General features: G+C 44.4%; 1 protein-coding gene across 4 annotated transcripts; it reads right to left on the bottom strand.

Moving 5' to 3' along the window:
* Positions 1 to 23,638: 23,638 nt before the first annotated feature.
* LOC127572033 (solute carrier organic anion transporter family member 2A1-like) lies at positions 23,639 to 238,313 on the bottom strand. Of its 4 annotated transcripts, XM_052018850.1 has the most exons (14): positions 238,071 to 238,270; positions 219,681 to 219,818; positions 204,761 to 204,923; positions 187,609 to 187,833; positions 147,770 to 147,868; positions 138,080 to 138,213; positions 123,594 to 123,675; positions 119,932 to 120,096; positions 93,215 to 93,416; positions 90,005 to 90,164; positions 69,537 to 69,706; positions 67,481 to 67,545; positions 53,507 to 53,630; positions 23,639 to 24,704 (listed from the first exon to the last, which is right to left on the bottom strand). In XM_052018850.1, exons 1-14 carry the CDS (start codon positions 238,215 to 238,217, stop codon positions 24,596 to 24,598), a joined length of 1,983 nt encoding a protein of 660 aa, XP_051874810.1. In that variant the 5' UTR covers positions 238,218 to 238,270; the 3' UTR covers positions 23,639 to 24,595. The 4 variants fall into 4 exon arrangements, with proteins under 4 accessions (XP_051874810.1, XP_051874813.1, XP_051874814.1 ...); XM_052018853.1 differs by lacking the exon at positions 219,681 to 219,818 and having other exon boundaries at positions 23,649 to 24,704; positions 238,071 to 238,313; XM_052018854.1 differs by lacking the exon at positions 187,609 to 187,833 and having other exon boundaries at positions 23,682 to 24,704.
* Between the last annotated feature and the right edge of the window lie 50,045 nt (positions 238,314 to 288,358).

Consider the following 288,358-nt stretch of genomic DNA (forward strand, 5'->3'; position numbering starts at 1 on the left):
GTAGGTCTGATTAAAGACAAAGGTGGGAGAATGTGCCTGGAGGCGGCGGAAGTGGGAGAAGTTCTCAATGAATACTTCTCTTCACTATTCACTGAGGAGAGGGGTCTTGATGACGCGGAGGGCAGTGGTGGTAGGGGTAATGTTCTCGAGGTTGTAGATATCAAGAGAGAGGATGTGTTGAAGTTGTTAAATAATATTAAGACAGATAAATCTCCGGGGCCTGATGGGATTTTCCCCAGGCTGCTTCGAGAGGTTAGGGAGGAGATTGTTGAACCACTGGTAAGGATCTTTGAGTCCTCGTTGTCCACGGGGATGGTGCCAGAGGATTGGAGGGTTGCGAATGTTGTCCCCTTGTTCAAAAAAGGTAATAGGGATAGTCTAGGGAATTATAGACCGGTGAGTCTCACGTCTGTGGTGGGTAAGCTGTTAGAAAGGATTCTAAAGGATAGGAGTTATGAACACCTAGAGAATCATGGACTGATTAGGGACAGCCAGCATGGCTTTGTGAAGGGAAGATCTTGCCTCATAGGCTTGATAGATTTCTTTGAGGAGGTGACTAGGAAGATTGATGAGGGTAGTGCAGTGGATGTGGTCTACATGGATTTTAGTAAGGCGTTTGATAAGGTTCCTCATGGTAGGCTTCTTCAGAAGGTCAGAGGCCAAAGGATCCAGGGAAGCTTGGCTGTGTGGATTAGGAATTGGCTTGCATGTAGAAAGCAGAGGGTTGTGGTGGAAGGAGTGCCCTTGGATTGGAGGGCAGTGACTAGTGGTGTCCCACAGGGATCAGTTCTGGGACCTCTATTTTTAGTAATATTTATAGATGACTTAGATGAGGGGGTGGAAGGCTGGGTTAGTAAGTTTGTGGACAACACTAAGATCGGCAGTGTTGTGGATAGTGTGGAGGGCTGTCGGAGCTTACAGAGGGATATTGATAGGATGCAGAGCTGGGCTGACAAGTGGCAGATGGAGTTCAATCCGGAGAAGTGTGAGGTGGTACACTTTGGAAGGACAAACTCCAGGGCAGAGTACAGGGTAAATGGCAAGGTACTTGGCAGTGTGGAGGAGCAGAGGGATCTGGGGGTTCATATTCACAGTTCATTGAAAGTTGCCTCACAGGTGGAAAGAGCAGTTAAGAAGGCCAATAAGAAGGCTTTCATAAGCCACAGGATTGAGTTTAAGAACCGCGAGGTGATGATGCAGCTTTACAAAACTCTAGTTAGGCCACACTTGGAGTACTGTGTTCAGTTCTGGTCGCCTCATTATAGGAAGGATGTGGAGGCATTGGAGAGGGTGCAGAGGGGATTTACCAGGATGCTGCCTGGATTAGAGCGAATTGAATATGAGGAGAGGCTTAAGGTGCTAGGGCTTTATTCACTGGAAAAGAGGAGGATGAGAGGAGACATATAAAATATTGAGAGGAATAGATAGAGTTGACAGTCAGCACCTCCTTCCCAGGGCACCAATGCTCAAGACAAGAGGGCATGGCTTTAAGGTTATGGGTGGGAGGTTCAGGGGAGATGTCAGGGGGAGGTTTTTCACCCAGAGAGTGGTTGGTGCATGGAATGCACTGCCTGGGGTGGTGGTGGAGGCAGATACATTGGACAGGTTCAAGAGCTTGTTGGATAGGCATATGGAGGAATGTGAGATAGAGGGATATTTGGGAGGAAGGGGTTAGGTAGTGTGAGGGTGGTTTGATGGACGGCACAACATGGTGGGCCGAAGGGCCTGTTTTGTGCTGTATGGTTCTATGGTTCCTAAATGATACTATTTTACCTGTCTCAACCACTTCCTCTGACAGCTCATTCCACATACTCACCACCCTCTGTGAAATTTTACCCCTTTTAAATATTTCCCTTCCTATCCTAAATCTATGCCCCCTAGTTTTAGACTCAACTACCCTGGGGAAAACACGGTTACCATCCATATTACCTTGACCTTTCATAATTTTAAACATGTCCTCAAGGTCACACCTCATTCTCCTACATTCTGAGGAACAAAGACCTAGCCTGGCCAACCTCTCCCTATAACTCAGGCCCTCTAGTTCCAGCAACATCCTCAGAAATTTTTTCTGCACTCTTTCCAGTTTAACCATGTCTTTCATATAACAGGGTGAAAAAGACTGTGCATAGTACTCAAAGTGCAGCCTCACTGACTTATACAACTGCAACATAATGTCCCAACTCCTATACTCGATTCCCTGACTGATGAAGGCCAGCCAGCATGCTAAACGCCTTTTTCACCACCCTGTCTACCTGTGACTTTTAATGAACCATGCACTTGTACTGCTAGGAACCTCTGTTCCATTGTACTCCCTAGTGCCCTACCATTCATAGTATAAGTCCTATGCTGGTTTGACTTTCCAAAATGCATCATCTCGCACTTATCTGCATTGAAATCTATTTGTCACTCCATGCCACACTTCCCTAACTGATCAAAATTCCTTTGTAACCTATGATAACGTTCTTCACTATCAACAACACCTCCTAACTTCATGTCAATTGCAAACTGACTGATCAAGCCTTGGGCATTCATATCAAAATCATTTATATAAATGAACAATAAGGGTTCCAACACTGGCCCCCGTGGCACAGCACTAGTCACTGGCCTCCATTCAACCATCAACCACCACCGTCTACTTCCTACCTCTGAGCCAATTTTGAATCCATCTAACTAGGAAATACTGATCAACCTGATCTTCCTCAAAAGGAGGGACTAATCGAACCTCCCTACTGGCTAAAAAACCTTCATCAGAATCAGATTCCAAACTCTTTTGCTTCATTTTTAACTCATGCTGCCGCTGTTTTTCCTTCTCCTCTCAATCCAGCTCCATCCTTCTCAATTCCATCTGGGCCTTCCTTTCCTCAAACTTCAACCGTTAGTTCCCGTTCAGCCTCTAACTCTAGTTTCCTTTGTTCGGCCTCTAGTTTCTTTTGTCCCAACTCTAACTTCATTCGCGTTTGTTCTAACTCTATCTTTGCTAACTGCACCTGGCCATCAGGAATCTCTGACCCACTCTCAGGAAACTCTTCTAACTCTTCCTCTTCCAAATCCTCCAACTCCACTGGTTGAGAAGTCACATCAGAAATCACTGGTTTAATCTCAGGAAACTCGACCCAAAACGTCAACTGTCCACTTCTTGACAGATCCTTGTCAAGAAGCATTTGGGAAGCTGACCTATGTTCTCTCACAAAAGAGAACATAGAGGGTAAGTACGAAATCCAAATGTCCCATGATGGAACCCAAACGACACCTCAGTGTTTGCTTGGTAGTGACTGCCTCACCCCGAAAAGCATCCGAATCGTGGTCGTCCACACAAAAACCTGAAGGTGGCTAATGTCAGTCCGTTGTTTAAAGAAGGGTAGCAAGGACAAGCCAGAGAACTACAGGCCGGTCAGCCTGACGTAAGTGGTGGGGAAGTTACTGGAGGGAATTCTGAGGACAGGATCTACCAGCATTTGGATAGACAGATTAGGAGGAGTCAGCATGGCTTTGTGCATGGAAAGTCATGTTTGGCGAATCTTTTAGAGTTCCTTGAAAAGGTAACCAAAAGAGTGGATCAGGGTATGGCAGTAGATGTTATTTATTTGGACTTCAGAAAGGTCTTCAACAAGGTCCCACATGGTAGGCTGGTCTGGAAGGTTAGGTTCCTGAAACCCAGGGAGACCAATATTAGCCACGTTCCAGACTTTGGGAACTTCACAAGTGGCTAATGATGAAGCAAATATCTCCAAAAGGGCCTCTGCAATTTCTTCTCTAGCCTCCCACAGAGTCCAAGGATGTAGCGGTCAAGCCCTGGGCACCTTACTGATGTAAATATCTTCTCCCTGGTAACATAAACATTCTCCAAATCTCCATTTTTTTCCCTTATCTATTGAGCAAACATAATTTTTTCCTCAGTAAACGCCGAAGAGAAATATTCATTAAAAATCCCACCCATCTCCTGCAGCTCAATACATATGATCTCTAACGGGACCTACTCTCTCCCTAGCCATGCTTTTAATCTTCATGTTGTTAATGGTCCTCTTGGGACTTTCTTTAACCTTACCTGCTCAGTCCATCTCAGTCCATCTCTTTGCCCCCTGATTTCCCTCTTAAGTGTATTCTTAATCTTTCTATTGTCATCAAGGGATTCACCCTGGCAGTAAAGTCAGTGGAATGCTCCTCCTGAAAGATATGGGAAGTCAGGGGACCTCCCAGTCTCCCTGATGTCTACATCTGTAGAAAGTGCACCCAGCTGCAGCTCCAGACAGAGTGGGTCAAGGAACTGGAGCTGGAGTTGGATGTACTCAGGATCATCCTCATTCTTAAAAGCTTCCCACTTGCCATTCAAACAGGCTCTCCCAATTGACCTCTGCTAGATCCTGCCCAATTCCCACAAAATTAGCCCTGCTTCAGTTTAGGACCCTAACCTGTGGACCGGTCCTATTCTTTCTAATTACTACCTTAAAACTAACAGAATTTTGGTCACTGGAGCCAAAGTTCTCCCCCACCGCCACCTCAGTTATGTGCCCTGTCTCATTCCCGAACAGGAAGTCCATTATTGCACCTTCCTGAGTAGATCCTTCTATATATTGACTCAGAAAAATGGATTTCAATACAAATAAGTGTGACATGATGCATTTTAGAAAGTCAAACCAGCATAGGACTTATACTATGAATGGTAGGGTACTAGGGAGTGTAATGGAACAGAGAGACTGAGGAGTTCGTTTGAAAGTGGTGTCACAGCTAGACAAGGTGGTGAAAAGGGCATATATAGCACGCAGGCCTTGATCAGTCAGGGCATTGTGTACAGGAGTTGGGACATTATATAGCAGTTGTATAAGTCACATTGATGAGGCTACACTTGGAGTCCTGTGTACAGCTTTGGTTATCCTGTTAAAGACATGGTTTAACTGGAAAGAGTGCGGAAAAGGATTACGAGGATGTTGCCAGGACAAGAGGGCCTGAGTTATAGGGAGAGGATGGCCAGGCTGGGTCTTTATTCCTTGCAGCATAGGAGAATGAGGGGTGACCTTATAGAAGTTTATAAAATTATGAGAGGCATAGATAAGGTGGATGGCAGCAATCTTTTCCCCAGGGTAAGGGAGTCCAAAACTAGTGGGCATAGATTTCGGGTGAAAGGGAAAAGATTTAAAAGGGACTTGAGGGGCATATTTTTCATGCCGAGAGTGTTGAGTATATCTAAGGAGCTGCCAGAGGAAGTAGTTGAGGCAGGTATAATTGTATTGTTTAAGAACCATTTGGATAGGTACATGCAGGGGTGGGGTCAAATGCAGGAAATTGGGACTAGATGGGTGGGCACTATGGTCAGCTCTTCAGACTTTCCTTAACCTTACCTGCTAGATCCATCTCATACCCTCTCTTTGTCATCCTGATTTCTCTCTTAGGAATATTCTTAATCTTTTTATGGTCATCAAAGGGATTCACTTGTGGTTTACCTCCTCAACCCGATGTATGCTTCCTTCTTTTCCATGGCCGGAGCCTTAATATCTCTCTTCAGCCAAGGTTGCCTCTAACAGGAACATGCTGCCCCTGGACTCTTGATATCACACTTTTAAAAGCCTCCCACTTGCTATTTGTTCCCTTCCTTTCAAACAGGCTCTCCCAATCGATCTGTGCTAGATCCTGCCAAGGTGCTCCCTGACTGCCAATTCAGTTACCTGCCCTACCTTGTTCCCTCAGAGAAGGTCCAGTATTGCACCTTCCTGAGTGGGGCCCTCGATATATTGACTCAGGAAACTTTCCTGGACACACTTCACAAATTCCATCCCGTCCAGGCCCTATACATTCTGGATAGTCCAGTCAATACTGGGTAAGTGAACATCTCCCACGAATACAACCCTATTATCCTTACAACTAGGAGCAACTTCTCTACACACCTGCTCCTCACGTTCCTGCTACTGTTCGGGGGGTCTATAATACAGCCCCACTATAGTGACCCTTACCTTCTTGTTTCTAAGTTCTATCCATATGGCCTCACTGGATGATCTCTCAAGAAATTCACCTCTAAGTTCTGCTGTTATTATCAAAAAGGTAACAACCCCTCCTTGCTTACCTGTACCTCTGTCACACCTGTAGCATCTGTATCCTGGAATATTAAGCTGCCAGTCCTGCCCTTCTCTCAGCCATGTTTCTGTTTTGGTTATAATCTCCCAGTCCTCAGAGCCAATCTATGCATTGAGTTCGTCTGCCTTACATGTTAAACATTTTGCATTGAGATAAATGCAGTTTAATTGGGTATTCCTTTCCCTGCCTTTACTGTGCCCCTGACTATCCTGATTACTGAACTTGCTCTTGTTGGCTACTGCTTTTTCCCATGACTTGCTCCTGCTCAGATTCCCACCCCCCCTGCCAATCTAGTTTAAACCACCCGGTGCAGCACAAGCAAATTTCCCTGCAAGGACATCGGTCCCTTTCTCGTTCAAGTGCAATCCATCCATCTTGTACCAGTAAACCCCAGAGGAGATCCCAATGATTCAAGAACCTGAATCCTTGCCCCCTGCACCACCAACTTCTCAGCCACAAATTCATCTGGCCTATCCTTCTATTTTTGACCTCACCAGCACGTAACACCTGGAATAATCTGGAGATTACTACCCTTGAGGCCCTGCTTCTTAACCTCTTACCTAACACCCTATGCTCATTCTGCAGGACCTCATCCCTTGTTCTACCTATGTCTTTTACACCAATATGTATGGCTGTTTGTCCTCCTGCTCGAAAATTTTCTGCAGCCGCTCAGAGATATCCTTGACACTGGCACCCAGGAGGCAACACACCATCCTGGCATCTCTTCTGCGGCCACAGAATCTCCTCTCTGCCCCCCTCACTATCGAGGCTCCTATCACTATCACCCTGCGTGACTACACCCTTTCTCTCTGAGCTTCAGAGCCGGTCACAGTGCCAGAAACCTGACGGTTGCTGCTCGCCCCTGAAAGATCAGCTCCCTCAACAGTATCCAAAGAGGTATACCTGCTCGTGAGGGGAATGGACACAGGGGAACCCTGCACTAACTGCCTCGTCCCCGTGCTTTTCCTGGTGGTCACCCATCTATCTGAAGCCTGCACCTTGGGCGTGACCACCTCAGTAAAAGTCTCATCCATGACTCAGTGAAAGGGTAAAAGCTGAATGAATATAATGTGAACAATGTGAGATCCATCATCTTGGGAGAGAAAATAGAAAAGGGAAATATTGTTGAATAGTGAGAGATTGGAAGGTGCTGGTGCTCAAAAGGGACCTGGGTGAACTTGTACAGAAATCACCTTAAGTTAATTCTCAGATATGGCAGAAATTTGGAAGGCAAAATGTTATGTTGGCCTTAATTGCAAAAGAATAAGAGTAAAGACACCTTACTACCTGGCACCTGGAATCTGGTCTCTGTGTCTGACAAAGGATATACTTGGGATAGAGGGAATGCACTGGGAGTGCATGTGTGCGTGTATGTGTGTGTGATGGGGTGGTGGGGAATTAGCCCATGAAGAGAAATTAAGTGGACTACACTGTACTCTCTAAAAGAATGAAATATTATTTTATTGAAAAATGCACATTTCCTTTGGGGCATTAACAGGCTGGATGCAGAACTGATGTTGTCCCTGGCTGGGAAGTCTACAACCAGAGAGCACAGTCTCACATTCAGTATTGCATCCTTCAGGACTGAGATGAGATGTCTACAGTCAGAGGGTGGTGAAACTTCGAAGTCCACACAAGAGGGTCATGATGCTCAGTCAGTATATTCAGAACAGAGTTCAACAGATTTTTGGATATTAAGGGACGCATAAGAGAAGAATGGCCTGAGGGACAGGATTAGCTGTGACCTTCAGAAATGATGGAGCAGGCACCACAGGGCAGATGGTCTATTCCTGCTTCTTTTATGCTTTTTACCTTCTGGCCATTGCTCACTCCCTCACACTTCCACTCTCTGCAGTGAATTCTGAATTTTCCTATCCTCTCTCTCTATTTCTTTCTCTCTCTCCCTTTCTCTCTTTCTGTTTTCAATTCCTCACCCTCACCTTATCATTGTTGGATTCTTCCTGCTTTAAAGTTTTGACCCCACCCCCCAGCCCCCCACCCCACTCATTACCTTTTTGTCTTTCTTTAAACTCATAGCCTTGTGACTCTCACAGTTTCCCTCTCTTGTATTCACTCTCTGCCTCTCCCTCACTTTCATAGGTTGAAACTCTTGGTCTCATTGCTCACTCCCATCCTCTCTCTCATCTGTCTTTGTTTTAAATTTTTTTAAAAATAAATTCATGCTGCTTGATCTCACATTTATTTTGTAAATTGACAAACAGACTGTAATCAGTAAAGACAAGTAACAACACCTCTGCCACGATTATCCTCAACACTGGTGGTGGACTGCAAGGCTTGTACTACTTCAATGTATGTATGTTGTGAAATAATCTGTATGGATGGCCTGCAAAACTAAGTTTTTCACTGTATCTCGGTACATCTTGATGTTCCTCCTAAAGTGCCCAATGCTTGTTCAATAGTATGAGTAACCATTTTTAATCATGTGATTAATCACAAGTAATTTTTTTAATTGATCAAGGGTTTTCAATGTCGTGAGCATCTGTTTCTCTCAATTCCCCAGCATTTGACTTTCATTCCCAATCTATTCTATCATCACCAAAGGTGTCATCACAGTGCTACCAAACAGCACTTCACAAGTAACCTGCTCACTAATGCCCAGGGAACTGACTCCTGGGAATCTCTAGCCCATGACGGCCCAAAATAGAGGCCCAAAATTTAGGGTTGTGTTGAGAGCCTTGAGTTATGGCATCAGGAACACACAGAAGCCCTCCACATGGTGAATCCTCATGGAGGTCATTGGGGTGGGAGATGGGGAGGGGAATGTGGGCGGAGAAAAATGGGTTAGGGTAGGATTAGTGTAAAAATGGGTGCTTGATCCTAGGTGTGGACTTAACGTGTTGAAGGACCTGTTTCCACGCTACATATCTCTGTGATCTGTGACTCTAATTCTGTCATCCATCCAGGCAGGCAGAGATTTTATCACTCATTCAATATTCAATCTTTTACTTATTCCCACATTTATTTAGAAATAACAATCTTTATTCACTTTTTCATTCAGTAATCTATTCATTTATTCTATTAGGAATCAACAATTCATTTAGTCATTCATTAAGCCTTTCATTCAGTCATTTCGTCTCTTATTCCATCAGCTGTTCATCCATGCATTCTTTTGGTCATTTAATCAGCTATTTTAATCAGTCATTCACTCAGTTGCATGTTTAATCAGTTATTATTTCTCTTTTACCTTTATTTGTCTTTTAATCAGCCATTCAACTTTCAATCACATGTTTATTCAGATGTTCATTTATTTATTCAGAATCCATTAATTAGTCATTCTGAAATTCATTTTAAAATTCATTATTTTAGTTATATTTTCATTTAATCAGTTGCTCTGAAATTCATTCATCACACCTTTCAATCATACATTCCGCCTATGACTCTTGTTTTAAATCTTCCAGGTATTCCCGATCTTTATTTCAGTTCCATATGTTCTACTTGTTTCAGAGAATAGTTAAGAGTTGAAAAAGGTCTGAGGTTATACTTAGGCCACATCAGGTGAGGAACACAGATTTACTTCCTTAACTGACATGAGTAAATCAGATGAAGTTGATTTACTTCATCAACAGATGCATTAAATCAACTGATGACAGATGCATTTAGATACTTAAGTTTAAGTTTCCCCAAATGTGAAGAGGACAAATCCATGTGGTTGCACCAATCATGGAACTATACTGGTAATGAATGGGTTGAACATGACATTAGGTTGGGTGTAAGAACATGGATTTACATTGATTGTACATGGGAGAAACATGGAATTACTGTATTAGGTTGATTGTGGAGTTATATTGGGAGAGAATAAGCTGAACTTGGAACAATAGTGGCAGTGAATAAATAGAACGTGGAATTATATTGACAATTACTGGGCTGATCATGGAATTATATTGGGAGTGAATGCACAATTATAATGGCAGAAAATGGACAGAAGAAGAGAAACAAAGGACTGCAGATGCTGGAATCTAGATGAAAAACACTATGGTGCTGGAGGAACTCAGCAGGCCAGGCAGCATCCATGGAGAAAAGCAGGCGATCAAAGTTTCAGGTCAGGACCCTTCTTCAGGACTGAAGATAGGAAAAGGGGAAGCCCAATATATAGGGGGGGAAAGCAGAGTGATAGATGGACAAAAGAGGGGAGGCGGGGTGGGCACAAGGTGGTGATGGGTAATGAGTGGAACACGGATTTATATTGGGAATGTATGGAATTTTGGGTGAATATGAATGAATTATATGAATATTGGGTGAAATATGGAATTATATTGGGAGTGAATGAAATACCATGGAATTGATAGAACATACAACAGTGCAGCACAGGAAGAGGCCCTTCAACCCACAATGTTGTGCTGAAGTAATTCAGCTAATGACACCTGATCCCTTCTGCCTGCACATGGTCCATATCCCTCCATTCTCTGCATGTTCATCTGCCTATCTAAGAGCCTCTTAAATGCTTCTAATCATATTTGCATCCACCACCACCCCTGGTAATGCATTTCAGGCACTGACCACATCATGTAAAAATAAAACAACTTGCTCTCCACATCCTCTTTGAACTTACCCTCTCTCACCTTAAATGCATGCCCTCTAGTATTAGACATTTCAAACCTGGGAAAAAGATACAGGCTGTCTACTCTCATAATTTTATAAACTTCTGTCATCTCCTCTCAGTCTCTGCTGTTCCAGAGAAAACAACCTTAGTTTGTCCAACCTCTCCTTATAGGTTTACCAGGCAGTATCCTGGTAAACCTCTTCTGCACCCTCTCCAAAGTCCTCAACATCCTTCTTATAATGGGGTGACCAGAATTGAATGTAATACTCTAGATGCGGCCTATTCAGAGTTTCATAAAGCTGCAACGTAACTTCCTGATTCTTGAACTCTATGCCTTGACTAATAAAGGCTTACATGCCTTCTTAACCAGCCTATTGACTTGTGCAGCCACTTTCAGGGAGCAATGGATATGGACCCTAAAATTCCTCTGTACATTATCGCTGTTAAGGGTCCTTCCATTGACTGTGTACTTTCCCTTTACATTTGACCTCTCAAAGTGCAACACCTTACACTAGCCTGGATTAAACTCCACCTGCCATTTCTCTGCCCATATCTGCAAATGATCTCTCTCCCTCTATATCCTTTGGAAACCCTCTGCACTATCCACAAAGCCACCAATCTTTGTGTCATCTCCAAACTTACTAACCCACCCATCCACATTTTCATCCGAGTCCATTATATATATCACAAACAACAGAGGCCCCAACATCGAACCCTGCGGAGCACCACTGGTCACGGACCTCCAGCCAGAATAACACCCTTCCACTACTACATTCTGTCTCCTATGGGCGGGCCAGTTCTGAATCCAAAGGGTTATGTCACCATTGGATCCCATGCATCTTAATCTTCTGGATGAGCCTCCCATAAGGAAACTTGTCAAATGCCTTACTGAAATCCATGCAGACATCCATTGCCTCCTCTTTAATAAGTGCAAGGTGATGCGCTTTGGGAGGACTGATAAGAGTAGAATATACAGAATGAATGATACGGTCCCTGGGAAAACTGAAGAACAGAAGGATTTTGGTGTTCAAGTCCAAGGGGCCCTGAATATAGCAGCATGGGTAGATGAGGTGATGAAGAAGGCATGCGGGATTAGCCAAAGCAAAGAATATAAGAGCAGCAGGCATAGAAAGTTACAGATCAAATGCTGGTAAATGGAATCAGTATAGGTGCATACAGTGGTTGGCAGGGACACGGTGGGCCGAAGGTAGAACATGGAATTATGTCAGCAGTGAATTCATCAACATGGAATTATATTGTTAATGAACAAATAGAATATGGAACTAGATTGGGTGTGAATGGGCCAAAGAGGGATTAGTACAGATGGGTACAATGGACTTGGAGATTATAGATGGATCAAGGTGAGTGACTAGGCCTAACATGAAATTATATAGGGACTGAACAGGCAAGAACATGGAATTATAATTGGAGTTAAGCGATCCATTGTGGAATTATTTCAGGAATGAATACACAGAGCATGGATTTAAACTGGCAGTAAACAGACGGAACATGAAATTACATTTGGACTGACTGGGCCTAACATGGATCTACATTGGCAGTGAACCAACTGAAATTGGATTATATTGGAAATGAATGGGCAAAACATGGAATTATATTGGCATGAATTGATCCTGATAAATGCAAGGTGATGCATATTTGGGAGTACTAGTAAAGGTAGGATAGACACAAGGGAGGAACAGAGGGACCTTGGTGTATATCCAAGGATCCCTGAAGGAGGCATCACGGATAGATAAGGAGGTGAAGAAGCCTTCAATAATCAAAACATAGAATATAAGATCAGGGAGATTATGGCACAACTTCATTAGACATTGGTTGGACCACATTTGGAGTATTGTGTACAGTTTTGGTTGTCATACTATAGGAAGACTGTGATTACTCTGGAAAGGGTATTAGGGGAATTCACCAGGATGTTGCCTGGGATGGAATATTTCAATTATGAGGACAGACTGGATAAAATGGGTTTGTTTTTGTTGGAGTAGAGGAGGCTGAGGGGACATGACAGAAGTATACAAAATTATGAGCATCATAGATAGGGTAGATAATAGAAAACTGTTCCATATAACAAAGGTAGCTAAAACTTGAGGTCATATGTTTCACCCAGGGAGTGGTTAGGAGGTGTTAGAGACAGGTTGGCGTGGACATAGTGAGCCAAAGGACCTGTGTACATGCTGTATGGATTGAACATGGAGTTATCAGTTAATGGTGGAAATACATTGGAATTGGATGGGTCAGATGTAATTATACTGGCAGTGTGCAGGTGAACGTGGAATATTGGCTGTGCGTGGACCAATGGTGGAAATATAGTGGGAGTCCCAGGTGGAACATGGGATTATATCGGCATTGAAGAAGTGGAATACTGAAAGAAGGAAGTGAAGAGATTGCTGGGGCTTTGTGTCCTTACAAGCAACAGGTGAGGTCTCGGAGGACTGGAGAGCAGCAAATGCTGTGCCTTTGTTCAAGAAGGGAAATAGGGATGATCCAGGTAATTATTGGCCAGTGAGCTTCACATCAGTGGTAAGGAAGTTATTGGGGAGGTTACTGAGGGATAGGATTTATGCACATTTGGAAAAGCATGGCCTGCTTGGGGACAGACAGCATGGCTTTGTGCGGGGCAGGTCATGCCTTATAAACTTGACTGAGTTTTTTGAGAGGTGACAAAGGTGCTTGGTGAGGTAAGGCAATGGATGTTATCGACATGGACTTCAGTAAGGCACTTAACAAGGTTGGTTCAGAAGATAAAGATGCATGGGATCCAGGATGAATTGCAAGTTTGGATTCGGAACTGGCTTGCCCATAGAAGACAGAGAGTAGGGTGAAAGGCTGGAGGTCATTCTGGCTGGAGGTCTGTGACCAGTGATGTTCGCAAGGATTGGTGCTGGGACCTCTGTTGTTCGTGATGTATATCAATGATTTGATTGAAAATATAGATGGGTGGATTAGCAAATTTGCAGATGACACCAAGATTGGTGGAGTTGTGGACAGTGTAAAGGTCTACACAAGAACACAGCAGGAGATAGATCAGTTACAGATATGGGCAGAGAAATGGCAGATGAAGTTAAGGTGAGAGAGGATAGTGAGATTAAGATTGGTGTGGAGGGCAGTGCGTTCAGAGGGGGTGAGTTTGGAGTAGATAACAGGAGTGGTGAAGTTGAGACAGTTAGTGTCCCACTGGCAGTTAGAGATGAAGAGATCCAGAGCGGGCAGAAGTCCAGGACAAAGTGTCCAAGAGGAGGAAGAGGGCTTAAGGCGGGAGAAGGGGACATCAGTGGGGGTTGGGGAATCCTTGCCAAAGAAGTAGGCCTGGAGACGGAAGCAGCGGAAGAAAAGCTCAGTGTCATGGCAGGTGTGGAACTTGTTGAGGTGTGGGCGTAGGGGGTCAAAGGTAAGGCCTCTGCTAAGGACACGATGTTGAGCCTCAGAGAGGGGTAGGTTGGAGGGGATACTGAAGATGTGGCAGGGGTTGTAGCTGGGGTCAGGGGAGGGTAGAGTGTTAGAGGGGTCAGAGGAGAGAGGAGAGTTAGAGGGGTCAGGGAAGGTGGGGTGGGAGGAAGTTAGGGGCTCAGAGGAATGAAGGGAGGGTCGAGGGGTGGAGGGAGGTTTGGGAGACCAGTGGAGGGTGGGATGAGGTAGTGAAACCGGAGGAGCAGTAGGACCCAGCGGTGGTGTGAGGGGTCTTGGCCTGGGGGCAGCTGGGGCCAAGGTCAGAACCGGAGGTGGCTGGAGGTAAATCCAGGCAAGTACCAGGTGGGGCACTTTGGGAGGTCAAATGAAAGGGGAAAGTTTACAGTTAATGGTAGGCCCCTTAATAGCATTGAGATGCAGAGGGATCTTGGGGTTCAGGTCCACAGTTCATTGAAAGTGGCTGTGCAAGTGGATATGGTGGTAAAGGAGGCGTATGGAATGAGTAAAGGGTAAGGAAGTCATGCTGTAGCAATATAAAATGTTAGTCCGGCCACACTTGGAATATTGTGTGCATTTCTGGTTGCCCCATTATTGAAGGATGTGGAGATTGTGGAAAAGTTGCATAAGGGGTTTACCAGGATGCTGCCTGGATTAGAGGGTATGAGCTATAAGAACAGGTTGGACAAACTTGGGTTGTTCTTCTTAGAGCATTGGAGGCTGAGGGGATACCTGATTTTAAAATTATGAGAAGCATAGATAGGGTAGACAGTGAGAATCCGTTCCCCAGGGTAGAAATGTCAAACACCAGAGAACATCCTTTTAAGGTTAGAGAGGGAAGTTTAAAGGCAATGCGAAGAGCAAGTTTTTTTTCCGCAGAGTGGTAAATTGCCTGGAATGAGTTACTGGGGTTGTAGTAGCTCTTACAGGATCAGCCTGGGAGACATTGGAGCAGCGGGTCCCTAACAGGTAGGGACAGAGTATTTAAAAAGCTGTGTGTTTTCGCGGGCTTTTCTCTTACAGGATCGGCTCAGGAGACGTTGGAGCAGCGGGTCCCCAACAGGTAGGGACAGAGTATTTAAAAAGCTGGAGTGTTGATTGGTTGATTAGAGGGAGTGAGTACTTGAGATAATCGGCAGGGACAATTATAAGGAGGACTAACTGAAGAGGAGCAGCCAGTGAGGAGTGGCTCAGGGTAGGAGTAGAGCTTTGAGACTTTGGCTTGAGAGGCTTCAGCGAGCAGAGGCTGAGGACGAGCTTGCTCCCAGTGAGGTAAGGCTGGGTGAGTTCCTTTATTAATTTAATGAACTTAGGAGTGGGTAATGAAGGCAGCAGTTAGGGCAGTCATGTGCTCCATATGCAGTATGTGGGAAGTCAGGGACAGCACACTTGTCCCTGATGACTGCACCTGTAAAAGGTGCATCCAGCTGCAGCTCCTGACAAACCGAGTTAGGGAACTGGAGCTGGAGCTGGATGAACTTGGGATCATTCGTGAGGCAGAGGCACAAATAGACAGGAGTTTCAGGGAGATAGTCACCCCTAAAAGTCATGAGGCAGGTAGCTGGGTGACTGTCAGAAAAGGGGTATAAACAGCAAGAGCAGAGCACCCCTGTGGCCATTCCCATCAACAATAACTATACCGTTTTGGATACTGCTGGTGGGGACGACCTACGAAGGACAAGTTGTAGTGGTCGCTTCTCTGGCACTGAGACTGGACCCTCAGCTCAGAAAGGAAGGAGGGAAAAGAGGAGAGCAGTAGTGATAGGGGATTCGATAGTTAGGGGGACAGATAGGAGGTTCTGTGGGAGAGATCAAGAATCCCGGATGGTCTGTTGCCTCCCTGGTGCCAAGGTCTGCGATATCGCGGATCGAGTTCTCAATATTCTCAGGAGGGAGGGTGAGCACCCAAATGTCGTGGTCCATGTAGGGACCAATGACATGGATAGGAAGGAGGAGGAGGTCCTGCAAAGAGAGTTTAGAGAATTAGGTGCAAAGTTGAAGGACAGGACCTCCAAGATTGCAATCTCAGGACTGCTACCCATGCCATGTGCTAGTGAGGTTAGAAATAGGAGGATAATGCAGCTAAATATGTGGCTAAGGAGATCACGCAGGAGGGAGGGCTTCATGTTTCTGGACAATTGGCCTTTGTTCCAGGGAAGGTGGGACCTGTTCTGATGGGACAGTTTGCACCTGAACTGGAGGGGCACTAACGTACTTGCGGGTAGGTTTGCTAGTGCTGCTCCGGGGGGTTTAAACTAGACTTGCAGGGGGAGGGGAACCAGAGTGTTAGAGCAGATAGTGAGGTGGAGGAGGATATAGGTCATGCGAGAACTGCATGTATAGACAGAAATCGAAGGTTTGTAGGTGATAGAAATATTCTCAGGTGCATCTATTTCAATGCAAGGAGTATTGTAGGTAAGGCAGATGAGCTTAGGGCGTGGATTGGCACGTGGGATTATGACATTATTGCTATTAGTGAGATTTGGTTGCAGGAGGGGCAGGACTGGCAGTTTAATGTTCTGGGATTCTGTTGTTTCAGACGTGATAGAGGGGGAGGGATGTAAGGGGGAGGAGCGGCATTACTAGTCAGGGAAAGTATCACAGCTGTGCGTAGACAGGACAGCCCGGAGGGCTCATCTACAGAGGCCGTATGGGTGGAGCTGAGGAATGGGAAAGGTGTGACCACACCAATAGGGTTGTAATATGGACCGCCCAATCGTCAGAGAGAATTGAAGGAGCAAATCTGTAGAGATAGCAGACCGATGTAAGAAACAGAAAGTTGTAATAGTAGGGGATTTTAACTTTCCACATATTGACTGGAACTCCCACACTGTGAAAGGGCTGGATGGCTTGGAGTTTGTCAAATGTGTTCAGAAAAGTTTTCTAAATCAATATATAGAGGTACCAATGAGAGAGAATGCAATACTTGATCTCCTATTAGGGAACCAGGCAGGTCAGATGACAGAATTATGTGTAGGTGAACATTTTGGGTCCAGTGATCAAATGTCATTAATTTCAAGTTAATTATGGTCAAGGATAGGTCTGGTCCTTGAGTTGAGGTTCTAAATTGGAGAAAGGCCAATTTTGTGGTAATGAGAAAGGATCTAGGAAGAGTGGATTGGGATAAGTTGTTTCCTGGCAAGGATGTGTTCAGTAAGTGGAAGGCCTTCAAAGGCGAAATTTTGAGTGCAGAATTTGCATGTTCCTGCCAGAATTAAAGGCAAACAGGCATAAGGAACCTTGGTTTTCAAGGGATATTGGCGATCTGGTTAAGAAAAAGAGAGGTGTATAGCAGGTATAGGCAACTAGGAACAAATGAGGTACTTGAAGAGTATAGAAAATGTAAGAAACTACTAAAGAAGGAGATCAGGAAGGCAAAAAGACATGAGGTTGCTTTGGCAGATAATGTGAAGGTAAACCTGAAGTGTTTATACAAGTATATTAAGAGTTAAAAGGACAGTAAGGGACAAAAATGGTCCCCTAGAAGATCAGAGTGGTCGTCTATGTGTGGAGCCTCAGGAAATGGGGGAGATCTTAAACAGTTTTTTTGCACGAGTATTTACTCAGGAAACTGGCATAGTGTATATGGAAGGAAGGGAAACAAGCAGTAGTGTCATGGAACATATAGAGATTAAAGAGGAGGAGGTGCTTGCTGCCTTACAGTGAATAAAGGTAGATATTTGGGCCTGTCAAGGTATTTCCTCAGACCTTGAGAGAGACTGGTGTAGAAATTGCAGGGGCCCTGGCAGATATATTTAAAATGTCCTTAGCCACGGGTGTGGTGCCGGAGGACTGGAGGGTAGCTCATGTTGTTCCGTTGTTTAAAAAAGGCTCCAAAAGTAAACCAGGTAATTACAGGCCAGTGAGCCTGACATCAGTAGTAGGTAAATTATTGGAAGGTGTTCTGAGAGATCGGATATACAGGTATTTGGACAGCATGGTAGATCATGTTTAACGAATATTGTAGAGTTTTTCGAGGAGGTTACCAAGAAAGTAGATGAAGGAAAGGCTGTGGATGTTGTCTACATGGACTTTAGTAAGGCCTTTGACAAGGTCCCACATGGGAGGTTACTAGGTATCCATGGAGAGGTTGTAAACTGGATTCGAAATTGGCTGTGTGGGAGAAGACAGAGAGTGGTAGTGGATGATTGTTTCTCAGACTGGAGGCCTGTGACAAGTGGTGTGCCTCAGGGATCTGTGCTGGGACCATTGTTGTTTATTGTCTATATCAATGATCTAGATGATAATGTGGTAAATTGGATCAACAAGCTTGCTGATGACACTAAGATTGGAGGCATTGTGGACAGTGAGGAAGGCTTTCAAAACTTGCAGAGGGATCTGGACCAACTGGAAAAATGGGCCAGAAAATGGCAGATGGAATTTAATGCAGACAAGTGTGAGGTGTTGCATTTTGGAAGGACAAATCAAGGCAGGACAAACACAGTAAATGGTAGGGCACTGAGGACTGCGGAGGAACAAAGGGATCTGGGAGTTCTGATACATAATTCACAAAGTAGAATCACAGGTAGAGAGTGTTGTAAAGAAGGCTTTTGGCATCCTGGCATTCATAAATCAAAGAATTGAGTATAGGAGTTGGGATGTTATGGTGAGGTTGTATAAGACATTGGTGAGGCCAAATTTGGAGTACTGTGTACAGTTTTGGTCACCTAACTATAGGAAGGATATCAGTAAGACTGAGAGAGTGCAGAGAAGATTTACTAGAATGTTGCCGGGTCTTCAGGAGTTGAGTTATAGGGGAAGATTGAACAGGTTAGGACTTTATTCTTTGGAGTGCAGAAGAATGAGGGGAGATTTGACAGAGGTTTACAAAATTATGAGGGGTATAGACAGAGTAAATGCGAGTAGGCTCTTTCCACCTAGATTAGGAGAGATAAGTACGAGAGGACATGGCTTTAGGGTGAAAGGGGAAAGGTTTAGGGGAAACATTAGGGGGATTTCTTCACTCAGAGAGTGGTGGGAGTGTGGAATGAGCTACCATCTGATGTGGTAAATGTGGCTCACTTAAGTTTTAAGAATAAATTGGATAGATATATGGATGGGAGAGGTCTGGAGGGTTATGGATTGGGTGCAGGTCAATGGGATTTGTGGAATAAAGTTTCGGCAGAGACTACAAGGGCTGAATGGCCTGTTTTCTGCGCTGTAGTGTTCTATGGTCGTAGTGGAATCAGGCAGTCTTGGTGGAGTTTAAGAGGCTTTCAGATGGATACATGAATATGAAAGGAATGGAGGGATATGGATGATAAACAGGAGAAGGAAAATATCATCAATATCGGCACAACATCGTGAGCCAAATGGCCTGTCCAAGTGCTGTACTGTTCTGCGAAGTTTCTTGGGAGTGCATGAGCTGTAACATGCAATTAAATTGGGAGTGAACATGATGAACATAGAATCATTTTGGGAGTGAATAAGCTAAACACAGAATTCTATTGAAGGAAAAGGCCTGAAGATGGAATTACACTGGGTACAAAGAAACTGAATATGGAACAATATTGGCAGAAAACAGACAGGACACGGAATTATATTGGGAAAGAATAGGCAGAATGTGGGATTACACTGGCATTGTGTGTTGTGCCCAATGAATTATATTGGCAGTGAATGTAATATTTAGACATGTAATTATATTGAAATAAGTGTGCAGTGAATGGGTAGAACATGGAATTATACTGGGGATTAAGGAGCTGATCATGGCATTATATTGGCCCTGAATGGACTGAATATGTAATTATACTGGCACTCAGCGAACCATCAAGAGTGAATGGGCCTGACACAGAATTACATGGTCAGTGAAATATGTTGTCCAGGAAAAGGCAACTTTAATGGAAGCAAATGGGCAAATTGTGGAATTATATTGGGGCTAACAAGTTGAATACAGGCAGATGGTAGGACAATGTTGGTATAATGTCTGCCGTGAATGAATGAACATTGGGAGGGAGTGAACGGAACATAAGATTATATTGGAAATGAATGAGTGGAACACGAAATCATATTGGGAGTGAATGGGTGAACATGGAATTTTATTGGGAGTGATTGTACCAAAATGGAATGATATCGACAGTCACTGAACTGAATGTTGATAGTGAACATGTGGAACATGGAATTATGTCAGCTGTGAATGGGCAGATCATGGAATTATATTAAAATTTCTATCAAATAATGTAACTATCCCACCAAATTCTGATATGTTCCTTCATGTATATTTTGTGGAGCTATTTACTCCATTTGACATGTAAATTAGTTGCACTGTAAATTATTTTAATTATATTATTTTCCCTGTGACATTTTGAAATCGAGACTTAAGTGCAGCTCTTGTGAACAGTATGAATTGGAAAGACAAATCTGCATGTTCGAGACACAAGAGACTGCAGATACAGGAATCTTGAGCATCACATGACATACTGAACGAACTCAACAGGTCATGTTCAATGTGTGTACTTAAAACTAGCAATAGACGCATAAATTGCTGCAAGATCTTTCTAATTGTTATTGCATGTGTTAGATTTATAGAGTTTACAGCACACAATTAGGGCCTTCTGCCCAACTGGTTGGTGCCAACCAAGATGCCCATCTAAACTCGTCCCATTTGCCTGTGTTTGACCCATAACCTTCTAAACATTTCCTATCCATATACTTATCAACTAATTGAACCTTTACTATTTCACAGATACTTCCATTATCATTCTAGAGAATGTTTAATCAGAGACCACAATATTAAAGGACAGTGACATTTTGCATGCTCCTGGGTAAAACTCTACTGCTTCTCCTATTTTTAATGCAGGATACTCTCATCCTTGCATTTGTCCAGAGTTCCTTTTTTGAGATCTTCTCTGTTGCACTCATTTATTTCCATGTTCTATCCATAGGGGTAAATGCTTCTTTTGCCAACACTGCTTCAAGCTTTGCAGAGGTACACTCCTCTCAAAACACAGCACAACCCAAGCTTAACTATGTCTGTTAAAATGACTCAATGACCCAAGAGTTTTCTCCAGAGATTTGAGCAAAACAAATCTAGATTAGCAATCTGAAGACTATCCTTCTTAGACAGTCCCCCACTGTCAAGCATAATTACCTCCCACTCCAGTTCTGATTTGGAGGAGTATGTAAGTTCTCTTAATGTAAGAATTGCACACCAGCTACTACAGGATTTGACAGAGTGAGGACTTGATCAATGGCGAAGAAATCCAAGGTGACTGGAGATTAGGCTCTGCTGCATAGACACACACGTAACACACAAACAGATGCATATGATGAGGAGGCATACAAGAGTAAGGTAGGTCAGCTGGTTGAGTGGTGTCGTAACAACAACCTTGCACTCAATGTCAGCAAAAGGACTTGAGGTACGGAAAGGCAGGTGAACTAGTACCAGTGTTTAATGAAGGATCTGCGGTGGAAAAGGTGAACAGCTTCAAGTTCATGGGTGCCAACATCTCGGAGGATCTATCCTGGGCCCAGCACATAGATGCAATAATGGAGAAGGTGCATCAGTGTCTCTACTTTCTTTGAAGTTTACGGTGATTTGGCATGTCATCAAAGACTCTGACAAACTTCTACAGATGTTCATTGGAAAGCATTGACAGTGAATTGCATAACAGCCTGGTATGGAAACTCCAATGCACGGGAACCCAAGAGGCTACAGAGAGTGGACTCAACCAGTTCTATCACAGGTACAGCTTTCCCACTATCGAGGTCATGTACAAGAGGCAAAGTCTCAGGAAGACGACATCCATCATTAAAGGCCTCCAGCATCTGGACCATGCCCTCCTCCCATTGCTGCCATCAAGTTCTTGAACCAACCTGAAAAACCTTAATTCTACCTCAGGGTAATATTTCCTTCAATTTCCTTTGTTATGTTTAGTTTTGTTTATTTTGTCATGTGTTAAATTTATGTTTATGTTAATTTAAGTTTATGTAACTTATGTTTGTTCTGTTTGGGATGTACTGTGCTGCTGCTGCAAAAAGCTAATTTTCATGGCATTTATACCCTGGGTATTTATACACATAACAATAAACTGGAACTGAATTAATACTCATGTTTACATCCTTTTCCTCTGCCCCCTTCAACGCCGTCTTTCCTCCAGCCTCCCACAATCTCCCAACCCTGTAACCCCTGCCCTCCATTAGTCTTCCCCACCTCTTGCTCCAGCCCTTCTCTTCATTTTCATGCCAGAGGTGCCGACTTCCGGAACAGATGATAAACTGAAGGAGAGGAGCTGGAGAGTTATCGCAGGTGTCCTGGCCAATTGTTATCCCCAAGACAATAAATAAAACAGAATTTCAGATCATTATTACATCACTGTTTGTGAGAACTTGCTGTTTGCTTTGGGACATTCAAAAATTCTGAAAGGTATGATAGTAAATTATTTTTTAAAAAGTAATAATAGTGTTCTTCAGCCTTGAAAGTAACAGTGATATTACTGAGATTATACAGTGTATGTCATTCACCCTCAGAAAACACAGGGTTAGTGTGCCATTTCTAGACCTATAACTTTGCATTGAAGAAACCCAAACATTCGTTTGTTTGGCACTCCTTATTTCTCCAGTTATCTTTGGTGCCTTCCATTCTCAGTCCCTGATTAAATTGACACCAGATTTAGACATTGTTCAGCCCACAATGTCTGTGTTAACCATGATGCCAATCCAAACCAATCCCATCTGCCTGGACATGCTCTATACCCCTCCATCTCCTGCTTGTTTCTGGACCTCTCTAAATGCCTCTAAACATTGCTATCTTCTTCCCCTGGCAGCCCATTCCAAGCACCTACCACTGGGTGTAAAAACAAGTTGCCTTTTAAATCTCCTTTAAACTTTCCCACCCCCACCTCACCTGAAAGCTACGTCCTCTAGTATTTGACATTTCCACCCTGGGAAAATGACTCCATCTACGCTATGCCTCTCATAATTTTACACACTCCTGTCAGGTCTCCCTTTGGACTCCAATGCTCCAGAGAAAACAACCCAAGTTTGTCCAGCCTCTTCTTATAGCTAATACCCTCTAATTCAAACAACATCCTGGTGAACAACTTCTGCACCCTCTCAAAAGCCTCCACATCTTTACAGCAATGCAGCAACCAGAACTACACACAATACTCCAAGACCGGCCCAACCAAAGTGTTACACAACTGCAATGTAACTTCCCAACTTTTATACTCCATACCCCGACTGATGAAGGCAAGCATGCTGTAAGCTTTCTTTATCTACTTGCCTTGCCACTTTCAGGGAGCTATGTACTTGGACCCTGAGATCTCTCTGTGGATTAATGCTCTGAAGGGCCCTGCCATTTACTGTAAACTTTCCTCTTACATTTGACCTCCCAAAGGGCAACACCTCACACTTGTCTGAATTAAACTCCATATGCCATTTCCCTGCCCACATTTCCAACTGGTCTATGCTCTGCTGAATCCTTTGACAAATTTCCTCAGTATCCATAACTTTGCCACTTTCTCTGTAACTGTAACACTTTCTTCTGCATTCTGTTATTGCTTTCCTTTGTACTACCTCAATGCACTGTTGTAATGAAATAATCTGTATGGATGGCATGCAAAACAAAGTTTTTCACTGTACCTCGGTACATGTGACGATAATAAACCAATTTACCAATTTATTATATTCATTGAAATAGATAATTAAAACATATACACATTAGTATTAGCAGGATTAATATATGCCCACAGATTACTTCCTTGCACAATGAACAGAACAAAATCGGTTCAAACATTTGGAATTTGAAAGAAGGAAAAGTAATTCCTTGCAGGATAAGACCCTTCATTTTTTGTTCTTGTCAGTGAGAAATCCATGTGTGATTAGTCAAGGACAGGATTTTGTGAGGCAAGAGCTGAACCATGTAAGAGTTTGGAAAAGGTTGGCTTGTTGAGTTGACGGTTTGGGAAATTAAGAAAATGGTCCTGGAGATTATTTCTTAAACTTGATGTCAACTTCTTAACCTGCATGTTTCACTATCATTAGCCACCTGAGATGGAGAATGTAATAAATGATTGATGTGACCTTAAAATAAAGTACATAAACAAACACCATTAAGATCTGGTCAGAGAGAGGGAGAGAAAGAGGAGGAAGTAAGAGTGATGGGGGAAAGAGAAGGAATATCAAGTTGAACCATACTTGAGACAGAAAGGATCCACAATCTTCGAGAGACTGTTGAGTCTCTGTCAACTGGCTGGCCAGAGATGTGTTAATGACTTCTGCAAACTCATGCCAGATACTTGCCTCATGTGACATGTCTATAATACTGTAGACCTGTGTTTGACTCAACACTGGTACAGTATTGTCAATCAAATCTAATCTCAAATTCAGCATTTATCTTGCAAGGAGGCAATAAAAATAGTTGTTGTTTATTAAGGGTTCTTCACATTGCTTTCATCTGTTGTCCTTGCATGATGAGATTTAACTGTTTGAATACCTGGATGAATGAAGATTCTGTTCAAATCTATCAGGGAGGAAATGATATGGGTACGAACAAAAGAAATCAGTTAATTGGCCAAGTGATTAATGTGCCACTGAATCTTCTGTACAACTTTACACTGGTCCCGTGTTCTGCTGGCCACCGATCTTTCTCACTTTCCATCCTGTGATCAATAAAACCAGTACACCAAGGATATTATAGCCAACTTGTAGACCTAAGTACCTGTGGAACAGAAATACAAAAAGAAAAGGGAGATAATCCTTCTTAGATGTATAGTTATCCATATCAGAGTCATAGTGTCATATAGCATAGAAACAGGCCCTTCAGCCCAGGTGGCAATCAGGTACCTATCCATTTACCAGCATTCCCTTGGTCTTACAAGTGCATGTTGAAATACTCCCCAATTGTTGAGGGTACCTGCCTCCATTACGCCTTCAGGCTATGAGTTTCAGGTTTCAACCACCCTCTGCGTGAAAAAGTTCATCCTGAAATCCCCTCTGAAGGGAGAAGAAGAACAGATAATGCGCTACATGTGCTACTAATGACATCGGTAGAAAGAGGCATGAGGTCCTGCAGAGTGATTTTAGGGAATTTCACAGAAAAATAAAAAGCAGGTCTCTAGGGTCATAATGTTGGGATTTCTCACTGTGCCACTTGCTAGTGAGATAGGCAGATAGGACAGATGAATGTGTGGCTGAAGAGCTGGTGCAGGAGGGAGGGATTCAGGTTCTTTGATCATTCGGATTGTTTCTATGGAAGGTGGGACGTGTATACAAAGGATGGGACCTTGGAGCACAAGTACATGGTTCCCTGAAAGTGGTGTTGCAGGTAGACAGGGGGGTGAAGAAGGCTTATGGCAGCAGTCAGGACATTGTGTATAAGTTGGGATATTATGTTGCAGTTGGACAGGACATTGGTGAGGCCGCATTTGGAATACTGTGTTCAGTTTTGGTCACCCTGTTGTAGGAAAGATGCCATTAAGCTGGAAAGAGTACAGAAAAGATTTACAGGGATGTTGCCAAGACTCAAGGGACTGAGTTATGGAGAGAGGTTGAGCAGGTTGAGCCTTTCTTCTTTGGAGTATGGGAGAATGAGGGGTGATGTTATAGAGGTGTATAAACTTATGAGGGGCATTGATAGAGTCAATGCGCACACTTTATCCGAGGGTTGGGGGATCACGAAGGAGAAGGTATAAATTTAAGGTGAGAGGGGAGAGATTTAATAGGAACTTTGAGGGGCAACTTTTTTTTATTACACAAAGGGTGGTTCATATATGGAATGGAATGAACTGCCAGAGGATGTGGTTGAGGTAGGTACATTAGCAACATTTAAAAGGCACTTAGGAATGGATAGGGAAGGTTTAGCGGAATGTGGGCCAAATGCAGGCAAATGGGACTAAGTCAGATTGGAATCTTGGTCAGCATGGACCAGTTGGGTGAAGGGCCTGTTTCCATGCTGTATGACTCTATGACCTGAATGAGAAGGGGAAGCAATATCCTTGAAGGGAGGTTTGGTCATTCTACTCTGGAGGGTTCAACTAAAGTGGCACAGTGGAGTAGGAAACTCAGTCACAGTGTGTCAGGTGGGGAGATTGCCTTGAATGTAGAGGATAAATCAAGCAAGTCTACAGTGGGCAGAGCAGACAGAAGCAGGTTGGGGACTAAGGGGTTGGTCGGCTCATCTGCATTTACTTTAATGCAAGGAACTTCATGGGTAAGTCAGATGAGAGAGCGTGGATCAGCAAAATGAATTACAATATTTTTGCAGTCAAGGAAACATGAAGGGCAAGGCTGGCAGCTTAATGTTTCCAGGTATAGAATTTTCAGATGTGACAGAGTGGGATGCAAAAGAGCAAAGGGAGTTGCATTACTGATCATTACACAGAGGATATTCTGGAGGGATCATCCAACGAGGTCATATGGGTAGAATTTAGGAATAACAGAGGGGGGATAACTCCACTGGGGTTATAATATAGGCCTCCCAATAGTCAGCAGGAGTTAGAGGAATAGAGCAAGCAAATTGCAGAAAGGTGTAAAAGCAGTCGAGTTTTTGCAACGGGGATTTTAATTTTCCCAATATTGACTGGGATTGCCTAAATACTAGGTGCATTTTGGAGGCTAAATTTGTTAAGTGCTTCCAAGATATATTTTTGAGACAATATGTAGATAGAAAAACAAAAAGAGAAGGGGTTGTACTTGACTTAATCTTAGGAAATGAAACTGGGCAAGTGGTGGGAGTGTCAGTTTATCAATGCTTTGGAAACAGTGACCATAATTCTGTAAATTAAGGTAGTTATTGAAAGTGATAAGGGTGGTCCTCAAGTAAAAGACCTACATTGGGGGAAGGCTGATTTCGATAGTGCAAGAGAGGACCTAGTAGGTTGGTAGCAGCGGCTTGTGGGCAAAACAGCATATAGTGGGACTCTTTTAATAGAGAGTTCGTAAGACTTCAGGGCCAGCATACTCCAGTAAGGGCAGAGGAAAATATGGCAACATTAGGGAACCTTGGGTGACAAAGGATGTTGAAGTTTTGATCAGGTAATAAAAGGAAACATATGACAGGTATAGGCAACCACAATCAAGTGAGTCCCTTCAGGAATATATACGGTGAGGGAGAGTACTCAGAAATAAATTAGGCAGGCATGACATATCCTTCGTAGGGAAGATCAGTTATCTTATTAGTACATTAGAAGCCCAAGAATAACCAGGAAATGAGTAGGGTCATAGAGCATGGAAACAGGCCCTTCGGCCCAACTCACCCACGCCGACTGTGTTAACCAGCGAGCTAGTCCCATCTGCCGCGTTTAGCTCATAGCCCTATAAACTCCTCCTATCCATGTATTTATCTAGATGGCTTTTAAATGTTGCTAATCTGCCCACCCCAACCACTTCTTCTGGCAGCTCATTCTAAATACGCACCACCCTTTGCATGAAGAAGCTGCCCCTGATGTCCCTTTTAAATCTCTTGCCTCTGATCTTAAAGCTATACCCTCTTTTTAGCACTCCCTCCTTAGTCCACTTTGTAGTTCCACTTAGGGACCAAACGGTGGAGCCAATGGATATGGGCAAGGTCCTAATACTGGACGTGGAGGATGGTGAATTCAAAGAGGGATATGTTGATAGTACGGTGTATGTCAATATTAAGAAGATGGACATTTTGGATATTTTGGAAAGCAGAAGGATGGATAAATCCCTAGGGGCAGATGAGATCAATCATAGAATGTTATGGGAAACAAGGGAGGAGATTGCTGGGGGCCTGATGGAGATCTTTGCATCTTCATTAGCCACAGGTAAGGTACCAGACTGGAGGATAGTGAACGTTGTTCCTTCATTTAAGAAGGGCAGCAGGGATGAGAAAGGTAACTGCAGGCCAGTGAATGCAGGCAATATGATATTCCCAGTTGTGTAGAGAAGATTTGTTGTCATTGTTAGAAAAATTATTGAAGAAAATTCTAAGGGACAGGATTTATATGCATCTGGAAAAGCAGGAACTGATTTGGGATATTCAGAATGGTTTTGTGCCGGGATTTGCCATGTGCTTTTGTTTACATTTTCTGCCCCAGCCTGTCACACTTTGTCAATATCCTGTGAAATCACTTTCTCATTTTCTCTTTATTAAACATCCTGTTACTAGAGCCCACCCCCTACCATTTAGTTTAAAGACCTGTCCACAACCCTATTTTGTGATTCACTGGGACTCTGGTCCCAGCATGATTCAGGTGAAGCCCATCCCAATGCAACAAATCTCTCATTACAGTGCCAGTGCCCCATGAATCAGAACCCATTTCTATCACACATATTTATCTCAAACCACAGGCTTTCTATACAACCCTTTTGACCTGTGTTGCCACATTCAGGTAATGATGGACTTGAACCTCTAGGTCTCTCTGTTCATTAACATTCCCTATGCCCTACCATTTACTGCATATGTCTTAACCAAGTTTGACTTCCCAAAATTTATCACCTCACACTTGTGGAATTAAATTCCATCTGCCAACAGTCCACCCAACTTTCCATCTGATCTATATCCTGTTGTAGATTTGGACAACTTTCCTTACACCACCACCAATTTTTGTGTCATCCACAAACTTGCTAATTGCCTTGCCTACTTTCACATCCAAGTCGCTAATATATATCACAAACAGCAAAGGTCCCAGCTCTGATCCTCGATGAAGGGGCCTCCAGGAAGATTCTGGGGCCTTGACAAAGAATTTTGTTTTCTCACTAGCAATAGGCAAGGTCCCGGAGAACTAGAGAGTAGCCATTGTTGTTCCTCTGTTCAAAAGGGAAATGGTGATAATTTAGGAAATTACAGGCCGGTGAGACATTGGAGAGGCTATTTGGAGAGGATTCTTAGGGTAGGATTTACATGCATTTGTCCCTTATTAGGGACAGTCAGCATGGCTTTGTGTCGGGCAGGTCATGTCTTACAAACTTGACTAAGTTTTTTTGAGGAGCTGACAAAGGTGATTGATGAGGGTAGGGCAGTGGTGGAAGGCTGTTATTCTGGCCATGACCAGTGGTGTTCCGCAAGGATCAGTGCTGGGACATCTGTTGTTTGTGATATATATCAATGATTTGGATGAAAATGTAGATGGGTGGATTAGCAAATTTGCAGAATACACCAAGAATGGTGGAGTTGTGGACAGTGTAAAGGACTATCAAAGAATACAGTGGGATATAGATCAGTTACAGATATGGGCGGAGAAATGGCAGATGGAGTTTAATCTGAGCAAATGTGAGGTGTTGCACTTTGGGAGGTCTAATATAAGGGGAAAGTATACAGTTAATGGCAGGACCCTCAACACCATTGATGTACAGAGGGATCTTGTGGCCAAAGTCCACAGCTCATTGAAAGTGGCCACGCAAGTAGATAAGGTAGTAAAGATGGCATATGGCATGCTTGCCTTCATTGGTCAGGGCACTGAGTATAAGAGTCAATAAATCATATTGCAGCTACATAAAACTTTGATTAGGCCTCACTTGGAGAACTGTGTGAAATTCTGGTCACCTCATTACAGGAAGGCTGTGGAGGCTTTAGTCAAAAGAGATTTACCAGGATGCTGACTGGATTAGAGGGTATGTGCTATAAGGAGATGTTGGACAAACTTCGGTTGTTTTCTTGGAACATCAGAGGCTGAGGGGAGAACTAATAGAAGCTTATACGATTATGAGAGGCCTAGATAGGGCAGACAGTCAGAATCTTTTTTTCCCAGGGTAGAGATGTCAAGTACTAGAGGACATGCACTTAAGGTGAGAGAGGGAATGTTCAAAGGAGATGTGTGGGGCAATTTTTTTTTAAAAAGCACAAAGATCATTAGGTACCTGGAATGGGTCACCAGGGAGGGTGGTGGAAGCAAGATATGATAATGGCATTTAAGAGGCTGTTAAACACATGAATACACAGGGAATGAAGGGATATGGATCATGAATAGGCAGAAGAGAATTAGTTTAATTTGGGATTGTGTTTGGTGCAGACATTATGGGCTGAAGGGCCAGTTTGTATGCTATATTGTTGTATGTTCCATGATCCCTGTGGTACACCACTGACCACAAACTTCCATACAGTAAAACACGCTTCCCCGTGCTTCCTATCATCAAGAAAATTTTGTATCCAATTAGCCAGCTCACCTTGGATCCCACATGCCTTAACCACCTAGAACAGTCAGATTCCATTTCCACTTGATCCCATTTGATTAATATACACTTCCACGAGGTCCAGTGTTACTTGCAAAAATTGTGATATTGGCTCAGCTACTGTGTCCCCGTAAGACTCCCCAAAACTGAAGACGTCTTTTGCAGGAGTCAGGGGCTGAGGATGAGAGTGGGAACTTGTAAAAAGACAAGTCACGTTACTTGTAAGTTTCACTTTTTCAGGAGTTGGGAGCTGAGGGTGAGAGCAGGAACTTGTAAAAGGCAAGTCTCATTGATTGGCTAATTGGAGGGCACTTTAACCAATACAGGGAAGGTGAAGTTAAGTGGAGTGGCCACTTTGGAGCAGCCATTGTGAGAGTGGGCCAGTGAAAGCTTAGGGTATTGAGGTTTTGGCTCAAGAGGCTTTGGCGAGGAGGCACAGGTGAGGGGCAGGTAAGGTTTTTCAATTTCCTGTTAATCAGAGACCTTTGACTTAAAATGGCAGTCAGGGCAGTGGAATGCTCCTTCTGCAAGATGTGGGAAGTCAGGGAACCTCATGGTCTCCCTGATGAGTACATCTGTGGGAAGTGCATCCTTCTCCTGACAGGTGAAGGAACTGGAGCTGGATTTGGATGTACTCAGGATCATCCAGGATGAATTTTAATGAGGTGGTCACACTTCAGATGCAGGCTACAAATAAATGGGTAACCACCAGAAGTAGGGGGAGTAGGCAGACAGAGCAGGGTTCCCCTGTGGCCATTCCCCTCAGTAACAGTATCCAACTCTTTGGATACTGTTGATGAAATTCCAGAGGCCAGCAGCAGTAGCCTGGTCAGTGGCACCATGCCTGGCTCTGAGGCAAAGAAGGGAATGGTGAAGTCAGGCAGAGCGATAGTGATAGAGGATAGGGGCGCAGATAGGCTTTTCTGTGGCTGCAATTGTGGTGCCAGGATGGTGCGTTGCCTCCCTGTGCCAGGGTCAAGGATGTCTCGCAGCAGGTACAGGACATCCTGAGAGGGGAGGCTGAGCAGTCAGAGGTCATTGTCCATATAGGTACCAATAACATAGGCAGCAGCAGGGATGAGGTCCTGCAAAATAAGTTTAGGGTGCAAGGTAGAAAGTTAAAAAGCAGGACTTCCAGGATTGTAATCTCAGGATTACTACCCGTGCCATGTGCTAGAGAGGTGAGAAATAGATACACAGTGCAGTTCAATATGTGACTAAGGAACTGGTGCAGGAATGAGGGCTTCAGATTTATGAATCATTGGGCTCTATTCCAGGGCATATGGGACCTGTACAAATGGTTTGCATCTGAACCAGAGGGGAACCAATATTATTGTTGGGAGGTTTGCTAGTGCTACTCAGGAGGGTTTAAACTAGAGTGGCAAGGGGATGGGAACCACAGCAGCAGGGCAACAGGTGGTAGGGTTGAGGGCAATAAAGATGGTGTGACGAGTAAGATTGAAAGGAAGGATAGCAAGGGACAGGCTAATAACCATGGTCGGTCTGAAGGATTAAAATGTGTTTATTTCAAAGCTAGGAGTATTATGAGTAAGGAGGATGAACTTACAGCCTGCATAAGTACATGTAATTATGATGTTGTTGGCATTACAGAGAACTGGATGCGTGAGGGACAAGATTGGCTGCTCAACGTTCCTGGTTTTTGTTGTTTTAGATGTGATGGGGAGGGGAAGAGGTGGAAGGGTTGCTCTACTGATAAAGGAGAGTGTAACATCAGTACTCAGAGAAGACATATTCGAGGGCTCATCCACAGAGGCAATTTGGATGGATGAGCCCTCAAGAAATAGGATAAGTGCAATTACGTTGATGGGATTATACTACAGGCCTCCCAATAGCCACTGAGAGGTGGAGGAACAGATATCTGGACAGATTGTGCAAAGGTGCAGAAACAACACGGTTGTCACAGTGGGGTCTTCAACTTCCCCAATATTGATTGTAACTTCCATAATACAAGAAGCTTAGATGGGGCGGGATTTCTTCAGTGCATCCAAGATGGGTTCTTGTAACAGTATGTAGAGGGTCCAACTAGAGGAGAGAACATACTGGATCTAGCTTTGTGAAATGAGCCAGGCCAGGTGACAGTCTTGATAGTGGAATAGTTACCACAACTCATTTTGTTTTAAGATAGTTATGAGCAAAGATAAAATTGGATCTTGTAGGAAGGTACTAAATTGGGGGAGGCCAAATTATGACAGGAACTAAGGGGCATTGACTGGGAGCTGCTGCTGTTAGACAAGTCCAGATTGAACATGTGGGAGTTGTTTAAAGACCAGCTGATCAGAATTCAGGATCAGCATGTTCTGGTAAAGAGTAACGACAAGGCTGGTAAGGTAAGGGAACCTTGGATGAGCTCAGAGGTCCTAGATCTAGTCAGGAAGAAAACAGAAGCATACACAAGGTTTCGGAAGCTAAAATCAGACTGGGCCCTGGTGTAATATGAAGATACAGGAAAGTGCTCAAGCAGGTGATTAGGAAGGCCAAAAGGGGGCCATGAAACATCCTTGGCAAGCAGGGTCAAGGAGAATCCCATGGCATGTTATATTAAGAAAAAGAGGAAAACTAAGTAGAGAGTAGGATAAAGGAGAGAATTTGTGCTTGGAATGAGAGCAAGTGGCTGAGGTACAAAATGAATACTTTGCATTGGTATTTACCAAGGAGAAGAAATTGAAGGATTGTGAAAACACAGTAGGGCATGCTAATGTGTTGGGACACTTTGAGATTAAAGAGGAGGTTGTGTTGGGTCTTTTGAAAAACATTAAGGTGGATGTTCCCAGGGCCTGATGGCACATATCCCAGAATAGTGAAAGAAGCAAGTGAGGACATTGCTAGGACTTTGACAAAGACCTTTATGTCCTCACTAGCAACAGTTGATGTCCTGGAGGACTGGAGAGTAGTAAATGTTGTTCCTTTGTTCAAGAAAGGAAATAGAGAAAATCCAGGTAATTTTCGGCCATTGAGTTCGCGTTAGTGGTTGGGAAGCTATTGGAGAGGAAACTGAGGGATGGAATTTATGCACATTTGGAAAGGCATGGCCTGCTTTGGGACAGTCAGCATGGCTTTGTGAGGGGCAGGTCATGTTTTACAAACTTGATTGAGTTTTTTAAGGAAGTGCTAAAGGTGCTTGATGAGGGTAAGGCAGTTATCTACATGGACTTTAGTAAGGCATTTCACAAGGTCCCTCATGGTAGCTTAATTCAGGAGATAAAGATGCATGGGATCAAGGGTAAATTGCAAGTCTGGATTCATAACTGGCTTGTCCATAGAAGACAGAGAGTAGGGCTGTTATCCTGGCTGGAGGTTCATGACCAGTGATGTTCCGAAAGGACCAGTGCCGGGACCTCTGTTGTTTGTGATATATATCAATGATTCGGATGAAAATGTAGATGGGTGGATTAGCAAGTTTACAGATCACACCAAGATTGCGGACAGTGTAAAGGACTATCAAAGAATACAGTGGGATATTAAACAGTTATGGGCAGAGGAGTGGCAGATGGAATTTAATCTGGGCAAGTGTGAGGTGTTGCACTTTGGGAGGTCAAATGAAAAGAGAACGTATACAGTTGATAGTAGGCCCTTCAATAGCATTGAGGTACGGGGGGCTCTTGGAGTCCAGGTCCATAGTTAACTGAAAGTGGGTACAAAAGTGGATAAGGTGATAAATTATGGAATGCTTACTTTCATCAGTATCACAGCTGCAGAAAGGGAGGATGTCATGGAGGGACCGATTGAGGCAGAGTGGGTGGAAGTCAGAAACAGGAAGGGAGCAATTACTCCATAGTGAGTATTCTATCACCACCACCCCCCCCATAGCAACTAGGACACCGAAGAGAAGATAAGCAGGCAGATTTTGGAAAGGTGCAAAAATAACAGGGTTGTTGTTATGGGTGACTTCAACTTTCTTAATATTGATTTGCACCTCCTTAGTGCAAATAGGTTTAGATGGGGCAGAATTTGTTAGGTGTGTCCAGGAAGGATTCCTGATACAGTATATGGACAGGCTGACTGGAGGAGACGCCATACTGGATCTAGTACTAGACAATGAACTTGGTCAGGTGACAGACCTCGCAGTGGGTAAGCATTTCGGAGATAGTGATCACAACTCCCTGGCCTTTCATATAGATGATATGGGGAAGTATTTAACTGGGGCAGGGCTAATTATGATGGTATTAGGCAGGAACTTAGGAGCGTAAATTGGGAACAGATGTTCTCAGGGAAATGCACAGAAGAAATGTGGAGGTTGTTTAGGGACCACTTTCATGGGGTTCTGGATAGGTTTGTCCCAATGAGACAGGGAAAGGATGGTAGGGCAAAGGAACCATGGTTGACAAAAGAGGTGGAGTATTTAGTCAAGAGGAAGAAGGAAGCATACTTAAGGTTCAGGAAGCAAAAATCAGACAGGGCTGTTGAGAGTTATAAGGTAGCCGGGAAGGAGCTTAATAAGTGACTAAGGACAGCTAGAAGGAGACACGAGAAGGCCTTGGTGAGTAGGATTAAGGAAAACCCCAAGGTGTTCTGCACATACATGAAGAACAGGAGGTTGACTAGAGTGAGGGCTGGACCACTCAGGGATAAAGGGGGAAACGTGTGCCTGGATGCGGAGGAGGTAGGGTCGGTCCTTAATGAATACTTTGCTTCAGTGTTCACCAGGGAGAGGGACTTTGACAAATGTGAGGTCAGTGTAGAACAGGCTAATGGGCTGGAACGTGTCGAGTTAAGAAAGAAGCAGTGTTGGAACTTCTGAAAAACATTAGGATAGATAGACCCCCAGGGCCAGACGGGATATAACACAGGTTATAAAGGGAAACAAGGGAAGAGATTGTTGGGGCATTGACAATGATTTTTGCATCCTCCCTGGCCACAGGAGTGGTACCAGAGGATTGGAGGATGACATACGTTATTCCGTTGTTCAAGAAAGGTAATAGGGATAACCCTGGGAATTATAGACCACTGAGTCTTATGTCAGTGGTAGGCAAACTATTGGAGAGGATTCTTAGGTACAGGATTTATAAGCATTTGGAGAAACATAATCCTATTAGGACAGTCAGCATGGTTTTGTGAGGGGCAGGTCGTGCCTTATCAGCCTGATTGAGTTTTTTGAGGAAGTGACAAAACAAATTGATGAAGGTAGAGAGGTGGATGTGGTGTATATCGATTTTAGTAAGGTGTTTGACAAGGTTCCCCATAGTAAGCTCATCCAGAAAGTCATGAGGCATGGGATCAATAGACAATAGGAGCAGAAGTAGACCATTCGGCCCTTCGAGTCTGCACCACCATTTTGAGATCATGGCTGATCCTCAACGATCAATATCCTGTTTCTGCCTTGTCCCCATATCCCTTGATTCCCCTATCTATAAGAAACCTATCTAGCTCCTTCTTGAAAGTGCCCAGAGAATTGGCCTCCACTGCCCTCTGAGGCAGTGCATTCCACAAATTCACAACCCTCTGGGAGAAGAAGTTTTTCCTCCTCTCTGTCCTAAATGGCCTAGCCCTTATTCTTAAATCATGCCCCCTGGTCCTGGACTTCCCAACATCTGTAACATATTTCCTGTCTCTATCTTGTCCAATCCCTTAATAATCCTGTCTGTTTCAATCAGATCCCCTCTCAATCTTCTCAATTCCAGCGTGTACAATCCCAGTCTCTCCAACCTCTCAGCATAAGACAGTCCTGACATCCCCAGAATTAACCTCGTAAACCTACGCTGCACGCCCTCTATAGCCAGGATATCCTTCCTTAACCCTGGAGACCAAAACTGTACACAATACTCCAGGAGTGGTCTCACCAGGGCCCTGTACAAATGCAAAAGAATCTCTTTGCTTTTGTACTCAATTCCCCTTGTAATACAGGCCAACATTCCATTAGCCTTCATCACTGCCTGCTGCACTTGCTCATTCACTTTCAGTGACTGATGAACAAGGACTCCTAGATCCCTTTGTATTTCCCCCTTACCTAACTCCACACCATTCAGATAATAATCCGCCTTCCTGTTCCTGCTCCCAAAGTGGATAACCTCACACTTATCCACATTAAACTTCATCTGCCAAGTATCTGCCCACTTACCCAACCTATCCAAATCACCTTGAATTCTCCTAACTTCCTCTACACATGTCGCACTGCCACCCAACTTTGTATCATCAGCAAACTTGCTAATGTTATTCACAATGCCTTCATCTAAATCATCAACATAGATCGTAAACAGCTGTGGTCCCAGCACCGAGCTCTGTGGCACCCCACTAGTCACGTCCTGCCATTCTGAGAAACATCCATTCACCCCTACCCTTTGTTTCCTATCCGCCAACCAGTTTTCTATCCATGTTAATACCCTCCCCCCAATTCCATGAGCCCTAATTTTACCCACCAATCTCCTGTGCGGCACTTTATCAAATGTGTTCTGAAAGTTGAGGTATACAACATCCACTGAATCTCCCTCGTCTATTTTCCTGGTTACATCCTCAAAAAACTCCAGTAGATTAGTCAAGCATGATTTGCCCTTGGTAAATCCATGTTGACTTGACCCAATCCTATCATTGCTATCCAAATATGCCGCTATTTCATCCTTCATAATGGACTCTAGCATCTTCCCCACCACAGATGTTAGGCTAACTGGACGATAGTTCCCCGTTATCTCCCTCCCTCCTTTCTTAAAAAGTGGGATAACATTAGCCATTCTCCAATCCTCAGGAACTGACCCCGAATCTAAGGAACATCGGAAAATGATCACCAATGCATCCACAATTTCTAGAGCCACCTCCTTTAGTACCCTGGGATGCAGACCATCTGGACCTGGGGATTTGTCAGTCTTCAGCCCCATTAGTCTACCCATCACCATTTCTTTCCTAATGTCAATTCACTTCAGTTCCTCTGTCACCCTCTGCCTTTTGTCCATCCTTACCTCTGGGAGATTTCTTACGTCTTCCCCCGTGAAGACAGATCCAAAGTACTTACCAAATTCGACTGCCATCTCCCTGTTTCCTGTAATAATTTCACCCGATTCGGTCTTCAAGGGCCCGACATTGTTCCTAACTAACTTCTTTCCCTTCACATACCTAAAAAAGCTTTTGCTATCCTCCTTAATATTCCTGGCTAGCTTGCCTTCGTACCTCATTTTTTCTTCCCGAATTACCTTTTTAGTTAAATTCTGCTGCACCTTAAAAATTTCCCAATCTTCTATCTTCCCACTCAGCTTGGCTCTGCCATACTTCTTCCTTTTTAACACAATACTATCTCTGACTTCCTTTGTCAGCCATGGTGGCCCCTTACCCCTCTTTGAGTCTTTCCTTCTCTGGGGAATAAACTGATCCTGCACCTTGTGCATTATTCCCAAGAATACCTGCCATTGCTGTTCCACTGACAATTCTGCTAGGATGCCCGCCCAGTCAACTTTAGCCAGTTCCTCCCTCATGGCTCCATAGTCTCCTTTGTTCAACTGCAAAAGTGACCCACTTGATTTGCCCTTTTCCCTCTCCAACTGCAGATAAAAACTTATCATGTTATGGTCACTACCTCCCAATGGCTCCTTTACTTTGAGTTCTCTTATCAAATCCTGCTCATTTCACAGCACTAAATCCAGAATAGCCCTCTCCCTGGTCGGCTCTCATACCAGCTGCTCCAAGAATGCATCCCGGAGACATAAACTCCCTTTCCTGGGGTCCAGTACCAGCCTGATTTTCCCAGTCCACTTGCATATTGAAATCCCCCATAACTACTGTGACATTACCCTTGCCACATGCCAACATTAACTCACTATTCAGCTTGCACCCAATATCCATGCCACAGTTTGGAGGCCTGCAGATAACACCCATGGAGACTTGGCTGTGTGGATGTGAAACTGGCTTGTCCACAGAAGGCAGAGGGTGGTAGTAGATGGAGCGTATTCTGCCTAGAGGCCCGTGACCAGTGGTGTTCACAGGGATCCATTCTGGGACCCCTGCTCTTTGGGATTTTTCTAAATGACTTGGATCCGGAAGTGGAAGAGTGGGTTAGTCAGGTTGCAGATGACACCAAGGTTGGTGGCGTTGTGGATAGTGTAGAAGGTTGTCATAGGCTACAATGGGATATAAACAGGATTCAGAGTTGGGCAGAGAAGTGGCAGGTGGAGTTCATCAGGAAAAGTGTGAAGTGATACACTTTGGAAGATTGAACATGAAGGCAGAAATACAAGGTCAACGGCAGAATTCTGAGCAGTGTGGAGGAACAGAGGAATCTTGGTGTCCAAGTCCATAGGTCCCTCAAAGTTGCCGCACAAGTTGATAGGGTGGTTAAGAAGGGGTATGGTGTGTTGGCCTTTATTGGTCAGTGGATTGAGTTCAAGAGCCATGAGGTAATGTTGCAGCTCTATAGAACTCTGGTTAGATCACACTTAGTGTGGTCAATTATTCAATTATGAACACTTATTCAATTCTGGTCGCATTATTATAGGAGGAATGTGGAAGCTTGAGAGAGGGTGCAGAGGAGATGTACCAGGATGCTGCCTGGATTAGAGAATATGTCTTATGATGAAAGATTTAGCAAGCTAGGGCGTTTCTGTTTGGAGTGAAGGAGAATAAAAGGTTACTTGATTGAGGTGTATAAGATTTAGAGAGGCATAGATAGAATGGACAGCCAGCACCTTTATCCCAGGATGGCAATGGCCAATACCAGAGGACATCCATTTGAGTGGAGGAAAGTTTAGGGGAGATGTCAGAGGTATTTTTTGTTTTTACACAGAGAGTGGTGGGTGCCTGGAATGTATTGCCAGGGGTGGTGGTAGAGGCTGATACAATAGTGACTCTCAGATAGGCACATGGAGGTAAGAAAAATGGAGGGTTATGAGCTGTGCAGAAGGGAAGGGTTGGATTGATCATGGAGTAGGTTTATATAGGTTGGCACAACATCGGGAGCTGACGGGCTCATACTGTGCTGTACTGTACTATGTTCTATTAGTAAGGGTGTTGAGTACAAGAGTAAGGGAGTCATGCTGCCACTAGATAAAAATCTTTAGTCAGACCACACTGCAGTTCTGGTTGCCCCATTATAGGAAGGATGTGGAGACTGTGGAAAGGGTACAGAAGTGGTTTAACAGGATGATGCCTGGATTAGAGGCTATGAGCTATAAGTACAGGTTAGACAAACTTGGGTTGTTCTCCTCAGAATGTCAGAAGCTGACGGGTGACCTGATGGAGGTTTTTAATATTATGAGACACATGTTGACAGTGAGAATCTTTTCTCCGGGGTAGAAATGTCAAACACCTGAGGACATGCTTTTAAGGTTAGAATGGGGGAAGCTTAAAATTGACGTAAGAGGCAAGGATTTTTATGCAGAGAATGGTAATTGCCTGGAATGTGTTACCAGGAGTAGTAGTGCAATCAGTTTGGTGCAGTTTAAGAGGCTTTTAGATGGACAGATGAATATGAAGGGAATGGAGGGATGTGGATGATAAACAGGAGGAGAACATTTAGTATAAATCGGCATCAAGATCAGCACAACAGCATGGGCTGAATGGCCTGTCCAGTGATATTCTGTTCTATATATGTTCTGTGTCTCATGTGACCAGATGAGTTGGAGTATAGGAAGGAGATAGGGAGCTTAGTGGCATGGTGTCATGACAACGACCTTTCGCCCACTGTCAACAAAACAAAAGAGCTGGTCATTGACTTCAGGAAAGAGGGCAGTGTACATGCACCTGTCTACATCAATGGTGCTGAGGTTGAGAGCTTCAAGTTCCTGGGAGTGAACATCACCAATAGCCTGTCCTGGTCAAATCACACAGATGCCACAGCCAAGAAAGTGCACCAGCGCCTCTACTTCCTCAGGAGGCTAAAGAAATTTGCTACGTCCCCTTTGATACTCACCAACTTTTATTGATGCACCATAGAAAGCATCCTATCTGGATGTATCACGGCTTGGTACAGCAACTGCTCTGCCCGGGACTGCAAAAAACTGCACAGAGTTGTGGACACAGCCCAGCGCGTCACGGACACCAGCCTCCCCTCCAAGGACTCTGTCTTTACCTCTCGCTGCCTTGGCAAAGCAGCCAGCATAATCAAAGACCCTACCCACCTGAGTCATTCTCTCTTCTCTCCTCTTCCATCAGGTAGAAGATACAGGAGCCTGAGGGCATGTACCACCAGGCTTAAGGGCAGCTTCTATCCCACTGTGCGAAGACTATCGAACGGTTCCCTTATACGATGAGATGGACTATGACCTCATGATCTACCTTGTGACCTTGCACCTTATTGCACTGCACTTTCTCTGTAGCTGTGACACTTTACTCTGTACTGTTATTGTTTTTACCTGTACTACCTCAATGCACTCTGTACTAACTCAATGTAACTGCACTGTGTAATGAATTGACCTGTACGATCGGTATGCAAGACAAATTTTTCACTGTACCTCAGTACAAGTGACAATAATAAACCAATACCAATACCAGGGAGATGTCAGGCAGAAGCAAAGTGGATAATGTCCAAGACGATCTGTAATCCACTAAATATTCTCCTCCCTCCCTTTCATATTTCCTTACGGCATAGAAAGAGGCTATTTGGTCCATCGAGTCTGTGCTGGCTTTCACAGCAATCCCCTCAATCCCATTCCTTCACATTTCCCTGTACCCTTCTCTCTCTCACATGTCCAATAATCCCCCCTGATTCTCCTACCACTGACACACACTGCCTTAGGAGTAATTTGCAGTAACCAATTAACCTACCAACCAGCCCGTGCTTTCAACCAAGAACACCTGGCCATCTTACTGATTGTACCTGAATGGGCATATGTACTCAGGCTGTGTGTGGCCCCTTAACACTTGTCTCCTTCTTCCTCACATTCACTCCTATGCATCACATGGATCTACCTACAAGAGAATTCAAGTCCTTTTGACACTTTGATCAATGTTTTGATCAGGTCTTTTGGACGCTGCTTTGGAACAAGATGATAGAATGGGCCATGCTTTAAAATGTGATGGTCACAGAGGTAACAGTTCCTTTGAAATTCTGAAAGAGGAGGGTAGGGGAAGATATGTCTGGTGTGGATGTTTGTTAAAGGTAGCAGGGATAGCAAAGCATTAACCACTGAATGTGGAGGCTGGTGTGGTGATGAGGATCAGGGAATTCTGTCCTTGCTCTGGTTGTGAGGAGAGAGAGTGAGAGCAGTGGTGTGGAAAACAGGGCACGATCAACTATGGAAGAGGAGATGTCATGGTGAAGGAGAAAGGAAGACATCTTAGTGCACCTGTATGGAAACCCTCATCTTCAGAGCAGATTCAACAGAGACAGAAGGATTAAGAGAATGGAATGGAATGGCAGGCAGGGAGAAGAATGATCAAGATATCTGTGGGAGTCCATAGGGTGTTTTCACTTGCCTTTCTGAGATGGAAATGGAGAGATCCAGAACGGGTTGGGAAGTGTTAGTGACGGACCACGTGCAAGTGAGAGCAGGGTGGAATTTGGCAGCTGAAGTGATGAATATCATCTGTCATCTGCAGCCTTCCAGAGTCAATACTGATTTCTACAACTTCAGGAAACTTGCTTTCTCTGGTTGTAATAATAATAATAATCATCATCATTATATCAGATCTGACCAGTTCGGCTGCAAAGTTAAATATCTGTTGTATTAAATCAGTTTTTCTCTCTCCACAAACACTGCCTGATCTGCTGATCACTTCTAACAGTATTCGATTGAATTCAGTCTCAGCAACAGCTTTTTGCAGCTCTGACAGGTCCCTTTGTTTTCCTTTCTCTCTAACTGCCCTTATTAATCTATCAACTGCACAACTCCATGAAAAGCAGAATCACCTTGGCAACACTGCCCTCACCCTATCAAAAATTCGCTTTGTCCCATCCATTCCTATTGCATGCTCTGCAACATTAAAATAACTTTTTTCCTCTCTTTCCCGGTGGCTGAAATATTAACTCTGTTTCTCTTTCAACAGATGCGACTAAATCTGCTGAGTATTTCTAGCACTTTTTGTTTTTATTTCATATTTCCAGCATCTGCAGTTTTTTGGACCTTTAAAAGTGGAAATAAACCAAATGGTTAGAAGAAATGCAAGGGCTTTGTGCTTCCCATATTCATGTTTCCAATTTATGGGGCACTGGCACCAGTATTGGAGAAGAAGAGAGCTGTTCTGTTGGGACAGGCTTCACCTGAACCATGCAGGGGTGAATCACATAAACAGGGTTGTAGACTGGGCTCTGAACTTAAAAAAGGGGCTGAGGCTCCAAGGACATAAGTGTCAAGCACAAAGTAAATCCAGAAAAATTGTAAAAAAAAATCAAAGCTTAACATTCCTTGTTTGAATGCATGTAGCATTTGCAACAATTAGATGTGCTGATGGCTCAGATTGCAACACACGAGTATGATCTAATAGAGATGGGATTGCAGGTGACCAGGACTAGATGCTCAGCATTCCAGGTTATTCAATCTTCTCAAAAAGGCTAAAAGCGAAGGGAGGCAGGTAGCATCGTTAATCAAGGAAGTGTAATAAGGAAAGATGAATAAGAGGTCTTATGGTCAAGATTTGCAAGGAAATAGTGACAACAACATAGTAGAATTCCAGATACAGTTTGAGGGAGAACAACTCAGGTTCAAGACCAGTGTCTTCCACTAAAATTAGGGCAATTATAGCAGTATGAAGGTGGAGTTGTCTGGAGTGTACTGGATAAATAAGCTAAGAAATAGATCAGTAGATAAGTTGTGGCAGAAATTCAACAGCAGATCCATAACACTCAACAGAAATTTATCCCAATTAGAAAGAGGAATTCCATGAGAAAGAGGAACCATCTATGGCTAAACAAGCAGGTCAGGAATAATGTTAAGTCAAAAAGCAGGCAATTCAAGTGGAAAGTGCTGGAAGTGGACCAGAGGACTGAATTTTACAGGAATCAGCCGTGAAAGACTGAAAAGCTCAAAAGGGAGAAAACTGAATTTGAAAGAAAACTTCTGATTAGGACATTTCTACTTGACAGGGAGAGGAACATTACTAATTTAGTTATTAAGACTGATACAGTAGAAGTTACTCAAATAGGAGCTAAATGGGAACATGATGGGTGGGTTAGTAAGTTTGCAGATGATACGAGGATTGGTGGTGGTGTGGATAGCACAGAAGACTGGCAAAGGATACAGTGGGATATAGATCAGTTGCAGATATGGGTGGGGAAATGGCAGATGGAGCTTAACCAAGCCAAATGTGAAGTGTTGCACTTTGGGAGATCAAATGCAAAGGGACAGTACACTGTGAATGGCGAGACCCTTAACAGTGTTGATGGACAGAGGGATCTTGGGGTCCAAGTCCCTAGCTCCCTGAAAGTGTCTACACAGATTGATAGGGTGGTAAAGAAGGTGTATGGCATGTTTGCCTTTATTAGTCAAGGAATTGAATTCAAGAGTCGGCAAGTTCTGTTGCAGCTTTATAAAACTCTTGTTAGGCCGCAACTGGAGTATTGCATTCAATTCTGGTCCCCCATTAAAGGAAGGATGTGGAAGCTTTGGAAAGGGTGCAGAAGAGGTTTACCAGGATGCTGCCTGGATGAGAGGGCAGGTGCTGTAAGGAGAGGTTGGATGAACTTGGGTTGTTTACTCTGTAGCTGCAAAGGCTGATGGGAGATCTGATAGAGGTTTATAAGATTATGAGAAGCATAGACAGACAGTCAGTTTCTCCCAGGGTTGAAATACCAGAGGGCATGCAATTAAGGTGAGAGTGGGTAAGTTCAAAGGAGATATGCGGGGCAAGTTTTTTTATACAGAGGGCAATGGGTGCCTGGAATGCACTGCCAGGTGTGGTGGTGGAAGCAACTACGATAGAGACATTCAAGAGGCTCTTAGATAGGCACATGAATGTGCAGAAGATGAAAGGATATGGACATTGTGTCAGCAGAAAGGATTAGTTTAGTTGGAATTTGATTACTAATTTAATTTGATTAGCACAACATCGTCGGCTGAAAGGCCTGTTCCTGTCCTATGTTCTATGAGCAAAACAATGAAAGGATCAAAGAAACAACAGAAAAGAACAAGCAATATTCAAAAAAAGTGAAAAGCTTCAATGATTCAAGGAAGGAAAAACAAGCAGAAATTAAAATCAAACTGCAACCTAAAAAGGAATTGTACCACATTTAGGATAAAAAAAGCAAACAAATAAACATTATCATGTACAATTGGACCATTGGATACTTGGAATCACCACACTACAAGAAGGATGTAGTAGCCTGTGGTAGCCAAAGGGAGAGTGCAGAATAAATTCACCAGGATGTTGCCTGGAATGGAGGGCTGTAGTGATAAGGAGGGTTTGGATGGGCTGGATTCATTCACAATGGAATGTAGGAGGCTGAGCGGTGACCTAATAGAGGTTTTTAAAATTATAAGGGGCATAGAGAGGATAAATAGAGTATTTTTCCCATGGCAAGGGAGTCTAGAACTAGAAGGCACAGGTTTAAGGTGAATGGAGAGAAATTTAAAGATGTGAGTGATAGGTTTTTCCACACAGAGAACTTAGAACATGGGACAGTACAGCACAAGAACAGGCCCTTGGGCCTTCAATGTTGTGCTGAACTAATTAAACTAGCAATTAAATGTCAAACTAAATAATCCCTACACCCTACATATCCCTCCATTCTCAACCCTAGGTAAAAGATACCAGCTGTCTATCTATGCCTCTCATGAACCTCTATCAGATTTCCCCTCAGCCTCTACACTTCAGTGAAAACAACCCAAGTTAGTCCAATCTCTCCTTACAGCACATGCCCTCTAATCCAAGCAGCATCCTGGTAAACGTCTTCTGCACCTTCTCCACATCTGTCCTGTGGCTTAATTTTATAAAGCAGGAACATAACTTAATGACTCTTGAAATCAGTTCCTCGACTAATAAAGGCAAGCTTGCCATTTGACTTCCCAATGAACCACACAGGCACTTCCAGGGAGCTATGGACTTGGACCCCAAGATCCCCCAGTACATTAACACTGTTAAGAGTCTTTCCAATGTTACGGACTCAGTGAAAGTCCCTTTAAGATAGAGAGTGTGTGTATGTGTGTGTGGGGCGTGCTTACGTCAATAGAAGATAAAGGACGTAATGACGTTGTTGAAGAAGTCAGAAGAAGAAGAGGAAGGAGAGAGAGAGAAGGGAGAGAGACACCAGCCTGCTTGTTTTCTCTATCGATGGATGAGAAACAATAACTGTGTTTGCCACTGAAATCCATGTATGGAAGTTGGAAGTAATCCGGTGGAGTTCACTTTGTTGCTGACCTGTAGAGGGAAACAGGTATTTGTGTGTGGACGACCACGATTCGGATGCTTTTCGGGGTGAGGAAGTCACTACCGAGTAAACACTGAAGTGTCGTTTGGGTTCCATCGTGGAACATTTGGATTTCGTATGTACTCTCTCTATGTTTTTCTACATCTACATCTTATCTTCAGACAACGGTGGTTGTTGAAGAAGCCCTTGCTCATGTTTCACCTTATGGCTTGCGGAACTGAACTTTAAGAACCATTAAACTGGGAGTTTTGGACTTTGTCACACACACACACAAAGAGTTTAGTTTTGGGGTTAACGTTCGAGGTTTAACATTTTTGAATTCTAACATACTAACATTTTTACTCTTATTTTACGTATTATCATAAGTAGTGATTAATAAAATAGTTTTTAACACTGAATCATGCTCAGTGTGTTTCTTTTGTTGCTGGTTTGTGACAAAATTGGGGGCTCGTCCGGGATAGTTCCCAAGGTTAACGAGATTCGTCCGGGATAGTTCCCAAGGTTAACGAGTGTCGTCTGGGATCATTCCCCAGATTGACGAGATTTGTTCGGGATTCAATCCAAAGATTTTTGAGGGAGGTCTGATAAATTCTTTTTAATTGGCTTGTGTGTGTGGAAACCAGCAGCAATGGATATTAAGGCATTTTTGGAGTCACCAACCCAAAAGGGATTGGAGGTGGCGAAAAAGGATGATTTGATAAAGATTGCTACAAGGCTAAACCTTACAGAAGTAAAGCAGTCTATGAGAAAGGCAGATATTCAGAGACTGATAGCTGGCCATTATGTGGAAAAGAAGGTGTTTGAGAAGGAAGTGTTAAAACAGTTTCCTGGCAGTGAAATAGCAATTTCTGAGGCACAGGTGCAGCTGGCGAAGATAGAGGCTGAACGAGAGCAAAATAAATTAGAAGCTGAACGAGAACAAAAGAGATTAGAGGCCGAACGAGAGCAAACCCAGTTAAAGATAGAAGCTGAACGAGAACAAAAGAGATTAGAGGCCGAACAAGAGGAAAAGAGATTAGAGGCTGAACGAGAACAGACCCAGTTAAAGATAGAGGCCGAACGAGAGAAATTAGAGGCCGAACAAAAGATAACTCAGATGAAGATAGAGGCTGATCTAGCAATGAAGCAGATGGAATTGAAGAGGATGGAGCTGGATAGTGAGGAAAAGGAGAAACAGAGGCAGCATGAGTTACAAATGAAGCGTAGGAGTTTGGAATCTGATTCTGATGATGGTTTTTCAGCCAGCAGGGAGGTTCGATTAGTCCCTCCGTTTGAAGAAGATCAGGTTGATCAATATTTCCAACATTTTGAAAAGGTTGCTCTGAGTTCAAACTGGCCAAGGAAAGGATGGGCTCTTATGGTACAGAGTGTGATTAAAGGTAAAGCTCAAAAAGCTTATTCTGCTTTGTCTGCTGAGGATGCAGCTGATTATACCAAGGTAAAACAAGCTATTTTGAAGGCCTATGAATTGGTCCCTGAGGCTTATAGACAAAAATTCAGAGACTTGAGGAAATCTGCAGATCAGACTTATATGGAATTTGCCAATGGAAAGAGAATATGTTTTGAACGATGGTGCCTGGCTAAAAATGTAGATGGGGATTATGATAAATTGACAGAATTGATACTAGTGGAAGACTTTAAAAGATGTGTTCCAGCTGAATTAACAACATATTTAAATGAAAAGGCAGTGGAAACTTTACAAGAAACTGCTAGGTTGGCAGATGATTATGCTTTAACCCATAAATCCAAATGGGGACAACCTAAAACCTTTCAAAGGAGTTACAAAGACAATCCAGGTAAACCAGAGATTAAATTGGGAGGTAATCAAAAAGGAAAAGATGAAAAGAAGCCAGGGCTGGAGAAACCTGTTGAGCGTACTTGTTATTACTGTAGGAAACCTGGCCACGTGATATCTAATTGTACCCTTTTGAAGAAAAAGAAGGAAGCTGGGCCCAATGCTTGCTTTCAGGCAATTAAAAATCAAAAAGGTTTAGGAGATGCTGTTAAAGATCAGTCCTTGCAAAAGGGAAAAGCGGAAAAGTTGGAGGAGGTGAGAAAAGAATTCCATTCGTATGTATCAGAGGGTTTTGTTTCACTGAATGATGAGTCACCCCAGGTGCCAGTGAAAATTCTTAGAGATACTGGGGCTAGTCAATCTCTCTTGCTGGACAGTGTTTTAAATTTTGGTGAAGAAAGTGACACTGGTGAGGTAAATCTAGTACGAGGCGTTACAGGTGAGACCATGTCTGTCCCTTTTCACAGGGTGATTTTAAAGTCAAAGTTCGTAGAAGGACCAGTCGAGATAGGGATAAGACCTAGTTTGCCAGTGGAAGGAGTTTCTTTGTTATTGGGAAATGACCTTGCAGATGGAGAAAGTGATCCTGTGGTACGGTTAACAACCAAACCAAGGATTGATGAGTCTGAGAATGATCCAGATGTTTACCCATCATGTGCGGTGACTCGAGCTAGAGCTAGAGAATTAGCCAAGACAGACAGTCCGGTGCAGTCTGATGTAGTTCCTTGTGACAGTCCTAAACAGGAAGAAAATTATGATGCCTTATCTGAGACTTTTCTGTCTTCACTGGAGGATCAACATCCTTATAGTGAGCCTGAATTTAAAGATTTGTCTTTGTCGAGGAAGGATTTTATGGTGGAACAGACAAAGGACCCTGAGTTGACAGAATTGAAAGAAAAAGCACTCTCATGTGAGGAGATTGAAAAAGTGCCAACTGGATACTATGTCAAAAATGGAGTGTTAATGAGGAAATGGAGACCTCCTCATGTTCCTGTTAATGAGGAATGGGAAGTTATTCATCAGGTTGTTGTTCCAAAAGTTTATAGGGATGAGATTTTAAACCTGGCCCACAGTATGCCTTTGGGTGGTCATTTTGGTGTGAATAAAACTGTAGGGAAGATCTTGAAACAATTCTATTGGCCTGGTTTGAGAAAAGATGTGGTGATGTTTTGTCGAACCTGCCACACATGTCAGATGGTAGGTAAACCAAATCAAAAACCCCCTGTGGCTCCTTTGAATCCAATTCCTGCTTTTGGTGAACCCTTTTCGAAGGTGATTGTGGACTGTGTTGGCCCCTTACCAAAGTCTAAGACTGGAAATCAGTATTTGTTAACCAGCATGTGTGCCACTTCTAGATTTCCAGAGGCAATACCCCTTAGAAATATTAAGGCCAAGACGGTGTCAAAGGCTCTTGTAAAATTTTTTACCTTGTTTGGTTTGCCAAAAGAAATCCAATCTGATCAAGGTAGTAATTTTATGTCAAAAATTTTTCAACAAATAGTCTATGAGCTGGGAGCAAAGCAGATTGTATCATCTGCATATCACCCAGAATCTCAAGGAGCTCTGGAGAGATTTCATTCTACTCTCAAAAATATGCTGAAGACTTATTGCCTTGAAAACACCAAGGATTGGGACGAAGGTATCCATTTACTTTTGTTTGCCGTTAGAGAATCGATCCAGGAGTCAATAGGATTTAGTCCGTTTGAGCTTGTGTTTGGACATAGGGTGAGAGGACCTTTGGAGTTGTTAAGAGAGCAATGGGTTAATGAGGAAGTGCACTTGAGCCTGTTGGACTATGTCCAAAAATTTAAAACTCGGTTGGAGAGAGTCTGCTAGCTAGCGAGAGAGAATTTGAAAACAAGCCAAATAAGAATGAAGACATATTTTGATAGACGTGCTCGGCCTAGGACATTCGCAGTGGGGCAAAAGGTGTTGGTATTTTTCCCTAGCCAAAATAATCCCTTGCAATCTCGTTTTTCTGGACCCTATGTTATTGAATCTCGAGTGACTGATCTAACATATATAATCAAAACACCAGATAGATGCAAGAAAACACAACTCTGTCATGTAAACATGCTAAAACCTTATTATGAGAGGGATTCAGTTGTGGCCTTGGTGGATGATGTAAAGGTTGTTTCTAGAATGCCTGATGTTGATGTTGAGGAAGGCCAATTTAGACCAAATATTGTTCCATCGAAACTAAAAAACCAAAATATCCTGGAGAACCTTGAAACGAAGTTGGACCATTTACAAGTTTCACAAAAACAACAGATGAGAGAATTAATTTTAAAATTTAAAAATTTGTTCCCAGATGTTCCAAACAGAACATCGATAATTACCCATGATGTTGATGTTGGGGATGCAAAACCAATCAAACAACACCCATATCGAATGAATGTGGAAAAAAGTAAACTTGTTGATCAGGAAATCAAATACATGTTGGAAAATGATATTATTAGACATTCTACTTCAAATTGGAATTCACCCTGTGTTATTGTACCTAAACCTGATGGAACTGTTAGATTTTGCACAGATTACAGGAAAGTGAATGCTGTAACAAAGTCAGATGCTTACCCTATTCCTAGGGTGGATGATTGCATAGACAGAGTGGGAAAGGCAAAATTTCTTACAAAGATTGACCTATTAAAAGGGTACTGGTGTGTTCCATTAACAGATAGAGGAAGGGAAATTTCAGCCTTTGTAACCCATTCTGGATTGTATGAATACAATGTTTTGCCATTTGGAATGAAAAATGCTCCGGCAACATTTCAAAGAATGATTAATTCAGCGATTCATGGGTTAAAACATACAGATGCCTACATTGACGACTTAGTGACTGGGAATGATACTTGGGAAGATCACATCTCTGCGTTAGAAAGGTTGTTTGAAAGACTTTCCAAGGCTAACCTTACAGTTAACTTGGCTAAAAGTGAATTTGGCCATGCCACTGTGACGTATCTTGGTTATGTTGTAGGTCAAGGCAAGCAAGCTCCTGTTCAGGCAAAAGTTCAAGCAATATCTGAGTTCCCTATTCCCACAGGTACGAGGACTGTTAGAAGATTTTTGGGAATGGTTGGATATTACCGAAAATTTTGTAAAAATTTTGCTGATATTGCTCTTCCCCTAACTAATCTTCTGAAGAAGGGAGTAAAGTTTGTTTGGACAGATTCTTGTCAAGAAGCATTTGAGAAGCTGAAAGCCATTTTATGCTACCATCCTGTGCTCAAAACACCTGACTTTGAAAAGCCATTTTCATTAGCAGTAGCTGCCAGTGATGAAGCTGCAGGAGCTGTGTTGTTGCAGAAGGGTGACCTTGATGATATTGACCATCCTGTAGCTTACTTTTCAAAGAAATTTAATGAGCATCAAAAGAATTATTCCACCATAGAGAAAGAATTACTGTTGCTTGTTTTAGCCTTGCAACATTTCAGTGTATATGTTTGCACTGCTCAGAAACCATTGACTGTATATACAGATCATAACCCAGTGGTGTTTCTGAGCCGAGTCAAAAACAAGAACAGAAGGCTGTTAAACTGGAGTTTAATTTTGCAAGAGTTTGATCTCATGATAACTCACATTAAAGGCAAAGATAATGTGATTGCTGATTGTCTTTCTCGATGTTAAATGGGAAACATGTATCTGTACTAATCTGATAGTCTGTAGTTGTGTAGCATGATAATTATTAACATTACTAACTGTATGCGCGGTTAAAATTTTCTTGGGAAAATTTTTTTTTTAGGTGGGAGGTGTTACGGACTCAGTGAAAGTCCCTTTAAGATAGAGAGTGTGTGTATGTGTGTGTGGGGCGTGCTTACGTCAATAGAAGATAAAGGACGTAATGACGTTGTTGAAGAAGTCAGAAGAAGAAGAGGAAGGAGAGAGAGAGAAGGGAGAGAGACACCAGCCTGCTTGTTTTCTCTATCGATGGATGAGAAACAATAACTGTGTTTGCCACTGAAATCCATGTATGGAAGTTGGAAGTAATCCGGTGGAGTTCACTTTGTTGCTGACCTGTAGAGGGAAACAGGTATTTGTGTGTGGACGACCACGATTCGGATGCTTTTCGGGGTGAGGAAGTCACTACCGAGTAAACACTGAAGCGTCGTTTGGGTTCCATCGTGGAACATTTGGATTTCGTATGTACTCTCTCTATGTTTTTCTACATCTACATCTTATCTTCAGACAACGGTGGTTGTTGAAGAAGCCCTTGCTCATGTTTCACCTTATGGCTTGCGGAACTGAACTTTAAGAACCATTCCGGAACTGGGAGTTTTGGACTTTGTCACACACACACACACAAAGAGTTTAGTTTTGGGGTTAACGTTCGAGGTTTAACATTTTTGAATTCTAACATACTAACATTTTTACTCTTATTTTACGTATTATCATAAGTAGTGATTAATAAAATAGTTTTTAACACTGAATCATGCTCAGTGTGTTTCTTTTGTTGCTGGTTTGTGACACCAATAACAGTGTACTCTCCACTTACATTTGATCTCCCAAAGTGCAACACCTCACATTTGGCCAGATAAAACTCTATCTGTCATTTTTCACCCATATCCGCAGCTGATCTATATCCCGCTGCATCCAGCTAGAATCAGTCCCACTATGGGCAAGCCAATTCTGAATCCAAACAGCCATGATTGGTGGAGTTGTGGAGAGTGTAAATGATTATCAAAGAATACAGCGGGATATAGATCAGCTGCGGATATGGGCAGGGAAGTGGCAGATGGAGTTTAATCTGGGCAAGTACGAGGTGTTGCACCTTGGGATGCCAAATGAAAGGAGAAAGCATACAATTAATGGTAGGCCCCTTAAAAGCATTAAGGTACAGAGGGATCTTGGGATCTCAGTCTGTTGTTCACATTGTTAAAGTGGCTAAGGAAGTGGATAAGGTAGTAAAGAAGGCATACTTGCCATCATTGGTAGGGGTGTTGAGTATGAGAGTAAGGAAGTCATGTTGCAGCTTTTTAAAACTTTAGTCAGACCACACTAGGAGTATTGTGTATAGTTCTGGTCACCCCATTAGGAAGGATGTGGAGACTGTGGAAAAGGTACAGAAGAAGTTTACCAGGATGCTGCCTGGATTAGAGGGCAGAGAATCATAGAACAAAACAGGCCCTTTGGCCCACAATGTTGTGCCGACCTTTAAACCTCACCTAAGACTATATAACCACTTCCCCCCACATATCCCTCTCTTTTAAATTCCTCCATATGCTTATCTAGTAATCTCTTGAATTTGACCAATGTACCTGCCTCCACCACCCCCCCCCAGCAGCGCATTCAATGCTCCAACCACTCTCTGGGTAAAAAACCTCCCTCTGATATCTCCCTTGAACTTCCCACCCATTACTTTAAAGCCATGCCCTCTTGTATTGAGCATTGGTGCCCTGGGAAAGAGGCGCTGGCTGTCTATCTATTCCTCTTAATATTTTGTATATCTCTATCATGTCTCCTCTCATCCTCCTTCTCTCCAAAGCATAAAGCCCTAGCTCCCTTAGTCTCTCCTCGTAATGCATACTCTCTAAACCAGGCAGCATCCTGGTAAATCTCCTCTGCACCCTTTCCAACGCTTCCACATCTTTCCTATAATATGAGCTATAAGGACAAACTTGGGTTGTCCTCCCTACAGGCTGAAGGGAGACCTGATAGAGGTTTTCAAAATTATGAGAGGCAGAGAAAGGGTAGACAGTCAGAATCTTTTCCTCAGGGAAGAAATTTCAAACACTAGAGGATGTGCTTTTAAAGTTAGAGGGTGGAAGTTGCAAGGTGACGTGATGAGCAAGAGAGTGGTAGGTGCCTGGAATGGTTACGAGGGGTAGTAGTGGAAACAGGCAGTTTGGTGAAGTTTAAGGGGCTTGAAGGGGCTTAGACACATGAAGATAAAGGGAACGGAGGGATATGGATGATACATAGGAGGAATACATTTGGTATAAATTGGCATCAAGATCAGCACAACATCGTGGGCTGAATGACCTGTCCACTGCAGTACCGTTCTATGTTCTACTGGAGATCCTGGGGGTATTAAAACAGTGGAGAAAGATACTGTGTCCTTTCAACAAGACTTAAGAGTATGTAGATAAGGTTCACTCCCCTGAAGATTTAAAATGTGAATAATTGGAAACTAATTTGATGCTTGAATACGAATTGGTTATTTTAAAGCTGCATTGCTTTCAATGAATCAGAAATCATTTGGATAATTGGAGTTTTAATATACCTTAATTTAAATTATAGGAGGCAAAGCATTCTATATTCATTATATATGCTTTATGTTTAGACTGGGACCTAAATTTTTAAGTTAAAAGATTCTTCATATAAACAGTGAAGTAAATAAAATGACAAAATTAAAACATACCGGTTTCGCAAAAGATCATTGTCGTAGTAACTGCAGGCTCCTCTTTTTCCGTTGCACATTATTCCCCATCTAATACAAGCTGAATCAATGACTGCACCAAACAAAGCAGGAGCTGGCAGCCATGCTGCAATCAGAAGGGAGAAACAGATAAGAAACATCAGGTGGAATGTAGCTTTTACTACAAATTATATTTAAACATTTATTAATACAGAAAAATACCAAAGATAAGGGTATTAACAAGCAAAATCTGACATCATAGAACATAAAACAATTACAGCACAATTCAGGCCCTTCAGCCCACAAAGCTGTGCCGAACATGTCCCTACCCTAGAAAGTACTAGGCTTACCCATAGCCCTCTATTTTACTCAGCTCCATATACCTATCTAACAGTCTCTTGAAAGACCCTATCGTATCAGCCTCCACCACCGTTTCCAGCAGCCCATTCCATGCACTCACCACTCTCTGAGTAAAAAACTTACCCCTGACATCTCCTCTATATCTACTCCCCAGCACCTTAAACCTATGTCCTCTTGTGGCCACCAATTCAGCCCTGGGGAAAAGCCTCTGACTATCTACCCCATCAATACCTCTCATCATCTTATACACCTCTATCAGGTCCCCCCTCATCCTCTGTCTCTCCAAGGAGATACCACAAGATATGAAAGCAGAGGACCAAAAGGTTGGTAAAAGAGCTAGTTTAAGGAGTGTCTTAAAGGATAATAAATAAGGAGAGAGCTGGAAAGGCTTATGATAAATTTCAGATCTTACTGACCAGGCAACTGAAAACATGGCATCCAGTGATGGAGAGATGAAACTCAAGGATGATTAGGAGGCCAAAACTTGAGTATTTCAACGGGAAAAAAGTTAATGGGGGATTTTTGTTCAGCATTTAAATGAGTCTGATTAATCTGATCCCAGTTGCTACTTAATTTTTATTAATTAAGGCTCTGGTTGAGAAAAAGAAGGAAGCATGCATTGGGTTCAGGAGGTCGGGGACGAGTGAATCCCTTGACGCCTGTAAAAAGATTAAGAAAACACTTAAGAAGGAAATGAGGAGGGCAGAGAGGGTTTGAGATGGATCTGGCAGATAAGGTTAAGGAAAATCCCAAAAGGTTCCATAGCTATATTAAGAGTAAAAGGGTGGCTAGGGAGAGAGCAGGTCCCCTTTGGAGATTAGCAGGATCACCTATGTCTCGAGCCACAGTAGAGGATGTGCTTTTAAAGTTAGAGGGTGGAAGTTTACAGGTGACGTGATGAGCACCCAAAAGTGGGATTTTTAAAGAATACTTATTATCAGTGTTTACTGAGGAGAAAATCATGGTTGCTCAAGAGAAAAGGGAAACAAGTGGACAGAAGTAAAATGAGGGATGATGTCCTGCAGAATGAGTATAGGGAGTTAGGTAAGAAGTGAAGAAAAAGGACTGATCCCGGTGCCATGTGCTAGCAAGTTCAGAAATAGAAAGATAGGCCAGATGAATTCGTGGCTGAGGAGCTGGTGCAGGGGTGAGGTATTCAGATTCTTGGACTACTGGGATTTCTTTTGGGGTAGAGGTGATCTGCACAAGGACAGGTTGTACTTGAACCAGAGAGGAACCAATATCCTCACAGGGAAATTTGCTAATTGTACATGGGAAGGTTTAAACTAGATTATCAGGGGGGTGGGACTCTGAGCAGGAGTAAGTCAGAGGATAAAGCAGTGGCCAATGAGAGCAAGTTTAGTAATCAGGATAGCCAGGGGCACAGTAAACGCAGGGAAGGACTACTCAGTTAAATTGCATTTATTTCAATGCACGAGGTTTAATAGGCTCTGAGGACTGGGATGTTACAGCCATAATAGAAGCATGGCTGAGAGAAGGGGAGGACTGGCAGCTCAATATTCCAGGATACAAGTGCTATAGGCGTGACAGAGGTGCAGGTAAGTGAGGAGGGGGGGTGTTGCCTTTTTGATAAAGGAGGACCCAACAGCAGTACTTAGAGATGACATTCTTGGGGAATCCTCCAGTGAGGCCAGATGGGTAAAAATTAGAAACAAAACCGGGAGGGTCACTCTAGTGGGACTGTATTATAGATCCCCCAGTAGTCAGTGGAAACTTGAGGAGCAGCTGTGCAGAGAAATTGCTCATAGTTGTACGAATAACAGGGTTGTAATCATGGGAGATATTAATTTCCCTGGTATTGACTGAGCCATACAGAGTGTTAAGGGCCTGGATGGGGGGGGAATTTCGGAAATGTGTCCAGGAAAGTTTCCTGAGTCAATAGATAGAAGGCCCTACTTGGGAGGGTGCAGTACAGGACCTCTTCTTAGGGAATGAGGCAAGGCAGGTAACTGAAGTAGCAGTCACGGAGAACTTTGGCTCTAGTGACCATAATTCTATTAGTTTTAAGATAGTGATGGAAAAGGATACAACAGGTCCACAGGTTAGGGTCCTAAACTGGAGCAGGGCTAATTTGGGGGAATTAGGCAGGATCTAGCAGAGGTCAATTTGGTGAGACTGTTTTAAGGGAAAGGAATGAATAGCAAGTGGGAGGCTTTTAAGAGTGATATCAAGAGTCCAGGAGTAGCATGTTCCTCTTACTGTGAAGGATAAACCTGGCAAGTTTAGGGAAACCTGGCTGATGAGAGATATTGAGGCTCTGGTCAAGAAAAAGAAGACTACATACATTGGGTTTAGGAGATCAGGAATGAGTGAATCTCTTAATGACTGTAAAAAGATTAAGAATACTCTTAAGATGGAGATCAGGAGGGCAAAGGGAGGGTATGAGATGGATATGGCAGGTCAGGTTAAGAAAATCCCATGAGGTTCTATAGCTATATCAAGAGTAAAAGGGTGGCTAGGGAGAGAGTAAGTCCCTTTAGAGATGAGCAGGGCCACCTATGTCTTGAGCCGTAGTAGATGGGTTTAACTAATATTTCTCGTTGGTGTTTACTGCAGAGAAAATCATTGTTGCTCAAGAGATAAAGGAAACAAGTGGAGATGTTTTGGAGAACATTCGTATTACCATAAAGGAGGTATTTGCTGCCTTACAGTGCATTAAGGTGGATAAATCTCCAGGGCTGACCAAGTGCATCCTCAGACTTTGTGGGAAGCTAGAGAAGAAATTGCAGAGGCCCTTGTATTGTTAGCCACTGGTGAAGTTCCTGATGAGTAGAAGGTGGCTAATGTTGTTTTGTTGTTTAAGAAGGATAGCAAGGATAAACCAAGGAACTACAGGCCGGTCGGCCTGACATCAGTAGTGGGGAAGTTACTGGAGGGAATTCACAAAATTAGGAGGAGATGTTGATGGTGAAGAAGGTTATCATAGATTAGAGGGGGATTTTGATCAGTCAGGGAAGTAGGCCGAGGAGTGACAAATGCATTTCAATACAGATAAGTGTGAGGTGATGCATTTTTGAAAGTCAAACTAGTGTAGGACTTATACTATGAATGGTAGGGCACCAGGGAGTGTAATAATACAGAGGGACTTAGGGGACTCCAAAACTGGGGGGCATAGGTTTAGGGTGAAAAGGGAAAGATTTAAAAGGGACCAGAAAGGCAACCTTTTCATGCAGAGGGTGGTGGGTATATGGAATGAGCTGCCAGAGGAAGTGGTTGAGGCAGGTATAATTTAAGAAGCACTTGGATAGGTACATGGAGGGGAAGGGTTTAGAGGGGTATGGGCAGAATGCAGGAAATTGGGACTAGCTGGTGGGAAACCGTGGTCTGCATGCACTGGTTGGGCCAAAGGGCCTGTATCAGTGCTGTATTGCACTATAACTCTATTGACTCTGTCTGGAACATTGTAGTTATCAGGATTCAATATCAAATTCTCCATCTTCAGGTAACTCACTCTTTCTTTCTGTCTGTATACAAACTTTCTATTTCTGTCTGTCATCATTTTGGCTCAAAATTCTATTTTCTGTTTGTATTGTCAGCCTGCTGGGCCTGTTCCATAGCCTTTCTATGAGCAACCCTTTGCACAGAAAAAGAATCTTAATCTAATCTGAACCTGATACTATCTCCTTCATGTACTCATCTGATCTCACCCTATCAGAGATATTCCTTTTGATCTCTCCAACCCTCCACCAGCTTCTCTGTTAGTTCACTCTCTTCCCAGTACCGATGAAGGGTCCCATAACTGAAACATTTCACACAGCTATCTTGACTATACTCCCACCACTCCATTCCATTCTCCTAGTTCTTCTGGCTCTGTCGTATTTGATCCAAAGCTGACACAATCCCAAAAGTTCCTCTGAAACATCTTCCTTCTTCCTGGACCTTAGCTTCCCCTCAGCATAGTGGACAAAGCCCTTGACTGCATCCCTATCTCATTCCTTTCCTCCTAGACAGAGCAAGAACAAGGTTCCCCTTGTCCTTATCTTCCAACCCCGCCTTCGCTCTGTCTTTTTCTATTCATATTGTCTGACCTGCTGGGCATGTCCCACAACCTCAGTATTTACACAGATAAAGAAGCTTAATCTCATCCTACTTAACTGTGATATTTACTCATTTGGTCTCATTCTATCACAGAGATATTCCTCATGTTCTGCCCATCCCTTCACTACCTTCTCTGTTAATGAAAACTAGCTTTCTCTCATTTTCCCAGTTCTGATGAAATGTTCCAGACCTGAAATGGTAACAGTTTCTTTCTGCACAGATGCTGCCTAACTTGCTGAGTGTCTCCAGTAGTTTCTGTTCTTATTTCAGATCTCCAGCATCTAAAGCTTTTAAATTTTAATTTAAATGAATTATTTCAGCCAAACCGAACAAAAAACACAAAGATTGCAGCTGACATTGACATATACCACCTCAATGAACTTTTTCAGAAAAATAATTATTTGATAAGCAGGGGACATGTCACTAACCAAATAATGTTTCTGTTGGGATATACATATTCTCCAGATATCTCTCAAAACAACATGAACTCTTAGAACTCAGAACAGCAAGCTAGCTGTGTTAAGATAAGGAGACAAAAACCTGTCATATGAACAGTCTCCAGTTGTGGGATGTTCAGTCAACCATTGGAGCCAATTAAAAACACATCTGTTTCTGCAGAATGCTAGATACAGACATCCATAAATCCATCAATCCAGGCCGATATGTGACCAAGGTGTCAAAATAAATGAGCACAAAGAAGAAGAGTGAGCTGGCTAGAATCAGCTGAAGGGTGGTCTTATCTGATCAACAACATGCTGAACTAATGGTGTAATCTTGGATGTTGGCCATGGATGCAGGAAGCCAAGAGAATAAACAATTAACAAGGGGAGAATGGAAGTGCGTGTCATTTATTCTGCCTGACTTAGTCCAGTGATTTGATCATCTGTCACAATTTGCATGACCAAAGAGTTACGTGGTGGCACTCCATCAAAAAACTCAAAGCCAAATCCACTTGAAGTGGTTGCAGGTTCACTGTTTTAGAATCTTAACAAGTGAACAAACAAGATGAGGGTAGAGACATTCGAAAACAAGAGGGAAAATGTTGTCCAGCTTGGAGCCAATGTAAGTTAACAAGTTGATGGGTGAATGGGATTTTATGAGCCTCACAAGGCAGCAGAGTTTCAGATGACTTCAAAAGAGTGCAATAAAAAAGGACAGTCAGAAGTGCATTGGAATAGTCAAATCTAAGATTAATAGAGGTATAGATGAGCACTTAAGCTGAGGCAAGGACAGAGCTGAGGAAAAAGGTTGAAATGGACTGCTTTGAATCAGTGGACTGGACCATATTCAGGGAATCATCTTTGGATCTGAATGAATATGCCACGACTGTCACCCAGCAATCCAGAATCCGACAAGAAGTCCTACAGAAGGCTATCGTGAGATCGAAAAGGCAATTCCGAGTGAAGGTAGAGACACAATCGGATGCACGACAGCCGTGGCAGGGTTTGCATGCCATTACTTCTTGTAAGGCAAAACCTAACAGCATAAATGGCAGTGATGCTTCACTCCCTGACAAGCTCAATGCCTTTTATGCATGGTTTAAAAGGGAGAATAACACTACACCTCTGCAAATCCACACAGCATTCAGTGACTCTGTGATTTCTGTCTTGGAGGCCAAACTCAGAATATCCTTCAAGAGGGTGAACCCTTGCAAGGAGTCAGGCACCGGTGATGTACCTGGCAGGGTACTTAAAACCTATGCCAACCAACTGGCTGGAGTGTTCAAGGACATCTTCAACCTCTCACTGCTGCAGTCAGAGGTTTCCAACTGCTTCAAAAGGGCAGCAATCATACTGGTGCCCAAGATGAGCAGGGTGACCTGCCTCAATGACTATCGCCCAGTAGCACTCACATAATGAACATAGAACAGTACAGCACAGGAACATGCCCTTTGGCCCACGATGTTGTGCTGATCTAATTAAATTAGCAATCAAATGCCCAACTAAACTAATCCCTTCTGCCTACACAATGTCCATATGCCTCCATTTCCTGCACATTCATGTGCCAGTCTAAGAGCCTTTTGAACGACTCTATCGTATTTGCCTCCACCACCACCCCAGGCAGTACATTCCAGGCACCCACCTTTCTCTGTGTAAAAAAACTTGCCCCACAAACCTCCTTTGAACTTACCCACTCTCATCTTAAATGCATGCCCTTCTGGCTCAATCACTCAATAGGGTAACCATAGCTTCACTGTATTGTAAAGAATGGTGTTGATGAGGACCAATTAACAAATTTATTTATTGTCTTCTCCTGCCTTGTTACAATGGTACAGATTCAGGGTGTTCCACGCTCAATGGCAGGTTTTGATGGGCTTAAAGTATCAGTGCATTGTTTAGCAGAGTATCATTGCACAAGTATTAATAGAAGAGATTGCTTGTCAATTTCCAAAGCAACTCTTCTCAGTGACATTCCGTGGTGAAAGAGGCAGCCTGTGTTCTTAAGACACAATGGAGTCTGATTACTGCAGGGAGGTTATGTATAAACAGGTTCTTTTTCCAAGACTGGTTCTCGCTTTAATTTAATAATATTTATGGGAGTTTGTTTGTATGGGAGGTTTCCATAAATTGGGTCTTTGTAACGTGGGGAGAGCCTGTATGGGTTTGATGCAAGTGGCCAGGAGGTCAAAGAGCTAACTGAGTACAAGCCCAAGCTATTCTTGGATTGGAAGTTCCACTGCACCTCAGCGAAAAGAAACAGCTCTAAAGGCAGAGGTTCAGCAGAAGACCCAGGACATAAGGATCAGATGTCAAGGATGCTATATGTGCGGATTCTTCTGTTAAACACCCAAGGACCCACCTTGCTGAGGACCAAGAACAGAGGTCAAATTTCCAAGAACAGAGGTTGCTGGAAGGAACACTTCTAAAGACTCTTCAGCCGTGTCTCTGTCCTTGACATCAACGTCACTAACTCTATCCCACAGCAAACTATCCAGTCGAGCCTTGCCACTATACCAGACCAACAAGACACGGAAAAGGCCACATGCCACCTGAAAATCAAAAAGCGGGGACCACTCCTGCTGAAGTTCTAAAACTTGGCAGATTGGCACTTTAATTACAGCCACAGCTCCCATGTGTAGAAAGAGGAGGATGTGCCAGGGAACCTTAAATACTATAACTGTGAACTGTGATCATCTTATAAAAAGGGAACAAATCTAATTGTGGGATCTCGCCGTTGTCTGCCATAAAGAAAAGCATCATCAGGGAGATGATGACTCCCCATCTGCTTTCTCCCAGTGGCTGAAGAACTGCTTTCCAAATCACCGTGTGGATTCTGTACATCTCGAAGCAGTGGTCATGATCTTCACACTGGAGGAAGCAGCATCAACCATCCATACGTGAACTCTTTTGACCACACAAAAGCCTTTTATTCCATTAATAGAGAGGGACTGATGCATCTTATGAGCCATGATCATAACCAAAGGGCCCAGAACAGACCCAACCTCAATGCAGGCAAGTGTTAAGCAAAGATCGCCTGACATTTTTCTCAATCTCTCTCTCTTTCTCACTGCAATGTTGCACTTCATCTCCAACAAGTTTTCTGCTGAAGCTGAGCTGATCTACAAGACTTTTAAGCCTTCATAACCTCCACTCCGAAGCCAAGTCACCTCAAGAAACAAACAATCAACTGGAAGAACTCAACGTGTTGAGCAGTATGTGAGGGTGGGGGTAAAGGAATTGTTGATGTTTTGGGTCAAAGCACTGCATCAGGACACAAAATATCAACAATCCCTTTCCACTCATAGATGCTGCGCAACCTGCTGAGTTCCTCCAGCAGATTGTTTGTTGCTCCAGATTTCAGCATCTGCAGTCTCGTGTCTCCAAGTCACCTCAATGCAGTTATCAAGCTCCATGCAGATAATACTTCCCAAAATACACATTCAGAAGCCAAGTGCCAAGTCCAGATATATTGTTAACTCATTTGCAATTCCCTGGTTTCTCTCTCACTTTTTGAAATGGCAGAGTGACATGCAAAACTTTCCATCTAAAGGAATGGTCCCTGATTAGAAAGAATGGAGGCAAATAATAGTAAGGGCAACTGGAATAAAATCACCAACATACTTGAAAATCCATGATGCAGAATGCTGGGGAGTGAAGAATATGACAAACTGTCTGCATTTCACACAACCCGTTTCAGAAAAACCTCTGCAAGCTTTGGCCCAGAACAATCTCCAACCATCTTATGCAGCTAAGAAGATATTATCAGGAGACCTAGAGATGGATTGGCTGTGCCCTTTGGATGAATGCCAATTCTATCACCGGAATAGGATGAAGATGGATGTACATCGTCTCTAAACAAGGGCTGTGGAAACTGAACCAAAAAGCCTGGGCACATCTGGGAAACCATTGAAGAACTTGCCAGAATCAGAGGAATAAACAGTTTAGCCTCTGCCCTAAGGTGTAATGAGTGGTGGCCAGTGAGCCTTGCGTCAGTGACAGGAAAGTTACTGAAGAAAATTCTAAGAGATAAAGACTTATGTACATTTGGAAGGGCAGGGGGTGACTAGGGAGAGTCAGCATGGTTTTGTTTGGGGGAAAATTCTGTCTCACTAATTTGATTGAGTTTTATACGTTGTCTGTGTGGACTTCAGTAAGGCATTTGACAGGATCCCACATTGTCGGCTGGTCCAGAAGGTTAAGGCACATAGGACCCCAGGTGATTTGGCTAATTAGATGCAAAATTGACTTAGTGATTGGAGATAAAGAGTGATGGTAGAAGGATGCTTTAGTGATTGGATGTCTGTGACTAGTGGTGTACTGCACGGATCGGTACTGATATCTTTGCTGTTTTGTTATACATATTATCAACATGGATGTGAATGTAAGAAGAATGATAGGTCAGTTTGCAGATTACATGAAAATCAGTGGTGTTGTGGATAGTGAGGAAGGTTGTCGAGGCTACAGCAGGACTTAGATCAGATGGAAAGTTGGTAGAGCATTGGCAGATGGAATTTAATCCTGACAAGAGTGAGGCAATACACTTTGGGAAGTCAAATAGGGGTAGGACATATGCAATGAATGGTAGGGCATGAAGGAATGATGAACAGAGGGGCCTGGGGTCCAAGTCCATAGTTCTCTGTAAGTGGCAACATAAGGTGGTGAAGAAGGCATATGGCATGCTTACCTTCATAGGTCGGGGCATAAAATGTAAGAGATGGGATGTTATGTTGCAACTTTACAAAACACCAGTTAGGCTGCTCTTGGACTTGCTCTGTGTAGTTCTGGTCACCACTCTATGGGAAGGATGTGATTGTGCTGGAGACAGTGCAGAGTAGATTCACCAGGATGTGATGGGGAAAGATTGGATAAGGTGGGCATGTTTTCCCTGGAGCGAAAGAGGCTGAGGGGTGACCTGATAGAGGAATATGAGATTAGTGTAGATGGACGAAAAGGTCAGCATGGATGTGGTGGGCCAAAGAGCTTGTTTTTGTGCTAAAAGTAACAGGGAAAAAAATATTTTTCTGATTATTGAGCACACTTCAGCAAAAGCTGCAGTATAAGTCAGCAGCAGAAACACAGCATCTTTTTGAACAAAACAAGGATGAACTGAATGTGCATGCGGGCTGGAGCCTTATCTCTTGACGTCTGAGGAAAGAACAGAGCACTGGCCAGGTTCAGCCAAGAGTCATGGAAAGGACCCAATATCCTCCCATAAATTCTGACACCCTTCCCTTCCACTTGTTCAAGAACTATTGCTCATAACATCTTTTACCCCTAAAATTCCCTTTCCTACCTAATAATTTAAACTCCGTGTAACTATCCTATTTATTCTCACTGTTAGACTCTGGTCCCACTAAATTGTTGATTTTTCAGCTGACTTCAAAGAATGGGTCAGCTGTCAAAGTGATGCTGTTCTTTGTGCTTCTTCAAGTATCAAGGAAGACAGGAAATCATTAAACTGTATACATTCCAGACAGGAAAGTCAATCTATTGAACACATGGGGCATTTGTCGAACTGCACGTGCAGCTATAGGCATCAAGGAGCTAGACTGCAAACTGTTGCCCTGAATTTGGATATTATGAAAGGACTGAAACAATCTATTTAGCTGTCCTCCATGTCATCAATTAGTTATCAACCCACAGCATTGACTTAATCATACAGAATAAGTTCCTTCCTGTCCCACAGCAAACACCATTGTCCATGAAATACTGCTGTTCTTTCCTAGAGATATACTTATCTCTCTTATCTTCTTAACTGCGTCAATTTTACTTGCAACTCAGGTAATAATCCAGAGAAAATAACTGTTCTTTCCTACAGATATACTTATCTCTCTTATCTTCTTAACTGCGTCAATTTTACTTGCAACTCAGGTAATAATCCAGAGAATATAACTCAATGTGCTCACAGGCACGTTTGCTGGTGCTATTGGGGGGGGGGGGGGGTTAAACTGGTTTTGCAGGGGGATGGGAAGTTCAGCAGAGATTCAGGAGAGAAAAAAACAAATCTGAAAATGGAAGGTGGAAAATTACTGAGAGAGTTTGGAAGATAAATAAAGGTCGCAAATCAGAGAGAAAAGGAATGTGGCTCTGCATAATGAGCTAAAGGCACCCATAGACAAGTACGAATTACAGCTATTACAGAAACATTGTTTAAAAAAGGTCAAGACTGACAGCTCAACATCCTGGCAACTTGATTTCAGACGAAAAGGTAAAATAGGAGCTGGGATTAGATGGTGATCAATAAACAATCACAGCTATGTGATGCCAATCACAGATATGTTAAAGAGATCTATAGGCAGCTCAATTTGAGCAAAATGTTTGTAAGGTTGAAAAAGTTTATTGTGGCCGATGCAGCTTCCCGCATTTTCCTTGGAATTGTCATAGAGTCACAGAGAAATAGAGCATGAAAGACCCTTTGGCCCACCTTGTTCCTGCTAACCAGCAACATAGATCACAGAACAGTACAGCATAAGAAAAGGCCCTTTGGCCCACCATGTCTGCGCCAAACATAATGCCAAACTAAACTAGATCTCTTCTGCCTGTATATAATCCATATCCCCCCCATTCCCTGAATATTCATGTGTCTAATAGCCTTTTAAACACCACTAGAATCTGCTTCCACCACTACCGCTGGCATCCCATTCCAGGCAGCTGCCACTCTTTGTGTAAAAACAACTTGCCCCGCATAGCTCCTTTAAACTTTCCCCCTCTCACCTTAAGTGCATGTCCTCTGGTACTTGACATTTCTACCTTGGGAAAAAGAGTCTGACCATCTACCCTATCAATGCCTCTAATAATTTTATAAACTTCTATTAGGTCTTCCCTTAGCCTCCAACACTTCAGAGAAAACAACCCAAATTTGTCCAACCTCTCCTTATAGATCTACCCTCTAATCTAGGCAGTCTCCCTCTTCTGCCCACTTTCCAAAGCCTTCACACCCTTCCCACTATGGGGCAACCAAAACTGCACACAATACTCTTAAGTGCGGCCTAACCTAAGTTTTACACAGCTGCAACATAATTTCCTTACTGTTATACTCAATGCCGGAACCAATAAAGGCAAGCATGCCTTCTTTACCATTCTATCTACTTGTGTGGTCACTTTCAGGGAGCTAGGGACTTGGATTCCAAGATCCCTCTGTACGTCAAAGCTGTTAAGAGTCCTGTCATTAACTGCATACATTCCCCTTACATTTGACCTCCCAAAGTACAACACCTTACACTTGCTCAGATTAAACTCCATCTACCATTACTGTAACTGATCTATATCTTGTTGCATCCTTTGATAGCCCTCTGCACTGTCCACAACTCCACCAATCTGTGTGTCATCTGCAAACTTACTAACCCACCCACTTACATTTTGGTTCAAGTCATTTACATATATCACAAACTGAAGCACCAGAACCAGGCCTTCCTAGGCCAACATCCCCACCGAGGGACTGGCTGTACTCAGTAAACTATGTTTGGCAGGCCACATCATTTCCAGGGCGGATACCAGACTCCCAAAACAGAGACGCTTTTCCAAGTTCTATCATGAGAAGAGATTACCAGATGGACAGAAGAAAAGATGGGCTCAAAGAATCCTTAAAGAAATACAACATCCTTTGGTTTTTCTTTGCCCACGGCCACTCAAAGTGGAGAAGGAGCATTCAAGGTGCTATTAAGAACCTCGAGTCCATGCATCATGAGGCACCTCCCACACCCCCTGTGGAAGAGTCCATTATTCCTACATTGGCCTAATTAGCCACTCACTATCCACAAAACCAGAGTGGAAGTAAATCACCCTCAATCCCGAGGGACTGCCTGGGAAGTATAAGCATCATCAAATGAATTGAATTACAGAAAAAAAGAGGGACAATCACTTCGTTGGGAATACCCTAAGAAAACTAGATTGGTAAATCCAAAGGCAAATTTCTGACAAGTGTTTAAATACGAAGATGGTAATAGTGGGGATTTCAATTATCTAAAACACTAACTGCAATAATCTGTGTGAGAGGCACAGAATTCCTAAAAACTATATCCAGAAGAATGCTTTTACACAATATGTAGCAGGCTCAGCAAAAGATGTGGAAGGGCTGGACAACTGGAAGGAGTATCACTGCAGAGCATTTTTGTTGCAATGATCATAATACACTCAGATTTAGCATTGTTATGGAAAAAGACAACGATAAAGTAGGAGTAAAGGTTCAAAACTTTAATCAAGTGGACCATGCTCAGGCAGAATGAATTATGTGTCATTGGCTTAATTAGTTTGGCACAACATCATGGGCCAAAGGGGCTGTTCCTGTGCTGAACTGCTCTATGTCCTATGTCAAATGATTTTGAATATTTCTGTCAAATTGCTTCTTATTGTCAACTTTTTCTACCCCAAGCACAGTTATTTCCCACTTCCCTGGTCTAGTTACTTAATTGAAATCCCTCTCCCTGGGACCTTTCGTTTCTAAAGCTGTTAGCAAGAACAAGGTCTAGAGGCCATAGGTATAAGGTGAGAGGGGAAAGATTCAATAGGAACTTGAAGGAAACTTTTTTGTTTACATAAAGGATGGTATCAATGTGGAATGAGCTGCCAGAGGAAATGGTCGAAACATGTACAATAACAACTTTCAAAAGAAATTTGGAGAGGTACCTGGATAGGAAACGTTTAGAAGGTTATGGGCCAAATGCTGGCAAATGAACCTGGCTTGGATGGGAATCCTGGTCATAGAGTCATATAGCATGGACTTTGGCCCATATGTATCTATGCCGACCAAGGTGTATATTTAGAACTGTCGGGGCGAAGGGCCTGTTTCCATGCTGTATGGCTCTATAAAGCCTTTTAAAGCTATCAGATCCTTACTCAATTGATGCACCAAAGATTAAACACAAACTTTTTGCTGAACCAGTGTTTCAAAGTCAATCAGCTAATGGCATATGGAGCCTTGGCCTTCATATAAAGTCCATTTGTACCTCCTTTGATGACATAAGAAGCTCAAAGAATCTAAGTTCACCCATGCTATAGATAGTATCCAAATATGTTACCATCTTTCCAATTTGGGCAGAAATGGAAAAAGCTTCAATTCAAAGCTCAAACTATATGATACATTTCTTTATGGGTAATGTACTAAGCATTCTCTACTCACCAAACACCTTCATTAATAGAAACTGAATCCCTATTGCAAAAGATTTTTCTTCGTGTCTTACCAGCCTATGGAAAATAAAAGAAATTGAGAATTTAAGGTTTTAGACTTGTTCATGTAAAAACTACAGTATGTGCCTTGAGGTGAAGGTTACTATGAGCCAACTGTCAATCACAGTCTTTTTATTATGATTACATCTACATAAATATTTTCCTCCATCAGTTTCTTTCCAGGAGGTTGAAAGTTGGAAACTTGGTCTTCAGCAAGATTTGTTCTGGGTTGTGGAAAGGGGTGCCTTTTACTCCAAACAGGTCAGCAAAGCTTTTTCTTCTTAACATGGAAGACATCCAGATGAGCTCACCTGATTAGCTAGCCTTCATTCTCAATACCAAAAGGATGTACCTTTGTAAACAGTTTTCTCTTTTCGGTCCTTTTATGACTGGCCATTACCAGGCCCAATATGGTACATAATCTTACTGCTATTAAATTAATAGTTAAATGTTATGTCAGCTACTAGTACATCTATTACTAGTCCCTCACATCTATTTAATCTCGGATTAAGCTGGAAATGGAGATTACATTTCAGGTGAATCATGCACGAGTTTATTTTCACTGATTCACTCTATTCTGATTCTTAACAGCAAAGTCATAATGAAATGCACACCTATAATATGCTCTGATAAAACACATATTAGATAGAACAATTTCTGGCACATAAAGGTATGTGTGTATTGTAGGCACCATTACTAATCGGTTGTGGCAGAAGAATCCTCATCAGTACTAAATTCCTTCTGTCTAACAAAGGATCAATCAGCAGTGATCTGGGAAGGAATGTAAATATTCTTTTGCCCTTATCTCTTGCATAAAGATGCTGGTACCAGTCACAAGAACAAACACTTGGGAACTGATTTGGGAGCTTCAGTATTCCATTTTATCCTAAACTTGTTCAAACAGCACAGTAACGAGCCCTTTGTCCCACCATGTCCTTCAAGTACCTGTCTATACTAATCCCATTTACCAACACTTAGTCCGCAGACTTCTATGCCTTGATGTATATATACATCAAGTGCTTGTCTATATACTGTTTAAATGTTGTGAGAGTACCTGCCTCCACCACCCACTCAGGCAGTGCATTACAGATTACAACCACCCTTGAAGTGAAAAAATTACCTCCTTAGATCCTCCCTCAACCTCTTACACTTACTCTAAAAATATGGCCTTTAGTTTTAGATATCTCTGCTATGGGCAAAGTTTCCTACTATCTTCCCTTATTCATACCTCTCAGAATTTTGCACACCTCTATCAGGTCCATCCTCAACCTCCTCCACTCCAAATGTAAACATATATTGATACTTCCAGTAGAATAGATGGATAGTAATCAGGAATGGATTGTTGGGCAGTTTTCATGTCCTGTGTCTCAGAATGCACCTCTTCTCAAGCTTTGTTCAAGGGCAGCTAATTTAGCACAAATCAACGATCAGCCTGGGCTTCTGCAAGCCTTTACTGGCACTCAAGACACCTGCTTGCATACATCTAAACTGCCAGGCATTTCCAAATAGGTGGCAACAGCTGACAGCTCACAATTTCTGGAACACACTGCCTGAGAGGCAGGTACTCTCACAACATTAAGATCGCCAAGGTATAATGGACTACAGATCAAGTGCTGGTAAATGTGATCACTACATGGGCCAAAGGGCCTGTTTCTGTGTGGCATGATTCTATGATGTAAAATGAAACAAAGGTATGGTACTGAACTAAAAAGGGCATATCGTGACTGCAAGTACTGCACATTCATCAGCATATTATTATCTACCCATAAAAGTAAGGGCTTTAATTAATCTGCATGCTCATAAAAACACAACATTTTGCACTTACACAATAATGTTACATCTCAAAGGGTTTGCCATATGTGTAACCAGATTTAATTTTGAAACCAAAACCAAAGGAGATTTTATTTTTATTACTACATTAGGGTGGATGAACAGATGTTTGATGCAAGAAATAGATTTAAGGCAGAGAGACAGGGGATGAGGGGATAATGATAATTCCAAATACTTACCGCAACACCAGCATGTAGAGGGGATTGTGGGTGAGGGAGGCTGTCAGCCCAATGAAAGAGAGGCTAAAGACCACGGAGAGAAGCAAATAGGAACAGCTGACCTTGCAGTGCCCAGGAACAGCATAGTCCTCTTTGAGAGGTGTCTGAATGCAGCTACAGTTGTTGTAGGTCTAAATCAACATTAAAAAATTGAATAATATGAGTGGATCTCCCACAAACCCTTGTACATAAGAATGGCTAAAAACCATTTGTATCTCATCATTCTCCTAAAACACAATCTTGTTTAAATAACAATGCTGACAATATTTCAAGTATTATTTAGGACTAGAGCATAGGACTGAATTGGATAAGGTTCATATTTATTCATTTAAAGATAGGGCAAAAACTTGTTTATAACCAAAATACAATGCTCACAGGCATGGCAGGATGAATGGTTTCCTGTACTGTCTAATTCTCTGGTACACAGTTACTAAATTATATCTCCACTACTGTGAAAAAAAGTGAATGTAGATCCTGACCATGGTTAATGTCACAATGTCCAGAATACATATGTGTTGTATTTCCTGATGATTGAAGGCAGGTACATCAGATGATGGCTGATAAGGACACTCCCCTCAAGGGAAGGGAATGAAGTTTCCCCCTTAAAGTAAATATCAAGAGGAACAATATGGAGTGGAATGATATTTTCCTCAGATAGGTTGACTCAGATCAGCTGACCACAAATCACTTTCCTTTATGCTGGGTGTGATCCCAGCCAGTGGAAATTTTTCTTTCATTTGCACTGATGGCTGTCGACAATTTTACCAGGGTTCCTTTATGCCAACTTGTTCAAATACTGCGCTAATGGCAAGACCAATCATTCTGAACTCATTCTTTGAAACTCAGCCTCTTAATGTTCAGACCAAAGCTGTGACATCCAAGGCTGAGAGACAGGATGGAAATTCAACTGATCAACCCATGTGCAGTCACTGGTGAGTAAGTTTCTTTATTCATTTTTCAGGATGTGGACATCACCGGCAAGATCAGCATTACTTGCCCATCCCTAATTGCCATTGAGAAGGTGATGATGATGCACAATCTTAACCCACTGCAGTCACAGAATCATGCCACTTGCCCAATCAACTCCGAGCCAGCTCTATGTAAGAGCAATCCAGATCATCCCACTCCTCCAGCTTTCTCTCACTTTTCAAACACTTATCTAGTTCCCCTTTGAGTGCTGCAACCACTCAGGATGCATTCCAAATCTCAATCACTCGCTATGTAAAAATGACTTTCTTCATGTTGCTTTTGGGTTTCAATTTTTTGGCTCGAAAAGTGATAGTTTCTCATAGAGTCAGAAAGTCAGAGACTCATACAGCAAGGTAACAGGCCCTTTGGCCCAACTGGTCCATGCCGAACAAGATGACCATCCAAGCTAGTCCAAGATAAGTTTTTTTCCTAACGGTTCGTGGATAGCGGGGAGAGACTGCGCAGGCACGTGATGTCAGTCGGTAGAGCACGAACAGTTTAAAAAGAGAAGGGAGAATCTTGGGTGTTTTCGATCGGGAGCGAGAGGCGAGCGAGCGGAATCAGCCGAGGACTTACGAAAAGATGAGTTTTTTCTCTGACGGTTCATGGATAGCGGGAAGAGACTGCGCAGGCGCGTGACATCAGTCGGTAGAGCACGAACAGTTTAAAAAGAAAACCCCATATCCAGCGGGCAAGCGTCAGAGCGGGCAGCGGAGTGAGAGGGAGCAGAGTGATTGGGCTTTGGCTCAACAGGCTTAAGTGGTAAAGGGGCGAGGTGGGTGAGTAGCTGGTAAGTAAAGGTAAGGTTTAACTGTTATTGTTATAAATTTTAAGTAGAATAAAACTAAGGTAGGGAAAGAATAGTTCAGATGGAGGACATGGTGATGTGCTGCAGCTGCATGATGTGGGAGCTAGTGGACCTTGCTGGGACACGGTGACCACATCTGCAGTAAGTGCTGGAGGCTGGAGGAACTTCGGGTCAGAATTGATGAGCTGGAGTTGCAGCTTCAGACACTACGAAGCATCAGGGAAGGAGAGAGTTATGTAGATGCTGTGCATCGGGAGACAGTCACCCCCCCCCCCCCCCCCCCCCCCCTTAGAGCAGGTACTTCTAGGGTCCAGGAGGCAGAGATGGGTGACTGTCAGGGGAGAGAAAAAGAAAAAGGGAACAGGCAGACAGTGCAGAGGACCCCGGAGGCTGTTCCCCTCAGTAACAGGTATTCCGCTTTGGATGCTGTTGAGGGGGACGACCTACAGGGATTAAGCAGCAGTAGCCAGGTCTCTGGCACTGGGACTGGTCCTGCTGCTCAGAAGTGAAGGGAGGAGGAGGGCAATAGTGATAGGGGACTCGATAGTCAGGGAAACAGACAGAAAGGTAAACTTCTGTGGAAGTGAGCATGAATCCCAGATGGAATGTTGCCTCCCAGGTGCCAGGGTCTCTGATCAGGTCCACAGCATTCTTGAGTGGGAGGGAGAACAGCCAGAAGTCGTGGTACATGTTGGTACCAAAGAGGGATGAGGTCCTGAAAAGTGAGTTTAGGGAGCTAGGCAGAAGGCTGAACAACAGGACCTCAAGGGTAGCAATCTCAGGAATCCTGCCAGTGCCATGTGATAGTGCAGGTAAGAATAAGAGGAGATGACAGATGAATGCATGGCTGAGGAGTTGGTGCAGGACGGAAGGTTTTAGATATTTGGATCATTGGGTCTCTTCTGGGGAAGGTGCGACCTGTACAGAGTGGACGGGTTACACCTGAACCTGAGGGGGACGAATATCCCTGCAGGCAGGTTTGCTAGTGTGGTTTGGGAGGGTTTAAATTAGTTTGCGAGAGGGATGGGAACCAGAGGGGTAGATCAGAGGAAGGAGTGCATGGGGAAAAGTCAGATCTAATGTAGAGAGGCTTTGAGGAAGGAGAAGCAGAGTATAGAGTATAAAAGTAGAAAAGTGGATGGGCTAAAGTGCATTAACTTAAATGCACAAAGTATCAGGGTGATGAACTGAGAGCCTGGATAAGTACATGGGACTATGATATTGTGGCTCTTGCAGAGACTTAGCTGTCACCAGGGCAGGAATGGATATTGAATATTCCTGGATTTCAGTGTTTTAAAAGGGGGAAGAAGAGGAGGAGGGGTGGCGTTACTGGTCAGGGACACTATTACAGCTACAGAAAAGGGGGATAATGTAGAAGGATCCTCTCTAGAGTCAGTATAGGTGGAAGTTAGGAACAGGAAAGGAGCAGGTACTCTTCTGGGAGTATTCTATAGGCCCCCAGGTAGCAGCAGGGATACTGAGGAGCAGATTGGGAGGCAGATTTTGGAAAGGTGCAAGAATAACAGGAGACTTCAACTTCCCAAATATTGATTGGCACCTGCTTAGTACCAAAGGTTTAGACAGGGCAGAGTTCGTTAAGTGTATCCAGGACAGATTCCTGTCACAATACGTTGACAGGCCGACTAGAGGGAATGCCATATTAGATCTAGTATTAGGTAATGAACCGGGTCAGGTGACAGATCTCTCTGTGGGTGAGCATTTGGGGGACAGTGACCACCACTCCCTAACCTTTAGCATTGTCATGGACAAGGATAGGAGCAAAGAGGATGGGAAGATATTTAATTGCGGAAGGGCAAATTATGAGGCTATAAGGCTAGAACTTGAGAGTGTAAATTGGGATGACATTTTTGAAGGGAAATGTACTATGCAGATGCGGTCGTTGTTCAGGGATGTCTTGCAGGATGTTAGGGATAAATTTGTCCCAGTGAGGCAGAGAAAGAATGGCAGGGTGAAGGAACCATGGGTGACAAGAGAGGTGAAACAACTAGTTAGGAGGAAGAAGGCAGCACACATAAGGTGTAAGCAGAAGGATCAGATAGGGCTCATGAGGAATATAGAGTAGCAAGGAAGGAACTTAAGAAGGGGCTGAGGAGAGCAAGAAAGGGACATGAAAAGACCTTGGTGAGTAGGGTTAAGAAAATCCCAAGGCTTTTATCACTTATGTGAAGAGCAGAAGGATGACGAGAGTAAAGGTAGGACCGATTAGACACAAAGGTGGGAAGGTGTGCCTGAAATGCTGTGGAAGTAGGTGAGGTTCTCAATGAATACTTCTCTTCAGTATTCACCAAGGAGAGGGGCCTTGATGTTGCTGAGGACACTGTTGGTAAGGTTAATATTCTAGAGCATGTAGATATCAAGAGAGAGGATGTGCTGGAGCTGTTAGAAAATATTAGGACAAATAAGTCCCCGGGGCCTGATGGAATATTCCCCAGGCTGCTCCGCAAGGCGAGGGAGGAGGTTGCTGAACCATTGGCTAGGATCTTTGAGTCTTCATTCTTGGTACTGGAGGATTGGAGAGTGGTATATGTTGTTCCTTATTCACATAAGGTAGTAGGGATAGTCCAGGGAATTACAGACCAGTGAGCCTTACGTCTGTGGTGGGCAAGCTGTTGGAAAGGACTCTTAGAGATAGGATCTATGAGCATTTAGAGAATGTGGACTGATTAGGGACAGCCAGCATGGCTTTATGAACAGAAGATCATGTCTCACAAGCCTGATGATTCTTTGAGGAGGTGACCAGGAAGATTGATGAGGGTAGTGCAGTAGATGTGGTCTACATGGATTTTAGTAAGGCTTTTGACAAAGTTCCACATGGTAGGCTTCTTCTGAAGGTCAGAGGGTATGGGATCCAGGGAGGTTTGGCCGTGTAGATTCAAAATTGGCTTGCCTATAGAAAGCAGAGGGTTGTTGTGGAGGGAGTGCATTCAGATTGGAGGGCTGTGACTAGCGGTGTCCCATAAGGATCGGTTCTGGGACCTCTACTTTTTGTGATATTTATTAATGACTGGGATGAGGGGGTAGAAGGGTGGGTTGGCAAGTTTGCAGATGATAGTGTGGAGGACTGTCGAAGATTGCAGAGGGATATTGATAGGATGCAGAGCTGGGCTGAGGAGTGGCAGATGGAGTTCAATCTGGAGAAGTGTGAAGTGGTACACTTTGGAAGGGTCAACACCAAGGCGGAGTACAAGGTTAATGGCAGGATTCTGGGGAGTGTGGATCTGGGGGTTCATATCCACAGGTCACTGAAAGTTGCCTCACAGGTGGAAAGGGTAGTTGAGAAAGCTTATGGGATGTTAGCTTTCATAAGTCATGGGATGAAGTTTAAGAGCCACGAGGTAATGATGCACCACACTTGGAGTACTATGTCCAGTTCTGGTCACCTCATTATAGGAAGGATGTGGAAGCATTGGAAAGGGTGCAGAGGAGATTTACTAGGATGCTGCCTGGATTGGAGAATATGGATTATGAGGAGAGACTAAGGGAGCTAGGGCTTTACTCTTTGGAGAGGAGGAGGATGAGGGGAGACATGACAGAGGTATACAAAATATTAAGCGGAATAGATAGACAGCCAGCCCCTCTTTCCCAGGGTACCAATGGGCACAAATACAAGAGGGCATGGCTTTAAAGTAATGGGTGGGAAGTTCAAGGGATATATCAGAGGGAGGTTTTTTACCCAGAGAGTGGTTGGGGCATGGAATGCGCTGTGTGGGGTGGTGGTGGAGGCAGATCCTTTGGTCAAGTTCAAGAGATTGTTTGGTAAGCATATGGAGCGATTTAAAATAGGGGGATATGTGGGAAGAAGGGGTTAGATAGTCTTAGACGTGGTTTAAAGGTCAGCACAACATGGTGGGCCTATATCACTCTAAACCTTTCCTATCCACATACCCATCCAATTGCCTTTTAAATATTGTTAATGGACTTGCCTCAACCACTTTTTCTGGCAGCTCATTCCATATTTGGACCACCCTCTGTGTAAAAAAAGTTGCCTCTCACGTTCCTATTAAATCTCTCTCCTCTAATCCGAAACATAGGCCCTCTAGTTCTTGATTCCCCAACAATTTCACTTTACAGGAGTGAGGACTCAGAGTGAGAGCGAGAGAATTTAAAAGAGGTAGGTCTTGGTGCTTGTGTGTTTCACTTTACAGGAATTTAAAGGAGACAAGTTAGCTCGTTGTTAGTTAAGATTTGATTAGCTAATTAGCTAATTCACAGCAGCCAACAAAATGAAGGCAAGTTTAAGTGTTAAGAACATGTCTTCTGAGGTAAGGTTGAGCAAGCTAGGGCTTTTCACTTTGGAGCAACGGAGGATGAGAGGCATAGACAGAGTGGACAGCTACCACCTTTTTCTTTGGGCAGCAATGGCCAATACTAGAGGACATCTGTTTTAAGTGAGCGGAGGAAAGTTTAAGGGAGATTTCAAAGGTAGGTTTTTTTTACACAGAGAGTGGTAGGTGCCTGCAATGCACTTCCAGGGGTGGTGGTAGAGGCTGATACAATAGGAACATTTGAAAGACTCTTAGACGGGCACATGGATGCAAGGAAAATAAAGGATTACGGGCTGTGTTGGAGGGAAGGGTCAGATTGACCGTGGAGTAGGTTTATATAGGTCGGCACAACATCATGGGCATACTGTGCTGTACTTTTCTCTGTTCTTAGTGGAGTAGCCATTATGATATTGGGCAGTTAAGGCTTTGGATCAAGAGGCTTTGATGAGAAGGCACAGATAAGAAGAGGTAAGGTTTTATTTTGCTGTTCATCATTTGTACTTGAACAGTGTAGGCAGGATGGTGGTTAGGGCAGTGAAATGTTCCTCCTGCAAGATGTGGGAAGTTAGGGAACCTCACAGTCTCCCTGATGACTACATCTGCAGGAAGTGCACCCAGGTGCAGCTCCTGACGAACCGGATCAAGGAACTGGAGGTGGATTTGGATGTACTGAGGATCGTCTGGGATGCTGAGAGCATCATAGATGAGACTTTTACTGAGGTAGTCACACCCAAGGTACAGGTTTCAGATAGATGGGTGACCACCAGGAAAAGTAAGGCAGGCACTGCAGGGTTCCCCCGTGACCATTCCCCTAAGCAACAGGTATACCTCTTTGGATACTATTGAGGAGGATATTCTTTGAGGGGCTAGCAGCAGCAGTCAGGTCTCTGGCATTGTGACTGACTCTGAGGCTCAGAGGAAAGGATGCAGTCAGAGAGGGCAATAGTGACGGGAGACTTGATAGCAAGGGGGACAGACAGGAGATTCTGTGTCTGCAGAAGAGGTGTCAAGATGGCATGTTGCCTCCTGGGTGCCAGGGTCAAGGATGTCTTGAGCCGCAGCAGAAAATTCTTGAGGGGGAGGGTGAAAAGGCAGAGTTCGTTGTACATGTTGGTACAAACAACACAGATAGAATGAGGGATAAGGTCCTGCAGAATGAGTATAGGTAAGAAGATAAGAAGCAGGACCTCAAGAGTAGTGATATCTGGATTGCTCCCAGTGCCATATGCTGGCGAGGTCAGAAGTAGAAAGATAGGACAGATGAATTTGTGGCTGAGAGCTGATGCAGGGAGCAAGGATTCAAGTTCTTGAACTACTGGGATCTCTTCTGGGGTAGAAATGACCCGTACAAAAGGGACAGGTTGCACTTGAATGAGGGAGGGATCAATATCCTTGCAGGCAAATTTACAAGTGCTACACAGGAGGGTTTAAACTAGTTCGATACGGGGCTGGGACTCTGAGCAGGAACAAGTCATGGGATAAAGTAGTAGCCAGCAAGAGCAAGATCAGCAATCAGGATAGGCAGGGAAAGGAATACCCAATTAAAGTGCATTTATTTTAATGCATGAGATTTAACAGTTAAGGCAGACAATTGGGGATCATCCGGTGAGACCATGTGAGTGCAACTTCAAGAAAAGAGAGAAGAGTCACTCTGGTGGGGCTGTATTATAGAGCCCCACCCCCCAATAGACAGCGGGAACTTGAGGAGCAGATGTGCAGATATTTTGCTCGTAGTTGTAAGAGCAAGTGGAATTAGTGGGATATTTTAATTTTCCTGGTATTGACTGAGCCACATGGTATCAAGGGCCTGGATGGGATAGAATTTGTGAAATGTGTCCGGCAATGTCTCCTAAGTCTATATATTGAGCGCCCCACTTGGGAGGGTGCAATACTAGACCTCCTCTTAGGGAACAAAGTAGGGCAAGTAAAGGAAGGCAGCACTTTGGCTCTAGTGACCATAATTCTATTAGTTTTAAGATAGTGATATAACCATAGAAAAATACAGCACAATACAGACCCTTCAGCCCACCATGTTGTGCCGACCTTTAAACCACGTCTAAGTCTATCTAACCACTTCCTCCCACATATCCCCCTATTTTAAATTTCTCCATATGCTTATCTAACAATCTCTTGAACTTGACCAACGTATCTCCCTCCACCACTACCTCAGGCAGTGCATTCTATGCACTAATCACTCTCTGGGTGAAAAACCTCCCTCTGACATCTCCCTTGAATTTCCCACCCATTACTTTAAAGCCATGCCCTCTTGTATTGAGCATTGGTTCCCTGGGAAAGAGGGGCTGGCTGTCAACTCTATCTGTTCCTCTTAATGTTTTGTATACCTCTATCTAGTCTCCTCTCATCCTCCTCCTCTCCAAAGAGTAAAGCCCTAGCTCCCTTAGTCTCTCCTCATAATCCATACGCTCCAATCCAGGCAGCATCCTGGTAAATCTCCTCTGCACCCTTTCCAACGCTTCCACATCCTTCCTATAATGAGGCGACCAGAACTGGACACAGTACTCCAAGTGTGGTCTAACCAGAGTTTTGTAGAGCTGCATCATTACCTCGTGGCTCTTAAACTCGATCCCATGACTTATGAAAGCCATGGGCTTTCTTAACTACCCTATCCACCTGTGAGGCAACTTTCAGGGATCTGTGGATATGAACCCCCAGATCCCTCTGCTTCTCCACACTACCGAGAATCCTGCCATAAACTTTGTACTCCGCCTTGGAGTTAGTCCTTCCAAAGCATACTACTTCACACTTCTCCAGATTGAACTCCATCTGCCACTTCTCAGCCCAGCTCTGCATACTTTCTTTTTCAATCTTTTTATTAGTTTTCAAATTAATACAGATTAATATATAACATCAATGTTTGTACACATAATACAAAGAGATCTGGAGAACAATCATGGCATAGATAATGATAAAGAACAGTAAAATATAAAAAAATCTGTAGATCCAACGATCTCTTAGTAAATGAATATAATATAAAAGGAAAGAAAAAGATTTATTATATATATATATAAAAGAAAAGAAAGAAAAAAATCCCCAAATCAATAAGAAAAAATATAAATATATCAAACCAAACTAAACTAAACAGAAAAAAATAAAAAAAAGACTGGACTAAAATTTCTCAGTAGAAACAGAGCAATATTATGTCGTCAGCTCCGTTCCTCTAAATTGGAAAGTTATTGAAAGGGGATCTATGTCATGTGAAAATATTGAATAAATGGACTCCAAATATCTTCAAATTTAAGCAAAGTATCAACAGTACCACTCACTTTTTCCAAGTTTAAACATGATATAGTTTGAGAGAACAATTGAAAAGTAGTAGGGGGTATTGGATCCTTCCATTTAAGTAAAATGGATCATTTGGCCATTAATGTAACAAAGGCAATCATACGGTTAGCAGAAGCAGATAAATGGCCAGACTCTATCCTTGGTAATCCAAAAATTGCAGTGATAGGGTGAGGTCGTAAATCAATTTTCAATACATTTGAAATAATGTTAAAAATGTCTTTCCAATATTTTTCCAAAAGAGGACAGGACCAAAACATATGTGTCAAAGAAGCCACATTCGATTTACATCTGTTGTAGTGGCCTGGACCCGCAGAACTCGAACCGCCATCGGTGGCCATGGGCGCATGCGCAGGAGCGCGACATAGACTAACCACAGGGTGGGCCTTCCGGCAGGGACCTCACGTCACGTCCGCCGGAGAGGCCCTCGGGCCCTTTTGCGAGTGTGTGCACTTTGTTTCAGTCAATAAAGTGTGCTCCAGTCCAGCCTCCACATCTCTGTGCTTTCTTTTCTGCCACGTGCTGCATTCGGCTACACTGTCACATATAGGATTTATATGGTGATAAAAACGGGCTAGTTTATCTTTGGACATATGGGTCCTGTGAACTACCTTAAACTGTATCAAAGAGTGTCTGGCACACATTGAAGATGTATTAACTAAATGAAGAATTTTCTTCCATGTCTCTGTAGGTAAAGATGTCTGGAGTTCGCTTTCCTATTCATTCTAAATTTTGTCCAGTAATTCTGGACATATTTTCAGAATTAAATCATAGATTATTGCTATCAAGTCCTTCTGATAAGGATTAAGACCTAAATTTTTTTTCCCATAATTTCAGTTTTGTAAGGTGTCGGAAAAGAGGGTATAGTAGCTTTTCAAAAATTTCTAATCTGCAAATATCGAAAAAAGTGTGATCTAGGCAAATTGTATTTGTTAGACAATTGTTCGAAAGATGAAAAACAGTTATCAATGAATAAATCACGAAAACATACTATTCCCTTCCTTTTCCATGTGGAAAAAGCTGAGTCAACTCTGGATGGATGAAAGAAAAAATTAGATTGAATGGGGCTTGACAAGTTAAATTTATTCAATCCAAAAAATTTACGAAATTGAAACCATATTCATATTGTATGTTTAACAATTGGGTTAATCATGTTTACTTAATTTGGTAAGTGCAAAAGGGTCCTGCATCCAATCAATATCCCTCTGCAAGCTCTGACAGCCCTCCACACCATCCACAACACCACCAATCTTTGTGTCATCTGCAAACTTGCTAACCCACCCTTCCACCCCCTCATCTAAGTCATTAATAAATATCACAAAAAGTAGAGGTCCCAGAACCGATCCTTGTGGGACACCACTAGTCACAGCCCTCCAATCTGAATGCACTCCCTCCACCACAACCCTCTGCTTTCTACAGGCAAGCCAGTTCTGAATCCACACGGCCATGCTCCCCTGGATCCCATGCCCTCTGACCTTCCGAAGAAGCCTACCATGTGGAACCTTGTCAAATGCCTTACTAAAATCCATGTAGACCACATCTACTGCAATACCCTCAATCTTCTTGGTCAGCTCCTCAAAGAACCCTATCAGGCTTGTGAGACATGATCTTCCCTTCACAAAGCCATGCTGGCTGTCCCTAATCAGTCCACGATTCTCTAAATGCTCAAAGATCCAATCTCTTAGAAACCTTTCCAACAGCTTGCCCACCACAGACGTAAGGCTCACTGGTCTGTAATTCCCTGGACTATCCCTACTACCTTTTTTGAATAAGGGGACAACATTTGCCACCCTCCAATCCTCCAGTACCATACCCGTGGATGAGGAGGACTCAAAGATCCTAGCCAACAGCTCAGCAATCTCCTCCCTCGCCTCACGGAGCAGCCTAGGAAATATTCCGTCAGGCCCCGGGGACTTATCTGTCCTAATATTTTCTAACAACTCCAACACATCCTCCCTCTTGATATCTACATGCTCCAGAACATTAACCTTACCAACACTGTCCTCAGCGTCATCAAGACCCCTCTCCTTGGTGAATACTGAAGAGAAGTATTCATTGAGAACCTCACCTACTTCCACAGTGTTTCAGGCACACCTTCCCACCTTTGTGTCTAATCGGTCCTACCTTTACTCTTGTCATCCTTCTGCTCTTCACATAAGTGATAAAAGCCTTGGGATTTTCTTAACCCTACTCACCAAGGCCTTTTCATGTCCCCTTCTTGCTCTCCTCGGCCCCTTCTTAAGTTCCCTCCTTGCTACTCTATATTCATCATGAGCCCTACCTGATCCATGCTGCTTACACCTTATGTATGCTGCCTTCTTCTTCCTAACTAGTTGTTCCACCTCTCTGGTCACCCATGGTTCCTTCACCCTGCCATTCTTTCTCTGCCTCACTGGGACAAATTTATCCCTAACATCCCTAAACAACGACCACATCTGCATAGTACATTTCCCTTCAAAAATGTCATCCCAATTTACACTCTCAAATTCTAGCCTTATAGCCTCATAATTTGCCCTTCCTCAATTAAATATCTTCCCATCCTCTCTGCTCTTATCCTTGTCCATGACAATGCTAAAGGTTAGGGAGCGGTGGTCACTGTACCCCAGATGGTCACCCACTGAGAGATCTGTCACCTGACCCGGTTCATTACCTAATACTAGATCTAATATGGCATTCCCTCTAGTTAGCCTGTCAACATACTGTAACAGGAATCCATCCTGGACACACTTAACAAACTTTGTCCCATCTAAACTTTGGCACTAAGCAGGTGCCAATCAATATTTGGGAAGTTGAAGTCTCCCATGATAACTACCCTGTTATTCTTGCACCTTTCCAAAATCTGCCTCCCAATCTGCTCCTCAGTATCCCTACTGCTACCTGGGGGCCTATAGAATACTCCCAGTAGAGTAACTGCTCCCTTCTTGTTCCGAACTTCCACCCATACTGACTCTAGAGAGGACCCGTCTATATTATCCACCCTTTCTGCAGCTGTAATAGTATCCCTGACCAGTAACGCCACTCCTTCTCCTCTTCTCCCCCCTTTTAAAACACTGAAATCCAGGAATATTCAATATCCATTCCTGCCCTGATGACAGCCAAGTCTCTGCAAGAGCCACGATATCTTAATCCCATGTACTTAACCAAACTCTCAGTTCACCACCCTTATTCCTGATACTTCTTGCATTTAAGTAAATGCACTTTAGCCCATTCACCTTTCTACTTTTATACCCTGTACTCTGCTTCTCCTTCCTCAAAGCCTCTCTACATGATAGATCTGACTTTTTCCCATCCACTTCATCCTCTGACCGACCCCTCTGGTTCCCATCCCCCTCGCAATCTAGTTTAAACCCTCCCCAACCACCCTGGCAAACCTGCCTGCCAAGGATATTGGCCCCTCTTGGGTTCAGGTGTAATCCATCCTCTCTGTACAGGTCCCACCTTCCTCAGAGGAGATTCCAATGATGGAAAAGGATAGGACAGGTCCACAGGTTAGGGTCCTAAATCTTGGGGGAATCAGACAGGATCTAGCAGAGGTCAATTGGGTGAGCCTATTTGAAGCCAAACGAAAATGGCAAGTTGGATGCTTTTAAAAGTATGATATCAAGAGTCCAGGAGCAGCATGTTCCTCTTAGGTGAAGGGTAGACTTGGCAAGCTTGGGGAAAGTTGGCTGACGAGAGATATTGAGACTTGGTTAAGATAAAGGAGGAAGCATACATTGGGTATAGGAGGTCGTGGATGAGTGACTCCTTGATGACTATAAAAAGATTAAGAATACACTTAAGAGGGAAATCGGGAGATCAAAGAGAGGGTATGAGATGGATCTGACAGATAAGGTGAAGGTAAATCCCAAGAGGTTCTCTAGCTATGTAAAGAGTAAAAGGGTGGCTAGGGAGAGAATAGGTCCCCTTAGAGATCAGCAGGGCCAACTATGTCTTGAGCCACAGGAGAAGGGTGGGATTTTTAACTAATATTTCTCCTTGGTGTTTACTGAGGAGAAAATCATGGTTGTTCAAGAGATTAGGGAAACAAGTGGAGATGTTTTGACATTCTTATTACCAGGGAGGAGGTATTTGCATTAAGGTGGATAAATCTCCAGGGCCTGACCGAGTGCATCCTCTGACTTTGTGGCAGGCTAAGGAAGAAACTGTGGAGGCCCATGCGGAGATATTTACTTCATCATTGGCCACGGCTGAAGTTCCTGAAGATTGTACGATGGCTAGTATTGTTTCAGAAAGGTAGAAAGGCAAGCCAGGGAACTACAGGATGGTCAGTTTGACATCTGTAGTGGGGAAGTTACTAGAGGGAATTCTGAGGGACAGGATCTGCCAGAATTTGGATGTAGTGTGATTAGGAGTCAGCATGGCTTTATGTGTGGAAAGTCTTGCTTGACAAACCTTTTACAGTTTTTTTGAAGAGGTAACCAAAAAGGCCAGTGGGTGTTGTCTATTTGGACTTTAGCAAGGCCTTTGACAAGGTCCCACATTGTAGGCTGGTCTGAAAAGTTGGGTTCCATGGAATTCAGGGAGAACTAGTTGAGTGGATTCAAAATTGGCTCGGAAGTAGGAAGCAGAGGGTGGTGCTTGAAGGCTGTTTCTCAGAATGGAGGCCAGTGACTAATGTGCTGCAGGGGTCGGTGTTGGAACCCTTGTTATTTTTCATTTATATAAATGATTTGGATGCGAATGCGCAAGGCTTGATCAGTAAGTTTGCGGATGACATGATCACTCCCCATTCTCCTACTCTCCAATGAAAGAAGTCCCAACATACTCAACTTCTCTCCACAACTCAGTCCCTCGAGTCCTGGCAAAATCCTTGTATAACTCTTCTGCAGTCTTTCCAGCTTAATGGCATTTTTCCTACAGCAGGGTAACAAAAATTGAATGCAATGTTCCAAAGGTAGCCTCACCAACGTCTTGTACAACATCAACATAACATCCCAACTTCTATACTCAGTGCCCTAATCGATGATGGCCAGCATGCCAAAAGATTTCTTCACCACCCTATCTACTTTTGACACTGCTCTCGGGGAACTAGGTACATGTACTCCTTGGTCCCTCTGTTCCACAACTCTCCCAGGGCTCTACTCTTCCCTGTGAAAGTTCTACCTTGATTTGTCTTCCCAAAATGCTACACCTTGCACTTATCCAAATTAGACTCCATTTGCCATTCCTCAGCCCACTTACCTAGCTGAACAAGATCCCACTGTAATTCTTGATAACGATCTTCACTGTCTATGACAACACCTAGCTTAGTGTCATCTGCAAACTTACTAACCATGCCTTGTACATTCTCATCCAAATCATTGATATAGATGGCAAATAACAATGGACCCAGCACCGACCCCTGAGGCACGCCACTAATCAAAGGCCTTCAGTCTGACAAACAACCTTCCACCATCACCCTCTGCTTCCTATCATCAAGGTAATTCTGTATCCAATCAGCTAGTTCTCCCTGGATTCAATGCAATCGAACTTTCCAGAGCAGCCTATCATGTGGAACTTTATCAAGGGCCTTACTGAAGTCCATATAAACCAGGTCTACTGCATTGCCCTCATTTACCTTTTTGGTTACTTCAAAAAAACTCAAGCAAATTCATGAGAGATGATCTTCCATGCACAAAGCCACACTGAATATCCTGAATCAATGCATCTTTCCAAGTGCATGTATATCTTGTCACTCTGAATCCCCTCCAGTAACTTGCCTACCTATTAGGTTTGCTGGTCTATAGTTCCCAGGTTTCTCTTTGCAACCCTGTTTAAATAAAGGCACAACATTAAAGCCCTTCCAGTCCTCTGGTTCCTCACTTGTGGTTAACAGTGATGCATTTATCTCAGCCAAGGCTCCTGCAATCTCTTCTCTAGCTTCCCAGTGTTCTTGGATATACCTGATAAGGCCCCAAAGATTTGTCTCCCTTCATACATTTTAAGATGTCCAGCACCTCCTCTGATCTAATGCGGACTATTCACATGACTTCCCCTACTCTGTCCCTATTCTTCATGATTTTAAATACCACCTCTAATCCAAGGAAAACAACTCTGTCTTCTTAAGTCTATCTACATAACCACAGTCCTCATTCCTGTATTCATTTTGGTAAATCCACTTCACATCCTTCCTGAAGTGTGGTGCCCAGAACTGGATACAACATTCCAGCTCTGGCTAAACCAGTGAGCTACGACAAATCATCATGTTTTTTCTTGATCTTGTATGTATACCTCTATGTATAAAGCCCAGGATTCCAAGTGCATTTTTAACTCCTTTCTCAACCTGTCCTGCTTCTTTCAACAAGCACATACCTCAAAGATTACTCTGTTGTTGTATGTCTTTCAGAATTCTGCATCTATAATATAGTCAAAAGGCTATAATAAATCTAGTCAAAAGGAAAACAAAAGCTTACAAAAGGTACAGAGAGCTAGGTAATGTTAGAGATATGGAAGAGTATAAGGCTAATAGATAGGAGCTTAAGAAGGAGATTAGGAGAGCCAGATGGGGGCATGAGAAGGCCTTGGTGGGCAGGATTAAGGAAAACCCCAAGGCATTCTACAAGTATATGAAGACCAAGAGGATAAGATGCGAAAGAATAGGGCCTATCAAGTGCAGCAGTGGGAAGGTGTGTCCGGTTCCGGAAGAAATAGCGGAGGTACTTAGTGAATACTTTACATCACTATTCACTATGGAAAAAGATCTGGGGGATTGCAATGGGGATTTGCAGTGGGCTGAAAAGCTTGAGCATGTAGATATTAGGAAAGAAGGGGTACTGAAACTTCTGGAATGCATCAAGTTGGATAAGTCACCAGGACCGGATGAGATGTACCCCAGACTGCTGTGGGAGGCAAGGGAAGAGATTGCGGCGCCTCTGGCGATGATCTTTGCATCGTCGATGGAGACGGGAGAGGTTCCGGAAGATTGGAGGGTTGCGGATGTTGTTCCCTTGTTCAAGAAATGGAGTAGGGATAGCCCAGGGAATTACAGACCGGTGAGTCTTACCTCAGTGGTTGGTAAGCTAATGGAGAAGATCCTGAGAGACATTTGGAGAGGTATAATATGATTAGGAATAGTCGGCATGGCTTTGTCAAGGGCAGGTCCTGCCTTACGAGCCTGATTGAATTTTTTGAGGATGTGACTAAACACATTGATGAAGGGAGAGCAGTAGATGTAGTGTATATGGATTTCAACAAGGTGTTTGATAAGGTACCCCATGCAAGGCTTATTGAGAAAAGTAAGGAGGCATGGGATCCAAGGGGACATTGCAGTGTGGATCCAGAATTGGCTGGGCCACAGAAGGGAAAGAGTGGTTGTTGTAGGGTCGTATTCTGCGTGGAGGTCAGTGACCAGTGGTGTACCTCAGGGATCTGTACTGGGACCCTTGCTCTTTGTGATTTTTATAAACGACCTGGATGAGGAAGTGGAGGGGTGGGTTAGTAAGTTTGCAGATGACACAAAGGTTGGGGGTGTTGTGGATAGTTTGGAGGGCTGTCAGAGGTTAGAGCGGGACATAGATAGGATGCAAAGTTGGGCTAAGAAGTGACAGATGCAGTTCAACCTAGATAAGTGTGAAGCGTTTCATATTGGTAGGTCAAATATGATGGCAGAATATAGTATTAATGGTAGGACTCTTGGCAGTGTGGAGGATCAGAGGGGTCTTGGAGTCTGAGTCCATAGGACGCTCAAAGCGGCTGCGCAGGCTGACTCTGTGGTTAAGAAGGCATATGGTGTATTGTCCTTCATCAATTGGGGAATTGAATTTAGGAGCCGAGAGGTATTGTTGCAGCTATATAGGTCCCTGGTCAGACCCCACTTGAAGTACTGTGCTCAGTTCTGGTCGCCTCACTACAGGAAGAATGTGGAAGCCATAGAAAGGGTGGAGAGGAGATTTACAAGGATGGTGCCTGGAATGCGGAGTATGCCTTATGAAAGCAGGCTGAGGGAACTCGGCCTTTTCTCCTTGGAGGGACGGAGGATGAGGGGGGACCTGATAGAGGTGTATAAGATGATGAGAGGTATTGATTGGGTAGATAGTCAGAGGCTTTTCCCTAGGGCTGAAATGGTGGCCACAAGAGGACATAGGTTTAAGGTGCTGGGGACTAGGTATAGAGGAGATGTCAGGGGGGACTAGGTATAGAGGAGATGTCAGGGGTAAGTTTTTTTACTCAGAGAGTGGTGAGTGCGTGGAATGGGCTGCCGGCAACAATGGTGGAGGCGGATACGATAGGGTCTTTTAAGAAACTGTTGGATAGGTACATAGAGCTGAGAAAAATAGAGGGCTATGGGTAAGCCTAGTAATTTCTGGGGTTGGGACATGTTTGGCACAGCTTTGTGGGCTGAAGGGCCTGAATTGTGCTGTCGTTTTTCTATGTTTCTGTTTCTCCTCACTCTTCCTCCCAAAATATAACACTTCACATTTCTCAGCATTAAATTTTATTTTCCATCCTGTCCTTATCTCCTTGAAGTCTATGGGAACATAGATAGAACCCAGAACAGTACAGCACAAGAGCAGGCCCCTTTGGCCCATGATGTTGTGCTGAATTAATTAATCTTGTAATTAAATGCCTAACTAAACTAATCCATTGTGCCTACATAAGTCCATATCGCTCCATTCTCTGCACATTCATGAGCCTATCCGAGCCTCTTAAATGCCTCTATCATATTTGCCTCCACCACCTTTGAACTCGCCCCCTCTCACCTTAAATACATGCCCTATAGTATTAGACACTTCGACTCTGGGAGAAAGATACTGACCATATACTGCATCTATGCTCGTATAATCTTATAAACTTTCATCAGGTCTCCCCTTAGCCTCTGCTGCTCTGGAGAAAACAACCTCTTCTTGTAGCACATGCCCTCTAATCCAGGCAGCATCCTGCTAAACTTCTTCTGCACCCTCTCCAAAGCCTCCACATTCTTCCTATAATAGGGCAATCAGAATTGAATGCAATAGTCCAGATTCAGCCTAATTAGAGTTTTATGAAGCTGCAACAGAACTTCCTGACTCTTGAACTCAATGCCTCAACTAATGTACAATAATGCAAGCATGCATACGTCTTATGTACCACCCTACCAACCTGTGCAGCCACTTTAAGGGAGCTATGTACTTGGACCTCTAGTATCGTCACTGTTAAGGGTCCTGCCATTAAAAGTCTACTGTCCCATTACATTTGATTTCCCAAAGTGCAACACCTCATATTTGGCCAGATTAAACTCCATCTGTCATTTCTCAGCCCACATCTGCAACTGATCTATGTCCCACTGTATCCTTTGGCAATCTTCTACACTGTCCACAATACCACCAATCTTTGTATCGTCTGCATACTTACCAACCCACCTTAATGATCACCTTCTCGAAAAACTCAATCAAGTTTGTAAGACACAACTTGCCCTGCACAAAGCCATGCTTACTGTCCCTAATTAGGCCATGGTTTTCCAAATGCTTATAAATCCTATCCCTAAGAATCCTCTCCAGTAGCTTCCCTACCACTGATGTGAGACTCACCAGTTTATAGTTTCCAGGATTTCCCTTCTTGAATAATGGAACAACATTAGCTACTCGCCAGTCCTCCAGGACCTCTCTTGTGACTAGAGGACACGAAGATTTTGGTCAAGGTCCCAGAATATCAGCCATGATCTGTTTGAATACAGAGTAAGCACGAGGGGCCAAACTCTTGCTTTTATTTCTTGTGTTCAACTCTTCCTAATTGTGGCATTTGCTGCTACAAATGCCTAAATATTACAGCTTCCGGTTATGTTTCTTCAGAATGGTTGGGATTGTTAAACTGCCTCTTCCCAGAAGAAAGACATGCCCCACTGATGCCTTGTTGTTCATTTCCATCAGAATATATCACTGCGTTGCATTAAGTTTCATCTTCCACCTGTCTGTCCTTTCTACCCTGTCTCAATGTGTTCTCTGACAGTCTATTCCTCACTGTTTACCACACCTCCAAGTTTGGCATTTTCTGGAAATTTGAATTTGATATTTGATGGGTGGCAGGGCAAGAGAGAGGGGGGGGGGGAGAGAGGGAGAATGTGGTTTTCCTTTCTGAAGATTTATTGGATTCATCCCAGTCCGAAAATCTAACAGCTGTATCTCCTTAACCTGAGAGAAATAATGCCTGCTGAAATGAGTAGTTGGCATAACCTTAAAGTATTTTTTAATGCAAAACAAGACATTTAGATTTCTTCATCTTTGAACCTCTCCTTTGTTCAGAGTTAGCTGCCAGGGGATACAGGGACAGGTAGCTTGTACATGCCTTGGAATGAATCCAAGGTAAAGAGCTGGTAAAGTCCAGCCCTTACCAGGATTAACTGCAGAGCTCTGATACTTTGGAACCTAATAACCTCCACATTCCTCTCCAATTTGCAATGTGAAGTGATACATTCTGATGGAAATGAACAATGAGAGGCATCAGTGGGGCATGTCTTTCATCTGGGAAGGAGCAGTTTAACAATCCCAACCATTCTGGAGAAACATAACCAGAAATATCTAGGAAGCCCAGTCCAGATGAAGGGTCTTGACCCAAAATGTTGATTGTCCATTTCCCTCCATAGATGCTGTCTGACCCGCTGAGTTCCTCCTCCAGCACCTTTGTGTGTTGCTCCAGATTTCCAGCATCTGCAGTCTCTTGTGTCTCCTCTCTAGAAATATATCATTGTTTCTTCATTGTTGCTGGATCAAGATCAAACAACATCAAACAAACTAATGGTTCAGATGCATGGGTCCCACCACATTGCTAAGAGCAATCAGGGCTGGGCAATAAATACTGGCCTTTCCAGGAATACCCACATCCTGTAAATGAATAATAGTAGTATCAGTCCAGATGAAGGGTCAAAACCTGAAACCTCAACTGCCCTTTTCTCTCTGCTGCCTGACCTGTTGAGTTCCTCCTGCATCTTGTTTGTTGCTCCAGATTCCAGCATCTGCAGTCTGTTGTCTCTCCAAAAGTAATATCATGCCTAAGAAAAGACTCAAGAAGCTTGGGGAAATATCTACTTCTCCACCCATGTTGGAACCCGCAGGAAAAATAACAGAAGCAAAGTGAGGAAAAAGATTCCTTTCTAAATCTCAAATTCTTACCAAAATCCTTCTTGTGGTGTAGTTGAAAACAGAATGACTGCAGCCTGCTTGGCACGGTGAGATATATTCCACAGCATCACTTCCACACACTGGGTGATAAGTAGAATCAAAGCAGAAGCAATGAGCATTGCAGTCAGTCTTCAGGCCGAATGAAGAAGACCTGCCCAAGTTCCAGAATTTATACATGAATATCAGGCCCAGTTTAGTTGTATATTACTTCAAAAGAAAAATTGACTTTACTTTGTGCTAACACAGAAACTGATTTTGCAGACATAAAAGCTGACACTTTTAAAATAATTCATTGTTAACAACTGTAATTGAATTGAGCCAGAAACTGTGACTTTTAGTTAAACTGTAGCTCCATGTAAGTAACTGAGCACACTCTAAATGCAGAGATGTTAATGCTGGAGCTTGAGGTACAGTAGATGAACCAAAGTTGTTCAGTGTACCATGTCATCATTTATTCTTTGCCACAGACCTCCTTCAGGAAGCTAGATATACAAATTGGGACACCAGTCAGCCATGTTCCTGATACAACTCAAACTAGAATAGTGGACATACCACTTCTCTTTCCATTTGCCATTTTGAATGCTTGAATATACCAAGGCAGTGGAAAAGGCAAAGGAAATGGAGGATGGAGTGAGAAGTGAAAAATAGCACTATAACTTCCATCCCAGTTTTGTCATCAAACATTGTCTGTGCCGTTCCCTTAGATTCAGTACATTTCACACATCCAGGTTAAGTACCTCAATAAAATAGGAATATCATGAAGACAATACTGCATACAGTTCAGGGTCAGGAAAGAAATACGAAAGGTTTGATCTAAGGGCCAGCAGTTAACCAATCAGTTGTGATCCTAAGCTGCCTAAAAAATCTATAGCCGATTTTTTTTAGATTTTCAGTTTTGTTGAAAAGACATTCATAGAATTGCACAGTACAGAAATGGGCCCTATCAGCCCACCTTGTCCATGCTGACTGTGATGTCTTTCTACACTGATCCCATTTGCTTGAATTAGGCCTGCATCCCTCTTTTGCCTTTCCAGTAGCATATGTAATGTTTTCAAAGCTAAAATCAAACAGGGCTCTTAAGGATTATAAAGAAGCCAGAAAGGAACTCAAGAAGGGAATTAGGAGAGCCAGCAGGGGCCCTAAAAGTCCTTGGCAAGTAGGATTAAAAAGAAATCCCAAGGCAGTCTATACGTACATCAAGAGCAAGCGAATAACTAGGGAGAGGGTAGAACATGTGCTTGAAGGCAGATATGGGCGAGGTCCCAAATGAGTACTTTTCATCAATATTTACCAAGGAGAAAGACGTGGAAGACAGGAGTGTGCTGTGGAGTGTGCTGATATGCTAGGGCATTTTGAGATACAGAAAGAAGTAGAGTTGGGTCTCTTGAAGAACAATAAGGTGGATAAGTCCTCAGGGCCTGATGGGATATACCCCAGTTTAATGAGAGAGGCAAGAGATGAGATTGCTGGGGCCTTGACCAAGATCTTTATCTAGCCATAGGCAAGGTCCCGTAGGACTGGCAAGTAGCTAATATTCAGTTGTTCAAGAGGGGAAATGGGGATAATCCTGGAAATTATAGATGAGTCTCACATCAGTGGTAGGGAAGCTATTGGAGAGCATCCTTGGGGATAGGATTTATGAGCATTTGGAAGCCCATGGCCCAGTTAGGGGCAGTCAGCATGGCTTTTTATGGGGCAGGTCAGGTGATCGATGAAGGTAGAGCAGTTCCATCTCCACATGCATTTTTAGTAAGGTATTCAACAAGGTCCCTCATGGTAGGCTCATTCAGAAAATTAAGATGGATGGGATCCATGGTGACTTGTCCATTTGAATTCAAGATTGCCTTGGCCAAAGAAGACAGAAGGAAGTGGTCAATGGGACTTACTAAGGCTGGAGGTCAATGACTTGTGTTTTTCACAAAAACATCCAAGGATAGGTGTGTTAGTAAATTTGCAGATGATACAAAGATTGGTGGCAATGTGGTTGGTGTTGAAGATTGCCAAAGGATATAGTGGGATATAGATCAGCTGCAGATATGGGCGGAGAAATGGCGATGGAGTTTAATTTGGGTAAGTGTGAGGTGTTACACTCTGGGAGATCAAAAGTGAAAGGGACAATACACAAAATATGCTTAACAGTGTTAATGTACAGAGGGATCTTGGGGACCAAGTACATATCTCCCTGAAAGTGGCTGCATAGGTTGAAAGGGTGGTAAAGGAGGCATATGGCATGCTTGCAAGTCAGGAAGTTATGTTGCAGCCTTTTAAAACTCTGATTAGGCTGCATCTGCAGTATTGCATTCATTTCTGTCACCCCATTATCAGAAGGGTGTGGGAGGCTTTGGTCGAGAATACAGAAGTTTACCAGGATGCTGGCTGGATTAGAGGGCATGTGCTATAAGGAGAGGTTAGACAAACTTGAATTGTTTTCTCTGGAGTGGTGGAGGCTGAGGGGAGATGTGATAGAAGCTTATGAGGTTATGAGAGGCATAGATAAAGTACACAGCCGGTATCTTTTTCCCAGGGTCGCAATATATAATACTAGAGGGTGTGCATTTAAGGTGAGAGTGGGTACGTTGAAAGGAGATGAGTGGAGCAAGTTTATTTTTTGCATGGAGTGGTGGGTGCCTAGGATGTGCTGCCAGGGGTGGTAGTGGAGGCACATATGATGGAGACATTTAAGAGGGTCTTAGACAGGCACAGGAATATTCATAAAATCAAATTAAATTGAAATTGTATAGGCAGAAGAGATTTGTTTCGTTATGCAGTTAATTAGTTCAGCACAATATCGTGGGCCAAAGGAACCATTCCTGTGCTGTACTGTTCTATGTTATCCCATCTGTCCCATGTCATTAATTACCTTGCTCTTGCCTGTCCTTCCTTACAGCTTTACTTACAGTTACCTTCCTCTCAATCCCACCACTTACTGACCAGGTGCTCTGCTTCCCATCCTTCTTCCAAACGAGTTTAAACCCACCCTCCCTTCCCTGTCCTGTGAACGAATACTGGGTTCAGGCTTCCCTGGCTCTGGGTTTTTGGAAGAATGATGTTGGTGGATGTGTGAAGAGTATTATTGGATGCAGCATGGGGACTTATCTGAGCTTGAACTGATAATCGGTACAGGATCTTGTAACTGAGTCAAACGAAGTGAGGGATCTGCTCCTCCTCTCCTTCCTGTTCCATTTCCAAACACAGGATTACCTGTTCACATCCTGATTGTAATTGATTCCAGCAATTTTCTGAGTTGAGCATCCCAAGAAAAACAGAGGAACAGTCAAAACGACGCTAATAATCAGGACACATCCAGTGTACCAGGGGATCTTCACCAGGGGTAAATTGGAATGCTTCATATAGACTCCACCCAGTAGCATCCCAATCGCAACAGCAGGCAGGGTTATAGACCCTAAGGACAGGAAAATAAGAGTCATCAGTCTGTGCTGCCACACTCCATAACCAGGCAGCATTCACAGATGTGGTTTATACGGATTTCACTGAGGTTTTTGACAAGATCCCACATGGTAGACTAGTCCACATTCCCGCTGAATCTCTTCTGCACTGTCTATTACTACCACATCCTTCCTGTAGTACGGTAATCATCTGTCTCACTAATGTTTTATACAGCTGCAACATAAAGTCCCAACTCTTACTTAGTAAATGCCTTGGCCTTTGAAGGTAAGCATACCAAATATTCTTCTCATTACCCTAGCCACCTATGTCACCACTTTCAGGGAGCTAGTGACTTGGACTCCATGGCCTCTCTCTACATCAACACTCCTAAGGTCCCTGCCATTTACTTCATTTGTTCTACCTGAATTTGATGTCCCAAACTGTATTACCTTACACTTGTCTGGATTAAATTCCATCTGCCACCACTCTGCCCAACTTTCCATCTAATCTATGTCCCACTGTATCCTTAGATACTCTTCTCCACTACATATACTCCACCAATTTTCATGTCATCTGCAAGCTCCAAATCATTTATATATGACAAACAATAAAGATTCCAGCATCAATCCCTGCAGTACACTACTTGTTAAAGACTTCCAGTCAGAAAAAACATCCATCCAGCACTACCCTCTGCTTCCTATCACCCAGCCAAGATTGGAGCCTTAATAGGGTTATGGTTATAACTAGAGATTGGATAGGCTTGGTTCATTCTCACTGGAGCTAGGAGGCTGAAGGGAGACAATTTAGAGGTTTATAAAGTTTTTGAGGGGCAAAGATCAGATAGCCTTTTTCCCCATGGCAGTGGAGTCTAGAATTAAGGGGCAAAGGATTAAGGTGAGAGGGGAGAAATTTAGGGGTGATCTGAGGAGTAGGTTTTTCACACAGAGAATAGTGAACACCTGGAACAAGCTGCCAGAAGAGGTAGTAGATGCCATTACATCTTTTAAAAAAGCATTTCGACAGGTAATTGGATCATAAAGGAGTAGAGAGATACAGACCTAATATTGGCAAATGGGATTAGTATAGATAAACATCACAGTCAGCATGGGGTGAGCCAAAAGGGCCCATTTATGTGCTGTACAGAATGATTCAATGAAAGTGTTACCACTTTCATTTATCCAAGCAGGTAGTTAAATGCAAGTACTATTAGATCTGGGGAAACCAAAAGAGAAAACACAAAAAATGACCTAAATACAGATTTGAAGATAAAGCAGGGCACTGCTTCACAACCCCAAGCTCCAGTGCACACACCTTGAGCAGTCACTGTCTTCTTCCCTCCTGGGGCATTCCCTTGGGGTTGAGGATGATGGCTTCCACTCCACTTCTGAGGAGTCGGAGGTACCTGTTCGTGAATTCTTTTAAGGTGGGATAGTTGTTGCATATCAGTTGTCACACATGGTCAACTGAGCAAGGCCATGGTCCAATTGCAAGGAGGTCCCAAATAATTGAAGACAAGGCTCTGTAACATAGACTTTATCACACGCACACACAATTTTGCCCATATCCACTTTCTCAGCCTTCCTCCATCCTATTGGTATTGGTTTATTATTATCACTTGTACCGAGGTACAGTGAAAAACTCGTCTTGCATACCGATCGTACAGGTCAATTCTGTACCCCTTTTCTACTTCAAAGCCCTCTTCCTCACTCTCCTTCCCTCTGTCTCTCCTCCTTGGGAGTGCCAGGATTCAAACCCAATGATGATGAAGGATTCTCGATACATTTCCAATTAAGGATGGTGTGTGACTTGAAAAGGAACCTGCAATTGCTGGTGTTTTCATGAGATTGAAGCCCTGCCTTTCTTGGTGGAACAGGTTAATTGGTTTGGGAGTCTAAGTAGTTGCAGTTGCAGCAGTAATAGCTGTAGCATTTGCTCCAGTGGTGGAGGGAGTGTATGTTCAGGACAGGGAACTCTATCTTTCCAACCTCTCATGTTAACCTTGTACATATCTCTCAAATCCCAATCTCCTTTGCTCCAAAGAGAACACCAACTTCTCCAACCTAACCTCTGATCAAAATCTCCCACAATTCTGGAACAATTCTGGTAAATCACCTCAACACCTTCTCAAGGACCTTCTTGCCTTGTTGTGACTAAAGCGCAGTTTTCTAGTTTTCGGTGAACCAGAAAACAACCTTTGTAAAGGCTTGGCAGAACATCCCTCCTTTTGTACTCTGTCATTATTTATTGAAGCCCAAGAAAACAAATGTTTTGTTCACTACTTTTCAAAGCGTCCTGTCACCTTTACCGATCTGAGCCTCTGAACCCCTGTGTTCTTGCACACAATTTAGAATTGTGCCATTAAGCCTACATTGCCTCTCCCTGTCCTTTGTTTTGCCAAAATACATCGCCTCACACTTGCTGCCCATTCTGGTAACCTGTGTCTCATTGCAGGTGGTTGCTCTAATACTCACTCATTGTCAAAATATCCAGGTTTGCTATTTTTAGCAACTCTGAAGAATCTATCAGACACTCATCAGTCACCCCCATTTTTTGTTTCATCACCAAGGAGACTTGGCTTTATTCCTCCACCCTTGCATCAAAGCTGTACCTGAAACACCCTTCCTTAACTTCGGAGCAGATAAGTTTTTCTTTTTTATCATTGTTATTAAGGTTTTAATTATAAGGGTTAGTTTTTAATAGGGTTGTAATTATTAGGGTTAGGTTTTTTATTAGGTACTTTTATAAGTGTTTTAGAAGTTTTAAGCAGTAAAGTGGGGGCTGGACTGCGCAGGCACGGCGTGGGCAGTTTAAAAATTGGGGACAGAAAGAAAACCAGAGGCTTCATGGGTTTCGCTTCGGAGGACTTCAGAGCAGATAAGTTTTTCTTTTTTATCATTTTTATTAGGGTTTTAATTATAAGGGTTAGTTTTTAATGGGGTTGTAATTATTAGGGTTAGATTTTTTATAAGGTACTTTTATAAGTGTTTGAAAAAGTTTTAAGTGGTAGAGTGGGGGCTGGACTGCACAGGCGTGGCGCGGGCAGTTTACGAAGCAAACAGCCTATACAGTGGGCAGCGGAGTGAGAGGGAGCAGAGTGTTCTGGGCTTTGGCTCAAGGGGCTTTGGCGTAAAGGGGTGAGGTGACTTGAGTTACGGAAGGAGTATGATTGCGGTTTCCTATACTCACTGTCAGATGTGGGAGTTCCCGGAGTCTCCCTGCTTCCGGGAAGGCAAAGTCTGTGCTCGGTGTGTCAAGTTGCAGTTCCTGAGGGACCGTGTTAGGGAACTGGAGATGCAGCTCAATGACCTTCGTCTGGTCAGGGAGAGTGAGGAGGTGATAGAGAGCAGTTATAGGCAGGTGGTCACACTGGGACCACCGGAATCAGGCAATTGGGAACAGTCAGGAGGGGGAAGGGGAAGGGGAAGAGTCAGGTACTAGAGAGTACCCCTGTGGCTGTACTCCTTGACAATAAGTACTCCTGTTTGAGTACTGTTGGGGGAGACAGCCTACCTGGGGGAAGCAACAGTGGCAGTGTTTCTGGCAGAGAGCCCGGCCCTGTGGCTCAGATGGGTAGGGAAGGAGTGAGGAGGGCACTAGTGATAGGGGACTCTACAGTTAGGTGGGCAGACAAGCAAATCTGTGGACGCAGGAAAGAAACTCGTAAGGTAGTTTGCCTCCCAGATGCCAGGGTCCAGGATGTTTCAGATCGCGTCCATGATATCCTGAAGGGGGAGGGAGAACAGCCAGAGGTCATGGTACATATTGGTACCAATGACATAGGTAGGGAGAGGAATGAAGTCCTGAAAAAAGACTACAGAGAATTAGGAAGGAAGTTGAGAAGCAGGACCTCAAAGGTAGTAATTTCTGGATTACTGCCTGTGCTAAGCGACAGTGGGTATAGGAACAGAATGAGGAGGAGGTTAAATGCATGGTTGAGGGATTGGAGTAAGGAGCAGGGATTCAGTTTTCTGGATCATTGGGGCCTCTTCTGGGGCAGGTATGACCTGTTGAAAGAGGACAGGTTGCACTTGAATCCCAGGGGGACCAACATACTGGCGGGGAGGTTTGCTAAGGCTACTGGGGAGAGTTTAAACTAGAATTGTTGGGGGGAGGGATCCGTACTGGAGAGACTGGGGAAGAGGTGTTTGACCCTCAAATAGAGGAAGCTAGTAGTAGGTACAACAGGCAGGTGATAGAGAAGGGATGTGCTCAGACAGGCTTGAGATGTGTCTATTTTAACGCAAGGAGTATTGTGAACAAGGCGGATGAGCCTAGAGCTTGGATCGATACTTGGAGCTATGATGTGGTGGCCATTACGGAGACTTGGGTGGCTCCGGGGCTGGAATGGTTGATTCAAGTACCGGGTTTTAGGTGTTTCAGGAAGGACAGGGAGGGAGGCAAAAGAGGCGGGGGAGTGGCACTGTTGATCAGAGATAGTGTCAAGGCTGTGGACGTTGTGGAGGGATTGTCTACGGAGTTTCTGTGGGTGGAGGTTTGGAACAGGAAGGGGTCGATAACTTTACTGGGTGTTTTTTATAGGCCGCCCAATAGTGACAGGGTTATTGAGGAGCAGATAGGGAAGCAGATCCTAGAAAGGTGTGAGAATAACAGAGTTGTTGTGATGGGGGATTTTAATTTCCCAAACATCGACTGGCATCTCCAGACAGTGAGGGGTTTAGATGGGGTGGAGTTTGTTAGGTGTGTTCAGGAAGGGTTCTTGACACAGTATGTAGATAGACCTACAAGAGAAGAGGCTGCGCTTGACTTCATATTGGGAAATGAACCTGGTCAGGTGTCAGATCTCTCAGTGTGAACATTTTGGTGATAGTGATCATAATTCTATCTCCTTTACAATAGCACTGGAGAGGGATAGGAACAGACAGACTAGAAAGGCGTTTACTTGGAGTAAAGGGAATTATGAGGCTCTCAGGCAGGAAATTGGAAGATTAAATTGGGAACAGATGTTCTCTGGGAAAAGTACGGAAGATATGTGGCAAATATTCAGGGGGTATTTGTGTGCAGTTCTGCATAGACATGTTCCGATGAGGTAGGGGAGTCACGAGAGGATACAGGAACCGTGGTGTACGAAGGCTATAATAAATCTAGTCAAAAGGAAAAGAAAAGCATACAAAAGGTACAGAGAGCTAGATAATGTTAGAAATCTGGAAGAGTACAAGGCTAAAAGGAAGGAACTTAAGAAAGAGATTAGGAGAGCCAGAAGGGGGCATGAGAAGGCCTTGGCGGGCAGGATTATGGATCTAGAAGAAATAGTGGAGGTACTTAATGAATACTTTACGTCAGTATTCACTACGGAAAAAGATCTAGGGGATTGTAGTGGGGACTTGCAGTGGCCTGAAAAGCTTGAGCATGTAGATATTAGAAAAGAGGTGGTGCTGAAACTTTTGGAAAGCATCAAGTTAGATAAGTCGCCGGGACGGGATGAGATGTACCCCAGGTTGCTGTGGGAGGCGAGGGAGGAGATTGTGGAGCCTCTGACGATGATCTTTGCATCGTCGATGGAGACGGGAAAGGTTCCGGAAGATTGGAGGGTTGCGGATGTTGTTCCCTTATTCAACAAGGGGAGTAGGGATAGCCCAGGGAATTATAGACTGGTGAGTCTTACCTCAGTGGTTGGTAAGCTGATGGAGAAGATCCTGAGAGGCAGGATTTATGAACATTTGGAGAGGTATAACATGATTAGGAATAGTCAGCATGGCTTTGTCAAGGGCAGGTCCTGCCTTACGAGCCTGATTGAATTTTCTGAGGATGTGACTAAGCACATCGATGAAGGGAGAGTAGTAGATGTAGTGTATATGGATTTCAGCAAGGCGTTTGATAAAGTACCCCATGCAAGGCTTATGGAGAAGGTGAGGAGACATGGGATGCAAGGGGACATTGCAGTGTGGATCCAGAACTGGCTGGGCCACAGAAGGCAAAGAGTGGTTGTTGAATGGTCGTATTCTGCGTGGAGGTCGGTGACCAGTGGTGTACCTCAGGGATCTGCACTGCGACCCTTACTCTTTGTGATTTTTATAAATGACCTGGATGAGGAAGTGGAGGGGTGGGTTAGTAAGTTTGCGGATGACATGAAGGTTGGGGGTGTTGTGGATAGTTTGGAGGGTTGTCAGAGGTTACAAAGTTGGGCTGAGAAGTGACAGATGCAGTTCAACCCAGGTAAGTGTGAAGTGGTTCATTTTGGTAGGTCAAATATATTGGTGGAATCTAGTATTAATGGTAGGACTCTTGTCAGTGTGGAGGATCAGAGGGATCTTGGGGTCCAAGTCCATAGCACGCTCAAAGCGGTTGTGCAGGCTGACTCTGTGGTAAAGAAGGCATATGGTGTATTGTCCTTCATCAATTGGGGAATTGAATTTAGGAGCCGAGAGGTATTGTTGCAGCTATGTAGGTCCCTGGTCAGACCCCACTTGGAGTACTATGCTTAGTTCTGGTTGCCTCACTACAGGAAGGATGTGGAAGCCATAGAAAGGGTGCAGAGGAGATTTACAAGGATGCTGCCTGGAATGTGGAGCATGCCTTATGAAAGCAGGTTGAGGGAACTCGGCCTTTTCTCCTTGGAGCGACGGAGGATGAGGGGGGACCTGACAGAGGTGTATAAGATGATGAGAGGTATTGATCGGGTAAATAGAGGCTTTTCCCCAGGGCTGAAATGGTGGCCAAAAGAGGACATAGGTTTAAGGTGCTGGGGAGTAGATATAGAGGAGATGTCAGGGGTAAGTTTTTTACTCAGAGAGTGGTGAATGCGTGGAATGGGCTGCCGGAAACGCTGGTGGAGGCGGATATGATCGGGTCTTTCAAGAGACTGTTGGATAGGTACATGGAGCTGAATAAAATAGAGGGTTATGGGTAAGCCTAGCAATTTCTAGGGTAGGGACATGTTCGGCACAGCTTTGTGGGCCGAAGGGCCTGAATTGTGCTGTAGTTTTTCTATGTTCTATGTTCTAAAGTCTCCAGTTACTTTTCTCTGACAACCTTTGGTTCCATTTGGCCTTGGTTAAATCCTTGCCATCCCACTTTCCAATTTAGAAGTGCTGTTTCAAATTGCTCCTTGCCCCTTTCCATTCTTCATCCAAAGTTTATAACACCATGATCATTCTTGCCCAAGTGTTCTCCATAGACACTTAGCACACCTCATTCCTGAACACCAGATCCAACGAGTCACATCCTCAGGGTGCACTCAGAGGGAACATAATGGAGTCTCATCCACTGAGTCTATATGGGTGGAACTCAAAAGTAAGAAAGGTGCAATCACGCCGGTGGGATTATACTTGCAGACCCCACCACAATAGCCAGCAGGACACTGAGGAACAGATATGCAGGCAGATAAGGGTAAGATGTAAAAATAACAGGTTTAGGCAGCAATGATCAGATAGGTTTCTTGAGGAATATAGGGTAGCAAGGAAGGAGCTGAGGAGAGCAAGAAGGGGACATGAAAAGGCCTTGGCAAGTAGGGTTAAGGAAAACCCCAAGGCATTTTTCACTTATGTGAAGAGCAGAAGGATGACGGGAGTAAAGGTAGGACCGAGTAGGGATTAAGGTGGGAAGCTGTGCCTGGAAGCTGTGGAAGTGGGTGAGGTCCTCAATGAATACTTCTCTTCAGTATTCACCAAGGAGAGAGGCCTTGATGATGCTGAGGGAACTGTTGGTAAGGTTAATGTTCCAGAGCATGTTGATATCAAGGGAGAGGATGTGTTGGAGCTGTTAGAAAATATTAGGACAGATAAGTTCCCAGGGCCTGACGGAATATTCCCCAGGCTGCTCCTCGAGGCGAGGGAGGAGATTGCTGAGCCTTTGGCTAGGACCTTTGAGTCCTCGTTGTCCATGGGAATGGTACTGGAGGATTGGAGGGTGGCAAATGTTGTCCCCTTATTCAAAAAAGGTAGTAGGGATAGTCCAGGCAATTATAGACCAGTGAGCCTTACATCTGTGGTGGGTAAGCTGTTGGAAAGGATTCTTAGAGATAGGTTCCATGGGTATTTAGAGATCAGAGACAGCCAGCATGGCTTTGTGAAGGGCAGATCATGTCTCACAAGCCTGATAGTGTTCTTCAAGGAGGTGACCAGACAGATTGATGAGGGTAGTGCAGTAGATATGGTCTACATGGATTTTAGTAAGGCATTTGTCAAGATTCCACATGGTAATCTTCTTCAGAAGGTCAGAGGGCATGGGATCCAGGGAAGCTTGGCCATATGGATTCATAATTGGCTTGCCTGCAGAAAGCAGAAGGTTGTGGTGGAGGGAGTGCACTCAGATTGGAGGGCTGTGACTAGCGGTAACCCACAAGGATTGGTTCTGGGACCTCTGCTTTTCGTGATTTTTATTAATGACTTGGATGAGGGGGTAGAAAGGTGGGTTGGCAAGTTTGAAGATGACACAAAGGTTGGTGGTGTTGTAGATAGTGTAGAGGATTGTCAAAGATTGCAGAGGGACATTGATAGGATGCAGAGCTGGGCTGAGAAGTGTGAGGTGGAGTTCAATCCGGAGAAGTGTGAGGTGGTACACTTTGGTAGGACAAACTCCAAGGCAGAGTACAAAGTTAATGGCAGGATTCTGGATAGTGTGGAGGAGCAGAGGGATCTGGGGGTTCATATCCACAGATCCCTGAAAGTTGCCTTAAGTCGAGGGATCGAGTTTAAGAGCTGCAAGGTAATGTTGCAGCTCTATAAAACTCTGGTTAGACCACACTTAGAGTACTGTGTCCAGTTCTGGTTGCCTCATTATAGGAAGGATGTGGAAGCGTTGGAAAGGGTGCAGAGGAGATTTACCAGGATGCTGCCTGGTTTAGAGAGTATGCATTATGAGGAGAGACTAAGGGAGCTGGGGCTTTACGCTTTGGAGAAAAGGAGGATGAGAGGAGACATGATAGAGGTGTACAAAATATTCAGAGGAATAGATAGAATGGACAGCCAGTACCTCTTTCCCAGGGCACCAATGCTCAATACAAGAGGGAATGGCTTTAAAGTAATGGGTGGGAAGTTCAAGGGAGATATCAGAGGAAGGTTTTTTACCCAGAGAGTGGTTGGGGCATGGAATGCGCTGCCTGGGGTGGTGGTGGAAGCAGGTACATTGGTCAAATTCAAGAAATTATACTAGATAGGCATATGGAGGAATTTAAAATAGAGAGATATGTGGAAGGGCTTAGATAGTCTTAGGCGAGGTTTAGAGGTCAGCACTACATTGTGGGCCTCTGTACTGTTCTATGTTCTAACAGGGTTGTTGTCATGGGTGACTTCAACTTCTCTAACAATAGACTGGGACCTCCTTGGTGCAAGAGGTTTAGATGGGGCAAATTTTGTCAGGTGCATACAGGAGTGTTTCTTCAATCAGTATGTAGATAGTCCAATGAGAGGAGGGGATATGCTGGACCTGGTGTTGGGAAAAGAGCCTGACCAGGTGGCTGACCTTTCAGTGTGAGGTATTTCTGGGAACAGTGATCACAACTCCTTAAGTTTTAAGATAGCTATGAATAAGGATAAGTGTGAAGCTAGTGGAAGAATATTAAATTGGAGCAGGGCAAATTACAATACTATAAAGTCATAGAGTCATATAGCACGGAAACAGGCCCTTCAGCGCAACTGGTCCAAGCCAACGAAGATGCCCCATTCAAGCTAGTCCTATTTGCCACCATTTGGCCCATAAGGTTCTAAACCTTTCCAATCCATGTACCTGTCCAAATGTCTTTAAAAAGTTGTTATTGTACATGCCTCAACCACATTCTCTGGCAGTTCATTCCGTATAGGTAATACTCTTTTTGTAAAAAAATATGCCCCTTGAGTTCTTGTGTTCCTATTAAATCTTTCCCCTATCACCTTAGATCTATGGCCTTCAGTTTTTGATTCCCTAACCTGGGGGGGCGGGGAGGGAAATGAGTGCATTCACCCTATCTGTGCCCCTCATCATTTTATAAATCTCTATTAAATCACCTCTCAGTCTCCTACACTCCAAGGAATAAAGTCCTACTGTACCAGCCTCTCCCTATAATTCAGTCCCTCAAGTCCTGGCAGCACTCTTGTAAATCTTGTAAAACAGGCTGATACGCTAGGGCATGTTGGCATGAGGAAAAAGGATGTGCTGGAACTTCTGAAAAACATTAGAATAGATAAGTCACCAGGGCCGGATGGGATATATCCAAGGTTATTATGGTAAGCGAAGGAAGAAATTGCTGTGCCTATGGCGATGTTCTTTGCATCCTCACTGGCCACAGGAATAGTGCCAGATGATTGGAGGGTGGCAAATGTTGTTCCTTTGTTTAAGAAAGGGAGTAGGGATAACCCTGGGAATTACAGACCAGTGAGTCTTACTTGAGTGGTGGGCAAATTACTGGAGAAGATTCTTAGAGACAGGATTTATGGGCATTTGGAGAAGCATAGGCTGATTAGGGACAGTCAGCATGGCTTTGTGAGGGGCAGGTTGTGCCTCACAAGTTCTGATTGAATTTTTTGAGGATGTGACAAAGCACATTGATGAAGTGGATGTGCTGTGCATGGATTTTAGTAAGGCATTTGATAAGGCTCCTCATGGAAGGCTCATTCAAAAAGTCAGGAGGCATGGGATCCAGGGAAACTTGGCCATGTGGATTCAGAATTGTCTCACCCATTGAAGACAGAGGGTGGTGGTGGATGGAGCATATTCTGCCTGGAGGTCGGTGACCAGTGGTGTTCTGCAGGGATCTGTTCTGCGACCCCTGCTCTTTGTGATTTTTATAAATGACTTGGATGAGGATGTGCAAGGGTGGGTTAGTAAGTTTGCTGATGACACGAAGGTTGGTGGTGTTGTGGATAATGTGGAAGGTTACAATAGATTATAACAGGACATTGACAGGATGCAGAGCTGGGCTGAGAAGTGGCAGATGGAGTTCAACCCGGAAAAGTGTGAAGTGCTACACTTTGGAAGATCAAATTTGAAGGCAGAATACAAAGTTAATGAAAGGACTCTTGGCAGTGTGGAGGAACAGAGGGACTTTGGAGTCCACGTCCATAGATCTCTCAAGGTTGCCGCACAGGTTGATAGGGTTATTAAGGAGGCATATGGTGTGTTGGTGTGTTGGCCTTCATTGGTCGGGGTATTGAGTTCAAGAGCCATGAGGTAATGCAGAGGTAATATAGAACTCTACAGAATTCTATACTTGGAATATGGTGTTCAGTTCTGGTCACCTCATTATAAGAAGGATGTGGAAGCTTTGGAGAGGGTATAGAGGAGACTTACCATGATACTGCCTGGATTGGAGAGCATGACTTAAGCTTAAGTGAGCTAGGGCTTTTCTGTTTGGAGAGAAGGAGGATGAGAGGTGACTTGATAGAGGTGTACAAAGTGATATGAGGCATGGATCGAGTGGACAGTCAGAGACTTTTTCCCAGGGTGAAAATGGCTAACATGAGGGGGCACAATTTTAAGGTGATTGGAGGGATATGTAAGGGTGATGTCAGGGGTAAGTTTTTTACAGAGCGGTGGGTGTGTGGAACCCACTGCCGGCAGAGGTTGTGGGGGCAGATACATTAGGGACATTTAAGAGACTCTTAGCCACATGAATGATAGAAGAATGAAGGGTTACGTGGGAGGGAAGGGTTAGAAAGATCTTAGAGCAGCATAAAACGTTGGCAATAACATAGTGGGCCAAAGGGCCTGTACTGTGTTATAATGTTGTATGTTGTATGTTTTCTGCACTCTGCACTCTTTCCAGTTTAACAACACCTTTCCTATAGTAGGGTGACTAAAACTGAACACGATACTCCAAGTGCAGCCTCTTCAGAGTCCTGTATGACCATGCCATGACCTCCCAACTTTTATACTCAATGCCCGACATGAATGTTAGCCAAAAGCTGCCTTCACCTGTCTATCTGTGACTCCACTTTCAGGGAACCAACCACGTACTCCAAGGTCCCTCTGTTCTACAACACTCCCCAGGGCCCTGCCATTCACTGTGAAAGTCCCATCTGGATTTGACTTCCCAAAATGTAACATCTCGCACTTATGCAAATTAAAATCCATTTACCATTCCTCGGCCCATTTACTCAGTTGATCAAGATCCCCCTGAAATTTTTGATAGCCTTCTTCATTGTCCACTATCCCACCTACTTTAGTGTCATCTGCAAAATTACTAACCATGCCTTATACATTCTTATCCAAATCATTGATATAGATGACAAACAGCATTGGGCTCAGCACCAATCCCTGAGGCACGCCACTAGTCACGGGCCTCCAGTCCGAGAAACAACCTTCTACCATCACCCTCTGCCTTCTGCCATCAAGCCAATTGTGTTTCCAGTTAGCTAGATGTCCCTGGATTACATGCGATCTAACCACCCAATTCAGCCTACTATGTGGAACCTTACCAAAGACCTTACTGAAGGCCATAAAAAAGACATTTACCGCCCTGCCCTCATCGACTTTCTTGGTCACAACATTAAAACTGCAATCAAGTTCATAAGGTATGATTTCCGGTGCACAAAGCCATGCTCTCCTAATCAACCCCTGTCTTTCCAGACGTACGTATATTTAATCCCTCAAAATCCTCTCCAGTAATTTACCTATCACATAAGTTCGACTTGTTGGTATACAATTCCCAGAACTTTTTTTGCCACCCTTCTTAATTAAAGGCACAACATTTGCTACTCTCCAGTCTGCCGGCACCTCACTCATGGCTAATGATGATGCAAATATCTCAGTCAGAGCTCCCCAATTTTTTCTCGAGCCTCCCACAGTGTCCTTGGATATACCTGGTCAGGCCCTGGACATTTGTCTACCTTCATACCTTTTAAGACATCCAGCACTCCTCTACTGTAATGCAGACTATCCCCAATACCTCCCCATTTACTTTTCCTAGTTCCGAAGTCTACATGTCTTTCTACATGGTAAAAACAGAGGAGAAATATTCATTGAGGAACATAGAACAGTACAGCACAGCACAGGAAGAGGCCCTTCAGCCCATAAAGTTGTGGTGAACTAATTAAACTAGTAATTAACTGCCTAACTAAACTAATCACTTCTGTCTATACAATGCCCATATCCCTCCATTCTCTGCACATTCATGTGCCTATCTAAGAGCCTCTTGAACACCACTATTGAACTTAACTCCACCACCAACCCTGGCAATGTATTCCAGGCATCCACCACTCTCCGTGTTTATAAAACAAAACTTGCCCTGCACATCTCCTTTGAATTTACCCCCTCTCACCTTAAATGCATGCCCTCTAGTATTAGACATTTTGACCCTGGGAAAAAGTTACCAGCTGCCTTCTCTATCTATGCCTCTCATAATCTTATAAACCTCGATCAGATCTCCCATCAGCCTCCGCTGCTCCAGAGAAAACAACCCTAGTTTGTCTAGCCTCCCTCATACATGCCCTCTAATCTCAGCAGCACCTTGGTAAACCTCTTCTGCACCCTCTCTAAAGCCTTCATATCCTTCCTATAATGTGGCGACCAGAATTAAATGTAATACTCCAGATGTAGCCTAAATAAAGTTTTAAAAAGCTGCAACATAACTTCCTTATTCTTGAACTCTGTGCCCTGACTAATAAAGGCAAACATGCCATACGCCTTCTTTACCACCCTATCAACCTGTGCAGCCACTTTCAGGGAGCTATACAGAGACCCCAAGATCCCTCTGTATATCAACACTGTTAAGAATCTTGCCATTAACAGTGTCCTGTCCCTTTACATTTGATCTCTGCAGGCAGGTGGGACTAGCTCGCTGGGCGACACAGTCGGCATGGACAACTTGGGCCGAAGGGCCTGTTTCCATGCTGTATGACTCCCAAAGTGCAACTCACATCTTTAGAGTCATAGAGTTATTGAAAATCTCACCCATTTCCTTTGGTTCCGCACATAGATGGGCATGCTGATCTTTAAGGGGACCTATTCGCTCCCTAGCCACCCTTTTACTCTTAATATACCTATAGAATCTCTTGGGATTTTGCCTCACCTTACCTACCAGATCCTTCTCATATCCTCTTTTTGCCCTTCTAACTTCACTTTTCAGTGCACTCCTACACTTCTTGTAGTCATCAAGGGATTCACTGGTTCCCAATTGCTTATGCACAGTATATGCCTCCCTCTTTTTCTTAACCAGAGCTCAATATCTCTCGTCAACCAGGGTTCCCGAAACTTGCAGGCCCTGAACTCTTGACATCACACTTTTAAAAGCCTCCTACTTGGCAGATGCTCCTTTCCTGCAAACAATCTCACCCAATCAACCTCTGCAAGATCCTGTCAAATGGCTCCAAAATTTGCTCTGCCCCAGTTCACGACATTAATCTGTGAACCAGTCATATCCTTCTCCATAACTATTTTAAAACTAACAGAATTATGGTCACTGGACTGAAAGTGCTTGCCAACAGACACGTCCACCACTTGCCCTACCTCATTCCCTAGGAGAAGAGTTGTTTCTCAAACTTGGGTTGTTTTCTCTGGAGCAGTGGAGGCTGAGGGGAGATCTGATTGAGGTTCCCAGGTTGCACCCTCTCTAGTAGTTCCCTCCAGATATTGATAAAGGAAGCTTTCTTGGACACATTTAACAAATTCAACTCTGTCCGAGCATTTACACTATGGTTGCACCAGTCAATATCAGGAAAGTTAAAATCTCCCACTAATATTATCCTATTATGTTTACAACTAGCTGCAATCTCTCTACATACTGTATCTGTTCCTCCAATTCCTACTGAGTATTGGGGGGGCCAAAAATACAATCCCATCAGTGACCATCCCCTTCTTGTTTCTAAGTTCTACCCATATGGCCTCCCTGGATGATCCCCCCAAGAATATCCTGTTGGATTAGGGTCTAAATTGCTATTTAAATTGTTATTTTTCTTGTAGTTTAACTTTCTTTATGCTTGCTTATATGTAAATTTTCAGGAGATTTTCAGTCATTTGTAGTGTAGTTGGTTCTGGACTTCTTCGTTTGACAGTGTAGATCAAGACTATCCTTATCATTTGTAGACTGTTTCTGTCAGAGAAAACTCCCTTATCTAACCAGCTTAAACGAGTTTGCAGTATAAAGGGGAACATGGAGTCTCTAGTTCTTTGTTACTCCTCATTACTTGTTACTTGCAGTTGTGTTACTTGCTTGCTGTTCTTTGCTGCTACTTACTGTTTAAAGCTGTACGTTGATGAACATCTAATAAGATGGCTCTAACCACAGGATTAACATCTCATTCTTGACTTCCGAAGAACCTTCTGGACAAGATCATCTCCAGATCCAACAATCCTCTCTCAGGGCTGTTATGTCCTTTCATCAAGAAAGCAACTCCTCCTCCTCTCCTACCTGCACCTGTAGCCTGGAACACTGAGCTGCCCGTCCTGCCCTTCTCTCAGCCACGTTTCTGTTATGGCAATGATATCTCAGTTCCCACACCCTGTGTTCATGCGCCTTACCTGTCAAGCCTCTTGCATTGAAATAAATGCAGTTTAAACCAACAGTCTTTCATCTCCCTGTACTGTGTTCCTGTCAATCCTGATGACTAAATTTGCTCACATTGGTTACATATTATCCCCAGATTTCTCATCAGCTTCTCCCTTGGCCAAATTAAATTCCGTCTGCCATTTCTCCATCCATTTCTGCAACTGATCAATATCCTGCTGTGTCTTTGAGCAATCTTCTGCACTACCCACAACACCATCAATCTTTGTATCATCTGCGAACTTACTAACCCAACCATCTACATTTTCATCCAGGTCATTTATATGTATCACAAAGATCAGAGGTCCCAGTACGGATCTCTGCGGAACACCACCAGTCACAGACCAACAGCCAGAAGAAGTCCCATCGGCCACTATCCTTTGTCTTCTATGGGCAAGCCAATTCTGAATCCAAATGACTAAATCACTGTGAATCCCATGCATCTTAAGCTTCTGGATGAGCCTCCCATGAGGGACCTTGTCAAACGCCTTACTAAAATCCATGTAGACAACATCTACAATTCTACTTTCATCAATCATCTTGGTGACGATCATCTCCCTCCTCCTCAAAAAACTCATTCAAGTTAGTGAGAAGCTACTTACCCCTCACAAAGCCATGTTGACTGTCCCTAGTTAGGCCATGGTTTTCCAAATGCTCATAAATCCTATCCCTAAGAATCCTCCTCAGTAGCTTCCCTACCACTGACATGAAACTGACTGGTTTATAGTTTCCAGGATTATCCCTATTTTCCTTATTAAACAAAGGAACAACACTGGCTACTCGTCAGTCCTCCAGGATCTAGCCTGTGCCTACAGAGGACACAAAAATCTTGGTCAAGGCCACAACAATCTCAGCTCTTGACTCTCTCAATAAACTGGGGTATTTACCTTCCAGCCTGGGGACTTATCCACCTTAATGTACTTCAATAGACTCAATCGTCTTCCATCCGGTAGAAGATACAGGAGGCTGAGGGCATGTACCACCAGACTTGAGGACAGCTTCTATCCCACTGTGAGAAGACTACTGAATCATGGACTATGACCTCACGATCTACATTGTTGTGACCGTGCACCTTATTGCACTGCACTTTCTCTGTAGCTGTGACACTTTACTCTGTACTGTTATTGTTTTTACCTGTACTACATCAAGGCACTCTGTACTAACTCAATGTAACTGCACTGTGTAATGAATTGACCTGTACAATCGGTATGCTAGACAAGTTTAAATTTCTTTTTTAAATTTTATTTACAGCGTGGTAACAGGCCCTTCCAGCCCAACGAGTCCGCGCCGCCCATTTTAAACCCAAATTAACCTACCCGTACGTCTTTGCAATGTGGGAGGAAACCAGAGCACCCGGAGGTACCCACGTAGACACGGGAGAATGTACAAACTCCTTACAGACAGCAACGGGAATCGAACCCTGATCGCCGGCACTGTAATAGCGTCACGCTAACCGCTACGTTACCGTGCCGCCCAGTTGTTCACTGTACCTCGGTACAAGTGACAATAATAAACCAATACCAATGCCAGTACCAATACTACATCCTTCTTTAGTTCATATTAGCATGCTCCACACTGATCTCCCTTTCTTCCACATCCTTCTGCTTGGTAAATATTGATGCAAAGTACTCATTTGGTACCTTGTCCATATCCTCTGCCTCCAAGCACATGTTCCCTCCTTTATCTTTAAGTAGTGCTACTTGCTCCCTAATTATCTCCTTGCTCTTGATATATACTGTATATAGAATGCTTTGGGATTCTCTTTAATCCTACTGGCCAATTACTTTTCATGGCCTCTCCTGGCACTCCTAATTCCCTTCTTAAGTTCTTTTCCAGCTTCTTTATCATCCTCAAGGGTTCCATTTGATTTTAGCTTCCTAAACCTTACATATGCTTCCTTTTCCTTCTAGACTAAATTTACCACCTCTCTCAACATTCAAAATTCCCTTACTTTGCCATCCTTGTTCTTCCTTCTTACTGGAACATGCCTGTCCTGTACTCTCTGCAGTTGGTCTTTGAACACCATCCACACATCAGATGTGGACTTGCCTAAAAACAGCTGTTCCCAATTAACTCTCCATAGTTCCTGCCTGATACTCTTGTAATTTGCCCTGCTGCAATTTTATACTCTCCCGCAAGGTCCATCCTTATCCTTATCTATTGCTATCTTAAAACTTAAGGAGTTGTGATCACTATTCCTTAACTGTTCTCCCACTGAAATGTCAGTCACCTGGCCAGGCCTATTACCCAACATCAGGTCCAGTATGGCCCCTCCTCTTGTTGGATTATCTACATATTGATTTAAGAAAACTTCCTGGATGCACCGAACAAATTCTTCCCTGTCAAAACCTCTTCCACTAAGAAGTCTAAATTGGGGAAGTTGAAGTCCTCCACAACAACAATTTTGTTTTAACACTTTTCCCTAATCTGCCTGCATATCTGCTCCTCAATGCCCCTGTAGCTACTGGGGGGTCTGTAGTATAATCCTATCTGAGTGACTACACCTTCCCTATTTTTGAGTTCTACCCATATAGAAACAGTGGATGAACGCTCCATTATATCCCCTCTGAGTGCAGCTGTGATATTGTCCCTGATCAATAGTGCAACCACACCCCCTCCCCTCTCTATCTTTTCTAAAACATCAAAACCCTGTAACATTAAATATCCAGTCCTGTCCCTCTCTCAATAAAGCCTCTGTAATGGCCACAAAATCAGAGTTCCATGCTCTAATTTCATCACCCTTAATCTAGCATTAAAATAAACACACTTCAACCCATCCATCCCATCGTTTTCATTACCTAGCTCCTGCCTGTCCTTCCTTACAGGCTCCCTCTCAATCCCTCCACTTTCTGACCTGGTGCCCATCCCCCTGCCAAACTAGTTTAAACTCTCCCGAGCAGCAGGAGCAAACCTCCTGCCTAGAATATTGGTTCCGCTGCAGTTAAGATGCAACCCGTTCCTCTTGTACAGGTTGCCCCTGGCCCAGAAGAGGTTCCAGTGATCCAAAAACCTGAAACCCTGCACCAGTTCCTCAGCCACACATTCATTTGTTCTATCTTTCTACTCCTGCCCTGACCAGCACATGGCACCTGGAGTAATCCAGCAATTACTATATTTGAAGCTGTCATTTTCAACCTCTTTCCTAACTCCCTATACTCACTGAGCAGGTCTTCCCCTTTTCTCCATATGTCATTGGTGCGACTGTGCACCATGACCTCCGTCTGCTCACCCTCCCCTTTGAGAATGTTCTGCAGCCACTCCAAGACATCCTCGACCCTGGCACCCGGGAGGCAACACACCATCATGGTGTTTCTTTTGTGGCCACAGAATCTCCTGTCTCTCCCCTTAACTACTGAGTCTCCTATCACTATTGTGCTGCCTGACTTTACCCTTCCCTGCTGAGCCCAAGAGACAGCCACAGGACAACTGATCTGGCTGCTGCTGCTGTGCCCTGATAGGTCATTGCTGCCAGCAGTATCCAAAGGGGTATACTGAATGGCCACAGTGGAATCCTGCACTGTCTGCCTGCTCCCTCTGCCTTTCCTGGTGGTCACCCGACTATCTGCTGCCTGCATCTCAGGTGTGATCACCTCACTAAAACTCTTGTCAATGATTCCCTCAGCATCCTGGACGATCCTAAGTACATCTAACTCCAGCTCTAGTTTCTTCATACGGTCAGTCAGGAGCTGCAGATGAGTGCACTTCCTACAGGTGAAGTCATCAGGGACACTGATCTCCCACAGCCTGCAGGAGGAGCATGCCATTGCCCTTACTGTCATTCCAGCTACTCTAATAAGGAGTAATCCTAAGGAAAACCTTACCTGCATTTACTTGCTCAGCCTCTTCTCACTGACGCCTCTTGAATCAAAGCCTCAGCACTTATACTCAACTACAGCACATACAACTCAAGCACGGCCACTCCCACAAATGGCCGCTCCACTTGAGTCTTCTTCCCTTTTATACCTGAAAAACAACTTTTAAAATGCTGCTGCAGCTCCACACAAAGATGTCCCCTTTGGTCTTCAAAGTGGCCTATTCTCTCACTTTACTCTTTTTCCCTTAATATATACTTATAAAATCTCTTTGGATTTTTCTTGATCTTCTCTGCCAAAGCTATCTCATTCCCCTTTTTTGCCCTCCTGATTTCCTTCTTGAGTACATTCCTGCATCCCCTTTACCCCTCCAGGGATTTGCTTGATCCCAGCTGTCTGTACCTGACCCATGCCTCATTATTTTTCCTGACCAGGGCCTCAATATCCATCATCATCTAGGGTTCTCTACTCCTGCCAGCCTTGCCCTTCACTCTAACAGGAACATGCAGACTTTGAGCTCTCACTGTCTCACCTTTGAAAGCCTCCCACTTGCCTGTGGTCCCTTTGCCCACAAACAACCCACTCCAATCAACCTTTGCAAGCTCCTGCCTGATACTGTCAAAATTCACCTTGCCCTAATTTCTGTCCATTTCTGTCCCTTTCCATAACTAGTTCAAAACTAATAGAAGTATAGTCACTGGTCCCAAAGTGCTCCCCCGGTGTCACCTCAGTAACCTGCTCCACCCTATTACCCAAGATCAGGTCAAGCTTTGCCATCTCCTCAGTAGGGCACTCTATATATTGTCCAAGGAAACTTTCCTGAATGCACTTAACAAATTCCACCTGATCTACTCCCTTAACAGTATGGCAGTCCCAGTCCATATTAGGAAAGTTAACATCCCCTACTATGACAATCCTATTATTCTTGCAGCTCTCCACTATCTCCTGCATATTTGTTCTTCCAATTACCATCGACTACCTGAGGGCCTACAGTACAAAGCCAATAATGTGATCATTCCCGAGAAACAAAGGACTGCAGATGCTGGAATCTAGATGAAAAACACTATGATGCTGGAGGAACTCAGCAGGCCAGGCAGCATCCATGGAGAAAAGCAGTCGTCCCTTTTACCCTGTGCCCATCTTTAGTCCACCTATCACTGCTCTGCTTTTCCCTCCTATATACTGGCCTTCTCCTTTTCTTATCTTCAGTCCTGAAGAAGGGTCCTGACCCGAAATGACTGCCTGCTTTTCTCCACGGATGCTGCCTGGCCTGCTGAGTTTCTCCAGCATCACAATGTGATCATCCCCTTCTTATTTCTCAGCTCCACCCATAAAGCCTCTCTGGATGATCCTTCAGTAATTTCACCTCTGACTAATACTGTGACATTCCCCTTAATTAAAAATGCAACCCCCCCCCTCTTTTCTTCACCTCTATCCCTCCTAAAGCACCTGTACCCCAGGACAGTAAGCTGCCACTCCTGTCCTTCCCTTAGCCATGTTTCAGTAATGGATATAATATCCCAGTCGCTCATAGCTATCCATGACCTGAGTTTATCTGCCTTACCTGTCAGACCTCTTGCATTGAAATAAATGCAATTCAATCCAATAGGTTTTCCTCGCTCCCTGCCGTTTCCCTGCCTATCACACCTATTCAGTTTGCTCATGCCTGCAGAAGAGGTTTACCAGGATGCCCTAAGAGGCTGGACAAACTTAGGTTGTTTTCTCTGGAGTGGTGGAGACTGAAGGGAGACTATTAGGCAGGAACCAGGGAGAGCTAATTGGGAACAGCTGTTTTTGGGCAATTCAACATCTGACACGTGGAGGGTACTTAAAGATCAACTGCACAGTGTACAGGATGGGTATGTTCCAGTAGGAAGGATGGCAAGGTCAGGGAAACTTGGATAACGAGACAGGTGGTGAATTTAGTCAAGAAGGAAAAGGAAGCATATGCAAGGTTTAGGAAGCTAAAATCAAACAGAGCACTTAAGAAATTAAAAAAAAAACTAGAAGAGAACTCAAGAAGGAAATTAGGAGAGCCAGGAGAGGCCATGAAAAGTCTTTGGCAAGTAGGATTGAAGACAATCCCAAGGAATTTAGTAAGGCATTTGACAAGGTCCATCATGGTAGGCTCATCTAGAAGATTAAGATGCATGGGATCCATGGTGAATTAGCTGTTTGGATTCTGAATTGGTTTACCCATAGAAGACAGAGGGTAGTGGTTGATGGGATTTACTCTGGCTGGAGGTCTGTGACTAGTGGTGTTCTGCAGGGATCCGTACTGGGACCTCTGCTGTTTGTGATATATATAAATAACTGAGAACCACAGAACCATAGAACACTACAGCACAGAAAACAGGCCATTTGGCTCCTCCAGTCCGACTTGGATGAAAACATGGATGGGTGGGTTAGTAAGTTCGCAAATGATATGAACATTGGTGGCATTGTGGATTGTGTAGAAGATTGCCAAAGGATGCAGCGGGATATGGATCAGTTGCAGGTATGGGCAGAGAAATGGCAGATGAAGTATAATCTAGCCAAGTGTGAGGTATTGCACTTCAGGAGATCAAATGTAAAGGGACAGCACACTGTTAATGGAAGACCCTCAATAGTGTTGATGTGCAGAGGAATCTTGGGGTCCAACTCCATAGCTCTCTGAAAGTGGCCACAAAGGTTGATAGGATGGTAAAGAAGGTACATGGCATGCTTGCCTTCATTAGTTTAGGCAGTGAATTCAAGAGTCAGGAAGTTATGTTTGCAGCTTGAAAAAACTCTGGTTAGGTCACATCTGGAGTATTGCATTCACTTCCGGTTGCCCCAATATAGGAAGGATGTGAAGGTTTTGGAGAGGCTGCATAAGAGGTTTACCAGGATGCTGCCTGGATTAGAGGGCACGTGCTATAAGGACAGGTTGAACATGGGTGGGTTGTTTTCTCTGGAGCAGCAGAGGCTGAGGAGAGACCCAATAGAAGTTTCTAAGATTATGAGAGGCATAGATAGAGTAAACAGCCTATATCTTTTTCCCAGGGTTGAAATGTCTAATAATGGAGGGCGCATGCATTTCAGCTGAGAGGGGGCAAGTTCAAAGGAGATGTGCAGAACAAGTTGTTTTCTTTTTTTTAACATAGAGAATTGTTGGTGCCTGGAATGCACTGCCAGGGGTGGTGGTGGAGGCAAATGTGATAGAGGCATTTGAGGCCCTTAGATAGGAACATGAATATGCAGAGAATGGAGGGATATGGCCATTGTGTAGGCAGAAGGGATTAGTTTAGTAAAGTGTTAAATTGCTAGTTTAATTCACTTGGCCCAACATTGTGGGCCAAAGGACCTGATTCTGTGCTGTACTCTTCCGTGTACTGCTCACTGGGCAACACAGTTGGCATGGGCCAAAGGGCCTGTTTCCATGCTGTAGACTCTGTATTCTATCCAAGTCCTCCTTCCTGGTTGGGTTCAGCACATAGAACATTCCACAGAACATAAAACAATACAGCACAGGAACAGGCCCTTCAACCCACGATATCTGTGCCATATTAAACTAATCCCTTCTGTTGGCACATGATGGCAACAAGGAGGCATACAGGAGTGAGATAGATCGGCTTGTTGAGTGGTGTCGCAACAACAACCTCGCACTCAATGTCAATAAGACCAAGGAAGTGATTGTGGGAAATCGGGAGAACACACACCAGTCCTCACTGAGGGGTGCAGCAGTGGAAAGGGTGAGCAGCTTCGAGTTCCTGTGCATCAACATCTCAAATGATCTATCCTGGGCCCAACACATTGATGCAATCACAAAGAAGGCACATCAGTGGCTCTACTTCATCAGGAGTTTGAGGAGATTTGGTATGTCACCAAAGACTCTTACAAATTTCTACAGATGTACAGTAGAGAGCATTCTGATTGGTTGTTTCACCGCCTGGCATTTGTGCCTCTAATGTGCAGGATCTAAAGAGGCTGCAGAGGGTTGTACTCAGCCAGCTCCATCACGGGCACAACCCTCCCTGCCATCCAGGACATCTTCAAGAGATAGGCACAACTCTCCCTGCCATCCAGGACATCTTCAAGAGACGGTGCCTCAAGAAGGCGGCATCCATCATTAAGCACTTTCACCATCTGGGACATGCCCTCTTCTCATTACTACCATCAGGGAGGAGGTACAGGAGCCTGAAGACCCACACTCAACATTTTAGGAACAGTTTCTTCCCCTCTGTCATCAGATTTCTGAACGATCCATCAACCCATGGACCCTACCTCATGATTCCTCCTTTGCATTATTTTAATTATGTATTTTTTGGTAACATAGTAATTTTTATGTTTTACACTGTACTGCTGCCACAAAACAACACACTTCATGACACATATCAGTGATAATAAACCTGATTCAGATTCTGATCCATATCCCTCCATTCCCTGTATATTCACATGCCTCCCTAAAATGCTTTTGAACCCCACTATCATATCTGTTTCCTCTGCCACCCATGGCAGCCCATTCCAGGTACCTACCACTCTCTGTGTCAAAAAACTTGTCCCACACATCTCTTTTAAACTTTCCCCATCTCACTTTAAAGCTATGCCCTCCAGTATTCAACATTTTTATCCCGGGAAAAGGATTCTTACTGTCTACCCTATCTCTGCCTCTCATAAGTTGATAAACATCTATCAGGTCTCGTCTCTGCCTCCAATGTTACAGAGAAAACAATTCAAGTTTGTCCAACCTCTCCTTAAAGAACATGCCCTCTAATCCAGGCAGCATCCTGGTCCACCTCTCCAGAGCCTCCACATCCTTCCTGTAATGAAGCAACCAAAACTGCTGACAATACTTAAATTGCAGCCTAACCAAAGTTATATACAACAGCATTATGACTTTCTGACTCTTATATTCTATTCCCCTATGATGAAGGCAAGCATGCCATTTGCCTTCTTTACCACCCTATCTACTTGCATGGCCACTTTCAAGGAGCTATGTTAAGGGTCCTGCTATTAACTGTATACCATCCCTTTACATTTGACCTCCCAAAGTCCATACTTGCCCAGATTAAACTCCATGTGCCAGTTCTCCACCCATATCTGTAACTGATCTATATTCTGCTGTATCATTTTACAGCCTACTGCATTGTCCCCAACTCACCAATCTTTGTGGCATCTGCAAACTTTCTGACCCACCCATCTACAATTTCATCCAAGTCATTTGTATAGATCACAAACAATAAACACCCTAGTACCGATCCCTGTGGAACACCACTGGTCACAGACCTCCAGCCAGAATAACACCCATCCACAACTACCCTCAGTCTTCTAATGGGCATGCCAATTCTGAATCCAAACTACCAAGTTACCGTGGATCCCATGCATCTTAATCTTCTGGATCAGCCTACCATGAGGGACCTTGTCAAATGCCTTACTGAAATCCATGTAGACAACGCCCATTGCCTTACCCTCATCAGTCACCTTTGTCACCTCATCAAAAAACTCATTCAGGTTTGTAAGACATGACCTGCCCTGCACAAAGCCATGCTGACTGTCCCCAATCAGGCCATGTTTTTGCAAATGCGCATACACCCTTTCGCTAAGAATCTTTTCTAATAGCTTCCTTACCACTGGTGTGAGGCTAACTGGCCTGTCGGCCGCTGTCTGTAAAGAGTTTGTACATTCTCCCCGTGTCTGCGTGGGTTTCCTCCAGGTGCTCCGGCTTCCTCCCACATTCCAAAGATGTACGGGTTAGGAAGTTGTGGGCATGCGACGTTAGCGCTGGAAGCATGGCGACGCTTGCGGGCTGCCCCCAGAACACTTACACAAAAGATGCATTTCACTGTGTGTTTCGATGTACATGTGACTCACAAAGTTATCTTATCTTATTTCCTGGAATATCCCTATTTCCTTTCTTAAACGAGAAACAACATTGGCTACTCTCCTGACTTCTGCTCAACAAAGTTCCCCTGAACATTTCACAAGTTCCTTCCTTTTTCCCTTTTACCCCAATCAATGTTCGGGTAATTAATGTTGAAGTATCACCTGCAGATTTGCTCTTCTAGTTCCCTATCACAATTTGGAGAACCCCAGAATTTGACTCTCAATTCTGCCCAAACAAGTTCTGTCTTTGCCACTCTTTCCAACACTGTAAGGTCTTCCCTAAACAGTACTTCATTTAATCTCTTTCAGTTCCCTTCCTTACCTTTTCTGCACACTTTCTACCCACAAACCTCAAAACCCATTTTGACGCTTGGAGCAAAGTCGTTTGAAAGGAGATGTGGTCAGGTGTACAGGATCATGACTGGTTTAAACAAGTTAAATAGAGGGATGCAGATCTCATTAGTAGATGGTTCAAGGAGCAGGAGCACAGATTTAAAATGAAGGGCAAAAGATACAAGGAGGAAAGTGAGAAAATAAAGATCCTTTTTAAGGAGAGAGCAGTTATGATTGGAAATTCACCAGTGAAGGGCAACAGAAACAGAACCAACCAGGGAATCCATGAGGAAATTGAACAGGGACTTGAAAGGAAACAATTTCCAGGGTTTGGGAAAAGAACACAGTATCAGAAACTTGATGTGATTATATCAATATGTTTGCCAATGCAGTAACAAATCAAGGGGAGTATCTGACATTATGTGACCTGTTGACAGGGTGGTCAATGAGACATTTGGCATACTGACTTTCATCAATGAGGGCATTGAGTATGAAAATTGGGAAGTTATGTTGCAGTTGTACAAGATGTCGGTGAGGCCGCATTTGGTATATTGTGTTCAGTTTTGGTCACCCTGGTGTAGGAAAGATGTCATTAAACTGGAAAGAGATCAGAGAAGATTTACAAGGATGTTTCTGGGATGAGGGACTGAGTTATGGAGGGAGGATGAGCAGGTTGGGGCTTTATTCCTTGGAGTGTAGGAGAATGAGGGGTGATCTTATAGAGGTGAATAAAATTATAAGGGGCATAGATAGAGTGAATGTGCACTTAGTGTTGGGGAAGGTACATTAACAACATTTAAAAGGTACTTGGACAAGCACAGGAATAGGAAAGGTTCAGAGGGATATGGGCCAAATATGGGCAAATGGGACTAGTTTGATGGGAATCTTGGTCAGCATGAACCAGTTGGGCCGATGGGCCTGTTTCCCTGCTGTATGACTCTATGACGCTAAGTTTAAATGGTGCAATCTTCAGAAACATTGAAATCAGGATAATTCATCCTTTTGAGCTTGCTCTGCACTGCAACATGACTTACAGCGGATCACCAATATCAGTACCATCTTCCCAATCTCTCCCCATACCATGACTTTCAGTTTGCTATGGAACAATACACTGAGATGTCACTCACCGATGAGCAAATTTGCAGTGGACGTTGTGATGGAGAACTGGGATTCCAGGAATTTATTGAGGTATGTAGAAAGGCCAGCGAGCACTGATGAAAAGCAACACTCAGCAAGAACAACAAGGATGAACAATGGATTCAGCAGCATCTTCAGAAGCATTTTGGGAAAAACTAAGATACAAATCAGAACCAAATTTCAAGAGTGCAAATCAAACACACTTCAGGGCAGAGCAAATAAAAATCAGATTAGACAATACAAAACCAGAGGGAAAATTACACAAAACATGGAGTGAACTGAGATTGCACAGACCTGTGTGAAGAATTCACAAAACGGAGTATTCACAGATCTGAGCCAGGATTTAACACAACTGAATAAAAGGATTCATAAATCTGAGCAGAGATTTCAAAAAACTTAGTGGAGATTTCAAAGAAACAAATGGGAAATTCACAACAATAGCAAAATACCAAGGCCAAAAATACAACCAGCAGAGAATTCACAAATCCTACAGACATTTCCAGACATCTTAGATTTTCTTGCAACAGAGGAAGAAGCCATTCAGCCCAATGAGTTCATGTCAACATTCACAACAATGCCATCAGTCCTATCCCCCCACTTACTTCCCTGTAACCTATTCCCTCACATTCACCTACCTGAAATAACTTACAGTAACTATTAACGAAAGAACCAACATGTCTTTGAGATGTGGGAGGAAAGCAGAACACTCAGGGGAAACCGACACAATCACAGGCAGAACATGCAAATTCTACACAGGCAGCTCCAGAAGCTGCAATTGAACCAGGGCCATTGAGTTGTACAGCACACAAATGGGCCCTTCAGCCCACCATGTCCATGTTGACCTTTTTGCCCAACTACACTGATCCATTTGCCTGCATTAGGTCCATATCGTTCTCTGCCTTGACTATTTGTCTGTCCAAATGTCTCTTAAACATTGTGATTTTATCTGATTCCACCACATCCTCTGGCAGTGAGTTCCAGATATCCATGACTCTGTGTTAATAAAACTTACCCCTTTAAAACTCCTTCCTCTCACCTTAAGTTTCAGACACTCCCGCCATGGGAAAAATATTCTGACTATGTACCCTATCACTGCCTCTCGTAATTTTATATCCCTCTAGCAAGTCACCCCTCGGGCTACTTCACCCGAGGGAAAGCAAATCCAGCCTATCTAATCTCTCCCCATAACTGAAGTCCTCCAAACCAAGCAACATCCTATGAATTTTCTCCCCCTCTCTCCAATACAACTATATCCTTCCTCTAGTATGGAAATCAGAATACAATATCTGTGCCCGTTTTGTAAAGTTGGAATGTAACATCCCAATTTTTATATTCTTTGCCCCAACCTATGAAGGCAAGCAGGTTATCTACCCTATTGTTGTCATTTTCAGGAACTATGGAATTAGTCATAGAGCACAGAAACAACTGTTCCATGTGAACCAAGATTCCCATCTAAGCTAGTCCCCTTTTACCCGCATTTGACCCATATCCCTCTAAACCTTTCTGATCCATGTACCAGTCCAAATGCCTTTTAAATGTTGTTAATTTACCTGCCTCAATCACTTCCTCTGGCAGCTCATTCCATATACACACCACCCTCTATGTGAAGGATTTGCCTCTTTGGGAGATCAAATGTAAAGGGACAGTACACATTTAATGGCAGGATCCTTAACAGTGTTGATGAACAGAGGGATCCTGAGTCCAGGTGCATGGCTCCCTAAAAGTGACCGCACAGATTGAAAGGGTGGTAGAGAAGGCATATGGGCATGCTTGCCTTCATTAGTCAAGGCATTGAGTTCAAGAAACAGGAAGTTCTGTTACAGCTTAATAGAACTCTGGTTAGGCCACATTTAGACTACTTGTGTTCAATTCTGGTTGCCCCATTATAGGAAGGATGTAAAGACTTTGGAGAGGATGCATGATGCTGCCTGGTTTAGAGGACATGCTCTATGAGGATAAGTTGGACAAGCTGGGGCTGTTTTCTCTCGAGCAGCAGAGGCTGAGGGGAGCTTTGCTAGAAGTTTATCAAATTATGTGAGGCACAGAGTCGACAGCCAGTACTTTTTTCCCAGGATTGCAACGTCTCATACTAGAGGGCATGTACTTAAAGTGAGAGGGGGTAAGTACAAAGGAGATGTGCGAGGCAAGTCTTTGTTATACAGAGAGTGGTGGGGGCCTGGAATGCAGGGGTGGTGATAGAAGGAGATAGCATAGGAGTGTTTAAGACACTCTTAGAAAAACACATGAATATGCAGAGAAGGGAGGGATATGGTCAATGTGCGGGGAAGAGGGATTAATTAGGAGTCATTAGTTTAATTAGTTTAGCACAACATCATGGGCCAAAGGGCTTGTTCTGTGCTGTATTGTTCTATGTTACTTCTTCAAAAAAGTTAATCAAATTCATGACACGTGATCTCCCACACACAAAGCCATGCTGACTTTCCAAATGCATGTAAATCTTATCCCTCAGAATCCCCTCTAGTAATTTATCTGCACAGATGTTAGGCTTACTAGTCAATAGTTCCCAGGTATTTCTTTGCAGCCCTTCTTAAATAAAGACACAACATTTGCTACCATCCAGTCTTCCGGCTCTTTACCCTTCGCTAATGATCTCAGCCAGGGCTCCAGCCAATTTCTTCTCCAGCTTCCCACAGTGTTCTTGGATATACCTGGTCAGACCCTGGAGATTTATCTACCTTCATACATCTTAAGACATTCAATACCTCCTCTGCTGTAATGCAGACTATCCCCAAGACCTCCACATTAACTATCTCGAGGTCTGAAGTCTTCAGGTCTTTTCTTCATGGTAAAAACAGAGGAGAAATACTCATCAAAGTCATTACCCATCTCCTGCAGCTCCACATAAAGATGTCCACTTTGGTCTTTGAGCGGCCCTATTTTCACTCTAGTTACTCTTTTCCCCTTAACATCCACAAAATTTCTTTTGATTCTCCTTAATCTTCTCTGCCAAAGCTATCTCATGCCCCCTTTTTGCCCTTCTGATTTCCTTGTCCTGCATCTCCTGTACACTTCTCCTTCATTATCCCTCATCAGCCAGATTCCTGACTCTGACCAGCCTTGCCCTTCACTCTAACAAGAACATGCATACCTTGAACTCTCATTATCTCACTTTTAACTTGTACTTGTAAAATACAGCATTTACTATATTTATTTCAGATTTCCAGCTTCCGCAGTAATTTTCAACTTTTGATTTAGGTGATAACACATCAACCTGAACAGAGATCACAGAAATCAGAGTCAAGATTTCCCAAACGACAGTGGCGATTTTACTCAAATGCAGCAGAGATTTCACAAATCTAAGTAGAGAATACCCAACCTGTGTGGGGACTGTAGAACTCCAAGATGAGAACATAGAGTGGAAAAGGCACAGTTCAAAGTTGGGAGCACGTAAATTTGACAGAGAATACACATATCACATAAGAGACTACACAAATCCAACTGGAGAATTCACAGTGGAGGAAACAGAAATCAGAAGGAAGAATAGAAATCAGAGGGGAAAAAGGCATTAATTAGAGTGGAAATTAAACATATTAGGGCAGTGTACACACAAATGCATTTCACTCAGAACAGACAATAAAACGTTTGTAAAATGTGGCAGATTTGGTGAATTATTTTCAGCTGGAAGACTTACTCTTGATGAACTCTTGGTTTGTTATTTTTTCCATCTTTTGCTCTTCCATCTCACTCAGAATATCAGATTTACTGATTGACTTCTATAAAGCAATGGAAAAACAGACTGAACAGCCAAAAATGAGAAGCCCTGACCTGGCATATTTTTAAGCCCTCCTCAGCAGGAATTTCATTCAAAAATTATTTAATTGTCACATCAGCACATATATCCATTCCTTGTAATGATCCAGGCAGAGTTGCCTGGACTGGGTGCACCTTTGTCACTGCCAGCTTTGTTGAGAATATTTTAAGGGAGGGGAATTGAAAGGTGGTGGAATTTGGGAGCAGGTCTCAAATTAGTGACTGGAAGTGGCATGGGAAATTACTGCCTTGAGAGTCATAGAGTTATACAGCATGGAAACAGGCCCTTCGGCCCAGCTCATCCATGCTGACCAAGTTGTCCACTTAGCAAGAGAGTGGGAACTGGAGCCACAGAGAGTGGAGGGGAAGAGTGGGAACTGGGACCTTATAGAGAGGACAGGGGAAGTTGGAACCAGGGCAGTAAGGCAATGGACGGGGCATGCTGATGAGTCGTTGGTGACAGCTGGAACTGGGGAACTGGTAAGTAAACATGGAGCGTGGGAACATGAGACCCAGTGAGGTAATAGGAAACATGGGAACTGGGGCTCCAGTGAGCAGAGATTGCAAACATCGCTTGGTGAGCCAGAAGTTGAACCATCGGGATTTCCAAATGATCAGATAACAATCATCAAGCAACAGTAAATGCACTCATGCTAACTGATGTTCAATTTCTGGAGTGGATTGTCCTGATACAGGGTTTCAACCCGAAACGTTGACAATTCCTTTCCTTCCACAGATGCTGCTCGACCTGCTGAGTTCCTCCAGCAGATTGTTTGTTGAGTAAAATGTTGTATTTTGGGAAGTCACACCAGGCAGGACTTATACAGTGAATGGCAGTGCACTTGGCAATGTTGTGGAACAGAGAGACTTCAGGGTATAGCTACATAATACCCTGGAAGTGGCGTCACAGGTAGTCAGGGTTTAACATGCTGGCCTTCATCAGTCAGGGTATTGAGTATAACAGTTAGGATGTTATGCTGCAGTTGTACAAGATGTTGGTGAGATCGGCCTGGGAGTACTTTGTACAGTTTTGGTTACCTGCTATAAGAAGGACATAATTAAGCTGGAAAGAATGTATAGAAGATTTACAAGAATGTTGCCAGGACTCGAGGGCCTGTGTTATAGGGAGAGGTTGGGCAGGTTAGGACTATTCCTTGGAGCATAGGAGACTGAGTGGTGACCTTAAAAAGGAGTATAAAATCATGAGGGGCATAGGTGATTGCACCAGTCTTTTTCCCAGAGAAAGGGGATCAAAAGCTAAAGGCTTAATGTGAGAAGGGAAAGATTTAAAAGGGACCTGAGGGGCAACATTTTCATGCAAAGGGCGGTGTGTATATGGAATGAGCTACCAGAGAAAGTAGTTGAGGCAGGTACAGTAACCACATTTAAAAGACATCTGGATAAGTATATGGATAGGAAAGCTTTAGAGGGATACGGGTCAAATGTGGGCAAGTGGGACTAGCTTAGGTTGGCACTTTGGTTGGCATAGACAAGTTGGATGAAGAGCCACTTTTCGTGCTGTATTACTCTATGACTCTAATAATCATAATAATCAGGTTAAACGAAAACAGTAAATGCCAGCAGTAGTAATGGTGATCAGTAATATTGTAAAAGCTCATCTGCCCCCAAGAGAAGCGATTCTGTCCGTACAGACTATTTATGCCTGGAGTTTCACAATGAGGCCATTGACTCTTTAGTGCAATCTGCAATGGCCGAGCAAGCTGCTCAGTTATATCGAATTTCTGCCTAAACATAATCAGAATTAAACTGGACAGAACACCCAGCAGTGATTCTGACAGATTTAAACACTGCACCAACACTACCAGCCCAGCAGGTCTTGCAGAGTTCTCCTCAAACACATTTGAGGGCTAGTGTCTAAACTGGGAGATCTGCCATACAGACTAAAAAAGAAACGACCTGACATGGTTGTACTCACAGAAACAGACCTTGTCAAAATCTTCCATCACAATCCCTGGGACATTCTGTCCCATGGGCAGGACAGACCCATCAGAAGGGGTGCAGCGGTACACAAGTGCAAGAGATTAGCCTTGGGAGTCCTCAAGCTCAGACCCCATGAAGTCTCCTGGCATCAGGTCAAACACGAGCAAGTAAATCTCTTTCTGATTCCCACCCACCATCCATCCTCAGCTGATGGATCAGTGTTCCTGCATGTAGAACAGCCCTGGAAGACACAAGGCCATAAAATCTACTCCACATGGGAGACTTGTCCACCACTGAGAGTGGCTTGGTAGCCACTGAGCAAGCTGGCCAAATGGTGAAGGAGACGGCTGCTGGATGGGTCCTGTGACAGGTGGTGGGTGAAGCAACACAAACCTACTTGGCCTCATCCTGTACCTGTGGCAGATGTATCTGTCCATGATAGCACTGGTAGATGTGATCATCACACAGTCTGTGAAGGCAAAGCCCCATCTTCACACAGATGACACCCTCCATTGTCTTATCACAGAAGCATAGAAACGTACAGTACAGAAACGAGCCCTTTGACCCACCTCATCCAAGCCGACTATGATGCCTACCTACGCTAATTCTATTTGCCTGCATTAGGCCCGTATCCCTCTACACTTCTCCTATCCATGTGCCTGTCTCAAATGCCTTTCAAACATTGTAATGACATCTGCCTCTAACCATCTCCTCTGGCAACTCATCCCGGAAGAAATTTAAAGGAGACCTGAGTTTCTCTGTGAAAAACTCAGGTCTCCTTTAAATTTCTTCCTCTCACCTTAAACCTGTGCCCTCTAACTCCAGACACCCCTGCCCTGGAAGAAGACTGACAATCTACCCTATCTATGCCCCTCATAATTTTATCAACCTCTATAAGGTTACCCTCTCAGCCTCCTATGTTCTAGTGAGAATAAACCCTGTCTAATAGTACTAATGGGGTAGCCTCAGAACATATCTGGCAGCTCAAGATTGGGCATCCATGAAACCCTGTGGACAATCTGAAGCAGCAGAGATGTACACCACCACAGTCTGTAACCCTCACATATCCCTCACTCTAATATTAATATCAAGTCAGAGGAAAAATGAGTATAGGACATACCAGGAGCAGCATCAGACATCAGAGTTGCCAGCCTAGTGAAACTGCAACACAGAACGACATGTGTGCCAAGCAGCAAAAACAGCATCACAAGATCACAAGATAAGGGAGCAGAAGCAGGCCATTCGGCCCATCGAGTCTGCTCCAAGGAAAAGGGAAAAAGAAATGGGGTGGGAATAAAAGAGAGAGAAAAAAAAACTATTCTAATCCCATTTGCCAGCCTTATCCCCATATCCCTTGATACCCTGACTATTTAGATATCTGTCTATCTCCTCCTTGAATACCCCCACTGATCTGGCCTCCACTGCTGTGCGTGGCAAGGAGTTCCACAATTTCACCACCCTCTGGGTAAAGAAACTTCTCCTCATCTCTGTCTTGAAACTGTACCCTCTAATTCTAAGATTGTGCCCTCTGGTCCTGGACACGCCCACCAAGGGAAACAGCCTAGCCACATCTACTCTATCCTTACCTGTCAACATTTTAAATGTCGCTACGAGGTCCCCTCTCATCCTTCTGTACTCCAGCGAGTACAGTCCAAGAGCCGACAAACGCTCATCATACTTAAGCCCTTTCATTCCTGGAATCATTCTCGTAAATCTCCTCTGAACCCTCTCCAACGTCAGCACATCCTTCCTAAGATGCGGGGCCCAAAACTGCGCACAGTATTCCAAATGAGGCCTCACTAGCGCCCCGTAGAGCCTCATCAACACTTCCTTACTTTTATACACTATACCTCTCGAGATGAATGCCAACATAGCATTCGCTTTCTTAACCACCGATCCAACCTGGTGGTTAACTTTTAAGGTATCTTGTATGAGTACCCCCAAGTCCCTTTGTACTACCGCACTATCAATCTTCTCTCCTTCTAGATAATAATCTACCTGCTTATTTCTACTTCCAAAGTGTACAACTGCACATTTCTCAACATTGAATCTCATCTGCCATTTCCTTGCCCATTCTCCTAAACTGTCTAGGTCCCTCTGCATTCTTTCTATTTCCTCTATGCTCCCTACTCCTCCACTTATCTTGGTGTCATCCGCAAACTTAGCCACACAACCATTTATTCCATCATCCAAATCATTGATGTACAAGGTAAAAAGGAGAGGCCCCAACACCGACCCTTGCGGCACACCACTAGTAACCGGTAACCAACCAGAACGAGATCCTTTTATTTCCACCCTTTGCTTCCTGCCAACCAGCCAATTCTCCACCCATTTTGCTACCCTGCCCATAATTCCATGACCTCTCATCTTATTAATCAGTCTCTTGTGAGGCACCTTATCGAAGGCCTTTTGAAAGTCTAAATACACAACATCTACCGCCTCTCCCTTATCCACCCTACCTGTGATTTCTTCAAAAAACTCCAATAGGTTGGTCAGACAGGACCTCCCCTTCACAAAACCATGTTGACTAGGTCCTATCTTGCCTTGCGCCTCTAGGTATTCGGTAACCTCCTCCTTGAGGATAGACTCCAATAATTTTCCCACCACTGACGTCAGACTAATAGGTCTGTAATTGCCTTTGTGTTGCCTCCCACCTTTCTTATACAACGGAACTACATTCGCTACCCTCCAGTCCTCCGGAACCATGCCAGAATCTATCGATTCCTGAAAAATAATGGCCAACGCCTCCGCTATCTCCACAGCCACCTCCTTCAGAACCCGGGGATGCACCTCATCCGGTCCGGGAGACTTATCAGCCTTAAGCCCCTTTAGTTTTCCAAGCACCTTCTCCCTATTAATCTCAATTGAACTCAGCTCCAATTCGTGAGACTCCTGACTAATGGGCACATTGCTTATGTCCTCCACGGTGAAGACCGATGCAAAATATTCATTCAATTCCCTTGCCATCTCACTATCATCCATTATAATACCTCCTGCACCGTTATCAATTGGTCCTATGTCAACCCGTGTCTCTCTTTTATTCCTTATGTATTTAAAAAAACTCTTAGAATCCTTCCGAATGTTGTCCGCCAGCTTCCTTTCGTAACTCATCTTTGCTTTCCTAATGACCTTCTTAGTTTCTCTCTGCAGATTTTTAAAATCGTTCCAATCTTCTGTTTTCCCACTAATTTTTGCTACTTTGTACGCCGCCCCTTTTGCTTTTATTTTATCCTTCACCTCCCTCGTTATCCACATCTGTGCCTTTTTTCCATTCAAAACCTTCTTTTTTCTTGGAATATATCTGTCCTGCATTGTCCTTATTTCCTGTAGAAATTTCTTCCATTTTTCCTCTGCCGTCCCTCCAGCTAACTTACTCCTCCAATCAATTTGGGCCAACTCATCTCTCATACCTTTGTAATTTCCCTTATTCCACTGAAATATCGATACACCAGTTATCAGCTTCTCCTTCTCAAACTTGAAACTAAACTCAATCATATTGTGATCACTTGTTCCCAGTGGTTCCTTTACCTTTAGTTCCCTAATCACCTCGGGTTCACTACACAGCACCCAATCCAAAACAGCCGATCCCCTGGTGGGCTCCTCAATAAGTTGCTCCAGAAAAACATCCCTTAGACATTCCACAAACTCACTCTCCTGAGTACTACCGCCTTGCTGCATTTCCCAGTCCACCTTCATGTTAAAATCCCCCATAATTATCTTCACATTGTCACTCTGACATGCTTTTTCTATCTCAATCTGCAACTTATGGTCCACTTCCTGACTGCTGTTCGGGGGCCTATATATGACTGCTATTATTGTTCTTTTACCCTTGCTATTTCTCAGCTCCATCCATAAGGATTCCACCTCCTCTGACCCAATGTCCTTCCTTTCTACTGATTTTATATCGCAACTAACCATCATGGCCACACCTCCCCCTCTGCCTACCCTCCTATCCTTCCTATATACTGTATACCCCTTGACATTCAGTTCCCAATCACATCCATCATGAAGCCACGACTCAGTGATTTATTAACCTGTAGTTGTGCCACTAGGTCATCTACTTTATTCCTGATGCTACGTGCATTTAAATATAGTATGTTTAGACTGGTATCTGCTATTGATTTTATTGTACCTCTATTGATCAGCAGATTATCCTGACTTTCTACCTGTCCATCCTTCTTACTATCTTCGCTACCTACTATCTTAGACATGTTCGTGTAGACCTCATCCCCTATCCTAACATTCGGTATCCGAACATCCTCATCCCCGATCCTAACATTCTGTATCCTAACATCCGGATTTGTTGTACTTCTATTATTCAGTAAATTATCCTGACTTATCACCTGCCTGTCATTCTTGCCATCCTCAATGGATTTGTTTCTATACACTTTCTCCCTCACCTTAGCATCTTGTAACCTAGCATCCTGGTTACCATCCCCCTGCCAGATCAGTTTAAACCCTCCCCTACAACTAAATTAAACATTCCCGCCAGGATATTGGACCCTTTGGAGTTTAGATGCAACCCATCCTTAGCAAATAGGTCTTGCCTCCCCCAAAAAAGGTCCCAGGTATCCAAGAATCTGAAGCCCTGCCCCTTGCACCAGTCACTCAGCCACGCATTTAACTGCCAGAGCTTTCTATTCTTCCTGTCATTGATACGCGACACGGGTAGTAGTCCTGAGATTACTACCCTTGAGGTCCTACTTTTCAACGTTCTCCCTAATGCCTTGTATTCCTCCTTCAGGACCTCTTCTCTTTTCCGACCTACATCATTGGTACCTACATGTACCAAGATTTCTGGCTGCTCACCCTCCCCCCTCAGAATATTCTCGACACGGTCTGTGATATCCCGTACCCTGGCACCAGGGAGGCAACACACCATCCGAGACTCATTATCGCTATCGCAAAATCTCCTATCCGTACCCCTTACTATCGAATCCCCAATAACCACTGCATGTCTCTTCCTCTGCTGGACCACAGTATCAGACACGGTGCCAAGGTCCTGGCTGCTGAGGTCTTCCTCTATGAAGTCATCCTCTCCAACCGAATCTAAAATGAGATATCGGTTTTTGAGGGGGACTGCCACTGAGGTGCTGTCTACATAATCTTTATAACTCCTGTCTATCTCCTGCTCGCTCTCCCTAACCAACCGAAGGTCATCCAGCTGCTGCTCCAGACTCTCAATCCGTTCCTTGAGGAGCCGCATCTCGGTGCACTTTGCGCAGATGTAGTTATCAGGGAGTCTGGTCGTCTCCCAGGGGCCCCACATCTGACACTCCAAACACAACACTAATCCCAGATGCATACTGCTGAATATCACTGAGCTCAACACTAAACTAAACTAATAACTCACCCCTCTCTATAATCTCGCCTCTTTCCCGCTCTCGCCGAAGCCCGTTGAGCCAAAGCCGAACCCACTCTGCTCCCTTTCACTCAGCTGCCCGCTCCGACGCTGCCCGCTAGATATGCTCGTCTGCTTTTTAAATTGCCCGCGCGCTTCCGGGTGACGTCACGCGCCTGCGCAGTCACTCGCCGCTGTCCCGAACGCTAGAAAGAGAAAAAAAAACCTCGTTATTTTCCGGCAATCTCCGCTCTCTCGTCGCTGGAAAGAAAACTTGAAGGCGAACCTTCGACTTTTAAATCGCCCGCGCGCTTCCGGGTGACGTCACGCGCCTGCGCAGTCACTCGCCGCTGTCCCGAACGCTGGAAAGAGAAAAAAAAACCTCGTTATTTTCCGGCAATCTCCGTTCTCTCGTCGCTGGAAAGAAAACTTGAAGGCGAACCTTCGACTTTTAAATCGCCCGCGCGCTTCCGGGTGACGTCACGCGCCTGCGCAGTCACTCGCCGCTGTCCCGAACGCTAGAAAGAGAAAAAAAAACCTCGTTATTTTCCGGCAATCTCCGCTCTCTCGTCGCTGGAGCCAAGTGATCCCACAAACCAAGTCTCAGATCAAAACCTTGCAGTCCTGCTATATCTACTTGTCTCTAGTAGTGGACACTTAAACAGCTAATGGGAAGATCGGGCTGCAAGAGCATGCCCATCTTCAACAACAGTGGTGACTTCCTCCTGAGATCCCCACTAGCCTGGAGAAAAGTTTCCAGCCAATTCAATTCACTCCATGGAATATCAAGAAAGAGTGAATAAAGCATTATTATCAAACATGATTAGGCCACAGTGAGAGACGGTGAACATGTGCAACTCTTGGCACCACTGTATAGGAAGACATGACTACACGAGAGAATGTGCGAAGGAGATTTGCCAGGATATTCGTTGTGATGGAGCTTTTCAGTTATGAGGAGAGACTGGATAGGCTGCTTTGTTTTATTAGAAGCAGAGGAAGCAGTAGGGGTGGGGTGGGGGGGTGGGGGCTATATAACCAACCCGAATGAGGTAAACAAAATTATGAGGGGCATATATAGAGTAGATACGAATGCCCTACCTGGGGGTATGGTAGAAACAGGTACTCTCACAACATTAAAGCTGTATCTTGACGAGTGCTTGCATCATCAAGATGTAGGATATGTGCCCTTAAAATAGGATTTGCATAAATGGGTACTTCATGGTCGGCATGGGCAGTGGTGCAAAGGACCAATTTCCATGCCGTATGACCCTGTGAATCCATGACTCTATGATCACTGGTAAAGACTGTGGACCAGGACACATCCCAGCTGTAGTATTGAAGATCTGTGCTACAGATCGGGCTGCAACTCTAGCCAAATTGGTACAGTACAGTACCTGACAATATGGAATATGGAGACACAAGAAAGACAGAAAGACTGCAGATGCTGGAAATCTGGAGCAACACACAAAATGCTGGAGGAACTCAGCAGGTCAGGCAGCACCTATACAGGGAAATAAACAGTCAACGTTTTGGGCTGAGACCCTTCATCAGGACTCTCATGACGGATACAGAACTCGTTGAGGGGTCAGGGAAAATGGGGTGGGAAGAAGAGTGGGGCTCAGAGGAGTGAAAGGGGTACGAGGGGTTGGGGGAGGCATGAAAGACCAGCGGTGGGTAGAATGTAGTGGTGGAAGAAGAGGAGCAGTAGGACCTAGCGGCAGTGAGAGGTCTCGTCCTGGAATCAACCTGGATCAGGGTCGGAACCAGAGGCGGCGTGGGCCACGTCCTGGAGGGGTCCAGGGTCAGAACCTGAGGCAGTGGGGCACTGGCCTGAAGGGGGCTGGGATCGGGGTCAGAACCAGAACCAGAGGCATCGGTGGCAATGGCCTGGAGGTGGCCGGAGCTAGGGCAGGAGTCGGGGTCTGAACCAAAGGCGATGGGGGCTACGGTCTGGAGGCAGCTGAGGCCGGGTTCGGAACCGGAGGTTCCAAGTGGGGAATGAGGAATATGTTCTGTTCACAGAAAGCAGAATGAATTGAATGCAATTAACTACTGCTGAATCAGTTACAGAAGACAACAGGAGCAGGAGTAGGCCTGCCCCACCATTCAATATGAACATGGCTGATCTGCCCCAGGCCTCAACGCATGCATCAGTTCTTGCTACCTGCACACAGTCCTCATTTCACTGATCTTACTAACCTGCATTTACCTTTCCTTTAAATACCTCCAGTGTTCTGATCTCCACAACTCTCTGGAGCAGAGAAGTCCAGAGATTCACCAGTCTTTGTGAGAAGAAATTCCTGCACACTGTGGTTTTAATTCCCACCACAATGAACCACTGCCTGATACATGGCGATACCAGTGAATACACTTAGATACTCCATGAATGCAACAGGTCAGCTGAGATTTGGCACCTGCTTGTGGTGAGTCATCAAGGATGAATGGTGCTACAAGGTTGGTAAGAGGGGAAGGGTAGTGAAGGAGTCAGCACCCCAAAGATCTAGGTGACTGCAGAAGGTTCCAAAAAAACTGTGCTCAGCAAAAAGCTGTCTTGCAAGAACAATCAGATGCCTCTTGTATCAACTGTCCTTGAGAGTGAAACCTCAAGAACCACAGGGGAATCCAATCCTGAACAGAGCTTTGCAGAGTCACTGTAACCCAACCTTTCCAACTCCACGTAGATATATACAAATAAGGAAGGTCTGCTGAGGGAGTAGGAATATAAAAAGCCAGTTCCAAATATGAAAAGGAGAACGATAAAGATAATCTCCAAATTGCTACCTAAATTATGTATAACTTGGCACAACATCAACAAGATCAGAGTTGAATGCGATTAGTATGGGAGAAAGGGGCACTGGCATTGGGGAAAGAGGGAGTGTTTCATTGGGTGGGGCTTCACTTGGGTTCTTTATCCAAATGAATCAAGTAACTTGGGCTGTTGATGGTTCTGGGGACGGGATGTGGGGAGGGAGTGAAATTTATAAAGTCTACTAAGGACAAAATGAGAGTGCAGGGTAATGAAATAAATCACGAGTCTTTAACGAAAGGACAGAGATTACAGACATACAAGGAATCCTGGAATTAAAGTCAGAGCATGGGGAAATAGTTAAAAAAAAACAAAATCAAAGGCTCTTGAAGCTAAATGCAAACAGTACATGCAATAAGTTGGACAAATTAGTGGCAATATAAACTGGTGTGAATTACGTAGCACAGGTATCACTGCAAAGTGACTAAGGTTGAGAATGAAGTATTCTAGAACACTTAAGTGTTACAGGAGATGGGCAAAAATGAACAGCAGGGAATACAGCCTTGATGGTAAAAATAGGGGATTAAAGGCCAAAGAGAAAAAAGGATCACAACTCAAAAGTCAATTATCACTTTCTGTGAAACTTAGAAACTGCAAGAAGCAGAAGACATTGGTCGAAGCTGCCTATTACTGGTGTTGTAGTGTAAAGCAGGAAATTACAGGCACGTGTAACAAGGGGAAAAGAATTATCATAGGTGACCTATGGTCTGGGCAAGCAATAATGTGGAAGACAGGTCCATGGAGTGATTCAGGGATCGTTTTCTGGATTAGTATGTTGAAGAACCAACAAAGGAACAGGCTATTTTCGACCTTTTATTGTGCACTGAGTGTAAATTAATAAATAATCAGGGATCCATAGGGAAGAGTGATCATAATTATACAAAATTGGAAATAATTTAGTTCAGTACAATGCAGGCTCTTTATTCTAAACAAGATAAACGATGAAGCTGTGGTGGATTGGGAAACTGTTAATTTTTTAAATGTTGTCTTGTCTACTGACATTCCCTTTAATATAGTTTTCTAAATATCAAAGTACAACAAATATTTATTCCTTTAAGGGCAAAAAACAGCAGAATTAAAAAATGCCCCAGCCAAGGCAAACAAATTAAAGGTAATGTCAGATTGGAAAGGCTAGTAATGTCACCAGCAATGAACCATAAACCAGAGGATAATAAAATTGCAGGTTAACAAGAGTACCAATGTACTGTTGATACTCTTTTCAGAGATTATTATTTTGCAGTTCTGCCTTTCCTTGTAAAAAGGAGAACAAAATGGAAAAGATGAGTATAAAATTTAAACTGTGTCCAATATAGAAAGAGGGAAGGTTATATTGTGGAATAAGGAACTGACAAATAAGTTGGAGAAATTAATGGGACTGAAAGCTGATAAATCCCAAAGACTTGACATGCTGCATCCCAAGATTTTCAAAGAGGTGGCACTGAAGAGAGTGGATGTCTGATTGTCATTTTGCAAAATTCCATAGTGTCTAAGACAGCAAAAATCAACCCATAATTTAGTCAGGAAAAAAATGAGGAACTCTTGACCAGTCAGCCTGACATCAGTAGCAAATAAAATTCTATAATCCATTGTTAATAAAGTGATAGCATGACATTTGACAGAGCCAACATGTATTTATGAGAGGGAAATTGAGTTTGAAAAAGCTGTTGGAGCTTTTGAAGTTATAACTGTTAGAATGGATAAGGGGGAAATCAGTGGATGTGATGTATTTGGACTTTCAGAACAAAATGAGAGCAAGTGGGATGGGGTTAATGTAGTGGTGTGGATGGAGGATTAATGAACAGAAAATGGAGGGTGGGAATAAATGGTTGGCGGTCTGTGACCAGTAGGGTACCAGAGGGATCGATATCAGGCCTCAGGTGTTTGCAGTCTACAATCAATGAATTGGATGAAGGGACTAAGTATAAAGTATAAAAAGGCATTAAGGCTTCAGGGAGCTATGGACAGGCAAAGTGAATGGGGAACGGCATGCAAGATGGAATACAATGTGAAAAAATGTGTGGTTATTTACACTGGTAGAAGATAGAAAAGTAGGGTATTTTTTCCAATGCTGAGAGATTGAAAGTCGTTGGTGTTCAGAGGGACCTGGGTGTCACGGAACACAAATTACTAGAAGTTAACATGCAGCACACCAACAAATAGGAAGGTAAACAGTGAAAGGGAGACACAAGAGATTCTGCAGATGCTGGAATCTGGATCAATACACACAAAATGCTGGAGGAACTCAGCAGGTCAAGCAGGATTTGAGTAAAATAGTAATGACATTTTACCACAATCATATACTGGGCTTTGGTGAGACCACACCTGGAATATTGTGCATGAATCTGTTTTCCCTACCCAAAGATGTCATTGCAAAAAGTGGGGGGTGGGGGGGGGCGGAACTGAGGTTCACCAGAAGTTGTTCTGAGAGATTAAGCAGACTGACCCTATGGTCTCCTGAGTTTAAAAGAATGAGAGGCAATCTCAATAAAATATAGAAAATGCTTCGTGCTTGATAGGGTGAATGGAGGAATAACATGCACAATGTCTAAAATGATAAATTTGTCTCAAAATAAGGGGTTGGCCATTCAGCGCACAGAGGCGGTAAATTTTGGAATCTTCTACTGAAGAGGGCTGTGAGGGCTCAGTCACTGAGGATACTTAAGACAGAGATTGAATGAATTTTAGATGTTGGGGAAATCAAGTAAAGAGGCTCCAAGACATGATATTATTGAATTGTGGAGCTAATCCGAATCTGACATCTGCTGCTATTTCTTATGTTTGCATGTTGCTAACATCATTTCAATACTGTCCCATCTCTCCTTGGTGATACAGTGGAGGTTCAGTGCTGTCAGCTTCACTTTAACATTGTGTTGGAGGATGCTTCAGATCAATCCAAGCAGCAGAAGCGCAGATTTACAGAATCTATACCATGTTCAGCACTGTTGTGCACTTCTCTATTCCTCTCATTTTATGATCACTCGGGTATGATGCCAAGGTGAAACAATGAAATCAGCTACTAGGTCATTGCACCAAATTACCTGCTGACCTCCCACTGGATCAAAAACCAAGGAGAAAGGGTGCAGCTGGGTAACAGCCTGATGCCTCCCATCCCCATCCAGGTATCTCAATTTAACAAGCACAATTATAATCTTGAAGAATAGGTGGCTGGCATAAATTCCCAGGAATTAAAAGTGATAACTTGTGGAAAAATATTCAAATATTATGGTGAACTGAAAGGAAAGATAGAGAGAGACGAATCTGGTTAACATGTCTAGGATTAGCTGAGAGAGATGAAAAATAAGCAGTAATTCTCTCTCTCTCCCCCACCCGCCCCCACCCCACTGATGCTGCCTGACCCACTGACCATCTCCAGATTTTCTGTCTTTATTTCAAAGTTTCAGCAGCAGTTTTTTAGCTTTTTTAAAAATCGGAGTCAGGTCTTTCAGGTGCAAAATTGGGACAGATTTCGATACCTGAACATGGCAGTAATTTGGAACTCTCTTCACTGCAAACCAGCTGGATGGCAGATCAATTGTTAGTTTTATCTCTGTAATTGATAAGATATTACCAACCAAAAGGTATTATGGGATATGAGGAGAAAGTGGATAAGGTGACATTCAGCCATGACCTCAGGACCATTCACTGTTTCACTTTCTTACATCTTGGCTGTGCTCACAGAATTGCTACAGGTTCATTGAGCAGAACCCTTTCCAGTTGATACAGAATTCCAGGTTGTGATGGGTGTCCTCAGAACAACAATCAGTGTACTCAATGGCCGAAGGCCCACTGGGAAGCCCTGTGTTCTTTCCAAAGAGGGGAGGAGACGAACTCAGCTTTCCTGCTGTAGGAAACTTCAGCATAGTCCTTGCTGGAGTGGTGCACAGCAAACTGTAAGAAGTTGTACACACCCACATTGGGAAGGAGGCCATAACACAGAGTTCATCATTCAAGATGGGGACATGGGTTTGTCCAAGGTACCACAGCCAGTTTGCCAATGGTAGCATCTTATGCCACAGTCACATTGTCAAAGCAGGAGCAGTTCGAAGAAAATGTCAGCCTACGGCACACTCATAAGCTCGCCAAAGTTCACAACAATATTTGTTCTTGAACTCAGATCAGCAAAAGCTGGTTAACTAGTCTATTTGAAGAAGTCAAAGATGCACAAATTGGCTGGAGTATTTACTGATGTTGCAGAAATTGGAATTAAAACATTCTCTTTTCATTTGGGCTTTGTTACAGGTGGCCATTAAATTAAGGTAATCTAAACTTGGGTCCTTACCTTTTGATGGATCATTTGTCGAGGGAAAAAGAAATAAGGGATAGAAATAACAGCAAGAACACCACTGGAAATGAGCAATCCAAGCCACCAGGCACCAATCCACCGGGGGTCACTGGGCTTCATGTCAATGGTAGCTGAGGAGGGTGACAAAACAAGGAGACATAGCTCATTCACCAACACAGTCATTTAACTGGTGGAACATGTCCTCACACTCAACAACTTCTCATTCCATTTAACTCACTTTCCCCAGATTAAAGTTATGAGAACTAGCATGGGCCCAAGCTATGCCTGTCATGTTGTTGGACACATGGAACAGTCCTCAGTCTAAGCTGATTTGGGTATACTCCCCTAATTCTTTCTCCAACATATATGGCATTAGCGCCACATCCTTTTCTAATTATTTTAATTATTTTAAATCTGTGTCCTTTGGCTATCAACCCTCTCACATCAATGAAAATACAGTTGATTTGAATCAGAAATTATCCAGCATAAACAAAGTAATATTCTTTGAGTCAAACAGCGCAGAAACAGGCCCTATGGCCTACTGAGTCTATGCCAACCATCAAAATCCCATTTACATTAATCCTACATTTTCCTACCTTATTCTCCCCAACTTTCCTTGGCAATTTATTTGAGAAATTTCCATTCCGTAATCTTGCTGGTGCGTTTTGGTGAATCCCATAGTGGATGCAGATTCTTATCATTTCACCTTCAATATTTAGATCTGAGACCTGTCCAGACTGATTGCCCTTGATCTCCTCTCTGCTGAACTGGTGTCCCTGGATCAGGTTGCAGGAGATCTCACACATGTAGTCTGGGGAGAATGAATGGGATGCCCCAGAACATGCTACCTGGAAAAACAGTCTCCATGAGGAAATTAAAAGTCACCCATCTCCCAGCTGCAGGCACTGTCAGTTTCGATGATCAAAGTTTTCCCAAGGGAGAATGAGCTTCCAAAACACAACTGTGCAAGAACTGGCCCCCTGAACCCACAGAAGCCTGATGAGGGCACAGGAAATGAAATTGCAAAGTAATGCAGAAGCAGCAGCAGTGAAATTTAGAAGTGAATGAATCAGTAAAAGCCAAAGTCGAAATAGGGTCACAGTCATACATCATGGAAAAAGGCCCTTTGGCCCAAATCGCCCATGATGACCGTGTTGTCCAGTGAGCTAGTCCCATCTGCCCATGTTTAGCCCAAAGCACTCTGGGCGTCTCCTATCCATATACTTATCTAGATGGCTTTTAAATTTTGCTAATGTGCCCGCCTCAACCAATATTTCTGACAGCTCATTCCAAATATACACCATGCTTTGCGTGAAGAAGCTGCCCTGATGCCCCTTTTAAATGTCTCACCTCTGATCTTAAAGCTATGCCCTCTTGTTTTTAGTACCTTCTCCCTGGGAAAAAGACAATGTGCTTTCATCCTGTCTATGCCCCTCATGATCTTATATACCTCTATCAGGTCACCCCTCAAACTCCTACATTCCAGGGAATAAAGTCCAAGTTTATGCAACCTTTCCTTGTATGTCAGGGCCACCAGGTTCAGGCAACATCCTGTAAATTTTTTCTGCACTCTCTATAGTTTAATAACATCTCTTCTATAATAGGGCAACCAAAACTGTAGACAACACCCCAAGTGCGGCCTCACCAACGTCTTATATAACTGCAGCATAACTTCCCAGGTTCTATACTCAAGTGTCCTGACTGATGAAGGTCAGCATGCCAAACACTTTCTTCACCACCCTTTCTACCTGTGATGCTGCTTTCAGCGAACTATGCACTTACACTCATAGGTCCCTCTGTTCCATAACACTCCCCAGGGCTTTGCCATTCACTGTTATCCTGATTTGATCCCCCAAGGTGCAATACCTCACATTTATCTCGATTGAAAGCCATTTGCCAGTCCTCAGCCCACATACTGAGCTGAACAAAAACCCCCTATTTTAGTATTATCCACAAACTTACTAACCATGCCTTGTACATTCAAATCCAGATCGTTTATATAAATTACAAACAACAGAGGTCCCAGCACTGAACAATGTGGCACACCATTAGACAATAAAGAATTACAGTTCCCAGTAGGCAATGCAAGGGGTCACATGGGTGAACAGAAAGAAAAGCTGTAATAAGATGGAGAAAAAGCCAGCCGGCGTGGTGAGGGCGCACGTTGTTTCTGAAGTTCAGCAGTCACCGGATTTGCCAAGAAAGATTCAGGTGAGAGGCTGAGAGATCCCGTTATGGATCAGCTAAGTCCTCCCATGGCTATGCAGTTTATTGGCAATCTAACCGATAATTGGAAATGCTTCAAACAGCGATTCAACATATACTTAGATGCTAGTGGAGTGAGAAGGAATGATGAAAAATTGAAAGCATCTATTTTTTTGCACGTTATTGGCGAAGATGCTTTGGACATCTATAACGGCTTTCAAATTGATGAGGCAGCTTTTGAGTTCAGCACTTTGATGAAAAAAATTTGAGGGCTATTTTATCCCAAGTAAAAACATCACATCTGAGAGATATAATTTTTTTTCCTGTGACCAGAAACAAGGTGTTAGCTTCAACCAATACTTAGCTGAGCTTCACACACTGAGCAAGTCTTGTGAATTTGGAGATTTGAGAAACTCACTAGTTAAAGACAGAAAATAGTTTGTGGAATTCCAGATAATGGACTCAGAGAAAGACTGTTGCATGAAAAAGATTTGACCCTGGAAAAGGTCAGCAGAAACTACACAAGCACAAGCTAAGGAGCTGCACAGGGCAGACACAACAGTACATGCTGTGAAAACAGAGAAGCAGCACACAAGGCATTTCGGAAAGCAACAGCAAAACAAAGAGGAAGGCTCAAACAGCAAATGCAGCAAATATGGAGGTTGACACATTACAAAGGTGTGTCCTGCTTATGGGAAGTCCTGTAATAGCTGTGGGAAGAAGAATCACTTTGCAAGGTGCTGCAAAGCTGGGGCTAACAAGAGAAAGGTGCACACAGTTGATGAGGAAATGGAGGAATTCTTTGTGGATTCTGTACAGACTGTGGCTGCTGGTAAAACAGAATGGATTGTTCCAGTAACTGCATGAGACAGTAATTCCACTCAAGCTTGACACTGGAGCTCAGGTGAATCTGTTACCCATGGATGATTATAAGACTCTGACAGTAAAGAGTAAGATTTACCCTGTGAAGTTAAAAGTGACAGGCTACACTGGAGAGAAAGTTCCAGTAAAAGGAGGCTGTATGGTGACCTTTAAGTACAAGGGGCAGCACTTGAAATCACAGCCACTGATTGTAGAAAGAAGAGTACAGCCAATATTAGGTTTGAGTGCACGTGAAAAGCTCAACCTAGTGAAAAGGAGCGAGGGACACCTCTGAGGAGGAACCCCATGGATCTATGACCACAAATTCCAACCCATGGCTGTGACCCATCCCCTGTCAGTACACCAAAGGGGCCAGCATATGGAGAAAATGAACATGTGGATCAGAGTTCCCAGGTAAACACCAATAGTAATGCAGCAAATGAAAGTAATAACACCTGTGAAAACAAGTACCAGACCAAAAAGGACCATTAAACCACCTCAGGGACTGATTGAAAGCTGCTGAGTAGACAAGGGTTCTTGGCAGGTTTGTAGGTCGTCCTACCAGGGACAAGTTGTAGTGGTCACGTCTCTGGCACCGAGACTGGACCCTCAGCTCAGAAAGGAAGCAAGGAAAAGAGGAGAGCAGTAGTGATAGGGGATTCAATAGGTGGACAGATATGAGGTTCCGTGGGAGAGATCAAGAATCCCGGATGGTCTGTTGCCTCCCTGGTGCCAGGGTCCGTAATATCTCAGATCGAGTTCTCGATATTCTCAGGAGGGAGGGTGAGCAGCTAGATGTCGTGGTCCATGTAGGGACCAATGACGTGGATAGGAAGGAGGAGGAAGTCCTGCAAAGAGAGTTTAGAGAATTAGGTGCAAAGTTGAAGGACAGGACCTCCAAAGTTGCAATCTCAGGATTGCTACCCGTGCCACGTGCATGTGAGGCTAGAAATAGAAAGATAATGCAGCTAAATACGTGGCTAAGGAGATGATGCAGGAGGGAGGGTTCATGTTTCTTTGTTCCAGGGAAGGTGGGACCTGTTCCGACGGGATGGTTTGCACCTGAACTGGAGGGGTACTAACATACTTGCGGGTAGGTTTGCTAGTACTGCTCCAGGGAGTTTAAACTAGATTTTCAGGGGGAGGGGAGCCAGAGTGTTAGAGCAGATAATGAGGTGGAGGAGGAAAAAGGTCATGCGAGGACTGCCTGTATAGACAGAAATCAAAGGTTTGTACATGATAGAAATGTTCTCAGGTGCATCTATTTCAATGCAAGGAGTATTGTAGGTAAAACAGATGAGCTTAGGGCGTGGATTGGCACGTGGGATTACGACATTATTGCTATTAGTGAGATTTGATTGCAGGAGGGGCAGGACTGGCAGCTTAATGTTCCGGGATTCCGTTGTTTCAGACATGGGGGGAGGGATGAAAGGCGGAGAAGTGGCATTACTAGTCAGGGAAAATGTCACAGCTGTGCGGAGAGTGGACAGCCCGGAGGGCTTGTCTACAGAGGCCATATGGGTGGAGCAGAGAAACAGGAAAGGTGTGACCACACTAATAGGGTTGTATTATAGACCACCCAATAGTCAGAGAGAATTGGAGGAGCAAATCTGTAGAGAGATAGCAGACCAATGTAAGAAACAGAAATTTTAACTTTCCACATATTGACTGGGACTCTCACACTGTGAAAGGGCCGGATGGCTTGGAATTTGTCAAATGTGTTCAGGAAAGTTTTCTATATCAATATATAGAGGTACCAATGAGAGAGAGATCTCCTATTAGGGAACCAGGCAGGTGAGGTGACAGAAGTATGTGTTGGTGAACATTTTGGGTCCAGTGACCATAATGTCATTAGTTTCAAGTTAATTATGGATAAGGATAGGTCTGGTCCTCGAGTTGAGGTTCTAAATTGGAGAAGGGCCAATTTTGTGGAAATGAGAAAGGATCTAAGAAGAGTAGATTGGGATAAGTTGCTTTCTACCAAGGATGTGTTCAGTAAGTGGAAGGCCTTCAAACGCGAAATCTTGAGAGTGCAGAGTTTGCATGTTCCTGCCAGGATTAAAGGCAAAGTTAACAGGCATCAGGAACCTTGGTTTTCAAGGGATATTGGTGATCTGGTTAAGAAAAAGAGAGGTGTATAGCAGGTATAGGCAACTAGGAACAAATGAGGTACTTGAAGAGTAGAGAAAATGTAAGAAAATACTAAAAAAGGAAATCAGGAAGGCAAAAAGAAGACATGAGGTTGCTTTGGCAGATAATGTGAAGGTAAACCCGAAGGGTTTCTACAAGTATATTAAGAGTAAAAGGATAGTAGGGGACAAAATTGGTCCCCTAGAAGATCAGAGTGGTCGTCTATGTGTGGAGCCTCAGGAGATGGGGTAGATCTTAAACAGTTTTTTTGCATCAGTATTTGCTCAGGAATCTGGCATAGTGTATATGGAAGGAAGGGAAACAAGCAGTTGTGTCATGGAACATATAGAGATTAAAGAGGAGGAGGTGCTTGCTGCCTTACAGCAAATAAAGGTAGATAAATCCCCCAGGCCTGACAGGATATTTCCTCGGACCTTGAGAGAGACAACTGTAGAAATTGCAGGGGCCCTGGCAGATATATTTAAAATGTCCTTAGCCACGGATGCGGTGCTGGAGGACTGGAGGGTAGTTCATGTTGTTCCGTTATTCAAAAAAGGCTCTAAAAGTAAACCAGGTAATTACAGGCCAGTGAGCCTGACATCAGTAGTAGGTAAATTACTGGAAGGTGTTCTGAGAGATCGGATATACAAGTATTTGGACAACCAAGGGCTGATTAAGGATAGTCAGCATGGCTTTGAGTGTGGTAGATTGTGTTTAACGAATATTGTAGAGTTTTTCGAGAGGTTACCAAGAAAGTAGATGAAGGAAAGGCTGTGGATGTTGTCTATGTGGACAATGTAAGGCCTCTGACAAGGTCCCACATGGGAGATTAATTCAGAAGGTTCATCAATGGAGAGGCTGTAAACTGGATTTGAAATTGCTTGTGTGGGAGAAGACAGAGAGTGGTAGTGGATGATTGTTTCTCAGACTGGAGGCCTGTGACTAGTGACGTGCCTCAGGGATCTGTGCTGGGACCATTGTTGTTTGTTGTCTATATCAATGAGCTAGATGATAATGTGGTAAATTGGATCAGCAAGTTTGCTGATGACACTAAGACTGGAAGCATTGTGGACAGTGAGGAAGGTTTTCAAAGCTTGCAGAGGGATCTGAACCAACTGGAAAAATGGGCCAGAAAATGGCAGATGGAATTTAATGTGAGGTGTTGCATTTTGGAAGGACAGATCAAGGTAGGACAAACACAGTAAATGGTAGGGCACTGAGGAGTGCAGAGGAACAAAGGGATCTGGAAGTTCAGATACCTCGTTCCCTGAAAGTGGCGTCACAAGTAGACAGGGTTGTAAAGAAGGCTTTTGGCATCCTGGCATTCATAAATCCAAGTATTGAGTATAGGAGTTGGGATGTTATGGTGAGGTTGTATAAGTCACTGGTGAGGACAAATTTGGAATATTGTGTGCAGTTCTGGTCACCTAACTATAGGAAGTATATCAGTAAGATTGAAAGAGTGCAGAGAAGATTTACTAGGATGTTGCCGGGTCTTCAGGAGTTGAGTTACAGGGAAAGATTGAACAGGTTAGGACTTTATTCCTTGGAGCATAGAAGAATGAGGGGAGATTTGATCGGGGTTTGCAAAATTATGAGGGGTACAGACAGAGTAAATGCAAGTAGGCTCTTTCCACCTAGATTAGGAGAGATATGTGTGAGAGGACATGGCTTTAGGGTGAACATTAGGGGGAGCTTCTTCACTCAGAGTGGTGGGAGTGTGGAACGAGCTGCCATCTGACGTGGTAAGTGCGGGCTCACTCTTAAGTTCTAAGAATAAATTGGATAGATACATGGATGGGAGAGGTCTGGAGGGTTATGGACTGGGTGCAGGTCAATGGGACTAGCGGAATAAAGTTTCAGCACAGACTAGAAGGGCCAAACGGCCTGTTTTCTGTGCTGTAGTGTTCTATGGTTCTAAAGGGGGAAGATGTGTTATTATGTAGTTATAATAAAGAACTACAGTTCCCAGTAGGCAATGCAAGGGGTCACATGGGGGAACAGGAAGTGGCTGGTGGCAGGCGTAGTGTTGCGCGGGTATTAGTTTTGCTTCGTTGTTTCCTTCTGTATTAGATGTACTGTATTTGATGTTGGTTGGTTTTTGTAGTGCTTTTAGTGAATAAACGTTTTGTACCAAAAAAAACAGGAAGTGGCTGTAAAAAGAGGGGAAAGCAAGTAGTCTGGTGTGTTGGTTAATAAAAATGTTCAGATAGTAAACCCATGCGAAGTTTGTCTCTTGATGAAGAACAAACATAACAGCCTCCAGTCTGAGAAACAACCCTCAACCATCACCCTCTGCTTCCTACCACTGAGCCTACTATGATCCAATCTGCTACGTCCTCCTGAATCCAATGCAATCTAACCTTCCAGACTAGCCTCCCACGAGGGACCTTGCTAAAGTCCATATCGACAACATCCACTGCCCTCCCTTCATCTACCCTCTTGTTTACCTCCTCGAAGAACTCCAAGAAATTTGTCAGACACAACTTCCCTCGCACAAAGCCGTGCTGACTGTCCCAAATGAAACCCTGTCTCTCCTAACGTTGGTAGATCCTTTCCCTCAGAATCCCTCCAGCAAATACCAATGTCAGACTCACTGGTCTTCAGCTTCCTTGCTTGTTTTTGCTACCCTTTTTAAACAATAGTACCACATTAGCCACTCTCCAGTACAAATACACAACATCAAATACAAGGGGGCTGAAGTTCAGAGCGGTGATATTTGAGTTCTGCAAAATATCAGTCAAACCCTATTTGAAACTGCACAAGCACTGAAAGAATTAATGGAGTGACAGAGGTGAATTTAAAAGCATATTTTAAAATTAGATATTGCCAAAGCAGAACGATGTCAACAAGCACTTCTTCACACAAGCCTCTCCCCAAAAAAGCTCTTCACATTGTGGACAGTTGAAAATCTTGAATTAAAGATTAATAATTTCTGAGAAACAAGGGAGTAAAGAGTTTTGGGGCCAAGAGAGGAACTGAATGTGCCATGCTCTGACTGAATGTTGGAGGGTATCAAGGGGCTAAATGGCTTCTTCCCATTCCTGTGATCCTGGCACCAGAATGAACATTACTCTGTATCTAAGCATTCTACATTTGTCTTAAAAACACCATCAGTGAAAGGAGAATTTCACAAACTTATGCTGGTGTTTATAAAGACAATCAAAACTCAATAAAACTATTAAAAAAATGCTTGGACTCTGCTGGTGTTAGCAGTTGCCATTGTTACATAATCAAAACAAGCCAGTTCCTTGTGTATTCATTTCCCATCTTTGTTGTTGATGGAACCTACAGTTTAACAGGAGTAGGAGGGGCAATGGAACTCTGTTTCTTGGTATTTGAAAACCAGCAAGGAAACCATCACTTAGATCCACTTAGTAAGTTAGATACTCTTCTGCTTTCCTACTTGCACTTTATGCCTATGCCAATGCCAATACTTCAGAAAGCCTACCATTTTTCCTATAAATTGGATGAGTTCCTTGTGTTATCATAACAGCTTATAGTCATAGTCATGGAATCATACAGCAGAGGAACATGCCCTTTGGCCCATTAAGTCACACTGACCACCAAGCACCCATTTACACAAGCCCTACACTAGTTCCATTTTAATTTCCCCACAACACCCCCCAGATTCTACCATTCACCTACATCCTAGGGTAATTTATAGTGGCTAATTAACAGACCAACCAGCATGTGTTTGGGATGCGAGATGAAACCTCCCACAGTAACAGAGAGAACGTCACAACTCTAGATAAACAATGTCAGAGTTTAGGATTGAGCTCAGGTCACTGGAGCTGTGAGACAGCAGCTCTACCAGCTGTGCTACTGGCTGCCCCTGCACAGAAAGTGGTCCAATTACCAGGCAGATTTAAGCCTGCTGAACTCAAGCTCAAAACCAAGTCAGAGGTCATTGAATACACATCACTCTGGTCTGACTGACAACTAACTCTGCTCGTCTTTGCTTTGTTTGATTCAGGTTCTCTTCATCTATGGTGATGCTGAGCAGTCCTATCGGAAGGAGGCCAAACCAAAAAGAATTTTGTTAATTCTGGCTAGGTTCCTCTGTTATTTCAATTTACCTTGGCATTGAAATCAACTTTCTCCTTCTCAATCTTTCTCCTTCTAAAGCTCTTCTAAACCTTATGATAGTATGAGCACAGTTCCCTTAGATGTTCCCCTACTGAGCTCACTAACACAATCACTGTTTCCATAAGATGGATAAATAATGAGGGAGGACCCAGTTTCTTTCTTCATTGGTTGTAAGCAATTAGACAAATTATAATTAAGAATTCACACATATATAAAGATGCCCGTATTCTTTGTAAATATTTGTTCATATATATTTTATTTTGCAGTTAAACAATTGAAATGGTGATTACCTTTGAAACACTGGAAGTATTTAGTACTACCATACAGAAAAAGTATGAAAAGGCCTTATTTTGTTTCTATATCCATTAATGACACCAGCATCTTTCAATGACTTCCACTTACCTGGATTCACTCTGTCCAGGTCCACAAATAAACGTAACATCACAGACCCAAGTAAATACCCAAAGGCAGGCCCAAAGACAGATATTGCAAACAGGATTGCTGAAGAGGATGAAAAGGAAAGACACAATTTACTAAGCAAAAAATGACCCAGAAACTCTAATGCATTTCACAACCATTTGTGTTGTACACATGGAACTTTCAAAGAGATCTAATTGCCAAGTCAATTTGATACTTAGTGCAGCAGTAGCACACTTCCTGCAGTTTGATGCAGATCCTCTGCACTTCTGAGGCAGATACACATGATGGCTGCACAATGACATCATCTGGCACTGTTTTTTTTTCAAATTGTTTGCTTTAAATTCCATGGTGTAGACAAAGTGTACAAGCAAATCAGGCCTTGCACACTTAACCAGATCTTAACCACAGAGTTCAGGGCTGCTTTGGTATTAATTACTCCCATGGACCATTGCGGGGAGTCCAAGCCAGCCATCTCATTCCAGGTTGATGGCTTCTTGAAGTTTTCAAAGTTTCTCAGTGACCTCTTTGGCATTTTTGATAAGGAAGGATGTAACAGCAGTGCTTACAGTAGAGATGTCATTCTTGGGGGAATTGTCCGGTGAGGCCATATGGGTAGAACTTAGATACAAGAAGTGGAGAGTTTCCCTAGTGGGAGAAATTGCTCATAGTTGTAAGAATAATAGGGTTGTATTAGTGGGAGATTTTAATTTCCCTGGTATGGACTGGGACACACAGAGTGTTAAGGGCCTAGATGGGGTGGAATTTGTGAAATGTGTTCAGGAAAGTTTCCTGAGTCAATATATAGAGAACCCTCCTCTTAGGGAATGAGGCAGGGCAAGTAACGGAAGCGGCAGTCAGAGAGCACTTTGGCTCGAGTGACCATAATTCTATTAGTTTTAAGATAGTGATGGAAAAGGATAGGATATTTAAGGTCCTAATCTGGAGCAGGGCTAATTTTGGGGGAATCAGGCAGGATCTAGCAGAGGTCAATTGGGAGAATCTGTTTGAAGGGAAAGGAATGAATGGCAAGTGGGAGGGTCTTAATAGTGAGATATCAAGAATCCAGGAGCAGCATGTTCCTGTTAGGGTGAAGGGCAATCCTGGCAAGTTTAGGGAACCCTGGCTGACCGAGTGCATCCTCAAACTTTGTGGGAGGCTACAGATGAAATTCTGGAGTCACTTGAGGAGATACTCCCTTCACCATGAGCCACTGGTGAAGTTCCCAAAGATTGGAAGGTTGTTAATGTCATTTCATTGTTTAAGAAGGGTAGCAAGGACACCCAGGGAACTAGAGGCCACTCAGCCTGACATCAGTAGTTGGGAAGTTACTGGAGGAAATTCCGATCTACCAGGATTTGGGTAGACGAAGTCTGATTAGGAGAAGTCAGCATTGCTTTGCATGTGGGAGGTTGTGTTTTAAGAATCTTTTAGAGTTTGTTGAGGAGATAACCGAAAGGGTAGATGAGAGTAGGGCAGTGGAAGTTGTTGCTATGGACTTTAGCAAGGCCTTCTACAAGGTCCCGCATGGCAGGCTGGTCTGGAAGGTTAGGTCCCATGGAATCCAGGGAGAGCTAGTTTAGTGGATTCAAAATTGGCCTGGAGGTAGGAAGCAGAGGGTGGTGGTTGAAGGTTGTTTCTTGGAATGGAGGCTGGTGGGTATATGGAACAAGCTCCCAGAGGAAGTGGTTGAGGCAGGTACAATTGTATCATTTAAGAAGCACTTGGATAGGTACATGCAAGGGCGGGACTTAGAGGGATATGGCTGAACAAAGAAAATTAGGACTAGCTGTGTGGGCACTATGGCCGGCATGTTCTGGTTGAGCCAAAAGGCCTGTATTGCTCTATGACTCTATGACTATGATCCCATGACCCCTTTCACTGCAAATTGGGTCCCTTTATCAGCTCTCCAGCTTTTCCCACCCAGTCACATTTCTCATCCTGTCCCTGATTCCCCAGTCATTTCTGACCTCAGCTCTACAATCATGTAAGAACAACAGAAAATGCCAGAAACACTCAGCAGATCAGGTGTAAACTCTGGAATGACGAAGGGTCTGATGAAGGGTCTCTGATTAGCAACATTAATTCTTTTTCTCTTTCAAGATGCTACCTGACCTGCTGACTATTTCCAGTGTTTTGTTTTAATTTCACATATCCCCTTAGTCGTGCAGCCTGATACAATCCCAGATCATCTCTCTGCCTCTGTTCTTATCCATGATACACTGAAAATGACATCAACTCCATCATCTCCCTGATCAACCCCATCTCCTGCACTAAGCTATCACCCTCTCAATGGCACCTCACTCTCTCTCTGTCCTCACCCCAGCACCCCCAATCATCTCCCCACCAAGCTCCAATATGGTTACCAATTCACTTTCTTCAAGTGCTGGGAGATCTCAGATTGCATACACTTAGCAGTGTATTTTTTTTTGTTTTGTTTTGGGTCCACACCATTGGCCTCAAAGTCATCCAAATATCTACACCTTGGAATCTCATAGAGAACTGGTGTGAGCCACACACATGGCACTATTTAAAACATGCTGTTGGCACACCATAATTTCTTGAACAGAGCCTTACAAGTCAAACCATTCACTAAATAAACAGGTTTGAAACTGTACTCAAAGAGAGAAGGATAAGGCATCATCAAAATAATGATAATTGGGACCCTAGGATTGCCAGATTCATGGGAGTCATAGAGCCATAGAATCATACAGTACACAAAGAGGCCCTTCAGCCCAACTTGTGCATGCTGACTAACGTGCTCAACTAAGCTAGTTCCATTTGCCTGTGTTTGGCCCATATATCTCTAAACCTTTCCTTTCTATATACTTATCCAAATGTCTTTTAAATGTTGTTACTGTACCTGCCTCAACTACTTTTGATGGCAGCTCATTTCATATACACACCACCCTCTGTGTGAAGAAGTCCTCAGGTCCCTTCGAAACCATTCCCCTTTCACCTAAAACTTTTGCCCTCTAGTTATTTGTTCCCTTTCCCTTGGAAAAACACTTTGTGCATTCACCCTATGTCTGTCATGATTATATATATATATCTCTGTCAGGTCACCCCTAAGTCTCCTATATTCCAAGGAATAAAGTCCTAGCCTGGCAAACCTCTCCCTATGACTCAGGCCCTTGAGTACTGGTAACATTCCTGAACATTCTTGTAAATTTTCTTTGCACTCTTTCCAGCTTAATGATGTCTTTCCTATAACGGGGTGACCAAAACTGTACACAATACTCCAAGTGCAACCTTACCAGTGTCTTGTATAACTACAACATAATGTCCAAAGACCTACACTGAATGCCCTGACTAATGAAGGTCAACATGCCAAATGCCTTCTTCACTACCCTCTCTACCTGTGACGCCACTTTCAGCAAACTATATACCTCTACTCTTGTAATTTTTGATAATGATTTTCACTGTCTACGATACCACCTCTTTTCATATCATCTGCAAACTTACTAATCATTCCTTGTACATTCTCTTCCAAATTGTTCATATAAGTAACAAACAACAAAGGTCCCAGCACTGATCCTTGTGATGAACAACTCGTTATAGGCTTCCAGTCTGAGAAACAACCTTCCACCATCACCCTCTGCATCCAACCATCGAGCCAATTATGAATCCAGGTAGCTAGCTCTCCCTGGTTAGATCCTTGCGATCTAACCTTCCAGACGAGACTATCATGTGGGCCTCATGGACGATGTCCACTGCCCTGCCCTCATCTATCCTCTTGGTTACCTCTTCAATAAAGTCTGACAGATTTGTCAGACATGATTTCCCACAACTATCCCTCATCAGACTTTGTCAATCCAAATGTTGGTAGATCCTGTCCCTCAGAATTCCCTCCAGTAACTTCCCCACTATTGATGTCAGACTCACGGGCCTGTATTTCCTTTGTGGCCCTTCTTGAATAGCAGTACATTAGCCACCTTCCAATATTCTGGAACTTCACCTATGGCTAAAGATAAAGCAAGTATTTCTTCAAGAGCCTCCACAATTTCCTCCCTTGCTTCCCATAAGCTATGAAGATGAACTTGCTCAGGCCCTGGGGATTTATCCACCTCAATATGCTACAAGGCAGCCAATACCTCCTCCTTGATAATTCATATGTCTGCTGGAGTTGCCTGAATATGCAGAAAACGTTCATTTGCTTTCATATCAAAACTTTCATATCCTTTCATTTGCCCTCCTAAAGTGCAACACGTCACACTTGCCCAGATTAAACTCCACCTACTACTTATTTGCCCATATATGTAACTGATCTATGTCCCGCTGTATTCTCTGATTGTCCTTTACACTGTCCACAACTCCACCAATCTTGGTGTGATCCACAAACTTGCTAATCTACCCATCCACATTTTCATCCAAATCATTGCTGCATATCACAAACAACAGAGGTCCCAGCACCAATCCTTACCGAACACCACTGGTCACAGACCTACAGCCAGAATAACAGCCTTCCACCCCTACTCTGTCTTCTATTGGCAAGCCAGTTCCGAATCCAAACTTGCAATTTTCCCTGGGTCCCATTCATCTTTATCTTCTGAATCAATTTGCCATTTTTCAGCCCACCCACCTAGACGATCAAGGTCCCGCTGCAATTCTTGATACTCCTCTTCACTGTCCACGACACCACCTATTTTAATGTCATCTGCAAACTTACTAACTATTCCTCATATATTCTCATCCAAATTGTTGATATAGATGACAAATAACAATGGGCCCAGCACCAACCAACCCCTGGGGAACACCACAAGTCACAGACCTCCAGTCTGAGAAACATCCTTCCACCATCACCCTCTGTTTCCTACCAATTCAACCCAGGTAAAAAGATAATGGCTGTCTATTCTATCTGTGCCTCTCATTATCTGATAAACTTCTATCAGGTCTCCCCTCAGCCTCTACCACTCCACATGAAACAACCCAAGTATGTCCAACCTCTCATAACACATGCTTTCTAATCCAGGGAGCATCCTGGTAAACCTCCTTTATACCCTCTCCAAATCCTCTGCATCCTTCCTATAATGGGGTGACCAGAATTGAATGCAATACTGAATTGAATTCAATACTCCAGATGCGGCTGAACCAGAGTTTTATAAAGCTGCTACATAACTTCCTGACTCTTGAACTCAGTGCATCAACTAATAAACTAATAAAGAATGCCATACGCCTTCTTTATCACCCTATCGAATTATGTGGCCAATTTCAGAGAGCAATGGACTTGGACCCCAAGATCCTTCTGTACATCAGCGCTGTTAAGGGTCCTGCCATTAACGGTGTACTTTCCCTTTACATTTGATCTCCCAAAGTACAGCACATATCCCACTGTGTATATCCCACTGTATCTTTTGGCAATCTTCTAAAATATCCACAACACCACCAAATCTTTGTATTGTCTGCCAACTTATGAACCCATCAATCCAGGTTTTCATCCAAGTATCAGTAAAAAAACACCATCACATGCACACTCTAGGAATTTCTCCTCCACATTACTATTGCTAATTTGGTTTGACCGATCTATGTGTAGATTAAAGTCACCCATGATTCCAGTTGTGCCCTTATTACCCAATTAATTCCATTCTCTACATCTCCACAACTGTTAGAGGGTCTTCAGACAAACTAACTTCATGCTCTTTGGAATCTCTTAGATCCACCCATTCAGAGTAAACATCAGGATTGTCCAAACCAATATCCATCCTCACCATCATATTGATTTCCTCCTTTTCTAACACCACCCCATCTTCTCTCGCTTTTTGCCTGTCCTTCTGAAATATTGAATGCCCCTGAATGTTCATTTCCCAGCATTGGTCACTTTGTAGTCATGTCTGTGTAACAGAAGCTGTATCATATCCATTTATGTCTATTTGTGCTGTCAATTCATTCACCTCTTTGCAAATTGCCTTAATGTAATTAAGGTAATTAGGTAAATACAGTGCTCTGTACATTAAGGCACAAGTCCTTAGACTTGTATTTTTAGCATTATTAACCCTCTGAAGTTTTCTGTGCTATGGCCCCATTTGCCTCTTGCCCTTATTTTCTCTCCCTTTCATTTATGGAGTCACAGCATGAAAAACAGCCTTCAGCCCACCAAGTTCAAACCGACCATCATGGTTTATTCACACTAATCCTACAGTAATCCCATTTTATTCTCCCCACATTCCCATCAACTTTCCCCAGATTCTACCATTCACCTACATACTAGGGATAACTTACAGCAGCCATTTAACCTACCAACCTTCACGTCTTTGGATGCGGGAGGAAACTGGAGCACCCAGAGGAAACCCACAGAGTCACAGAGAGGACGTGCAAACTCCACACTGACAACACCCGAGGTCAGGATTGAACCTTAGTCTCTGACACTGTGAGGCAGCAGCTCTACCTGCTGCACCACTGTGCTACCCTCCTTCTCTGACTGCCATTCCTTTCCCTGTTTCCCACTCTACCATCTCCCTGCTCAAATTTCCGTTCCTCTACCATTATAGGGCAACATTAATAAACACCTTCCCACTCCCAAGCCAGGACATTGGTCCCAGTCTTGCCTTCTTGTAACCCACACAGAATGTACTGATTCCACTTTCAAATGTCCCAATGTCCCAGGACTCTGAATCTGCACACCACCTCCCCCCACCCCAAACCACACCATTCTCCAGTCACTTATCATCTGATACAACTTCCTATCTCTATCCATGCTCATATGTGGCACTGGGGGTATTTCAAGAGCTTGCAGATGCCTGGAGTGAAGCACCAGCAGTGTGTCAGTGTTTGCAAGAGGTATCAGTGTTACATTATTTACTGTCTGCCACCTGGAGTGTCTCTACACCTCCCCAGGAGATTGCAGTTTCTACAAGAGCTCCTAGAACATAGAACAGTACAGCACTGGACAGGCCATTCAGCCCACGATGTTGTGCCGATCTTGATGCCGATTTATACTAAGTGTCCTCCTCCTGTTTATCATCCACATCCCTCCATTCCTTTCATATTCATGAGTCTGTCTAAAATCTTCTTAAACTCCACCACACTGCCTGCTTCCAGTACTGCCCCTGGTGACCCATTCCAGGCACCTACCGCCCTCTGCAGAAAAAACTTGCCCCTCACATCACCTTTAAACTTCCCCCTCAACCTTAAAAGCATGTCCTCTGGTATTTGACATTTCTACCCTGGATAACAGATTCTGACTGTCTGCCCTATCTATGCCTCTCATAATTTTAAAAACCTCTATCAGGTCTCCCCTCAGCCTCCGATGCTCTAGGAAGAACAACCCAAGGTTGAATGCAGGCAGCATCTCTTCTGTACTTTTTCCACAATCTCTACATCCTTCCTATAATGGGGCAACCAGAAATGCACACAATACTCCAAGTGTGGTCTGACTGAAGTTTTATATAGTTGCACATGACTTCCTTATTCTTATACTCAACACCCCTACCAATGAAGGCAAGCATGCCATATGCCTCCTTCACCACCTTATCCACTTGCATAGATACATTCAGTGAACTATGGACCCTCTGTATCTCAATGCTATTAAGGGGCTTACCATTAACTTTATACTTTGTCCTTTCATTTGCTCCCCCCCCCCCACAGAGCAACACCTCACACTTGCCCAGATTAAACTCCACCTGCCACTCCTCTGCCCATATTTGTAACTGATTTATATCCCGCTGTATTCTCTGATTGTCCTTTACACTGTCCACAACTCCACCAATCTTGGTGTCATCTGCAAACTTGCTAATCTACCCGTCTACATTTTCATCCACATCATTGATATATATCACAAACAACAGAGGTCTCAGCACCGATCCTTGTAGAACACCACTGGTCACAGATCTTCAGCCAGAATAACAACCTTCCACCCCTACTCTCTGTCTTCTGTGTGCAAGCTAGTTCCGAATCCAAACTTGCAATTCACCCTGGATCCCATGCATCTTTATCTTCTGAATCAAGCTACCATGAGGGACCTTATCAAATGTCTTACTAAAGTCTATGTAGATAACATCCACTACCTTACCCTCACCAAGTACCTTTGTCACCTCCTCAAAAAAACTCAGTCAAGTTCATAAGACATGACCTGCCCTGCACAAAGCCATGCTGACTGTCCCTAAGCAGGCTATGCCTTTCCAAATGTGCATAAATCTTATCCCTCAGTATCCTCTCCAATAGCTTCCCTACCGCTGATGTGAGGCTCACTGACCTATAATTACCTGGATTATCCCTATTTCCCTTCTTGAACAAAGGCACAATATTTGCTACTCTCCAGTTCTCCGGGACCTCGCCTGTTGTTAGTGAGGACTCAAAGATACTTGTCAAAGCCCCAGCAATCTCCTCACTTGTTTATTTCAATATTCTGGGATATATGCCATCAGGCCCTGGGGACTTATCCACCTTAATGCTTTTCAGAAGAGACAGCACTACCTCTTCCTTAATCTCAAAATGTCCCAGCACATTAGCATGCTCCACTCTGTTTTCACTATCCTCCAATTTCTTCTCCTCAGTAAATACTGAGCAAAGTACTCATTTAGTACTTCAGTCACTTGCTCTCACTCCAAGCACAAACTCCCTCCTTTATCCTTGAGTGGGCCTTCCATCTCCTTAGTTATCCTCTTTTTCTTAATGTAAGTATAAAATGCCTTGAGATTATCATTGACCCTGCACACCAAGGACATTTCATGGCCTCTTTTGGCCTTCCTAATCACCTGCTTGAGCACTTTACTGCAATCTTTAGCAGAAAATAGCTATCTTTAGCCCCACAAGGGCCCAGTCTGGTTTTAGCTTCCTAAAGCTTACATATGCTTCCTTTCTCTTCCTGACAAAATTTAGGACCTCTCGGGTCATCCAAGGTTCCCTTACTTTGCCATCCTTGTCCTTATTCCTTACCGGAGCATGCTGATCCTGAACTCTGATCAGCTGGTCTTTAAACAACTCCCCCATATCAGACGTGGACTTGTCTGACAGCAGCTGCTCTCAATCAACTTCCTTTAGCTCTTCTTATCCTGTCGTAATTTGCCCTTCCCCAATTTGGTACCTTCCTACAGTCTTAAAACATAATGAGTTGTGGTCACTGTTCCCAAAATGTTCACCCACTATTCAGGTCTGTCACCTGGCCTGGTTTATTTCCCAAAACTAGGTCCAGTGTGTTCTCTCCTCTAGTCAAACTCTCCAAATACCCTCTTGGATGCACTGAAGAAATCCCATCCCATCTAAGCTTCTTCTTTTAAGGAAGTTCCAATCAACACTGGGGATGTTAAAGTCCCCCACTGACAATCCTGTTGTTTCTGCACCTTTCCATAATCTGTCTATGTATCTGTTCCTCTGTGGCTATTGGGAGGCGTATAGTATAATCCCATCAGCATAACTGCACCTATCCTATTTCTGAGCTGCACCCAAGTTGCCTCTGTGGATGAGCCCTCCAGTATGTCCTCTCTGAGTACTGCTGTGACATTCTCCCTTATCAGTAGTGCAACCACTCCACCTCTTTTACCCCCCCCCCCCCCATCACATCTAAAACATCAAAACCCAGGAACAGTGAGCAACCAGTCTTGTCCCTCACATATCCAGGTCTCTGTAATGGCAACAACATCGTAATTCCACGCACTAAGCCAGGCTCTAAGTCCATCCTCCTTACCCATAATACTCCTAGCGCTAACACATTTCAGCCCATCAGATCTACCATGTTTATTAGCCTGTCCCTTGCTGTCCTTCCTTTCAATCTTATTTGTCATACCATCTTTCTTGCCCTCAACCCTACCACCTGTTGCCCTGCTGCTGTGGTTCCCATCCCCCGCCACTCTAGTTTAAACCCTCCTGAGCAGCACTAGCAAACCTCCTGGCGAGGATATTGGTTCCCCTCCAGTGTAGATGCAAACCATCTTGTTTGTACAGGTCCCACCTGCCCTGGAAGAGAGCCCAATGATCCATAAATCTGAAGCCCTCTTTCTTGCACCATCTCCGTAGCCATGTATTGAACTGCACCATGTATCTATTTCTCACCTCACTAGCATATAGCAGGATTACAAGTCCTGCTTTTTAACTTTCTTCCTCGCTCTCTAAAACCATTTTGCTGGACCTCATCCCTACTCCTGCCTATGTCATTTGTACCTATATGGACCATGTCCTCTGGCTGCTCACCCTCCCGTCTCAGAAGGTGCTGTACCTGCTGTGAGAGATCCTTGACCCTAGCACCAGGGAGGCAACACACCATCCTGCAGTCTCAAATGTGGCCACAGAAATGCCTATTTGTGCCCCTCACTATCGCTCTGCCTGACTTCACCCTTCCTTTCTTTGCCTCAGAACCAAGCGTGGTGCCACTGACCCAGCTACTGGTGCTGGCCTCTGAAAGTTCATCCCCCCCCCCCAACAATGTCCAGTTAGTGAGGGGAATGGCCACAGGGGAACCCTACTCTATCTGCCCAGTCACCTTACTGCTCCCAGTGGTCACCCATCTATCTGTGCGACCACCTCACTAAGACCCTCACCTATCATATCCTCAGAATCCCAGATGATCCTTGGAACATCCAACTGCACCTCCAGTCCTTGAACTGGTATCAGGAGCTGCAGTTGGGTGCACTTCCCACAGATGTACTCATCAAGGAGACCGTGCGGTTCCCTGACTTCCCACACCTTGCAGGAGGAGGATTGGTAAAGGAAATTAATCTGACATATACTGGATGGGATGTTATCATGTGAGTTGCTATGTCCTGGATGATGTTGAGTTGCTTCATTGTTGTTAGAGCTGCACTTATCCAGGCAAGTGCCAATTGTGGATGATGCAAAGTACTGTTGGATTCATAGGATTACAGTCATGCAACACAGAAACAGGCCCTTCAGCCCAACTGGTCCACACCAACCAAGATGCTCATCGAAGCTAGTCTCATTTGCCCAAGTTTGACCCATATCCCTCTAAACCTTTCCTGTCCATCTACCTGTCCAACTACCTTTTAGAGGTTGTTATTGTACCTGCCTTAACCACCTCCTCTAGCAGCTCGTTCCATATACAGACCATTATCTGTCTAAAGAAGTTGCCCCTCTCATTCCTATAAAATCTTTCCACTCTCACCTTAAACCTATAGCCACTAGACCTTGATTCACCAACCCTGCGAAAAAGACCAAGTGCATTCACCCTATCTCTGCCCCTCATGATTTTATATACCTCTTTAAGATCATCTCCAATCTCCTACATTCCACGGCATGAAGTCCTAGCCTGTCCAATCTCTCCCTAAAACTCAGTCCCTTGAGTCCTTGCAACTTCCTTATAAATCTTTTCTGCACTCTGCATTCCAACTTCTATACTCAATGCCCTGACTGTTATAGGTCAGTGTGCCACAAGCCGTCTTCACCATCCTGTCTACCTGTGACTCCATCAGAAGTGAAACTCTCATCTCACTTCTGATGAGTTAAGAAGTTTGTCTCTTCCTACAGGATTCCATACTTCCAATGGTATGGGATTTGGTGGAGGTAATGGCATCAAATGAAGGTGATTGGAGATACTCTCTGTTGACACACATGGCATCAAGTTTACTTGCCATTTTTTAGCTCCTGAGTATGTCTTGCTGCTAGCAGGTATGGACTGCTTCATTTCATGTGAATGACAAGATTTTAGAAGTTTTTTAAAAAAATTTTCTGCTCCTTTAGTATTTTGCGTCATTTAAGAGATAACCAATGCAGTTTTATGTATGTAAAATAAGCTTATCACAAAAACATTTTCTTGCCATCCTCTGTGAATTAAAAACTAAAAGAATTACCAACATTTCATTGCTGTGCATACAGAATTAGACAGTCATTCTGATATTTAAATATTTTTAAAGGTGTCTATCAACATCTTCACACTGAAAAATAGATCTAACTTTAGGTCTCTTCAAGGGCTGGTATGGGTTTCAATTCATGAACATTCACCAAATTATGCAGCAGTCCTCTGGTAGGAACATTTTAAACCTGTTCATAAGATTGTGGAACAGAAAATATTTCAGTGAACATAACCTGTACTCGAAACTCTGTTTGTGCTAGTTTTCCAATTTTGGGTTGATTGCTTTGCACATGCCAATGAAAACTCAATGACCTCGTTGTGCCTGCAATGCATTAAATGTGTGTACATTGATGCACAGCTGTTCATGGTTTACTTTACGTTTTCTGAAACTTCCAGCTAAATATAAACCTATGAATCAGTAGCTTAGGAAGAAATAATGCTTCAAAATAAAACAATATTTAACTTAGAAAAGAATGCCATTAAGGGCATAGTTCCTTTCTTTATGCATAAATAGCTCACAAAATCCATTTTCCATATATTTTAACACTGCACACATCTCTGTGGGATTTCTGGCCCAATAGGATCTTGGCCTGGGCACTTCCATGTAGAATTCACCCCAGAATGGCTAATGTTTTCCTGTTGTCATTCACAAACATGATGAGGTCCTAGGTCACACAACACTCGTACCTCCACTGCCAGCAGAAATTGACCTTTGTTGCTAATACTAAAAAACAAGACTGCATTTCGCAGGGCTCAGGAACAGAAAAAGACACTGTCACACAGGATTTCCCAACTGCACTTTTCAATGGGCACATGATCAGTGTTCAATAATTTACTTCACGGATCACAACCTTCTTGTTCAGATGCCTCATGCCTACATCCAGCAATCCCTGGATCAGCCCACAATTTACAGCAGCTCACAACATGGGGTTTATTCTGTGGGGCATGCTATATTGGTGCTGGAAGTGTGGCGACAAAAAACCTACAGGAGCATTTTAGCAAATAAGGGTGGAAAACACCTAAATGAATTTTTAACCAGGGTTTTCACTAATTTCCCTATTTTTTGTGGGCCACTTGATTGGGCATTGGTGCCACATGCAGCACCAGTCTACACACCAAAAAAAATGAACTGAATTTCAAGGCACAAGTCTAAATAGGATGGAGTAGGATCCAGAAGCAGAAAGTACAAACAATCAATTAGTACCATAGAACCATAGAGCACAAAACAGGCCCTTCGGCCCACCATGTTGTGCAGTCCATCAAACCACCCTCACACTACCTAACCCCTTCCCCCCGCATATCCCACCATCCCACACTCGTCCATATGCCTATCCAACAAGCTCTTGAATCTGTTCAACGTATCTGCCTCCACCACCACCCCAGGCAGTGCATTCCATGCAGCAACCACTCTCTGGGTGAAAAACCTCCCCCTGACATCTCCCCTGAACCTCCCACCCATAACCTTAAAGCCATGACCTCTCGTCTTGAGCATTGGTGCCCTGGGACGGAGGCGCCGACTGTCTACTCTATCTATTCCTCTCAGTATTTTATATACCTCTATCATGTCTCCTCTCATCCTCCTCCTTTCCAGTGAATAAAGCCCTAGCATCTTAAGACTCTCATATTCAATACTCTCCAATCCAGGCAGCATCCTGGTAAATCTCCTCTGCACCCTCTCCAACGCCTCCACATCCTTCCTATAATGAGGCGACCAGAACTGAACACAGTACTCCAAGTGTGGCCTAACTAGAGTTTTGTAAAGCTGCATCATCACCTCGCGGCTCTTAAACTCAATCCCGCGACTTATGAAAGCCAACATCTCACTGGCCTTCTTAACTGCTCTTTCCACCTGTGAGGCAACTTTCAATGAACTATGAATATGAGCCCCCAGATCCCTCTGCTCCTCCACACTGCCAAGTACCTTGCCATTCACTCAGTACTCTGCCCTGGAGTTTGTCCTTCCAAAGTGTACCACCTCACACTTCTCTGGATTGAACTCCATCTGCCACTTGTCAGCCCAGCACTGCATCCTATCAATATCCCTCTGTAAGCTCCGACAGCCCTCCACACTATCCACAACACCGCCTACCTTAGTGTCATCTGCAAACTTACTAACCCAGCCCTCCACCCCCTCATCTAAGTCATCTATAAATATCATAAAAAGTAGAGGTCCCAGAACCGATCCCTGCGGGACACCACTAGTCACTGCCTTCCAATCCGAGGGCACTCCTTCCACCACACCCTCTGCTTTCTACATGCAAGCCAATTCCTAATCCACACAGCCAAGCTTCCCTGGATCCCTTACCCTCAGACCTTCTGAAGAAGCCTACCATGAGGAACCTTATCAAATGCCTTACTAAAATCCATGTAAACCACATCCACCGCACTGCCCTCATCAATCTTCCTGGTCACCTCCTCAAAGAACTCTATCAGGCTTGTGAGGCAAGATCTTCCCTTCACAAAGCCATGCTGGCTGTCCCTAATCAGTCCATGATTCTCTAGGTGTTCATAAATCCTATCCCTTAGAATCCTTTCTAACAGCTTACCCACCACAGACGTGAGACTCACCGGTCTATAATTCCCTGGACTATCCCTACTACCTTTTTTGAACAAGGGAACAACATTCGCAACCCTGCAATCCTCCGGCACCACCCCCGTGGACAACAAGGACTCAAAGATCCTTACCAGTGGTTCAACAATCTCCTCCCTAGCCTCTCGAAGCAGCCTGGGGAAAATCCCGTCAGGCCCCGGAGATTTATCTGTCTTAATATTATTTAACAACTTCAACACATCCTCTCTCTTGATATCTACAACCTCGAGAACATTAGCGCTACCAGCACTCCCTTCCGCATCATCAAGACCCCTCTCCCTGGTGAATACCGAAGAGAAGTACTCATTGAGAACTTCTCCCACTTCCGCCGCCTCCAGGCACATTCTCCCACCTTTGTCCTTAATCGGACCTACCTTTACCCTAGCCATCCTCCTACCCTTCACGTACTTGAAAAAGGCCTTGGGATTTTTCTTAACCCTACTAGCCAAAGTCTTTTCATGTCCCCTTCTAGCTCTCCTCAGCCCTTTCTTAAGTTCCTTCCTTGCTACCCTATATTCCTCACGGGCCCTGTCTGAACCTTGCTGCTTATACCTCACGTATGCTACCTTCTTCTCCCTAACAAGTCGTTCCACCTCTCTCGTCAGCCACGGTTCCTTCACCCTGCCATTCCTTTTCTGCCTCACTGGGACATATTTATCCCTAACATCCTGCATAAGATTCCTGAACATCGACCACATCTCCATGGTACATTTTCCTTCAAAAAGGACATCCCAATTTACACTCCCAAGTTCTCTCCTTATAGCCTCATAGTTCACCCTTCCCCAGTTGAAAAACCTCTTGTCCTCTCTGCACATGACAATTTTAAAGGTTATGGAGCAATGGTCACTGTCCCCAAATGCTCACCCACCAATAGATCCTTCACCTGTCCCGGTTCATTTCCTAAAACTAGATCTAACATGGCATTCCCTCTAGTCAACATACTGTGTCAGGAATCCCTCCTGGACACATTTAACAAATTCCGTCCCATCTAAACCTTTGGCAGGCAGTGTTTGGAGAGAAGCAGAAATAACAGAGTTGTTATAATGGGAGACTTCAACTTCCCAAATATAGACTGGAACCTGCTTAGTGCCAATCTGCTCCTCTATATCTCTACTGCTACCGGGGGGCCTATAGAATACTCTTAGTAGAGTAACTGCTCCTTTCTTGTTCCTTAATTCCACCCATACAGACTCTAGAGATGATCCTTCTACAACATCCATCTTTTCCACAGCCGTAACAGTGTCCCTGACCAGTATCGCCACCCCTCCTCCTCTTCTCCCCCCTTCCCTATCCCTCTTAAAACACCGAAAACCAGGAACATTCAATATCCACTCCTGTCCTGACATCAGCCACGTCTCAGTAATAGCCATGATATCATAGTCCCCCATACTTATCCAAGCCCTCAGTCCATCCCCCTTATTCCTGACACTTCTTGCATTTAAGTAAACACACTTCAGTCCATCTACCTTACTACTTTTATAGCCTGTATTCTGCTTCTCCTTCCCCAAAGCCTCTCTACCTGTTTGATCTAACTTTTCCCCATTCCCTTCTTCCTCTGACCTACTCCTCTGGTTCCCTTCCCCCTCACAAACTAGGTTAAACCCTCCCGAACCACCCTAGCAAATCTCGCCGCAAGGATATTGGCCCCCTTCTGGTTCGGGTGTAACCCATTCTCTCTGTACAGGTCCCACCTTCCCGAGAGGAGATCCCAATGATCCAGAAATCTAAAACCCTCCCTCCTGCACCAGCTTCTCAGCCACGCATTTATCTGCCACCTCCTCCTATTCCTACCTTCACTATCACGTGGCACTGGCAGCAATCCCGAGATTGCTACCCTTGAGGTCCTGTTCCTCAATTTTCTGCCTAGCTCCCTGAACTCACTCTTCAGGACCTCATCCCCCTTCGTACCTATGTCGTTGGTGCCAATATGGACCACAACTTCTGGCTGCTCTCCCTCCCACTCTGCTCTCCCTCCCACTTAACAATAATGCAGTTAATAAAACCTTAACAAGGGAAAACAAAGAACAAGGTTTTAGTTCCAAAGAATAAAACTCAAAAGCAGAGAAGTCATGCTAAACCCGCAGAACTCTGAATGAACCATATATGGACCACTGTGTACATATTATAGACAAGAAAAATGAATACATTTGATGTACAGAGGAATCTTGAAGTCCAAGTCCATAGCTCCCTGAAAGTTCCTGCACAAGTAGATAGGATGGTAAAGAAGTCACATGGCATGCTTGCCTTCATTGGTCAGGGCATTGTAAGAGTAAGAGTACGGAAGTCATGATTTAGATGATAATGTGGTAAACTGGATCAGCAAATTTGCGGATGTCACCAAGACTGGGGGCGGTGGTGCACAGCGAAGAAGGCTATCAAAGCTTGCAAACTGATCTGGACCAGCTGGGAAAATGGGCTGAAAAACAGCAGATGGAATTTAATGCAGGCAAGTGTGAGGTGATGCACTTTGGGAGGACAAACCAGGCTAAGACTTACATAGTGAGGTGTGCGGTAGGACAAAGGGACCTGGGAATATAGATCTATAATTCCTTGAAAGTGACATCACAGGTAGATAGGGTCATAAAGAGAGCTTTTGGCATATTGGCCTTCATAAATCAGGGCATTGAGTACGGGAGTTGGGATGTTATGTTGAAGTTGTATAAGACATTGGTGAGGCCAAACTTAGACTACTGTGTGCAGTTCTGGTCACCTACCTAGAGGAAAGATATCAATAAGCTTGAAAGAGGGCAGAGAAGGTTTACACAGATGTTGCTGTGACTTGAGTTACAGGGATAGGTTAAGACTTTATTCCCTGGAGTACAGGAGAATGGGGGGAGATCTTATAGAAGTATACAAAATTATGATGGGTATAGATAGGGTGAATACACGCAGGCTTTTTCCCCTCAGGTTGGGTGAGACTAGAACTAGATTTAGAACTAAACAGGTTTAGGGTGAAAGATGAAATACTTAAGGGGAATCTGAGAGGGAACTACTTCACTCAGAGGGTGGTGCGAGTGTGGAACGAGCTGTCAGTGAAAGTGGTAGATATGGGCTTGAATGTAACATTTAAAGAAGTTTATATAGGCGCAGGGATGAGAGAGGTATGGACGGCTATGGTCCGGCTGCAGGCAGATGGGACTAGGCAAAAAACCAGGCCAGCATGGATTAAATGGGCTGAAGGGCCTGCTCCTGTGCTCTATGACTCTATGACTCATGTCGCAGCTATGCAAAACATTGAGCTTGGACTATTTTGTGCAGTTCTGGTCCCCCCATTACAGGAAAGATTTGGAGGCTTTGGATAGGGTGCAGAAGAGATTTACCAGGATACTGCCTGGATTAGAGGGTATGAGCTATAAGGAGAGATTGGACAAACTTGTGTTGTTTTCTCTGGAGCAGTGGAGGCAGAGGGGAGACCTGATAGAGGTTAAAACAATTATGAGCGGCATGGATAGGGTAGACAGGATCTTTTTCCCATGGTAGAAATGTCAAGTACTAGAGGGCATGCATTTAAGGTGAGAGGGAGAAAGTTTAAAGGGGGTGTGTGGGGCAAGTTTTGTTTACACTGAGTGGTAGATGCCTAAAATGGGCTGTCAAGGGTGGTGCTGGAAGCAAATACGATGGAGGCATATGCATATGCAAGAGTCGGGAGTTGGAGCCAGATTTGGAGTGGGACCTTTGAAAAGAGGTGAGTCTCTGTGTCTGAGCTTATGAGTTTCACCTTGCAAGAGTCTAAACGAGGCACATTTACAAATTGTTACCAGTTGATTGGCTTATTAACAGCAGCAAATTAAGGGAAGGCAGGTAGCAGTAGAGTGGCCATTTTGGGAGTGGGTTAGTGTTAGAGTGGGTGACTGAGGCTTTGGTGAAAAGAAGCAAAGATAAATTAAGTTCCTTTTATTCTTTGAATTGGTGTTCCATTTAGTGCCAGGACAGAGTAGCGAGGATGGCTCCAGGGTCAGTGGTGTGTTCAGTTTGTGAGATGTGGGAGTTCTGGGAGACATCCAGTCTCCCTGATAACTACATTTGCATGAGGTGCATCCAGCTGTAGCTCCTTACAGACTGTGTTAGGGAACTGGAGCTGCAGCTGGATGACCTTTGGCTCCTATGGGATAACGAGTACATAGATAAGAGCTACAGGGATGCAGTCACTCTGAAGCTGAAGGAGGTAGGTAGCTGGGTGATTGTCAGGGGAAGGACTGAGATTAGGCAGGTAGCGCAGAGTACCCCTGTGGCTGTTCCCCCTCAATAACAGGTATACTGCTCGGGAGATGACCTACCAGAGGAAAGCTGCAGTGACCAGGTCTCTGGCACTGAGCCAGGTTGTGTGGTGCAGAAGGGAAGGGGGAGAAGAGGGTGGTAGTGACAGGGTATTCCATAGTAAGGGGGGCAGACAGGAGATTCTGCAATGTGAAAGAGGCTCCTGGATGGTATGTTGCCTCCCTGGTGCCAGAGATTGTGGTACATATTAGTACCAATGACATGGGTAGAAAAAGAGATGAGGTCCTGAAGAGGGAGTATAGAGAGTTTGGTAGGAAGCTGAAAAGCAGGACCTTGAGCGTAGTAATCTCTGGATTGCTGCCTGTGCTAGTGAGGGTAAGAATAGGATGATTTTGCAATGAATGTGTGGCTGAGAAATTGGGGCAGGGTTTCACATTTGGTGATCATTGGGATCTCTTTTGGGGAAGGTATAACCTATACAAAAGGGACAGGTTACACCTGAACTGGATGGGGACTACTATTCTCGTGGGCAGGTTTGCTAGAACTCATGGGGAGGGTTTAAACTAGTTTCCCAGGGGGATGGGAACCAGAGGTCAAAGGTTAGTTCATTTAGTGTACAAGTAGATGCAGAGTGTAGAAAGATTGTGAGGAAGGATAGGCAGTTGAAAGGGCAAAATTGCAGTCAGTTGGATGGTCTGAAGTGTGCCTACTTTAATATGAGAAATATCAGGAACAAGGCTGATGAACTTAGAGCATGGGTAAGTACATGGAACTATGATGTGGTAGCCATTACAGAGATTTAGCTGTTGCATAGGCAGGAATGGCTACTGGATATTCCTGGGTTTAGATGTTTCAAAAGGGACAGGGTTGGAGGTAAAGGTGGGGGAGTGGCTTTGCTGATCAGGGACAGTATCACAACTGTAGAAAGGATGTCCTGGAAAGATCATCCACTGAGTCAATGTGGATGGAAGTCAGAAACAGAAAGGAAGTGATCACTCCATTGGGAGTATTCTACAGACCTCCACCGCCCCCCTACACCCACACCCCCCCACCATGCCCCACCCACCCCAACAATAGCCTCAGATGCTGAGGAGCAGATCGGGAGCCAGATTTTGGAGAGGTGTATAAATAAAACGGATGTTGTCAGGGTGATTTCAACTTCCCTAATATTGATTGGCACCTCCTTAGTGTAAAGGGGATAGATGGGATGGAGTTTGTTTGGTGTGTGCAGGAAGGATTCCTGACATAGTATGTGGACAGGCTGAGAAGAGGAGAGGCTGTATTGGGATTTAGTACCAGGCAATGAGTCTGGTCAGGTTTCATAGAATCATAGAACAGTACAGCACAATACAGGCCCTTCAGCCAACAATGTTGTGCTGACCTTTAAACTTCACCTAAGACTATCTAACCCCTTCCTCCCACATATCCCTCTATTTTAAATTCCTCCATATGCTTACCTAGCCATCCTAGGCAGTGCATTCCATGCCCCAACCACTCTGGGTATATAAAAAAAACTCCCTCTGATATCTCCCTTTAACTTCCCACCCATTACTTTAAAGCTATGCCCTCTTGTATTGAGCATTGGTGCCCCAGGAAAGAGGTGCTGGCTGTCTACTCTATTCCTCTTAATATTTTGTATACCCCTATCATGTCTCCTCTCATCCTCCTCTCCAAAGAGTAAAGCCCTAACTCCCTTAGTCTCTCCTCATAATCCATACTCTCCAATCCAGGCAGCATCCTGGTAAATCTCCTCTGCACCCTTTCCAATGCTTCCACATCCTTCCTATAATGAGGCAACCAGAACTGGACACAGTACTCCAAGTGTGGTCCAACCAGAGATTTGTAGAGCTGCATCATTACCTTGTGGCTCTTAAACTCGATCCCATGACTTATGCTAACATCCCATAAGCTTGCTTAACTATCCTATCCACCTGTAAGGCAACTTTCAGGGATCTGTGGATATGAACCCCCAGATCCCTCTGCTCGTCAACGCTACCCAGAATCCTGCTATTAACCTTGTACTCTGCCTTGGAGTTTGTCCTTCCAAAGTGCACTACCTCACACTTGTCTGGATCAAACTTCATCTGCCACTTCTCAGACCAGCTCTGTATCCTATGTCCCTCTGCAATCTTCGACAGTCCGCCACACTATCCACAACACCACCAACCTTTGTCGTCTGCAAACTTGCCAACCCACCCTTCTACCCTCCCATCCACGTCATTAATAAAAATCACAAGAAGTAGCGGTCCCCAGAACTGATCCTTGTGGGACACTGCTAGTCACAGCCCTCCAATCTGAATGCAAGCCCTCCACCACAACTCTGCTTTCTACAGGCAAGCCAATTCTGAATCCACATAGCCAAGCCTCCCTGGATCCCATGCCCTCTGACCTTCTGAAGAAGACTACCATGTGGAACCTTGTCAAATGTCTTACTAAAATCCATGTAGACCACATCTACTGCACTACCCTCATCAATCTTCCTGGTCACCTCCTCAAAGAACTCTATCAGGCTTGTGAGACATGATCTGCCCTTCACAAAGCTATGCTGGCTGTCCCTGATCAGACCATGATTCTCTAAATGCCCATAGATCCTACCTCAGAATCCTTTCCAACAGCCCACCACAGATGTAAAGCTCACTGGTCTATAATTCCCTGGACTATCCCTACTACCTTTTTTGAATAAGGGGACAACATTTGCCACCCTCCAATCCTCTGGTACCATTCCTGTGGACAACGAGGACTCAAAGATCCTAGCCAACAATTCAGCAATCTCCTTCCTTGCCTCACGGAGCAGCCTGGGGAATATTCCGTTAGGCCCTGGGGACTTATCTGTCCTAATACTTTCTAACAGCTCCAACACATCCTCTTGATATCTACATGCTCCAGAACATTAACCTTACCAATACTGTCCTCGGCATCATCAAGACCCCTCTCCTTGGTGAATACTGAAGAGAAGTATTCACTGAGAACCTCACCCACTTCCACAGCTTGCAGGCACATCTTCCCACCTTTGTCTCTACTCGGTCCTACCTTTACTCTCATCATTCTTCTGCTCTTCACATAAGTGGAAAAAAGGCTTGTTTTCCTTAACCCTACTCACCAAGGCCTTTTCATGTCTCCTTGCTACACTATGTTCCTCGAGAGCTATCTGATCCTTGCTTCTAAATCTTATGTATGCTGCCACCTTCCTCCTAACTAGTTGTTCCACCTCTGTCACCCATGGTTCCTTCACCCTGCCATTCTCTGCCTCACCGGGATAAGTTTATCCCTAACATCCTGCAAGAGATCCCTGAACATCGACCACACCTCCATAGTACACTTCCCTTCAAAAATATCATCCCAATTTACACTCGCAAGTTCTCGCCTTATAGCCTCAGAATTTGCCCTTCCCCAATTAAATATCTTCCCATCCTCTCTGCTCCTATCTGTTGGATTCGACTGTTTTAATTAGCTTTTTAACATGTTTAATACACCTCCAGTGGCTGCACAAAGAGTGGCTGCTTATTGGTTCATCCATCAGGTGAATGTGGTTTTTTCATTGGTCGGTTTGGCCACAAGTATCTAATAGGTTTCCTGATTGGACTATTGTTAGCTAAAGAGCATCTCTTATCGCGGGTATAAAAGGTGTCACTTCTTGTTCATCTCTCTTGTTTATCTCCCCCGGCCTGAGCTTTCTTTTGTTCCCTTTGTCTCGGCTCATCAAAGCTAGTGCCATGTGCTCTGTGTGACTGTTTCTTTGTTTTAAACTTTCCAATAAAACTTTGTGAAGCACCAAGTTGTTTCCAACTCATTCCTGGACTCCTGAAAGAACCTGTGGATTCAAAAATAACCGGATCTGACAATTTTAGTGTAGTCAGCAGGATGGTTATGAAAGAGTTTGAAAATTCCTCAGACAGACAGAAGAGCATCTTCCATTTCTGAATTGTTGGGGAAATCATCGGAATCTGCTTCAGTACACCATCTGAAGGAAATTTAAGAGTGAGAAGAAAACTCTATTTAACCTTGCCATTTGAAATATTTTGGGTTGAAACGCTATTGATAACTGTGATAAACACCTAAGTGAAGAATATTCATTGAGGTTGAACTGAGACAATGGCTGGAGTTAAGAAACAAACCACAGCATCTCCAACTGAGAGAGAACTGATAACTGGGAGTTTAAGTGCTTACTTGGATAAAGTACAGGAAGTCCCTGGGTTACAATTGAGTTCTGTTTTTGAGACTGTTCGTAACCCGATTTTGTATGTAACTCAGAACAATGTCCGCGCACTTGGCCCCGGGGGGCGGGTCCCGGCCATGCGCACTTGGCCCGGGGGTCGGCCAAAGAAGGTATACCGTTGCTGTGGTAGGATCGGCGGCCAGGCTCGCTTATGAACCGACCACTAAGGTCAGTTCGTAAGTACGGGCGTTCATAAGTCAGGGACTTCCTGTATATCAATTTGATGTAATTAATAAAACAATCCGGAAGAAATGTGCTATTGATGCTGAGTCTAGTGAAAATGGCTTATGAGTGATCTTGGAAAGATATGGAATAAGATTCAGAAAATGTGGTCGGGAAAGGCAAAAACTGACTGGACTATTGCAGTATTAACAGAGCTAAGAAAACGTGAGCACGTCGAGCTAAGAAGCCAAATCACTGAATTTGAGAGAGCGTGCTGAACTAAAAAGCCAAATAAGTACATTAACTGAACAGTTGGGGAAGGAAGAAAGAAATGTGTAACATGCTGAAGGAACAGTATGATAGAAACAGTGAAAAGCCCAAAGAACAACTTTCTGCATTAACTGAACAAGTGAGAAAACAAAGCAATAAGTGTAACCAGGTTAATGCAAAAATATGAGGAACTCCAGGGCAGACTGAATCAGCTCCAATATAGAGCCAGGACTTTCAGTGGGTGGTCCTTCCAGGGGCACAGTATTGAGCAGACCCCAGGAACAGCGCCACCTTTGGAACTCTAAGGCACTACGGGATGGATATAACACTGACTCAACAGAAACCTCTGGTGACTCAAGTGATGACGACGACGAGAGAATTGGTCTGGCAGCCATGTCACGACTTGTCCCAATAAAAACGAAGGCAATAAAAGCACGCAAGAATGAGAATAGAGATTATGAAAGGAGACGAGGTTTACCATCAACCACTGGATCCAGAAAAAATTGATAAATGGTCCGGAGAAATTCCACATCTTAAAAAAGGAAACTTAAGGACTTGGATTGAACTTCAATGAATCAAGAACATATACCAACTGCACCCATATGATGGACTCCAAATTTTGGCCACTGTTGTCTTCTCAGCAAACCAGGCAGTTGAGCGCAAGAATTGATGACTGCATGGGAGATGACAGACAGGACCTAAGAGGTGGTTGGAATGCAATTAAGAGATGGTTGAGAGAACAGGCCCCAACGCAGATCAATTGGAGGAAAGTGGTCAATTGCAAACAAAAGGCTTCAGAGGATGTTTCTGAATACAAAGACCGGTATAGGACAGTTTGGATCAGCTACTCAGGAGGTCAAGAAATAACTGAAGATAATATGGCCTGAAGTTGACATTCATGGATGGCATGAAACCAGATGTTGCCAAAATGGTGAGGCTAACAAAAGCAAATTGGAGTGAAGCTGCAGTTTCCTACAGTGATCTGGTGCAAACGCCAAACAAGTGGAGTGAGATATCGAAAGTCCAAATAAGATCGGTACAGGTGAACCAACTGTCCACACCTGCCAACCAACAGGACAAGTGGGACTGCAATGCACAGCGATACTGGTCTGGGCCACGACCACAAGGTTATAAAATGAGATGTCAGCTCTGTGGTAAGAAGAGACATAGTGCAAAAAAAGTGTTGGCATAAACAGCCTCCATAACCACAGCCTCAACCGCAAGTTCAATCCCCTACCTCACAAAGAACAGGGCACTTTGAGCGGATAGAGCAGCTTCAAAGTACAATTTCGCATGTAGTGCACGTGTGGGCAAGGTCACAAAAGTGACTAGGCCCTTCCCTGCAGTCCTTGTTTGCCTTGATAGAGCAAAGAACAGATGGCTTGTATGTTAACTTACTAGTTTGAAATGAATATGTTGAATTCTTGCTGGATACAGGAGTGGAACTAACATGCATAACCAAGGCTATCACCCAAAAATGCAAAATGCCATTGACTGGCATCTGTAAATATGCATATGGTGCTGGAGGGCAGCAAATTGAGCTAATCAAAAGCAGACCAATTGAAGTACAATTTGGTCCTCACCTACAAGTACAATTCTGGGTGGGAGACATCTCACAGCCTCTTCTTGGAATGGATGTCCTATTGACTTTAAACTCCACACTAGAATTCATGGAGGGTAAAATTATTTGGAATCTCATGCAGTTGGAAAAATCCAAATAACCAGTCATCCCATATGGTCACTAGACAAAAATGACTGTGGCCTGCTGGAAATGGGGCCTGTTAAGTTTACTGGGAGGATGCTGCTGAGCACCAAGCAATACCCTCAAAGCAGAACATCCATAGAAGGTGGCATACCTATTGTCAATCAGCTGGAAGAGTGAGGGATTCTTGTCAAGGCACACAGTCCATCAAACAGGCCAGTCTGGCCTGTTAAGAAGGCAATTAGCACTTGGAGACTGACAGTGCACTACAGGATTGCCAATCAATGTATTGACAAGTTAATGCCTCTGGTGGCAGATCCATCAACTATCTTCAACACCCTGAACCTGTCATGGTTATTGATATGGCCAATGGTTTCTGGTCAGTACCACTGGTGCCTGAATGCCAACTGTGGTTGGCTTTTACAGTTGATGGTCAACAATATCAGTGAATGAGGCTACCACAAGGACTTCACAATAGTCCTACTGTCTACCACATGGCCTTGAGACAACACCTAAGAGGTTTTCCAGGCACTGACTCAACTATCATACAATATGTGGATGATATCTTGATTGCCTCTGAATCTGCAGACCAGCATGAACGTGATGTATTTTATCTGCTTGATTACCTAGTCTCCAAAGGGCATAAAGCAAACTTGGACAAGGCACAACTACAACAAGAGGAAGTGATTTACCTGGAACAGAAAATTTCCCAAGGTAAATGAGAAATCACTGAAGATAATGCAAAGGCCATTATATCAGCAAAACCACCTACAACGGTCCAGCAACTTCGATCGTTTCTGGGTTTGTGCAACTACAACAGAGCATGGGTTGACTTCATATGCAGAAATTGCTCAACCCCTCACTAGTCTGCTGAAAGGCAGCAAGCATCCCAATGACCCTGTGGCTCTTAAGAACAGACAGGAGCTTTCCAAATTTTAAAGAAGATATTAAGTACTGCACCTGCACTAGGAATCCCTGACACAGGAAGGCCATTTACCCTGCATGTCAATGAGAAGCATGGCTACATGACAGCAGTTTTAACTTCCACCCCCCCTCCCCCAACAGCATCCTGTTGGTTATTACTCTGCCAAATTGGACAATATAGCATTAGGATGGGAGTTTATGTCTACAAGCAGTGCAGGCAACCTACTTGGCAGTTATAACATCGTGCTGGACCAGACTTTAAATGTTCGATGTCTGCATTCAGTGCATACTCTACTGACCATGAACAGGGCCTCTCAAGTGACAGCTGCTCAATGGTCCAAGTGGTCCATTGTTCTTGAGGCACCTAATATCATTCAACGAGCAAGTCCAGCAAACCCAGCTACACTGCTGCCAGTGGACATGGAAGACCAAGATGATCATGACTGTGCCAGAAAATAACATGCCAAGAAGATGCAAATTACCATAAGGAAGTGCCTTTACTGAACCCAGATCTAATTCTGTACACTGGCTCCTCAGCCATTGAGGGAGAAATTCAAATAGCTGGTTGGGCTGTTGTCACAGAAAATGAAGTGATGGCCTCAGGAAGTATGGCCCCAGTACCTCTGCACAACAGGCAGAACTGAAAGCTTTGATTGAAGCCTGTAAGCTAGCAGAAGGAAGATTGGCTAACATACTGATTCCCAATATGCTTTTGGAGTCATTCATGACTTTGGGAACTTATGGAGATAGAGGATTCCTTACAGCCGTGGGAACTCCAATCAAGAATGGCCAGCTAGTACGAGAACTGATGGAAGTCAGAGAACTACCATCAGAAGCTGCTGTATTGAAATGCAAAGGTCACTCCAAAATGACCATAGTGGAAAGCTGTGAAAACACATACACAGATGAAACTGCAAAAAAGGGCAGCAAGGGAAGGAACAAAGAAAATAGAAAACCTGATAATGGAAACTATGAAAACAAAGTTGAACTCTGTATCACAGTCAAAAACAGGATATTCAAGAGATGCAAAATCAACGCTCAGACCAAGAGAAGTGGTACTGGATGGAAAATAGTGGGTTATTAAATGACAACAGAGTATGGCGGTAAGGCACTAGTCATAGATTAGTGGCCCCAAATGAACTGCTTCCCTATTTGGCACAGCAGATACACTCCCTAGGACACTGGAGTGCAAAAGATGATTGACAGGTTCTCCCAATGGTGGTGGAATCCAAGGTTCAGGATGCAAGCTCAACAACAGTTGAGAGATGCATGATGTGCCAGAAAACTAACCCTGGGTCAGCAGAACAACTACATCAACTAAGTGCTCCTGCTCCACCTGGTCCATTTCTGCATCTACAAGTGGACTACATCACTCTACCAAAGTGCCAAGGATATTCCAGCAAGGAAAGCTATTGCAACACACAGCCAAAACTCTGATTAAGGACTATATTCCTAGATGGGGATTGCCATGCCACATTGACTCGGACCAAGGAACGCATTTCACTGGAAACGTTTGCCAAGAATTATACTGACTGATGGACATTGAGTGGTCTTTTCATTGTCCACATCATCCAGAATCATCAGGACAAGTTGATAGAATGAATGGCATCATCAAACAACAGCTGACTAAGTACCATGAGGAACGCATACCATGGCCTATTGCTCTTCTTTTTGTTTGGGGTTGCTCTGATACTGCATAAAACCAGAAAACAAAACTGAGTCCATTTGAAGCGGTAACAGGGCAACCTTTGCCACTACCGGGAGCCCCTGATCTCAGGCTGATATACACAATGGCAGATAGTCCATTATTGTGTGAAATTAACCCAAGCAGTTCAGTCTGCTTCCCAACAGTCTGCTTGGAGCGGTCCATCAGAAGGAGGACACACCCTGATTCCTGGTGAGTTGGTTCTGGTCAAGAAACCACACAAGAAACCACTAGGAGCTTGATGGGAAGGCCCTTACCAAGTACTGTTGATAACCAATTCAGCAGTGAAGGTAGAAGGTAAAAGCAAGTGGATACACGCCAGCCACTGCAAGTGGACTAAAGTGGCGCCAGACGAAGGCCACAAGTGCTGTGGTTAATGTGCTAGTAACCTCTTGGTCACAGTGCCTACACTGCTGGGCTACAGTGAGCAAATCACTAACCAGCCAGAAGACTTCAAGCAAGTTGACAACTACTGGACATCATGAAGTCTATTCTAACATTAGTTGTAGTTAGATATTTAGTCATAATGCTCATACTACATATCTACAACCTAATATCTCTATCCTAATATCAACCCAATGTCTCTAATAATCTACATCCTTATTACTTGTTTAAAGGGGATCATTAGCAGAATTATTCAAACTTGTGCAAGTTCATCCACTGATCTGCCTAACCATGACATAAGGTTACAAATGCTTTGAAGGACATGTGTATATTCTTGAACATATATAATAATTCTAAATGGGTGATTTAGAATCAAAGGGGTGATTGTTGGATTCGACTGTCTTAATTAGCTTTTTAAGATGTATAGTGTTTAATACGCCTCCAGTGGCTGCACAAGGAATGGCTGCTTACCAGCTTATTGTTTCGTCCATCAGGTGAATGTGGTTTATTCATTGGTCAGTTTGGCCACAAGTATCTAATAAGTTTCCTGATTGGACTATTGTTAGCTAAAGAGCATCTCTTATCTCGGGTAGAAAAGGTGTCACTTTTTGTTCATCTCTCTTGCTCTTCCTCCCCCCAGCCTGAGCTTTCTTTTGTTCCTTTGTCTCTGCTCAAAGCTTAGTGCCATGTGCTCTGTGACTGTTTCTTTGTTTTTAAACTTTCCAATAAAACTTTGTGAAGCACCAAGTTGTCTTCAACTCATTCCTGGACTCCTGAGAGAATCTGTGGATTCAAAAATAACCAGATCTGACATATCCAATGCTAAAGGTTAGGGAGCGGTGGTCACTGTCTCTCAGTAGGAGAGCATTTTGGAGATAATGACCATAACTCCTTGACCTTTACTATAGCCTTGGAGAAGGATAGGAGCAGACAATATGGGAAAGTATTTAACTAGGGGAGGGGGAATTATGATGCTATTAGGCAGGAACTTGGGAGTGTAAATTGGGAACAGAGGTTCTTGGAAGTGCACAGTGGAAATATGGAGGTTGTTTAAGGAATACTTGCATGGGGCTCTGGATAGGTTTGTCCCATTAAGCCAGGGTAAGGATGGTAGAGTGTAGAATATCTCCAAGAGGAAGAAAGAAGCTTGCCTGAGGTTTAGAAAGCATGGATCAGATAGGGCTCCGGGGAGTTGCAAGGTAGTCAGGAGAGAGCTTAAGAATGGACTTAGAGCTAGAAGGGGGCATGAGAAGGCCTTGGTGAGTAGGATCAAGGAAAACCCCAAGGTGTTCTACATGTGAAGAATGAGGATGACTAGAGTGAGGGTAGGACTGATCAGGGACAAGAGGAAACATGTGCCTGGAGTTGGAAGAGGTAGGGGAGGTCCCTAATGAATACTTCAGTATTCACCAGAGAGACCTTGATGTTTGTGAGGATGGTGTATGACAGGCTGATATGCTAGGGCATGTTGACATTAATAAAGAGAATGTGCTGAACTTATGAAAAATATTAGAACCACAGAACCATACAGCATAAAACAGGCCCTTCGGCCCACCATGTTGTGCCGTCCATCAAACCACCCTCACACTACCTAACCCCTTCCTCCCGCATATCCCTCTATCTCACATTCCTCCATATGCCTATCCAACAAGCTCTTGAACCTGTCCAATGTATCTGCCTCCACCACCACCCCAGGCAGTGCATTCCATGCAGCAACCACTCTCTGGGTGAAAAACCTCCCCCTGACATCTCCCCTGAACCTCCCACCCATAACCTTAAAGCCATGCCCTCTCGTCTTGAGCATTGGTGCCCTGGGAAGGAGGCGCTGACTGTCAACTCTATCTATTCCTCTCAGTATTTTATGTCTCCTCTCATCCTCCTCTTTTCCAGTGAATAAAGCCCTAGCACCTTAAGCCTCTCCTCATATTCAATACTCTCTAATCCAGGCAGCATCCTGGTAAATCTCCTCTGCACCCTCTCCAACGCCTCCACATCCTTCCTATAATGAGGCAACCAGAACTGAACACAGTACTCTAAATGTGGCCTAACTAGAGTTTTGTAAAGCTGCATCATCACCTCGCGGCTCTTAAACTCAATCCCGCGACTTATGAAAGCCAACATCCCATTGGCCTTCTTAACTGCTCTTTCCACCTGTGAGGCAACTTTCAATGAACTGTGAATATGAACCCCCAGATCCCTCTGCTCCTCCACACTGCCAAGTACCTTGCCATTTACCCTGTACGCTGCCCTGGAGTTTGTCCTTCCAAAGTGTACCACCTCACACTTCTCTGGATTGAACTCCATCTGCCACTTGTCAGCCCAGCTCTGCATCCTATCAATATCCCTCTGGAAGCTCCGACAGCCCTCCACACTATCCACAACACCGCCAATCTTAGTGTCATCTGCAAACTTACTAACCCAGCCTTCCACCCCCTCATCTAAGTCATCTATAAATATCACAAAAAGTAGAGGTCCCAGAACCGATCCCTGTGGGACACCACTAGTCACTGCCCTCCAATCCGAGGGCACTCCTTCCACCACAACCCTCTGCTTTCTACATGCAAGCCAATTCCTAATCCACACAGCCAAGCTTCCCTGGATCCCTTGGCCTCTGACCTTCTGAAGAAGCCTACCATGAGGAACCTTATCAAATGCCTTACTAAAATCCATGTAAACCACATCCACCGCACTGCCCTCAAACTGCCTGGTCACCTCCTCAAAGAACTCTATCAGGCTTGTGAGGCAAGATCTTCCCTTCACAAAGCCGTGCTGGCTGTCCCTAATCAGTCCATGATTCTCTAGGTGTTCATAAATCCTATCCTTTAGAATCCTTTCTAACAGCTTACCCACCACAGACGTGAGACTCACCGGTCTATAATTCCCTGGACTATCCCTATTACCTTTTTTGAACAAGGGGACAACATTCACAACCCTGCAATCCTCTGGCACCATCCCCGTGGACAACGAGGACCCAAAGATCCTTACCAGCGGTTCAACAATCTCCTCCCTAGCCTCTCGAAGCAGCCTGGGGAAAATCCCGTCAGGCCCCGGAGATTTATCTGTCTTAATATTATTTAATAACTTCAACACATCCTCTCTCTTGATATCTACAACCTCGAGAACATTACCCCTACCAGCACTCCCTTCCGTGTCATCAAGGCCCCTCTCCCTGGTGAATAGCGAAGAGAAGTACTCATTGAGAACTTCTCCCACTTCCGCTGCCTCCAGGCACATTCTCCCACCTTTGTCTTTAATCGGACCTACCTTTACCCTAGCCATCCTCCTACCCTTCACGTACTTGAAAAAGGCCTTGGGATTCTCCTTAACCCTACTAGCCAAAGCCTTTTCATGTCCCTTTCTAGCTCTCCTCAGCCCTTTCTTAAGTTCCTTCCTAGCTACCCTATATTCCTCACGGGCCCTGTCTGAACCTTGCTGCTTATACCTCATGTACGCTACCTTCTTCTCCCTAACAAGTCGTTCCACCTCTCTCGTCACCCTGCCATTCCTTCTCTGCCTCACCAGGACATATTTATCCCTAACATCCTGCATAAGATCCCTGAACATCGACCACATCTCCATGGTACATTTTCCTTCAAAAAGGACATCCCAATTTACACTCCCAAGTTCTCTCCTTATAGCCTCGTAGTTCGCCCTTCCCCAATTGAAAATCCTCTTGTCCTCTCTCTGCACCTGTCCCTGTCCATGACAATTTTAAAGGTTATGGAGCAATGGTCACTGTCCCCCAAATGCTCACCCACCAATAGACCCTTCACTTGTCCCGGTTCATTTCCTAAAACTAGATCTAACATGGCATTCTCTCTAGTCGGCCTGTCAACATACTGCGTCAGGAATCCCTCCTGGACACATTTAACAAATTCCGTCCCATCTAAACCTTTGGCACTAAGCAGGTTCGAGTCTATATTTGGGAAGTTGAAGTCTCCCATTATAACAACCCTGTTATTTTTGCTTCTCTCCAAACACTGCCTGCCAATCTGCTCCTCTATACCTCTACTGCTACCGGGGGGCCTATAGAATACTCCTAGTAGAGTAACTGCTCCTTTCTTGTTCCTTAATTCCACCCATACGGACTCTAGAGATGGTTCTTCTGCAACATCCATCTTTTCCACAGCTGTAACAGTGTCCCTGACCAGTATCGCCACCCCTCCTCCTCTTCTCCCCCCTTCCCTATCCCTCTTAAAACACCAAAAACCAGGAATATTCAATATCCACTCCTGTCCTGACGTCAGCCACGTCTCAGTAATAGCCACGATATCATAGTCCCCAATACTTATCCAAGCCCTCAGTTCATTCCCCTTATTTCTGACGCTTCTTGCAATTAAGTAAACACACTTCAGTCCATCTACCTCACTACTTTTATAGCCCGTATTCTGCTTCTCCTTCCCCAAAGCCTCTCTACCTGTTTGATCTGACTTTTCCCCATTCCCTTCTTCCTCTGACCTACTCCTCCGGTTCCCTTCCCCCTCACAAACTAGGATAGGTAAGTCACTGGGACTGGACAGGATATATCAAAGGTTATTCTGGGAAGTGAGGGAAGAGGTTGCTGCAACTTTGACAACCTTTGCGTCCTCACTGGCCACAGGAGTAGTGCCAGATGATTGGAGGGTGGCAAATGTCGTTCCTTTGTTCAAGAAAGGGGGTAGGAATAACCCTGGGAATTACAGACCACTGAGTCTTACTTCAGTGGTGGGCAAATTACTGGAGAAGATTCTTAGACAGGATTAATGGGCATTTGGAGAAGCATAAGCTGATTAGGGAGTCAGCATAGCTTTGTGTTGAGTATAGGAGTTGGGATGTTATGGTGAGGTTGTATAAGACATTGGTGAGGCCAAATTTGGAGGATTGCGTGCAGTTCTGGTCACCTAACTATAGGAAGGATATCAGTAAGATTGAAAGAGTGCAGAGAAGATTTACTAGAATGTTGCCAGGTCTCCAGGAGTTGAGTTACAGGGAAAGATTGAACAGGTTAGGACTTTATTCCTTGGAGTGTAGAAGAATGAGGGGAGATTTGATAGAGGTTTACAAAATTATGAGGGGTATAGACATTAAATGTGAGTAGGCTCTTTCCATCTAGATTAGGAGAGATAAGTATGAGAGAACATTGCTTTAGGGTGAAGGGGGTAAGGTTTAGGGGGAACTTCACTTATAGTAGTAGGAATGTGGAACAGGCTGCCATCTGATGTGGTAAATGCGGGCTCACTCTTAAGTTTTAAGAATAAATTGGATAGATACATGGATGGGAGAGGTCTGGAGGGTTATGGACTGGGTGCAGGTCAATGGGACAAGCGGAATAAAGTTTCAGCACAGACCAGAAGGGCTGAATGGCATGTTTTCTGTGCTGTAGTGTTCTATGGTTCTATTGAAGGTAGAGCAGTGGATGTGGTATACATGAATTTTAGTAAGGAGTTTGATAAGGTTCCTCATGGAAGGCCTATTCAGAAAGTCAGGAGGCATGGGATCCAGGGAAACTTGGCCATGTGAATTCAGAATTGGCTCGCTCATAGAAGACAGGGTGGTGGTAGATGGAGTGTATTCTGCCTGGAGGTTGGTGACCAGTGGTGTTCATCAGGAGTTTGTTCTGGGACCCCTGCTCTGATTTTTATAAATGACTTGGATGAGGATGTGGAAGGGTGGGTTAGTAAGTTTGCTGATGATACCAAGGCTGGTGGTGTTGTGGATAGTGTAGAAGGTTGCTGTAGATTACAACAGGATATTGATAGACTGCATACCTGGGCTGATAAGTGGCAGATGGAGTTCAACCCAGAAAAGTGTGAAGTGATACACTTTGGGAAGATTGAATTCAAAGGCAGAATACAAGGTTAATGGCAGGAGTCTTAGCAGTGTGGAGGAACAGAGGGATCTTGGGGTCCACATCCATAGACCCCTCAAAGTTGCTGTGCAGGTTGTTAGGGTTGTTAAGAAGACATATGGAGTGCTGGCCTTCATTAGTCAGGGTATTGAGTTCAAGAGCCATGAGGTGATGTTGCAGCTCTATAGAACTCTGGTTAGACAACACATGGAGTAATGTGTCCAGTTCTAGTCACCTCATTATAGGAAGGATAGAACATAGAACAATTACAGCACAATTCAGGCCCTTTGGCCCACAAAGCTGTGCTGAACATGTCCCTACCCTAGAAATTACTAGGCTTACCCATAGCCCTCCATTTTGTGGAAGCTTTAGAGAGGATGCAGAGGAGATTTACCAGGATGTTGCCTGGATCGGAAAGCATATCTTATGAGGATATGCTTTTTGGAGAGGAGGATGAGAAGTGACTTTATAGAAGTGTACAAGATGATAAGAGGCATAGAATGAGTGGACAGTCAAACTTTTTCCCAGGGTGACAATGGCTAACATGAGGGGACATAATTTTAAGGTGATTGGAGGAAGGTATGGGGGGGGGAAGTCAGAGGTAAGTTTTTTCTTTACACAGAGTGGTGGGTGCATGGAACGCACTGCCGGCAGAGGTTGTGGGCGCCGATGCATTAGAGACATTTAAGATACTCTTAGATAGACACATGAATGATAGAGAAGAGGAGAGCTATGTGGGAGGGAAGGGTTAGATAGATCTTAGAGCAGGATAAAATATCAGCACAACATTGTGGGCCAAAGGGCCTGTACTGTGCTGTAATGTTCTATGTACAGGCAGAAGAGAATTAGTTTTAATTTGGCATCATGTTCGCCACAGACATTGAGGGCTGAAGGGCCTGGTCCTGTGCGGTTTTGTTCTATGTTCTACAGATAACACCAGAATTGCAAACTTGTATCCATCAGGAAATTATCAATTGGCTGAGACTATTTGTGAAACCCCAGAGAAATAAAACTAGACTGGAAAGAGCTGTTTAGCATGAATGCCTCAAAATCAGATGTAGACATACTATTTGGAAAGATGGGATACCTATTTCTGGATGGTACACATAATTGCCCATATTCACATCAGGCCAGGTACGAAACTAACTCACTATAAGCCCTGACCCATCACTTTATGCATTGATGCAGTAGGTGGAGGAACAGTCAAATAAATTAGAACAAGATGAATTTCTGGTGGCTGTGCAAACCCAATCGTAGTTCCTGAAGCAGACAACTCTGTTCACCTACATGGGAACAAGGTGGCATTGAATCAAGCAGTTGATGGTGAACCACTAGCCACTAGACCACACAAGACTAATATGAGATTGAAGAACTACACATGCAATAGAGCTTATGTATTAATTGTCAAATATTGTAAAGTCCTGTGCAAATCTACTTTCTGGTGTGAACTCCACTGGAGATCTTTCAAGTTGCCATGGATTAGATCTGACAAAGGTACAGGCAACTGCCTCTGCATTCATTCTGATTAACCTGAAGAAAATCCTGAAATATTATAAATCTTCAGGCAACTACATGAACATAACGTAAAGATCAAAAATAAGTCTGCACTCAAACAGAAGGACAGAGTTTGTCTTGAGCTAAAAGTGCATGCAGCTAGTCAAAAAAATAGAAAGAATCATGAAGTCAAGGAAGTCTGACAACATCACAGAACTTATGTTGCCTCTTTTTGGCACTGACACCATTATTTCAGTTAATGAAGGCAAATGGAATCGGGGCACAGAATAACAAACAGTATATCATCCACATAAAGACAATCTGGGAAGTAAGTCTTTTTGGTTCACCAGAACATATTGAAACGTGCCTGTGATGCTTTGAATGATGGAGTAAATCAGTCACATAAAGGCCAGTGGCCAAGAAATACCATCATGTACACTGAAGTGTGAAGCAACACTATGCTCAAATTGAGAAAGAAGAGGGATGGTCTTTGGAGTGAAAATACATAATCATACCTATCAAGCAGACTTTTGACTACAGTCACAAAAGTTACGACTTCAAGTTACAGCTGTACAAGATATTGGTGAGACTGCATTAGGAGTATTCTATGCAATTCTGGTTGCCATACTGTAAGGAGGATGTGATTAACCTAAAGACACTGCAGAACATATTCACAAGAATGTTTCAAGGACTGGAAGGCTTGAGTTACAGGGGAAAACTGGATAGGTTGGGACTGCTTCCCCCAGAGTCAAGGAGGCCAAGGGGTGACCAAGCTCATTGAGTGGCATAGATGTAGAGGATAGTCACAGTCTTTCCCAGCATTGAGTCTAAAACTGGAGGGCATACGGTTAAGGTGCGAGGGGAAAGACTTAAAGGGACCTGACAGGCAAGATTTTCCACACAGAGGGTGGTGGGTACATGGGATGAGCTGCCAGAGGAAATGGTAGAGGCAGGTACAATTTCAAAAAAAAACATGTTGATGGGCACATGGATAGGAAAGGCTTAGAGGAATATAAGCCAAATGCAGGTATATGGGACTAACTCAGGCACCTTGGTTGGCATGAATAAGTTGGGGGGGGACAGGCCTATTTCCATGTTGTGTACCTCCATGACTCTATGAATTTTCATAACACACTAATTACACCACAACTGCAGAGTTGTGCTTGCAGAGGTGCTTGAAAGAGTGAAACAGATTTATTAGACAGTTCCAGGAATGGGCAATTTGAGGAACAAAGTTAGACTGGAGAAGTAGTGTATTACATTGGAAGTTGAGACATCAGCCATCAGGCACTGCATCACCAAAGTATATAAATGGAGCTGGTCACCACATCCATGCTGGAAAAGATGGGCCACATACCCTGTTCAAAGCTTTATGGAAGGCTGATGCCAGTCTCGCCATGTGCCATGATATTTAAAGGATCCTATTTGAATAGAATCATCTGAAGGAAGGTATCAGGCATCATTCTGATCTTCAATCAGGATGTAACCAGACATGCTGAGGGTCTAGGTTCCAGTCTCTCGCTGTAACCCAGGAAAACCCTGTGCTTTGGCACACTGTGGGGTTAGTGAACCCACTTCTGTGCAATTCAAGGGAAATGATCCTGTAGAATAAAGAAACTAGTCAGGTGATAACTGTAAAGGCAAATATTCTGAATATAATAGCAACTGATTTGCTCCTTCAATGGCTCCTGTGAGCTTCCCAAGCAAGTCAGTGAGCAGTAGAGAGCCCAAATCTAGTGCCAGCTTGCAGGGTTTGTAATTTTGGGAGGAGCCTTGCTCCTCAGCATCATTCAGCAATCTATGTTGTAACTTTGTTCATTGGATGTCAAGTTATAACAAGGCCGGGTGGTGGAGCTTGGTTTTAAGAAAAGTAATCAGATGAAAGAATGAGAAGCACTGACCCTCATCACCCACCTCTTTAGAATATCGGATGTCAATTTGGTAAATCCTACTGGGACAAGAGAGTTCCAGTTCTCCCTGCTCCTTGTGTACCAGTGCTGACCTGAAGTTGGGAGGGTGCTGGGAGAGCTTGTGCTGTCACGCTGAACTCTCAATGTCACAGTAAAGGGCCTCTATCATCAGCCTCTGGTGAATTGGAAGGTTAGCTGCTGTCTAAGCCGGAGTGCCAAGCTTAGAAAAAGAAACGTGGGTCATATGGGGGCAGTCACAGGTCAGTCCCAGCTCAGCTTCAGAAGATGCCGCTTTGTAACTGCAGGTTAATCGTGTGCCACAACCTCAGTCAGTTTGTGGGGCAATTGAATTAGCTCCCAATAACTTCAGTCTGAATTAATCCTCATCTAGCACAACAAAAAAATCCTTACCCAGATACTACCTGAAACTGAAGTGCTAATATATAACTGGTATTTATTCCATATTAAAACAGAAGATGCCAGAAACACTCAGCAGCTCAGGCAGCATCTGCGGGAAGAGAAATAATGTTTAAGATTGAAGGCCATTTCCATTTACCCTATATTGTTCACTTGACTGTTAATTAAGGAGGTGACATAGCCGAGACTGCTGTTGGTGCTCCGATCTATGACTGTGGTGCAAATTGCATAATCCTCCATCTCAAGTCAGTTATTGCTGAGATCGTAAGCAATGATCATCTGACCAGCGAGGCATCTTTTGGCCACCATTCGCTGTGGATGCTCCTCTTCACTGCCCATTCTCACTGAATGTACCCAATGCTACAACATAGACAGTTTTCTTGGCCTGTGACCTTAATTGCTCCAGCCCTGGAATCAGTGTCAAATGCTCTTTGAGAGGTGTCATCACCTGAGGCTGAGCTGTAGACAACTTTATCAGGTATTATCATTATTCTCAGCTCTCCTGCCAAAACCAAGCCATCCAGAAACTGTCCGGGTGAAGGGTGTCAACCCAAAACATCAACTGTCCACTTCCCTTCCCAGATGCTGCCTGACCCACTGAGTTTCTCCAGCAGCTTTTTTGCTCCATCCATAAACTGCATCGGTTGTGAGTGGAAGATAAACACAGATTTCTGCACTAATTCATACAAAATTGTACAGTGCATCATTGGTTCAATACTGGGGGCTCCCAGGTTTAGTAGCACCAGCTACTTAATCCAAGATTTCAAAAGTTATGGTGGCTGATGGCACAGGAGGTGGCCATTTAGCCAATTGTGCCATTGCTAGCACTTTGAGCATTCAAAGTTAATCCTGTCCATAAGAGTCTGAGTTCTTCATTCTCGAGCACCAGTTAATTTTATAAAGCTGTTATCTTCACCTACTCATGAAAATTAAAATTAATGGACCTAAACTCATTTGGAATACTGTGTGCAGTTTTGGGCCCCTTATCTTAGGAAGGGTGTACTGATGTTGGAGAGGGTTCAGAAAAGATTTACAAGGATGATTCCCAGAATGAAAGGGCTAACATACGATGAGAGTTTGTCAGCTCTTGGACTGTACTCACTGGAGTACAGAAGAATGAGAGGGGACCTCAAACATTTTGAATGTTGAAAGGACTGGACAGAGTAGATGTGGCTAAGCTGTTTTCCTTGGTGGGTGAGTCCAGGACTAGAGGGCACAGTCTTAGAATTAGAGGGTATCCATTTAGAACAGAAATGAGAAGAAATTTCTTTAGCCAGAGGGTTGTGGATTTGTGGAATTCGTTGCCACATACAGCTGTGGAGGCCCGATAATTGGGGGTGTTTAAGGAGGAGACTGATAGGTATCTAATTAGTCAAGGTATCAAGGGATATGGGGAAAAGGCCGGAAATTGGGGCTAGATGGGAATAGTTTAGCTCATGGTGAGATAGCGGAGCAGACTCGATGGGGTGAATGGCCTACTTCTGCTCCTTTGTCTTGTGATCTTGTGAACTGACCCTTAAAAACAACCATTGCAAACCATCTCTCAGGATGAAAAACATCCACCTGCTACTCCAGCTCTGACTCACTGTTTACACTCCCAATGTTTGGTGAGAGCCTCCTCATGGGTCAGCACACAAGCCAAACCTAAGCAGTCACCCACAGGTCCTGTCTGCACAGGCCACATCCTGGCTACCTGCCCCTCTGTCCAATTGTCAGTGCAGGGGAAGGGTGGACTGAAAGCACAAGGTGTTCACTGGAAAATGGAGATCGAGCAGTCAAGGACTCCATAAGGACTGAAAGACATTAGAAACAAAAACAAAGAGGGGAGCATCCACAATGACTTGAATTTCTCTACAAGTGGAACAGTTTTATCAAGTTTATTATTTGATGATTGGGGGTAACCTAGTTATTTATGGAAAAAGCAGACAGATCATGATAAGATCATGATATTGCCTGATGGCACCAGACATTGGACAACAGTCAGTGGCAGCCAGCTGGTCTTCAATAAGTTGTCCCTGATTAAAAAGGAATCTTACAAATCATCAGGGCCAATTCTTTAGAGGGAAGGGGAAAGGAGGTGATGTGCATCTTTTGAAGCTGTGCAGATGCTGGAATGTCTTTACCAATTAGATTGTGTTAATGTTGACAACACAGATGACAAGAAATAAGAGGCACTTGATCACAGGGAAAATGAGATTGCGTTCTAGATAAATATACAGCAGTTATTTACAAAGATGAATCATGAGAATGTATTTTGAAACTCACCTATATAGAGTGGAGCATTAGATGGTTCAGCAAAGTCATCAACATACGAAATACCAAAGGGTTGAATCGGAACTGTCCCAATGCCCACCATCAATTGAGCAATCACCATTATTCCCCAAACACTGCCCATTTTCTTGAACTTGTGGTCTGAACGTGTACAAAATTCGAGCTGGTGTGTCTGGTTCATTGGTTGACAGGTGTCTGTGTTGAAATGGCTTGTATTTCCTGCAAGGTAAGCAGTTCATTCAGTTCCAAAAATTTCATTTCTTTTTTTTTTTTTAAGTTTTTTGTTTTACAATTGCTGGAGAAAGTGGGGTGGACTTCAGCACTGGGAAGGAGATCAACTTCCCATTGTACAGTTAGTCTTCAGTAACACCTTGATGGACACACTGAGGAAGTGCCAAAATGTCAAATTTCAGATGTGGCCTCCACTGCTTTCATAGTGAACCAAAAAGATCACGTCATTATTTTGCAGAGGAGGTTATGGCTGGTGCCCTGGCCAATTTTTAATCACTTCAGCAAAATAATGAACTGATGATTATCACATTGCTACCTGCAGGGCTTTAGAGTGCAAATCATGATTTTTTTTTAAACATCACAAGTTTTAATAATTATTCAGTTATTTTTTTACATTCATGACGACATGAAATCATGAAATACACTGGATTAACTTAAGTCCCTTTTCCTTTCTTATTAAACAAAAACCTTTGGGACTGGTAACTTTTGGTACCCACTGCAGCTAGGTAAATCTAAACAGAGGCAGAGTGTGCCTAAAAGAAATCATCCAGCATTCCACCCTAACTGTCATCAGGCTGAGTGACTCCTGTTAATAGTATGTTTGAAACCAAACTTCATCCATGCTTAAAGTAACAGAGTTCAACTTTAGTTTAGACAGGCATATAGTTTCGCCCAGCTTAATTCATTCCAATTACTTGCTTCATTTTTAAAGCAGTGATGGAAGAGAAACAATATACTGAATATTTCAGTGTATTACTTCCCTTCCACTATTAAATCTTGCCACCAGCTGACCAGTGTTGCAAATGTTTGATCACATAGATGTTCATAGGCAAAGAACATGGTGCCCTGATTCTACACATAGACGATAGAAATCAAAGTGATATCAATTTTCAGTGGTACCTAAACAGGTATGACACTGGCACCTTTGGAGGAGCAATGATTGAACCACCATGGTGATCAGTATCATGAGAAGACAGCTGGCACACACACAGTAATGAGAAGAGCTCTGGGTCACTAAAAATGCTGCAAAAACTGATGTGGATTTCAACATACCTCACAATCTGAAAGGAGGTCCAGTAAACTGCATTTCATGGAGTCTTCAAAAAAATAAACAAGCCTCACACAGCTAGAAACATGCAGTTGGGTTGAGAGATTTGGTTTTGATGAAGGGGCCCCAGACCTGGTCCATGATAGTCAAACCCTGACTAAAACATGGAACACTTGGAAAGCTAGTTTTGAAGTAGTTGGGGGGATTGTCTCAATACTGAGAATTGGTTGAGTAAAATCTGGCTGCCATGCCCCTTACAAATTATTAATGATAGTATTTGTGTACAACAGTTGAATACTATAGAACAGTACAGCACAGGAACAGGGCCTTCAGCCCACAATGTCTGAGCCAAATACTGTATATAACACTGAATGCTAAAATGCAATGATCTCAGTCATTTAAATCAACACCTCCACCATAGTTACTGGTTCTTTCTCCCCTTCTCTCAGCTGAAAATGCACAAAGGGAGCAGAAATACAAGCAATCCATCAAATAGTGTGCAGTTGTCCCTCTGTTCCCTCAGACAGAGCATTGTAGGAAACTGCAAAGCGTCAACCAAGTTTTGAATCACAGATTCACGACTTCAGCTGCATTTTAAGAGTACTTCATTTGTAGTAAAAATATGGTCCATGGTGGAACCAATGGTGAATGAAGATAAAAGGTCAAGATCCTGCAGGCAACATTTCACGAGCTTCAAAACAGATTAAAGAAAATCAAAAAAAATTCACAAGTGGTCACCAAATTGGCGTTTGATTTCTTCAATGTAGAGGAGATAGTGTTGTGAACACTTAATGCTGTACACCAAATTGGAAGAAATGCAAGGGAATCACTACTCCATTTGGAAGTGCTGTTTGGGTCCCTGGGTGGTGGGAAGGGATGACATAAAAGGCATTTCCTGTGAGTGCCATAAGGGGAGTGTTTGGTGGGAACAGAAGTGTGCACCAAGGAGTTGTGAAGGGAGATTGCTCTTCAAAATGCTGAAAAAGGGAGGAGAGGGGAATGTGTTTTGTGGTAGAATCTTGTTGGCTGGGTAAAATTATGATGGGTGACCCATTAAATGTGAAGGCTAGTCAGCAAGGACCAGGAAACACTATCCTCACTCTGTCTAGGAGAGGAGACGAGAGCAGAGGTGCAGGCAATAGATGAGCTCTGTCAACTATGGTTGAGGGGATGCTATGGTTCAGGAAGAACGACAACAGTTCAGAAGCACCTCCATGGAAAGTCCTGCCCTGGGACTTAAGCCCGTACAACAGGGATGGAGGAACTGAGAGAATGGAATGGAGTCCTTGAAGGAGAAAGGATGGGAGGAAGCATAGGCTGAGATAGCTGTGGGAGTAATAGGCTTATAATAGATGTCTGTTGCCTGCCTATACCCTGAAATGATGAAGAGATCCAGAAAGGGAAGGGGAAAAGTCAGAAATGGATCATGTGAAAATGAGGGCTGGGTGGAAACTGGCAGACAAGTAATGAAACTTGAGTTCTGTACAAGTGCCAAATCCAATTATCAATGCACTGGAAAGAGTTGAGATGAGGGTCCCTGAAGAAGGCTGAAACAAAGTCTGTTCCTTGTAGTAATACAGACGTAGCTTGGGCCCATGTTAGTGATCTAGCAGCTCAGGACTGGGCATCCATGAGGCACTATTGTACTCAAGGATGTTACCAGGACTGGAGGTCTTGAGTTATACGGAGACCAGATAGGTTGGGCATTTTTCCCTGGAGCAAGGGTGACCTTAGAGGTTTATAAGATCATGAGGGGCACAGATAAGGTGAATGGTCATAGTCTTCTCTCTCTCTCCCATCTCTCCAGAGTAGAGGAGTCTAAAATTAGAGGGCATAGATTTATGGCAAGGGGAAAGATTTAATGGGCGCCCAAGGGGTTACCTTTTCACAGAGGGTGGTGGGTATGTGGAATGAGCTGCTGGAGACAGATATAACAAATGTTTAAAAGACATTTGTACAGGTACATGGATAGGAAAGGTTGAGAGGGATATGGACCAAACACAGGCAAATGGGATTAGATTAGGTAGGCAACTTCGTCAGCATGGACGAGTTGAGCCGAAGGGCCAGTTTCCATGCTGTATAACTCTGACTCAACCACAATCTGCAACCTCATAGCCCAGCATATCCCCCATTCTACCATCACCATAAAAGCAGGGGATTAATTCTGGTTCAATGAAGAGTGCAGGAGGGCATGCTGAGAGCAGTACCAGGTGTATGCAGAATGGGGAATCAACCTGCTACAAAACGGGACCACTTGCATGCTAAACAACATAAATAGCATGTAATAGGCAGAGCTAAAGTGATCCCACAACCATGGGAACAATCTAAGCTCATATCCAGTCATAAATGGCAGTAGACAATTAAACAACTCACTCTAGTAGCAGGCTCCACAAATATCCCCATTTCAACGACATGGATCCCAGTAGAAATGCAAAAGAGAAGCTGAAGCATTTGCAAGAATCTTCAGCCAGAAGTGCCAAGTGGATGATCCATCTCAGCCTTCTCCAGTGGTCCCCAGCTTAGATACCAGTCTTCAGACAATTCGATTCACTCCATATATCAAATCAAGAAACAGGTAAAGGTGTTGGATACAGCAAAGGCTATGGGCCCTGACAACAACATTCTGGCAATAGAACTGAAGATTTGTGCTCCAGAACTTGCTGCACACTTGATCAAGCTGTTCCAGTACAGCTACAACATAGGTATCTACGTGACAATGTGGAAAATTGCCCAGGTATGTCCTATTCACCAGAAGCAGGACAGGCACAATACTCAAGCTTGACATCATACAGGACATAGCAGTCCACTTGATAGGCACCCCATCCATTCACTCACTCCACCAAAGCACATTAGCAGCAGTTTGTACCATCTACAGGATGCACTGCAGCAATTAACCTGATTATATAGAACTTTCCAAACCCACCACCTCTACCAGTTGAAGGATAAAGGCAGCAATAGCATGGGAACTCCACCATGTGGAAGCTGCCCTCCAAGCCACACACAATCCTTACTTGGAAATACATCACCATTCCTTCACCATTACTGGGTCAAGTCCTGGAACTCCCTTCCTGACAGCATTGTGGGTATACCCACACCTCAAGGACTGCAATGGTTCAAGAAGGCAGCTCTCCACCACAGAAGAATTTTATCAAGCAGGACGCAGAGTGGGGCATTGCAGCAGCCTCCCGAATTGCCTCGGTGTGAGGCACACAAGCCGATAATTGGAAGGCAGGCTGAAGTAGAGCAGCCATTTTTGGGAGTGTCTGTTTTTGAGTGTAAATGCTGAGGTTTTGGGTCAAGAAGCTTCAGCAAGCAGGCTGGGTAGAAGAAAAGGTAAGATCAAGTATGGTTCTTAAAATTACTCTTCTGATTAGTGTAGATGGGATGCAGTAGAATGCTCATCCTGTAGGATGTGGGAGATCAGGGAAACTTGCAGTGCAACCTGGTTGCCAGAGGGACAGGACTGGCAGCTCAACGTTCTTGTTTTTGTTGTTTTAGATGTGACAGAGAGGGGAGTAAAGAGGTGGAGGGGTTGCACTACTCACAAGGGAGAATGTCACAGCAGTACTCAGAGAAGACATATCCACTTCCACAGAGGCAATTTGGGTAGAGCTCAGAAATTGGAATGGTGTAATTATGCTGATGGGATTATACTATGAGCCCCCAATAGCCCCTGAGAGGCCCCAGTAGCCACTGAGAGGTAGAGGAACAGGTACATAGACAGGTTATGGAAAGGTATAGAGACAAACAGGGTTGTCATAGTGGAGGACTTCAAGGACAAGGGTGGAAAGGCAAGGGAACCTTGGATGAACCAAGAGGTCCTAAGTTTAGTCAGAAAGGAAAACGAAGCATATGTAAGGTTTAGGAAGCTAAAAAAATCAGGCTGGCTTTTGTGGAATATAAAGATAGCAGGAAAGTGCTCAAGCAGGTGATTAGGAAGGCCAAAATGGGCCATGAAATGTTCTTGGTGAGCAGGATCAAGGAGAATTCCAACGCATTTTATACATAAAAAAGATGGTAACTAAGGAGATGGTAGGTCCACTCAAGGATAAAGAAGGAATTTGTGCTTGGAGTGAGAGCAAGTGGCTGAGGTACTAACTGAGTACTTTGTGTTGGTATTTACCGAGAAGAATTTGGAGGATAATGAAAACAGTGGGGCATGCTAATGTACTGGGACATTTGAGATTAAGGAGGAGGTAGTGAGTCTCTGAAAAGCATTAAGGTGGGTGTCCCCAGGGCCTGATGGCTACATCTCAGAACATTGAAATAAGTGAGATTGCTGGGGCTTTGTCCTCAGTAGCAACAGGCAAAGTCTGGGAGGACTGGAGAGTAGCAAATATTGTTCAAGAAGGGAACTAGGGACAATCTAGCTGAGCAGGTCATGTCTTACAAACTTGATTGAGTTTTTTTTTGAGGTGACAAAGATGTTTGATGAGGGAAAGGTAGTCGACATTATCTACATGGACGTTAATCAGGCATTTGATAAGATCCCTCGTGTGGTAGGTTGATCAAGGATGCTGCCTAGTTAGAGGGTATGAGCTATAAGAAACAGTTGGACAAACTTGCGTTGTTCTCACAAGATCATTGGAGGCTAAGGGGAGACGTGATAGATATTTGTAAAATTATGAGAGGCATAGATAGGGTTGACAGTCAGAATCTTTTCCACAGGGTAGAAATGTCAAACACCAGAGGATATGCTTTTAAGGTTGGGGGTGGGGGGGGTGGGGCAAGTTTAAAGACGACATAGCACGCAAACAGTTTAAAAAGAGAAGGAGAATCTTCGGCAGTTTTGATGGGGAGCGAGAGGAGAGTGAGCGGAATCAGCTGAGGACTTCTGAAAAGATAAAAGTTTTTTTTCCCTAATGGTTCGGGGATAGCAGGGATAGACTGCGCAGGCACGTGACATCAGTCAGTAGCGCGCGCGCGAACAATTTGAAACAAAGATCGCCATATCCAGCGGGCATTGGAGCGGGCAGTGGAGTGAGAGGGAGTAGAGTGACTGGGCTTTGCTCAACGGGCTTAGATAAGTGTATCCCACCTTGACCCGTTACTGCCTATCATTCTCTTTGCATCAAGAGGCGGAGGCCATCTGCAACAACACTGCTGAGTAGCTGGTAAGTAAGGGTAAGGTTTACTGTTATTATAAATTTTTTAAGTAGACTACAGCTAGGTAGGGAAAAAAAACTAGTTCATATGGAGGGCATAGCGATGTGCTGCAGCTGCATGATGTGGGAGCTAGTGGACCCTGCTGTGGTGCACAGTGACCACATCTGCAGCAAGTGCTGGAGGAACTTCAGCTCAGAATTGATGAGCTGGAGTCTCAGCTTCAAACACTGTGGAGCATCAGGGAGGGAGAGAGATATGTAGATGCTGTGCATCAGGAGGCAGTCACCCCCCCTTAGAGCAGGTACTTCTAGGGTCCAGGAGGCAGAGAGATGAGTGACTCTCAGGGGAGAGAAGGAGAAGGGGAACAGGCAGACAGTGCAGAGGACCCTGGAGGCTGTTCCCCTCAATAACAGGTATTCCGCTTTGAATGCTGTTGAGGGGGATGACCTACAGGGATCAAGCAGCAGAAGCCAAGTCTCTGGCACTGGGACTGGTCCTGCTGTTCAGAAGGGAAGGGAGGAGAAGAGGAGGGCAATAGTGATAGGGGACTTGATAGTGGAACAGACAGGAGGTTCTGTGGATGTGAGCGAGAATCCAGGATGGTATGTTGCCTCCCAGGTGCCAGGGTCCAGGATGTCTCTGATCAGGTCCACAGCATTCTTGAGTGGGAGGGAAAGCAGCCAGAAGTCATGGTACATGTTGGTACCAATGACATAGGTAGGAAGAGGGATGCAGTCCTGCAGAGTGAGTTCAGGGAGCTAGGCAGAAGGCTGAAGAACAGGACCTCAAGGGTAGCAATCTCAGGATTGCTGCCAGTGCCATGTGATAGTGAAGGTAAGAATAGGAAGAGATGGCAGATGAATGTGTGGCTGAGGAGTTGGTGCAAGGTGCAAGGTTTTAGATTTTTGGGTCATTGGGATCTCTTCTGGGGAAGGTGGGACCTGTACAGAATGGACAGGTTACACCTGAACTTGAGGGGGACCAATATCCTTGCAGGCAGGTTTGCTAGTGTGGTTTGGGAGGGTTTAAACTAGTTTGCGAGGAGGATGGGAACCAGAGGCGTAGGTCAGTGGAAGTAGTAAAGTCAGATCTAACATGTAGAGAGGCTTTGAGGAAGAAGAAGCAGAATATAGGGTATAAAAGTAGAAAGGTGGATGGCCTAAAGTGCATTTACTTAAATGCAAGTATCATCAAGAATAAGGGTGATGAACTGAGAGCTTGGATAAATATGTGGAACTATGATATTGTGGCTCTTGCAGAGACTTGGCTGTCACCAAGATATTGAATATTCCTGGATTTCAGTGTTTTAAAATGGATGAGGGGGGGCGCAGAGAAGAGGAGGAGGGGTGGTAGGGTGAAGGAACCATGGGTGACTAGAGAGGTGGAACAACCAGTTAGGAAGAAGGCAGCATACATAAGATTTAGGAAGCAAGGATCAGATAGCTCTCTTGAGGAATATAGTGTAGCAAGGAAGGAACTTAAGGGGCTGAGGAGAGCAAGAAGGGGACATGAAAAGGCCTTGGCGAGTAGGGTTACGGAAAATCCCAAGGCTTTTTTCACTTATGTGAAGAGCAGAAGGATGACGAGAGTAAAGGTAGGACCAATTAGAGACAAAGGTGGGAAGATGTGCCTGGAAGCTGTGGAAGTATGTGAGGTTCTCAATGAATACTTCTCTTCAGTATTCACCAAGGAGAGGGGTCTTGATGATGCTAAGGACAGTGTTGGTAAGGTTAATGTTCGGGAGCATGTAGATATTAAGAGAGAGGATGTGTTGGAGTTGTTAGAAAATATTAGGACAGATAAGTCCCTGGGGCCTGATGGAATATTCTCCAGGCTGCTCCAGGAGGCAAGGGAGGAGATTGCTGAATTGTTGGCTAGGATCTTTGAGTCCTCGTTGTCCACAGGAATGGTACCGGAAGACTGGAGGGTGGCAAATGTTGTCCCCTTATTCAAAAAAGGTAGTAGGGATAGTCCAGGGAATTATAGACCAGTGAACCTTATGTCTGTGGTGGGCAAGCTGTTGGAAAAGATTCTTAGAGATAGGATCTATGGGCATTTAGAGAATCATGGTCTGATCAGGGACAGACAGCATGGCTTTGTGAAGGGCAGATCATGTCTCACAAGCCTGATAGTGTTCTTTGAGGTGACCAGGAAGATTGATGAGGGTAGTGCAGTAGATGTGGTCTACATGGATTTTAGTAAGACATTTGACAAGGTTCCACATGGTAGGTTTCTTCAGAAGGTCAGAGGGCATGGGATCCAGGGAGGCTTGGCCGTGTAGATTCAGAATTGGCTTGCCTGTAGAAAGCAGAGGGTTGTGGTGGAAGGAGTGCATTCAGATTGGAGGGCTGTGACTGGCGGTGTCCCACAAGGATCGGTTCTGGGACCTCCACTTTTCGTGATTTTTATTAATGACTTGGATGAGGGGTAGAAGGGTGGGTTACAAGTTTGCAGATGACACAAAGGTTGGTGGTGTTGTGGATAGTGTGGAGGACTGTCGAAGATTGCAGAGGGATATTGATAGGAAGCAGAGCTGGGCTGACAAGTGGCAGATGGAGTTCAATCTGGAGAAGTGTGAGGTGGTACACTTTGGAAGGACAAACTCCAAAGCGGAGTACAAAGTTAATAGCAGGCTTCTGGGTAGTGTGAAGGAGCAGAGGGATCTGAGGGTTCATATCCACAGATCCCTGAAAGTTGCCTCACAGGTGGATAGGGTAGTTATGAAAACTCTGGTTAGACCACACTTGGAGTACTGTCCCCAGTTCTGGTCACCTCATTATAGGAAGGATGTGGAAGCATTGGAGAGGGTGCAGAGGAGATTTACCAGAATGCTGCCTGGTTCAGAGAGTATGCATTATGAGGAGAGACTAAGGGAGTTAGGGCTTTACTCTTTGGAGAAAAGGAGGATGAGAGGAGACATGATGGAGGTATACAAAATATTAAGAGGATTAGATAGAGTAGACAGCCAGCACCTCTTTCCCAGGGCACCAATGCTCAATACAAGAGGGCATGGCTTTAAAGTAATGGGTGGGAAGTTCAAGGGAGATATCAGAGGGAGGTTTTTTTTAAACCCAGGGAGTGGTTGGGGCATGGAATGCACTGCCTGGGCTGGTGTTGGAGGCAGGTACATTGGTCAAATTCAAGAGATTGCTAGATAAGCATATGGAGGAATTTAAAAGAGGTATATTTGGGAGGAAGGGGTTAGATAGTCTTAGGTGAGCTTTAAAGGTCAGCACAACATTGTGGGCTGAAGGGCCTGTATTGTGTTGTACTATTCTCCGACTCTATGACTTGAGGAGCAAGTTTATGTTATATGCAGGGAGTGGTAGGTGCCTGGAATGGGTTACCAAGGATAGTAGTGGAAACAGCCAGCTTGGAGTTTAAGAGGCTTTTAGATAGACACATGAATATGAAGGGAATGGAGGGATCTGGATGATACACAGGAGAGAACATTTGGTATAAATTGGCATCAAGATTGGCACAACATCATGGGCCAAATGGCCTGTCTGGTGCTGTACTGTTTTATGTTCTGCATATACTTATGGAAAGTATGTTCAGCTGCAGCTCCTGGCTCATTGTATTAAAGAACTGGAGCTGAAGTTGGATGTACTTAGGACCATTTGATGCTGAGATGATCATAGATGAGAGTTTCAGTGAGTTGGTCACATCTACGGTGCAGGCTGCAGGCAGTGGATAACCACCAGGAAAGTTAGATGGAGTGGAAAGTTAGATGGAGTAGAAAGATAGTGCAGGATTCCCATGTGACAATTCCCCTGGAACACAAGTATACTACTTTGGATATTGTTGGTGGGGTGGGGCAGGGGAAGGGGATGACTGTTGAGGAGAGAGCAGCAGCATCAGTCCGGTCTGTGGCACCAGGACTGGATCAACACATGGAACAATAGTGGACCAGTGGGGAAGGGTGAAGGCAGGCAGGACTATCGTGATAGGAGACCAAATTGTTAATGGGCGGACAGGACATTCTGTGGCTGCAAAAGGGACTCCGGGATGTTGCGTTGCCTCCCTGGCGCCAGGGTCAAAAAGAGCTCTGTGCAGAACATTCTCAAGGGGGAGGGGGAGCAGCCAGAAGTTATTGTGCACATTGGCTCAAATGACATAGGTAGAAACAGGGATGAGGTCCTGCTGCGTGAATACAGGAAGTTAGGAAAGAGGCTAAAAAGCAGGACCGAAGGTTGTACTCTCTGGATTACTTCCAGTGCCATGTGCTAGTGAGGGTAAGAATAGGAGAATATGTGGCTAAAGAGCTGGTGCAGGGGCAGAGATTCCGATTTTTGGACCATTGGGAGCTCTTCTGGGACAGAGATAAGCTGTACAAGAGGGACAAGTTGTATCTGAACCAGAGGGGGACAAAGATCCTGGTGGGCAGATTTTCTAGTGCTACTAGGGAGGGTTTATTGGCAGAAGGGTGGGATCCAAAGTGAGGCAGATGGGAGGCTGAAAGTTGAGTGGGAAACAAAGCACCAAGTCAGTAAGTGGAGGGATTGAGGGGAAGGTAGATGTCATGACCAATAAGATCTGTAAGGAAGGCCAGGCAGGAGAAAGGTAATATACATGATGGGACGGAAGTGTGTTTATTTTAAAGCAAAGGAGTATTAAGGGTAAGGGAGATAAGCTTAGAGCATGGATCAATACATGAAACCATGATGTTATGGTCATTACAGAGACCTGGTTAAGAGGGACAGGACTGGATGCCTAATATTCCAGGGTTTCAAAGTTTCAGAAGAGATAGAGAGGGAGGTAAAAGAGGGGGAAAGAGTTGCACTACTAAGCAGGAACAGTATCACATCTGCAGTCAGAGGGGACATCATGGAGTCTCATCCACTGAGTCGATATGGGTAGAACTCAAAAATAGGAAAGGGGCAATCACTCTGGTGGGGTTATATTAGAGACCCACCCACCCACCTGCCACCCCCCCCCCCACCACTAGGGACATTGAGGAACAGATATGCAAGCAGATTAGGGAAAGGTGAAAAAACAGGGTTGTCGTAGTAGATGACTTAACTTCCTTGATATAGACTTGGACCTCCTTAGTGCAAAAGGGTTAGACAGGGTACAATTTGTTAGGTGCATCCAGAACAGTTTCTTAAAACAGTATGTGGATAATTCAACTGGAGGAGGGACTGTACTGGATCTGGTGTTGGGAAATGAGCCCGGCCAGGTGACTGATCCTTCAGTGGGGGGGGATTGTTTAGGAAACTGATCACAACTCCTTAAGTTTTAAGATAGTTATGAATACGGATAAGAATGGACAAGAATGGACTTTGTTGGAAAGTATTAAATTGGGGAAGGGCAAATTACGAGAGTATTAGGCAGAGCTAGGGAGAGTTAAATGGGAACAGCTACTTTAGGGTAAATCCACATCTGACAATGTGGAGGATGTTTAAAGATCAACTTCAGAGTACAGGACAGGTATGTTCCAGTCAGAAGTTCTAACAAGGATGGCAAGGTATGGGAACCTTGGGTGATGAGAGATGATGTGAATTCAATCAAGGAAAAGGAAGCATTTGTAAGGTTTTGAAGGCTAAAATCAAACAGGGCCCATGAGGAATATAATGAAGCTAGAAATGAACTCCAAGGGAATTAGGAGAGCCAAGAGGGGCCATGAGAAATCCTTAGCAAAAAGATTAGAGAATCTCAAGGCATTCTATCCATGCATCAAGAGTAAAAGGATAAATATGGAGAGGGTAGGACAGCTCAAGGATAACATAGAACAATTACAGCACAATTCAGGCCCTTTGGCCCACAAAGCTGTGCCGAACATGTCCCTACCCTAGAAATTACTGGATGGGAATGTATGCTTAGAGGTGGAGGATGTGGGCAAGGTCCTGAATAAGTACTTTGCATCAGTATTCACCAATGAGAAGGATGTGGAGGATAGGGACATCAGTGTAGAACATGATAATATGCTTGGTGTTTTTAAGATAAACACAGATATTGTTGGGTCTCTTGAACGTTAAGGTGGATTTCCCCAGAGACTATCTAACCCCTCTATCTTAAATTCCTCCATATGCTTATCTAACAATCTCTTGAACTTGACCAACGTATCAGCCTCCACCACCACCCCAGGCAGTGCATTCCATGCACCAACCATTGTCTGGGTGAAAAACCTCCCTTTGACGTCTCCCTTGAACTTCCCACCCATTACCTTAAAGCCATGCCCTCTTGTATTGAGCATTGGTGCCCTGGAAAAGAGGCGCTGGCTGTCCACTCTATCTATTCCTCTTAATATTTTGTATAGCTCTATCATGCCTCCCCTCATCCTCCTTCTCTCCAATGAGTGAAGCCCGAGCTCCTTTAGTCTCTCCTCATAATCCATACTCTCCAATCCAGGCAGCATCCTGGTGAATCTCCTCTGCACCCTTTCCAACACCTCCACATCTTTCCTATAATGAGGCGACCAGAACTGGACACAGTACTCTAAATGTGGTCTAACCAGAGTTTTGTAAAGCTGCATCATTACTTTGCGGCTCTTAAACTCCATCCCACGACTTATGAAAGCTAACATCCCATTTCTTAACTATCCTATGCACCTGTGTGGCCACTTTCAGTGATCTGTGGATATGAACCCCCAGATCCCTCTGCTCCTCTCCACTGCCCAGAATCCTGCCATTTACCTTGTATTCCGCGTTGGAGTTTGTCCTTCCAAAGTGTACCACCTCACACTTCTCCGGATTGAACTCCATCTGCCACTTGTCAGCCCAGCTTTGCATCCTATCAATATCCCTCTGTAAGCTTCAACAGCCCTCCACTATCCACACCACCACCAATCTTTGTATCATCTGCAAACTTGCTAACCCACCCTTCCACCCCCTCATCTCAGTCATTAATAAATATCATGAAAAGTAGAGATCCCAGAACCGATCCCTGTCGGACACCACTAGTCACAGCCCTCCAATCCAAATGCACTCCCTCCACCACAACCCTCTGCTTTCTACAGGCAAGCCAATTCCTAATCCACACAGCCAAGCCTCCCTGGATCCCTTGGCCTCTGACCTTCTGAAGAAGTCTACCACGCGGAACCTTGTCAAACACCTTACTAAAGTCCATGTAGACCACATCCACTGCACTACCCTCATCAATCGTCCTGGTCACCTCCTCAAAGAACCCTATCAGGCTAGTGAGGCAAGATCTTCCCTTCACAAATCCATGCTGGCTGTCCCTAATCAGTCCATGATTCTCTAAATGAGGAGATTTACCAGGAAGCTGCCTGGATTAGAGAGTATGGATTATGAGGAGAGACTAAAGGAGCTAGGGCTTTACTCATTGGGGAGAAAGAAGATGAGGGGAGACATGATAGAGGTATACAAAATATTAAGAGGAATAGATAGAGTGGACAGCCAGCACCTCTTTCCCAGGGCACAAATGCTCAATACAAGAGGGCATGGCTTTAAAGGTAATGGGTGGGAAGTTCAAGGGAGACGTCAGAGGGAGGTTTTTCACCCAGAGAGTGGTTGGTGCATGGAATGCACTGCCTGGGGTGGTGGTGGAGGCTGATACATTGGGCAAGTTGAAGAGATTGTTAGATAAGCATATGGAGGAATTTAAGATAGAGGGATATATGGGAGGAAGGGGTTAGATAGTCTTAGGAGTGGTTTGAAGGTCAGCACAACATGGTGGGCCAAAGGGCCTGTATTGTTCTATGGTTCTAATGATCATAGATCCTATCTCTTAGAACACTTTCTAGCAGCTTACCCACCACAGATGTAAGGCTCACTGGTCTGTAATTCCCTGGACTACCCCTACTACCTTTTTTTGAATAAGGGGACAACATTCGTCACCCTCCAATCCTCCGGTACCATCCCCGTGGACAACGAGGACTCAAAGATCCTAGACAATGGTTCAGCAATCTCCTCCCTCGCCTCACAGAGCAGCCTGGGGAATATTCCGTCAGGCCCCAGGGACTTATCTGTCCTAATATTTTCTAACAGCTCCAACACATCCTCTCTCTTGATATCTACATACTCTAGAACATTACCCTTACCAATACTGTCCTCAGCATCATCAAGACCCCTCTCCTTGGTGAATACTGAAGAGAAGTATTCGTTGAGAACCTCACCCATTCCACAGCTTCCAGGCACATCTTCCCACCTTTGTCTTTAATCGGACCCACCTTTACTCTGGCCATCCTTCTGCTCTTCCTGTACGAGTAAAAAGCCTTGGGATTCTCCTTAACCCTACTCGCCAAAGCCTTTTCATGTCCCCTTCTCGCTTTCCTCAGCCCTTTAAGTTCCCTCCTTCCCACTTTATATTCCTCACGAGCCGTCTGATCCTTGCTGCTCACTGCCTTCTTCTTCCTAACTAGTTGTTCCACCTCTCATCACCCATGGTTCCTTCACCCTGCCATTCCTTCTCTGCCTCACCAGGACAAATTTATCCCTAACATCCTGCAAGAGATCCCTGAACAGCGACCACATCTCTATAGTACATTTCCATTCAAAAATGTCATCCCAATTTACACTCTCAAGTTCTCACCTTATAGCCTCATAATTTGCCCTTCCTCAATTAAAAATCTTCCCGTCCTCTTTGCTCCTATCCCTGTCCATGACAATGCTAAAGATTATGGAGCAGTGGTCGCTGTCCCCCAAATGCTCACCCACCGATAGATCTGTCAGCTGACCCGGTTCATTACCTAAAACTAGATCTAATATGGCATCCCCTCTAGTCAGCCTGTCAACATACTGTGAAAGGAATCCGTCCTGGACACACTTAACAAACTCTGCCCCGTCTAAACCTTTGGCACTAAGCAGGTGCCAATCAATATTTGGGAAGTTGAAGTCTCCCACTATAATAACTCTGTTATTTTCGCATCTTTCCAAAATCTGCCTCCCAATCTGCTCCTCAGTATCCCTACTGCTACTGGGGGGCCTATAGAATACTCCCAGTAGAGTAACTGCTCCTTTCTTGTTCCTAACTTCCACCCATATTGACTCTAGTGAGGATCCTTCTACATTATCCACCCTTTCTGCCACCGTAATAGTGTCCCTGACCAGTACCGCCACCCCTCCTCCTCCTCTCCTCCCCCTTCTCTATCCCTTTTAAAACACTGAAAACCAGGAATATTCAATATCAATTCCTGCCCTGATGTCAGCCATGTTTCTGTGATAGCCACAATATCATGGTCCCATGTACTTATCCAAGCTCTCAGTTCATCTCCCTTATATTCCTGATGCTTCTTGCATTTAAGTAAATGCACTTTAGCTCATCCACCCTACTACCTTTATAGCCTGTACTCTGCTTCTCCTTCCTCAAAGCCTCTCTACCTGTTAGATCTGACTTTCCCCCATCCCCTTCTCCCTCTGACCTACTCCTCTGGTTCCCATCCCCCTCGCAAACTAGTTTAAATCCTCCCGAACCACCCTAGCAAACCTGTAGTGGAAATGAAAGGATTCTTAGGAATAGGATATGAGCACTTGGAAAAGAATGGCCTAATTAGGGACAGTCATCATGGCTTTGTGCAGAACAGGTCATGTCTTATTAACTTGTTTGAGTTGTGAGGAGTTGAAGTTGATGATGGGTGAAGGCAGAGCTGTGAATGTTGTCCACATGGATTTCAGTAAGGCATTCGACAAGGTCTCTCATGGTCAGCTCATCCAGAAGATTAAGATGCATGGGATCCAGTGACTTAGCTATTTGGATTCATAGAACACAGAACAGTACAGTACAGAAACAGGCCCTTGAGTCCACAATGTTATGCGGAACTAATTAAATTAGTAATTAAAAGCCTAATTAAACTAATCCCTTCTGCCTACACAAGTCCGTATCCCTCCATTCTCTGCATATTCATGTGCCTATCTTTGAGCCTCTTAAATGCCTCCATCATATTTGCCTCCACTACCATGCCTGCAGTACATTCCAGGCACTCACTACTCTGTAAAACAAAAACTTGCCCTGCACATCTCCTTTAAACTTGCCCGGTTCACCTTAAGTGCATGCCTTCTAATATTAGACATTTTGACCCTGGGAAAAAGATACTGGCTATCTATTCTGTCTACGCCCCTCAACCTTATAAACTCTCAGTTCTCTCCTCAGCCTCCACTGCTCCAGAGAAAATAACCCAAGTTCATCCAACCTCTCCTCATAGCATATGCCCTCTAATCCAGGCAGCATCCTGGTAAACCTCTTCTGTACCCTCTCCAAAGCTTCTGTATCCTTCCTATAATGGGGCAACCAGAATTAAATGCAATACTCCAGATTCAGCGTAACCATAGTTTTATAAACACTGCAACATAGCCTGACTCTTGAATTCAGTGCCTCAACTAATAAAGACAAGTATGCCATATGCCTTCTTTTCCACCCTATCAACTTGTGCAGCTACTTTCAGGGCACTATGGACTTGGATCCCCTAGATCCCTCTGTACACCAACAATGTACAGGTCCTGCCATTAATTGTATACTGTCCCTTCACAGTTGATCTCCCACAGTGCAACACCTCACACTGGCCCAGATTAAACTCCATCTGCCATTTCTCCGCCCATATCTGCAACTGATCTGTATCCCACTGTATCCTTTGGCAATCTTCTACACTACCACAATGCCACTAATCCTTGTGTCATCAGTATTAAACACTGGCTCAGGCCACATCCCTTGAACAAATGTGAACAAAACTGACAAAAAAGTCATTTCGTTCAGTCAAAGTTCAAAATGCCAGAGAGATTTTTAATAATCTACATTTTCACTTATGTCTCTTTATATTTATTACGGATAAGAAAAAGCAAATTCAGGTGCATTGTGTTGCCTTACCTACTATGGTCTTGCTGTACTGATATGGCTCAAATATGTAGTGGGGCAGGGTAAGCAGGAAAGTTCCAGCACTGAGTAGGAGGCCGCCTAATCCAATCAGTTTTGGGCGGTGAACTCTACTTCCAAAATAACTGACAAAAATAATCAAAACAGAGTTCCCAACCTGAAAGAAATTATAGCAGAAGTTGTTACTTGTGCAAAGCATACAGTGAAAGAATATCTTTCAATAAATAAGGGCAGTTCATTGTATTACAGTAAGTGTCATTCACCATTATCCTTGATATTACATAGAGCAGATCATGTGCAAATTCACTATCTCCAAGTGCAATGAATAAAATGACAATAATACCTTAACAGAGGTGATTGATGAACACAACGTGGGAGGACAGGTTCTACATGGGGTGCACTGGTCCGAGACTGTTTCCGCACTGGTTTTAGGAACTGAAGATTTCATAAATGAACAGAGACAATCTGAAGCTGTGAGTGCTGCCTGCATGCACTAGCTGACAGTGCTACACAATCAATCTGGGCTAGAGTGCTGTCTGAGGAAGTTCTGTGCAGAAATGCACCCCAAGGAATCTGCCAGGAGCTCTGACAGAAAACAATTTCTGGACCTCTATCAAAATATAATATCCAGGAATAAACTTGGGAATTTGTATTCATTCACTGTCCTACAGTGGGAAGACCCAGCCAGGAACACTGTCCAAGAAACCTATTTGAGAACACTGTTCTGGAAGTACTATGTGTAAATTTTCCGAGCTCCATCCAGAACATATTCCAAGAGTTCTGCCTAGGAACTGCTGGAAAGTAGTGCCTTGATTGCTGCCAAAAGAAGCATCTTGGACTTGTGTCTGAAGACAGATCCAAAAATGATCTGACTAGGAAATCTGTTGGAAAAACATGTCCAGCAGCTCTGCCCGACACAAGACATTGCAATGAATTTGATCTAGGAGCTTTATTAAGGAACAGTATCCAGAAGAATATTTCAAGAGAATCTCTGGGAGCACTGTGCAAGAGATGTCTGCTGGAACCATCCAGGAGAACCATCTGACAGAATTGCCAGGAACTCTATTAAGAAATGCCATCCAGGTGCACAGTCCAGGAAAGGTGACTAAAAGATCTCCAAATTTTCCAATTTCAGGTAAACGGCTGCACCTCTGTCACTTTTCTCTCTCCTCCTGATCCACCCAGTTCCTCCTACACCCACCCCAGCCCCCAATCACCCTGTTTCTTTCCTCTCCTCCACCCACTCCATCTGCTCATCACCCACACACTCCTCCCACTGGGTCTCCTCCCCCCAGTTCACATTTTCCCACCCCACCTCCTTACTTGGCGATCCACCTTCCTTTCCTATTAGATTCCGTCGTCTGCAGCCCTTTATTGCCTCCATCCATCACCTCCCAGCCTCTGTCATTTCCACTCTTTCCCTCCTCCATCTGCCCATCTCTCCTTCTCACCTTGATCCACCCATCACTTGCCAGCTCTTATTACATCTCTTCCTCTCACATCTTTGTATTGGCTATCTCCCCTCTATCTTTCAGTCCAGATGAAGGGATGCAACCCAAAACATCAACTATCCATTTCCCTCCACAACTGCTGTTTGACCCACTGAGATCCTGCAGCATCTTGTATGTTGATCCAAAAGATCAATCTGGCAGTGTGATTGCAAATTGCTGGTTCCTCAGATGGCAGTATTCTAGATGCTCAGTTTTACATCTCGGATAGCATCTACTGGTCTTCCTACAAGTGTACATAAATCATCTTGCAATAGAGTAGCACATAACATTTTGCCTTCCTAATTATTTGTTGAACCTGCATTTTTACTTCCAATGATTGTGTACAAGGTTACACAGGTTACATTTCATAGAACACAGAAAAGTGCAGCACATACCTGCACATGGTCTGTATCTTTCTATTCCCTGCTTGTTCATGTGTTTGTCTAAATGCATCTTAAATGTTGCTATCGTATCTGCTTCCACCACCTCCTTTGGCAGTGGGTTGCAGGCGCGTGCCACTCTCTGCCATAGAGTTGTTTGGCAGAGAAACAGGCTCTTTGACCCACCACGTCTATGCTGACCATCATGCCTATCTATACAAAGCCCACTTACCTGCATTAATTCTATATCCCTCTATGCCCTGCTCATTCAAGTACATGTCAAAATGTTTCTTAAATGTTGTTATTGTTCCTGACTCCATTACCTCCTCTGCAGTTCATTCCAGATACCAAGTACTCTTTGTGGAAAAATTCACCCTTCAGATTCCCTTAAAACTTCCCTCTCACCTTAAGCATGTGCCCTTTAGTTTTAGACCTCCCATGGGAAACAGACTCTGGCTATCTACCCTATCAATGCCTATATATACACCACTAACTCATAACTTTATACAACTCTATCATGTAACCTCTCATCCTCCTTCACTCTGGTGAAAAAAGACCTAATCAATCCAATCACTCCTAACAATTCAAGACCTCCAATTCAGGCAACATCCTTGCATTTTCTGCATTCATTCTAGCTGCACCACATCCTTCCTATAGTGTAATGACCAGGAATGCACACAATAATCAAAACACTAACAAACACAATGAAACATTAAGTGCCAACTCTTATTTAATGCCTCAGCCTGTGAAGGCAAGTGTGCCATATGCCTTCCTCTCCACCCTGTCTACTTGTGCAAGAAAACTTGCCTCACAAAACATCCCCACAAGAGGGGGATGGGAACCGGAGGAGTAGGTCAGAGGAAGAAGGGGATGGGGTAAAGACAGATCTAACAGGTAGAGAGGCTTTGAGGAAGGAGCAGAGTACAGGCTATAAAAGTAGAAAGGCGGATGGGCTAAAGTGCATTTACTTAAATGCAAGAAGCATCAGGAATAAGGGAGATGAACTGGGAGCTTGGATAAGTACATGGGACTATGATATTGTGGCTATTACAGAGACATGGCTGACATCAGGGCAGGAATGGATATTGAATATTCCTGGTTTTCAGTGTTTTAAAAGGGATGGGGGGGGGGGGGGGGAAGAAGGGGGGGAGGGGTGGCAATACTGGTCAGGGACACTATTACAGCTGCAGAAAGGGTGGATAATGTAGAAGGATCCTCTCTAGAGTCAATATGGGTGGAAGTTAGGAAAAAGAAAGGAGCAGTTACTCTCCTGGGAGTATTCTATAGGCTTCCCCGGTAGCAGTAGGGATACTGAGGAGCAGATTGGGAGACAGAGTTTGGAAAGATGCGAAAATAACAGGGTAATTATAATGGGAGACTTCAACTTCCCAAATATTGATTGGCACCTGCTTCGTGCCAAAGGTTTAGATGGGGCAGAGTTTGTTAAGTGTGTCCAGGACGGATTCCTGTCACACTATGTTGACAGGCTGGCTAGAGGAAATGCCACATTAGATCTAGTTTTAGGTAATGAACCAGATCAGGTGACACATCTATCGGTGGGTGAGCATTTGGGGGACAGCGACCACTGCTCAATAACCTTTAGAATTGTCATGGACAGGGATAGGAGCAAAGAGGACGGGAAGATATTTAATTGGGGAAAGGCGAATTATGAGGCTATAAGGCGAGAACTTGAGTGTAAATTGGGATGACATTTTTGAATGGAAATGTACTATAGAGATGTGATCGCTGTTCAGGGATCTCTTGCAGGATGTTAGGGATAAATTTGTCCTGGTGAGGCAGAGAAGGAATGGCAGGGTGAAGGAACCATGGGTGACAAGGGAGGTGGAACAACTAGTTAGGAAGAAGGCGGCAGCATACATAAGATGTAAGCAGCAAGGATCAGACGGCTCATGAGGAATATAAAGTGGGAAGGAGGGAACAAGAAGGGGCTGAGCAGAGCGAGAAGGGGACATGAAAAGGCTTTGGCGAGTAGGGTTAAGGAGAATCCCAAGGCTTTTTACTCATACAGGAAGAGCAGAAGGATGGCTACAGTAAAGGTGGGTCCGATTAAAGACAAAGGTGGGAAGATGTGCCTGGAAGCTGTGGAAGTGGGTGAGGTTCTCAATGAATACTTTTCTTCAGTATTCACCAAGGAGAGGGGTCTTGATGATGCTGATGATGATGGTAAGGGTAATGTTCTAGAGTATGTAGATATTAAGAGAGAGGATGTGTTGGAGCTGTTAGAAAATATTAGGACAGATAAGTCCCCGGGGCCTGACTGAATATTCCCCAGGCTGCTTCAGGAGGCAAGGGAGGAGATTGCTGAACCATTGTCTAGGATCTTTGAGTCCTCGTTGTCCACGGGGATGGTACCGGAGGATTGGAGGGTGACGAATGTGGTCCCCTTATTCAAAAAAAGGTAGTAGGGATAGTCCAGGGAATTACAGACCAGTGACCCTTATGTCTGTGGTGGGTGAGCTGCTAGAAAGGATTCTAAGAGATAGGATCTATGATCATTTAGAGAATCATGGACTGATTAGGGACAGCCAGCATGGACTTGTGAAGGGAAGATCTTGCTTCACTAGCCTGATAGGGTTCTTTGAGTAAGTGACCAGGAAGATTGATGAGGGTAGTGCAGTAGATGTGGTCTACATGGATTTTAGTAAGACGTTTGACAAGGTTCCACATGGTAGTCTTCTTCAGAAGGTTAGAGGCCAAGGGATCCAGGGAGGCTTGGCTGTGTGGATTCAGAATTAGCTTGCCTATAGAAAGCAGAGGGTTGTGGTGGAGGGAGTGCATTTGGATTGGAGGGCTGTGGCTAGTGGTGTCCCACAGGGATTGGTTCTGGGACCTCTGCTTTTTGAGATATTTATAATGACTTAGATGAGGGGGTGGAAGGGTGGGTTAGCAAGTTTGCAGATGACACAAAGATCGGTGGTGTTGTGGATAGTGTGGAGGGCTGTCGAAGCTTACAGAGGGATATTGACAGGATGCAGAGCTGGACTGACAAGTGGCAGATGGAGTTCAATCCAGAGAAGTGTGAGGTGGTACACTTTGGAAGGACAAACTCCAAGGTAAATGGCAGGATTCTGGGCAGTGTAGAGGAGCAGAAGGATCTGGGGGTCCATATCCACAGATCACTGAAAGTGGCCATAGGTGGATAGGGTAGTTAAGAAAGCTTATGGTATGTTAGCTTTCATAAATCGTGGGATTGAGTTTAAGAGCTGCGAAGTAATGATGCAGCTTTACAGAACTCTGGTTAGACCACACTTAGACTATTGTGTCCAGTTCTGGTTGCCTCATTATAGGAAGGATGTGGAGGCGTTGGAAAGGGTGCAAAGGAGATTTACCAGGATGCTGCCTGGATTAGAGAGTATGGATTATGAGGAGAGACTAAAGGAGCTCGGGCTTCATTCATTGGAGAGAAGGAGGACGAGGGGAGACATGATAGAACTATACAAAATATTAAGAGGATTAGATAGAGTGGACAGCCAGCACCTCTTTCCCAGGGCACCGATGCTCAATACAAGAGGGCATGGCTTTAAGGTAATGGGTGGGAAGTTCAAGGAAGATATCAGAGGGAGGTTTTTCACCCAGAGAGTGGTTGGTGCATGGAATGCGCTGCCTGGGGTGGTGATGGAGGCTGATGCGTTGGTCAAGTTCAAGAGATTGTTAGATAAGCATATGGAGGAATTTAAGATAGAGGGATATGTGGGAAGAAGGGGTTAGATAGTCTTTGAAGGTCAGCACAACATGGTGGGCCAAAGGGCCTGTATTGTGCTGTATTGTTCTATGGTTCTTAATGTCCTTTAAATTTTCACCTCTCACCTTAAACCTATGCCCTATAGTACTTATATTTACACCCTGGGGAAAAAAAAAGCCTCTATTCACGCATCTCAATTTTTATACACCTCCATCAGCGTCCCTCAGCCTCCAATCCAGAGAAAACAACCCAAGTTTGCCCAACCTCTTCTGATAGCTAATACTCTCCAATCCAGGCAACTATTCACGCAAAGGGTGGTGAGTATATGGAATGAGCAGCCAGAGGAAGTGGTTGAGGCAGAAACAATAGTATCATTTAAGTAACACTTGGATAGGTACATGAAAGGGCAGGGGTTAGATGGGTATGGGCCAAACACAGGAAATTGGGACTAGCAGGGTGAGCACACTGGTCAGCATGGACTTAATGAGCCAAAGGGCCTGCATCTGTGCTGTATTACTCTATGAATCTATAACATCCTGATGAACCTCTTCTGTACCCGCTACAAAACCTCCACATGCTTCCTGTAGTGTGGTGACCAGAGCTGCCTATAAAACTTCAAATGTGGCCCAGCCAAAGTTTTATACAGCTGCAACGCAAGTTCCCACCCTTTATACTCAATGCCCCAACCAATGAAGGCAAGCTTAATGTACACCTTTTCACTTCTGTTGCCACTTTCAGGGAGCTATGAACCTGTATCCTAAGATCCATCTGTACATCACTGTTCCTTAGGGTCCTGCCATTTGCTGTATACATTCCCCTTACATTTGACCTCCTAAAATGCAACACCTCGCACTTGTCCGCATTAAACTCTGCCACTTCTGTCTGTTTCTAACTTTTATATCCTTTGACAATCTTCCTCACCATCCACAACTCCTCTAATTTTCGTGTCACCTGCACACTTACTAATCAGACCACTGCATTTTATCCAAACCATTTATATGACAAACAGAGTGTGGACTGGCTCTGAGGACTGGGATGTTATAACTATAGCAGAAACATGGCTGAGAGAAGAGCAGGACTGGCAGTTCGGTATTCCAGGATGCAGATGCCACAGGCATGACAGAGGTACAGGCAAGTGAGGGGGTGTTGCCTTTTTCATAGGGAGGACATAACAGCAGTACCTAGAGCTGACATTCTTTGGGGATCATCCGGTGAGGCCACATGGGTAGAAGTTAGAAACAAGAAGGGACTGTGTTATACAGTGGGGCTGTATTATAGACCCCCCCCAGTTGTCCGCGGGAGCTTGAGAAGCAGGTGTGTAGACAAATTGCTTATAGTTGTAAAGAATAATATGGTTGTATGGGTAGGAAATTTTAATTTCTCCAGTATTAGAACATAGAACAGTACAGCACAGGAACAGGCCCTTCAGCCCACAATGTTGGGCTGAACGAATTAAACTAGTAATTTAACATATAACTAAACTAATCCCTTCTGCTTACTCAGTGTCCACATTCCCTTCATTTCCTGTATGCCTACCTAAGAATCTCTTGAACGTCTCTATCATATTTGCCTCCACCACCACCCCTGGCAGCACATTCCAGGCACCCACCACTCAAAAAAAATTACCCCACACATCTCTTCTGAACTTACCCCTCCACCTTAAATGCATGCTTGCTGGTATTAGACATTTCAATCCTGGAAAAAGATACTGGCTGTCTACTCTATCTGTGTCTATAAACCTCGATCAGATGTCCCCTCAGCCTCCGCTGCTCCAGAGAAAATAAACCAAGGTTTTCCTTGTAGCACATGCCATCCTGGTAAACCTCTTCTGCACCCTCTCCAAGGTTTCCACGTCCTTCCTGTAATGGGGCAACCAGAGTTGAATGCAATACTCTAGATGTGGCCCAACTACAGTTTTATAAAGCTGCAACGTAACTTCCTGACTCTTGAACTCAATGCCTCAACTAATAAAGGCAAGCATACCATATGCTTTCTTTACCATCCAATCAACCTACGTAGCCACTTTCAGGGAGTGATGAACTTGGACCCCAAGATCACTCTGCACATCAACACTGTCATCAAGAGTCTTGCCAATAACAGTATACTGTCCCTTTACATCTGATCTCCCAAAGTGTAAACTTAGCATTTGGCCAGGTTAAATGCCATCTGCCATTTCTCCACCCACATCTGCACCTGATCTTTAACCCACTAAATCCTTTGGCAGTCTTCTAATCTTCTAACCACCACTAATCCTCTTATTGTCTACAAATTTACTAACCCACCCATCTAAGTTTTCATCCAGGTCACTTATATACATCACAAACAGCAGAGGTCCCATTACAGCTCTATGCGGGACACCACTAGTCACAGATCTCCATCAAGAATGTCCCATCGACCAGCACCCTCTGTCTACTTATAGGCAAGCCAATTCTGAATCCAAACAGCTAATTCAATGGGGATCCCATTCATCTTAATCTTTTGGGTGAGCCTTCCATGAGGGACCTTGTCAAACACCTTACTAAAATCCATATAGACAACATCTACAGCTCTACCTTCATCAATCACCTTCAGCACCTCCTCGAAAAACTCAAGTTAGTAAGACACAACTTGCCCTGCACAAAGCCATGCCAACTGTCCCTAATTAGGCCATGGTTTTCCAAATGCTCATAAATCCTATCCATAAGAATCCTCTCCAGTAACTTCCCTACCACTTATTTGAGACTCACAAGTCTATAGTTTCCAGGATTATCCCCACTTCCCTTCTTAAACAATGGAACAACATTCACCACTCCCAAGTCCTCTGGGATCTGGTCTGTGGGTAGATAGGACATGAAGATCTTGGTCAAGGCCCTAGCAATCTCACCTCTTGTCTCTCTCAATAACCTGGGGTATATCCCATCAGGCCCTAGGGACTTATCTACCCGACCGTTCTTTGAGAGACCTAACACTACCTCCAGCTTGAAATGCCCTAGCATATATTAGCACACTCCACACTGATCTCCTATACTCCACATCCTTCTGCTTGGGAAATACTGATGCAAAATACTCACGTAGTAGCTCTCCCACATCTGCCTCCAAGCACGTTTCCTCCTTTATCCTTGAGCAGCTTCACCCACTCCCTAGTTATCCTCTTGCTCTTGATGTATGTAAAGAATGCCTTGGGATTCTCTAATCCTACTTGCCAAGGACTTTTCATATCCCCTCCTGGCTCTCCTAATTCCCTTCTTGATTTCTTTTCTGGCTTCTTTATAATCCTCAAAAGCTCTGTTTGATCTTAGAATCCTAAACCTTGTATATACTTCTTTTTTCTTCTTGACTAAATTCGCCACCTCTCTCTTCATCCAAGGTTCCCTTACCTTGCCATCCTTGTCCTTCCTTCTTACTGGAACATACTTGTCCTGTACTCTGTGCAATTGGTCTTTAAATACCCTCCACATTTCAGATGTGGACTTTTCAAAAAACAGCTGTTCCCAATTAACTCTCCCTAGTACCTGCCTAATGCTTTCGTAATTTGTCCTGCTCCAATTTAATACTCTCCTGCAAGGTCCATACTTGTCCTTCTCTCTAGCTATCTTGAAACTTAAGCACTCGTGGTCACTGTCCCCCCACTGAAAGGTCAGTCACCTAGCCAGGCTCATTACCCAACACCAGGTCCAGTACAGCCCCTCCTCTTGGATGCACGTAACAGATTCTGTGCCAACTAAACCTCTTGCACTAAGGAGGTCCCAGTCTATATATTAGGGAAGTTGAAGTCGCCCACAACAACTACCCTATCATTTTTACACCTTTCCCTAATCTGCCTGCATATCTGTTCCTCAATGTCCTGGTGGCTGTTGTGGGCTTTATAAAATAATCCCATCAGAGTGATTGCATTATTTTTGAGTTCTACCCATATGGACTCAGTGGATGAGCCCTCCATTATATCCCCTCTGAGTGCAGCTGTGATATGGTCCCTGATTAATAGCACAACTCGCACACACTCTCTTACCTCCTTCTCCATCTTTTCTAGAACAAAACCCTGGAACACTAAGCATCCATTCCTGTCCCCCCCTCAACCAAGTCTCTGTTATGCCCACAACATCATGGTTCTGTGTACTGATCCATGCTCTAAGTTCATCACCCTAACCCAAAATACTCCAAACATTAATATACAAACACTTCAACCCGTCTGTCCCACTGTGACTATTATCTTGCTTCTGCCTGTTCTTACTCATCATGACATCTACCTTCTTCTCATTCCCTCCACTTTCTGACCTGGTTCTCTGGTTCCCATCCCCCTGCCAAACTAGTTTAAACCCTTCCCGAGTAGCACTAGCGAACTTGGTTCCCCTGCAGTTAAGGTGCAGCCCATCCCTCTTGTACAGGTTACCCTTGCCCCAGAAGAAGTTCCAATGATCCAAGAAACTGAAACCCTTCCCACTGCACCAGTTCCTCAACCACACATTCATCTGTTCTATATTTCTATTCCTGCCCTGACTAGCACATGGCATCAGGAGTAATCCAGAGATTACTACCTTCAAGGTCCTGCTTTTCAGCCTATTTCCTAACTCCCTATACTCATTGAGCAGGACCTCTTCCCCCTTTTGACTTGTGTCATTGGTGCCAATGTACACCACGACCTCTGGCTGCTCACCCTCCCCTTCAGAATGTTCTGCAGCCACACAGAGATCCTCGACCCTGGCACCTGGGAGACAACACACCATCCTGGCATCTCTTTCACAGCCATGGAATCTCCTGTGATTTTTTAAATTTAAATTTAAAAAAAAATTTATTTACAGCGTGGTAACAGGCCCTTCCGGTCCAACGAGTCTGCGCTGCCCATTTTAAACCCAAATGAACCTACCCATACATCTTTGTAATGTGGGAGGAAACCAGAGCACCCAGAGGAAACCCATGCAGACACAGGAGAACACAGAAACTCCTTACAGACAGCGACGGGAATCGAACCCCGATCTCTGATGCTGTAATAGCGTCGCGCTAACCACTACGCTACCATGTTGCCCTGATGACTTCCTGCAGGTGAAGTCATCAGGGACACTGGCTGTCTCCTTGATCTCCCACATCCTACAGGAGGAGTATACCACTGCCCTAACTGACATCCCAGCTACTCTAACAGGAATAATAAATCTAAGGAAAACCTCACCTGCACCTACCTGCTCAGCCTCCTCTCACCGAAGCCTCCTGAACCAAAGCCTCAGCACACATACTCAAACACAGCACTTACAATTCAAACATGGCCAGTCCCACAAGTGGCCACTCCACTGCGGCCTGCCACCCTTTTATATCCAACTGGACTACCCAGACTGTTAAGGGACTGGATGGGGTGGAATTTGTGAAATATGTCCAGGAAAGTTGCCTGAGTCAATATGTAGAGGACCCTACTCAGGAGGGTCCAATACTGCACCTCCTCTTGGGGAATGAAGGAGGGCAAGTCAGGGAGTACTTTGACTCTCATGACCATAATTTTATTAGTTTTAAGATAGTGATGAAAAGGTTAGGACAGGTCCACAAGTTAAGGTCCTAAACTGGAGCAGGGTTAATTTTGAGGGAATTAGGCAGAGGTCGATTGGGAGAGCCTGTTTGAAAGAAAAGGAATGAAAAGCAAGAAGGAGGCTTTTAAGAGTGTGATATCAAGGGTCCAGGAGCAGCATGTTAGGGTGAAGGCTGAACCTGGCAAGTTTAGGGAAGTTTGGCTGATGAGAGGTACATATTGAGGCTCTGGTCAAGAAACAGGAAGCATACATTGCCTTTAGGATGTCCGGGGCGAGCGAGTCCCTTGATGACTAATAAGATTAAGAATACTCTTAAGATGGAAATCAGGAGAGCAAAGAGAGGGTATGAAAAGGATCTGGCAGGTAAGATTAAGGAAAATCCCAAGAGGTTTGAAAGCTAAATTAAGAGCAAAAGGGTGGCTAGGGAGAGAGTAGGTCCCATTAAAGATCAGCAAGGCTGCCTATGTCTTGAGCCACAGGAGATGGGTGGAATTTTTAAACAAATACTTCTCCCCATCATTTACTGAGCAGAAAATCATAGTTACTCAAGAGATAAAGGGAAACTAGTGGAGATGGTTTGGAGGAAATTCATATGACCAGGGAGGAGATATTTCCAGCCTTGCAGCACATTAAGGTGGATAAATCCACAGGGCAGTGACCAAGTGCATCATCATACTTTGTGGGAGGCTGGAAAAGAAATTGCAGAGGCCATTGCAGGGATATTTGTTTCATTGTTAGCCACTGGTGAAGTTACCAAAAACTGGAAGGTGGCTAATGTTGTTCTGTTGTTTAAGAAGGCTGGTAAGGACAAGCCAAGGAACTACAGGCTAGTCAGCCTGACATCAATAGTGGGGAAGTTACTGGAGGGAATTCTGAAGGACAGGATCGACCAGCATTTGGATAGAGTAGGAGGAGTCAGCATGGCTTTGAGCATAGAAAGTCGTGCTTGACAAACCTTGAGTTTTTTTTTTTGAAGAGGTAAGCAAAAAGATAGATAAGGGTAGGGCAGTGGATGTTGTCTATTTGGACTTTAGCAAGGCCTTCGACAAGAATCCCGCATGGAAGGCTGGTCTGGAAGTTAGGTCCTATGGAATCCAAGGAGAGCAAGTTAGGTGGATTCAAAATTGGCTCAGAGGTAGGAAGAAGAGGGTGGTGGTTGAAGGTTGTTTCTTGGAATGGAGGCCAATGACTAGTGGTGTGCTGCAGGGGTTGGTGTTGGGATCCCTGTTATTCATATTTATACAAGTGACTTGTATGCAAATGCACAAGGCTTAATCAGTAAGTTTGCTGATGACACAAAATCAGGAGGTGGTGTTGATAGTGAAGAAAGTTATCATAGATTACAGGGAGATCTAGATCAGTTAGGGAAGTGGGCCGAGGAGTGGCAAATTGATCTCAAAGCATGAGGTGTTGCATTTTCGAAAGTCAAACCAGAGTAGGACTAAAACTATGAGTGGTAGGGCACGAGAAAGTGCAATGGAACAGCGGGACCTAGCAGCACAAGTCCACAGTTCGTTGAAAGCGGCATCACAGGCAGACAGGGTGGTGAAAAAGGTGTTTAGCATGCTGGCCTTCAATCAGGACATTGAGTATAGGATCTGGGACATTATGTTACAGTTGTTGGCGAGGCCATACTTGGAGTACTGAGTACAAATTTTGTCACCCTGTTGTAGGAATGACATGGTTAAACTGGAAAGAGTGCAGAGAAGGTTTATGAGGATGTTGCCAGGACTAGTGGGCTTGAGTTATAGGGAGAGCGTGGCCAGATTCACTCTTTAGTTCTTGGACCATAAGAAAATGAGGGGCAATCTTAAAGTTTTTAATATTAAGAGAAGCAGAGATGAGGAGGACAGTAACGGTCTTCTTCCCCCAGAGTCCAAAACTAGGGGACATAGATTTAGGGTGAGAGGGGGAAAATTTAAAAGGAACCTGAGGGGCAACTTTTCCCATGCAGTGGATGGTGAGTATATGGAATGAACTGCCAGAGGAAGTGGTTGAAGCAGATCCATTTGAGCATTTGGATAGCTAGGCTTAGAGGGGTATGGGCAGAACTTAGGAAATTGGGACTAGCTGGGTGGGCACTGTGGTCAGCATGGACTTGTTGGGCCAAAGGGCTTGTATCCATGCTGTATTGCATCATGACTTTAAGTCTATGCTTTTCCAAAAGCAAGTAAACCCTGTCCCCAAGAATCTTACCAAATAACTTCCCTACCACTCATGCAAGGCTCACTGACCTATAATTTCCTGTTTTATTTTTCCTCTTGCCCTTCTTAAACAGAGGAAAAACATTGGCTATTCTCTAGTCCTCTGGAAACTCTTTTGCGGCTAACAAGGATATAAAGTTCTCTGTCAAGGCCCTAGCAATCTCCTCTATTGCTTCCTGGAATAGTTCCTATCAGTCCCTGGGAACCACTTTATTGGTTTTCTAGACACCCAACACCTCCTTAATATTAATATGCCCTAGAATAGCAACCATTCCCTCCCCACTCTCGCTATCTTCCTTGTACTTCTCCTTGGTGAAAACTGATGCAAAGCACTCATTTAGTACCTCACCCACTTCCTCTGGTATCCAACACCTTACACATGCTTCCTTTTACTTTTTGACTAAACTTACAATATCTCTTGAAATCCAAGGTTCCCAAACCTTGCTATCCTCATCTTTCATCCTTGTAGGAACATGCTGGTCCTGAACTCTAATCAACTGACCTTTAAAAGACTCCTGCAGCTCAAATGTGGATTTATTCTCAAAAAGCTTCTCCCAATCAACTTTCTCCATTTCCTGCCTAAAACATTTGTAATTAGCCTTTCCCCAATTTAGCACTTTCACTTAAAGACTAGTCTCATCCTTATCCATAGCAATCTTAAAATTTACATAATTATGGCCATTGTTGCCAAAACACTCCTCCACTGACAGTTCAATCACTTGGCCAGGCTCATTCCCCATTATGTCTAATACAGACAGCACCTGAGTTGGATTATCTCAAGAGAACTGTCTCATGTTGGAAAGTACTATACCATACCACCATCAGGAGCGTAGTCTGTCAGGGCCATACAGTAGCACAGTCCCAGACAACTCTCTGGATGCACCAAGAGAACAGTCCAGAAACACAAGCAGAACTATCTGGGAACTCCATTGCAATGCACTTTCTGGGAGTATTGATAGTACAGTCTGGAAATAATGAGAGAATTGTCTTCAAGCATTGTCAAGAGCATTCTCATAGTCTGAGAGACAAGACCAGGAAAATCATCAAGAAACATTGCTCAAGAATCCTAATGCAGGTTCTCCACCCGAAACATCAACCATCCCTTTGCCTCCACAGATGCTGCCTGACATGCCAAGTCCCTCCAGCAGTTTGTTTTTTGCTCCAGATACCAGCATCTGCAGGTGCTTGTGTATGCAGGAGAACCACTGAAGAAAACCATCTGGGACTTCTATAAGAAATCACTTTCTATGAGAGCTGTTCCAGAGAACAAAGTCGAAGTGGTGAACAGCAGAATTGTCTGAAATCATTGTCCAGGTGAACTGTCCAAGAGAACTAAACAGAAACAAACTTGAGAAACATTGCCCACACAACGTCTCTATGTACTGTAGACAAGTACTGTCCAAGAGAAATGAGCAACAGCAAGGTCCAACAGAGAACCAACAGAAAAGCCATGCATGAGGACTGATCGGCAGCATTGTGTGAATGAACTCACTGGCAGCGAAGTGTACATTTTTAAACAACAGACCAAATGTCTGTACAGAAATAAACACCCACAAGCCTTCATCTTTAAACTGAAACTCACTAAAGTGCAACATCTGATTTGAACGCCTGCAATTAGTGTCTGTTTAAAAATAATTAATTATACCTCATGCATACTTGACAGGATTCCAGATGAGAAGCTGGACATGCCAAATTGTTTCTCAATGGTGGTGATACTGCTCTTGAAGTAGGCACTGTACAGGAGCTGGGCACACTGCAGCATTCCATGGCAAAGGACAAAGAGCTGCATAGAAAGAATGAAAAGTTAGGGGATCGTGTCACCAGGCAGAACATTCACTGTGGGTAAGACTTTACCATTCACAAAAAGGTGTTTAAGTGAATTACTAAATTTTGCAAAACACAAGTCCAACTGCAACCAGCGGGTCTGGTCAATAAAAATTGGTCACTGGAACCGCTGTCTTGTGCTAATTGAGCTAAAGTGAAATAAAATTAGGATATAGATCATTGGGAAAATATACTGGTGTGGACAAGAAATTGGTTACTGGACAGAAAATAGATACGATAGTGATGTTTGAGGCTTTTAGATAGACACGTCAATATGCAGGGAATGAGGGATATCAATCATGTGCAGGCAGAAGAGATTAAATTTGATTTAGCATCATGTTCAGTACAGATATCGGGGGTTGAAGGCCCATTCCTGTGCGATACTGTTCTATATTCTATATAATAGAGCAGGAATAAATGGGCCACTTTTGGGTTCAGAGGCTGTGACAAAACTGACACAGGGATCAATGCTTGGGCCCAAACTTTCCACAAACTAAATCGATGATTTGGATGAGGGGATTTAAATGTGTGTATCCAAGTTTACTGATGGCACAAAGTTACATGACCACATTGGCTGAGGTGGATGCAGAGAGGCTTCAGGAGGACATAGGCAGGCTGAGGGAATGTGAGAGGTCAGATGAAATATAATGTGAAAAAAGAAATAAACATCCAGAGTATTTTTTTTAAGATGGTGACAGTTTGAAATGTATTAGTGTTTGGAAGTATAGAATTAGGAAGGAAATGGCAAGTTAAACTTTAACAGCATTTGAATGCAAGAGTAGAGATTTTAGTGCCTCAATAACACATGGCCAAGGTGAGACTATACATGGAATATTGTGTACAGGTATGATCACTTGACTTCCAGTGACCTGAACAAGCACACATGCAGGACATTAAATTTTAAATTAAATTTTTTAAATTTTAAATTTTTTTAAAATTTTATTTACAGCGTGGTAACAGGCCCCTTCGGCCTAATGAGTCCACGCTGCCCATTTTAAACCCCAAATTAACCTACCCGTACGTCTTTAGAATGCAGGAGGAAACCGGAGCACCCGGAGGAAACCCACGCAGACACAGGAGAACATACAAACTCCTTACAGACAGCGACGGGTGTAATAACGCTGGCGCTGTAATAACGTCGCGCTAATCGCTATGCTACCATGCTCAACTGCTACTGTGTTTCCAACTGCAGCAGATTTAACTCTGGGTTTGAGTTGGAGCAGCAGGTGAAGTTACTGTGGCAAAGCTACAAGGCTGAAGACTTCATGGATACCATGAAAGAGGAGGTACCACATTGTAGCTTCAGTGTGTGTAGGCAACGAGGGCAAAGGTAAACATCAGGCTGACTCGGAGGTACAGGCAGGCAGTTCAGGAGTCCATCTCTAATACATTTTCCCTTTTGAATACTGTTGGGAGCAATGATTCCTCAGAGGAATGCATTCAGAGCTAGAGAATGGCATCACAAGTGGCTCAGTTGCACAGAAAGGCGGAAAGAAGCACAGAGAAGTAGTGACTGAGGATTCAACAGCTCAGGGGACAGCCAGGCTATTGACACAAGTCGAGGATAGTGCCTGGGTCAAGGATGTCACTGAACAGCAGAGCATGCTGACGGGAGGAATGAATAGTCAGGAGGTGGTCCAATCACGTAGGCAGAAAGAGGGATGCAGTTCTGAAGCTGGGAAAAAGGTTAAAAAGCAGGATGCCAAAATGTAATAACATCAGGATGACCCCAATGCCATGTGCTAACACATACAAGAAAAGGAGGTTAGAGAAAATGGCTAGACAAATGGTGTAGGAAGGAAGGCTTTAGATTTGAGGGTTTGGTACCATTTTTGGGGCAGGTGGGGTGTGTATGTATCAGAATTGGTTGCACCTCAGGAGCCAGGAGGAATAACCTGGGGGTAGGGAGGGTTCACTTTTACTACCTTCAAGTTTGTACAAATAATTCCAGAATCCATAGAAAGTTGAAGATTGCTAACCAGTACATTGATCAACACTTTGAAAAGTGAGGATGTAGCACATCATGTCCTTGGGATTTATCAGCTTTCATTCTCAACCTCTATTGTATCTTTTAAAAACTAACACCAATTTATTTTGTTTCCTCATTCTGTAATATTACTGTTAGGTTTTTCATCTTCCATAAAGACAAAGTATTTGTTTAATTATTTTTCTATCATTTCCTTATTCCACACTACAAATTTTCCTATTGCTATTTGTAAGGGTCAAAAATTCTCTCGTGGTAGTCTTTTCCTTTTTACATACCTATGGAACAACTTGTTGTCCAGTTTTAAGTTTCTTGTGTAGCGGTTGCTACCGCGGAATGAACACAAGACGCTAGTCGTGAAGTTTCAGAACAGAACTGGTTTATTTTCCCACCTTGCGCGGGCCTTTTAAGGGAGACTGTTCCCGCCCAATGCAACCAGCAATGACATAAGTTCTCCGTCATCAAGTCTTTCCCACGCGCGGGTTCTCCCCGTTGCTCGGGAAAGACGAGGCCCACCGCCATCTTGGGCCTTGTCGCTCCGACGCCGCGCGACCTGACTGCCGAGCAGGTTCACCTGACCGGACAGTGAGTCGCTACACAACACCCCCCCCAGAACCGGCGATACAGTCCCCAAGGTCCGCGGGCTGTGCCAGCCACCGCTTAGGGGGTCGGCCTCTGCGTCGCGGCGTTGAAACCTCGACCGGTTGTTGTAGATCTAAATGGGCCGGTTTGAGGCAGTCCGTCGTGAAAACCTGTTCCCTACCCCCAACGTCCAAAATAAAGGTGGATCCATTATTCCGGATGACTCGGAACGGTCCCTCATAAGGTCGTTGCAATGGTGCCCGAGGTGTGCCCCTGCAAACGAAAACAAACGTACAGTCTCGTAGTTCTTTGGGCTGGCAGGATGGGGCTTGACCGTGCTGCAAGGTGGGAATCGGGGCCAAGTTGCCGAGCTTCTCGTGCAGTCTTTGTAAGACTGCTGGGGGTTGTTCCCCTTGGTCTTGAAGGGCAGGTATGAAATCCCCTGGGACAACTAGGGGCACCCTGTACACAAGCTCAGCTGACGAAGCACGGAGGTCTTCTTTGGGGGCAGTGTGTATGCCAAGCAGGACCCAAGGCAGCTCGTAAACCCAGTTAAGACCCTTCAGGCGGGCCATCAAGGCTGATTTCAGATGGCGGTGAAAACGTTCCACCAACCCGTTTGATTGAGGATGGTAGGCCGTGGTGGTGTGCAGCTGTGTCCCTAGCAGGTTCGCTAATGCAGACCAGAGACTGGAAGTGAATTGGGTGCCTCTGTCTGAAGTGATGTGGGCCGGAACACCAAAACGTGAGACCCAAGTTGTGAGCAATGCCCGGGCACAGGAATCAGTTGTGATGTCAGATAGAAGGGTTGCCTCTGGCCACCTCGTGAACCGGTCCACGATGGTAAGGAGGTACCGAGCCTCTCTTGAAACCGGCAGAGGGCCTACGAGGTCAACGTGGATGTGGTCGAACCTTCTACGGGTAGGCTCGAATTGCTGTGGCGGAACCTTGGTGTGTCGTTGGATTTTTGATGTCTGGCAGTGCTGACAATTCCTGGCCCACTCTCTGACCTGTTTGCGCAGGCCATGCCAGATGAACTTGCTGGCGTCCAGCCTGACAGTGGATCTGATGGACGGGTGCGCCAACCCATGTATCGAATCGAAAACGCGTTTCCACCAGGCTGCAGGAACTATAGGGCGGGGTTGACCTGTTGTGATGTCGCAAAGGAGGGCCTGCTGACCAGGACCAACCAAAAAATCTCGGAGCTGCAGGCCCGAGATTGCGGTTCTGTAGCTGGACAGTTCGTCGTCGGCTTGCTGTGCGGCAGCCAGGGCCTTGTAGTCGATACCCAGGGACAAGCTGTGGATGGTTGGTCTGGAAAGTGCGTCAGCAATGACATTGTCCTTCCTGGAAACATGTTGGACATCTGTTGTGAATTCGGAAATATAGGACAAATGTCTCTGCTGACGAGCTGACCAGGGGTCAGAGGCTTTGGAGAAGGCGAAAGACAAAGGCTTATGGTCAGTGAAGGCGGTGAAAGGCCTGCCTTCCAAAAAGTACCGGAAATGCCAGACCGCCAGGTACAGCGCTAGAAGTTCCCGATCAAAAGCGCTGTATTTCAGTTCAGGTGGTCTAAGGTGCCTGCTGAAAAATGCCAAGGGTTGTCAACGGCCTTCGATTAGTTGTTCCAGTACCCCACCAACCGCAGTGTTGGACGCGTCCACCGTGAGGGCGGTTGGGACGTCTGTCCTATGGTGTACAAGCATCGTGGCATTTGCTAGGGCGTCCTTGGCCCTTACAAAGGCAGCCACAGCCTCGTCATTCCAGGCGATGTCCTTGCCCTTACCAGCCATCAGCGAGAACAAAGGGCGCAGGATACGGGCTGCTGCAGGGATGAACCGATGGTAAAAGTTGACCATCCCCAGGAATTCCTGTAGGCCTTTGACCGTGCTGGGGCGGGCAAAATGGCGGATAGCGTCTACCTTGGCAGATGGGGGAGTTGCTCCGTCGCTGGTGATTCTATGGCTGAGGAAATCAAGAGTCAAGCCCGAATTGGCACTTGGCCGGGTTGATTGTGAGGCTGAAATCACAGAGACAGGAATACAGCTGGCGGAGGTGGGAAAGGTGTTCTTGGCGGTCACAGCTGGCGATTAGTATGTTATCTAAGTAAATGAACACGAAGTCCAGGTCTCGGCCTACCGCATCCATCAGCTGCTGGAAGGTCTGCGTGGCGTTCTTAAGGCCAAACGGCATTCGAAGGAATTCGAAAAGGCCGAATGGGGTGATAATTGCAGTTTTAGGGACGTCATCCGGATGGACCGGGATTTGGTGGTATCCCTGAACGAGGTCCACTTTGGAAAAGATGCGGGCCCCATGTAGGTTTGCCGCGAAGTCCTGGATGTGAGGGATGGGATAGCGGTCCAGGGTGGTGGTGTCATTCAGCCTGCGGTAGTCGCCGCAGGGCCTCCACCCGCCAGTGGCTTTGGGGACCATGTGCAGGGGGGAGGCCCAGGGGCTGTCTGACCTGCGAACAATCCCCAGCTCCTCCATGCAACAGAACTCTTCCTTTGCCAAGCGGAGCTTGTCTGGAGATAGTCGTCGAGCTCAGGCATGAAGTGGTGGCCCTGTGGTAATGATGTGGTGTTGGACCTTGTGCTTGGGCATAAAATTCGTAAACTGAGGTGCCAAAACTGATGGGAATTCGGCTAGGAGCTTGGTGAACTCGCTGCCGGACAGGAAAATGGAGTCCAAACGCGGGGCTGGTAGGCTGGTTTCTCCCAGGGTGTAGGTCTGGAAGGTTATGGAGTGGACTAGCCGTTTCTCTCGCAGGCCGACTAACAGGTTGTGGGCCCGAAGGAAATCAGCTCCTAGGAGTGGTCGGGCAATGGTGGCAAGGGTGAAAGTCCAGGTGAAACGGCTGCCGCCGAATTGTAACTGAAGTGTACGGGTACCGAAAGTCCGTATTGTTGTGCTGTTTGCGGCATTGAGTACCGGACCTTGTTGCCTGTTACGAGTGTCGCGGCCGGTCGGGGGCAAAATACTGACCTCTGCTCCAGTATCGACAAGGTAACACCGCCCGGACTGCTTGTCCTGAACGAATAGGAGGCTTTGTCGGTGGCCAGTCGCCGTAGCTGTTAGTGGCGGCTGATGCTGGCTTTTCCCTGACTTGCAGGGTGGGCGGCATCGACGGGCCTCCACGCCCCACCTCTGATGGTAGAAACACAGTTGGTTGGCAGTGTTGTCGTCTGTGTTTCTGGGGTGTGGTCGCCCGGTTGCTGGGACTGGTTCAGGCGGACGTTGGGCTCACAGCCTGGTGATCTGGCCAACGGATGAACCACGCTCACGTTTGACCTTCCACAGGACATCTGCCCGGGCAGCCACCTCATGCGGGTTGCTGAAGTTGGCGTCGGCCAACAGCAGGTGAATGTCATCCGGTAGTCGTTCAAGGAAGGCCTGTTCGAACATTAGGCAGGGCTTGTGCCCCTCGGCCAATGCCAGCATCTCATTCATTAGCGCGGATGGGGATCTGTCCCCCAGGCCATCGAGATGAAGCAGACGGGTGGCGCGCTCACGACGGGAGAGGCCGAAGGTCCAAATCAGAAGGTCTTTGAAAGCCGGGTACTCATGTTCCTCCGGAGGGAACTGGATGAAATCACTGACCTGGGCGGCTGTCTCCTGGTCCAGAGAGCTGACCACATGGTAGTACTTTATGGAGTCGGAGGTGATCCACCAAAGGTGGAATTGCGCTTCAGCCTGGTGAAACCAGATGCCGGAACGAAGCGTCCAAAAGGTGGGCAGCTTGAGTGCCACTGCGTTGGATGCTGCGTTGCCGTCCATTGTGCAGGTCCAAAGTCCGTTTGGACCGTCGGGGTCACCAATGTAGCGGTCACTACCGCGGAATGAACACAAGACACTAGTCATGAAGTTTCAGAACAGAACTGGTTTATTTTCCCGCCTTGCGCGGGCCTTTTAAGGGAGACTGTTCCCGCCCAATGCAACCGGCAATGAAGTAAGTTCTCCGTCATCAAGTCTTTCCTGCATGCGGGTTCTCCCCATCGCTCAGGAAAGACGAGGTCCGCTGCCATCTTGGGCCTTGTCGCTCCGATGCTGCGCGACCTGACTGCCGAGCCGGTTCGCCTGACCGGACGGTGAGTCGCTACACTTGTCAATTTAAGCATCATGCCTTTATCAATTGCTTGGTCACCCACCAAATTTAAAATTGCTACTGTATGTACAAGGTTCTTCTTTTGAATTAATACCATCTTTAATTTCTCCTGTCAGCCTTTGCCAGTTGTGATTTTGTGATATCCACCACATTGTTTGTCCTGATCATATGTATGGGACTACCGAGTCAGAGTAATACAGCACGGAAACAGAACCTTCAGCTCAATTCATCCATACCAACCATGGTGCCAGTTCTACTTGCCATATCCCTCCAAACCCCATGAACCTGTCCAAATGTATTTTGAATGTTGTTAATGTACCTGCATCAACCACGTGCTCTGGCAGCTCAAGACTCTTTTAAATCTTTCATCTCTCACCCTAAACCTATCCCCTCTAATTTTAAGTTCCCCACCCCTTGGAAAAAGACCATGTGCATTCACCCTATATACACCCCTCAGGGTATTATACTCCTCCATAAGGTCACCCCTCAATCTCCTACAATCCAAGAAATAAAGTCCCAGCCTGCCCAACCTCCAATAACTCAGGCCCTTGGGTTCTGGTAGCATCCTCTTAAATCTTCTCTGCACTCTCCCCAGTTTAACGATGTATTTCCAAAAACAGGACAACCAAAACTGAATACAATACTCCAAGTGCGGTCTCACCAACATCTTGTACAACTGTGACATCCCAACTCCTATACTCATTGCCCTAACTGATGAAGGCTAGTGTGCCAAATGCTTTTTTCACTAGCCTACCTGTGATGCCACTTTCGGGCAAGGACTTGTGTTTTCCAGTCCCAGCAGCCTTTGCAGTGGCAACGTTTCAAGAGTGATTTGAACATATAAAAGGGAGGCAGGCTCTAGCACAGAGGTAATTTTGGAGCAACCATGTCTGAGTGGTAAGTGCTAAGAGGCTTCAGTGAGGAGGCTGAGCAGAGGAACTGGCAAGTGCAGCCATTTTCTAATCCTTGGCCCACTTGCCTGGCTGATCAAGATCCCTCTATAATTGTTGATAACCTTCTTCACTGTCTACTATACCACCTACTTTGGTATCATCTGGAAACTTACCAACCATGCCCTGTACATTCTCATCCAAATAGTTGATATAAATAATAAACAATGGTTGCAGAACCTGTGGCACACCAATACTCTTAGACCTCCAGACTGAAAAACAACTCTCTGCTTCCTACCACTGAGCTAATTCCAAATCCAATTAGCTCTCTCTCCCTGGATCCATGCAATCTAACCTTCCAGAATAGCCTGCCATGTGGGACCTTGTCAAAGACCTTGCTAACATCCATATAGACAAGGTCCACTGCCCTACTCTCAACTATCCTCTTCAAAAAAGATTTGTCAGACAATTTCCCACACACAAAGGTGTACTGACAATCCCTAATTAGACCTTGACTATCCAAATGTTGACAAATCCTATCCCTCAGAATCCACTCCAGTAACGTACCTACCACTAATGTCAAACGTACCGGTCTATAGTTCCCTGGCTTGTCTTTGCTACCCTTCTTAGATAACAGTACCACATTAGCTACCCTCCAGTCTTCTGTAACTTCACCTGTGGCTAAAGGTGAAGCAAATATCTCTGCAAGGGCCTCCTCAATTTCTTCTCTAGCTGCCCATAGGGTCCAAGGATGCACTTGGTAAGGCCCTAGGGATTTATCCACTTTAATGTGCTTCAAGGCTGCCAAATACCTCCTCCCTGGTAATTCATATCCAAGATATCATTACTCGTTTCCCTCATTTCTTCAGCATCCATCATTTTCTCCACAGTAAAAATTTCACACATCTCCTGTGTTTCCACACATAGACAGCCATGCTGATCTTTAGGGATCTATTCTCCTCCTTGCCACCCTTTTACTCTTAATATACCTAAAGAATTGCTTGGGATTTTCCTTAACCCTGCCTGCCAGCTCCATCTTATGTCCTATTTTTGCCCTCTTGATTTCCCTCTTAAGTTCTCATACAGAGGGATTCACTTGTTCCTGACTGCCTTACCCAATATGTGTCTCCTTTTCTTCCTGACCTGAGCCATCAACCAGGGTTCCCTAAACTTGCCAGCCTTGTCCCTCACCCTAGCAGGAGTCCAGGGGCAATGTGTTCTTGATATCACACTTTTAAAAGCCTCTCACTTGCCAGCTGTCCCTTTATCAGGAAGCAGTCTCATCCAATCAATCTCTGCAAGATCCCACCAAATGCCTCCAAAATTGGGCCAATCCCAGTTCAGGACCTTAACCTGTAGACTGGTCTTATCTTTCTCCATAACTCTTAAAACAAATAGAATTATGGTCACTGGTCCCAAAGTGCTCCCCAACTGACACTTCAGGCATTTGCCCTACCTTGCTCCCTCAGAGGAGGTCCAGTATTGCCCTTCCCTAGCAGCGCCCTCTATATATTGATTAAAGAAACTTTCTTAGACACTTCAATTCCACCCCATCCAAGTCCTTTGCATCATGGTTCGCCCAATCAATGTTAAGGGAGTTAATATCTCCCACTAATACTACCCTATTATTCTTACTATCTGCGATCTCTCTATCATCTGCCTTTCTAAATCCCACTGACTATAATAGTCCCAAGGTGACCATCAAGTGGAGGCAAATATGATAGAGACATTTAACAGGCTCTTAGATAGGACAATGGCTGTGCAGAGAATGGAGGGATATGAACATTGTGCAGGCTGAAGGAATTAGTTTAGTTAGGCATTTAATTACTAGTTTAATTAGTCTGGCACAACACTGTGGGCCAAAGGGCCTGTTCCTGTGCTGTACTGTTCTATGTTCTATCTCCTTCTAGTTTCTAAGTTCTACCCATATGGCCTCACAAGATGATCCCCCAAGAATATCCTCTAAGCACTGTTGTTATGTCCTCCCTAATCAAAAATGCAACTCCCCCTCCTCTCTTACCTGTACCTCAGTCACACCCTTAGTATCTGTATCCTGGAACATTGAGCTGCCAATCCTGCCCTTCTCTCAGCCACGTTTTTCTTATGGCAGTAATATCCCAGTCCTCAGACAATCCACACCCAGAGTTCATCTGCCTTACCTGTTAAGCCTCTTGCATTGACATCAATGCAGTTTAAAATCAGTAATCTCCCCTTACTGTGCTCCAGGCTATCCTGAATGCTATACTTGCTCTTGTTGGCTACAATATTTTCCCCCTGACTTCTCATCGGCCTCTCTACTCAGGGTCTCACCCCACTGCCAATCTAGTTTAAACCCTCCTAAGTCACACTAGTGAGTCTCCCTGCCAGGGTATTGGTCCCCCTCCAGTTCAAATTCAACCCATCCCTCTTGTACAGGTCATCTCTGTCCCAAGCGAGATCCCAATGATCCAAGAATCCTTGCCACCGCACGAGGTCCTCAGTGACGCATTCATTTGTTCTACCTTTCTATTCCGGCCCTCACTAGCACATGGAACTGTGAGAAATCTAGAGATTATTACCCTTGAGGTCCTGCTTTTTAGCCTCTTTCCTAGCTCCGTACATTTGTACCAATGTGTACAACAACTGCTCAGATACATCCGCGACTCTGGCATCAGGGACGCAACACACCATCCTGGTGTCTCTTCTGCGGCCACAGAATCTCCTGTCTGTCCCCTAACTCGCAAGTCTATTGCTCTTTCTGAGCTAGCCAATTGGATACAAAATTGGCTTGGTGGCCAGTGGTGTGCCACAGGGATCAGTGCTGGGTCCCCTGTTGTTCGTCATATATATTAATGATTTGGATGAGAACGTAGAAGGCATGATTCATAAGTTTGCAGATGACACCAAAATCAGTGGTATAGTTGACAATGAATAAGGTTGTCTGATCACTGGATCTAGAACCACTGGAAAAGTAAATAAAGGAATGGCAGCTGGAATTTAACACAGACAAGTGCAGTGATACATTTTGGGAAATTAAACCAGGGCAGGACATGCACAGTGAATGACAGTGCCCTGGAGAATATTCTGGAACAGAGAGACCAAGGGGTACAAGTACATAGTTCTCTCAAAGTGGTAACACAGTGGACAGGGTGGTGAAGAAAGCATCTGGCGTGCTTTCCTTCATCAGTCAGGGCTGTACACATTCGAGAAAGTAAGTTAAGTGAAGTAACTGGAAATAAAGAGACCTGATCAGCATGAAGTGGGACTGTGTGAAGTGGGGTCACACTGACATTTAGACATCTGGTTAGTATCAGGGTAGGAGTTCAGAAAGGTTTCCAGCGAAGACAGTTTTACAGCCCCGAGAACATCCCACCATTACTGAACACAGAAAGACAGATCAGGATACTCTGATGTGCACGAACATTTTGTGATATTGTGTACCAGGGACAGTCTGGTAAATTGTACAAGCCTAAACTCTGATAATTGCAGACCAGGTGGCTAAGATGAATATGAAAGCCAGCAAGAATTTGAAGGAATTAAAGAAACAAGTACATAAATGGAAAAGGAGTTGACTGAAAGTGATACAATTGGCCATAAAATCAAAGCAATGTCTGGAAGATATTCAATAAAATGTGTAAAAAGACACCTCATGAGATGACTGGCAGCGATAACTCTGCAGACCAACAATTGCAGAAGATGCCAAGTCCCTGACTCAGAAGAACTTGCCACAACAAACCCTGGCCAGGTTCATCAAGAGATGGTGATACCTGAATACAAGTAGTGACTTTTGGAAGTTGTGAAACTAACTAAAGAGTTCTGTAACTAAAAGTTAAGTAACTAAGGAGTTAATGAGTCTTGTTTGAACTACATCGTAAATCTTTGAGTTGTTTGAACCAAATACAATTAATAAAGTAGCATAGTTATTATGCAAAGTCATTATCTGGTCTGTTTTACTGTGTGCTGTCTTTAAATGGCAACACAGGGTGGGCCTGATAAGAGGCGATTCTAAATCATCCCGAGCTGAACCACTCATCTAAGTTATATAAATTTGTGCTAAAGGCTGGGTTAGTTATACCAAGGCTACCCACTCATGGTTGTATTACAGCCACTGGCATCGAAGAGTCAAGCCACATTATGGCTACAAGCATCAGATAATGATGAAAGCCAAGGGACTGTGGTGGATCATCCTGTGAGACAATTTAAATAAAAATGGTCCGAATGGGATGAAAACTAGTCTAAGGAAGGCAGGTCAGGGACAGGATGCCTGAGGAATATGCTCTGGGAACAGGCTCAAACTAATGAGGGTAAATAGGCCAAAGAATTAAATGTCACTTGGGGATGTGCATTATGGGGATTAGGAGCTAAACAGAAGAGAATAGGAAACGAAGGCACCAATTAGAAAAAAGTTAAAATGAAAGTTCAAAATACAAATCCTAGTGGCAGCAGGAGAAAGGTAAAGGAGAAATGAATATACTGCATTTTTGTCAGTTTTAGACAAAGAATCTCAAAACAATTATCAGAAGAAAAACAAAAACAATTAGAGAAGGAAAACCAGAAATTAGAAGGTAAATGTAATAATTTGCAAGTAGCACAACAAGTCCTCCATAAGAATAATCATGCTAAAAGAAAGTGTACGTTGGGGTTCACTAAATTAGACAGTTAGGATAAGAATTATAACATTCGGAGCAACTCCAACAGCCACATCAGTATCAGCAACCTAGCCTACTACCAGTGGTAACAACTAGGACACTTCCTGATGACCAAGAAGCAGTACATTATGAGACCATGTTCAGTAACGCAACTAGTGGAGATAGAAAAGAAATCCTGTCTACGAGCCACACCAAAATCCACTGAATTATATGATCCTGCAGTGCACGAGTTAAATGATGGGGAGGAAGTAATAATGGTTTATCTTAGTTCAGCGGTGCCCAGAAGTTGGACAAACTTGGGTTGTTGACAAACTAGTGTGTTGGAGGCTGAGAGAAGGCCTGATAGAGGTTTTTAAAATTATGAGAGGCATTGATAGGGTAGACAGTCAGAATCTTTTCCCCAGGGTAGAAATGTCAAACACAAGGACATGCTTTTAAGGTTGGGAAGTGGGGGGTGAAGTTTAAGGGCAACGTAATGGGCAAGTTTTTTCTTCTGTGCAGAGAGCGGTAGGTGCCTGGAATGGGTCACCAGGGGCAGTAGTGGAAACAGGCAGTTTGGTGGAGTTTAAGAGGATTTTAGACAGACTCATGAATATGAAAGGAATGGAGGGATGTGGATGATAAACAGGAGGAGGACACTTAGTATAAATCAGCATCAAGATCGGCACAACATCGTGGGCTGAATGGCCTGTCCAGTGCTGTACTGTTCTATGGTCTATGTAATGTGGAAAATGTGAAATTATTCATTTTCAAAAAAATGACAAATAATACCTTTAAACAACTCTAATAAATGTTGGTGGACAGTGTGATCTAACTGCCTTGGCTTATGCTTGGCATAAAGTTAATATGAAGGTTTATCAGCTCATTTGGAAGGCAAGTGGTAGATGAAACTCTAAATAAAACGGAATACATTTGCAGCAATATGTGCAATTTTGGTTCACAAATCTTAAAAGAGAATAGGCTTGCCTTTGTGAGTGGGGAATCACTAGATTAAATCTTGGGATGAGTGATATCCTCAGATCAGATGGAATAAGGTTGCTTTTTACCCAATGGTATTTAGAAGGAAGGAAGATCTTGTCCAGATTTTCAAGATTCCAAGCGGGATCTGACAAAAGAGATGCCAAGAGTCTACTTCTTAGGCTAAAGCATCTACAGGTCAGTCCGAGCGAGACAGTGAGAGAGCACAGAAACAGGCCCTTCGGCCCACCAGGTCCTCGCTGAACACCCACCACCCATTTACACTATTGCTACACTACTCCCACTGTTTAAAGTCCCATGTTCTCATCAATTCCCCCTAGATTCTACCACTCACCTATACTAGGGGCAATTTACAGTGGCTAAATCAACCGTGTATTTGAGAGGAAACTGGAGCACTCGGGGAAAACCCCAACTCAGGCATAATTTCAGGATAAGAGGTCGACCTGACTCAGATGGAGAGAATTTCTTCAAACAAATGCTTGGAAATCTTTGGAATTCTCCACTCCAGAGAGTTGTGGGTGTTCACTCATTAAGTCTGTTCAAGGGTGAGATTAAACGATCTTTGGACATTGAAGGAATCAGAGGATCTGGGGACTGGATGTCAAAATGGTCAAGGCACAGAACACCATGAATGGTAAAGCAAGTTCAAGGAAAACAAGATCAGCTCCTGCTCCTTCAGGCATGTTGGATTTCAGACATCAGGTACTGATTTTCTGCTGACCGGGTGGCAATAACTTACTGTGAACACCAAGGGGTAGAGTTACTGCTCAGACTTCCTTGTATCCAAAAGAAACGATTTAATCCAGTAGACCTCCTTGACTGGCTACCACTGGGGATCTCATTTCACCTTGGAGTGCTTCCAGCATCAGATTTTGAAACCAGTGCAAAAGATCAGTGAAAAACTACAACTAGTACAGAACATAATCAGGTCACTGAGAGAAATTGCAGTGAAGAACAAAGTTCATGGGTGCCAATTTCTATTAAAAATAATCTTTTTAAAGAAAATAGAGGTCTCAAAGATTCTAAAAGATTTTTTAGAAGACAGCACTGGCATCCAATGACATGAAACACATGCCTGCTGCCACCCAGTGATTCTCCACCATCACTGTATTGCTTACAGACAGCACAAGCCATTCAAACAGACATAGGCCTTTCTGGAATGACTAGCCAAGTTTGATAAGGTACACTGACTCCTCCACCCTGAGGGGTCAGGCATTGGCGACCCAGCTCAGACAGGCCCTCTCTCAGCAACAGACAAACTCTTGTGAAGATAAAGTGAATTATCTGGGCAAGGTAGAACAATTAGCAGAGTTCTAACATTAGTACTAACCTACATTATTTCATTATCCATGTCAATGAATTTTCTTCCTGCCCTTTAAGTACAGATACTTTAGTCCCCTCAAAGAAAACACATGCTTCGCAGCATTCCCTCACACCCAAACCATCAGTGTGTGGCTGCCTTGGACAGTCAGATGTGGGCAACAGTAGAAAGGAGTTCTAATGCTTGTGCCATCAGTCACAATTGGCATTGAGGGTTCGAGCAATTGATGGGTTAGGAGTGTACTTGCTGACCACAGTCTTTCCAGTTGAAGATCACCTGCTCATTTCGGACATGTTTGTTCAATCACAATCAGAGATTGTACAATTGGTAATTGCAATGTTTCAATAGAATGAGAAATCTTCTTTATTGGTTCTGCAGCCAACATCAAATGAAGTAGCAGAAGGCAACAATTGCACTTGAAGAGTAGACACCAGAGATAAAATATCTTTATTAGCCACATGTATATCAAAACACACAGTGAAATGCATCTTTTGCGTAAAGTGTTCTGGGGGCAGCCTGCAAGTGTCGCCACACTTGCAGCACCAACATAGCATGCCCACAACTGTACGTCTTTGGAATGTGGGAGGAAACCAGAGGAAACCCACGCAGACATGGGGAGAACGTACAAATTCCTTACAGACAGCAGCCGGAATTGAACCTGGGTTGTTGGCACTGTAATAGCATTACATTAACCACTATTTGTGTCTTCAGATCCAAGGACTACATATATTGGCTCTATGGAAGGAAGCAGAGGCTGATGATGGAAGGTTGCTTCTCATAATGGACACCTGTGACTAATGGCCTGGCACAGGGATTGGTGCTGGGACCTTTGTTGTTTGTTATTTACATCAATGATTTGGATGAGAATGTACAAGGCATGGTTAGTAAGTCTGCAGATGATACTAAAATAGAATGTATTGCAAGTGAAGAAAGTTATCAAAAATTACAAGGGTATCTTGATCAGCTCGGTAAGTGGGCTGAGGAATGGCAAATGGCATTCAATCCAGATAAGTACAAGTTGTTACATTTTGGGAAGTCAAACCAGGGTAGGACTTTCACGTGAATAGTCGAGCCCTGGGGAATGTTGTGGAACAGAAAGACCTCAGAATACAGGTACATAGTTCGCTGAAAGTGGCATCACAGATAGACAGGGTGGTGAAGAATGTGTTTGGAACGCAGGCCTTCATCAGTCAGGGCGTTGAGTTGGGATATTATGTTGCAGTTGTACAAGACACTGGTGAGCCCACACTTGGAATATTGTGTTCAGTTATGGTCACCCTGTTGTGAGAAAACCACATGGCTGTCACGTGACAGTAACAACACTGACCCCCGCTGACCGGAGGACAGCATTGCTCCTCTGAGTGGAAGTGATACTACTGTCAATCAAGGTGCAGCTCCACCCACCCCTCAGGTGTGGGAGTACCTTTTGCCTCTGAACTTGCCTGACCAGTACCCTTTGTCTCTGAACCTGCCTGACCATTGGCTGTGACAGGAACCTTTGTCTTTGACCCTCCCCCCCCCCCACACCATTGGCTCGTTTAAATCACAACAGTGAGGCTCCACCCAGCCTCCTAGCACCATAAAAAGGGCTGCAATCCCCTAGCTCCCTCTCTTTTGATGACCCCAGGAATAGTGAGACAACGCTGAAGAGATCACTGGTAAGAGTGCATCACCACCTGGTTTGGGAGCGTTCCACTCAGACTCCAAGTAGTATTAGAGCCAATGCTAGTGTGGGTCAGGCATTGAAGGGTTATATCCTGAAGTTGTACATTGTTATTGTGTGCTTGTATGTATTAGTGTGTGAGTGTATCCTAAACTAGTTGCAATCCCCTCTCGTGTTCGCGGTCTCCTGCGTGAGTGAGCATGTGTCTGTTCCCATCCATTCTGTCCCACGTTTGCCTTTGTGATTAAACTAGTTTTGGTCTACAAAGCTCGAGTCCAGAGTCCTTGATCCTTAAGACAGAAAGAATGATTTCTCACAACACACCCTGTTATAGGAAAGACATCATTATGCTGGAAAGAGCGCAAATAAGATTTATGAGAATGTTGCCAGGATTCGAGGGCCTGAGCTATAGGGAGAGGTTGGGCAGGCTAGGACTTTATTCCTTGGAACTTGCAGACTGAGGAGTGACCTTATAGAAGTGCATAAAAAAATTAAGAGGGGCATAGATTGGGAGAATGCTCAAGGTCTTTTTCCCCCGGGAAGAGGAACCAAAAACTAGACAGCACAAGTTTGTGTGAGGGGGAAAGATGTAAAAAGGGGCTTGAAGGGCAACTTCTTCATGCAGGGGGTGGTGCGTATATGGAATGAGCTGCCAGATATAGAAGGAGATAGAGGTAGAAGTAAATAGAGATATAATGGAGACATAGTGTCAGTGATAGAATGGGCATGTTGTTGTGGATTGCAAGAAAAAGTTTCTCATGAAGAATGCCAAGTTTCCAGAAATCTGCATATCTGGGCATCTTCAGTGGTTGGCACTGTCCAGAAGTGGGAACAGTTCTGGGGGAATAATTTACTTCCCCAGCTACCACACCAATGCACTCTCCCATCAGAGCAGCTGACAACAGATCTAACAAGTGCAATGAAAGCACCAGAATAGTAGGGGAAAGTGTCACTGGTCTGATCCAAAAGATATTCCATTGCTTGTATCAGTACAGGGGCACCTTGCAGTACATCAGTGACAGTAGTCAGGACCAAAGAAAGAAGGAGCCCCAGAGTCTGCAGGCCACAAGACTGTGTGGAAAGCAGTAGGTGGAACGTGATGTCCATCAGGAGAATGTCCCTGCTCAGCACTCACAGCCTCATCTCCCAGCTAGGTAAAGGAGGAAGATATTGGCAGCAAAGACTCTGACAAGAGTCAAGGAGCCCACTCCCAGACAATGATCAGAGACTGCAAAATAAAACTCCCCGATACCCACTGCATCGTCCCTACACCACAATCAATAACACCAACTAAATACACTGGTAGTCAGGCAGAGAAACCAGGTAGTGGATAAAACCTCTATACCCTGATCTGCAAGTCCATTGCACTGTATGCTCAAACTCACAGCTTACTGCCACATCTCTGTACCTGCTCACAACTGAAGACGCTGAGGATCTCCACCTTCACAGGTCACCCTGGCCCAGCTTGTGAAGGCAAGGTGTCGGGGATGCTGGGTGTGAGGGGATCACTCTGGTGGGGAGACAACTTCCTGCCAAAAGTGCTGGCCAGTCTCTGCAGCACAGGACCCCACCCCGACAACCGTGCGATGGTGGGATTCGTCCGCCTCCGTCTCTTCCTGGCAGCCGGTGTATGCCGGGGAAGGTGGGCTCAGACCCCAGGGTAACCCCAAACCACCAAGGTGTGATCCCAGGAAATCGCACAGGTCCTGTCACGGCTAAACCGGTGTACCGCCTCAAACCCACTGCTGTCCATTCCCCATCACCACGCCCCCCCCCCAGGTCAGCCCCCACCGGGACACCCCCTACACAGCCCACCACTCAAGACAGTCCGTTCACCACCCCCCCCCCCCCCCCAGTCGTACACCCGCCCCGGGTCAGCTCCAACCTGGGACACCCCGCATACAGCACTATCCCTCCGGGACAGTCCCCGCCGATTAACGGAGCCGCCCGGAGTTTCGGTTATTCCGCAAACAGGTGGCAACAGCTCTCCCCGCCACTACCCCCAGGGTTAACGGGTCATCCTCCGCTCCCTACCCCACCCCGGCGTGACTCGGCCTCACCTTTATGCTGTGGAAGACCGGCGGGCGATGCCCGGCCCCGTCCGGCTCCTCCCGCCCGTCCACCCGCTCCTCGCACAGCTCCAGCGCCGCAGTCGCACTACCCGCCGGCCCGCAACACAGTCTGCGGACTCGCTCCATTCTCGGCATGGTATCGGCCAACAGCAAAAGAGGAAGGAAACACTGTTGAAGCCAAACTCCGCTCTGAGCCGCCCGTTGCGGGCGCGCAACTTATAGCTGGCGCCCCTGATGACAGGTCCCGCGTCAGAAGCGGCACTGGCACACGAGCCCGCCCTCCTTGCAGCCAGTGCAAACATTGCAGACAGTGCAAGAGTTACAGACAGTGCAAGGATTGCAGATAGTACAAGCATTGCAAACACTGCAGCCAGTGCAATCACTGTGGCCAGTGCAAGCATTTGAAGACAATGCAAACCCGGTAGCCAGTTAAAATATTTTAGCCAGTGCAAACACTGCAGCCAGTGCATACATCATACCCAATACAAGGCCAGGTAAGGCAATGGCAGAGGCAGCAAAGTTTGCTTCTTGATTAACTCATTGTGGTGCTTGGACATAGCAGGTCTATCTCAGTTCTGCTTCCCCAACCTGGAACATCTGGTGGTCAAGTGTCATGCGTACTATGTGCTGAGGGAGTTCTCTGCCATTGTCCTGCTTACATTATACATTCCACCCCAGGCAGACGTCAAGCTGGCACTGGATGAATTGAACGCTATGATTAACAGGCACAAAATGGCACACCCCAAAGCCTTTCCATCATCGTGGCGGACTTCCACCAGGCTAGCTTGAAGAAGCCTCTGCCGATCTACCTCCAGCAACACCAGAGGACCCAACACACTCGACCACTGTTACATCACCAAGTGTGCCTACCAAGCCAGCCCATACCCGCATTTCGGGAAATCTGATCACCTGGCTGTGTTTTTGCTTCCTGCATACAGGCAGAGTCCGAAGAGTGTGGCACCAGTGGAGAGGACCATGAAGATATGGCCAACAGAGGCAAGGAGCGTATACAGGATTTCTTTCATACTCAGGGATTCATCAACGGATCTCAACGAATATGCTGCAGTCATCGCCGACTTCATCAAGACCTGTGGGGACAAATGTGTGCCCACAAAACATATCGGGTCTTCCCAAACCAGAAACCATGGATGAACCAGGAGATTTATAGTCTGCTGTGGGCTAGATCTGTGGCGTTCAGGACTGGTGATCTAAAGACATACAAGAAGTCCAGGAAGGCTATCGTGAGAGTGAAGAGGCAATTTGAGACAAAGCTGGAGACACAAGCAGATACTCAACAGCTGCGGCAGGGCTTGCACAACATCACCTCCTACAAGGTGAGAACAAATAACATAAACAGCAACGACACATCATTCTGATGAGCTTAATGCCTTTTATGCACGCTTTGAGAGGGAGAACAATGACACACCTGTACAAGTCCCCAAAGCATTCATCAACCCTGTGATCTCAGTCTCAAAGACTGATGTCAGAAGATTCTTCAGGAGCCTCACAAGACATCAAGACCTGATGGCGTACCTGGTCAAGTGCTAAAAATCTGCACTGTCCAACTGGCTGGACTGTTCAGAGACATCTCTCTGTTGTGGTCTGAGGTTCTCATCTGCTTCAAGATGGCATCAATTGTACCAGTGCCCAAGAAGAACAGGGTCACCTGCCTCAACAACTACAGTCTGGTAGTGCTTACATCCATTGTAATGAAGTGCTTCAAGAGGTTGGTTTTGACTTTAATCAACTCCTGCCTCAGTAGGGACCTGGACTCGCTTCGATTTACCTATCACTACAATAGGTCTACAACAGACGCTACCTCGCTAACTCTCCACTCTGCTCCGGATCACCTGGACAACCGGAACATGTATGTCAGGATGTTGTTCATTGTCTACAGCTCTGCATTCAACACCATCATCCCCTCAAAACATATTTCCAAGCTCCAAGACCTGGGCCTTTATATATCCTTCTGCAATGGGATCCTCAACTTCCTCACTGGGAGACCACAATCAGTTTGGATCTGAAGCCTCATCACTGACCATCAACACAGGCACACCTCAAGGGTGTGTGCTTAGCCCCCTGTTCTGCTCTCTCTATACCTATGATAGTGTGGCTAAGCATAGTTCCAATGCTATCTATAATTTTGCCGATGACGCCACTGTTGTTGGTAGAATCATGGATGGTGATGAGAAGGCATACAGGAGTAAGATAGGTCAGCTGGTTGAGTGGTGTTGTAACAACAACTTTGTACTCAACATCAGCAAAACCAAGGAACTGATAGTGGACTTTTGGCAGAGGAAGTCAGGCAAACAGATGCCAGTCCACATTGAAGGGTCTGCGGTGGAAAGGATGAGCAGCTTCAACTTCCTGGTAGCCAACATCTTGGATGACCTTTCCTGGGCTCAGCACATAGATGCAACCATGAAGAAGGCACACCAGCATCTCTACTTCCTTTGAAGTTTAAGGAGATTTGTCATGACATCAAAGACTCTGACAAACTGCTACAGATGTACAATGGAAAACATTCTGGCTGGTTGCACCATGGCCTGGTATGGAAACTCCAAAGCACAGGAACGCAAGCGACTACAGAGAGTGGTGGACTCAGCCAGTTCCATCATGGTTACAGCTTTTCTCACCATTGAGGACATCTAAAAGAAGCGATGGTTCAGAAAGGTGACATCCATCAACAAGGACCCCCACCATCTGGGCTATGCCCACTTCTCATTGTTGCCATCAGGCATGAGGTACAGGAGCCTGAAGACCCACACCTCAAGGTTCAACAACAGCTTCTTTCCCACTACCATCAGGTTCTTGAACCGACCTGAAGAACCTTAATTCTACCTTTGACTATATTTCCCTCAACTTGCACTAATGTTGTTATGTTTATTTTTGTTTATTATGTCATGTTAGTTATGTATAATTTTTATTAATTGAAGTTTATGTACCTGTTGTGAAACAAGTTCAAAAGGTCTGGAAGGGCAAGGACCCCGGACACAGTCTTTGGAGTTAAAATGATTTACAAAGACAAATGCAGGGAAAAGGTAACGGGGGCAACACACACCAATGATAGTGAGCATGGGGGAAATCGCAACTAGGGTAAGATATACACACGAACTGGGTACATACAATCAAGGAACAGTCAATACAATACCTGCCAACCCTTGATTCAGCACAGGCATGGCTCTATGCTAGAGGGATATCCTAACTAATTACTCTTAAGCAGTGCACAGCTTACCTCAGCAGCCCTCAGAGACAAAAAAAAAGTGACAGAACCAAGCATGTGGCACTCTTTATACTGCTGGAGGGCTGGGGGATCCAGCCCAGGTAGTTCAAACAGGCCAATCGCGCGAGGCCAGGTACCAAGGTGTTTAAAGCAACCAATTGTCAGGTGTGCCCTGAGGGGTGGGGTGGAGCCAAACCTTGATTGACAGTGGTGTGTCTTCCGACCAGGTGATGAGCAGTGCTGTCATCTGACCAGATGGGGTCAGTGTTGTCATGTGACAGCCACGACCCTCCCCAATACAGTAACCCATGTTTGTCATGTTTGTAATGTGCTGTGCTGCTGCTGTAAAAAGCCAATTTTCATGGCATTTATACCATGTATACCCATGGCAGTAAACTTGAGCTTGAAGTTGAAGCATTGTAGCCAGTGAAAGCATTGTAGCCAGTGAAAGCATTGTAGCCAATGCAAGCATCATACCCAATGCAAGCATTGCAGACAGTGCAAACATTGTAGCCAGTGCAAGTATCGTACCTAGTGCAAATATTACAGCTAGTGCAGGCATCGTACCCAGTGCAAACATCGTAGCCAGTGCAAACACTGGATCGAATAAAGGCAAGAAAGCAACTGGAGGCTGTTACACCATGAGTGATGACCAGCATAGAGTCTGCAGATGCTATTGAGTGGATGAGGACCTGAGCAGCTGCTGCAGGTTTTGTTGAATGATAGAGTACTTGAGTCACTTCTGGAGAACGTTACTCTTTGGAGTGGAATGTAAGAACATAAAAAATAAGAGCAACGGCAGATTGTTGTACCAATTGAACCTACTCTGCCATTGGACACGACCCTGACTGATCTTCTACCTCAGCACCATTTTCATGGCCTCATTGCTTGATTCCTTTGATATTCAGAACTCTATTGATCACTATTTGAATGCAACATGTGACTGAGCAACCACAGCCCTCCAGGGTGAGCGATTCCAAAGATTACTGGCCCTCTGAGTGAAAAAATTTCTCTTCACCTCAGTGCAGTATATCCAACCCCTATTCCTGAGACTGTGACCCCTGGTTCAAGTGGAAGCCAGTGGAGTCATCCTTTATGTATCCACCTTGTTGAGCCCTCTAAGATTCTTGTATGTTTCAATATTGTCACCTCTAATTCATCTAAAGTCTAGGGAGTAGAGCTTAGTCTAATCAATCTTCCCTTGTATGACACACCTATCATTCCATAACCATTCTGGTGAATCTCTGCTACATTCCCTGAATGGCAAGTATATTTTTGTTCAGTTAAGGAGACCAAAAGTATCCATGTTACTCCAGATTTGGTCTTGCCAAGGCCCTGTATAATTGTGGTATGGCACTTCTGTTCTTATACTCAAATCCTCTTGCAATAAAAGCCAACATAAATATAATATTGCATTAGGGTTTGGGTTAGTCTACTCACTGTATGCTGCATCTGCACATTAGCTTTCAGTTACATATATAAGATTCCTTTGAACAATAACACCACCCAATCTCTCACCATTTTAAATTACTCATTATCTCTGGGTTCTTTTCTTACCATCATGGATAACCTCATATTTTAACACTCTGTTCTTTCTGTCATATTGTTATGCATACACTTAGTTTCCTTTGAAGCCTTTTTGTCATCGCCACTCAGATTTCACATTCTCAGTAAGTTTTGTGTCATCAGAAAACTTGAAAACTTTACACCTGTTGCCTTCAGCAAGCCCATTGATACAGATTAGTGAATAGATGGGCTCCAAGCAACAATCCCTGAGGTACCCCACTAGTTACAGCCTGCCAACCTGCGAAGGACAAATGCATTGCTACTCTGTATTCTGTGCCTGAGCTAACTCTCATGCTCGTGTATTACTCTTCCAGCATTTGGTTCAAGACTTCAATGCCTAGTTGATTCAAGTCAGCAACTCTGCTTCCACCACTCTCTCAGGCAGTGCATTCCAGGTACCACCACTCTCTGGGTGAAGAAGATTCCCTTCTGATTCCTTCTAAATCTCTTCCCCCTTACCTTAAATCTATGTCTACCTCTGATATGGGGAAAAGTTTCCTACAGTCTACCCTCATAATACACCTCAATCATGTCCCTTCAAGCTCCTCTGTTCTAGTTTCTCCTCATAATTGAACTGCCCCATCCCAGGCAACATCCTGGTGAGTCCCCTCTACATCCTCTCCAGCGCTATCACTTCCTTCTTTCCTCCTCCTTTCTTAAAAAATGGGGTCACATTGGCTACCTTCCAATCTGTAGGAACTATTCCAGAACCTTTGGATGTTTGGAAAGTAGTAATATTAATTTATTTTACTTCATCATTTGCACAGGACCTTTCATTCTCAAATTTTTCATGTCTTCCATGAAAACAGACACAACAAAGTAGTTGTGTAATTCCTCTGCCATTTCCTGATTTTTCCATTATAAATTCTCCCATTTCTATCCATGAGGACCCACATTTGCTCTTGCTAGTCTTTTCTTTCTACATACATGCAGAGGCCCTTTGTGTTCTCATCAGTTTACTCTCGTATGTTCCTTTTCTTTCTCATTTCCTTGGTCAGCCCTTGCTGAACTTTAAAACACTCCTAATCCAAAGGTTTACTGCTTTTTCTGGCAACTTTATAAGCCTTTTCCTTAAATTTAATGCTATCTGGTTTTGTTTGTTTACATTGAAAACACTATTTTAGATTGAGCTACTTTTGAACAATGTGAAGTACTATCATCTTATGGTCACTTTTTCCAAGGGGCCCCTTTCCAACAAGATTATTAATTAACCTTTCTTGTTGCACAGAACTAGAACTAAAATAGCCTGTTCCCTAGTCAGATCCTTAACATACTGATCTGGAAATTCATAGAGTCATACAGCAAGGAAACAGGCCCTTCAGCCCAACTCATCCATGCTGACTGTGATGCCCAGTGAGCTAGTCCCATCTGCCCATAGCCCTCTAAACCTCTCCTATCCATGTACTTATCTAGATGGCTTTTAAATGTTGCTAATGTGCCCACCTCAACCACTATTTCTGGCAGCTCATTCCAAATACACACCACCCTTTGCATGAAGAAGCTGCCCCTGATGTCTCTTTTAAATCTTCACCTGATCTTAAACCTATACCCTCTTGTTTTAGCACCCACTCTCTGGGAGAAAGACTATGTACTTTCACCCTGTCTATTCCCCTCAAGAACTTATATACCCCTCAATCTCCTGTGTTCTAGGGAATGAAGTCCTAGACTACACAACCCTGCAACTCAGGCCCCCAAATCAAGGCAATATCATGGTAAACTTTTTCATCTTCTATATGTTCCAGGAATTCACCCTCTACAGTGTTAGTGATAAGTCGATTTGCCTAGTATTTATTTAGATTAAAAAATCCCCCATGGTTATTGAATTACCCCTGTGACATGCACCTCAAATTTCCTCATTTATACTGTGCCCTCTGTCACAACAACTATTCAGAGGGGTGTAAACAGCTGTCAACAATATTTTCTCTTCCCTTCTGCTTCTTAGCTTCACTCAAACTGATAGTGATAGCCCAGCAGGCATGGTAGTGTAGCAGTTAGCGTAACACTTTACAGCGCCAGCGAGCCGGGTTCAATTCCGGCTGCCGTCTGTAAGGAGTTTGTGCATTCTCCCCGTGTCTGTATGGATTTCCTCCAGGTGCTCTGGTTTCCTCCCACATTCCAAAGGCGTATGGGTTAGGAAGTTGTGCGTATGCTATGTTGGCACCGTTTTGATGTACATGAAGATATCTTACTATCATCTAGTTCTACACTGCAATCTGTCAAGCCTAGATCCTGTCTAACCACTGTACTGGTATCATCCCATTATGAATACAACTACCCCAGCTCCTTTTCTTTTTGCTTGTCCTTCCTCAATGTCAAATACCCTGGAATATTTAGTTCCCAGATCTGGTCACCTTGAAGCCATGTTTCTGTAACAATAGTGAAATCATACCTGTTAGATATAACTGTGCCATGCACTTACCTAGGTTATTGTGGACGTGGCATACAATTAGATGTAGAGCCTTTAAATTTGGCCGTTTAACATATTTCTGCATTGTGACTCCATATGCTGGTTTCACCTCTAACTTCCACGTCCAGCTTTGCTTCTCTCCCTCTGGACTCTCTTCTTGGGTTCCTATGCCCCGTCATTAGTTTTAACCCTCCCCAATTGACCCAGCAAATGCCACTGTAAAGATTTTAGCTGCAATGCTGGGCAGTGTAACCTTCTGACTTGTGCTGGTCACACTTGCCCCAAAAATAGGGACAAAGCCAAAGGAATTTAACACCCTCCTTCCTGTACCATGTGTCCAGCCATGTATCCACTTGCTCTGTTCTCCTGTTCCATGTTACACACGGTACTTGGGTAATCCAGAAGTTGTCTCCCTAGCTGCTGATACACTGCCTGCAAGACCTCACCTCCATTTCTACCAATGTTATGGAGTCAGAGCACAGAAAAAGGCACTTCAACCCACTGTGTCCATGATGGCCATCAAGTACCCATCTACTTTAATCCCATTTACCAGCACTTGGCCTGTAGTCTTCCATACCTTAGTGCTCGACCAGATACAGAAATGTGAGAGTACCCGTCTCTACCACCTTTTCAGGCAGTGCGTTCCAAATTGCAACCACCTTCTGGGTGAAATAATTGTTTCTCAGATCACACTCTTACACCTCACCTTTAACCTATGCCCTATGACATCTCAATTTTGAGGAAAAGTTTCTTACTATCTACCTTGCCTATGGACCAGATAATTTTGTATAACTCCACCAGGTTCCCCCTCAGCCTCCTCCACTCCCAGGAAAACAAACCCAGCTTATTCAATCTCTTATAACTATGAACCAGGCAACATCCTGGTGAATATCTTCTATTTCCATATACCTTCTTCACCACGCTACCAACCTATGCTGCCACCTTCAGTGTTCCTTGGACAAGTCCCTCTGTTCCTCAGTATTCATGACTCTTGACCTCAGTGCCTCAACTAATAAGGGTCAAGAGTCATGAAGTTATGCTGCAACTTTATAAAACTCTGGTTGGGCTGCATCTGGAGTATTGTATTCAATTCTGGTCATCCCATTATAGGAAGGATGTGGAGGCTATGGAAAGGGTGCAGAAGAGGTTTAGCAGGATGTTGCCTGGATTAGAGGGCATGTGCTATAACGAGAGGTTGGACAAATTTGGGTTGTTTTCTCTGGAGCAGAGGAGGCTGAGGGGAGACCTAATAGAAATTTATAAAATTATTAGAAGGCTTAGATGGAGTAGACAGCTGATATCCTATTCCCAGGGTCAAACTGTCTAATAGTAGAGGGCATGCATTTAAGGTAGGAGGGAGGATGTTCAAAGGAGATGGGCAGGGCAAGTTTTTTTTACAGAGAGAGAGACATTGTGTAGGCAGAAGGGATTAGGTGTAATTAGCTTAGTTCGGCACAACATCATGGGCTGGAGGTTCCTGTGCTGAACTGTTCTATATTCTATGTTCTATTGGGTCTAGCACTGCTTTTCTGTTGTAGGACTATACTGGCTCACATGGATGATAAGCTCTCTTGGATACACTTTAAAGCTTCCAGCCCCTCTAGGCCTTTCACACAAAGGTGATCCCAGTTAATATTGGTATTGGTGTTAGTTTATTATTGTCACTTGTACCGAGGTACAGTGAAAAACTTGTCTTGCATACCGATCGTACAGGTCAATTCATTACACAGTGCAGTTACATTGGGTGAGTACAGAGTGCATTGATGTAGTACAGGTAAAAACTCGCCTCCCACTGTAACTCTATTCCTCTTACACCTCTCTGTGATTTGTCCACATTTCTCCTCTTTCATGTGCTATTGACCATAATTCTGTAGAATTACCCTGCCCCTTTTTTACTTCTAAGCTCAACCCATATGGTCTTAATTGAAGACCTTTCTAAAACATCCTCCCTGATTACTGCAGTAATGGTCTCCTTAATCAATATTGCAATGCCCCTCCCTTTTAATTTCTCCCCTATTACGCCTGATGATTCCATACCCTGGGATTGTGATTTGCCAATCCTGCCCTTATCATGTGCTCTCAGTTTATCTGCCTTACCAATCAGACTCCTTGCATTAAAATTGATGCAATTAGCCTTCCAATGCCCTCATGTGCCTTTCATGCCCAGGTATGTTCTGCTACTAGAATGACAGTTTTTCTTTTCCTATATTCAAGTGTACCTTCCCTCAACTGTACAGCTACTTTATGTCCTATTCCCCTGCCAAATGAGTTTTAAATCTCCCGAACAACAAAAACAACCTCCCTGCAAGGATTTTGGACCCATTTTGGTTCAAGTGCAATGGGTGTGCTTGTACAGGTCCCACCTATAGAACATAGAACAATTACAGCACAATTCAGGCCCTTCGGCCCACAAAGCTGTGCCGAACATGTCCCTACCCCAGAACTTACTAGGCTTACCCATAGCCCTCCATTTTACACAGCTCCATATATCGATCTAACAGTCTCTTGAAAGACCCTATCGTATCAGCCTCCACCACCATTTCTGGCAGCCCATCCCACACACTCACCACTCTCTGAGTAAAAAACTTACCCCTGACATCTCCTCTATATCTACTCCCCAGCACCTTAAACCTATGTCCTCTTGTGGCCACCAGTTCAGCCCTGGGGAAAAGCCTCTGACTGTCTACCCTATCAATACCTCTCATCATCTTATACACCTCTATCAGGTGCCCCCTCATCCTCCGTCTCTCCAAGGAGAGAAGGCTGAGTTCCCTCAACCTGCTTTCATAAGGCATGCTCTGCATCCCAGGCAGCATCCTTGTAAATCTCCTCTGCACCCTCTGTATGGCTTCCACATCTTTCCTGTAGTGAGGCAACCAGAACTGAGCACAGTACTCCAAGTGGGGTCTGAACAGGGACCTTTATAGCTGCAACAATACCTCATGGCTCCTAAATTCAATTCCCCAATTGATGAAGGACAATACACCATATGACGACTTAACCACAGAGTCAACCTGCGCCGCCACTTTGAGCGTCCTATGGACTTGGACCCCAAGTTCCCTCTGATCCTCCACACTGCCAAGAGTCCTACCATTAAGACTATATTCCACCAACATATTTGACCTACCAAAATGAACCACTTCACACTTATCTGGGTTGAACTGTATCTGCCACTTCTCAGCCCAACTCTGCATCCTATCTATATCCCTGTGTAACCTATGACAGCCCTCCAAACTATCCACAACACCCCCAACCTTCATGTCATCCGCAAACTTATTAACCCACCCCTCCATTTCCTCATCCAGGTAATTTATAAAAATTACAAATAGTAAGGGTCCCAGTACAGATCCCTGAGGTACACCACTGGTCACCGACCTCCATTCAGAATATGACCCCTCAACAACCACTCTTTGCCTTCTGTGGGCCAGCCAGTTCTGGATCCACACTGCAATGTCCCCTTGGATCCCGTGTCTCCTCACCTTCTCCATAAGCCTCGCATGGGGTACCTCAGAAACATTTCCAATGATCTAAAAATGTAAAATCTAAAGCCTTTCCTTCCACTCCATCCCTTCAGTCACGCATTCACTAGCACATGACACTGGAAGTAATCCAGAAGTGACAACCTGACAGGTCATGATCTTCAATCTTCTCAATAACTCCCTAAATTCATCTTGCAGGACCATATCCCTTTGTCGACCTATGTCACTGGTACTGACATGTTCCACAGCCACTGCTTGTTCACTATCCCCCTCCACAATGTCCTGCAGCTGCCCTGAGACATCCATGAGCCTAGCACCAGGGAGGTAATGTACCACTTGAGAGTCTCATTCATGACCACAGACAGGCCTTTCTGGTTCCCTTATAACCAAATCTCCATTCACTTTATCTCTTCTACTCTTTTTCCTCCTGTTCTTCAGCAGAGCCAACCATGGTGCCTCAAACTCAGCTATTGCTGCTTTCCCCTGAACAGCCACTCCCCCCACAGTTTACCTGTCTGAGAGGCAGGTGGCCCCTGTGGACTCTTGCATCACCTTCCTGTGCTTGTTACTCATGGAGTCATAGAGTGGTACAGCACAGAAACAGGCCCTTCAGCCCGCCATATCATTGCTGACCTTTTTGCCCATTTACACTGCCTGCATTGGGATGTATTCTTCTATGCCTTTCCTATTTAAGCACCTGTCTAAATGCCTCTTACATATAGTGATTGTATCTCATTCCACCACCTCCTCTGGCAGTGCATTCCAGATATCAACCACACTCTGTGTTATAAACTTACCCCTGAGTTCCCCTTTCAAACTCTTTCCTCTCAACTTAATCCTATGACCTCTTTTTTTTGATATGCCTACCAAGGCTATACTCCCTATACACTCACAACTGTGTGGCCAAATTCTGCTCTAACTTCATCTACAAGTTTGCAGATGACACCACTGTTGTGGGCTGGATATCAAACAATGACAAGGCAGGATACAGGAAGGAGATTGAGAGCCTTGTGGCACAGTCTCAAGACAACAACCTTTCTCTCAATGTCAGTAAAATGAAGGAGGTGGTCATTGAATTCAGAAATTAGGTGGACACAGCCTGTCTGTATCAAAGGTGCTGAGGTGAAGATGGTTGAGAGCTTCAAATTCTTAGGTGTAAGTATCACCAACAATTTGCCATGGTCCAGCCAGTTGGACACTATGGCCAAGAAGGCACACCAGTGCCTCTACTTCCATAGAAGGTTAAGGAAATTCAGCATGTCCCCAATGACTTTTAACAATTTTTACAGATGCACCATAGAAAGTATCCTATCCAGGTGCATAACAGCTTGGTATGGCAACTGCTCTGCCCAAGACTGCAAGAAATTGCAGAGTTGTGAACGCAGCCCAGTTCATCACACAAATCAACCTCCCCATCATTGACTCCATCTACACTTCCCACTGTTTTGGGAAAACAGCCAACATAACCAAGAACCCCTCCCACCCCAGTTAGTCTCTTTTCTCCCCCTGCCATCAGGCAGAAGATACAGAAGTTTGAGAGCACATACCACCTGACTCAAGGATAGCTTCTATCCCACAATTATCAGACTCTTGATCTGACTTCTCATGCGCTAAAAGATGAACTCTTGATTTCCCAATCTACCTCGTCATGGCCCTTGCACTTTATTTGTTTACCTACATTGCACTTTCTTTGTAGCTACAACACTATATTCTGAATTATATTTTTCTTTTTACTACCTCAGTGTACTTACATATGGCATGAACTGTTGGAAAGCACACAAACAAAAGCTTTTCACTGTATCTCAGTACTGGTGCCATTAATAAACCAATACCAATACTAATAAGGGGAAAAGACGTTGACTATCTGTACCTCTCATAATCTCATATACTTCTATCAGGTCACGACTCAGCCTCCTTCACTCCAGGTAAAACAAGCCCAGCCTATCCCATCTCTCCCCATAAATAAAGTCCCCTGATCCAGGCAACATGCTGGTGAATCTCCTCTGTGATCTCCAGCAAAACCACATCCTTGGATCCCATGTGCCTTAACTTCTGGACCAGCCTTACTGAAGTTCAAACAGACGTCTACTGCCCTACCTTCATAAACCTTCTTTGTTACCTTCTCAAACTCGATAAAATTATTGAAGCAGGATATCCCCCTCACAAAGCCATGCTGACTCTCACGATTTTTGCAAATGAACATAAATCCCATCACTTAGAATTTTCTCCAACAGTATCTCACTCTGCCTGGAGGTCACCCACCTCTTTCCTGCTATTGCTTGTGATGTGACCAGCTCACTAACTGTACTGTTCATCATGTCCTCAACTTCATAGATGCTCCATACTGAGTCCATCCACAGCTCCAGCTCTGTGATACTGTCTGTCAGGAGCTGCAGCCGAACACTTCCTGCACATGCGGTCACCAGAAACGCTGGAAGTCTCTCTGATTTCCCACAAGGAGGAGCATTCTGCAGGTCTGCATTCGGCCATGAATTAACCTTGAACTAAGGTGAGTACTGATAACACTATTATTCCTCTCTAAACATGATCTACTTTAAAGTCCTTTCCCTTTGTTTTGAGGAAGTAAAGGTAGAAATACCCACCTGTGGCTCACCTTGGCTGCCATATATCACTTTCTGAGTAGTGACATCTCCTCCAGCCCTGTGCTCCTCTCTGCGAGGAGGGGAGGGTTTATTTTTGTGCCATTGGTACCAGTGTGCACCACCTCCTCTGACTTTCTACCAATGTGATTCAATCACCTCCTCTGACTATTCACTCTCCCCTGTCAGGATGCTCTGCTGCTGTTCAGAGACACCCTTGACTCAAGCACCATCGTGGACTCATGTCTATGGCCTGTCTGCCACTGAGCTGTTGAATTCTCAGTCACTATTCCTCTGTTGTTCTTCCTGCTGCCCTTCTACACAGTTGAGCCACTTGTGGTGCCACTCTTCGGCTCTGACTACACTCCTCCTAGGAATCATTGCACCTCGCAGTATTCAAAAGGGAAAAATTTGATAGTGAATGAGATTGACTCAGGTGGACTCCTGGACTACCAGTCTGTACCTTCGAGTCACTCTGACATTCACCTACTGTAGAATGAGTATAACAGAGAACATAGAACAGTATGGCAGAAGAACAGGCCCTTCAGCACACAATGTTGTACCTAACTAATTGAACTAATAATTAAATGCCTATCTAAACTAATCCTTTCAGCCTACACAATGTCCATATCCCTCCATTCTCTGCACATTCATGTGCCGATCTAAGAGCTTCTTAAACACCTCTGTTGTATCTGCCTCCTGGGAGCACATTCCAGGCATCCACCACTCTCTGTGTAAAAAATCTGTCTCGCTCATCTCCTTTGAACTTACTCTCTTTCACCCTAAATGCATGCATCTAGTTTTCGACCCTGGGAAAAAGGTATCAGCTATCTATGCCTCTCATAATCTTAGAAACTTCCATCAGGTCTCCCCTCAGCCTCTGCTGCTCCAGAAAAAACAATCCTAGTTTGTCCAGCCTCTCCTTATAGCATATGTGCTCTCATCCAGGCAGCATCGTGGTAAACTCTTCTGCACCCTCTCCAAAGCCTCCACATCCTTCCTATAATGGGCCAACCAGAATTGAATACAATACTCCAGATGCGGTCTAACTAGAGTTTTATAAAGCTGCAACATAACTTCCTGACTCTTGAATTCAATGCCTTAACTAATAAAGGAGCATAGGAGACTGAGGAGTGATCTCATGGAGGTGTATAAAATCATGAGGGGCATAGGTAGAGTGAGTGGTCTTTTTTCCAGGGTTGGAGAATTGAAAACTAGAGGACGTAGTTTTAAGGTTAGAGGTGAAAGGTTTCATAAGAACCTGAGGGGCAACTTTTTTGTGGCTGTTAGATATATGAGACCAGCTGCCAGAGGAAGTGCTGAGACAGGTACATTAGATACATTGAAAAAGTATGTGGACAGTGATATGGATGACAAGAGTTTAGAGGGATATGGGCCAAGTGCTGGGAAATGGGATTAGTTAAATAGGTAAATTGGTTTATTATTGTCATATGTACCAAGTGAAAAACTTTGTTTTGCATGCCATCCATACATATCATTTCATTACAACAGTGCATTGAGTTAGTGCAAGGGAAAACAATGTCAGAATGCAGAATAATGTGTTACAGTTGCAGAGAAAGTACAGTGCAGGCAGACAATAAGGTGCAAGACCACAATGAGGTAGATTGTGAGGTCAAGAGTCCATCTTATCATACTAGGGGACCGTTCAGTAGTCTTATATCTGCAGGATAGAAGATGTCCTTGAGCCTGGTGGTACGTGTATACATGCCCCGCACAAAGTCATGTTGACTGTGTCTGCAGGAAGTTAATCCAGGAACACCCAGCTAAGCAGAGATGGCAGGAGGTCATCTTGGTTGACATGGACATGTATGGGCTGAACGGCCTTTTACCATGCTATATTACTCTAATTCACTGCCTCGACCAATAAAGGCAAGCATGCCATTCGCCTTCTTTTCTACCCTTTCAAGCTGTGCAGTCACTTTCAGGGAGCTACAGTATGTTCTTGGACCCCAAGATCCCTCTGTACATTAACACTGTTAAGGGTCCTGCCATTAAAGGGTCCCTTTAACATTTGATCTCCCTAAATGCAACACCTCAAACTTGGCTGGACTAAACTCCATCTGCCATTACTCTGCCTATATCTGCAACTGATCTGTTTCCCATTGTATCCTTTGGTAACCTTGTACACTATCCGGAACACCACCAATCTTTGTATCGTCTGCGAACTTACACCAATCCACATTTTCATGCAGGTCATTTACATATCACAAACAGCAGAGGTCCCAGTACAGATCCCTGAAGAACGCCACTAGTCATAGACCTCCAGCCAGAATAAGTCCTATCAACCACTGCCCTCTGTCTTCTATGCCCTCTGAATCCAAAAGGCCAAGTCACCGTGGATCCCATGCATCTTTATCTTTTGGATCAGTCTAGCACAAGGGACATTGTCAAACACCTTACTAGAATCCATGTCAAGAACATCCATGATTCTACTTTCATCAATCACCTTCATCACTTCTACAAAAAACTCAAGTTAGTAAGACAGGACTTGCCCCACACAAAGCCATGCTGACTATGTCTGCAGGACATTACTCTGGGAAAACTGACCTGAGCAGAGCCTGCAGGAGGTCATTTCTGCGATGTGGACGAGCAGAGAGGGTAGGATTTTACTCCAGGGACACAAACTGAGTAGATTCTGCAGGGTGTTACTAGGTAAAAGAGGAGTTGAACAGAGTCTGCAGTAGCTTCATCTAGGAATGCAAATCTGAGCAAAGTTTTGAGGAGGTTGCTCCCAGATCACAGATCTGCAGGATGGTACTCCTGGGAAGCAAACCTCAGCAAAGCATGAAGTACATTACTCCAGCAATACAGACCTGAGCAGAGTCTGAAAGAGGTTATTCCCTGAGAAAGGACCTGACCAGATGCCACAGAATATTACTGCAGGGACCAAAAACAGAGCATAGTTCACCAGAGATCATTCTGGGATCAGTCACATTGGGAATATGAGCAGAGTCTGCAGGATGTCACTCCATACAGGTCATTATTGCAAAAATGCAGACATCTAGAGTATCTGCATGATGTTAGCCTGGAAACGTGGACCTGGGCAGAATTCAAGGAGCATTATTCTGGTAATGAGGACCTGAGCAGAGTCTGCAGGATGTTGCTCCAGGAACCAGGACCGCAAGATATTCCTCCTGAGCCTGGACATGGTGCAGAATGTTCCTTCAGGAAGGCAGACCTCAGCAGAGTATGCAGGATATTTCTCCAAGTGCAGTCTACAGGTTGCTACTCCTGGAACCTGGGCCTGAGCAGTGGCTTCAAGATGTTGCTCCTGGGATGCGGATTTGTACAGGGAGGGTAGGATTTTACTCCAGGGATGCTGAGTGCGCATGATGTTACTCTAGGACCAGGCTCCCAACTAGAGTGTGCTGGATTTACTTTGGGAACAGGCTCCTGACCAGAGTGTGCTGGAAGTCACTCCAGAGATGTGAACCTGAAAAAGTGTGTAGGTTTTTACTGTGAAAAAAGTCCTAAGCAGAATCTACTCATCACCATACTGATACGTTCCTTGATTAACAATGCCACTCCGCCTTTCCACTTAGGAGACACTAGAGACTGCAGAATCTGGAATCTGGAGCAACACACCAAGTGCTGGAGAAATTCAGCATCAGGTCAGGCAACATCTATGGAGGGAAATGGACAGTCAACATTTCTGGTCAAGGCCCTTAATCTGGACTGCAAGATAGAGAGGAAATAGCCAGTATAAAAGAGTGAGGGGAAGGGGTGGTGCAAGAGCTAGCAGGTGAGAGGTGGGTGATAGGGAGGTGGGTGATAGGAAGATGGGGAAGGGAATGATGTCAGAAACTGGGAGATGATAGGTAGAAGTAACAAAGGGCTAAAAGTAATGGAATCTGATAGGAGAGGATGTTGGTGCAAGGAATACAGGGAGGGAGGTGGGGAGGGGAGAAGGAGGGAGAAATGAATGGGTGATGGGCAGATGGAGAGGGTTGGGAGGGGAAAGAGGTAGGGTGAAGGGGAAGAAGTGGATCAGGAGGAGAGAGAAAAGAAAGGGGAAAAGGGACAGAGGGGGAACAGTTACCGGAAGTGTGAGAATTCAGTGTTCATCGTGCCAATTTGGAGACTGTCTAGGCGGAATATGAGGAGTTGTTCCTCAAATTTGTGTTTAGCCTCGACAATGGCAGAAATGGATGTAATAAATAACACTGCGGGATTCACATGTGAAAGACTGCCTCACCTGGAAGGGCTGTTTAGGGCCCTGAATGGTGATGAGTAGGGAGGCCAGCCAGTTTACTGGTCACCCAGTAACTGCATCTCTGCAGTAAAAAGAGATCTTCAAAGTCCAGGTCTCAGAAGTGTACAGGAGGGCAGGAATCACCATTGCCCAGTAAACTATGAGCATTATGCCAGATCTTCAAACACCTTCTCCTCAGAGCCAAAGGGTACACTGACACACCAATGGCCAAGTTGAAGTTCATCATCAATGTCACTTGGGTTGAAAATTGACTTTATACCAAAGGGTTAACTGCACCAAGTCTTGAGTGTCTGCAAACATCTTGCTCAAACATTTTAATTTGTAGTGGGACGTAGAGTGAAATCTGACAGGCAGGTGCAGGTCTAATCCCAGCTCCTCTTACTCATCTCATCGTGGAAAATAATCCACCAATTGAAATAACCATAGAGTCATAGAGAGTCATAGGATCATGCAGCATGGAAACTGGCCCTGCAACCCAAGTGCTCCATGCCAACCAAGGTGTCCATCTAAGCTAGTCCCATTTGCTCACATTTGGCCCATATCCCTCCAAATCTTTCCTCTCCATGTACCTGTCCAAGTACCTGTTAAATGTTGTTATTCTACTTGCCTCAACCACTTCCTCTGGCAGCCCATTCCATGTATGCACCCCCCCCCCCTTTGCAAAGAAGTTGCCCCTCAAGTTCCTTTCAAACCTTTCTCCTCTTATATTAAACCTATGAACCTATTGAACCTGCACTTTTTGGCTCTCTTTCCCTTGGAAAAAGACTGTGTATTCACCATGTCTCATGATTTTATACACCTCTGTAAGATCACCTCTCTGTCGCCTACACTCCACAACCTCTTCCTATAACTCAGGCCCTTGAGTCCTGGCAACATTCTTATAAATCCTCTTTGCACTCTTTCCAATTGAATGACGTCTTTCCTATACCAGGGTGACCAAAACTTTTTGTGCACAATACTCTAATTGCAACCTCACCAACATCTTATACAACTGCAACATAACATCCCAACTTCTATACTTAATGCCTTGACTGATGAAGGTCAAGGTACCAAAGGCCTTCTTCACCACCCTGTCCACCTGTGATGCTACTTTCAGCAGACTATGTACCTGTGCTCCTAGGTCCCTCTGTTCCACACCACTCCCCAGGGCCCTGACCATTCACTGTACAATTCCTACCCTGGTTTGATTTCACAAAGTGCAACACATTGCACTTATCTAAATTGAATGCCATTTACTAATCCTCGGCCCACTTACCCAGCTGATAAAGATCCCACTGTAATTTTTGATTACTTTCTTCACTGTCTACTATACCAGCTATTTTAGTATCATCCATAAACTTACTAACCATGCCTTGTACATTTTCATCCAAATCATTTATATAGATAATGAACAGCATTGATCCCTGTGACACACCACCAGTCACAAACCTCCAGTCTGAGAAACAACCTTCCACTGTCACCCTCTGCTTCCCTCTATCGAGCCAATTATGAATCCAGTTAGCTAGCTTCCTCTGGATCCCTTGTGATATAATCTTCCAGCCTAGCCATAGGGGACCTTGACAAAGGTCTTGCTGAAGTCCATATAAACAACATCCACTGCCCTGCCCTCTTGGTTACCTCTTCAAAAAACTCTAACAGATCTGTCAGACATAATATCCCACACACAAAGCCATCCCAAATCAGACCTTGCCTGTCCAAGTGTTGACAGATCCTGTCCCTCAGAATCCGCTCCAGTAGCTTACCCTCCACTGATGTCAGACTCACCTGGCTTGCCTTTGCTGCCCTTAAATAATGGTACAACATATAGCCACTGTCCAGTCTTCCAGAACTTCGCCTGTGGCAAAAGATGAAACAAATATCTCTGCAAGAGCATCTTCAATTTCTTGTCTAGTCTCCCATGAAGTCCAAGGTGCATTCAGTCAGGCCCTGTGGATTTATCCACCTCAATGCACTTTAAGCCCACCAGTATCTCCTCCTTGGTAATTTGTATGTGGTTCAACACATCACAACTCCTTTGCCTCAATTCCTCAGCATCCATCATTTTCTCCACCATAAAAACTGAAGAGAAATATTAATTAAAAATTTCATCCATCTCCTGTGGCTCCACACATAGACGGCCATGCTGATCTTCAAAGGAACTTATTCTCTCCCGAGCCACCCTTTTACTCATAATATACCTGTAGAATCTCCATGGATTTTCCTTAACCCTGCCTGCCAGATCCATCTCATGCCCTATTTTTACTCTCCTGATTTCCCTCTTATGTGTACTCCTACACTTCTCATAAATATCACTGGTTCCTGATTGCCTAAACATAATGTATGACTCCTTTTTCCTGACCAGAGTTTTAATATCTCCCATCAACCAGGGTTCCCTAAACTTTTCAGCCTTGCCCCTCACCTCAGCAGGAACATGCTGCCCCTGGACTCTTGATATCACACTTTTAAAAGCCAGTTGTCCCTTTACCAGCAAACAGTCTCACCCAATTGAACTCTGCAAGAAGCTGCCTAAATGCCTCCAAAATTGGCCCTGCCTCTGTTTAGGACCTGTCCTATCTTTCTCCATAACTCTTAAAACCAATAGAATTATGGTCACTGGACCTAAGTGCTCCCGACTGACACTTAAGTCACTTAAGTTTTTTGCCCTACCTTGTCCAGAGGAGGAGGTCCAGTGTTGCACCCTTTCACGTAGGGCTCACTCCCACTAATCTCCCACTAATACTACCCTATTTTTCTTACATCTGTGATCTCCCTACAAATCTGTCCCTCTAATTCCCACTGACTGTTTGGGAGCCTATAAATACAGTCCCATCAAAGTGACCATCCCCTTCTTGTTATTAAGTTCTACCCATATGGCCTCGCTGGAAGTTCTTCTTCGCAATATTCCTGTTGTTATGTCCTCCCTCATCAAAAAGAAAAGGCAATGAGAGTCCCCAAGAGTCTCCCTCCTCTCTTACCCGTACCTCAGTCATGCCTGTAGTGGCTGTATCTTGCAACACTGAGCTGCCAGTCCTACCCTTCTTTCAGCCATGTTTCTGTTATGGCAGTACTGTCCAGGTCCTCAGAGCCAATCCGCATGCTCAGTTTGTCCATGTTATCTATCAAGCATCTTGCAGTGAAATAAATGCAATTTATACCAGTGGTCTTTCTTCTCTCTTTGCCATGCTCCTGGTTATCCTGACTACTAAGCTTGCTCTCATTGGCTACTGTATTTGACCCTGATTTCTCATTAACGTCTGTACTGCTTAGGGTCCTATCCCCCTGCCAATCTAGTTTGAATCATCCTGAGTAGCACTAGCAAGTCTCCATGCCAGGATATTGGTCTCCCTCCATTTCAGGTGAAACACATTCCTCTTGTACAGGTCACCTCTGCCCCAGAAGAGATCTCAATGGTCCAAAAATCTGAATCCCTGCTCCCTGCACCAACTCTTTAGCCACGCATTCATTTGGCCTATTCTGCTATTTCTGCCGTCACTGGCACATAACACTAGGAGTAATTCATGCTCAAGGTCCTGCATTTTAACCTCTTTTCTAACTCCTTATATTCACTCCACAGGACCTCACCCCTTTTTCTACCTATGACATTGGTGCCAATGTGTACAACAACCTCTGCCTGTTCATCCTATCCCTTGGGAATGTTCTATGACAGTTTCTCCCCATGAATTGTTTTCATGGTTAGCTCATGACATCATAACCAGGATATTCAACTTAACAATCTTATTCATCATACTGATCATGTTTTTTATCTTTAAATTGACAGCTTAATTTATAAATCATGCTGGTTTGCAGGAGCACATGCTCAAGGAGAGCATTAGCATGAAAGAGGACAGGAACATTACATTTCATTATGTGATTATCACACTAAGTAAACACCAAGGATTTATACTCGTCTTACTGAGAATTGCTAAATTTCAGATTGCATAAGAGCATTCCAGACACCAACATTTAAAGTTTGTTCTTTTACGTTGCTGCCTGTAGATCACTTTTCATTATTCAGTGGACTGCAGGAAGGTAGCAAAGTTAGGACTTGCTATAATTGATTAATTCCATTCAATTTGTGTGATCCAATGGGAGCTATTTTCAATTTTGCTACCTATTTGTCAAGGAACAAAAATAAAATCAGGTTATTCCAAGAGTTAGCTAGAATTCCATTCTCTTTGCTCACGACAATTTGGAAATGGAAACTTTCAGGCTGTGTTATTGGAAACAGCTCTCGATATTCAGCTTCCTCATCTCAACGTCATAGGGAGAGAAATTCAGTTATACATGAAAATTAACCCTCCTACTTTTAACCCATGAAGGGGCCATGGGAAATTTGTACCTGGACCTCATTATCATGTTTGTTTTGATCACTCAACATTAATCACACATTTGTTGGTCTCCATAGTTCCAAGAGTGGCTGCCTGTAAGCAGACTGGTCCGGTGAGAATCACACCCAGGCTTGCACAATCTGCTGGGGAGGTGTTTGGCGGCTGAAAATGGATTGCTTCATTGATGTTTGCCTTTGCTGAGAAGCAGCTCAGACTATGGAGAATGAGATGGTCACGATAGGAGAGGATTGTTTTGCAGGTGTCCTTTGGAAAGCCCATCCTCTCACATGCTTTGTGAACAAGTCAATGTTAACTTGGAGCTCAGTGTCATCTGTTGACAGCAGCTCAGTGCCTGAGGTTCAAGTGACCCTGGATCTGGATTGGAGGTGATGTAGGTTTTCCCATTGTAGGGTGAGATAAGCTTTACCACAGCAGGAAACTTTCTGGACATGAGATGTGGTATTGTGGCAAGAAAGATTGAGCAGAGGGTTGGGGTGATGACACAGACATGCGTGATGATGCTCTGCAATGGGATTGGGTCCATTGTGAGCCTCTAGGTTAAAATCACAGCAAACAGAGAATGGACTGTTGTGGGTGGTTTAACAGTGTTGTTCAAGGATTTAACCTTGATTTTCCTAGTCTGCAGATTTCCAATATGCAGATGCAATGCACTATCAAAAATGCCAAACTTCATGTGCATGGTTGAAAATGTGAACAGTCGGACATCAATTGAAACCGGAAGCATCTCACCAAAAAGTACATTTCACCCAAAGCAAAGGCTTCCATTTTCACTGCATTAACTTCTGGAGGGATATGGATGATAAACAGAAGGAGGACATTTAGTATAAATCGGCATCAAGAGTGACACAACATCGTGGGCTGAATGGCCTGTCCCGTGCTGTACTGTTCTATGTTACTTAAAAAGATACTGAAAAAGCTGGCATTATTTCAAGCATTTTAAACAAGTACTTCATCAGTACCAGTTCCAACCAGTTTAAACATGCAGGTTTGAAGTTTTTGAAATTATTTGACCCAAAGTTTGGAACTCTCAACAGTGTTTTATCAAGGAAAATAGTAAAAGGTACTTTTGACAGATCTGCAGATAACATGTCAGAGGTAATGCCTAATGTTTACGTTGCCACTGAGGGGAAAATAACATTTATCCATATCACAACTTAAACTTCAAGGTATAAAAAAATATATGTATGAACCTTCTAAACTTTCCATAAACAACTCCCTGCCTTAAATAGTAACTGCTAAACTCCTACTTGTGTGGCATTAATTGGACACCATTGCCTTAAAGGGACAAATGCTTTCGAACACTTGCTCTTCTCTATGGTGTTCTCTCCCCTCCATTACAAAATTTGTCACCTCAAAGCTACTATACAGCACTGCAGGAAGCTCATTCAAAAAGTTAAATAGAAATACTGCATCAAAAGTATTTTAAAAGATCGAGTAAGGTGATATTTTGCTAACCTATTCTACCTGTGACATAAACTGACAACTTCTAACCTACAAAATTCCTTTGCCACCAGCCCTTTCTTATGCAATTAGTATTTTGGCCTCAAACTAACAGTGCTCCACAGCAGAATTAAACACTGAGTAATGTGACGTAAGAAACATCCGCCTTTCTAAATCCAATTCTTCAGAACCAAGCCATTTAAATAACATAAGCATTCACAAACATGTTCAGCCGGATGTTCCCCCTCCACTTTCTCCAGAGATCCCCACCATCAAGGAAGAAATTACTGAAACCACTGAACATACAAGAGCTGTGGGAGCATCCCAGCTGTAGAAATGAAGATCAGCACTCCTGCACTAGTTGTGCCTCTAACCAAATTGTTCCAGTAAAGTTACAACACCGAAATCTACCCAACAATGTAGAAAATTGCCCAGGACAATGTGGCCTGAGGACAAAAGGCAGGAGAGATCCAACCCAGCTAATTACTGCCCAATCACTCTCCTCTCAGTTATCAGCAGAATGATGGAAGGTGCCATCGAGAGTGAGACCAATCTGTTTGTTGGTGTCCAGTTTAGCTTTCACCAGGACCACTGAACTCCAGACCTCATCACAGTCTTGGTCCAAATATGGACCAAAGAGCTGAATTCTTTTGACCTAAAACAGTAACTCTGTTTCTCCTTCTACAGATGCTCCCTGAACTGCTGAATACTTACAACATTTTCTTATTTTAATTCAGATTTCCAGCCACTGCATTTTTTATTTTCATTTGCACTGAATTCCAGAGCTGAGCTGACAGTGACTGTCATTGACATCAAGGCAGCATTGAGGCATCAGGAAGGCCTGGTAAAGCTGAAGTCAAGGGGAAAACGATGGTCAAAGTTATACAGCAAACAATCTCCTAGAGGAACTTGGAGACACAAGAAATTCTGCAGCTGCTGGTATCTGGAGGAACTCAGCAGCTCAGGCAACATCTATGGAGGGAAATAAACAGTCGACATTTCAGGCCAAGTGCCTTCATCAAGACTGGAAAGGAAGAGGGCAGAAGCCAGAATAAGAAGGTGGGGGGAGGGGGAGGAACACACGCAGGCAGGTGATAGGTGAGTTCAGGTGAGAGAGGGAATGTAGGTGTGTGGGGGAGGGGAGGAAGATGTAATAAGCTAAGAGGTGATAAGGTACAAGAGGCAAAGGGCTGAAGAAGGAATCCAGTAGGAGAGGACAGTGGACCATGGAGGAGGGGAGGAGAGGAGATGGACAGGTCATCAAGGCAGGGGAAGGGAGCCACAGGAATAAGGGAAGACAAAGGAGTGGAAGGGGTGGGGGGAAGAAAAAGAAGCGGTGGGGTTACCGGAAGTTAGAGAAATAGATGTTGAGGCCATCTGGTTGGAGACTCCCAAGGCAGAATATGAGGTGTTGTTCCTCCAACCTGCGTCAAAGTGCTCGGTGAAGCGGTAACCCAATCTGCGTCGGGTCTCAACGATGTACAGGATGCCGCACTGGGAGCACCAGATGCAATAAGTGGCACCCTCAGACTTACAAGTGAAGCGCTGCCTCACCTGGAAGGATTGTCTGGGACCCTGAATGGTGGTGAGGGAGGAGGTGTAGGAACAGGTGTTGTACTTGGTGTGGTTGCAGGCATAAGTGCCAGGGGGTTTATCAGTGGGGAGAGACAAGTGGACAAGGGAGTCGCAGAGAGTGCGGTCCCTGTGGAAGGAAAAGAGAGGGGGTGAGGGGAAGATGTGCCTGGTGGTAGGATCCTGTTGGAGGTGGCTGAAGTTGTGGACAATGATGTGTTGGATGCGAAGGCAACTCAGCAGGTTAAACAGCATCCATGGGAGGAAAGGAATTGTCAATGTTTTCGGTCAAAACCCTTCATCAGGACAGGCTAAAGTCATACCTAGCAGAGAGAAAGATGGTTGTGGTGGTTGGAGGTCAATCATCTCAACCGCAGGACATCTCTACAGGAGTTCCTCCGGGAGGTGTCTTTGGCCCAACCACCTTCAGCTGCTTCATCAATGACCTTCCTTCAGTTGTAAGGTCAGAAGCAGGGATGTTCACTGATGATATTGATTGCAATATATTCAATTCCATTAGCAACTCCTCAACAACTGAAGCAGCCCATGCCTGCATGCAGCAAGAATGAGACTAGATTCAGTCACGGGTTGGTAAGTGGCAAATAATATTCACTGTCCAAAAATGCCAGGCAATGATGATCTCCAACAGAAGGGACTAACTACCTACTTTATTCAATGGCATTTTCATCAACAAGTCCCCACCATCATATTTTCTTATAACATTGAAGGAATTAATTCGGTCCATTGAATTACCGGTGACCATAGTTGTATTAGTTTTAAATTAGAAAACAGAACATAGAACAATAGAACATAGAACAGCATAGCACAGGCCCTTCCACCCATGATGTTGTGCCGAGCTAATGAAACCAATGACTCCTAATGAACCTAATCCCTCTACATCGCACATTAACCATATCCCTCCCTTCTCTACATATTCATGTGCCTATTTAAGAGTATCTTCAACACTCCTATGCTATCTTCCTTTGCCCCCACCCCTGACAGTGTATTCAGGTCCCCACCATCCTCTGTGTAAAAACATGCCTTACAAATCCTGACAACCATCTTCACTGTCTACAACACCACCTATTTTAGTGTCATCTACAAACTTACTAACCATGCCTTGTACATTCTCATCCAAATCATTGATATGGATGACAAATAGCAATAGGCCTAGCACTGAACACTGGAGAACACCACTAGTCACGGGCCTCCAGTCCAAAAGCAACCTTCCACCATTGCCCTCAGCTTCCTACAGGACAGCCAATTCTGTATCCAATTAGCAAGCTCTCCTTGGATCCCATGCAACCTAACCTTCCATAACAACCTAACATGCTGAACCTTATCAAAGGCTTTAATGAAGTCTATGTACACCATGTCTACCACCCTGCCTTCATCGATCTTCTTCGTTACTTCTTCAAAAAACTCAGTCAACTCATGAGCCATGCTGACTATCCCTAATCAACCTCTGTCTTTCCAAATGCTTGTTTATATTATTCTTCAGAATCCCCTCTGGTAACTTACCTACCACAGACGTTAAGCTTACTGGTCTATAGTTCCCAGGTTTTTCTTTGCAACACTTCTTAAATAAAGGCACAAAATTAGCCACCCTTCAGCCTTCCAGCACTTCACCCTTTACTCATGATGATGCATGTATTTCAGCCAGGGCTCCAGCAATTTCTTCTCTAGCTTCCCACAGTGTCCTTGGATATACCTGATCAGGCCCTGGAGATTTATCTACCTTCATATGTTTTAAGACATCTAATACCTCCTTTGATATAATGCAGACTATCCCCAAGACCTCCCCATTAACTTTATCAATGTACAAACTCTTCATGTTCTTCTCTATGGTAAAAGTGGAGAAGAAATATTGGAGAAGCCAGTATCTTTTTCCCAGGTCGAAATGTCTAATACTAGAGAGAATCCATTTAAGGTGAGGGGGGTAAGTTCAAAGTGGCTGTGCAGGGTAGGTTTTTTGCACAGAGAGTGTTGGGTGCCTGGAATATGCAGCCAGGTATGGTGGTGGAGGGAAATAAGATAGAGGCTCCTAGATAGGCCCATGAATGTGCAGAGAATGGAGGGATATGGACATTGTGTAGGTAGAAGGGATTAGTTTATTTTGGCAGTTAATAGTTGTCTTAATAGTTCGGCACAACATCGTAGGCCGAAGGGCCTGTTCCTGTGCTGTACTGTTCCATGTTCTAAATACTCATTGAGGACCTTGCCCATCTCCTGCAGCTCCACACAAAGATGTCCACCTTAGTCTTTGAGGGGCCCTATTCTCTCTCCAGTTACTCTTGTTCCCTTAATATGCTTATAAGATCTCTCTGGATTCTCCTTAATCTTCTCTGCCAAAGCTACCTTATGCCCCCTTTTTGCCCTTCTGATTTCCTTCTAGAGTATACTCCTACATCCCCCATACTCCTCCCGGGATTCACTTGATCCCAGCTGCCTGTACCTGACCCATGACTCCTTTATCCTGACCCTCACCATCTCAGGTTTCCTACTCCTGCCAACCTTGCCCTTCACTTTAACAGGAACATGCAGATCTTGAAGTCTCGATATCTCACTTATAAAAAGCTTCCCACTTGCCAGATGCCTTTACCTGCAAACTATCTACTCCAATCAACTTTTGCAAGTTCCTGTCTCATACTATCAAAATTTGTCTTGCCCCAATTTAAAATTTTAACGTGGACCAGATCTGTTTTTTTCCATAACTAATTCAGTTAAATAGTGGACCTTGCAGGAAATTATTAAATTGAGGGAGGGCAAGTTACAAGAGCATCAGATAGGAGCTATGGAGAGTCAAATGGGAAGAGTTGCTTTCAGGCAAATCCACACTTGACATGAGGAGGTTGTTTAAAGACCAGCATTTTGTTCCAGTAAAATGAAAGGACAAGGATGGCAAGGTACAGGAACCTTGGATGACAAGATAGGTAGTTAATTTAGTCAAGAAGAAGAAGGAAGCATATTGGAAGGTTTAGGAAGCTGGAATTGAACAGGGTGTTTGAGGACTATAAAGGACCCAGGAGGGAACTCAGTAAATGGCAGAAGGGGTCATAAAAGCCCTTGGCAAGTAGGATTAAAGAAAATTCCAAGGCATTTTACACATATATTAAGAGCAAGAAAATAACTCAGGAGAGGGTAGGACCACTCAAGGATAAAGGAGGGAACTTGTGCTTAGAGGCAGTGGATGTGGGCAAGGTCCTAAATGACGACTTTGCGTTGGTATTTACCAAGGAGAAGGATGTAGAGGATAGTGAGATCAGAGTGCTAAGATGCTGGGGCATTTCAAGATTAGGAAACATGTAGTGTTAGGTCATTGAGGTGGGTGTTCCCAGGGTCAGATGGGATTTACCCCAGGTTATTGAGAGAGGCATGAGATGAAATTGCTGGGGCCTTGACCAAGATCTTTGAATCTTCACTAGCCACAGGTGTGGTGCAGAGTTATGTTGTTCCTTTGTTCAAGAAGGGAAATAGGGATAATCCTGGAAATTATTGACCGGTGAATCTCACACCAGTGGTAGGGAAACTAATGGAGAGAATTCTTAGGGATGGCATTAATGAGCATTTGGAGAAGCATGGTCCGATTAGGGACAGTCAGCATGGCTTTGTGTGGGGCAGGTCACGTCTTACTAATTTGACTGAGTTTTTTGAGGAGATGACGAAGGTGATTGATGAAGGTAGAGCTGTGGATGTTGTCTACATGGATTTTAGTAAGGTGCTTGACTAGGTCCCGCATGGTAGGCTCATCCAGAAAATTAGGATGCATGGGATCTGCCGTGACTTGGCTAATTGGACCCAAAATTGGCTTGCCAATGGAAGGAGAGTAGTGGTGGATGGGTCTTATTCTGGATGGAGGTCTGTGACATGTGGTGTTCGGGAGGGATCTGCACTAGGACCTCTGTGGTTTGTTATATATATAAATGATTTGGATGAAAATGTGGTAGGGTGGGTTAGTAAGTTTGCAACCAATTTACCAATTTACAATACTCCAGGTGTTGCCTCACCAACATCTTGTACAACAGTAACATAATGTCCCAACTCCTACACTCATTGCCCTGACTGATGAAGGCCAGCATGCTAGAACAGAGAGACCTCGGGGTGCAGGTACATAGTTCCCTGAAAGAGGTGACTCAGGTAGACAGGGTGGTGAAGAAGGTATTTGGCATGCTGGCCTTCATCAGTCAGGATCTTGAGAACAGGAGTTAGGAGACACAAGAGATTCTGCAGATGCTGGAATCTGGACCAACACACAAAATGCAGCAGACCAGGCAGAATCTATGGAGGGAAACAAACAGTCAATGTTTCGGGTTGAGACCCTTCATCAGGACTGGAAAGGAAGAGTGCAGAAGCCAAGAAAAGAAGGTCGGCGGAGGGGGAGGAGCACAAATCGACAGATGATAGGTGAGTCCAGGTGAGAGGGGGAAGGTAGGTGGGTGTGGGATGGGGGATGAAAGGGAATGATGTAAAAAGCTGAGAGCTGAGAGGTGAGAGGTGATAGATTGAAGAGGCAAAGGGTTGAAGAAGAAGGAATCTGGTAAGAGAGGACAGTAGACCATGGAATAAAGGGAAGGAGGTGGGGAATAGGAGGGAGGTAGTGGGCAGGTCATGAGGGCAGGGGAGGGGAAAGAGAGGGGGTTATGGGGCCACAGCAATGAGGTAAAACAAAGGGGGAGGGGGCAAAAGGAGGGAAAAACAGAGGGGAGGGGTTACCAGAAGTTGGAGAAATTGATGTTGATGCCATCAGGTTACTACCAAGGCGGAATACGAGGTGTTGTTCCTCCAACCTGTGTCTGGCCTCAACATGGCAGTAGAGGAGGCCATGGATAGATATGTCAGTATGGGAATGGGAAGTGGAATCAAAGTTGTTGGCTACCAGGAGGTCCTGGCTGTTGTGGTGGATGGAACTAAGGTGCTCGACAAAGCAATCACCCAATCTGCATTGGGTCTCACAAATGTAGAGGAGGCCGTACCGGAAGCACTGAATGCAATAACTGACACCCTCAGATTCACAAGTGAAGCACTGCCTCACCTGGAAGGACTGTCCAGGGCCCTGAATGGTGGTGAGGGAGGAGTATAGAGGCAGGTATAGCACTTTGCATGGTTGCAGGGATAAGTGCCAGAAGGGTGATCAGTGGGGAGGGACAAGTGGACAAGGGTGTTGCAGAGAGACGATCTGTGCAGAAAGCAGCATTGGATCCCGTTGGAGATGGCGGAAGTTGTGGAGAATGTGTTGAATGCAGAGGCTCGTGGGGTGGTAGGTGAGGACAAGGGGAACCCTGTCCCTGTTATGTTAGGGTGGGGGATGGGGTGAGGACAGATGTGTGGGAAATGAGGAGATGTGGGTGAGGGCTGCATTGATGGTGGTGGAAGAGAAACCCTGTTTACTGCAAAAAAGAGGACACCTCAGATGTCCTGGAATGGAAAGTCTCATCATGGGAACAGATGCAGCAGAGGCGGAGGGACTGGGAGGAGGGGATGGCATCCTTGCAAGTGACAGGGTGGGAAGAGGTGTAGTCAATGTAACTGTGGGAGTCAGTGGGTTTGTGAAAGATGTTAGTGGATAATCTGTCTCCCGAGATGGAGACACAGAGATCCAGAAAGGGGAGAGAGGTGTCGGAGATGGGCCAAGTAAATTTGAGGGCAGGGTGAAAGTTGGAGGCAAAGTTGATGAAATTGACAAGCTCAGCATGAGTGCAGGAAGCAACCTCAATGCAGTCGTCAATGTAGTGGAGAAAGAGTTGGAGAGCATTACCGGTGTAGGCTTGGAACATAGATTGTTCCACAGGAGTTGGGACATCATGTTACAGCTGTACAAGATGTTGGTGAGGCCACATTTGGACACTACACCTGTACCTGTACACCTGTACTGGACACCACGCCAGTAGTACTGTCACTTTACTGGATACCACACCTGTGGTACCATGACTGTACAGGGCACCACACACGTAGAACTTTGACTCTACTGGTCACCATACCTGTAGTAATGTGATTGTACTGGATAACACACCTGTGGTACCTTGACCACACTGGACACCACATATGTAGTACAGTGAATAGTCTGGACACCACAACTGTAGTACTGTGACTGTACTGGACACCACACTTGTACTATGACTGTACTGGTCACCACACTTGTACTGTGACTGTACTGGACACCACACTTGTATTGTGACTGTACTGGACACCACACTTGTACTGTGACTGTACTTGTCACCACACTTGTACTGTGACTGTACTGGATACCACACTTGTACTGTGACTGTACTGGTCACCACACTTGTACTGTGACTGTACTGGACACCACACTTGTATTGTGACTGTACTGGACACCACACTTGTACTGTGACTGTACTGGTCACCACACTTGTACTGTGACTGTACTGGACACCACACTTGTATTGTGACTGTACTGGTCACCACACTTGTATTGTGACTGTACTGGACACCACACTTGTACTGTGACTGTACTGGTCACCACACTTGTATTGTGACTGTACTGGACACCACACTTGTACTGTGACTATACTGGTCACCACACCTGTACTGTGACTGTACTGGACACCACACTTGTACTGTGACTGTACTGGTCACCACACCTGTAATTGAATTTCAAAGATGGCGCCGGAGAGGGGTGACTTGTGTGCAGCTCCCAAGGGAATTATAAAATACTACCGTTTACAACTTGTACAGCTGAAATCTGCAGCTACAGAGACTGCAGTAAGTAACATTGTTTCAAGTCATTTCAAAAATCCAGTGATCTTAAGAACCAGCAGACTCCGAGCCCCAGAGCACCCGGGGAGCGAGTGCAGCAGCTGGAAGCTCAGGGAAGGTCTCCATTGTTTCAGAAAAGGCGGCTGCGGGGCAGGGCTGCAGGTAAAACTGAAACACAGGGTCCTAAGGCTCCCCCATCCTACCTTGCTCCTGGCTAGTAATAAAACTGAAGACCTCAGAGCAAGACTGCAGTACCAGAGGGACATCAGTAACTGTTGCCTACTCTGCTTCACAGAGACATGGCTCACCCCCAGCCCTCCGGACACAGTGCTCCAGCCTGAGGGCTTCACCATCCACTGCATGGACTGGACGGCAGCAGGTAAAGGCAGAGGCGGAGGCATTTGCTTAATAATTAACTCTTTGTGGTGCACTGACATGATAGTTCTGTCAGAGTTCTGCTTCCCCGACCTGGAACAAGTGTCGTCCGTTTTATATGCTGAGGGAGTTCTCCTGTCATCCTGGTAGCGGTGTACATTCCACCCCTGGCAAGTGTCAAGCTGGCACTGGAGGAGCTGAGCACCGCCTTCCCAATCATCGCGGAGGACTTCAACCAGGCCAGCTTGGTATCTGACAAACTACCACCAACTTATCACCTACGGAACCAGAGGAGCCAACATACTTGATCACTTTTACACCACCATCAAGAACACTTACCGTGCCATCCCGTGCCCGCACTTTGGCAAGTCCGATCACCTGGCTGTACTTCTATTCCTGACATATAGGCAGAGACTGAGGACCACAGCACCAGTGGTGAGGACTGTGGAGGTATGGTCAAGGAAGGCGGAGGAGCATTTACAGGACTGCTTTAAATTAGTGGACTGGACCATATTCGGGGATTCATCTTCGGATCTGAATGAATATGCCACAGACGTCACCGGCTTCATCAAGACCTGCATGGATGAGTGTGTGCCATCGAGAACATATCAAGTTTTCCCAAACCAGAAGCGCTGGATGAACCAAGAGATTCGCAGTCTGCTGAGAGCTAGATATGTGGTGTTCAGGACCAGTGATCCAAAACCCGACTAGAAGTCCAGGTACGACCTACGGAAACCCATTGTGAGAGCAAAAAGGCAACTCCGTGTGAAGTTAGAGACACAATCAGATGCACGACAGCTGTGGCAGGGTTTGCATGCCATTACCTCCTACAAGGCGAAACCTAACAACATAAATAAGACAAGACAAGATATCTTTATTAGTCACATGTACATCGAAGCACACAATGAAATGCACCTTTTGCATAGGGTGTTCTGGGTGCAGCCCGCAAGTGTCGCCATGCTTCAGGCGCCAACATAGCATGCCCACAACTTCCTAACCCATACGTCTCTGGAATGTGGGAGGAAACTGGAGCACCTGCAGGAAACCCACGCAGACACATTGAGAATGTACAAACTTCTTACAGACAGCGGCTGGAATTAAACCTGGGTCACTTGTGCTATAGTAGCGTTACGCTAACCTCTAAACTACCATGCCTGCCTCATTCTGCTTCACTCCCCAATGAGCTCAATGCCTTTTATGCACGCTTTGGAAGGGAGAATAACACTACACCTGTGCGAATCCCCACAGCATCCAGAGGCCGACATCAGAACATCCTTCAAGAGATTGAACCCTCGCAAGGTGTTAGGCCCTGACTTTGTACGTGGCAGGGTACTGAAAATGTGTGCCAACCAACTGACTGGAGTGTTCAAGGACATCTTCAACCTCTCACTTCTGCAGCTGGAGGTTCCCGCCTGCTTGAAGAAGGCATCAGTCATACCAGTGGCCAAGAAGAGCAGGGTGAGCTGCCTCAATGATTATTGCCCAGAAACACACATATCTACTGTTATGAAGTGTTTTGAGAGGTTAGTCATGGTAGAATTAACTCCTGCCTGAACAAGGACCTGAGCCTGTTGCACCTTGCCTACTGCCACAACAGGTCTACAGCAGATGCAATCTCTCTGGCTCTCCACTCAGCTTTGGAGCACCTAGACAACAGCAAAACATACATCAGGCTGCCGTTTATCGATTACGGCTGCACATTCAACACCATCATCCCCTCAGTACTAATCAACAAGCTTCAAAACCTGGTCCTCTGTACTTCCCTCTGCAACTGGATCCTCAACTTCCTTATAGGAAGACCACGGTCAGTGCATATTGGTTGTAACATCTCCTCCTCGCTGACAATCAATCCAGTACAGTGACTATACTGGACACCACACTGCAGTACTGTAACAGTACTGGACCACACCTGTAGTACTCTGACTGTACTGGACAGTACGCTTGTAGTACTGGACACCACACCTGTACTTCTTTGATTATATTGCACACCACGTGTTTCATAACATGACTGTACTGGACACCACACGTCTAGTACTGTGGCTGTAGAAGACACCACACCTGTAGTACTGTTACTGTACTGGATAACACACCTGACCTATAGTACCATGACAGTACTGAACCACACCTGTGGTACGCTGACTGTAGTGGACAATACACTTATAGTACTGTGCCTGTACTGGACACCACAGCTGTTGTACTCTGACTGTACTGGACACCACAGCTGTAGTATCATGATTATAGTGGACACCACACCTGTAGTACTGTGACTGTACCCACGCCACACTGGTAGTAGTGTAAATGTACTGGACACAACTGCTGTCGGATTGTGACTGTACTGGACACCACAACTGTGGTATTGTGACTGTACTGGACACTACACCTGTACGACCATGACTGTACTTGACACCTCACCTGTAGTACTGTGACTGAACTGGACAACACATCTGTCATATTCTGACTTACTGGACACCACAACTGTTGTACTGTAACTGCAGCCACACCACACCTGTAGTGTCATGACTGGACTGAACATCACACCTGTACTACTCTGTGCTGACAGCACACCTGTAGTACTGTGACTGTACTGGGACTTTTAACGAACAGTGCTTGCTAAGGAGAAAATCATGGTTGCTCAAGAGATAAGGGAAACTAGTGGAGATGTTTTGGAGAACATTCGTATTACTTGGGAGGAAATATTTGCAGTCTTACAGCGCATTAAGGTGGATAAATCACCAGGACCTAACCGAGTGCACCCTCGGACCTTGTGGGAGGCTAGAGGAAAAATTGAGGAGACCCTTGCGGAGATATTTGCTTCATCATTAACCACTTGTGAAGTTCCTGAAGACTGGAAGATGGCTTATGTTGTTCTGTTGTTTAAGAAGGGTAGCAAGGACAAGCCAGGGAACTAAAGGCTGGTCAGCCTGACATCAGCAGTGGAGAAGTTACTGGAGGGGATTCTGAGGGACAGGATCTACCAGCATTTGGATTGACAGAGTCTGAGTGGGAGGAGTCAGCATGGCTTTGTGCAGGGAAGTCGTGCTTGGCAAACCTTTTAGAGTTTTTTGAAGAGGTAACCAAAAAGGTAGATGAGGGTAGGGTAATGAATGTTGTCTATTTGGACCTTCGACAAGATCCTGCATGGGAGGCTGGTCTGGAAGGTTAGGTCCCATGGAATTCAGGAAGAGCTAGTTAGGTGGATTCAAAATTGGCTCGGAGGTAGGAAGCAGAGGGTGGTGGTTGAAGGTTGTTTCTCAGAATGGAGGCCGGTGACTAGTGGTGTGCTGCAGGGGTCATTGTAGGGACCCTTGTTATTCATTAATTATATAAACAATTTGGATGCGAATGCACAAGGCTTGATTAGTAAGTTTGTGGATGACATCAGATTAGGAGAGGCATAGATAAACTGGACCGTAACAGTCTTTTTCCCAGGGTAGATGAGTCCAAAACTTGGGGGCATGGATTCAGGGTGAGAGGGGTAAGATTTAAAAGGGACTGAGGTGAAACTTTTTCATGCCAGAATGTGGTATGCCTGTGGAATGATCTGCCAGAGGAAGTGGTTGTGGAAAGTACAATAGTATTATTTAAGAAGCACTGAGATAAGTACATGGAGGGGAGGGGCTTAGAGGGATATGGGCCGAATGCAGGAAATTGGGACTAGCTGGGTGGGCACTGTGGTCAGCATGGGCTCATTGGGCCAAAGGGCCTGTATCCGTGCTGTGTTGCTCTATGACTCTATGACTCTGTGGTCACGGCCACAGTGTCTCTGATGTCCCTGGCCCTTCCTCCTCTTCCCAAATGTGGCAAAGAGGTTGTGGATTTGTGATTGAATTTCCTCACAACTGAGATGAAGAAAGTCAGCAGTTAGCTGATGCCTCACAGCTGCAGGGATCCAGATCTTGGGTGCTGTCTATGACCCAGTGACCAGATGGGTTTTGTTTGGTGGCTCCAATTTACTCCACTTCCCAAGACATGCCTGTAGATTGATTGGCCGCAGTAAGTTTCCCCTAGTGTCGATCAGTGGTAGAAATGGTCCATGAGAGAGAATAAGTTGCCAGGATACAGGGAAGTAAGGAGCAGGTGAATGGGACTGATGGGATTGCTCTGCTGGGAGCTGGCTTGGAGGTGATTGCTGAATGGTCTCCTTTTGTAGTCAATAACAAAGATGATGTCTGCTCCTGAGACCTTTTTTTTGCTGGGGTCTCACCTTGTTAACTTGCTGTCAGTCAGGAGAGATGGTGAGGCCAGACTGGATAGACCGCTGTGGGAGGGAGTTGAGGGCAATCAGGTCAAAGTCAAAGTTGAGTTTATTGTCATATGCACATGTACATGTATGCACAGGTGCAGTGAAACCCTTACTTGCAGCAGCATCGTAGGCACATAGCACCAGATACACAGCATTCACAAGTTAAATCACCCTCAGGTTCCTGATTTTAAGTTGCAGAGAAGGTGACAGGAATGGAGAAAGGGAATAACTGCCATAGTGTGAGAGTGGATCAAATGCACTAATGAGGGCGATTGGAGGGCAATTACACTTGTTGTTGCCATTAGCAGCCTTTAGGACATGCCCGGCATATATGACCTTTGTAACCTGCTGTTGGTCAGGCTATACTAATGGAGAGAGAATAACTCAGCCTATATCCCAGATGGACCAAGAGGCTTACCAGGGAAAGAATAGGATCTCTCATGGACCAGTGGGGCAATATGTGCTTGGAGCCAAAGAATATGGACAAGTCATAGAGTCATACAGCACGCAAACAGGTCCTTCGGCCCAACTGGTCCATGCTGACCAAGATTCCTATTTGCCCACATTTGGCACATATCCCTCTAAACCCTTTCTATCCATGTACCTGTCCAAGTACTTTTTAAATGCTGTTAATGTACCTGCCTCAACTACTTTCACTGGCAGCTCATTCCATGTACTGAAAACTGTCTGGGTGAAAATGTTGTCCTTCAGGTTCCTGTTAAATCTCTTCCCTGTCAGCTTAAACCTATGCCCTCTAGTTCTTGATTCCCCAGCCCTGGGAAAAAGACTGTGTATATTCACCCTATCTATGCCCCTTGTAATTTTATAGAGCTCATTCTCCAAAGCTCCAGTGAAAAAAGTCCCAACCTGCTCAACCTCCCTCACCCCTCAAGTCTCAGCAATATCCTCCTAAATCTCATCTGCATTCTTTCCAGCTTAATAATGTCTTTCCTATAAGCAGGGTGAACAAAAGTGAACATAAAATTCCAAATGCAGCCTCACCAACATCTTGTGCAACTGCAACATAACATCCCAACTTTACTCAGTGGCCTGACTGATGAAGGCCAGCCTATCAAAAATTTCTTCACCACACTGTCTACCTGTGATGCCACTTTCAGGGAACCATGTTGTAGAATAGAGGGACCTTGTACTCCTAGGTCCCTCAGTTCTACAACGTTCCCCAGGGCCCTACAGTTGACCGTGAAAGTCCTGCACTCATTTGCCTTCACAAACTTTAACACCCCGCACTTATCTGAATTAGACATCATGAGGAATGGCAATTCCTCAGCCCACTTACCCAGCTGATCAAGATCCCTCTGTAAATCCTGATAACCAACTTCAGTGTCAATGACACCATCTGCTTTCGTGTCATCTGCAAATTTACTAACCACACCTTGTACATTCTCATCCAAATCGTTGATATAGATAACAAGTAGCAAAGGGCCTAGAAAAGAAACCTGGGGAACATCATTAGTCATGGTTCTCCAGTCCAAAATACAACCTTCTGCCATCACCCTCTGCTTCCCACCATCAAGCCAATTCTGGATCCAATTAGCTAGCTCCCTCTGGATCCCACATGATCTCACTTTCCATAGCAAACTACCATGTGGAACCTTATCAAAGGACTTACTGAAGTCCATATGGACTATGTCTACCACCCTTCTTGGTTACTTCTTGGTTACCTTCTTGGTCACTTCTTCAAAAAGTTCAATCAAATTTGTGAGACATGATCTCCCACGTATAAAGCTATGCTGATTATCCCTAATCAACCCCTGCCTTTCCAAATGCGTGTATACCTTATCCCTCAGAATCCCCTCTGGTAGCTTTCCTACCACAGATGTTAGGCTTACTGGTCTAGAGTTCCCAGGTTTTTCTTCGCAGCCCTTCTTAAATAAAAGCACAATATTAGCCACCCTCCAGTCTTCCGGCACTTCGGCATCACTAACAATAATGCCTATATCTGAGCCAGGGCTCCGGCAATTTCTTCTCTAGCTTCCCACAGTGTTCTTGGATAAACCTGGTCAGGCCCTGGAGATTATAAATGTTGATCATTCTTTATTTCTTTTCAAATATTTCTATCCCTTAGATTTCCTTCTCTTGAAACATTACGAGTTTCTTTTACACTGATACCACCTTTTAGGTAGCCACGGGTGAAACATTAATCCTGCAAAGTGTTTAATTCTCAATGAAATATAACTGAACATTTCCAAGTATTCCTCTAGATTTGTGCACTTGCTCAGGTATCATCAGAAATTTTAATCCAAATTATAATTCTATCTTGCTCCATTTACTGATTTGATTGACTTAAAACTAGTTTAAACTCAATGTGAGATCTATCATTTTATAGAGCATGGAACATGGAACATCGCACAGGAACAGGCCCTTTGGCCCACGGTGTTGTGCTGAACTAATTAACTAATGACAACTAAACTAGTCCCTTCTGCCTGCACATGGTCCATCTCCATCTATTCTCTGCATACTCATGTGCCTATCTAAGACCCTCTTAAACACCTCTATCGTATTTGCCTCCATCACCACCCCAAGCAGTGCATTCCAGGCACCCACCATTCTCTGTGTGAAAAACATGGCCTTCACATCTCCTTTGAACTTGCCCCCCTCACCTTAAATGCATGCCCTCTAGTGTTAGACATTTTGACCCTGGGAAAAACATACCAGCTGTCTATTCTATCTATGCCTTTCATAATTTTATAAACTTCTGTCAGGTCTCCTGTCAGCCTCCACCATTCCAGAGAAAACAACCTTAATTTCTCCAACCTCTCCTTTTAGCACATGCCCTCTAATCTAGGCAGCATCCTGGTAAACCTCTTCTGCACCCTTTCCAAAGCCTCCACATCCTTCCTATAATGGGGCAACCAGAAATGAATACAACACTTCAGACGTGGCCTAACTAGAGTTTTATAAAGCTGCAACATAACTTCCCAACTCTTGAACTCAGTGCCTCGACTAATAAAGGCAAGCATGTCATATGCTTTCTTTACCACCCTATAAAGTTGTACAGCCATTTTCAGGGAGCTGTGAACTTGAACCCCAAGATCCCTCTGTACATCAAAATTGTGAACACTCTCTCCTTGTAACAATTTCTAAAATTGTATTATCTCCAATTGGCACCACTACATCTTGTTATAGGTAAAAGGGTTATAAAGTCAAGTTGTTTAAAATGCATTTGATAGTAAGAAAAAGAGGAACATTTTAACCTATAGGAGAGATCAAGCAGAAGAGAGCTAATCATAACATTAAAGCCAGGTGTTACGTACCAGCAACAATAGAAACACAATGCGCCATGTTTAAATGTTAGACTATTTATTAGTAACTACTTGTAACAATAAAGAAGAAAAAATGTTAGATATTAGACATTAACCAAAATAAACTGAAGTGTCTGTGTGGCAATTTCCCAAACCCCAAGTCTAGGAACAGTTCTTAAAGTTCAGTTCAGCAAGTCATGAAGCAAAACGATGAGCAAAGGCTTTTGAAAACCACATTAGAATGTAGAGAGAATGTAGAGAGAAGGAGTTTACGAATTCTACAAGTTCCACAATACGACACCTCAATCGCCGAAGAACTCTGTTGCTTTTAGTCAGAGATAACTGCCACTTCGAGGGTACTCGGTACGTGGCCACCCACAGATATACCTGATTCCTGGTACAGGTTAATGACAAAGTGGACTCCACAGATTGCTCCAAAAATCCATACATGGATTGTAAAATGACAGTCACAACGATTGTGCTTCACTCATAGATACAGAGACTGGCAGTTAGTGCTACCAACTTTTACGTCTCTCTCTCTCTCTCTCTCTCTCTCTCTCTCTCTCCCTCTCTCTCTCTCTCAATCTGTGCAGTTGCCAGCACGTCCATGAATTCCGCCTTCAGACCCTTACATCATTCCGCTAATTCACTCCCACTTGTAGCAGTCAGATAAAGCCACACACACTACCGCACTACTATCCAGGTGCCTTAAAGGGACACTCACCCAAGAGCAACCTGGCTCGTAACACAGGCCACTCCAGGTGAAATCAGGAATGCCAGAATTCAGGGAGTAGAGTAGAAATCTGGAACTCACTCCATGAAATGGACAATGACCCTTTCAAGATTGATATCAACATTGTTTGTTCAAAGTTTCAAAAGCTATGGTAAGTAAATAGAATTAGATACAAATCAGTAATGATCACTGTGGATGGCATGATAACATTGATGGGCTGAATAGTTCAGCTTGTCCATAGGAGAAGGAATATGCCAGGTAACACCAGAAATGTGTACAGCATTTGATCTGTGGCCTCACTTCATATACTACGTACTCCTGCAAATCTTTGGTTAATAAAACTTTATCAATTTCAAATTTGAAATTAACCATGAACCACCATCAAAAGCCATCTGCAATAAAGACCTCCAGATGACATTAGTAATAGAATCATACAGCATGTAAACAGGACCTCTGGCCCAACTAATCCATGCTTACCAAGGTTCCTACCTGAGCTGCTCCCATTTGCCTGTATTTGACCCATATTTCTCTGAACCTTTCCTATCCATGTACCTGTCCAAATGTCTTTTAAACATCGTAATTGTACCTGCCGCTACCACTTCTTCTGGCAGTTTGTTCCATATACCCACCACCCTCAAGTGTGTGAAACTTGCCTCTCAGGTCACTTTTAAATCTTTCCCCTTTCACCTTCAACCTATGCCATCCAGTTTTAGACTCCCCAACCCTGGGAAAAAGACTGTGACCTTATCTCTGCCCTTCATGATTTTATAAACCTTTGTAAGGTTACCCCTCAGCCTCCTTCACTTCAGGGAAAATATCCAAGTCTTGCCTTATAACTCAAGCTCTCCAGCAACATCCTTGTGAATCTTTGTTCTCCCCAAACTCTCATCACATCCCCCCCCCAAGATTCTACCATTCACTGACTCACTAGGGGTAATTTACAGTAGCTAATTAACCTACCATTGACTTCTGTTTACACCTATGTTGCTGAGGTCGAGAGGGTTGACAGCTTCAAGTTCCTAGGAGTGAACTTCACCAATAGCATGTCCTAGACCAACCACGTAGATGTCATGTCCAAGAAAGTGCACCAGTGTCTCTCCTTCCACAGGAGGTTAAAGAAACTTGGCATGTCCCCTTTGACCCTCACCAATTTTTATCTGTGCACCATAGAAAGCATCCTATCCAGATGCATCATGGCTTGGTATGGCAACTGCTCTGCCGAGAACGCAAGAAACTGCAGATAGTTATGGACACAGCCCAGCACATCATGGAAACCAGCCTCCCCTTCATGAACTCTGTCTACACTTCTTGCTGCCTCAGTAGAGCAGCCAGCATAATCAAAGACCCCACCCACCCTGGACATTCTCTCTTCTTCCCTCTCCCATCGGGTAGAAGATACAAAAGCCTGAAAGCACATACCACCAGGCTCAAGGACAGCTTCTATCCCGCTGTTATAAGACTAGTGACTGGTGCCCCAGTACTATAAAATGGACTTTTGACCTCACAGTCTCCCTTATTATGGCCATGCACCTTATTATCTGCCTGCATTGCACTTTCTCGGTAACTATAACACCTTATTCTGTATTCTGTTATTGTTTTCCCTTTTACTACCTCAATGCACTGATGTGATGAAATGATCTATATGGATGGCATGCAAAAACAAAGTTTTTCACTATATGTGAAATACATGTAACAATAATAAACCAATTTACCAATGTACCAACCTGCATGTCTTTGGGATGTGGGAGGGAACTCACATGGTCACAGAGAGAACATGCAAACTCCACACAGACGGCACTGGAGGTCAGGGTTGAACCTGGGTCTCCAGAGCTGTGAGGCAGTGGCTCCACTTGCTGCTCCACAGTGCCACTCACTCTGGTTTTCCCAGAGTGGAATCCCCTAGCAGCAACATCCATGTCACGATTCTGCTCATGGTCAGGGGAGGATGAATCAAAGAATCATCCTGACGCAGAATGAGAAACTCTTCCCGGCACTCACCCAGGAGCAATGCATGGGGAAAACTTACTGTAATTAATTTCAATTTGTCCTGCCACTTTCAGACACTTGTGGTGTCTATCCATCCTACTCTCAGCCTATGTCCCCAATAACACTGAACACTTTCCAAGATGAACCCAGGTCTATCCCATTCCACTTGATACTTCTTCAGAAGCTATCAATTTTGTGGTCGAGAGCACCTGACTGCTTGCACTACAGCTGGTATGGAGGCTCCAAGGCATAGAATTGCAAGAGGACACAGAGGGTTGTCGATGCAGCCAACTCCATCACAGACACAACCCTTCCCACCATCAAGGACATCTTCAAGGGGCGGTGCCTCAAGAAGGCAGCATTCATCACTTTGGACTCTCACCATCTGGGACATGCCCTCTTATTATTATTACCATCGAGGAGGAGGTACAGGAGCCTGAAGACCACACTCAATGATTTAGGAACAGCTTCTTCCCCTTCGCCATCAGATTTCTGAATGGCCCATGAACACTACTTCGTTATTCCTGTTTTTTGCACTATTTATTTTGTTATTTACAGTAATTTTTACGTCTTTGCACTGTACTGCTGCCGCAAAAAAACAAATTTCATGACAAACAAATCAGTGATAATAAACCTGATTCTGATTCTGAAGTTAAAGGCCTCCATTTAAAGATCTGAATTATTAATGTTTCCGATAAATCGATTGTTCTTTTGAGAATAATGGTACTTTGACAGACATGGATATTGAGCCCTTGCCTCACTTTGATATTAACCATTCCGCTGATGGTGAACTACAGATGTCTAGATCTTAATTCCTTGATCTTGCTTAAACCTCATCTGTCTACCTCTCTCTCATCCTTGAGGGCACTTCCTAAAACTTTTGACTTAGTGTTGAGTTGGTCACTTTCATTCATGGGATGAGAGTACCTCTCACATCCCTAACTGAGTGCAAGAAGGTGTTCAGTAGCCCCTTCAACTAGGGATGTGCATGTGTTTGTCTTAAGTCAGGAATTCCAGTACTTACATCCATTCCATTCCAATGAAGGAACGATGGTATATGGTCAACTCAGGGTCTTGTATGACTGGCAGAGGAACTTGGATACACTGATGTTTACATGTGTTTGATGTTTTGCTGGAGCTTAATGGGGTGATGTTTTTTGCCAGAACCAGAGACGTTTGCATCAGTGTTAGAAAACACTAATTACCCAGGCCATTTCATAAAGTGACACAGAAATCATGAAACAGGATTTCTGGGAAAGTAAGTAGCACCTTAAAAGGCATCAGCCTGTAAATATATCAGCTGCAAACTGAGCTTTCTGAAGGCAAAATATCGACACACATTTTTCCTCTTTGGTAAAACATTGTGTGCTGTTTTGTTCTACCCACTTAACAGTACTGGGACCTAAAAACAATCACCAGTACTGACTAAAAGAAACCTGTCCCCAGAGTGCTTAAATAACTTGTCTTGCACTCTCTTGGCACTGGTAAAACTTTTAAATATTTTGTCCACATTGTGCATGGGTGTTTTTGTAAACCTCCCAGGCTATTTCCTTTTATTGTTAACCTATGAAGAAAATGTTTCATTGAACAATGAGAACAGTATGTACACATTCAAAGTGAGTGGTCCATACAGTAAGAACAATAATGGAACACTTGATGAGGATGTAAAGTAACTTTTCTATCCTGGGAGTGCAAAAACTCCGAGTATGTGATACTCTGGGGAATAAATTATAACCACGCTATTTTGGATTTAGATTGGCGATGTTGGGGTGGGTTTAAACTAGAATGGCAAGGGGATGGGAACCTGAGTGAGGAGACCAAAGAGAAGGAAACTTAAGGATAAGAAACAGCAAGTGTGGAGGGTGGAGGGATCAGGGCTGTGAAGCAAGTAGGCAGGCAATGCAAAATAATCCTAAATTGACGAAAAAAGTTAAAGGGACAAGCCTTAAGGCATTGTTTATCCATATGCAATAAGGTAGGTCCATTAGCTGCACAAATAGATAAAAATGGATACAAGTTATTGGCAATTATGGAGACCTGGCTGCAGGGTGACCAGTGATGAGAATAGAATATGCAGGGGGGAACTGGATATTCAGGAAGGACAGGCAACAAGGGGAAAGGAAATGGAATAGTGTTGTCATTAGAAGAGGGAATCGATACAATAGTGAGGAAGGTGGTTTTTCATAACTATCTTAAAACTTAAGTGGTTATGATCACTGTTTCCAACAGCTCTCCCACTGAAAGGTCAGTCACCTGGCCAGTCTCATTTCCCAATACCAGATCCAGTATGGCACCTTGTCTAGTTCGACTATTCACATATTGTTTCAAGAAACCCTCTTGGATGCACCAAACAAATTCTGCCCCATCAAAGCCTCTTGCACAAAGGAAGTCCTGTCTATATTGGGGAAGTTAAAATCACCCACTACAACAACCCTGTTGCTTTTCCATCTTTCCATAATCTGCCTGCATACCTCCCAGTGACTATTGGGAGGCCAATAGTATAATCCCATCAGAGTGATTGCGCCTTTCCTAATTTTGAGCTCTACCCTTACTGCCTCAATGGATGAACCCTCCAGAACCTCTCTGAGTGTAGCTGTGATGTTCTCCCTGATTAGTAATACAACTCCATGTTCCCGCCATGAGAAAAACTTACCCCACTGGTCCCTTTAACTCTTTCCCCTCTCACCTTAAACCTACGTACTCTAGTTTTAGACTACCCTACCCTGGGAAAAGACTTGTGACCATCCACCTTATTTATGCCCTCATGATTTTATAAACCTCTATAAAATCACCCCTCAGCCTCCTTCACTCCAGGGAAAACAGTACCAGCCTATCCAGTCCCTCCTCATAATGCAAGCCCTTCAGTCCCAGAACCTTTTCTGCACTCTCACTAGCTTAATCACATTCTTTCTATAGCATGATGACCAGAAATGCTCACAACATTCCAGGTGTGGTCTCACCAACATCTTGTACAGGTGTAACATGTTGTCCCAACACTTGTACTCAGTGCCCTGACTGATGAAGGCCAGCATGCCAAATGTCTTCTTCACCACGCTGTCTACCTGTGCCACCTTCAGGGAACTATGCACTTATACCCCAAGGTTTCTCTATTCTACAACACTCCCAGGGTCCTGCAATTCACTGTGTATATCCTGCCCCGGTTTAAATTCCCAAAATGTATCACTTCACTCTTGACTGCGTTGAAATTCCATCTGCCGTTCCTTTGCCCACTTTCCCAGTTGATCCAGATCCTGCTGTAACCTGAGATAACTTTCTTCACTGTCCACCACACCACCAATGTTGGTGTCATCCACAAACTTACTAATCATGCCATCTATATTCTCACCCAAATCATTAATATATATGACAAACAACATGGGACCCAGGACTGGTCCCTGTGGCACACCACCGGTCACAGGCCTCCAATCTGAAAAACAACACTCCACAATGTGTGAGAAGTTGCATTTTGGGAGGTCAATTGCAAAAGGAAAGCAAATGGCAGAACCCTGAGGAGAACAGAGGGGATCTTGTGGTGCAAGTCCATAGCTCCCTGAAAGTGGCAACATAAGGCATATGGCATACTTGCCTTCACTGGCTGGGGCATTAATAATGAAAGTTGGGAAGTCATGTTGCAGCTGTAAAACTTTGGTTAGGCCACATTTGGAGTTCCGTCCGTAGTTCTAGTTGCCACAATACAGGAAGGATTCTTGAAGAGGGTGCAGAAGGGGTTCACTAGGATGTTTCCTGGATTCAAGAATATTAGCCATAAGGAGAGGTTGGACAAACTAGGCTTGTTTTCTCTGGACTGTTGGAGGCTGAGGGACAACCAGATGGAAGTTTGTAAAATTATAAGAGGCATAGATAGGGTAGATGATCAGAGTCGTTTTCCCAGGATGTCAAATGCAATGAGGAAGGATTAATAAACACTCTTGTTGTGGGATCCCTATGGATAAACAGTCAGAACATAATAGAATTTCTTCATTAAAATGGAGACAGAGACTTGATTCTGAGACTCAATAAAAGAAACAATGTAGACATAAGGCACCAGTTGGCTGTGATAGATTGGGAAACATCACTTACAGGGTTGATGGTGGAGAGGCAATGGGCAGCACTTAAAGAGCACATCAATGTATTACAACAATCTAGCATAAAAAGAAAAGGAAAGGTAGCTCAACCATGGACTTCAAAAGAAATTAGGAATAGTATTAGATCCAGAAAATGTAGAAAAACTGAGGATTAGGAGTGGTTTGGAAATCAACAAGGGAGGATAAGAAGATTGATTAGGAAGGGAAAATAGAGTTATGAGAGGAAGCCTGCAGAGAACTGGACTACACAGACAACGTTCCCAATGGCTGTGTAGTCCAGCACCAGGGCTCAGTCTAAGGAAAAGCCAAGGAACACTGAGAGGGGAAAATCTTTTCTCCCAGGGTGTGGTGAACCTGTGGGATTGCAGTTGAAGCCAAATCATTAAATATCTTGAAGAAGAAATTGGATCTTGTTCTAAGGGTGAGAAGGATTGAGGGATGTGGGGAAAGAGCTGGAATTGGGGATCAAATGTGGATGATCAGCCATGATCAAACTGAAAATGACAAATGGCTAGCTCCTGCTCCTGCTCCAGTTCTTCTGTCTCTATGTTTTGATATATATTTGGTCCTTTCAATAGTGCTGAAAAAACCTTTGCCCATTTGACCAGGTACATGACATTTATTCTGCAAAGTGATCACTAATTGATCATGGTTCAAACTGATCTATAGCCTTATGAGGAAAGGTTTGTATGTGCTGGATGTTGAAAGGGGACTTGATGGGAACACTGAGAGTCTAGGTAAGGCAGATGTGGGGAGGATCTTGTGGGAGAATCTCGAATGAATGTGATTATTTAAGAATAAGGCAGAGGTGGGGCGAAGTTCTGCCTCTCAGAGAGCCGTGTCTTTGGAACTCTTCAGTTGGTGGTGGAAGCATGGTCTTTGAATATTTTCAAGGCAGAGGTAGATAGATTCTTGAAAGCAGGAGATGAGAGGTCACTGTGCATGGGGATGAAGGTAGATCAGATAGGTCCTTATTGAATGGTGGAATGGACATGGGGAGTTGAACAACCTCAGCAGCTCTTAACTCACTCACTGAAGTTTCACATCAACCCCATTTCACAGCTGCAACAAGGGCAGAATTGACTTACAGAATGTCCCAAAACCTGCTGTCTACTGGTAGTTCCCACCTTTCAGAAATGAGATTGAGTAGAGGGGAATGGAAGTCACACTAGCCCACTACACTAATGTGCTGTGATGTTGTTATGTGCTGTGGCATCACACCAGAGTCACAGTCAACTGCCCGCAAGCTGACAGTTCAAGAAACAGCAGCAGGATTTTGTTAATATAATCCACTGAGCCCTTTGATAAGATAAACTAAACTTCAGCATCAGCTTCATATTTATGCCTGTCAGCCTCTCTCATAGGGCTAAAATTGACCTGAGTACAGGTGAGGCCCACAGAAGTGTCTCCACTTCCACCAGTTCACAGCCCCAAGACAACTGATGGTTGGAGCTGCCCAAGAAGCAGGAAAAGCTAATAAAACTTAAATAAATTGTCAAACATTTTGCAGTTATCGCCTCCTCAGATGGACAGAGTTGCTAAAGTGGCATGGGTCCATCCAGCAGCCAACCAAGTGCAACTGCTGGGAACCAGCACCACCACACTTCAGGCAGAGTCCAGGGTCCACCATCACCACACGGTGGATCCGAAGGACAATCAGCTGCAGAGAGATGTAGGAATTACACCTTCACAAATGCTTGTGTATTCATCACAAACTTCCTGTTCTGAACAGGCCTGCTCAAGTTTCAGTGTAAGTCTGGGCCAGACTGGGTTTCCAAGTGACCTGAACCCCCGATTTTCATGGAGATACAAAAATCTGCAGCAAAAAACAAACTGCTGGAGGAACTTAGCCGGTTAGGTAGAATCTGTGGGAGGAAATTGGCATCAAGATGAAGGGTCTTGACCCACAATGTCGACTGTCTATTTCCCCCCACAGATGCTGCCTGACCCACCTGATCCTCCAGCAGTTTTCTTCACCCCTTATTTTCATTCTCACTTCCAGTGTCTGGCTTGTACTTCTCTCTCTTGCACGTGCTCCGTGATAACATGCAATAGTTGGTTTGGATGTGATGGGCCAAAGGGCCTCTTTCTGCACCGTATGACTCTCTGACTCTCAAATCCTATGCCAGAGAACACCAAGATATGAAAACCAATGCGTCCACCAACTTTTAAAATTCGAGGGTACTAAGCATGTTATACAGTATCAGACATTTGTCAAATTTTAGTTTAGTTAAGTCCTCCAGTATCACTCCTTCTTTAATGACGTTACTCCCTTCACTGACATTAGATTCCAATACTCAAAGCTAAGTGGAATGTCAGCCTTCATTGCCAGAGGGATTGCGTTTAAGAGCAGGGAGTTTATGGTGCAACTGTACAGGGTACTGGTGAGGCCACACCTGGAGTACTGTGTGCGGTTCTGGTCTCTTTACTTGAGGAAAGATATACTGGCTTTGGAGAGGGTGCAGAGGAGGTTCATCAGGTTGATTCCAGAGATGAGGGGATTAGTTTATGAGGAGAGATTGATTCACCTGGGACTATACTCACTGGAATTCAGGAGAATGAGAGAGGATCTTTTGGAAAGATATAAAATTACGAAAAGGATAGAGAAGATAGAGGCAGGAAGGTTATTTCCACTGGTAGGTGAAACTAGAACTAGGGGACGTAGCTTCAAGATTCAGGGGAATAGATTTAGGAATGGAGATAAGGAGAAACTGCTTTTCCCAGAGAGCAGTGAATCTGTGGAATTCTCTGCCCAGGGAAGCAGTAGAGGCTACCTCGTTAAATGTATTTAAGACACAGTTAGATAGATTTTTGCAAATAGGGGAATTACGGGTTATGGGGAAAAGGCAGGTAGGTGGATCTGAATCCATGGCCAGATCAGCCATGATCTTATTGAATGGTGGAGCAGGCTCAATGGGTCAGATGACCTACCGTTGCTCATATTTCTTATGTTCTTCTGATCCCTTAAAAACAAATGAGAGCAGAGATCTGTGACAACTGGTAATGATTGATAATGGACTAAATCCAGCAAGCACCTCTGGACACACTCCAATACTCTCCAATGGGGTCCCAGCACCTCTGGCCACACCCCAATCCTCTCCAATGGGGTCCCAGCACTTCTGGACACACCCCAATCCTCTCCCAAAGAAACCACTTCCCAATGATGGCACTGACCCAGCAATGGAAAAGTGCCCATTATGGATATAAGAGAGGAGGTGGCATTACAATGATGATAATGAGTCCCTCGCTGAGGTAGTGAGGGGAGGTATCCTAGAAGACTCTGCGAATGAGGCCCAGTGGTAGAAATTGGACATAAAAACCACTTTGTTGGAATTATACTGCAGGCCTCCCGATGTGGGAGACAGAGGAGCAGATATGTAGGCAAAGCAGAAAGAGGTGTATTCACAATAGGGTTATGGTAGTAGAGAATTTCAACTTCCCCAATGTGAACTAGGATCACCTTAGTGTTAAAGAATTTGTGGAAGTGTTTTCTGGAGAGCTTCTTGTGCTGGCACATTAGTCATCCCACTCAGGATGGGCAGTGCTAGACCTAATCCAAGGGAATGAAGTCAGGTCAGTGGTTAAAGTGTCAGTGGGTGAGCACTTTGGAGGGAGTGATCAGAGCTCTCTGAGTTTCAAGGTAATTATGCAGAAGGATGGTCCAGAAATTAAGGTTCTGGGTTGGGGGAGGGCTGATTTCAACATCATTAGACAGGAGCTGGGAAAGTAGTTTGGGGGCAGTACTTGTGTGTAAATCTACATCTGACTGGTAAGAGACTTAAAAGTGAAATATTGAGAATTCAGGGCAATTTGTTCCTATAAGGGTGAAGGGCAAGTCCAGGGAACCCAGGAGAATAAAGGAAGGGGAGTGTAGGTTATAGAGTACTGAAAGGAAGGGAGGCATAGTATAGGGAAATGTTTAAGGAACAAATTAGAAGGGCAAAATGGGTCCATGAAATATCACTGGAAGGTAAAATTAAGGAAAATTCCGAGGCATTTTGTTTAATTATTTTGAGCAGGAGGGCACC

The sequence above is a fragment of the Pristis pectinata genome, chromosome 6 (assembly GCF_009764475.1).
Source record: "Pristis pectinata isolate sPriPec2 chromosome 6, sPriPec2.1.pri, whole genome shotgun sequence".
NCBI classification, from domain to species: domain Eukaryota; kingdom Metazoa; phylum Chordata; class Chondrichthyes; order Rhinopristiformes; family Pristidae; genus Pristis; species Pristis pectinata.

Coding starts and splice junctions, on each gene's coding strand:
- LOC127572033 (XM_052018850.1), bottom strand. CDS start 238,217: ATGCCGAGAATGGAGCGAGTCCGCAGACTGTGTTGCGGGCCGGCGGGT. Junction 187,834..204,760: donor GTACAGCAAGACCATAGTAG/GTAAGGCAACAC, acceptor CTTACCTTGCAG/GAAATACAAGCCATTTCAAC. Junction 53,631..67,480: donor TCTATTAATGAAGGTGTTTG/GTGAGTAGAGAA, acceptor TTCTGATTGCAG/CATGGCTGCCAGCTCCTGCT.